Consider the following 275,220-nt stretch of genomic DNA (forward strand, 5'->3'; position numbering starts at 1 on the left):
CACAAGGTAGATCTAACAATCTTTTGTAAATCTCTTTACCGAGTGCATACTTAATTGTAATTGTTTAATTTTCTCTTTCTGCTCTTCTTTGATGATTACATTATTTCCACACACATATATGTTCTTGGATATGAAACAATGAGTTATATATATATATATAACTCATTGTTTCATATCCAAGAACATATATGTGTGTGGAAATAATGTAATCATCAAAGAAGAGCAGAAAGAGAAAATTAAAAAGGCTATAGCAGTATAAGGAGCAGCAAAGACATATCTATCACAGCAAGGTGATTAGTACATGAAGGAATCTCATTCAACAAAACCAAGTTGCAGATTAGAGATCATCTATTGTTTCATCCTAATAGGTGGATCAGTCAAATCCTTTCACAAGGTAGATCTAACAATCTTTTGTAAATCTCTTTACCGAGTGCATACTTAATTGTATGTTTGTAAATCATTTCATAAGGTGGACCTAGCAGTCCTTATTGCTCCTAACAAGGCAAATCATCAGAAGTGATCAATGTAAGCTTTAACAAGCTAACTTTATACTGCAGTGCTAAAGTTTGTGGGTATCATCCCCACCCTAGTTTTACTTTCTATTTGGAAGGTTTTTGGGTCACCAAATTTTTGTGTCACAATGTTATGAATGCTTTCATATTTTTAGTTTCTTATGCATGCAATTAGACCAGATTATATGTAATGGATTAAATGCTAATTGGACTGTTGGATTAAGAGTTGAAATTGTTGAATTTTTAGAAGTTATTGATTCACCCCTCCCCTCTTAGTAACTTAGCATAGTCTTGAATATTTACAACATGTATATGTATACAAAGAGATCTTTTTTAAGGTGCTAAGTGATGACTTACCTCAAGATCCTCCACAAAAATAATGCAGGCTAGGAAAAATGGGTAGAGTTCGCAAGAAATTTACAAAAACATATCATAACAGATATTTTTAGAAAGAAACAGGTCATTCCAGTAGTGAGAATAACTGCTACAAATTCCTGGGAGCCAAGGGACCCTGAACCTATGTTACATTTTCTGAAGACATGGGAGAAGTTACTACTAGCTTCAGTACTTCATAAAATTCTAGATCATATAGTGATGCCCAAATTAACAACAATAGTAGATACTTGGGATGTAGAGATCACAAGAGCATGACAACAAATTCCTATAGAAATGTCATCATATTATGTACAATAAAATGAATGAGATGCAAAGATTAGAAGGGCACGACAATGAGATACAGCTATCACAAGGGCATGAAAACAAAATACAGCGATCATAAGGGCATGACAATGAAATCCTAGATCTCCACATGATACATACATACATATACAGAGATCACAAGGGCACAACAATGAAATTCACCGATCACAAGGGTACAGCAACAAAATCCTAGATCTCCACATGATACATACATACATACATACATGTGTATGTATGTATATACATAGAGATCTTTTTTAAGGCACTAAGTGATGACTTACCTCAAGATCCTCCATAAAAATAATGCAGACCCGGAAAAATAGGCAGAGTTCGCAAGAAATTTTATAAAAACATATCATAGCAGATATTTTTAGAAAGAAACAAGCCATTCTAGTAGTGAGAATAGCTGCTACAAATTCTTGGGAGCCAAGGGACCTCAAACCTATGTTATGTTTTTTGGAGACATGGGAGAAGTTATTGCCGACTTTAGTACTTCATAATATTCTAGATCATATAGTGATGCCCAAATTAACAACAACAGTAGATACTTGAAATGCAAAGATCATAAGGGCACAACAACAAATTCCTATAGAACTATCATCATATTAGGTACAATAAAATGAATGAGATGCAAAGATCAGAAGGACATGACAATGAGATGCAGAGATCACAAGGGCATGACAACAAAATATAGCTATCACAAGGGCATGATAGTGAAATCCTAGATCTCCACATGATATATACATACATACATACATATACATGTATATATATATATATATATATATATATATATATATATATATATATATATATATATATATATATATATATATATATATATATATATATATATATATATATATATATATATATATATATATATATGTATACAAAGAAATCTTTTTAAGGTGCTTATTTCATCTTAGCACAACAGAAAAATTGATCCAGCTACATACATATTCCAAAACCCAAATAATTAAACAATAAAACTCACTCAACATGTGCTAAGTGACTTAGCTCAAGATCCTACACAAACATAATGCAGAGTTAATAGGCAATATGCATATATATAATATATGTATGTAGGGGAAATATAATGCGCATTAACAATGACATTAACTCTGCCAATACATGCATGGTTACATCCTTGGCTTCCATTGCTAGGCTAGCATATGGAGCCTTTATATCCAACCATTCATTATAAATTGGTGAATGCACTTCATGCATGGCATTCAAGTGATGCAACTGCATATGCAATTTTATCACCTTGGAAAACTATATTTGATCCTGCTAGCTGGGAACAACAGATTATTCATTTTATTGTACCTAATCTGATGACATTCTATAAGAATTTGTAATCAACCCAGCTAATCAACAACTAGACCAATTTAACTAGGTTATGGCTTGTTTCTCTCTAAAAATATCTGCTATGATATGTTCTTCTAAAATTTCTTGTGAACTCTACCCATTTTTCCTAGTCTGCATTATTCTTGTGCAAGATCTTGAGCTAAGTCACTTAGCATAGGTTGAGTGAGTTCTATTGTTTTATTGTTTGGATTTTGGAATGGGCTTTGTTTTATCATTGACTTTGTTCAAGTCCTGATTTTAATGAAGTAACAAAGTGGTTTATAGGGTGGAAAGGACTATACAATGAAGAGGAAACTTGAATGTCGAAATGTTGAAATGCTAAAATGAAAGCTATTGAGGATCATACACCTATGGCAGAGTTACACCACAATGTAAAGTTGATTTTAGATATAAACAAACAAAAAAAAATGACATAAATCATTCCCCATTTGTTTTGATTGTGAAGAGTTGTGTGTGAAAGAGGGTGGAGAGCTCTAAACGTTTGTGGATATTTCATTGTCATGCCCTTGTGATTACTACATTTGGTTGTCATGCCCTTATGATCTATGCATTTCATTGTCGTGCCCTTGCTGGAGATACGTGGAGATCTAAGATTTCCTTGCCATTCCCTTGTGATCTCTACATTTTGTTGTCGTGCCCTTGTGATCTCCTTGCTTTTGCTCTGTGATTTTGTTGTGATGTCATGCCCTTTTGATCTTTGTGCCCTTTACAACTCACTACAACATTTGGGGTCAAATTGTGATGGTGCTATAATTTGTGGTGTTCGAGCCCAAATGTACTAGTGCTTGCTCTACGATTTTCTTTACAGGGTATGTACCTATGTAAATGTTCTTTTATTTTCCTTCTAAACATGTATCTCTTTATATTTCCCCTGGAAACTGATCACAAGGGCATGACAATGAGATGTAAAGATACATATATACATACATACATACATACATACATACATATATACACTTGCATATGCAATTTTATCACCTTGGAAAATTGTATTTGATCTTTATTCAATCACCAAGAGATAATATAGTTTATATGTATAGATTTCTATATACTTAGTTTGGTATGAATAGTTTCGATTGAATTCGTCTAAGGAGAGTGAGTATACTCATGATGACAATGGCTCCACATATTGGGATTTAAAGGAGAGAAACTTACGGAAGATTCGATGGTGGGGTAGGAAGAAGATGGTTGTGTGAATGGATGATCGGGCAAGTTGTAGAAAATTAGGGTGTCAGTTGCAAGTAGTTTCATTAATTTGATAAGGGAATCAGCTTTGAAAGCAGGATGATCAAAATTGGCATGTCCATCTTTATGATAGATGGTCTCTATCTCATAATAGAAATTACCTCAAATGACAAGCGACAAATTATTAAATATATGGAAAATCAGATGAACATTCACCTTTAATATTTTTGAAGGACAAAAATAGAATATAAAATATAATTTGGTGGAAAAAACCATGAGCTATGTGGCTCCTCATTGTGGTTATTCCACTGTCCAGTAGTGGAAACTCTTCACGTTAAATATGAAGATCTTGAAATTAAAAAAGATAACTATCAGAGATCTATATTTGTGTTTTAGCGATAACAAATATACAGTCTAATTTTAAGAAAAATAATAGTCTTAAATGTATATGATTAAATAAAATAAATAAGAGTACTAGTTGTAGCTGTATAATTCTAGTATTACTGAGTATGTTAAACAAAATTTTCAATTAAACAAGTATGAAGTAACATAAATAGATCATCTGCTCGATCCTATTATAACTTAATGTGAATGCATCTGATCATTACTTGGATGATATTATGCATAAGATCTTTACTCAATCACTAAGAGATAATATAATATGTAAGTATAGATTCCTACATACTTAATTTGGTATGCATAAATTTGATTGAATGCAAGGATAATTGCTTGTGTGAATTGAAGACATGAATAATTTATTTAATTTAGCATAAGTACTATGCAAGTGTGTGTGTGTGTGTGTGTGTGTGTGTGTGTGTGTGTGTGTGTGTGTGTGTGTGTGTGTGTGTGTGTGTGTGTGTGTGTGTGTGTGTGTGTGTGTGTGTAAAGTAGTTCAAATAGTGAACTAATTTACACACATACATGCACATATGCATACAATCATCATAATCAGTTATCCTTGAATCTGACCAGAGCTATTATATATGAACAAGAGATATATGTTTAGAAGGAAAAGAAAAGAACATTTACATAGGTATCTCTTCTCCCCTTGAAGAAAATCATAGAGGAAGGGCATAGAGATTGCAAGGGAACTACAACAAAATCCTAGATCTCCACGAATCTCCACCAACGTTCAGAGCTCTCCACCCTCGTTTGGAACCTTCCACCCTCTTTCACATGCAACTCTCCACAATCAATCAAAACAAATGGGGAATGATTAATTTCATGTTTTCTTTTATTTTTTGCTTATAGTCCATAATCCACAAGATCTTTTTGTATATATACAAACATACATACATGAAAACAATAATACACTTTCTAAGGTTTACAATTGTTCAACAAAATTAATTTTCTACAAGAAAATGCATCTGAAGGTACTATGACATTGAAACAACAGTTAAATTAGTGTAGTTGTTGATTAACTGGGTTGATTACTTCATTATTATATGATCCAATGGTAATGTTAGTTATTATTTGACATAAATGGAAACATTATTATTATTTATTATTATATATACATACATACATGAAAAACAACAATGCACTTTCTAAGAGTTTACAATTGCTCAACAAAATTAATGTGTTACAAGAACTATTAGCTTAGAAGCAAGAACATGGTGTTGAAACAGTACAAAAAGTGCTTGACATGAGAGGTCCACAAGTGAGGGTGTTGACCAATCTTGAAAACTTGAATGCTAAAATGAAAGCTATTGATGATCAAACACCTATGCTAGAGTTACAACAGAATGCGAAGGTAATTTTAGATAAGGTAGAGGCAGATGTTCAAAAGTTTGATAATCAAAATTTAAGGCATGAGAGTGAAGGAGAAGGAGAAGCTTTAGAAAGAGACTGTATAGAATCTAGGAAAGTGTTGTGGTAGGTACTATGACATTGGAATCACTTGCAAGTGTCTTTGAGAATTTACAGTCCAAATATCAAATGATTATAAGAGTATTTCAAGGTTGGGGACCACTTCAACATCCTTTGCATGGTGTAGAGGTAATGTCATTATGGTAGAGACTTCTGCAAGGGAATGAGCCTCATGATTATGGCATTTATGCAAAAGAAAAACTTGCTTCTTCAACTCCTTACACTCAACTCTTCACTGAATTTATTCTTTAATTCCTTGCATATGCAATTTTATCACCTTGGAAAATTGTATTTGATCATGCTAGTTGGGAATAGCTAATTGTTTATTTTATTTTACCTAATATGATGACAACTCTACAAGAATTTGTAATCAACCTAGCAAATCAGCAACTAGATCCATTTAACTGGTTATGGATAGTTTCTTTCTAAAAATATTTGCATCTTCAACTCCTTACACTCAACTCTTCACTGAATTTATTCTTCAATTTCATGCATATGCAATTTTATCACCTTGGAAAATTGTATTTGATCATGCTAGCTAGGATTAGCTGATTGTTTATTTTATTTTACCTAATCTGATGACAACTCTACAAGAATTTGCAATCAACCCAACGAATCAGCAACTAGATCCATTTAACTGGTTATGGCTAGTTTCTTTCTAAAAATATCTACTATGACATGTTTTTGTAAAATTTCTTGTGAACTCTTCCCATTTTTCTTGGTCTATATTATTTTTGTGGAGGATCTTGAGGTAAGTCACTTAGCATGGGTTGAGTGAGGTTTATTGTTTTATTATTTGGATTTTGGAATATGTATGCAATTGGATCAATTTTTCTATTGTGCTAAGATGTAATAAGCACCTTAAAAAGGATCTCTAAATATACATGTTTAGAAGGAGATATAAAGAGATACTTGTTTCGAAGGAAAAGAAACCAATATTTATATAACCCTTGAAGAAAATTGTAGAGCTAGGGCATGGCAAAAAAATCATAGAGCAAGGGCACAAAATGACAGCAAAATTGTAGAGCAAGGGCATGACATGGCAACAAAATCATAGAGAAAGGGCACGACATCGAAATTGCAGAACAAGGGCATGTCACTGAAATCGTAGAGTAAGGGCATGGCATTGAAATCATAGAGATGACAAGGGCACAACAACCAATTCACAGAGCAAGGGCACAAAAAAAAATGTAGAGAAAAGGCACAACAATGAATGCAGGAATATCACAAGAACAAAATGCACCAAGCACAAGGGCATGATGACATTTAGAGCTCTCTGCCTTCTTTTGCGTGCAACTCTCCACCTTCTTTCATTCAGAGCTCTCCACCTTCTTTCACACGCATCTCTCCACAATCAAAACAAATGGGGAATGATTTACGTTGTATTTTTTTTTAATAGTTACGTGGATGTCGCAATTACAACTATGACGTCGGCATTGCAATGACATCGGGGAAAATTGCAACAAAAAAAAAATGAAAATCACCACAAACTAGACCGTCATCACAAAATGTCATCGTAATATATCTCCAAATGTTCTACTGAAAATATCCCAGTCCTCCTCTATCATAGCATTCAATTTTTTGTATTTTCCTTGCAAGGCTGCCATAAATCCTTCTAATAAAGATAGTCCTCCATTTGTATTTTCCATAGCTGAAATTTCTTCCCATTCGACTTCTTAACCTTCATCTTACCCTCGTCTACCATCACTCCCACTCAACCATGAGACCTTTCTGTAAAGGATAAAAAAAAAACAACCTTTCTTCAATACCACTTGTTAGGATTAATGAGACATAAATAACAATTATATGTAAATATAACTAATAAATAACAATAATAAATCACATAGAAGAGAACACAAGGCAAAAAGACTGAATGTGGTTCACCCAATCCCTAGGCTATGTGAACCAACAATGAGTCCAATATTCTTATTATCCAATGATTACATCATGATTATAATCCACAATCCCTTACAACTCAATACTATCATAAGAATCTACAATTTTATCATACCTTATGAAATCCCTAACCCTAAGCCAAATTATAGAACATTTTGTCACTTATAAAATATGGGCTAGAATAAAGAACAATAGAAAAACAATTGTTGACACATTTTATAATAATAAAGTTAGTTGAGCTTCTAGGGCACTCCCCCTTGACTCCATCTTGGGGGCATTGCCCCCAAATCCTCGTAGTATAATTTGGGGGTAAATCACGTTGAATGAAGTAGGGAGAAATTAACCTCCAAGTCTAATTAGGCTCCACATCACAACAATTATTTATAATTACCTATGGTGGTTGCCACTAATTTTGGGGCTGCTTCCAAATCCTTTAAGGATACTTCCAATTGATTTGAGGTTGTTTCCAATTATTTTAAGGAGACTTATATTAAGGTGCATGATTTTGGTAGTTTATCCATTGAGGTTGTAGATTATTCCATGGTTGGGGTTGATAATTTTTGGTTCTAGGATTAAATTGGGTTGTCACTGATTACCAAAAGAGCCTGAGAATGGACCAAAAAAGTAAAGGGATCATGTGACATACCTTGTCTTGGAGCCTGTTGTCATCATTGAGAAATATAAAATATTTTATCGTCATCTCCTAAGACTAGGTTGAACTCAATATGTATCTTCTTACCCTCCAAAATAGCCACTATTTTTACATCTATAGTCCTTTTTTTGTTTGTAGTGGGAAAAAAGTTAGCCAACATTTCTTAAGCTTCCTTATGTTTCTTTTTTTGTATGCTTAGTGTCTAGTTGTGTTTCCATTAACTATTGATAGTATTCTACTCAAAGTTTGACATCAAGTGAGTTATCTTTGTCCTTAATACTACATTTTCATTGGATTTCCCTATGATGGGCCTATATCCTCTTCCTTTCTTGAAAATAACTCTAGAATATTAGGAATATCTTCTTTGCATCATCTTAAGATGATCGAGTTATATGTCCTCTTGACTTTAAGTCCATAGTTGTAATGCATCCTTCATTCACTCCTTTAACAAAGAGAAACTTTTGTGACTCCTTATTGAGCTCATGTTGACTATTGTTATTTAGGAAGGACAAGAACCTTGATATATGTAGTCCTCTAGATTTTTATCCTTCTTTTGTGTCATCTTGAAAATGGCATATCCTTTTAAGTCATTTTCATTTCAATATTCTTTTAGTATTCTTTGTACTTATTCAAGAATGCATCTTTTATTTCATCCCAATAATGGACAAAATCTATTCCTAATCCCATAAACCATGTCAATGTTGGATCATTTAAGAGTTGTAGAATATACTTTAATCTTATGGTAATTATTAGCATAGTCGTGGCTTCTACAAAGGATATCAAACTCAAAGAAAATGCATTAGGATCATCTATCGTTAAGTCATAAAATTTGGGAAGAGTTGAAAATGATATCTTATTAAGGTTCCTATTATCATGATGATTAAATGTACTAGCAAATATAAAAGTGGGAGGAGGAGTTTCCATTCTTGGTGAACCTCATGATTGATAAATGATTGAGGCATACCTATTATCAACTTGTTAACGATTGATTGGATGATTAGGGGGATTAATATATAGGTTGTCCAAGATTTTAGCAAAAGGATTCAATACAATAGCTAATTCAAATATGTTCAAAACAAAATGGTCTTCTTCTAAGTATGGTGAGGAAGTTAGTAAGTCTTGAGAAACATCAACAAAGGTGTCCTCTTCTTCTTCGTCCTACTGAACAAATATTTCTCCTAACTGACTATTGGGATTATTGTAGAGAAATATTCCTAATTCATTTCTTCTTATCCTTTTGTATGTGTACTTAGATAGAATGAACTTATATAACCTTTTGAAAAAAAATATATAACTAAACTTGAATAGGAAAGGAAATAATGAAACTATATTAACTTCTACAAATGTCTATAGTAAGTCCTTAGTTTAGCACCATCCCTGAAAATTACTTCAAAAATATAAAAATTTCCAATTGGAGTAATAACTAGGTATAACTTTCACACTTGCAGATTGGACATCTACACTGGTGATCTATTTGTCCTATGGTAAAGTTCCATTTAACATGTCAACCCAAGGGCACAAACTTGAAATGGTTCTACATAGTCTATGCATTAAGTCTCCATTGTAGCCATTTTAACTATTGCCTAGAAAGAAAAGTTGTAAGAAAGTAAGCATGTAGAAGTAAACATGTTTGAATCCTATTTACCAAAGCATAAACGAGCAAAAAAATAATCTAAGTTCATGGCTACTAGGCAAGAACTACTCTATTGGTTTTGACTACATTAGTAGACACATGAATTTTTTATGTGTGGGTGCAGGAGTAAACAAAGGACTAAACAACAACCATGAAAAAAACAAAATAAATACAAAGGAGCACTCACCAGATGGGTACCATTGGGTGAGTGAATCTAGATGCTTAACACAATATATGCTTTAAATAACCATTTTTTTATTCATTTGGTAAACTTGATCTACACATAGTACATACAAATTGATCTCTTCTCTAATTCTTAGATAAACTCTAAAAAGTAACTCAACCTCTTATTTATACTTAGAAATTATAACTAATTAACTTAGCTTACTAATCACCTCTAACACAATGAGTGGACGTAGTTATCACATTGAAACAAAAGTGAGGAACTTTTTCAACAAAAAAGGAATAGTCCTCAACATATCTACAAGAGAGAATATAAGGTAACTAATCCTTGGATTTACTATTTAAAAAATCATCACTAACTAATCCAACCAAAAAGGTAGAAGAATCAGTTGGATCTTCAATAATCCTCATTTATCTCTTTACACTAAATGACTTGGTCCAAGAACTTGATGTGATATGCTAGATTTATGTTGAGTCATTCTTTATTTTCAACATGTTCCTATAGTGATGGGTTAGGAGAAGAAAACATGTAGATACATGTGCATCCACATTACATTCCTTCATTAAACCTAAAATCTCATGATATGCATACATCACATGGATATAGGAAAGTAGAGTGGCGTAGAAGCACCTTTGAAAATAAATAAGGCCCATTGAATGGGGGGGTCCAATTTTTTTTATAGTTAGCTTAAAATACCCTATGGTTCATTTAATGTAAGCATGTAATAGGGAATCTAGAGGTGAAGTCAAGTTTTTGGCCTAAATGTCCTTTAGGAGCATTTAGGATTGTATTGGTCAAATAGGTCCAATATAGGTCTAAGTGTCAAAAATGGCATGTAATTATATATTTTGATCCAAAATTATTTTAAATCACCTAGTATGATAATTTTGAGGATTCTAGATAGGTATTTCTCATGTTTGGAGTCATTACGAAAAAACATGCAAAACTAACAAAAACTTGTCAATGCACTATTGCAAATTATGTGTAAAAGCTGCAGCTTTTAAAAAATGGAACACCAACACCTAACCAATTCAACTAATGGTTGTGATCCATTGAGATTGTTGTAAAAAGGTTACACAATCTCGCTCATGACTTTATGTTTCAAATCGAACGATTTTGGTGTTGAGAAAGCAATAAAAAACTTTATAATTTTGTTGTTTTACATTATTTATGTACGAAATTTTGTAAATGCCTTGATTCAGATAGAACTCAAATTAGAATGGTAGATTTATAGAATGAAATATCTCTCATTTCCATTTTTTATAAGTGGTTGTGTGTATATTGAAGCATTTTAGAAGCAATTTTCTAATTCTAGTCTGAGAAAAAGGGTTAACTTGGGGTTTGATAATAAAATGTCTCTAGTTTGAATTCTAACCATAAAAAAAAATGGCCTTGGGTAGAATTAAATCTAAGAAGATTTACTTTAATATTCTTTTAGTTTTGGATAGGAATGCTTTTGAAGTTGAGAGAAATATCAAGCCCTAGCCCAACATCTCTATGTGCTTGAGTGATAATAGACTAAGAAATTGAGTGTGGAATGAAGGGTGGAGTGGTTGTGACCAAATAATTGGTGTTTTTGGTGTTTTTTATACCCCTTTAAGTGTTTGAATAGTTGGAAAGGTTGCATATTTTGAAACCAAGGTAGGTGCTTTGTAAAATATATCTAATTAGGCTTAGCTCCCTAACTAGCCCTTTTTGTAATCAGAGTCCCATTGGAGGAGTTCAAATCTAAAGATTGGGAGTTTTATAGAAGTCCCAAATTAGTGTCTAGAAAGGTAGTTTTTTAGAGGGGTCCTTTGGAACATTTTTTAATCAAATCCCAAAGATAGGGCAGATGAACCTAATAGAATTAGGCCTCTTCACTAGGTCTCTAATAGACGGATTTGTGTTTGATAAGTTCTAAGGGATAAAACTTATTCAAATTTATTGGTTTGGACCTAGAAAGGTGTAAGAGGTCCATTCCACCCATCCTCTGTGTTTGGAGCCTATAGTGAGGGTTTTTTATGTTTGGTAAGGGAAGTAACCTTATGAGATTATATTGGTTTTGAGGAGATTAATTAGTGGAAATAGATTGTGGATCTATAGTGGTATTGGATATTTCATATTAGATTCTTGGAATCTATCTCTAGGCCATTGTCAAAGCCTAGGTTCCTCTACTCATTGGGAGAAAGTAGTTTTGGTTGTTTTCTTAGATCATCCAAGCCCTATAATTGAGTTGTTGATTGGTTTTGCTAGTCTCTCCCCATCATAGAGTACTTTATTGCAAGAACCCATTATACTTCAATCTTCACATAGGAAAACTATAAAGATAACTATGATGCAAAATATTAAATATTTTCCTCAAAATATAAAATGTCCATAACTATATGATCACTAGGTAGTGTTCAAAGTTTCTAGGCCTATAACAATAAAAAAAAAAGGTTTCTAAAACATCATAAAAATTATAGAAATATTGACTTAAAATAACAAAAATATAGAAAAGTTTGGCCATAATGTTGGCCCATAAAATTTCACCCATCTAGTAAAGCTTGAATGTTCATTTCCACAATAAATCAAACTCTTTGTGTGCACCTTTGGGTTCTCTTCTTTTGTCATAACAACACCAAATTTCCTTCCATTCATTTTCTAAGTATGGCCCTCCTATCAAAGATGTGTTTAACTTTTTCTTGATGTAGAGAGATCTGGTCCACCATGTCATCTCTTTTTTCCTCACTCTTGGTTAGGTATAAAATCCTTTTCTCAAGAGCATCTTGAAAAATACTCGTCCATTATCATTTATGATTTATAAGTAGATAACATGGAGATAATGGTAATTTTTATGGTTATCTAATACTAACTTCTTCATAATATTCATCTTATTTTTATTGCTCAAGTCAGCTTGGCCATTACCTTAGGGATAGTAATTTGATGAGTGAACAAAATAAACACCATTATCATAGAACATTATAACATCTTAAAAGTCAAAAAACATGTTGCATTATTTGTTATTATCTTCACTAGATTCCTAAAATGTACCAAGATGTTTTAAATGAGGAAATCACAAACAACCTTGGTATTTATTCTCTTTACTACTATAGCTTCTACTAATTTGGTAAATCTGTCCATTACTTAAGGATGTGTTGGAACTTGATTTTGGGCTCATTGGGCAAATGAAATCTAATCCCCACTACTAGAACGGTCTCTCTATTATAATTGGCCTCAAAGGAAAGGTTACTAGTTAAGGTTCTATAGTGAGCTACTTGCATTTTCACACTTGGATACCTAATGGAAAGTGTCCTTTATTTTTTGGGAATAATAGTAATAATGTCTTATAATTTTAAAATTTGTAATAGTAGAGGAATAATGTTCTTTGCAAAATTCATCGTGGGATACCTTTAGCATTTTTTGTTGTTGCTTCTTATCAACACATTGGAGAATACTTCTATCTAGGGACTTCTTGTACATGTTATCAATGCATATACCATATCTACAATCCTTTATCTTTAGGTTCCTTTTTTTATTTGGAGAAATTCCTTCAAGACATGCACCGTATCTGAAAATGATGGATCCTATCAACTCATAAATAGTACCCTAAGAGTATATTTTGACATAAGTAGAGCTCATTTTTAGCTATCATCTTGCACAAACTCCTTCCAAAAACTAGTTTAGTAGGCTTGATTTCTAAATCATTTTCTTGAACTTTTTCTATTGTAGCTCCCCTTTATTACACCCTATTTCTTGATAAGTGAGAACACTCTTCACCATGGGTTATGCTACAAAGATCGTAGCATGAAAATGTAGGATATAAAATATATTTTTTCTCAAAAAGAGAAATGATATATGAGATGCATCATTAGCAAATGTCTTAAGAATGAAGAGTTCCATTTTATTGAATTTATTCACAACCACAAAAATACTTCCATGTCCTCTAGGAGTTCTAGGAAGGCCTAAGAAAAAATCCATGCTTATGCTATCATAAGGTCTATTAGGAATAGGGAGAGGTTGGTATAATCTTGTATTGGAAGAACTATCCTTATTCCTTTAACAAATTCCATAATCTTTCACAAATTTCCCGACATCTATTTGTAATTTGGTCCAAAAGTAAAATATCCTAACTTTCTATATGGTCTTGTTCAACCTAAAGTGAACTCCTTTTGTTTTATAATTTTCTCTCCCATAGAATAATTAGGAATACAAAGTTGGTTATGTTTTAACAATAAGACATCCTACAACAAATACTTAGAGAAATCCACATGCCAATTATTTACAAAATTGTAGCAAACCTCATATGCTTCCTTGGAATTAGGGTCATCCTTGTATTACTCTTTGAGAGACTTTACACCCATTATTTGTAATTGGACCTCTTGAATAGTGAGCACCCACATGCTTAGTGTTTCTAATAAATTATTTTCCTCCCATTTCTTATGTTTGATGATGAATGTATAAGCATGCATCTTCTCAACCAATTTCATATGTTTTTAATTCAACTTTTTCCTATCCATTGAGGAAATTAAGAACATGGTTATCGATAAAGAAAATAAATTCCCTTAACAAGAGATAATGCCTCCACTTTTTCAGATCTTAAATAATTGCATATAGTTCTAAGTCATAAGTTGAGTATTTTATTTTTGCATCATTCAATATTTCAAAGAAGAAATTTAGTTCCCTTTATTCCCGACTTAACATTGTATCTATAGTGGCATTACTTGCACCACATTCAACGGTGAATGGTTTATTTAAATCACATAATACTAAAATAGAAAAATGTGCCACCTACTTTGCAAGTACTCAAAACTTTCATTAGCTTCACCAATCCATAGGAGCTTACCTTTATTCTTCCCCTTTATTGTGTCAAGGATAGGAGCATAAATTTGACTAAAATTCTTAACAAACTTTCTATAGTTATTTGTTAAACTGTGAAAACTTCTTATATCACCCACATTCCCTTGGGGTAGCTAGTTCAAGATTTCTTCCACTTTATAAGGATCCATCTTTAGGTTTCCTCTTGAGATAACAAAACTTAAGTAGACCAATTCCTCTTCATTAATTCACATTTATCCAAATTGCTCATCGATATTACCTTGCGAAATGTCCTACTAAATATAAGAATCTCATAAAGATAAAAAACTAAAAAATTCTACCAATACCTCATTCATTAGATGTATAAAGGTACTTGGAGAATTGCTAAGGCCAAATGAAATAACTAGTCATTTATAAAGACCCTCATTCATCTCCCTGTTTGATCATGTTTTGATGGTATCCAGACTTCAAATCAATCTTGGAATAGTAATAAGATCCTTCCAAGTAGTTCAATAGGTCTTCAATTCTAGGCATGAGAAGTCTATATTGAATGGTGATCTTGTTGATGGAACTTGAGTCAATACACAACCTCCATTTCCCATCCATTTTTAGGGATAACATTACGGGGACTAAAAATGGGCTTAAGATCTTCCTAATCAATCCCTTATCCGAGAATTCTTGCACTTGTTTAGAATTTTTTGTATTTTGGGCTGATATCATCTTGTAAGCAGATTTGTTTAGAATGCTTGCACCAGGGATGCAGTCTATCTAGTGACTAATATCTTTGATAGGTGGTAGAGTGTTAGGTAATTCCTCCTCCACTATACCCTTATACTATTTCACTAAATTATGCACTACCTTAGAAATATCCTTTTCTTAGAATCCCCTACTTCATATTGGTCCTTAGGTTTCAAAACCAAGGCATATCCTTGACCAATAAAAAACCAACCACCTAAGGACAAAAATGAAGACAAAAAACCCTAATTTCATGCAACTAGACTTAGAACATGGGAAGAAACAACATTTAAAACCATTTCTAAGAAACCACAACATAAAACAAGGATATCCATCAAGACTTGGCCAAAAAAAGAAAAAAAATCCTAATAGGTTTTATATATACATTGTCAGGCTATGACAAGATTAGAAAGCATTATTGTAATTGAAGATCTATCTTAGTTAACATTGAAGAGGATTATGGAAATTTAATGATCCAACAAGTAGAAAAAATCAATCCAAGGGAAACTTGAATTCAAATATTTCTTAGTTGAATCAAGAACAAGTGGAGTTACTAATCAAAGAAATAAATAATTATAAGGCATTATATGAAAATTCTAAAATATAAAAATAGAGATAACAGGAAATAGCTACTCAAAAGGACAAGTCTACTCAAAACATTGAAAGTAGAGAAATAATAATGGATTATGAACATGAATGGAGACTAGTGGTAGCTCTACATGATACTATTTATTGGATGTATAAGTGAGAAAAAATGGAAAATAAATTTAAATTTATAATAAGAAAAAATTATTCAAAAGAACATAAATTGGCAATAGACATATCAATACATTGCTTCCAAATAGTGTTGATTCATACCACCCATTTCTAGAAAACATACAAAGGAACAATGAAAGCCCTAAAGGATCATGACAGACTATAATAGATAATAGCCAAGAAAATGGAACCATAAGATTCTCTTGAACTAGATGATCTTGCAAAGGGGAAGGAATTTCTCAAGAAGTGTAAGAAGTTCCATAGAGAATTACAAGAAGATATGAAAAGGTTAGAATGAAAGGAAATATATGTGCTACCATTTCTTATGTACATGATGGATAAATTTTACCACTTCATGAATGGAAGGAAGAATTTGTAAGAACATGACAAAGAATTTCAAGGTGATATGAGAATATGATGATGCAGAACCTCACCTGACAAAGACTATTCACATTATGTATGAGAAGGAATATGTGTTGAAGCACTTGAGCATCAATACTATTGTGTATAAAATGGAGTCACAAGATACTCTTGAACCAGATAATCTTGGAAAGGGGAGGAAATTTCTCAATAAGCATAAGAAGTTCCATAGAGAGTTATAAGAAAATATGAAGAGGTTAGAAGGAAAGGAAATAGACAAACTACCATCTCTCATGTACATGATGGATATATTTTATCCCTTGAGGAATGGAAGGAAGAATTCATAAAAAACGTGAAAAAAACACTCAAGGTGATATGAGAAGATGATGATGTAGCACCTCACCTAGCAAATATTATTGACATTATGTGTTAGAAGGAATATATGATGAAGCACTTGAGCATCAATACTAATGTGTATAAAGACTAGGAGTACATGAATCATGCTAGAAAGTTATACTTGTTTGTTGAAAGGAATCATTAGTTCTATGTTTTAGTTAATGTTTCACAATTGAAAGGCACGTCTCTTCATTGGAAGACTTGAATCTTTTATATACGGAAGATTATTTTCTAAAATATGGGGGAATACAATATAATATCATCTAGTTTTGTTTTGCAGAGACACTAATATAATCAGTGGTATGGTTCCTTTTGAGTGAATATAATTTATAACTTTCATTTCTTTTCAATTATGTAAATTTTTATCTTTCGTCATTTCTCTGTAATAATCTTTTGTAGTAAGTGTTTTTTACCTTTAATATTTATGCACAAAATTTATGTTATAATTGCACGTTAGACAAATATAAAGTGCATCTAAGATAAAAAGGTAACTATATGCATTTTATTATGATTGATCTTTCTATGAGATTTAAATTCAATAAACTATAATTGAGGATATATAATTATAAAATTGGGGGTCAAATAACTCATAGACTCACAAGGGGTGGGTTTGAAAATTTATCTTTTAGAGTTATATGTAGGTAGAGAAGAGGGGTGACTCATTTCCAAAGAAAGGAAGACACTATTAAATTTGTAAAAGGAGCTATATTCATAACATTTGAAGGATAAATCAAAATTTTAATTTCAAACTAAAGTTGTACTGAGTTATGAAGGAATAATAATCAAAGATTAGAAGAAAGTTAAGCAATCAAATAAATAAATAATCCTAAAAGTATATGTTGCTTTAGGATAGAAGTCCTAGTTTATAATACAAAATATTTTCTACTACAAAAAACACCAACTCAAGGAAACAACTAGTGACTAGGTTTGCCTACCTAGGTTTTGCAAAGCCTAAAGGGTAGGGGATTCTAGTAGTAATAGAGGTAATCTAATAAATTAACTAGATCACTTGGAGGATTTGAGCATCAAAAAAGGAATACTCATAAAACTTTCCAATTTGTTGATTTGGGAACCAACATAACACATAAGTCTACACAATATTCTAACCATAATACAACATGTTGGACTCAAATTGATAACACTCATGCACAAGGGAATACAAGGAAAGAGAAATGTAATGCGATTATGATATTTGAAAGAAATGTGAAAATCCAAATAAAGAGAAACTTTTACAAATATATTTGATCAAATCTAAGCATGTAGTGTAAAACATACATAAATAAATATGAACCTATAGATCTAGATGCAAAAAATGTACCAAATATGTGATGTGAATAGTGAATGAGACAATGAATACAAAGTGATTTATACATAAATGAAAATTTATCACCAAATCATAAAGTATAATGCATGGAATGCACATGTTCACCACTATGTATGATGAAAAATGGTGAGCAATGGTAGGATGTAGACCAATCACAAAATTACAATAGGGTTAAACACATTTGGGAATACAAACTCACCCTTGAACAAAAATTGATTAGTACAGCCCAAAAAGGATGAAGGGGTGCTATTGCAAGATATGTGCTTAGGGTAATATTTGATATTCCTTAAAGTGATGAATGTGATATAATTTATATCATGACATTGTATAAAAGTAAATGCAAAGTATGTAATTTTAGGTCTAATCTATGAAAGTAAGTACAAAGAGAAAGTGGCTAGAATAAAATCACTTTGGAATAAAAAGAGGAAGATTAACTTTATATTTGAATTTGTTAGTCACCAAAAGGTTAGAATAAACACTTCAGAGCTAGATATCAGATACCTATAACTATCTACTATGCAATTTTTAGCCAAAAAGTGCAGGAACAAGTTGACTTAAACCTAGTAGCTCCAAATTTGATGATTTTTTTTTTAAATCTATAATTGTATATCTATAATTTTTTGATGAAAAGTGCAAGAACATGGGTTAATGAGTTTGACTCAAAAATCACACAGTTAAATCCTGATAGCGATATCACAATTTGACTTACTGTGGAAATCATCTCCTACTTATCAATTGATGAGCTTAAAGGGCTTTCTAATGAATGGTTCATAAGTCACAACACTTGGTGAAGGTTTTGCAAATGGGGTTGCAAGCTTTGGGTTTAACCATGGGGGAAAATTTGTAGTTAAGCGCGCTTAGGCTGGAGTAGTACTCGGATGGGTGACCTCTCGGGAAGTCCCGGTGCTTCACCCCTGTGAGCATCACCTAGATCCAATGAGTGCTAAGTGTTCCATTTATTCTCATGAGAGATGGATTCATGTTGAATCACTACTCATGAAACATGGGTTAATGAGTTTGACTCAAAAATCACACAGTTAAATCCTAATAGCAATATCACAATTTGACTTATTGTGGAAATTATCTCCTACTTATCAATTGATGAGCTTAAGGGGCTTTCTAATGAATGGTTCATAAGGCACAACACTTGGTGAAATTTTTGCAAATGGGGTTGCAAGCTTTGGGTTTAACCATGGAGGAAACTCTGTATTTAAGCGCACTCAGGCTGGAGTAGTACTGGGATGGGTGACCTCCCAGGAAGTCCCGGTGCTTCACTCCTATGAGCATCACCTAGATCCAATGAGTACTAAGTGTTCCATTTATTCTCATGAGAGATGGATTCATGCTGAATCACTACTCATGAAACATGGGTCAATGAGTTTGACTAAAAAATCACACAATTAAATCCTGATAGTGATATCACAATTTGACTTACTGTGGAAATTATCTCCTACTTATCGATCTATAATTGTGTCAAAAGTTTCTAAATCTAGATATGAAACTTCATAAATTATTCTTGTGTATAAAAAAAGGGCAATAAGTTGCAAGAAAGGATTTACCTTAGTAAAATCCTTATTTAGAAATAAAAAATTCCCCTAGATTTGGCCAGACAGATGTCCTTAAATATAGTTGTGGTTGTGCTAGAGGATATAGATCAAATTTCTTTTTTGCTTGACCATTAGCTATGGTCATATTCCCTAACCTACAACTTATATGTGCATCAGCTGTAGCTAACCATGGTCATCCTAAAATGACAGGGTAACTAGATAAATTGACTTTGGGAGACAGAATCATGAAATCTGCAGGGTACTCTAGAGAGTCTAGGGTTACAACTATGTTTTCTACCATCCTATTAGGAGTGATAGTAGAACTATCTGCAAGTTGCAGAATTGTTGGAGTAGCCCTTAATCCTTATATTTTCAACTTCTTCATAGTATCCTTGGTCATGACATTTATAGCGATACCAAGATCAATTAAAGCATTTTTAATAGATTGACCATTTATAATCACATTCACAACTAGACTACCTAGATCAAAATATCTAGGAGTGATCAATTTCCCTAACATAACGTTAGCCAATTGTCCTACAACATGGACTGTAATTGGGTCCTTTTTCTTCCTCCCAGGCTTCTTCAGGCAGGCTTCTCTAATGGCTTTGCCATAGATGGGAACATCTTTAATAGCTTGGAATAGGGGTATTTGGACATGCATGTTCTTTAACTAATCAACAATATCAAAAGATTGTTCTTTTTTCTGGACAAGTTTACTTTGTACGAGCTTCTTTGGAAAAGGAGGTTTAACTATTGGCTAGGCTTGAGCTAAAATGGTGACATTAGTTGGGTCAACCTCTTTAGAAACTGGGGGTTCTGATGCTATAGGAGTATCTAGTATTTCAATTAGAAGAGGTGGTTTAGGTGTTGGTATGGTTGTACCAGATCTCAAATGTATATTTGCAACATTCAGAGCGTAAGCAGGATATTGCTAAGCATCAACAAAGTACATGGATTGTTGTGACTACCTGGTTATTTGGATTTGGCTAAGGTTGTGCAGGTAACTGGGTCTACTTTTGATGTCTAGGACTCGTAGGTGGTGGCATTAGTGCAAGTTCTTAGACTGGGGGTGGTAACTGTGGAGTACCAATATTTTGGTTAGGCCACTATTGAGGTCCTCTCCATTGATTTTTAGACTACCAATTCCCTTGGGGTGGTTGCCATTGGTTCTACTTGTTCTGCCATTGATTATTTTGTTGGTTTGGCCAAGAAGGTTTTGAATTCTGAGGCAATTGGGGCTATTGTGGATTATTTTGCCAAGTATTATTCCAATTAGGTTGACTATATTATGGAGGACCTTGGGTATTACGATTTTGCCATTGATTACCATATAGATTTGAATTTTGCAAAGGGTCTTGAGGCACACCTTGACGTTGGGCCCATGGCCGACGTTGAGCAACAAAGAATACTTGCTCATCATCTCCATCTATCTTGATGTACTCAGTTGGAAGATGTTGGTTTTCCTTGCTAGCGACCAGTTTGCATTGGCAATCTTTCTTCTACTTCTGGCAATGGGGCAGTACTCAGCTAGTTGTACTTTAGCTTTTGCATGTTTCTTCTTTATAGTCATTATGTCAAGATGTGTAGTGACATCATTTATAATATCCTACTTAAAATCTAAGAGCATATTAGATATCTTGAGCTTTGAAATACCCTGACTGATTCCTTTAATAGTTGTAGTTTGGTGTCCTTTTCCTTTCTTCATGGTTGATCTTGAGTAATTAAGACATTTTCTTGAGGTCATCCCAAGAAGATTCATACACATCCCCTCTAGCCATGAAGTTTAATGCTTCTAGACAACTATCATTCACACCTCTCAAAAAGACTAGCTTTTGTGAATCCTTAGACAACACATGTTGAGGGTTCTTCTATAGTGTATACAAGAAACATGAAACATGGTCTTCCAATGTTTCTTCCTCCTTTTGTGATATTCTAAAAATATCATCTCCTCTCAAATCATTTGCTTTGCAATACTCTTTGTATTTGTCCAAAAACAAAGTTTGCATTTCATCCCAAGTACCTGCTGCATTTTCTCCTAAACCCATGAACCATCATAAAGTTGACTCTTTTAGTGTTGCTGGAAATAATTTGAGCTTATGAGCATCAATGTTGTAGTCAAAGCTACGAAAAAGTATGTCAAACTCAAATAAGAAAGTATCAAGATCTTTAGTTGCGAGGCCATAAAACTTTGGAAGAGCATTTGGAGGTATATTTTTGAGATTAGCATTGGTTACAAGGCTTGGGAGAGGAAATGGAAAAGTAGGTTGTGCCATTACTAGAGGTATTTGATTATGAGGTTGCTACTGAAAAGGGATATTGGGCACTATATTGTTAACAACTGGTGGATTTGGATCAATACTATCAAGAAAACTGGCCAAAATTTTAGCAAAAGGTTGAAGGCCACTTGTATCGAAAGGTTCTGCCCTTGAGGATGATTCTGTAGGAAAAATAGGGCTTGTGTCTGAAAAAGGCAACTCGGCTTCTTCTTCAATTTCTTCATTTAGATTAACAGGCTCCTGTGGAAGAAATCTCCCATATTGATCTCGTGGTCTTCCTCTTCGATGCATGCAATTGAATTGGTGACTTGTGAATCAAGCACTCAATCTTATGGTTTCTAACTAACACACTAATCTTAAAATAGAGGACTCATGAAGGTTCCTAGTTTGACACCATCTCCGACAATGACACCAAAAATGCAAGTTTCCATAATAGATCAAGATAATCACACTACTATTCCTCTGACAAGGGTACTCTATCCATATTGAGAGCTATCTATTCCACTATGAAAATACATTTGAATTGTCAACCTAGGGACGCAGGACTTGAAATGGGTCAACACAGTATGTGCACCAAGTTTCTTTAAGAGTCTTAACACCTATGTTGCAGGAAAGTAAAATGCATGAAAGGAATCTATACTACTGATATAGAATAGTAAACATACTTAGATTATCAACAGAGAATTGTGGAAACTACAGAAAAGGGAATTCTAAACTAGTTAACAATTCAAACATTCACTATGCCAGTTTTCCACAAGTGCTGCAAGAACTTTCATAGTAACTAGACTACAAGACTAATAAGAAAAATCTATCTTAAATAAGAAATTGCAAGAAATGAATCTACTCTACCTAAATCTATTCCACCTCCCAAGTGGGCCCCCTTGGTTGGCTTCAACTAATCAAGAGCACAATAGGTAATCCAAAATCACTTTCTCATTAGAATTCTTCTTTTGTCACATGATTGAACAATTCGTAGAGAAGATAAAACAACTTCAGAATCTTCAAATCCCCAAACTAACTCTAACTTTCCATATATATAGAGGATTGGAACTTATTACAAAACATAACATAAAAACTCGTGAGCAAACATCATCAGTAGGAAAAAGGGCGGGATGTCAACCATGAATTTTAAAACATTGATTAACAGAATAATAGTCTGCAGATAATGTAATAAGTTAGCTTTCTGAAATAACTCCTTTCGCAGATGCAGCTTATCACCTGGAACTAACCTGCACTTCTCATGTTATGACCGGTCTTCATTACTCCTTTAATATGGTGCTCGCCACTCCTCCCACCACTTCTACATTTTCTAAAGATTAGCAACATTCGAACACATACAACAACATTTCTACTCTCATTCAAATATTAAAACATATCTTAAAACATTTATATGAAATAATGCACTTTATATATAATATTAAGCAAGGTGTGTCATATCCACTATCCATAGGTTTAATAGGTTCTAACTGCATTCAACATAAGTTCACAAGACATTTAAAACAAGTATTTTGGAAATGTTTTTCTCATGGTTCAAAGAGTAAGTTCACACTATATAAAAACTATATCAAATTTGAGACATTAATATGCCTCATCAACTACAAAAAGTGGAAGTCGTGACATTTTGTTTGAGTAAAAATTTGTGTCAAGTTTTTTTGTAAGATTTATCTAATTTTGTAAAAAAGCACAAAGTATACACGAAATACTATGGTGGTTGTGAACTCTTGAAAAACTAGGATTTGAAGGATAGTATGGATAATTGCGACTTATAATCTTTCAAGACTAATATCATGACATTGTATAAAAGTAAATTCAAAGTATGTAATATTAGATCTAATCTATGAAAGTAAGTGAAAAGAGAAAACAGATAGAATAAACTCACATTTAAATAAAAAGAGGAAGATTGGCCTTTAGATTTGAATTTGTTAGTCACCAAAATACCATAATAAACATTTTCAGAACTGGGAATCATATGCTTATAACTATTTACTATACAATTTTTAGCCAAAAAGTATAAGAACAAGTTGACTTAAACCTAATAGCTCCAAATCTGATGAAATGTTTTGAGGACCCACAATTATGTCAAAAGCTTTCAAATCAGCTAGATCTACAACTTCAGAAACTATTCCCGTGTATAGAAAAAGGGGAAAATGTTGTGGGAAGGGATTTACCTTAGTTAAATTGTTATTTAGGAATTAACCTTGAAATAAAAATTTCATAAAGGAAAGTAATGGGAAAAAGATAAATGTCAGATTCATCTTGCATGAAAAAACCCTCATGGTTGGATGTAGCAATCAATCAAGTCCTTGAGGATGCTTGTATGTGTAGATATTGGAATAAAATATAGAATAAAGTATGCCTTAAAAATTTCATAGATCTATTATCACCAATCCTAAATAAATAATGTAGTTATGCTTTATAGCCTCAACACAAAAAGAGAGAAAAGAAGAATGGATCTTCTTGCTTGATCAAGAATTTCTCTACTTGTCCATAATGAGAGAGAAACTTACAAATAATTAGAGAAGATTGCTTTTTATTAAATGGAATTTGAAGATATGAGGACTTGGAGATCTTGAATTGGATGTTTTCCTTTAAATCTTGAATCCAAATCATCAATTGCTCGACTCAGCTTGCTTTCGCTCTTGATATCACCAATAGCTAACACTTGATCAGTGAATCTACTCATGTGTGTTCTTCTCAAAATGAGAGGTGTTTATTTCTTTTTATACTTGTTATGAGACTTGAGTTTGTTAAGGCCAACCATAAATAAAGCCTTGGAAGAAAATCCCACCATAAGGCATGAGGCCAAATTTGGGCTAAAAAATCCAAGAATAAGCCAACTGAATCACTTGTTCCTAGGAACAAGTCGATGAGTTGACTATTCCAAGATAAATTACATTAAAGTGTGCTAGGATCTAGGGGAGTGTGATAGAATACAAAGGGAGAAATTGCAGATTACTAGGATCAATCATTACAAACATTTAAACCTCAAAATCACCATAATTAGGTCTAATATGTTTTAGAGCCTCTGATTATGGGGACTACCTTTTTAGGAAAATACAAATACTAATTCATAAATTGTGAAGTCTCTTGACGTTAGCTAGGTAGCTAGCTGAAATAAATTTGAAATAGGTTGGCACTATCATTCTCGTGATGGTGAGAAACGAGAAGTGGTCTACACCATGCCATGTCATAGACCAAAAATATCATCATACACATTATATTCCATCTTGAAAAATACTAAAATGAAATAAATGAAGTGTAAACACCAAAAGTTAGCCTAACCTAGAGGAAAAAAAACCATTGAACTTTGAAACTGGATCTCCAAAACAAATCTCATGCCATCTAACATGCCATCTAAAATGAATGAATCTACAAACCTTAATATCTAATTTTTAGAACCAAGCCATCAAAAACTATCACAGAAATAAATACGAAGAATTCATTTCTCATAAAGTCATTATTAGTCAAGATAATAAACAAATAAATGCCAAATCCACTATAATGTATTCCAAACCATAAAAAAATGAAATTGATATCTCCAAATAGTCCTCAATAACATATCAAATACTCAAAAAAATATTAAAAACATATATCATATAAAGAACAATATACTTGACACATATACAACATAGATCAATCATCAACAACAAAAACAAGTTGACATCAATGACAAACATAGTAGATTATTGTAGAAAGAATATTGTGAAAATTTTGTTTGTTGTGGACAAGAAGAGGAAGTCTTTTGGGAAAGAATCTCTGGATAAAATGAGTGCCAAAAAAATAAAAAGACAATGTGAAAATTGAGGAGGTTCGCAATAAGAATGAGAAGGGTAATAGAAAGGATACCGAGGCTGAAAATATCTCAAAGATTAACAAGGATGCAATAGATTCTGGGAGCGAAGAAGAAGAGGAGGGTGAGACAAAGACTGGTGATCTCAACTCCAGCTTTGATGGGTATTCTGGTAGTCGGGGAGCTTCTTCGACTAAAGATGATGGGGAATGTAGTAAGGATGGGTCCATGAAAATGGTGATCAAGACTCATTTTGATCCTTTGGGCCCTAATGAGAATAAAGGTATCATGACTCGAGGCAAAGGGCCTACCCAGATGGAGACTCAATAGGTGAAGCTCTTGGTTGAATCAGATAAGGAAAATCCTACTGATAAAAATGTCCTCGTGATTAATAATCAAAATTTGAATAAGGAAAACCAGGAGTAAAAGATTGGCCATGGGGGTTTAAACAAGGAGAATCAGTTAAAGTTGGATAAGACCCATGATGCTACCTACAATCTTGAGAATTTTTTTGAAGACGAGGTCAATGAGGATGGGAGTAATAAGGGGAAGCTTACTTTCCTCCGCAAGGCTAAATTGAAAGTTGATGCTTCTCTCCAGGTTAACTCTTGGCTCTATAATGAGATTATTATTCTCAAGAAGAAGATGGGGGGAGCTTCAAAATAACCTAGATGAAAAGAGAGCAAAACGAATTCAATTGGAGAATTAGGTGGGCAATATCCCTAAGAAGGTAAAGCCCTACAAAATGGAGCTACGTCAACTGGTTAAGGAAAGTGGTCAAAGGATGGATATGGTCACCTTGAGTTTGTGTGCAACTACCACGAGCATTGGTAGAAGAAGCAACGAGGATATCATTTCTTCTATTACAGTTCAACTGATTGGTGCCCCTAGTAAGAGAACTAGACAAAGTACAAAGAAAGTTTTTGAAGTTGCTCCTGGTTCAATGGTGGAGGACATCCTTCAAGGGACTGTGGCTACTAGTAACGAGATGGATAAGGTGATCAAAGAGCTAGCTTGATTGGTGGCTTTGGTTGCTGGATTGGTAGCTGGTCCTGGTTTTTTGTGTGTTTGTTTCTTTTCTAGCTTTTTTCTAATATTCTGTTAGGTTCCAGGTCCTTGTAAAACCTGGTTTTGAACCGTGATAGTTTATTTTGTAGGTTCTAGGTCCTTGTAAAATATGGTCTTTTGTTACTATATTGACTCTTTAGGTTCCAAGTCCTTATTAAACCTGGGGAACTTTTAACATTTATTCCTTTTTGTTGTTGTAAGGGATTTTGGGTCCCCTCAAAACTGACTTTTACCGTAATCTAAAACATAGTAGTTTATACCAACTTAGTCAATTACTCAACCAATTGATTCTACTTAATTTTGCAATAGAAAATATGTAGAAAAGTCCAATGATGTAATGACATGGGGATCAAATTATTAATAATAATCACAATATAAAAGATGGAAGATCATACCTAGGAGTGTAAAGCCTAACCAAAATGGGAAGTTTTTGATGGCAAATAAAAAGATTGTGATTTCAAAAAGTTTAAAAAGCTATGTAAGGATCTTGTTATTGATATTTTCTTTCTGAAACCCTACTATAACTAGTCAAAAGTTTTGCAGTCATGTCAAATTGATTAAGACATAGTAATGATAGGTCTAGTAAAAATAATAAGCAACCACATCAGATGATCTAAGATGATTAGTGTTACAAACTTGTAAAACATGCAATTATGGTGTAGTATTGGGAAATTATAGCTCTATAAAGCTTAATTGTGACTTTGGAACTAAAAGTTGTAACTCATAATTATTCAAATACATTACATAAAGTGAAAGTCATGACATTTTGTTTGAGTACAAATTCGTGTCAAGTTAATTTTGTAAGATTTGTCTAATTTTGTAGCAAGCACAAAGTATACACATAGAATGGTATTGTTGTTATGAAAACTTGGAAAACTAAGGTTTGGAGGATCAAGGGATATAATTATCCCAATTGACTCTACTAGTATTTCACAACAATTAACATAGTTTTAAAACATGTATAACTTAGGTTGGAAAGTGCTATACTTGTTGGATTCCCAATTGGATTTATCCATATATTGGATAAAATACGATGCCTAGAGAATCAAGTGTAATTGGCTCCCCCCCATGGCACATGAATCACTTGAAATCGTACCTTAAATATTTGTAGATCTTGTAAATCAAAGTGTTTATGTCTCCATTGTGATGTTACATAAAAAGGTTTGACTTTTTGCACTAACAAATATGGGATTGTTGGTCATTGCAATTTTTCCAATTAAGGGGCCGCTTAGTCCTTAGAACAAGGTTTTTATGTCTTACAATAAGGATTTTTATGTATCATACATATGTTAGGGAAACATATGTTAGTATGACACATCTCCACCTATTGAATATGATTTAAGTCACAATTACATTATTTATATAATAGTCAGGCTGTTTTGCCTTAGCTTGATACTACTTCAATCATTTCCTTGGGTGAATACCTTTTCCCACAAGGTAAATCCTCATAATTTGGGTGTTGTCATTTTTCATTGCATCAGTAGGTCCACCCACATGTGTAGAAGTATGCAAAACAATTCAAGCACAATTAATTAACCCTTAAGAAATTGAAGTGTGATGAAAAACATGTGGGTTTAGAAATTTACCTTTTCTGATCTCCACCAATCTATGACATAATCTAAGAATGAATGTTAATCTTGACAAAAATTCTTAATCTATAAAACTACAGGCAAGCCAAAAGCTAGAAAATCAAACATAAAAGTAGAAAACCACACAAACCCTATATTGACTAGTTGATTGTGGCATATAATCTTTTGATTGCATAATTTAATGTATGCAATTACATTTCTAAAGTTAATGATTATGTCAGAAGTAAGTTGATTGCACCATTTGTTAGTTAATTGCATTGAATATCCCACAAAACACAAAAAAAAGGAAGCACACAATAACAAAGTCAAAGTCTAAATCTAGAGCAATTATATTTGTAAATTAGATAATTGCGACTTATAATCTTTCAATTATGTTAATTTATCTACAATTGTGTCAAAATAATCTATAATTACAAAAATTAAAAGAAAAACACTCCAAAATTAGAAAATAAATATTCTTTTCATGTCACGCTCACCATTTGTGATAAAAAAAAATTAGTTCATTAGAAATAACTCTCTCTCTCTCTCTCTCTCTCTCTCTCTCTCTCTCTCTCTCTCTCTCTCTCTCTCTCTGACTTCTCACATTCAATCTTTGATATGATAACATAGTTAGAAAATTAAGAAGAATCACCATCATTTTATATTATTTAGGATTCTAATGGACATTTTAGATTAAGGGGTGCTGATTTATGATGAATGATCAAGATTGATTGGATAGATTACTCAAACTATTTGGTAGTCAACTGATTGCATGGCTGAGTTGATTAAATAGATGACTTGATACCTAGTTGAATGACTCAAGACTGAATATGTAACTTATTACATTAATTATAATACTGACTTGATTAAATAGATGATCTATTATTAAGTTGGAGTTGAAGGGGTGAAAGTGAAGAGTTTTGATTGTTAGATTAAGTAGTTTACCAGTGTAGAGGATCATTTTAAAGATTGTGCCTCAACATTTATGTAAAGTACACTAAATAAAAAATTTAATAAATTTTTTACCATATGTTAATTATTATTTGTAATTTTATAGGGAAACATAAATAATTAAAATAAGATCTGACTTAACCAAACTTATTCCATAATAAATGAATATATAAAAAGACATTCGTATGCAAACAATTCAAAATTAATTATTTATTATCTTTTAATAATAAGACAAGTAATGCTATGTTAATTTAATTTTTTGTTGTTGAAGATTGTACTTTCCTAGGGCAATGACATGGGCTCTTTATGAGCCTTTCAACTTTACCAATAGATTAATTTTTATAAACAATAATTATTACTTCTACCTTCATAAAAATAAAATATCAAAACAAATTAGAATAAAGAATCTATGAAGAGAAAAATTAGAATAGAGATATTTAAACAAATAAAAATAAATAAATAAGAATATTCTTAGAAAAATAAATAATAAGAAATTAATTTTCCCTTTTACATACATCTATTATTATTATAGATAATTGACTGAAGTCTTAATTATTTATCATTCATTTTATTATTATTATTAAGATTAATTATTATTATTGTTAATAGCATAACTACATTTTAAAAAACTAATTAAAAAAAAACATATTTTTAATGTCCATAAGCATTCTACAATGGTAAAATGAGTGGAGTGAGAGTGGGATGGTGTGAAAATGTTAATGTTAACATTTATCTTTTAGGTTAAATTTGACAATCATCTACATGTCAAAAATCTTAATATTAATTGTAAATGTAGTATATTTTTAGAAAAAATAAAGAATTTTAATGTAAACTGCTCATTTCATATTAAAAATACCCAAGAAAAAATAGGAAATTTTATTAAAAAACTTGTAAAATAAATTATCACATTAAAACATTCACATTCAAAATATAATATAATGTAAGCTGCTCACTTCATATAGAAAATACCCAAGGAAAAATAAGGAATTTTATTAAAAAACTTGTAAAATAAATTACCACATTAAAACATTCACATTCAAAATATAATATCAACCGGCGGACACAAACTAAACCCGATTGCCTTAGTTGTGTATTTTAAAAAGAAAACTATTGAAATGATCTCGCTGTTTTACTTTCCCCCCAAGTTCGAGTATAGAAGGTAAGGTTCAGGAGATTGTGATTTTGAATTACACAGTCGAGGCAGGGAACGGGAGATGGAGATCCCCATGGAAATCGTGAGCGAGGAGGAAATGGCATTTATCGAGGCCGCCCTCTCCCTATGTTCCCCTCCGCTGATGGTGGAAGAGAAGACGGTTAATGATTCAGAGGATATACAGATTGAGGAGAGCCCATTCCAGCGGCATCGTGTGCATCAGCGTAGAGCCCTCTCTGTCACGGACATCACATCTACGGTACGCAACACTATTTTGCAGTTCGATTTTTGCAATCTTCACATATTTGACATTTTACTTGCTTTCTCCTTTCAATTTCTCCTTCTCTTTTACTATCCAAACGAAGAATCAGCTGCTATGATTTCTGGATGATGCCATCTCCGAGCCCTTTCTCATCACAATGAATGTTGCTTGATTGATGTATATGTATATGTAAATGTAAATATATATGTATGTAGCAAGAACTTATCTTCAATGGAAAGGCATCATTTGGTGATGTTTTGTTATGAGGAATTTCGTTCGTCTTACTTTATTGTTATCAGATATGATTTTCAAGTTGTAGGGCTTTCAAAGGGGACTTTTTAAAAATAATTTTCTTCTTCTCGTTAATCCATGGGTATCCCATTGCTCTTAGTACAATTGCGACTTATTCTGGCGATAATAAGAGGCACTTTGCATAAATAACACTTCCCTGTTGTCGAGGTGGAAGCATAAACCCAGAAGATAAAATATTATATCACAAATTAGTTGTAAAGAAATAAAAATAAAATAAAATAGAGTAAACCTTGACAAGGAAACATCCACGGGGCAAGGTATTGGTACTCTTATTGGTTAGGAAAAACAATTACAATTCTCATGGTTGCTGCTATCACAGTTGCTCTTGCAACTTGTGTTTCACATATCGTTGCTATTCAAACTTTACAATTTTCAATTACCCTAATTCTGCCTTCACAAGCAACATAGATATATACTAAAAACTTTCTAAATGAAACTGCCACCAACATAGAAAAATCCAATTTTATCTCTGTTCTTCAACATCGAGAAAACTTGCTTTCTTTTCTCCAATTTTATCTATTTATATGCTTTCTTGTTTCCTTGTTTTATAACTTTGTTGCTGTATTCTTGTCATAATCCAGCAATCTCCACCATGACAACAATTTATTTGATACCTACTCATGTCCAACTGAGGTGTAGACTCCTCAGACTTCCTTCAGAAAACTCAACGCATGTCTCTAAGACAACTCCGAGCCTTACCTAGATCTCCAAGTGTAACGTCCCCTGCTAGGACTTTACTTAAATATTTCCCTACTAACTAAGCTATTTGCAGACTTATTCCATATATAGTTTACACTCTCTGTATTTCGGATTTCCCCTTTCTGAATGTCCTTTTCCTCAAACTATATATTATATATAGTTTTATTCTCAAAAGTCATGCCCTTTCATTATTGATAATATCTTGTTAATAATTATATTATATTGTCATGCCCCAAAAATTAAAGGCAAAAACACACCAATTTTTTTAAAGGTTTAAAATTGACTTAACCTACACACTTATACTTGATTGAGTTAGCAACTAGGTTAACAACTAAAAGAATGTTTACATATTTCGAGATTGAACGTCTAAATAAAAATGTGATTAGGTTTAGGTTTAGGTTTAGCTAGCGTGACTAACTAGATGGTAAGATTCTATCGTTCACACCCATATATGTTTGAAGGGTTTCGTTTTCGTTTCTAGGTTTAAACATTAGGCTTTAGGTTTTCCAATTTGCTTTAAGATCAACAATATCAAAAGTTGGTTTTTGAATTCCGATCATCTACTTCAAACAAGTGAAACAATTTATTACACCTCATGATGGAACATTGACGTTTCTTATTACAACTTTATTGAGATACTAAACAACCACCTAACAATTATTTATATTGCAATTACATTTACAAAAATCTCACAAAAGGCTTATGTCACCTATAAATTACACCAACTTCTTACTATCTAGCTAGCACCAAGAGAATTTTGATAGGCCTATAAAACAACTTATGATATAAAATTAGTGAGTAACATGTATTTCTTGTATTGAATCATTATAAAATGTCACATTGCTAAGACATACAATTTCTATATATATATATATACATACATACATGGTGAAACATAATATATAATTGATTTTATAATTAATGAAATAATACATAAACTATTAAATATATATTAAATTATACATTATATATTATATATATATATAATGTGTTAAATATGTTAGCCATGTGAGAAATTGAAATTAAATAATTTGTGCCTATAGAGCTTTATGCGTGTCTATACTTTATTACAGTATTATATGATTGTTCATTAATTGTATATGTATCATATAAATATATATATATATACACTACTAAAATGAGTTGAGCAATTGTTAAATACTTTGTAATAAACTTTCATTATACCTTGCATCAGGTTTGGTTGAAGTTGGCGGTAATGTTTTTACATGATTGTCGTCAGTCTGTTGGCCCCGCATCTTACTATCCTCGCTGTCATACTAATCGACGGGACAGCTTTTAAATGAGACGCGTCCTCTTGAATAACCGCGTCAAAACACACAGAGATATATATATATATATATATATATATATATATATATATATATATATATATATATATATATATATATATATATATATATATATATATATAATGAATGCGATGAGATAGACCGATCAATAACCAAGGCAATTGATTCTATTCCCATCGCATATTAGTTTATAATACTTCTTTTTTAATACATTGGAAAACAAGACATTATCATATATAATTATTCTTATATTAATTACTCGATAAATTCAAATATTAATATTAAGATATTATAGTGTGGTCATATCTACCTTCAAAATATAAAGTCTTTCATATCATTACATATATAGAAATAGAGATTTACACCAAAGAGAAGATATATTTAAAATTTACATGGTATCATAGCCAAATTGATAGAGAAATCTAGAATTTCATTTCAATTAAAAAAAGGGAAAGACATAATGACAAACAATGTCAGAGTGGAAGACAGACTTGAAGGTGCATCAAATTTTTTCTCTTGGGAAACTCGTATTATTGCGATTCTTGAAGAACTGGAACTAGAAACATTCATTGAAAAGGATATTCCAATACCTCAAAATGAATCAGAAGGACTCACCTGGAAAAGGCAGAACAATAAAGCAAGCAAAATTATCGTCGACTCAGTAAAGGATCACATTCTTCCCTTTATATCAGATATCAAAAGTGCATATGAAGTATTTAAGACCATAAAAAATACATTTGAGATAAATAACTCGAGTAGACTGATCACCTTAAAAACTCAACTACTGAATACTAAAATGGAAAAAGGAGATTCTATTCAATCTTATTTCGAGAAAATTTCTGAAACCAAGAAACACTTATCATCTATTTGAAACAAAATAGAAGATCAAGAGCTTTCATTAATAGCTCTTAGGGGACTACCAATGTCTTGGGATACATTCATACAAGTGGTAAGTAGACCTTCAATTCCTATTTTTGATCAGCTAAAAAATGAATGCAAATTAGAAGAGTCAAGGTTAATCTCCAGAGGAATCACATCAAATCAAGAAGGAGAAAATCAAGCTCTTCACACTGTCTCAAATAAACGAAAGAGAAAATTCAATAGAAGGAAATTCAATAATAAGAAAAAGAATTTTAGAAATAATGATTACTCCAATGTTAAGTGTTACAAATGTGAGAAGATGGGACACACCTTTAGAAACTGTCCACAGAGAGAAAAAATACTAGCCTCTCTAGCTGAAACAAAGGAAGATGAAAATCAACTGTACTATTCTGCACTCTCAAGTGAAGTAAATTCAAATAAGGAAGCTTGGACTGTAGATGGTGGTGCTTCTTGTCACATCTTTGGATTCAGAGATATTTTTGATACATTTGGAACTTATATTACTGAAGGAGTCACAATTGGAGACAACTCCACCTATCCTGTCAAAGGCATTGGGACCTGTTCTATCAGATTAAAAAATGGATCTACACTCAATCTCAAAGATGTCTTATTTGTACCAAGTATAAAGAGAAATCTAATTTCAATCTCGAGTCCAACTGATGATGGATATCAAGTCACCTTCAACAAGGACAAAGTACTATACTGGCCTAATAACTCAAATATGAAAAGAGCTATTATCATAGGGTCCAGATTTGGAACATTTTATAGATTAAGCAATATTCAAAAGCAAGCCCTTAGCCATGAAACATCAAATGTTAATGAATTATGGCATAGATGACTTGGGCATATTGGGTTCAACTCACTTCCGAATTTAGAAAAGATCATTTCTGGAACCCCTAAACTAGACTCAACCCATATAGGAACTTGCAAAGGGTGTGCTCTAGGGAAAATCATAAAAAGACCATTCCCCTCTAGTGAACGCAAGCCAAAATCAGTTTTGGAACTAGTCCACTCAGACCTACGTGGACCCATGCCTACACCATCTCTAGGGGGATTCCTTTATTATATATCTTTCATTGATGAGTTTTCTAGGAAGACTTGGATCTATTTTTTGAAAGTCAAAAAATCTAATGAAGTACTATCAAAATTCAAAACCTTTAGGCCCCGTTTGGTTGCAAGAATTGCTGAATGCAAAATTCATTTATGTTGGAATAAGATCTCTTCTGGAATTGGTGCATTCTTAAAACAAGTTTTGGAATATCATTTCGACCTGTTTGGTTGTCCTGGAAGAAGAGTCGGCAGATGCATATTTTGTGTTTGGTTGCAAAAACTGAAATAAGAGAAATAGAAGAAAGAATAAGATGAGCACTTGGTATCTCCCTCCTTAACACGATATCTGCCCTTGCCTCGTATAGAACGCCTCATTCAATCAATGCACTTTTTCTAGAAGGTCTGAGGTAGGTTTTCCGAATGTTTATAGAGCTGCTGAGAGAGGCCCTCTCGAACGCCATCAAGTTTCAGAGACCCAATGGAAAAATGGCAAATGTGGAGCACATATTGAAAACAAGATTTGAGATGTATCTCAAGGGCGAGTACAACATGTTGGCAATGCAGGACGTGCTCAAGAGATTTGCCTTCGATAACATCTGCAAAGTGGCCTTCGGTGCAGATCCGGCTTGCCTCCACATCTCTCATCTGCGGTCAGAGTTCATGGAGGCCTTTGAGACCGCAACGTCTCTGACTGCGCAATGCTTTCTCACTCCTGTTTCGCTCACATGGAAGCTCAAGTGCCTCTTCAACGTCGGCTCATGGACCCAATAAGAAATTGAATTGAGTTAATTTAAAACATGGAATAAGCATAGTCTATTGTTATTCCATGTTTTTTTAGGAATTCCGCTCTGCCCAATTTGAGGCCAAATGAGGAGAGTCCAATTCTAATTCTGATTTGGTGGATTGCAAACAAACATGATATTGGTGAATGCATGAATTTACGACTTCTTATTCCACCTGAATTCCTACAACCAAACGGGGCCTTAGAGCCTTAGTAGAAAATCAGACTGGTAAAAGGATTAAAACATTAAGATCTGACAATGGAGGTGAATATACATTTGAAATCTTCAAAAGTTTTTGTAATTCTGTTGGGATTGAGAGGGAGTATACAGTACCTTATAATCCTCAACAAAATGGAGTCGCTTAAAGAAAAAATAGAACCATCATTAAAGCCACAAAAACTATGTTACATGATCAAAATATGCACGCTTTATTTTGGGTAGAAGCCTCTAAGACTATTGTATACGTTCAAAATAGATGTCGACATTCAATTCTAAAAAATACCACACCAGAAGAAATTTTCTCAGGGACTAAACCAGATTTAAGTCATCTCAGAATATTCGGATGTCCAGACTAAATGCACATACCCAAAGAAAAAAGGACTAAACTTGAACCTTCTGGAAAGAGAGGTATATTTATTGGATAGAGTGAAAGTTCCAAGGGTTATAGAATTTATATTCCCGGACAAAGATCAGTTGAAATAAGTAGAGATGTAATTTTTGAAGAACACTCTGCTTTAAAAATTTCAACCGGCATAGAAGATGAACCAAACTCAGGTGATGAAGGATCTAGACAAACTGAGACTCAGAGGGAGAACACATCTGAAGGAAGAGAATCAGATATAGCTAATGAGGAAATTACTAATGGGAAGAAAAGACCATTATGGGCAAGGAAGATGATTGAAGAAAATAATGTAGAACCAGATGAGATCTCAAAAGAAAGCAAGAGAACTTGAAATCAATCATGTTACACTACTTTGATAACTGAGCTAAATAAAACCGAACCATCAACAACTGAAGAAGCTCTCAATTCACCAGAGTGGAAAGATGCCATGGTGGAAGAATATAATTCCATACTTCAAAATGATGTCTGGGATATTGTACCTAGACCTAAAGACAAATCAGTTGTATCTTCAAAATGGTTATATAAAATCAAATATGCCGCAGATGGAAGTATTGAAAAACACAAAGCTAGATTTGTTGCTCGAGGGTTTTCTCAAAAAGCTGGCATTGACTATGAAGAAACTTTTGCTCCGGTGGCCCGTTACACTTCTGTAAGAACAATCATTGCAATTGCAGCATCTAAAGGATGGAAGATTCATCAGATGGATGTAAAAACTGCTTTCCTAAATGGGATCATTAGTGAAGAAGTCTACATAGAGCAACCTGAAGGGTTAACTGTGAAAGATAAAAACTTGTATGTATGTAAACTCAAGAAAGCACTCTATGGTCTCAAACAAGCCCCTCAAGCTTGGTATGAAAGGATAGATAACTATCTATCCAAACTTGGATACTCTAAGAATGAAGCTAACTCAAACATATACTTCAAAACCTCAAAGGATGAGATGTTAATACTTGTTCTATATGTTGATGATTTACTAATAACAGGAGATGATAAATTGATTGAAAAATGCAAACAAGACCTCATAGCCGAATTTGAGATGAAAGATCTAGGGTTACTACACTACTTCTTGGGACTAGAAGTCAATCAGAAAAAGGATTACATCTTCTTACATCAAGGAAAGTACACTCAAGATATTCTGACTAGGTTCAGAATGATGGATAGTAAGCCCTTATCTACTCCGATGGAAACAAACTTGCACAAGCTAAAAGAAGCTATAAATTCTGAGGACATCGATCCTACTCTCTTCAGACAGATCATTGGATCTCTTATGTATCTTGTAAATACCAGACCAGACATATGCTATGCTACCAATGTTCTGAGTCATTTCATGTGCAAACCAAAGAAGATTCACTTAATGACTGCCAAACACATTTTGAGATACTTACGACGAACTATTGGCTTTGGTTTAAAATATACAAATGTTGAGATAAATCTTGAAGGATACACTGACTCAGATTGGGCAGGTTCGTCACAAATCGAAAAAGTACTACAGGTTGTTGCTTTAGTCTTGGGTCAGCTATGGTATCTTGGTTCAATAGAAAACAACTAGTTGCTTTAAGTTCTACTGAAGCTGAGTATGTAGCTGCCTCCATGGGAGCATGTGAAGCAATGTGGCTTAGGAAACTACTATTTGGGTTATTCGGAAAGCCTCTAAAACCTATAGTGATTCATTGTGACAATCAGAGTTGTATCAAACTTTCTGAAAATCCAGTTTTCCACAATCAAAGCCAAAGCATATCGAGACCCCTTATCGCTATATAAGAGATATGGTTGGTAGAAATGTTATTAAGTTACACTAGTACAAATGAGCAGAATGCTAATATTTTTACCAAACCTCTTGCAAAGTTGAAAATTGTGTACTTTAGAGGTAAACTTGGTATGACATTATTGTAAATATATTTATTAAATAATATATTCATGAATATAATTTTTTTGCTTGCAAGCTTGTGTTGTGAAAAGTGATGACTTTTCTTGTGAAAGGTGACGACCTTTCTTGTGTTCTGATCCTATTATAAAGTGACGACTTTATTTATAGTTGATCTGTCTTCAAACAGAAATGTTTGAAGTTAGGGTTATCCTTGTTCTTCGGGCCGGATCTTGTCGGACACATTGATAATCTTCATGGTTCTTCAGGCCGGATTTTGCCGGACACCATGAAAATTCATTGTGTTTTGATTCTTGGGTTAAACCTTACCAAACACTATGATGGTTACACCTTATTGTGTAAATTGTTTTATTTTCTTTCAATTTCCGTCTTGCTAAAGAGGGAGTGTTAAATATGTTAGCTGTGTGAGAAATTGAAATTAAATAATTTGTGCCTATAGACCTTTATGTGTGTCTATACTTTATTACAGTATTATATGATTGTTCATTAATTGTATATATATCATATACATATATATATATATATATAATATTATATATCATTAATTGTATGTATATCATATACATATATATATATAATATTATATATTATTATCTTATATATATATAATATTATACATATATATATACATACATATATACACACACACATATATACACACACTACTAAAATGAGTTGAGCAATTGTTAAATACCTTGTAATAAACTTTCATTATACCTTGCATCAGGTTCGGTTGAAGTCGGCGGTAATGTTTTAACGTGATTGTTGTCAATCTGTTGGCTCCGCACCTTACTGTCCTCACTGTCATACTAACCGATGGGACAACTTTTAAATGAGATGCGTCCTCTTGAATAACTGCGTCAACACACACACACACACAGATATATAATGAATGCGATGGGATAGACCGATCAATAACCAAGGCAATTGATTCTATTCCCATCGCATATTAGTTTATAATACTTCTTTTTTAATACATTGGAAAACAAGACATTATCATATATAATTATTCTTATATTAATTACTCGATAAATTCAAATATTAATATTAAGATATTATAGTGTGGTCATATCTACCTTTAGAATATAAATTCTTTCATATCATAAAATATATAGAAATAGAGATTTACACCAAAGAGAAGATATATTTAAAATTTACATAATGTATTAAAACTATTAAATATCTATTGAATTATACATTATATATTATATATATAATGTGTTAAAATCACAGATAAAATAATATATAAAAAACTATGCTCCACGGAGTTTTCGGGACGGGAATGTTTTAGGGGACGAGGACATGTTTCCGGTACAAGGATGGGTCAAAGCCAAAATTTAGGGGATGGGACGGCAATTGAAAACGTAGGGGATTTTTTAATATAGAGAGACAAAATTCAAGTATGCATATCATAACATTGATAAACCATTCACAATAGACATTTCCGAAGATCAATACATGGAAAATTATCAAATGACAAATATTAAGTACCTCCATTATAACATATCACATACATACATAGTAAAATCAAAATGCCTAAAGTCTCCAAGTATAATGCATGAAATCAAAATAGAATAAAGAGAAGTGCAACTAAAATAGTAAGTAGTAAATAGAAATACTAAATGCAATCTTTCCTCATTGCTGCTACTGCAGTTGCTCTATGTTTTTTTGCCTTTTAGCAAGTACATCATATCTTAAAATGAGTAGAAGAGTTAGTGTTTTAGTGTTTTAATGGACAAATATGGTTTGCACATTTTTATTATGTCTTTAAGACAACTACGATCCCGCACAAAAAGTAAAATTTACTGTTTTGCCTTTACTCGACTAGCTGGAAAAAAGGGGACGGCTAGAAGTTTCAGGGATGACTAGGGGATGACAAAGCCATCCTCGGTACTGCTGGCCGTTCCCAAGTTTTCTGCCCAATTTTTTTTGCCGTTTTGGGGATGTTTCCGAATTTGGCAAAAAGGGGACAGCTTTGGGGACGGCAAAAATCTGTCCCCGCGTCCTTGTTTCGTCCCTGGGATGGGTACGAGCCAAAAAGCATAGGGGACGCGTCCCCGTGGAACACTGATAAAATATTATGTATATTAATATATAATATATATAATATTATATATATTAATATATAAATACTATATATATATAAATACAAAATATTATATATGTTAAATAATACATCATACATATGTTATTTAATATATATAATAAATTATATATCTTAAACAAAATAAAATAAAGTAACGAATGCACACAACTAACCTAATCGCTTATTTTTTTATATATTTACTTTCCCCCTACCCATCACCTACCCTCCCCTACCGCAATTTTATTTCTCCCAAACTACCATCCATGCAAATTGTCTAAGGAGGCAACATTCAAAAAAGTGGAGGGGGCAACATTTAATAAGGGGCTGCATGAATAGGGATTGAGGGTGACGTTAGTGCAGTTGGAGGGCCAACACCGCATAGACAAACACATGCATCCTAATCATCACATGTATGTAGAGACCTACCTACTTGGCCCGTGTGACCATGCCAAGGAAGGTGATATGACTGGTGGGAGTGGAAAGAGATGGGGGGTGCATGGGAGGATGGGGAGTGGTGGGGACCACAGTGGGTCACACCCTCCATTTTCCCAAAGGTATATATTGTTTTTTTGGTTCAAAATTTACTTTGCTTGCCAACTAGTAAAGCCATAATAGAAATATTATTTTATGTTTTTTTTGAAAGGTAACCTATGCTATTATATTTTTTTAAAAGACAGGACTTATCTTATTTTAGGATGCAAGTGATTTCCTAGATTCCCATACTTTCATACTTGAGGCCTATGTACATTTTTATATTATTGCTTTGAATTTCAAGGAGAATATTCTCATGAGAGATTTATAGGAAATTTTTTTTGTCTGTAACTTTCTTTTGATAGTGGGATTTATTTTACTTCTCCATACAAAATCCAGAATCCTGTAGGTGGATGTATGCTATTTTGTTTGAAATTTTCTTGTTTTCCATTCTATCCTTTTATTTCCACTAGGTGGCTTTATTTCCTTTTCAGCTTAATGTACTACTAAGGACTAACTTATTAATGCTATGGCCATTGATTCAAATGATTTGTTTAACAAATCTATTGTTGGCTATAAAAACTAAGGAAGCTAATTGTAAGGACGATGCATGCCATTTAACATCAAATGACTAACTTTCGAAACAAGAATTGTTTATTCAAAACAACTAATCTCCTCACTAATACAAGTAACTTGAATACAACTGCATATCATTTTCAATATAAATTTAGCATTCAACTCAACTACATTTTATTTATTTCAAGAGGCATTACATGCAATGAAAATAAATCATTTGAAGGCTACTTTCAATACATTACAACTCAATTTATCATATTTCAACAATCCTTCCCTTTCTTTGAAATACACATAAGAACACCACATTGATATATTTTAATGAAACTAACATGCTTCTTCATTCCAACTTTCATGATACATTGACTATAAGGGGATGACATTGGATATATATACAGATTTATTTATATACACAGATATATGTATATGTTAAAATATATATGTGTGTGTGTGTGGATGCACGCTTGTGTGCATTAATCTTAGCACATTGCAAATTCAAATGTGTCTATATATTTTATGCTCATTTGTGTAGATATATTAATAAAATTATTATATAAGATTTGTTGACACATAGTTTGCAAACTCTCCGAACACTGTATATTTTTTGTTGGGCGAGTACTCACAAGTTAAAGTCTCACATTTTTATAGACAAAAAAACCATGGATAAAAATGTCGATATAGGTAAAATGCTCGTTACATTGTTTTTTCACATGTTAGTTGTGCTATTAAACAATGCATTTTCTCTTTCAAGATGTTAATATTTTGCCGATTTTTTGTTGAGTTGAAATTTTTTGGGCTTAATGAGTACTCTGAGTTGACACACACACACACAGTATCCTACAAACATTAGCCCAAAATTGGATAGTATTAATTGCTTTATAACTTGCATATGAAAGCAAACTAATTATACTGAACAGTAAACATAGACATGTAATAAGAGAACTCATAACACCATATTTTGTTAACTAGGGAAACCTTGGCCAAGGGAAAACCCCGGTGGGGATGGTACCCACAAAATGATCCACTAATCAAAAGTATTTGGTTAAAGATATACCCTGTTAGGAGCCTATTACATGCGTATAGTGTCTCGGTCCTTGTTAGGGGACTTAGTGTAATGTCCCCGTTTTTGACAGGTCTACGCAATTGATGGAGTTAGCTCATCATAGTGACCCTCTTGAGCTGACAGGGTGTTTTGGGGGTCCCAACTATAGATTTACTATTTTTAGGTCTATTTTTGGCAGTGCAGTGGGTGGCTTCAGTAGTTGGTCGTCACTTGTAGTAAATAAAGTTAATAATTGCTTGAGCTCTGATTTATTTATTAATTATTAAGTTGCATTATTATAATAATGTTTATATTATTATTTTTTTGATAGGTAACATTTTGTATTATATTGATAAAAAGAGAGATACATTGCTTTGGTATGGCTAAATGCCTTTCTGCTTGTACTATCCATAACCTGACCATACACATGCCATTTGACAAAAATTTAGAGTATGAACACTCTGAAGAAGACAAAACCACCCAACCTAAACACTTAACCGATAAATATAAACAAACAGAGCCATCGCCATCTCCACTGTCTGTAATTTCTTACTCCTTGAACCATCGCACAGCTTCCTCACGAGTGAATGTTGGAATTGAATGGTCATCCATCACCGAATTCCTCTGCTTCCCCTGGTGGTGCTTTCCACTGCCCTCCCCCTCTTCAACTAGCAATGAAGCATCAAACTAGACTCCTTTTGTTGTAGACGCACCTTCCTTAAGGTGGCATTTCTTCGCAATTTGGTGGCGAATTTGTTGTCTAGGAGCGAGTGTGCTCTTTCTTGGCGTGGCCTTCATAAAGCCTTGTTCATGCTCCTCCGGCGCCCAAATGTGCTCAGTTAGGAACTTCACTATCTTTTTCCACCCCTGTTCTGCTTTGGGGATATGGGCGCCTTGCGGATTTGAGGATAGCCACACAACCAGTGGTTGAATCAAAGAGTCCCCTCCACCAATTAGCCTCCAAGGCTTAGTTCCTATCTCAATACCTACACCCAAAACAACTCTCTCAATTATGTCCTCCAACCCTAGAAGCCACTGCCTATCCACACATGCAGCAACAACTCGGCGGACCTCTTCTTTTGATTCCCTCACCATCAACGCGAGCATAGCAAATAGCGACGCCACATCTAGATTTGATCTCCTCTTCTAGAATGTTCAGATATTCTGGCCCTAGCATCTGCTGTACGCCCTCCAGAAAGGCTAGGTTGTCAAAGACAAAAATGTGTTTGAGACATCACATGGTAATTTGGCCTTCATAGGTCTGCATCTTAGAATTCGAGCCCACAGCAAAGTTTGCCTCCATTTCTGTCACAGTGGGGAACAAATGAACTTGACCTGCCTTCTAATTGTATATATCTGCCTTGGAACTCTCTGGAACAAAGTACCAAGGCAAACCAACACTCCATTTGATAGGTGCGAGGGATACATCGGTAGATTGGAAATCTTTGCTTACCATGGAATGATTTAATGTCATCGGAAGTTGGACTCATAATGCCTTTCCCTTAAACCATCTAGTTTTAAATTTTTATGTGTGAATTAATGTGTCTAATGGCCGAATAATAGAGCTCTCTTTATTCTAATCCAAGGTGATGAAAGTCCTCAGAGATTTCATATTTTGGACCTAATGCTGCATTGGCACCTATATTGGTTAGCATATTCGCCACCCTGTTCGCTTCCCGAAATGAATGTGAAACCTTAAAATCATCGAAATCTAGAAGCAATTCTTTGATTTGCTGTATAATATCTTGGTGCCATGTCCTCATCTTTCCTCTCTTAATGCCATTTATGATGATCTCCGAATCACCTTCCACATGAATTCGTTTACAGCCAATTTTCGCTCCTAAGCCTAGAGCCTCCTTGGCTGCAGGACATTCTGCAGTATTATTTGTTCCATCCTACAAACGTTCTGCTACAAAAGCGAGAATGTTGCCCTTGTGGTCTCTTGCCACACACCCACATTGTGAAACACCCGAGTTTCCTCTGGTTGCCCTGTCAAAGTTAATCTTAATCCAACCATCCTCTAGAGGTGTCTAGAACGCCGTTGCCCTCTTCAAAGTTGGATTGACCCCAATAGGCCCATGAACATGCCAATAATGTTTATATTATTATAATAATGACATTAAATGATATTTCTAAAAGTGTGTTGGAAAGTTTCTAGTTTTTAAGTTCTTTTGGGAAATTTCCCCAATTTCTGAAGTGGAGTTTTTTAGGAAACTTTGACCAACGAAGGATTATAAATGAGAGCTTATTTCATTGGGAAAAGCACACTTGAAATTATATTTGCTTTTGTTGCCTTTGTGGCTTTTTCCTGAGTTCTCAATTGTGAGCCCTTGCTGAAGTATAAAGGTCTTTGAGTTCTGATGTTTGATGTCATTGCTAATGTATAGTGGTTTCATTGGTCAAATCTCTTATCTGTCATTATCTGTGTTTGGGAGATTTGCATTATAGTTCTGGGATCCATCTTTGAGTATTGTGGCAAATTGTTGCTGTTGTATAGCAATTCGCTTGGTCTCCTACTGTATTTTTGTGACCAAGGAGAGTCAGATTATGAGCATTTGATATTGTGGTGATCTGAATTTTTTGGTAACTTGCAAAATTTTGAAAGAGGGGGACATTATTAATTTTTTGAGGTCTGTGTTTTGACTGGCAATGTTTTGAGCTTGGACATTGTGCTATATTAAGGCCAGCGTTTCATCCTGGGACTGTAGGCGATTGTCATTGTGTCTTGCGTTTATTCTTCTACATCTTGGAAGCTGAATTGACACGTGTGGCAGCATATTCAAAGAGCCACATGTTAGTAGTGAGAACCCTCACTTGCGGCTGGCCTATTTTTTCCGAACTTCGGGCTTCTAATTGATGATTGGAAGGAGCACGATTTCATATTGGAGAGCAACCAATATCAGCGGCTGTAGGTTGGCAAAGAAGAGCCAACGTTGATTGATAAAAAGGATAGGAGTGTGGGACGGCCAGTCAAATTCTATCACAATCTAGGTGCTAATTAATAATATGTAAATCTGGTTTATGTTTAAAGAAAATAAAGAGCAATGTGGTTACAGTTTGATTTCCATATATCAACGTTTTAAATTTCTTGAAGTTGCTGAAATGAATTAAAATCGTGAGTGGTTGTACAACTTCCGATATGGTGACTAAGATTTATAACATTATTAATAGAGTGTTAACAGTTGTTTGCCAACTGTTTGACAACTAGGGGTTTTTACACTTAGGCCTTATTAGAAGCCTCAACCCTGTTAGCAGTTACTTCAACTCTATTAGGAGTTGCTGCATATGCATATACTAATGATGTACAAGCTGAGCCCACTGCCCAAACATGTAACTTACAATGCAATTCCTTGATACAAAAAGATAGATATAATAACCTCTTGCTTGCTATTGATATCTCCAATATCTGATATAACACTATTGCTCATCACATAACTCGCAATCCTCTGATCATACATTAGAATTCGCATCACATAAAGTTTGCATAGTCTTCCTTAGAAGCACACTTTACTTCACATATACATTCTTTCTTTTATACCTTTACAAATTGCAAAACGTAGTCTAGTCACCTTCAAGCTTTTCACATGCTTGGCAAAATACAAAACTAACTCTTGCTCTCTTAGGGTTAACATCTACGATGTCGTCCCTAATTAGTCAAGTAATTATTTCTTAAACAAAATAATTCCTTAACTCATAATTACCCATTTTTTGTTATGCTCTGTTCCTGTTTGTATAATGCTACAACTGGTAAAACTGTCATATCTTCTTTTGTACTAACTGTACTAACTTGTGCTCTTACACACGTCATCCTAACACTTTGTACTGTTTGTAACTAACTGCGAATGTGCCAATAATGTTTTTGTCATCTGTACATATCAAAACTGTCTCTGTTCTGCCAGATAAGCTATCTTGTACTTGGACAATTTATCAAGTCTAACTGTAGAATCATTTTTTCCACATAAGGCCTTCTTCATACAAGGTATACATTGCAAAAATGACAACTCTAACTCTTTTACAACTTATGCTACTTAGCCAAATTGCCAACACATAGGTATTTCAAGTTTGAGTTCACCTTCTTATAGTAAGATAAATATAGATCCAACTCTTCAAATGAATTACTACGTTCCCTAAGGACGTGACCCCCCCAAACACCAAGTTTTTGGAAACAGGGAACAGGGACAGGGGAAAAGTGTGGGATGTCCCTCAGCCGTCCCCAATTTGCCAAAAAATTCAGTAGACGTCTGGGAAACTCTGGGACGACGGAGGAATAAAGCGGGAATTACGGTCATCCCTGAGACAATTGGGGACGCCACAGACATCCCTTGACCATCTTGGGGACGATAGTTCGTCCCCTTTAGTTTTTACGCCAAAAATAAAAAAGTAAAGTTCTAAATGTTTTTTTTTTTTTGCATTGACTTGGACTTCTAGTGAGCCTCGCTTCCTCAACAGTCCTAAAAGGTCAAAAATGGCTACATCATGTTATTATTAACATTTATTTTGTTTTGGATGTGAACCTTGAGTTTATAGCAGCAGTTGGGGTTTTCATTTTTCAAGAAGAGGAGGTGGTTTGTTTGATTCGAAGAGCTTGTGCAGGGGTTTGAGCTTCCTCTATTGTGTATCAAATAAGTGTGAAAGTCTTTATGCTTCCATTTTCTATTTTTTAAATAGATTTGTAGCTTGAAAGAGTCTAATTTAAAAAAAATAAAAATTCATTGTTTCAACTCATATTTTCATTGCATATTTAAATTTCTAAACAAAGCACAATGAGCAGTAGTGGAAATACTAGTAGTAGTGGCGGTGATAAAGAATATTTGGTTGGGGATGATACTGTTAGTAGTGGGACTAGGAAAGAAGCTAATCCTAAAACTTATTTGTTTAAATGCCCTTCCACCATCATGAAGGATTATGCAAAGGGTCCTTTCAATAGGAAAAAAACTTCCTCTCCAATTTGTCACACCTAGGCCACAAGATAAAAAGAATGCAGGAGGGACTAGGGTGTGGGATTGTCATGGTTGTCATGATGATTTTAGGGGCAGCTACATAAGGGTGAAGTCACACTTTTTAGGTGTTGCATGCCATGGAGTCAAAACTTGTCCTAATTTGATTGATGAGGAGAGATTAGAGTGCCAAAGATTGCACTTAGAGGTTGAAATGGGGGGCGGGGCAAAATTTGATAGTGACATCACCCTCTATTCACTCACAATCATCTAGGCATATGACATCCGCGATTGGTACTAGTGGCAGCCCTATCGAGACTAGAGGGAAGAGGAAGAATGGTAGTGGTGAGAAGGGCTCGGTGGAAAGTTTGTTTAATGCACAAGCAAAGGAAGTTTGTGAGGCATCCATTGGTAGATTCTTTGTTGCTAATGGTATCCCATATCATGCAGCCCATTCCACTTATTTTAAACAAATGATGAAAGACATATTGACTATGAATCCCTCATTTGTAGCCCTTGGTGAGCCTAAGCTATGAACCATCATCCTAGAGAATGAGTACTATAAGGTTGCTTTGTTGTTTGAGGACATGAAACCTACTTGGGTTAGGACGAGCTGGTCTATTGTAATGGATGGGTGGACTGATGTTAGACATCGACCACTCATCAATATCATTGTCACATCTCCTATTGGCTCTTATTTTTTTGTAAGTCATAAATTGCTCAAGAAAGAGGAAGGATACAAAGTTCTAGTTCACCATTTTGAGAGATGCTAATGTAGTATAGGTGATCACAAATTTTGCATGTGTGTGCAAATTAGCCGGTTTGATGGTAGAGGGTGTTTACAGACACATCTTTTGGATCCCTTTTCGTGTTCATGCATTGAAGGACATAGGGAAGATTGAGTGGGTGAGACAGGTGGTGTTAGATGATAGAGAAGTGCAAATGTTTATATGCAATCACCACACTTCACTTGCTCTATTCGGGTTCAAACTTGTGTAAGCCTTATATAAGCAAGGTTGGAAAGACTAATTTTGGCACAAATCCTATTGGATGGTGGACCTTGCATTAGAGAGATACACTAGAGTTGAAAGTACTTGTCACTTGCCTTCTTACACAGGTTGCTAGTTCTTCAGCTGCAGAGAGGAATTGGTCCACATATTCATTTATCCACTTCGTTAAGAAGAATAGAATTACCTCAAAACAAGCGGAGAAGCTAGTGGCAATGCATTATGCTCTTTGACTTGTCGATCATCAAACTCCAGAGTATTGGTAGAATCTAGCTTTGCGGTGGGATGTTGAGCTTGAGGATGTGGCCCAGATAGACGAGGATGAGACAACACTAGGATTGATTGAGGTTCCATTGGATGAGATTACTCTTCTTGTGGTGCATGCTAGTGCGGATGAAGACTCTAATTTTGATGCCATGGTGACAAAAGAAGAATAGGAACAATAGTCTACTTCATTTTTCTATATTTTGTTTTTTACGTTGAACTTGAACACGATGATGAAACTTTATGGCATCCATCTAGCCTTTGGGCATATTTAGATTTCCATATTTCTGTGATATTGTTCACTGCTAAACTTATATTTTTGTTCACATATTGATATGCACATTGACTATTGAGTACTGAATCGGTTATTATTTGCTAGATGACATTCAAATGGTGTATGTTAAGGTTTTATAATGCTTAAATGACATGCTTTGTGCATAGTTTCATATGAATGACATGTATATATGCAAATTTCAGTGTATATTTGAAATTTCCCTATGTATATATAGCTGTCTCCGTTTGCTCTCCCTCCCACCTTGTCCCCAAAATTGGCAAATTTTTTTGCCATCCCAGAAACTTGTTTCGCTATTCCCTTCTGTCTGTGTCCCAGAAACTCGAGGGAACATAGATGGATTATCAATATAAGTTCTCTTCAAAGTGTTCAATTAGATTTTACTATAAAAGGATTATCTTGAGAAGGGAGCCTTGACTAGACCAACCGGTTAACTGGATACAAACAACCAGTAGATAATACTAACTTGATCTTGCACCTCTACGGTAACCAATCAAGGATATTGGCAATGGTGGCAACCTCAATCTTCCTATGTTTACACCCCTCTCCATGATGTGCTCTCGCTCCCTTTTTAAATGGCAATTAAATCTCATGCATCCATTAAGGCATACAAAGGTAGGTAGACATTATCTTCTATCATATCTTGTATCTATATAGTAAAGCATTAGTTGCTAGAACTTACATCATTATGTAATGTCCCTATAATTTGATTCGCTACGTGGAATTCCACAATTCTATAAATATAACTCAAATTGCTGATAACAAAATGCTTATTTGATGTGCAATTTACAATGAAAGGTAACTGATAGTAAGTTATTATTAATTCCAAATGCACATGCTGCCAAAATAAGAGGATAATTGCATGACGATGATCACAATATTTAAGGACTGTATCTGATATTGCAATGAAATATATGCTCTATAACCTGAAATGTTGTCTTTGGCATATACAATAGATCCAGGGTGATTTACAGGCTGTCTGATATGATGACAATGCTGTCTCTGATGTACAACGAATTACATGCATGTAGATATTATCCAGTACTATAACAGTGCAGTATTGCACAGGTTGTATCCGATTTATCTTTATCTCAATCTGCTGAACAAGGAAGCTATCTTTGATATATCTTTATATGCTTATGCTTCTGGGATGTTGCAGTTTTTTAGATACAAATAAATACTTGCACCAGGGAATTTTTTTATAACCCAGTTCCGGTTATGGCTTAACCAAATTAACTTTATCAACATCAATTTCCTTACCCATTCATAAGGTTGTCATTTTAAGAAACACTTGGAAAGCAAGCTAATTATTACTGTATATAATGCTAAGTCTTGAGCACAATGCAAATAGATTTGCCCAATTAATCCTGTCTTCAAATCTATGATGAATGAATTTATTGGAAAACTGTAACAACAGGACCACTGTAATTCTGAAATTATTCACTAATTATGACAAATGATTTATAATAGAATATGACCCGTCACTTCCATCTCAATTTGATTTACCAAATAACTACAGTTTGCAAATTAAGAAATTAAAATAGAGGGACATGACAGCTCCAGATGAATGCCTGTTTGTATACCAAATTGCCTGACGCTGGTTGTATCAGAATTTTCAGTTTTATCGCATATTATAATTTCAGTTATGCTAATTTATTACATAACCACAGGCTCATAACAGTGAATTTTGGGCCCTAAATCTTGATTGCAGGCCTTAGTAAAGGCCTTTAATATCCTCCCAATATGCAGACGCAGCCCTGCAATTAATCCGGAGCCCTTGGAAACAGAAATCCAACCCCTAGAAATGAAACACAGGTCCTGAAGCAGTGCCATGCAGGCTCTAATTTATGCCCTAGCCTTTGGAACTATGAATGGTGCTTGTAACATCCGAAACACTGCCTTCCTAGGTAATAATTGGCAGCCACAAATGCCCAAGTCAAACTTTGACAATGCAAACACTGATTGGTATAACAATTCCAATGGATCTCTTCACAATTTCAGACAATCTCCAACATTAAGCTCCTCTTTAGCCATAGTGAATACAGTAGGAGAAAAATATAAATTAGACCAAACAATTCACAATACCTTAGCTGTGAATCGCCAAGCACTTCTCAGAATTTGAAACTGAACCCCTATACTTTAGTAAGGGCATAAAAAATTAGAACTTAGAAAAACCACAAAGGCAACAAAAGAAAATAAATATTCTAGCGTGCTTTTTCAAAGAAATGAGCTCATATTTATAATGCTTTGTTGATAAAAGTTTCCAAAAGAACTCAACTTCAGAAATTGTGAAAGTTTCCCAAACGAACTTAGCTCTTGAAACTTTCCAACACCTCACTTTAAATATTTAATACTTGGCTTAGGCATATAATAAATGGCCCCTTCCAATGATGACTCAGGCCTCAACTTAAGTGAAATTATAAAGTTAAATTCTTCCAATGATGACTCAGGCCTCAACTTAAGTGAAATTATAAAGTTAAATTATAACTTTATAATAAGCGATTTAATTATTTAATAATAATTTGGCCACCAAAAATATAAAGCTCTCAAAATATTCATCATTTAAATGTTGTCTGAAATAGGAGTCACACCTATTATTTCTCCATGTGACCAAATGCACTTTCCAAGAATAGAAAGGGTCTATTTCAATCAAGACCTGACTTACTACAAATAGTAAGTACGCAAATCTAAGACCAAATGAAGTCCAATTATGAGCCAAACGAAGAGCAACTTGTAGCTTATTGAATTGTAGCGAAGACAAGACCCACCTAAATCAAGCTACTATCTCGAAAGATCTGTTGTCGGTAAAATGTATAATGTAGCCGACGGGTAGAATAGCATCCGAACGGGCGCGTGACGCTTGATTCACCCCTTCGGAAAGGTATATGTACACGGCCGAGATGGACTTTGGAATCATCGATGGATCATTGTAGTCATTATAATTGGATTGTAATCAGCAAATGCATACATGAATAAAGTACCTGTCTGAATTGAATCGTGTTATACATGTGTTGAACTTCTTACCCTATGTGGTAAACATTTGGCGTTGTTGCCAAACGAACTTGGAACGAAGGAATGATATGAAGATTAATACTGAATTTGCCAAACAAGGATCGGAACAAGGTAAAAGATAAAAATGAACTAAGTACAGCAAAAGAAATTTTAATTTTAACGCAGCAAGTAGAGCGTAGACAGAGACTTTAGCGGATTGCCGAGGGGTGAAGAGGCACAGACGGAGCAAGTGCACTCACCTAGTAGGTTGAGGAGTGGTGAGGAATTGCTGGAAGAAACTCGACAACGCTTGAATTTGGTGGAGGAAACAAGGGAAGAATTCTTTAACTTGTATATGCCGAGGGGAGAGTGTCCGAACAGAAGGGAAGCAACTCGCACGGCTCGGAGTGCCGAGGGAGCACAAGCGTGGAGTGATCTCTTCGTTCTCGATATACCGGACGAATGGATAAAGGCGGAGAATAGAACGTCACTTGAAGACTTTTCACTAGACAATGCAGTTGTTGGAAACAAGACTGTTGTCCAAAATAGCGCGGGAACACAGAACAGCGTGGGAGCACAGAACAACGTGGGAGTCCAGAACAGCGCGGGAGCTCAGAACAACGCGGGTACACAAGTACATCAGAATCAAAGGCAAGTAACAATGGCTGGCCCTAAAGAAAAGTTACCCAAGTTTCACGGTGATGGTTTAGCAGACCCTATTAGACATTGTAAAACGTGTGAAACTATATGGACAGCAAATGGTGTGACGGATGAGGATGATTGGGTAAGACAATTTCCAGCGACCCTACGGGGTGTGGAGATAGATTGGTTTTCTGACACTAGTCCTCAAAAACTTAATACATGGGAGAATGTTAAAAAGAATTTATAGCAGAATTTAGATTACTCCGAGATGATAATGAAATAGTGGCAGAAATCTACAGCACCAAACAAGGAAAGAATGAGACAGTTCGAACATATGCCAGGTGAGTGAAAGAATTGATCGGAAAGATGGAGAGTCAACCAGCAGATGGGTTGAAAAAATGGTGGTTCGTGGAGGGGCTACGGCCAGCTCTTAAAAAGAAAATGAAGATTGTACCACCGGCATCATATGCCAATGCGTACACTCGTGCTATGGATTTGGAAAGTGAACAAAAGACAAGTAAGAAGAAAAAGCATAAGTCCTCTGATTCAGACAATTCATCCTCAGAAAGTAGTAGTAGTGATGAGGAATCGAACAAGAAGGTGAAGTCACTACAGAAAGACATGCTTCGGATGATGAAAGAATTCAAAAATTTGAAAAAGAATCCAAATACAGTAAAAGGAGAATTATGGTGCACAGATTGCAAGGAGGACGGCCATACGAAGGATTCATGCCCGAAGAAGCAGTTTTGTGACATCTGCCAGGTGGCGGGGCATTCCCTGAAGGAGTGCCCATTTAACTTGAAAACAAAAGGACACCAATAGGTGTTACTAACGCAAGAAGCGTCGAACAATAGCAATAACGCGGGCAATGATGCAACTTTAGGTGGATATCGAAATAGTAATAGACGCGGAAGGGGTGGAAACAATAACAATAACAATGGAGGCCGGAGTAGAATACAATATGATGCGAGTGGACGACCGATGATACAGTGCCGGGCATGTAATCCTTGGGGTCACTTCGCGAGGGATTGTACTACGAAGAAGACGCCGCAACTACTATGCAGATGGTGTGGTCCAGGGGACCATGAAGACTCAAAATATCCATAGCAAAGCGTAAAATTATTAAGTATTGAAACAAGTAATGAGAATGTGTTGGCAATCATGTGGGAGTAGGCGAGGAAGGCAAAATATCCGAATGCGGAAGAAGAGAAGGAGAGGTTACAAAAAGCTCGAACAGAGATAGAGAAGCAGATGAAAGCAGAGAAGTCACAAGTAAAAGACACTGCTGAAACTTTTAAAAGAAACTTGGCAGAACAAAACATGGTGAAACAGATAATGCAAACGGAAGTGCCAATTAAATTAAATGATCTTCTCACCATGCCACAGTTGCGTACAACTATTATAAATATGACATTGTCCTCGAGAGTGATGGAGGAAGCAAAGGATAGTAAGGAAACAACCACGGCAACAGCAATAGACTCGATGTTATTAGCACTTACGACAAGTAGACACCTAGCAGTGATGGAGATGGGCATTTTGGGTACGGTGCTAACGGATACAATAGTAGATGGAGGATCGGGCGTGAACTTACTGTCGAAAGATATCTGGAGAAAACTTGGACAACCAACACTATGGCTACCCACTTTTCAGTTACTAACAGCAGATCAACATGGGATAAAACCCTTGGGCACTCTGATGGTGTAGCCGGTAACAATTGGGACACAACCAGTTATACTGAATTTTGTAGTCATTCCACTAAAGAGAAGAGGGTACGACGCCATCCTGGGACAGGGGTGGCTGGTGCAAGCTAAGGTAAAGCATGATTGGAAAAGGAACACCCTGTCAATGGAGAAAGGAAGTAGGAGATTTATAATCGATTTGCATACACAGATGGTAGGAGAAGAAGCAGCATCCTCGGACTCTGAAGGCGAAGGTGAGAATGACGACAAAGGGAAAAGAAGGTTGGAACTAGATGAAGAAGGGGTGTTGAGATTAGGAGGGTCAACCGATGACAACTTAGATTTAGTAAACGGATTGCTACATTGGCAAATGGAAGACTATGAGGTCTTTCCGAGCTGCAACATTTTGAGTGTGGAGGAAGGAAAAGAAGGCCATGAGTTTTCGAAAGATTACAGTGAACTAAAGGAGGGAGAAGCGCAGGTGGATGAGACACCTGCCCATACGTTCAGTAAAGATAAGCCAATAAAGTATGAAGAGCCGACAGTGAAAACAATGAACTTGGGTGATGAGGAAAATTCGAAGAACATTCTTGTAGGAGATGATTGGAACCCAGTGTTGAAGGCAACAACATTTAGAATATTCATGGAGTATAAAGTTGTTTTTGCTTGGATGTATAAAGACCTAAAAGCAGTACCACCAGAGCTATGTGTCCGTCGGATATCATTAATCGAGGGTGTGGTACCTCTGCGGAAGCGGTCGTACCGAATGAATAAGAATTATGCAGCGTGGGCCATCGAAGAAACATAGAATAGGAGGAAGGCATGGCATGACAAACACTTAAAATTAAACAACTTTCAACCCGACCAGTTAGTACTAAAGTATAACAGATGGAATGGAATCAGAACTGGGAATTTCAAAATCAAATGGGTCAGACCATACAAGATATGGGAACTTGGATATAACGGAACAATTAAGTTATGAACACTCAATAGGAAGGAAGTAGCAACCAATGCAGTAAATGGTTCGAAATTGAAAGTCTACCATGAAAGAAATAACGCACCTCCATGGTTGAACAACTGAGAAAAGAACGACTGTAAATACTGTATATATGTAAATATTGTACATATGTAAGATAAGAGTTCAGCATAAATTTTGAGTGCCACTGCGAAGTAATAAAGTAAAGAAAAATGTGTAGTATAAAAACAAATGCTGTACGGGCCTTGAGGGATATATTGTGCAGGAGTTAAAAAGACCGTATGACATCTTGGGAATGGAAATCAAAAGATCGTACGGCTGAGGACGTTAGATATTATAGACCGTACGGCCAACAGAGAGCAGTGTACAGAACTACATTCATAAGTAGAAGGGAAGGCATCGTACGAAATAAAACAAGGAGAATATTTGACATCAAACAACAGATACTATGGACCATACGGCTTGATAAGTAGGAAGAGGCAATCCGTACGATGTTGAAGAAGAGCAATACAAGTGAAGGTCGGTTTAAAACACTGTACGGCCATATGGAAACAGACAAAAGCAACATATTGGGATTGTACGACATAAGCAAAAGGAGGAATACCATAGGTGAAGGAGGACCGTACGGTAGGAGAGTGCCCAGAATTGGCCATACGGCATGTAGCCGCACGTTGTGAAGAAACTATTAAACTTAGAAGCGGTACGGATCATTGGAAACAATAGGGAGGAGAGGGTATAGAGCCGTACGGTGGGAGGAGTTAAGTTGTTTCAAAGTAACAAGGAAACTGTACAGAGTAGAAAGGAAGGAGAAGAATTTTTGTGTCGAGGGATAACTGACCCAACGCAAGAAAGAGTAAGTGGAAGAGTTAAAAAAAAAAAAAAAAAAAAAAAAAACGACGATAGATTGAAATAGTTCGGAATGTGTAATGCATGATGCCAAAGAGAAGGGTAGACATAAGCAATTGTCGGAAGAAAATGACATAAATAGTGTGTTCCATGCAGTTTTGTGTGGGGTTTGGAGTGCTAATTTGGTCTTGGCGGCCCCTCGACCGCGCTGTGGGCATTGCCCCCTAGACCCTCAGTCGTTGCGAATTATCAGTTGTGGGAAGTATGACCAGTTGATGAGACCTGGAGCCGCGATGGTAGGCATGAGTTTCTGTGTGTTAGAGGTGGCACTCAGAGTAGGTGTTTGGGCATGAGGCGGTCTTGGTGGATGCATAGAGAGCTCGGGAGGAGCTAATCATCCAGTCGAAGACAGTACGACAACACTTGGCTCAGTGTACCCAAGAGTTGGAAACAGAGAAAGCAGCACGAGTGGCTATCAAGGTCAGCTAAGGAGATAGTATTGTGTTAGCAGAGGCTACAGATGCAATGTGGTTTGGAGACGAGTTTGGTGCAGGCATGAGACAAACGTGAAAGTGATGTGGTAGAAGCAGATTTATCTTGTTGTACTTAGTTAGTTAATGTATTTTGTTGTTAATAAAATTTTGTAATGAATTTTGTTGTATTGTCGTCTGGAGACGACCTTTCTTTTTGGGGGGGGGGGGATGATGTTGTTGGTAAAATGTATAATGTAGTCGACGGGTAGAGTAGTATCCGAACGGGCGCGTGGCGCTTGAGTCACCCCTTCGGAAAGGTATATATACACGTCCGAGATGGACTTTGGAATCATTGATGGATCATTGTAGTCATTATAATCGGATTGTAATCAGTAAGTGCATACATGAATAAAGTACTTGTCTGAATTGAATCGTGTTATACATGTGTTGAACTTCTTACCCTATGCGGTAAACAAGATCCTCTATTCACAATAATTAGCCTACAAGGATCACAACAATAGGTTCATCTCTCAAACTTCAAAGCTGGCGAAAATGGGGGACATTACATAGCAATTGGATACTGTGAATAGAGCAATCCACAAGGGATAGTATAACTTATATTCTGAATTCTATATTCAATGATTTTGCAATTGTTACATCTCCCATATGTACATGTTCGATCCAAAGAAGAGATACGATGAATAATGACCTCTTAACATGATAATAATAATAAGAATAATAATGAAGAGTCACCATTAATCATTGCAATAATCAAAATATTTTGATTATTGCAGTGATTATCATCTACGAAATGTTGGTTATGCATTGTTAGAAAAGATCGATTATGAGAATCAACTAAGTGCAGAAACACACAATAATGCAATGCAAGTGCGATTAATATGTGGATCGGGTAAGCATGGAAACACATGATAATGCAACATGATTATGGTATGAATCAATGCATCTATGATTACGTTATGATGCATTATATATGTAGAAATAATGCAATGTGATTATGATCAAGACAATTATGATATATGGTAATGATCTAATTCTATATGTAAGCTGTAACACCCGACTTAGAAACCCATGAGAAACTAACCTATAATGATACTAAGGTGTTAAATCTTATTTTTTATGCCTCCCTTATTTCAAAGTATGGAATATATATATATATATATCTTTTCAATCGGTTAATGCAAAGGTGCGACGTTTGCGTAGCCCCTATGTCGGCGATGATGTTTTGTTTGTTTTAGATTAAGGTAAAAATAGGTTTTGAAGGGACCCAAAAATATTTGACAAAAGCAAAAGATCAGTATTAAGAACCAACCAGGTTTTACAAGGACCTAAAACCCCTAGAGTAAAGCAAAAACACAAAAAACCAAGTTTTACAAGGACCTGAAACCGCAAGTGTTAACCAAACACCCCTAGGTTTTAGAAGGACCTAGAACCTAAATGTTTTAGATAGAAAGCTGGAAAAAATAAAAAAAAGAACCAACAACAACACCCGGATCAACAACCAACACACTAGCCACCACAACCAACACCTACACTAGTTCCTTGATGCTCTTCTCGACCTCCTTACCAGCTTCAGCAATAGCTTGGATAATATCAATCGTGGCAAAAACAAAAACCTTAGGAGTATCAACAATCTTTTTTCTCATACTTTGCCTTGTTCTCTTGCTAGGCCCTCCTGGACTCCTCACCACAACAATGTTTGGAGACATGATCTCCTCGTTGTTTTTCTTGCCTTGACTGGCCACTGCGGTGCACAAACTGCTAGTGACCTCCTCCATTCTCTTCCCACTTTCCTTAATAAGTTGACAGAGTTCCAACTCGTAATCCTTAAGTTTATCAGGTATGTTGTCGACGAGTTTCTCCAGGTGGGCTCTCATAACACGTTCATGGTCCAGCTCTTTCTAAATGACTCCAACCTTTTTCTTGAGCACCATGATTTCATTGTTTAGCCACGAATCCGCTTGTAGAGAGGCTTTCGCTTTAAGTTTGGTAGTATGAAGAAAGGAGAGTTTCGCATGGTGGGTCTCATCCTTTGTATCTTCTTCAGTTATAATTGCAGTGTCAATGGTAGTGTTATTGCCCTGGATGTTAATGTTAGCATCCTGCTTCTCCTTAAACTCCTCTTCCTTCTCCTTACTCAGGCTTTGCTCTTTCATAACAAGGACGTTACCCTCATTGTTTTTTTCTTTGTCAATGTCCATTTTTTCCTCGTTGGATTTAGTATTAGGAGGAGAAGAAAGAATTTGATCATTTCCCTCATCATGCCTTAAAGCTTCAGACCTAGCATTTGATTCAGTTTTTCTATCTTTGCTCTCCTCCATTGGTCCTTACCAGTAGACATGCCCTTACTTCCAGAGTAGCCTTCTAGGTTCGAGCTAAGGTTTCCCATTTCTGTCTTATTGTCCTCCTCGGAAGAATTCTCAGAATTTGTCACTTCCTCAATAATCTTCTTTTTAATCTCCCGCTTATGACCCTTTTCAGTGCTCTTACTAGCACTGGTGCCTTCCTCACTTTTAACCTTTTTCTTAGAGGGTTCATTACCAGACACTTTCCTTTTTTTCTCCAAAGTCAGAGAGGGTTTAACAACCTTATTATTACAATACTTTTCAATAAGAAGGATTAAGCCGCACAGGACAAGAATCCTTCTTCCTATGTGCTTGGAGGCTTTGTATTAGAGAGTACTTAAGGTAGAACGGGAAGGAAATTCTATCTTTATATCTAAGATGATTTAGGAACACAAAATGAAACTTGTGGACTTTCTTAGCTCTACCATCAAGGATAAAATACTCACCAATACACAAAAGAACATCCCTCTAGATAACCTTAATCTGGCTCAGATCAAAAAAATCGCCATTCTTCTCTAGCCTTTTCTCCTTCTCATAAGTTTTGGGGAATTTTTTGAATGCCGCATTTGAGATACTGGTTTCCTTACTGAATTTAAGACCATCCATTGGAAGACTCGTAACCTCAGCGATGAACTCCTCCAACGACCTCACAATTACCCCCTGCAACATTACCTTGTCTCCAATCCAATTTTTGAAGGACTTCAAACGGTTAAACATCTAGGTACTAACCTAGAAGGAGACTAGCTCTAAGTTTCGAAAATGGCATGCAAACCTCTCAAAAAGGCCACCTTGCTATCTACTTTAGTAGCCTATGGGAACCCTGTTGATAGGCTAATCTTGTTAGAAATAGTTTGTGCTTATGAAGGGAACATTACAAATTTATAGATTTTCCTAAGTTGTTTGTGTCCGAAAGATAGTGGGTCATTTATAAATTGAGTTATACACAATATTGGCCATTATAGTTAGTCATATGGGATTTGTTCGAAGTTTGCAAGATAATTTTTACACACAAGCAAATCAAGTTTTGATTGTTTCCAAGTGTTTTCAAAAGGTTGACAATATTGTCAAATGATGTCACAAACACAAGGTTAGAATTTCTTTGTGTAAACCCTATTAATTCTTTATAGTTTGTTGAAAGGCTCCTTGTCTTCTTTCTTGCATTTTGTGTTCTTTTTTTTAAAGCAATGTTGGCATTCCCCATTATGTCCATGTCTCATGTTTTGCAAAAAATAGTCATGCACACTATGCTCTCCATTGCATTCATTTCCTTTTGCTTTCCATGTCGAACTTAATATATTACAAAACAATCCTATGTTAACCAAGGAAAGAACATAATAATTGCCTTCTCAACCCTAAGTCCCCGTTTTTGGTAGATCTACGCAGTTGATGGAGTTAGCTCATCACAGCGACCCTCGTGAGCTGACAAGGTGTTTTGGGGTCCCAGCTTTAGATTTACTATTTTTAGTAGATCATTTTTTGGTAGTTGCTAATTTTGGCAGTGCAGTGGGTGGCTTTGGCAGTTGGTCGTCACCTGCGGTAAATTAAGTTAATAATTGCATGAACTCTTATTTATTATTAAGTTGCATTATTATAATAATGTTTATATTATTATAATAATGACATTAAATGATATTTCTAAAAAGTGTGTTGGAAAGTTTCTAGTGTTAAGTTCTTTTGGGAAACTTCCACAATTTCTAAAGTGGAGTTTTTTAGGAAACCTTGGGCCAGCAAAAGATTATAAATGACAGCTCATTTCATGGGGAAAAACACGCTTGATTATATATTTGATTTTGTGCCTTTGTGGCTTTTTCATGGGTTCTTAACTGTATGCCCTTGCTGATGTATAAGGGTTTTTTTTGCAATTTAGTTGCTGAGGTATAGCTAAGTTTGCCCAACTTCTCTACTGTTCATCACTGTATCTGATAAGTGTTTTCATTCCACTGCTGAAGCATAGTGGATTTGATATTTGTTAGATTCTCCTACTGTGTTCACTGTGGCTAAGGAGATGAACATCCTGGAGGTTAATTAGTTGTTGCTGTTTGGCAATTAAATAGGTATTGAGCTGGTTATTGTGATAGCTAGAAGTGTCATTCTAGAAATATGTTTGGTATTGGGGGGTTTTCAGTTTGGACATTACTGAGGTATTATAGGTGATTGGCGACATTGAAATACGGCTAGCAAGTGGCTAAGTAAATCTTCTGCAATCATGTAGGTAACCCATGAAGTGACATTGACATCAGACGTCATTTATAATTTTGCTGCTGTTGTAATTGGGATCTGAATTCACCATTCGGATATTGGGCGTGAAGTCTGGTTGCATTTGAAATTGGAGGTGGCAGCTGGCAAATATCGAAGCCACATGAATGCATTCTAGACGTCCTTGCTAATTGGAGGCAATTGCAAACATATCCAGCAAATAGGTTCTTGCAAAAATATTGTAATTTGATAATAATGCTCTAAAAAACTTGTCTTTTCATTTCAATAAGTTTAAATAATTCTGGAGCTGTTTTTATGGTCGTTGTGTTTTCCATTGTGCTAATATGCAATCTGAAGAATTCAAAGAGATACAGTTTAAATAAAATAAAACAGTGGAATTAGTTCATTGGCTGTCTAAGACTTGCAGAGGAAAAACCAAGGGTTTTTACAGTGGTATCAGAGTGGTTTCCTGCCAGTCTACAAGAAGTGGGCTTAGTTATTATCGGTGCTGACTTTGAAAATTTTTAGATTGATTTTGTGATTTGGTTATCGACATTATGGATGGTGACAGAAGATTCATTCCAGGTAGATATTATACGCATAGGGGGCGCACTTCTTTGCCTAGGGATCTAATGGTAGTTGGGGTAAGTGTGTGCGATGATATATCTACATCTACTTTTGTGATAAATGAGCCATCTAGTGAGGCACTTAGCAGTAGTACCTTAGATGTTCAAGTGTGGGCTATTGATAGTACGCATGTTATTGATTTTGAGGTTGACAATGGTCACTCACTTAAGTGGAGTTGGGCTCAATTTACACCATCTGTAGATACAATTTAGTTTCCTATAGTGGCAGTTGGTGGTGTTTCTATATTTTCCGTTTTTGATGAGGATGTGGGTACAATGGAGGTGAGTGCGTTTGTGAAGAGCAACAAACCACATACTGCACCTAGTTCTCTTGTGGCTTCATCTTTTATAGGGGTTACTAGAGATGATCAGGATTCTAGTGAGGTTTGTAGTGAGGTATATTTTATGGGGAGTCCGTACTACTTCAGATTTGTACAGGATTCGTATGTTGTGGAGAGATTGTTTATACTTAAGTCCGATGATTGGTGAAATGATTGGGTTAGTGCAGAGGACAAACTAGGACCTTCTATGGATCCGACTATAGGTGACACATAGGCACAAGTGTTCGGTGTTATATTGCAGGCCATGTTATTAGTTTTGTTGATGGTATTGGCATTCTGTTGGTTCAGTGAGGACAGGGACATCACTTGCTTCTTATGGGATCCTGGTGGAGGTTTTTGTATGATGCCGGATTGCTTGAGGACAAGCAATCTTGGGGAGGGAGGACTGTAATGTCCTCGTTTTTGGCAGGTCTATGCAGTTGATGGAGTTGGCTCATCCTAGCGACCCTCATGAGCTGACAGGGTGTTTTGGGGGTCCCAGCTATAAATTTACTATTTGTAGTAGGTCTATTTTTGGCTGTTGCTAATTTTGGCAGTGTAGTGGGTGGCTTTGGCAGTTGGTCGTCACCTACGGTAATTTAAGTTAATAATTGCATAAGCTCTTATTTATTATTAAGTTGAAATATTATAATAATGTTTATATTATTATAATAATGACATTAAGTGATATTTCTAAAAAGTGTGTTGGAAAGTTTCTAATGTTGAGTTCTTTTAGGAAACTTCCACAATTTCTGAAGTGGAGTTTTTTAGGAAACTTTGGGCCAACGAAAGATTATAAATGAGAGCTCATTTCATGGGGAAAAGCACGCTTGATTATATATTTGATTTTGTGCCTTTGCAACGTTTTCTTGGGTTCTTAATTGTATGTCTTTGCTGATGTATAAAGGTGGAAAATCTTTTTTGCAATTTAATTGTTGAGGTATATCTAAGTTTGCCCAACTTCTCTACTATTTATCACTGTATTTGAGAAGTGTTTTCATTCCACTGTTGAAATATAGTGGATTTGATATTTGTTGGATTCTCCTACTGTGTTCACTATGGCTAAGGAGATGAACATCCTGGAGGTTAATTAATTGTTGCTGTTTGGCAATTAAGGAGGGATCGAGTTGGTTATTGTGATAGCCGGAAGTGTCATTTTGGAAATACGTGTGGTATTGGGGGGTTTCAGTTTGGACATTACTGAAGTATTGCAGGTGATTGGCGACATTGAAATACGGCTAGCAAGTGGCCAAGTAAATCTTTTGCAATCACTTGGGTAACCTGTGAAGTGACATTGACATCAGATGTCCTTCATAATTTTGCTGCTGTTGTAATTGGGATCTGAATTCAGCATTTGGATATTGGGTGTGAAGTCTGGTTGCATTTGAAATTGGAGGTGGCAGCCGCCAAATATTGAAGCCACGTGAATGCATTCTAGACGTTCTTGCTAATTGGAGGCAATTGCAAACATATTCAGCAAATAGGTTCTTGTAAAATATTGTAATTTGATAATAAGTTTGCTCTTAAAAACTTGTCTTTCCATTTCAATAAATTTAAATAATTCTGGAGTTGTTTTTATGGTCATTGTGTTCTCCATTGTGCTAATATGCAATCTGAAGAATTCAAAGAGATATAGTTTACATAAAGTAAAACAGTGGAATTAGTTCATTGGCTGTCTAAGATTTGGAGAGGAAAAACCAAGGGTTTTTACAAAATAGTCATGCACACTATGCTCTCCATTGCATTCATTTCCTTCTTCTTTCCATGTCGAACTTAATATATCAGAAAAGAATCCTATATTAACCAAGGAAAGAACATTATAGTTGCCTTCTCAACCCTAACCCATGTATTGTTTTGTGTATCAACCAAAAAGTGCCAATTGGCTATGGTCTTTAGGCAGCAAAAATACATTTTAAAACAATATTGAATTGTAGTGCCTCCATTATGTTGAGTGCCATCACCAACTTAGGCAAATTTATTGCACTGGCACAAAGGGGTCTTACTCTTTAAAATTCACTACATGGCTCGTACTAATGTCCTAAGCAACATTGCCTGATTTCCAATCCTCTTGCCCCATTTTGATGGACTTATGTGCATTTCATTTAGCTTATAAATTTCCACATTGGCATTCCCATATGAGATCAAAGCCTCGTTTTTGAAGATCTCATTACTCACCTTTTTCCTCCATGTAGATACTTCTCAATAATGCATTGACTCTTTTTTAATTGCGTTTGTGTGTCACTACCATCTTAGAATGAACTTAACGCATTAGTGCAAAGCATTTAGCTTGCGTACTTAAGCTTCCATTTGGTATTAGGGTACTTATTGAGACATCACCTTACAATTATGCTGCTATATTTGTTTCTTCGACATGCATCAGAATTTAATAAAAAAATATTCATTTTTGATGCAGGAATGGTGTGAAAAGCAGATGGAGTTCAATCTGATTCATGGAAGGCCTGAAAAGACAACAGCTATGAAAGCAGGTACTGCACGGCACACAGAGCTTGAAGCTGAGGTGGGATGAAATATCCTTTCCATATTTATATGTTATTCTTACCATAGTCAATTTGTCTTTTAGTTTATTTCTACCGTGAAGCATATTTGTTAGAGCGTGATGAAATGAAAATAATTCCATGCATATTTTTTTTGTAAATAGTTTGTATCTCCAATGTCATAGTTAGCATGAAGCACTATCATGAAAAAAAAGCAGCTTATAAGACTTAAAATCTGGTTTATATTTGCAACAAATAAGTGATGGGTATTTTTAGTGGTCAAGCTTTGTTGCGAGCTTGTCATCTTGGCTTTGTATCTGCAAGGATAGGTCACCCATTGTAGCAATTGTTTTAGTACATTTAATTTGGTGTTGGCTCTTTGTTTCCCAGGTATAATTGCATTACATGTCTTTTTTTCTTTTGAATAAGTGGCCACTATTCTACTGAGGTTGTTTCCTGTGAAACATTTTTATTGTTACGTATTCATGCTAAAAAGTTTCTTATCTATTGAAATATCACAAATTTTTTGATAAATGCTTAAAAAAGGGTACATGTAACTGGCCTGAATGATATATCAACATGCAGTTTAAGGTCAGTAAATCAAAAATCAAAGCACCAAAAATTTAAAAATCAAATGACAGAATACTATATATCCTCACATGTTCCCCATCAAGCACCCCACCACTTGCATTGAAACCCCATCTGTACATTTCATTAAACAATACGTCCGCTACACTTTGCTAAACACATCTTGATGTCAAATTAGAACAACAAGAATTCAAGATCAGAATTAAAAAATATATACTTTTTTAGAGATCCAGTTTCTGTTGAGACAAGCATAGGCATTGTAAATACACTTAAGTCTTCTAGGATGCCATGGTGATGATTGAATATTAGATTTTCTACTTTTGTGCAAAGATCTTGATGGTAAGCCTTAACCTCTTTAACCTCATGATATGTTGTCAGAGTCTCCTTCCATGCTAGGTACAGGCCCATCATAGATGGGATCTCTCTAGCTTTCAAGTTTTCGAAGCATCACTTCACCTTACCAAACACCATCTGACAGTTGAACACCAGTGACAGGAAGAGGTGGAGCAGCTATATTGTTCTGTGTTCTAGCTTGAAACATTGTAAAAGTTATGACTAGGCTTGAATGGCTATGATTTAGCAAGATGACATCTTAAGGCACATGAAATTCTGCTAAGTTGGTCTTAAAGCGTAAATGTTGTTTCAAAATAGTGTACTATTGGTTGTTTTACAAGTCAACTTTGAAGATTGAATGTTATTTGATAATATTTTGTTATTGTTAGTTTTGCCAGTGGGCGTGGTTGTTCTTTGGCAATAGTTTATTGTTTACTTTGAAGCTTGACTGACAATTTATATTCGGTGGTTGCAAATTTTTTGCCAGCCATCCTCAAGCATGACTGTCACTTAACAGAAGGCTAATGTTGAAAGGACCATCTATCATTTCTGCATGGTTGACTTAAGCTTAACTCTACCTTGGTTAGGAAACAACTTTGGATAATGGGGTTGGTTTGAATGTTATGATCAATTGGCATGTTATTTGGGTTGTCATCTTCAGTTATTGAAGGTAGTCGATTGTTGCCATTTTTAACTGGTTGTTGGGTTGGGATAGATAACAAAGGTGGTTGTGTTATGGTTTCTGTCATAACATGGATAGTAATGTGATGTGAGACTCAACTATGGATAGTCAATTATGATTCTATAGTTGTTAATGTTGGTTTGGCTTTGGCAAATGTTATTACAAAGTAATTGGAAAAACACTTACTTATTATTAATAGTGATCAATAGATCAATATATACAAAAGGATAAATGATGTTTCCTTAGGAAATGATCATAAAGAATAGAAACATTCTATTCTGGTTAACAGTAACTAACAACTAACTAAATATTAGAAACATTCTAATATTTACAATAGATTACAAATAAAAAACCATTAAATAATAATAGACAATAATAGAAGCTATCTATTGTTAAATTTCTGATTAGATTTATAATAATTTCTTACTTATGTACATATTCTTGTAATATTCTCTTTATATTATATAAATAAATGTTGAAGCAATTAATTTATTTCTGCTGGCACCTTTTAACATAGAAGTCTTTATTATATTTATGTGTTCAATATCCTTAAGGAAGCTGACAAGAACTCAGGTTAATAGAAAGGGGAGGGCAAGTACAAAAGGACGTGACCCCCACGAATGTCCTTTCATGCAATTGGCACATTAAACATGACAATGTTTAGCGGTCAAAACAAGGTCTAGTCAATGCATTGACCCACGGTTCCATAACACTTCCTGTACATCATAGCATGAACGACATATGTTATAAAAACATTAACATTCTGTCTTAGCAAGGGAGGATAACCATAAGAACAAATATTATATCAATATAATATCACAAATAATAATTATAAGGATATCTCAAATTTCTATTATTTGGTATTACATTTGATACCAAAGTATTGGTCTTCCAGAATATCAACCCACGATATTCACCAAGTACTCAAATAAGATTTGATATCAAGATTATTGGTCTCCCAGAATATCGATATTTGATATTCACCAAGTACTGAAAAAGGTTTTGACATCATATCTGATATCAAGAGTATTGGTCTTCCAAAATATCAATGATATTCACCAAGTACTCGAAAAGGTTTCGATATCACATCTGATATCAAGAGTATTGGTCTCCCAAAATATCAATGATATTCACCAAGTACTCAAAAGGTTTTGATATCACATCTGATATCATGAGTATTGGTCTCCTAGAATGTTGAGATACAAGACATTCACCATATGCTCAATTTGTTTGATCTCATAATACAAGTCATTGTAAGATTGTCACCATACAGAACCTTCTACAAATACAAGTGCCATCATTTGGAAGTCGTCGCTTCCTCATGATATACATAGGGGGTAGGCCGATTATAGTCACACATAAGGACTTTTTCAACTCCCTCTGAATATCATTCATCAAAGTTCCTCATTTAACTCCCTGTTCGTGCAATAACATTAAGAAAAGGAAGGTCAAGGAAAATAAATTAGATAGTACAATAATTTGATATTCTGAGACTCCATCTTAGAAATTTTAACAAGCTAAGTTTACTTTGAAAGCATATCATATTTATTTTACACTTTAATGAATATCATAGAGAACTCCCTCTTAATCCAATATTCCACATATATTATGGATATTTTGAAGTTATTTTAGAATGGACATTTCTCTAGATCCACATCAGAATTACTAACTTTGGCAAAGGTTGCTTGATGTTTCTATCAATTATGGCATTGGAATGATGAGTGACCATAGTTGTCACATCTAAAACATTGCATTTTAGAGTAATCTACATGTCTTCTTTTCCTTTTGAATTTAGGTTTCTTTTTTTATCGACTTGAGTTGTGAGAGCTTTAACATCACCTCCAGTAGAAGTATCATCTTGAGATATTAACATGCTCCTCTTGTATGCAGTCAACCTTTAATCGAGCAAGTTCAAGAAGCTTGGATCAAGCCAAAGTAACAAGAATCGGAATCGGCAAGGCCGAATCGAATCGTGAATCGGCAATGAATCGGCAATGAATCGGCGATGAATCGGCAAATTTGAAAAAACCCTTTAAATTTAAAGATTTTAACAATTTAAAACTTATTTCATGCACCCTTTATTGAACATAACTTAAACACACTATAACATCATCAAATAGAAGTTAAAACTTAACATACATAAACATGAAACATAAAATCCATCACATATGTAACTATGTTATCTAAAATGTAAATTGTAGGCTAGCTGAAGTAAATAGAAATCAAATGATCACAAAGATTTAAATCATAGAATGTATGTAAGATGATCCATAAGACATCAAATCATAAATGTATGTAAGAATCTAAGATGAAGATCCATGAAAGTTTGAAACATATGTCTATCAATGATTCAGTATCAATATCTGTAAACAAAATATAAAAACAAGGCTCCAACTCAAGCCTCAGACTCATAGTCATTATCATCATCCTCAACATCATCCTGAAGCTCGGCTGCAGCCTCAGCCTCAGCCTCTGAGTATCCAGTCTGCCTAGTAGCAAGGCGTCTAATGTAGGTCCTAGAGGATTGCCGAGCCATATCTCCCGCATGTAAGATGGGCTCATGAACGTCGCTAGGGCTTGTGCCTGTGCGTGCACGTGTGCGTCTACCAATGCCTGAAGAACGTGCTCTAGTTGCCTCAGCCTCTATATCCACCTGGTCAACCCACACACGGTCTTCCTCAGTGAAGACTGGATCCACAACCTTTGTGAGCCACTCTGATTCTGGATCAATCTCCTCCAGAATGATCGGAGAGGAGTCAGTGCCCAAAATTTGTCTGATCCTAAGACGGAGGTTGTAATGAACAAATTCAATATCATTCAACTTCTGCACTGTCAACCTGTTTCTCCTCTTCGAATGGATGTGCTCGAACATGGACCAACTGCGCTCACATCCAGAAGCGCTGCTTGGCTGACTCAGAATACGAATGGCAATTTTTTGAAGTTTTGGGGTTGTGGCCCCAAACATTTGCCACCATCTATCTGCAATAAGGGAAAAATTGAAAATAGAAACAATTAGTCTCATTTACAAATTACAAGTTAACTCTAAAATTACATAATCAACTTTAAGATTTGAATCTAGATTCATGAACATTGAATATATTATTTAATTTTTACCTGGCTGTAGTGTTGTCTGAGCATTTATGGCCATCCTGCCAGAGAAAAGTGGCCCCTCTTTATTGTTGAACTGGTCTAGCTCAACAATCGCAGCAGCGCTATCTTCATCGCTACTCAACCTCTGAATCACTGTGTATAAGCCAGTGAGAACCTCCGCATCCGCCTTGAACTCAGGACGGAAACGATATGCTGGATTTAGAAAGTAAGCTGCTGCATGGATGGGTCGATGGAGCTGATTCTGCCATCTCCTATCGATGATGTCCCAAATAGGGCCATACCTTTCCTGCACTCCTGCATATTGGGCTCTGATGGCCTCCTTGGCCTTATCCATGCCCTCATAAATGTAGCCCATAGAGGGCTTCTCCCCATCAGCAGTTCGTAGCAAAGCTACAAGGGGCTCAGTGACCTACATATAAAGTAAAACAAAAAACTTGAGTCAAAACTTAAATATAAAATAATATAACTTAAAGTAAAAGTAAAATAATAAATGTTAAATTGCAATAAATTTACCTGCAGGATTTCTCTAGCGGGTTTCCAAAAACCATCCTCATCAAATATGCAATCCGCCACATCTATCCCTACAGTGGTCGTAGCATAGGAAGAGGAAATCCACTCCCGCCCAACAAACATGCTCCTCAATTCATCCCTTGATGTCAACAAGGACTGCAAGGTGATGAAATTCGAGGCAAACCTCGTGATACCTGGGCGAGCTAACTCTTTGCCTTCTGTGTACTTCCTCATTGTGCTAAGGACAAATGAATGATTATAAATGATTTTGCATATGTTTTTTGCCCTTTCCACACATGACTTGACAAACTCAAGTTTGCCAATTTCCTCCAACATGAGGTGAATGCAATGTGCCGCACAAGGGGACCAAAATATGGTGGGGTGCCTCTCCATCAAAAGTTTACCTATAACAATTTTAAGTCAATTAGAAATTCAAATTTCAAAATTCAAATAAATTTATTTTCAAAACTTGAAAAGTTAAAAGTTTACCTGCAGCAACATAACTTGCTGCATTATCCGTCACCACCTGGATCACATTTTGTTCTCCCACCTCTGCTATGACTTCCTCAATAGCCTCACATAAGTATGTGGCATTTTTTACATGTGCGGAAGCATCAATGGATTTGATGAACATGGTATATCCTACAAGTAACAAAACAACGAATTAGAATATTAAAATTAAATGGATCATCAACAAATTAGCATTCAACAAATCAAAATTTACAATTATGTATGTAGGAAAGCAGAATGATCAATTACCTCCACAGGATACAAGAAAATTGAGGAGTGTTCTATTCCTCCTATCTGTCCAACCATCAGTCATGATGGTGCAACCCTTTGCAATGCACTCCTTTCGGTTCTCCTCGAGCTCAGCCCTCATGTCCTCTACCATCTCATCCAAGAGGTATCCGCTCAACTCAGCCTCAGTTGGGGCTTTAAACCCCGGACCACAAATAGCAACTGCGTCTATCATGTTCTGCCAATAAGGAGCCCTGTCACAAATAAAAATTTAGATGTCAAAGACTCAAATTATAAAACAAGTAAATATAATTCAAGTTTTACTTTTACTTTTAATTTTAACTTTAAAGAAAACAAAGAAAAAAGAATCAATTACCTGGCTGCAATAAATGGAATGTTGCAAAAGTACCAAAATTTGCATATCTCCTTTCTGGTAGCATCATGAATTTCCTTGTTCAAATCCATGCCCTCAAGCGTGGGTTGGGAACCAGGAGTAGTGCGGGGCACAAAGTAACTATCCATTCTGTTTTTTCGCACTTTAGGCTGCAATAGGTTGGTGTGGGACTCTGTCTCAGTATGTGACCGACTAGCACTAGCATGAGCAGAAGAACTAGGATAAAAAGGAGGTCTAGAAGAACCCTCTCCAACACAACCTATAGATGCAGAAGCTGATGCAGATGCAGATGTGGATGCGGCTGCAGATGCGGATGCGGGAACATGGGAGCCAATACCCTTAACCCTTCAAGTTGCATTTTCCTATTGGCTTTGTCTTTTTCAATTTTTTCTAATGCCATTAAGCAAGTGCATTTTGCCTCAGGAGTTTGGTGAGTGCAAATTGTAACATTGTGTCCAGGTATAGCAGCAATGTGGTATTTCAATCTATAAGTACCCCCAGAAGTTATTTTTTCTTTACAAAAAATACATTTTGTTTGATATTTGGTTCTTCCAGGAAACTCTTCGTTATATTTCCAACATTCATCTTTTCTACCCATTGCGAATTTGCAAAAAATGAAAGCAAAGGCTGCTGCAATAAAAATTTATATGTAAAATATCAAAGTTTGAAGTTAATAAAAGCTACAAAACAACAAACCCTAGTTTGCAACTTAGTAAAAATAAAGAACATTCAAGATCTAAACTAAAAATCTTAAAAACTATAAAAATTTAACAAAAAATGCATAATACACTAACATGCAAAAAAAAAAAGAGCACTTACCTCTTGCAAATGAGTTGAGGAGTGTTGAGATTGGCTCCCTAATGCTCCCAATGCAATTGATGGCCTCCCCAAATGGATTGCTGATCTCTTTTATGCTCTTTCTTCTTGCCAGTTAGAAACCTATGGCTTTTCTTTTCTCTTCTTCTCTCTCACTTTTCCTCTCTTGTACTCATGTTAAACAAATAGAAGGCCCTTTAGGGTTATAACAAAGAGAATAGGTCAAAAACAAAGTAAAAAAAACAAGCAATTTTTTTAAATTTTACAACTCTATACTTTATTGGCCGCGGGCGATTCATGCCGATTTTTCTAGGCGATTCATGCGATTTTTTGGATGAATCGCTTGAATCGGCGATTCAGGCGATTCACTTGAAGAAATCGGCAATGGCGATTTCCGACTCCAAAAAAATCGCCATTGCTGAATCTAATCACTGAATCGCCGATTCAGGCGATTTTATGGCGATTCTCGTTACTCTGGATCAAGCACATACCACTTGTCTAAAGGTTTTCCATGATGGTGGCAGTCCCTTTAGAGCTATCATGGATAATTATTTCTCATCACAGATGTGACCAATTTTAGAGAGCTGGTTCCTTGGTTATGTTATCCTTATGAAGTATGAAGCAATGAATTCTTCTTCGTTCATTTTAATGTTGGAGAGATTGTCTTTCAGAGTTAGAATTCTGGTGGTATTGTTTATCTCAAACATTTCTTCAAGTGCTTTAACCATTTCTTGTGTTGTATCTAATTCCGAAGTAATGGGAAGTAGATGATCCTCAACACCGTGCACAATTAATTTCATGGCTCTAGTCTTATCTTTTTCCCATTTTTTCAATTCTTCACTCTCCTTTGGTGGTTGGTCATATTTTTCAAGGAATTGTTTTAGGTCATGCTCTTTTAAGGTTAACTTCATTTGTACTTTCCACCGTGTATAATTTGAGTCACCGTCAGGTCTTTCCTAAACCTTTATACAGCTTACCATTTTGATAGATAGGGAAATTGAAAAGATTTTTAGTGTACTGAATAAAAGAATTCTAATCGGGATCGTCTCTTAGACCTGCTCTGATACCATGTTAAATTTTTGATTAGATTTATAATAACTTATTATGTAAATATTCTTGTAATATATATACTCTTTATACTACATAAATAAATCTTGAAGCAATTAATTTATTTCTGCCAACACCTTTTAACATAGAAGTCTTTATTATATTTATATGTTCAATATCCTTAAGGAAGTCGGGAAGAACTCAGATTTATATAAATGGGAGGGCAAGTGCAAAAGCACGTTACCCCTACGAATGTACTTTCATCCAATTGACACATTAAACAAGGCAAGGTTTAGCAGTGAAAAGAAGGTCTAGTTAATGCACTGACCCACAGTTCCATAACACTTCCCATCCATCGTGGCATGGATGATGTACCCCCAATCATAGCCCGATACACATATCATACGGACATTCAAGTCTTTGATGATGCCGCTGAAATAAGGATCATGAACGATTAACGATAACAATTTATTCAAAGGAGAATATACATATGCATTGATCTATAAATACAATTTACCATAAGATTAGCAATAAATCATTATAAGAATGTATATATATATATATATATATATATATATATATATATATATATATATATATATATATATATATATATATATATATATATATATATATTTCTGGAATATTTAATCACAGAATTGTTTTTTATGTTTATCCGACAAAAGCTATAAAAGATTAACATTTATTATCGTAATACCCTCTCTTATTGGTTAATCTATCCAGAACACCAAGCTGTCCTCTGAATTTGACAAACTTATCTGGACCAAGAGGCTTGGGGAGAATGTTTGCTGTTTGATCTGCAGTCTGAGCGCTTTATTTTCAGTATATTGATATCTGAAGTCTTAATCATTTACAATAATTGTATTTTGAAGTTACTGAAATTTTGAAGAAAACACATTCTTAGCATGTTTTGCAATTTTACTTAAGTGGTGCAAGTTAAATGTTTTCTTGATTTCTTTCCATTTGGAGAGACTTTTATTGCATTTGTAATCAGATCATTTGCTATAAGTAATCTTGGACTCAAGTGATTGGTTTAGGATCAGGTGTACCTGCCTTGGGTTTCAGAGCCAAAAGCGCAGGAGACTTGAATCAGATTGAGTGGTCTTGTTAAGTTGTCCTTAATCAATTGGACATCCCAACATTGAGATGACAAGACTCATAGGATTCTAATTTGTGGCTTTGGAAACCAACACCACCGATGCCTAAGTGAGTTGACAGAAGACCGTCGAGCAACCATAGCTAGGTGCTGAGAATCACCAAAATCAACAAGTCTGAAAAGATCAAGTTCCTCAAGGTCAACTCGAACAACATACTGAGTATCTCTATCAGTGATGGTGCATTGATGTGAATTGAAGGTGATATCCAATAGTGGAGAGTGTTGCAGCATTTGACTGATTGAAAGTAGATTGAGTTCTATCCCTAGAACATAGTTTACATCAAGCAAAATGAGATTCCTCCCAACAGAGTGTATTTGAATGTTTCCCTTGTCGACAAGAGTGTACTCTTCCCCACCCTTGAAAATAACTGAATTGTAAAAAGGTTGGTAGTTAGTAAGCCTGTTTCTGCGATGGGTGAAATGACGAGAGGCACTTGAATCAATGTACCAAGCAGACGACTTTACATGATTTGTTGGTCTTTTAGCCATGAAGGTGTAATGTCTCCATTTGTTGCCAGCATCAAAATTCCAGGGATTAGCCTAATATTGGATCCTCGTAGGCTAATGAGGATGGCTAGAGGGTCTTTTGAGGATTGATTCATCCTCAAGATTTAGGGATTTATGGATTTGGCCTTCGTTCGATATCATTTGGACTCCATTTGTCATACTATGTATAGTAAGTCAGGAGTAATAAAGATGGACCCTTTCTATTTTTATAAAGTGTATTTGGTCACATGGGGAATTATGAGGAGAGATTCCTATTTGAGATGACATGGCAATTAGACAAGTATTTCAAGCGACTTAAGTGATCTATTTAAATATTTTAATGTTATTATAAAGTTATAAAGTAACTTATAATAATAAAGTCACTTTAATATTATAAAGTGCAAATATAAAGTTACTTTATGATTTAAAGTCACTTTATGGCAAAAGTAACTTAAGTGACTAAAAGACGAAATTGGCTTTTTATCCCACATTGCTTAGTTGTTTTTGTCTTCCTTCATATTGAGGTTATAAAACCGTAGAGCTACATTGGGATTGACACCTTGAAATATATCTATATCTTGAAGACAATCTCGGTTGCTTAAATGTGACTGGTTATTCTCAAGGACAAACCCCCTTGAGATTGTTCGAGAAGTTGGACGTAGCCCTAGCCTCTTATTGGAGGATTTTCTTATGTAGGAAGTGGAGTTGCGTTGTGATTCGTTTTTGCTATATGGAATCTCGCTTCCATGAAGTAATAGTTGTGAAAGATTGATAGGAATGGTATACTAGTATAGTTTGGACTTCAGTATTTGGCCCAGCTGATTCATTGTATAATTTGGGAATTATCCTTGCCGTTGTTTTGCAAAGTGGTGTTGTTGTATAGCAATTTTGCCATACTTCTCTATTGTGATATCTGTGACTAAGGAGCAAAGTAACGTGAATCGGAATCGGCAAGGCCGAATCGAATTGTGAATCGGCGATGAATCGGCAAATTTGAAAAAACTTTTTAAATTTAAAGATTTCAACAATTTAAAACTTATTTCATGCACCTTTTATTGAATATAACTTAAACACACTATAACATCATCAAATAGAAGTTAAAACTTAACATACATAAACATGGAAGTTTGGAACATAAAATCCATCACATGCGTAACTATGTTTCTAAAATGTAAATTGTAGGCTAGCTGAAGTAAACAGAAATCAAATGATCATAATGATTTAAATCATAGAATGTATGTAAGATGATCCATAAGACATCAAATCATAAATGTATGTAAGAATCTATGATGAAGATCCATGAAAGTTTGAAACATATGTCTATCAATGATTCAGTATCAATATTTGTAAACAAAATATAAAAACAAGGCTCTAGCTCAAGCCTCAGGCTCATAGTCATCATCATCCTCAACATCATCCTCAAGCTTGGCTGTAGCCTCAGCCTCAGCCTTTGAGTATCAAGTCTGCCTACTAGCAAGGTGTCTAATGTAGGTCCTAGAGGACTGCCGAGCCATATCTCCCGCATGTAAGATGGGCTTACGAACGTCGCTAGGGCTTGTGTCTGTGCGTGTGCGTGTGCGTCTACCAATGCCTGAAGAACGTGCTCTGGCTGCCTCAACCTCTATATCCGCCTGGTCAACCCACGCACGGTCTTCCTCAGTGAAGATTGGATCCACAACCTTTGTGAGCCACTTTGATTCTGAATCAATCTCCTCCAGAATGATCGAAGAGGAGTTAGTGCTCAAAATTTGTTTGATCCTAAGACGGAGGTTGTAATGAACAAAGACAAGATCATTCAACCTCTGCACTATCAACCTGTTTCTCCTCTTCGAGTGGATGTGCGCGAATATGGACCAACTGCGCTCACATCCAGAAGCGCTGCTTGGCTGACTCACAATACGGATGGCAATTTTTTGAAGTTTTGGGATTGTGGCCCCAAACATTTGTCACCATCTATCTGAAATAAGGGAAAATAAAATCAATTAGTCTCATTTACAAATTACAAATTACAAGTTAACTCTAAAATTACATAATCAAGTTTAAGTTTAGAATCTAGATTCATGAACATTGAATATATTATTTAATTTTTACCTGGCTGTATTGAATCTCGAGCATCTATGGCCATCCTGCTAGAGAAAAGTGGCCCTTCTTTATTATTGAACTTATCAAGCTCAATAATTGCAGCGCTGCTATCCTCATCAGTACTCAACCTCTGGATCACTGTATATAATCTGGTGAGAACCTCCTTATCCGCCTTGAAGTCAGGACGGAAACGAAATGTCGGATTCAAAAAGTAAGCTGCTGCATGGATGGGTCTGTGGAGTTGATTCTGCCATCTCCTATCAATGATGTCCCAAATAGGGGCATACTTCTCTTGCACTCCTGCATACTGGACTCTAATGGCCTCCTTGACCCTATCCATGCCCTCATATATGTAGCCCATAGAGGGCTTCTCTCCATCAGCAGTTCGTAGGAGAGATACAAGGGGCTCAGTGGCCTACATATAAAGTAAAACTAAAATATGAGTCAAAACTTAAATATAGAATAATTCAATAATATAACTGAAGGTAAAACTAAATCATTAAACAATTAGCATAGTAAACTGTAAAATATTAAATGTTAAATTGCAATAAATTTACCTTCAGGATTTCTCTAGCAGGTTTCCAAAAACCATCATCATCAAATATGCAATTCACCACATCTATCCTTGTAGTGGTCGTAGCATAGGAAGATGAAATCCACTCCCGCCCAACAAACATGCTCCTTAAATCATCCCTTGATGTCAACAAGGACTGTAAGGTGATGAAATTCAAGGCAAACCTCGTGATCCTTGGGCGAGCTAACTCTGTCTCTTGTGTACTTCCTCATTGTGCTAAGGACAAATGAATGATTATAAATAAACTTGCATATGTTTTGTGCCCTTTCCACACATGACTTGACCCACTCAAGTTTGCCAATTTCCTCCAACATGAGGTCAATGCATTGTGCCGCACAAGGGGACCAAAATATGGTGGGGTGCCTCTCCATCAAAAGTTTACCTACAACAATTTTAAGTTAATTAGAATCAGAAATTCAAATTTCAAACATGTTAGAACTTAGGAAACTTAGAAATTCTAAGTTAGAAATAGAAAAAGTTCAAAATTCAAATAAATTATAAATTTATTTTCAAAACTTGAAAAGTTAAAAGTTTACCTGCAGCAACATAACTTGCTACATTATCCGTCACCACTTGCACCACATGTTGTTCCCCCACCTCTGCTATGACTTCCTCACAAGCAGAAGCATCAATGGATTTGAGGAACATGGTATATCCTACAAGTAACAAAACAATGAATTATAATTAGCAATCAACAAATCAAAAAATCACCAACAGCGATTTTCGATCCTAAAAAAATCGGGAGTCATGAATCTTATCGCCAAATCGGCGATTTCCGCGATTTTTGGAACTATGCTAAGGAGTCATTTTATGCAAAGGAAATTGACTGTGTGAAGGACTTGATGACTATGGATTTAATCTCTTATCCTGCAATCTTAATGGGGGGAAATCTTTGGGCATTTTGTGGCTGCTATGAACTACCTGTGGCAGTGATTGAGGTTTGTGTGGAGCTGTTTATCATCCCTGAAGGGTGGCGCCACATTCTAACAGCCCTGCGTGCAAGGATAGAGCATATCAATTCATCTATTTGGGCTTGCGATCTACAATAGTGGTTGCCATTACGGATTTTGGGCAGCATTTGGAGTGTTGTTGAAAGTCTGAAACTAATTGGAGACTTGCGTTGATACCGGAGAAGCCTGTCTCCATTTTCAGAGGCCTACGCATTAAGTATTTGGGATCATCGTTTATATTGGGGTCTGCAACCTGACTTTATCAAGCCTACGTTTGACAGTTGGGCATTGTTATATGGTGTGATTCGGGTATGGTATTTACAGTTTGCTTAATCTGCATCAAATGCCTAGAATTTGAAGTTTTAGAGGCGTTAGACTTTTCCTGTGACTGCTTGGCATCTTGTAACTATGTTTGGGTGCCTGGTTGCTTTTGATTACCATCATTTGGAGGCTACGATTATCATTTTCAGGTTCACAGTTTAATCTAAATGATAATTGCTTAATGTTCAGTAGATGTTGTGAGTTTTGGCAATGTTTTTTTCGCAGATTATTGATATTTCAGTATTGTAGATGAAGCATTAATAACAGTTTTGTATTTGTTCCACTCTTGTAATCCTAATTCTTGGCATAGTATTCGCAAGGGCTTAACAATGGGATATTTTAATTCCATTGCATATATCTGAAAATCTATTTGCAAAGCCTACAAGATTACAATATAAATCGAAGTCCAGTATAAGAGTTGCATGCCAAATGTTAGACCAAATGCCTCATTACTGATTATAAAAGAATTTGGTGTTTGGCGAAGTTATAACCAGTTGGGGTTATTACAAAAGGCATAAAAGGTAGGTTCTATTTGCTCATTGTGTTCTACACTGTTCGCTTTGGGCTGCGAACCATATTGCTTAGCTTGGGCAGCTAAATGTTTCTGACATTCAACCTTTATGAGACCATACTTGTGGCAGTAGTTGCATTGAATGTTCTTTTTCTTGGAGTCTTTTGATACTAGAGAAGAGGACTTCTGCCTAGAAGATTGTTGGAAATGAGACTAGCCCTTATCCTTCTAAAAGGATTTAGCAGCAAAGGTTTGCTCTGTGGAGGTGCAATTGGAATTGCTCCCAACTTGTTTCCACTGATCTTGCTGGAGCATAAGTGTGCAAAGATCTGTGAACTTCAGATCTACAATAGTAGAAGTGATGTTGAGAAGCTTGATAAAATGCTCTTTGGAATTGGGTAAATTTTTGAGGATTATTTCAGAATGTCCTTTTCCTCCATCTTGTGTCTAATGGCAAACAACTAATCATGGATATCCTGAATCTTATCCATGTGTTCTTCGAGTGACTTCCGCTCATCCATTACAATAGAAACTAAAGAGTTCTTGAGAAAGAAGGCCTTGCTTTTGTGTGAAGTACCATAAATATTCTTTAGATACTCCCATATCTTGACAACCATCTTGTTGGATGAAATTTGAGGGAGCTGATTATCAACTATGAATAATTTGAGAAACATCACTGCCTTTCGATTATTCTGATCCCATGTGTCTTGATCGGTACTAGTTGCAGTCGAACACTGTGTAACACCTATAACAATTTGATTAGTATTTCGATATTCAAAGACTGTTAGCATCTGTTGATTCCATGTGCCATAATTGTGACCATTGAATTTTTGATTTTTCTCAATCAGAATATTTGGTAGAGATGCCATGACATGTTTTTCAGTGAAAATATGAAAATTTGTGAGGGCACATACTTCAAGGCAAAAAATCAAGACTCATAAAAAATAAAGAGGTACTCGACAGAGAGGTCCAAAAACCCATAAGGAATATGCTATCGGATTCTAGGTTTGTTGGCTCAAAAATTGAGGCACCCAGAAAAATAGACGATAACCTAGTTGAGCTCTTGAAAAATCATCAAGAGTTTGTAATTTTTGTTGGATTTGGTACATAAAATTATGGTGTTGAAAAAAAAGTCTGAGGCTTCAGGAAGGCTTCAAAAATGGCAGAAATGTGAATAATTATTGGAAAATCTGCCCGCGGATATGATTTTGTGGGTTTTAGAAACCCTAGACGCCATCGTTTCGGGCAGATTTATAGAGAAAGAACATGGCTTTGAAGGAGAAAAAAATAGGAGTTATATCTGAAGCAAAACGCGATCATTTAGAGTAGGAAAATGCGACAGTTCAGAGCAAGAAAATGTGAGCAAAACAGGCCTGAAAAAAATAGAAATCGTGTTTGGAAGAGAAACATAGGAGAGTTGTAGAAAGAGCTTCCAACGTTAGAAAAAAAACTAAATGAAATCACATTCAAAAAAACTTGCAAAATGCTGTCAAGGGAGGAGGAAAAATCATGTCAAAAATGGCTTGAAACCCTAGTTGGGTTTTGCAAAAAATGGTTTTTTTTTAATTGCAAACACTAACCAACGAACCCAGGCTGAAAATTATTCCCGAATAAAATAGACATTGATAATTTCAAACGAAATTATTATTCAATTTTTTTTAAAGAATTTTCTCTAATAACATATTATAGAGTAATTGGTAAAATACTTGCTTGTTATTAACAGTGATCAATAGTTCAATATATACAAAAGTATAAATGATGTTTCCTTAGGAAACGGGCATAAAGAATAGAAACATTCTACTCTTGCTGACAGTTAACTAACAACTAAATATTAGAAACTTTCTGATATTTACAATAGATTACCAATAGATAATCATTAAATAACGATAGACTATGATAGAAGCTATCTATTTTTGTAATAATTGTTATCATTATTATTTTGTTTATAACTTTAAACTATTGGAAACATTTATATTGCCACTAAGGGTTAGGCTAAAATACAATTGATTGGAACCATTGCTGTCAATTTGCGATTTGGCTACTGTCAGTTATTTATGACTATCCTAGACATATAATGTTGGCTTAGGTACTATTTTCGGTTGTTATGAATTGTCTATTTTTAGTGATAAGTGGCTAATTATTTGCTGCGATATATTGAATGGCTTGGTAATAGGTGACAATCTACTTGTTGTCATATGTTGTTAAGGTGCGACTGGTTGAACGTTAATTTGGAAGGAGTTGTCTTAAAGTATTTTCACCTTCCTTTGTGCCTTAAAGTGAGGGGTTTGGGCTGGGACAAGGACCCATAGTTATTATTCTTTTATGAAAAATATTTGCGGTCTATTATGCAATTATTTTTAATAGTTGTGAATGATTACATTGGTTCATGTGAAATTGTTTAGACCCACAATATTATGTGCTGCAAATCTAGAAACAACTTATAGTTAATGATTGTTGTCATAGTTTTTGAACCTGATTATTATATAGTGATTCAGTTATTAACAGTTGTTAACTGTTAAGAGATTTGTTGTTATGAGTTATTTACTTGAATGCATCTGAATTTTTTCCATTTCTCTTGAAGTTTTTGTGAAATCTTTTACCAAGTATAAGTTTAAAATTGTTTATTCCTTTTAAATCTGTTAGACTATTAATATATTGGTTCAACTTCAAATTCTCCAACCAAAGCTCAAAGAATGCTATTCTGTTACAACTGCAACAATTATCTAAACCAATCAATAAATAGTTATTTGCCTTAACATTTTAATATTTTTCCATCAAAGTAAATATCACAATAATAGATAAGTCGTCTATTATTAGTTAATGGTTATCTATTGTAAATATCTAGTTAGCTCTCTGTTTGCTTTCGTTTTTTGCTTTCTCTAGAATAGAATGTCTATTCTTTACGATTGTTTTCTAAGGAAACATCGTCTCATTTTTTTGTATAAATTGACCGTCTGGTCTCTGTTAATAACAAGCAAGTATTTTACCAATTACTTGCGTATTATGGTATTAGAGCCTATTTCTTAATTTTTTTGAAAATTATAATTTCTTTCCCGAAATTATTCGAGCCAATTTTCGAAATTATTCTGTAATCTTGCTTCCTAATCTCAAAACCCTGCGATTTCAAACTAGGTTTTTTCTAAGGGTTTTTGAAAATTGTGGATTTTTTCTGGCAAAATTGCAGCTTTGTTTTTGGAAATTCACGGCCTAATTGTGGTCAATTTGACTGCAAATCACAATTTTTCTTGGCCGTGCGGATTCGTGATTGGTATCATTTTTTTTCTTGGTTGAGGTCCTCTGCAAATTGCGTCTAGAAGGAACACGTAGATATTTCTTGGTCTTGTGTTACAGAGTTTGGTTTCTTGGTTGTCGTTTTCAGATGGCTCTGCAAAATGCCTATTGGTTAAAACTCTGCAATATATGCCATTTGTGTAGTTAAAACTCCAATCTTCAGTGCGGTCTTTGCCTCTAGTCGAGCTCTGAAAGAAAAATCGGCCATTTCTTTCCAAGAAATTGCCTTTTTTTTGCAAATTCGACCTTCCAAGCCGCCATCTAGGGTTTTGCTCGAAACCCTAATTTTTGGGGTCGAAAAAATATTTTGATTTTAGATTCTTGGTGGTTTTTTCGAGAGCTCAATTGGGTTGTCCATTTTTTTTGGGTGCCTCAATTGTTGTGCCTCGATTTTCAAGCTAGTGGATCCAAAAACTAAAAGCATATTCCTTCTGGGTTTTTGAGCTCTCTTCTGGGTCATTCTCCAATTCTTCTGGGTCTTCCGTATTTTTGCCTCAAAAAATGTGCCATCACAGATTTTCACAATTTTTCATTGAAAAATGTGCCATGGCATCTTTGACAAACATTTTGCTTGAGCATAACTCCAAATTCAATGGTCAAAATTATGGCATTTGGAAGTAGCGAATCATCGCAATTTTTGAATATCGGAGCACCGATCAACTTGTTCTGGGTGTTACAAAGTGTCCGACTTGTCTGGGCCCTGATCCAGATACATGGGATTTGAATAACCGAGAGGCAGTGATGTTTCTCAAAATATCCGTGGTTGATGATCAACTTTCTCAGATTCCATCCGGCAAGACAGATGCTGAGATCTGGACACATCTCAAAGGTCTTCATGAGACTTTGACAAAAGCAAAGCTTTCTTTTTGAAAAACACTCTGTTTTCTATTGTGATGGATGAGAGCACCTCGCTCCAGGTACACTTGAATCGGATTCAGGAAATCCATGATTAGTTACATGCGATCGGTCTCAGGATGGAGGAAGAGGATATTGTGATTATCACTCTTCGGAGTTCACCAAAATCCTATGAGCATTTTATCGAGATTCTCAACATCACATCTTTTGGTGTTGATTTGAAGTTCACTAATCTCTGCACCACGTTGCTTTAGCAAGATCGGTGGAAACAACAGTTCGATAGCAGCTCCAGATCCACCTCCACAGAGCAAGCCTTTGTTGCGAAATCCTTTCAGAAGGATAAAGGCAAGTTTCAACAACCATCTCAGCAGAAGTCTTCTGCTCTAGCATCAGATGGTTCTTGAAAGAAGAACATTCAAATCAATTACTGCCATAAGTTTGGACACATGAAGGTTGAATGTCAGAAACGCTTAGCTGCACAGTTTAAGCAATTAGGTTCGCAGCCCAGAGCGAACAGTGCAGAGCACACCGAGTATGCGGAATCTGCCTTTTATGCCTTCATGGTTAAAAGACCTATAGATCATGTGAAGTCATCTGCCTGGTACATTGATTCAGGTGCCTCTCGTCATTTCACTCATCGCAGAGACTAGTTTACTGACTACCAACCTTATTCAGACTGTTATTGACCCACTGCAATAGTAGACTTAGTCGCCCGATCATTATGGTGCACTGATGTGAATTGAAGGTGATTGCTATATGTGGAGAGTGTCGCAGCAACTAATTGACTGAGAGTAGATTTAGTTCCATCCCTGGAATGTAGTACACATCAAGGAATATGAGATTCCTCCAAGCAGACTGAAGCTAAATGTTGCCTTTACCGGTTGTTGAAAAAGAGTTTGAGAAATCTATTATTACTATTAGATCAGACAATGGGGGGAAATTTTGTCCGAATGCTTTCTCTAGCTTTTTGGATACACATGGCATCAAATGCTAGTTAACCACACCCCACATGCCACAACAGAACAATGTAGTTGCACGTCGGAACAAGAAAATCACCGAGATGACTCGTTCCATGCTTGAACACAGACATGTTTTGAAGCAATTTTGGGCAAAAGCAGTTAACACTGCAGTTTATTTGTTGAACCGGTCACCCACAGTGGCGGTCAAAGGTAAAACTCCGGAAGAGGCCTGGTTAGGTTGCAAGCTTAGAATCAGTCTCCTGAAGGTTTCTGGCTCCCTTTCTTTTGTTTAGATCCTTGATGTTTCACGCACCATGTTGGATGCCAAGAGTCAGAAACTCATGCTTGCTGGATATAGCAGTCTTCACAAAGCCTACTGCCTGATCGATGTTGAGACATCTCGTCTCATCTACAATTGTGATGTAGTCTTTGATTAGCAGCGAGGACCTTTCATGCTTATTTCCCCTGTTACTAATCCAACAGACTGGCATATGCAGGCTCATGATTTGGGAATTTGACTTCCCTTAGGTCCACTTGATTGGAGGGCTCCAGTAGTTCCTGCAGCTCCAGTTATTCTAGTGATACCTGTATAGACACCTCCGGCTTCTCCTGCAGGATCTCCTTGCTTTGTACATGCTTCACCTGAGTTTGATCCAGATTCTTCTGATGAGGATCCTGCCGATCAAGCATCTCTTGGTACTAATGTTGGTCATTCTCCTATTTGGCCTAAGTGGTGGGCTAGGACACTTGTCGATCTTCGTAGTGATGAGCTCATTGATGGGAGAACTGCTCGAAAAAAGAGCAAATACAAATTCTGTTAACTTTGCTCTCATGGCCAACATTCACAGTGTGTTTGAACCTCAAACATATTCCTAGGCTAAAAGAATTCTAGAATGGGAACAGACCATGACATCTGAACGCCAGAGCCTGTTGAAGAGCAACACCTGGGTCCTCTCTGATCTTCCACTAGGGAAGAAACCCATTGGCTGCAAATGGGTTTACAAAATCAAATACAAATCAAATGGTGCTTTGGATAAGTACAAATCTCATTTAGTGGTGAAGGGTTTTTCTCAGCGTCAGGGCATTATTAGATGACCTTTGCTCCTATTGCAAAGATGAGCACCATCAAATTAGTCCTAGCCATGGTAGCACAGTTTGGCTAGAAGGTCCATTAGATGGACGTCAAGAGTGCTTTCCTGAATGGTGATCTCCATGAAGAGGTCTACATGACGCAGCCTCTTGGTTTCAAGATTGCTGGTAAAGACCATCAGGTTCTCAGATTGGTAAGAGCTCTCTATGGCTTGAAGCAGGCCCCTCGGGCATGGTACATGAAGATTCATAAGTACCTCAGTGATCAAGGCTTCAAGAGGAGTTCTTCAGACTCAAATCTGTACATCAAGACTACTAATAGTGACATCATCCTTCTAGTTATTTATGTGGATGATCTGATCATCATTGGCAGTTCGACATCTTTGATTCAGGGTATCAAACAGAATTTATGCTAGTCGTTTGATATGATTGACCTTGGGCTCATGCATTATTGCCTAGTTGTTGAATTTTGGCAACAGTTTTTTGGTATATTCATCTCTCAGTACAAATATGCTATGGCCCTGTTAGACAAATTCCGAATGCAGGATTGCAAACCTTCATCTACACCTATGGAGAAAGGTCTCAAGTTATCAACAAAGTCTAATTCTCCTTCCGTTGATGATACTACATACAGGCAACTATTAGGCAGCCTCATTTGCCTCTCTGTTGCTAGGCTTGACATCAGCTTTGCAGTCAGCTATATTTCACGCTTTGTGATAGCTCCTAAGGTTGATCATTGGATGGCAACAAAGTGTATGTTTCGTTATGTGAAGGGCACTTCAGATTATAAACTTTTGTACTCTTGAAGTTCTAATCCTAAACTTAGTGGGTTCACAGATTCAGATTGGGCAGGCTCTGTTGATGATAGAAATTCAACATATGGATATGTGTTCAGTTTGGGATCCGATGCAGTCACATGGCCCAGTTTGAAGCAGCAGGCAGTTTCTCTCTTTTACAAAGGCCGAATACAGAGGGACTCTTAAGGCAGGATGTGAAGCTGTTTGGCTTCGTCTGATGCTTGGGGATATGCAGATGTCACCAGTAGGACCGACTACTCTGTTTGTTGATAACGAAGGCGTTATCAAGTTAGCACAAAATCCAGTCTTCCATGAACGAACCAAGCATGTGGATGTTCACTGTCATTACATACGACAGTTGGTTGAAGAGGAGACTATAGATTTGCAGTATGTTCCTACCACAGATCAGACTACAAACATTCTCACCAAGCCTTTTGGTCCTGATAAGTTTGTCAAATTCAGAGGACAACTTGGTGTTCTAGATAGATTAACCATTAAGGGAGGGTATTACAATAATAGATAAGTCGTCTATTATTAGTTAATGGTTATCTATTGGAAATATCTATTTAACTTTCAGTTTGCTTTCTCTAGAATAGAATATTTTTGTTCTTTACGATCGTTTCCTAAGGAAACATTGTCTCATTCTTTTGTATAAATTAACTGTTTGGTCTCTGTTAATAACAAGCAAGTATTTTTCTAGTTACTTCCGTAATAGTAAATTAAGTAATTAATAAATTCTTTAGATGCAAACTAGTTAAAAAGAAAATAAGCCTTATTTACTTTCATACTTCAACTCTGCAACTAACAAATGTAAACGTAATTAGGCTTTTACTTTTAGGAAATAAGTAGAACAACTGTACTAAGAATAATGTGAAGAATGTTTAAACGATTGAGGTTGTACTTTTGCTCTAGTGTGATGTACATTGAACATGTGCCGATAAATCTCATTTGAAATAAAGTTTTTTAGTTTAATTTTTTGGTGTATGTACATAAATAATGAGAATTTAAAGGAAAATGAACGTAATGCCAATATTTTGTGCATAATCAACATAAGAAGAAAAATAATTAACAGAAAATTAAAATACCACGAAACTGTTGTGGAACCCTCTGACCTTTGCTTGAAATGGCTTAGAAATGTTGATGTTTCCATGCAGTTTCTGAGGCAGCCTTGACGTTTAGAGAGATTCAAGAACATTTCCAAGGAGAAGCCATATTCCAATCCAACTGTGAAAAATATCCTAGTAGCTGAAAGCTAGTCCAAGTCTTTTCTGATTTTTCTACATCACTTAAAGTAATGTTTTGTGCCATTTGAGGACTTCCAATAGAGGTAGGATGTTAATGTGTCCTAAGGGTCAATAGTTATACATTCGTTTACTGTTCTTTCTTCTTCTTGGGGACTTAGTTGTATTTCTTCATGAGATATTATCTTGTTCTAATGTTGTTCATTTATCTGTCAGTTGAATAATATCATCTCTTTGTAGTCCATACTATATAGTGATTTTTCAAGTGGCATATTTCTTCCCCATCAATTCTTTTGTGATTTGTTGGTGGATGTTGCTATTCAGCATTCTGTCTTCGTTTAGTGATCTGCTTGTAAGATATCATCTCTTTGAAAGGACAGTTGGTCCTTATGTGTTGGTAACTTGGTTGGAATCCGGAATTTGTGAGACTGAGCTATAAACAATGAATGACTACACATGACTTCAACTAGTTTTGGTCATTGCCATGCCCTATTCTGTTCATATTGAATACAGAGGGTGACTAATAATTTTTTGCAGACATATATTGGAGATTTTATAACCTTTTTTGGATATGAAGGGAGATGCGATATGCATCTTTAGGGTAATGAAGTGCATGCCGTTACTTCTTGTCTCGATGCTGTTTGTACCGGCAGAGGAAAGTTTGTCCTTCTTAATTTCTACCATTAAGGTCGTCTTTCTAAGAGTATAATGACATGCATTTTCTATAAATGGCAGAAAGTGTTCAGATTAAAAGAAAGCATGTTTTGAAATTTTCATTTAGGAATTGGTGTAATGAATTGTTGTGATTACTGGTTGAGTCAGGAATTTTTTTAATCAAAATATAAAATATATGTGAATTTTGTTAGAGGAAGGCATATGGAACTAGTTTTCAGTCTTTAAAATCCAATGCAATATTTATATATTGATTTTTATACTAATTCTTTTCCAGAACTTTTATGTACGGTCGTTGTTCATGGTGTATTCCAAAACATGGCCAAAATAGTTTACATTTTCTGATTTTGGCATTCACTAGAAACAACTTTTGTGGTAAAAATATTAATTTTCAAGTTTTATTTGCACTTTGATTGAAGAAGTTTTATTTGAATTTGAAGAATCTGTTAGCAAAATGGTGGTACTTATCTATTTTCGATAGAGGAGCAGGTAGTGATTCGAATGGAGCTTGCTGTCCACACAAGAGAAGATTCATGGGCCATAAAATTGCTGAATTTCATTATTGGTGCAAATCAATTATTATTTGATGGGTTGACACGTGAGCTTCCTATGTATGCTGAATTTTCAGTTTTTGTCTGGTTTCTTGCTTCTACAAAACTCTTACATTTTTATTTACTTTAATTTTATGTGTTTCATTCAATCAGTCTGATTTGTTTCAACTTGACAGTTGGAAAATGTTTAATTATGTTGAATTAGCGTTTCCTTATAAAGTTCTGTTGCATATGAGTCCAAAGTAATTTACGAACTTGAAGAGGTTGCTTCCATGTTATTTTAGTTAGTTATTCAGAGAAATGCCTTAAACAATCCCTATAATTATAACTTTGAAGACTTTGCTGGAATGTTATTTGTTCAGTTTGTGTGGTTTGTGTCATCCTGATAGTTAAATATTGTTAAATTATGTTGAACTAACTTTTCCTCATAAATTTCCACTGCACATAGCTGCAAAGTAATCTATGAATTTGAAAAGGTTGCTTGTGTGTTGTTTTAGCTGGTTAGTCAAAGCAATGCCTTTAATGAACCTTCCAGCTATAAGTGGTTCTAGGGTATTCTCAGAGGATACAATATGTTTTATTAATAATAATTAGTAATTATAGAGTTTCGTTGAATCCTTTACTCCGAGTTTCATAATAATTTTTCTATGTATGATTCTCTTTGGTATGATTACACATGCTTATCAATATGTATCTTTGAGAAAATTGTAAGAGAATTATTGTTCATAACTATAGATGGCAGTCGTGTTTAGGCCTTCTTTGCAATTTTGAATTTACACATGAATTTAACTTAAGGTTTGTTATAAGTGAAACTCTTTTCACATTCTATTGTGACCTGTAAACTACGATGTTAAAATTTTCTAAAGTTAATCCATTTTCAGATTTAAATACCAGATCACAGCAGTAATGCATGGTTATGTATTTCAACCGTTGAGATTATTGAAACTGAGTTATGCTTTTAACACTTTAAATCAATTATGTGTTTAATTGCATAAAAGAGAGAACAATAAAACTTAAAGAATTATTAGAAGAGAGAGCTAGAAGAGAAAAGGCTAACACTTGATTATGGAGTTTGTCCAGTTAGGACTATGCCTCCGTGTCCACTTCTCAAGTTAGGGACTGCTTTATTAATGCTGCCAAGAAAAATGCCTTATTACAACCACTTGAAGAAAATAAACAATGCCTTTGTGCTTACAAAATCTCCTCCCTAAGTAAAATTCTCCCCGTTTTACAAACTCTCTCCAAGGACACTTTGGAACTTTTTCCATCATAATTGTTTTCCAAAAGACAAAACCCCCCGTTTTATACAAAATGTTTTCCTTGGTGTAAAACCAAATAACTAAATAACAATTACATAGCCCCATTTATAATAACTATAAGCCATACAAATAAAACTAACACCAAAATAATAAATAACTAATTAATGGTTCATGTTTATCCATGCATTAATTTTGGGGTGTGTACCAAATTTCAAAAGCTAAAATAAGGTTCCTAACATGAATTAGTTAGGGGATATATCGATATATGGGGGCTCATCTTAATTGCTAGGGTTGTCGTTGCACCAAAAGATCAACCTATTAATTGTTAAGTTGAGAATTCACTGCAAATGTATTAAGCACTGCCTATATTTTTGTGTGTTCGAACTGCAGATCCAATAGGCATATATATAGGAGTAGAAGAGACAGGTCTCTATGTTAATCAATATTGGTTATTCTGAGTTAATAATCAATAGACATAATTAACAACAATATATATATATATATATATATATATATATATATATATATATATATATATATATATATATATATATATATATATATATATATTTAAAATTTATGATTAATGAAATGTAATATTGTTTAACCAATAACCATTAGAGATTAACTCTAGATCAATTTAATCCGATTGAAGCTACAACTTTAACACTCCCTCTTAGTGAGGGAGGATTGAATCATTTATGTTTCATTACCTTAGTGATATTGACTTGATATGTGCACTGGCATCAGACGAGTGATGTCTATCAAGAGAATAAGTTATCTTTTTTCCGACGCTCTAGGACAACAACTTAATGTAGTCTAATCATGATACATTCGTTCTCATGACTTCCGACACTCTAGGACAACAACTTAATGTAGTCTGTGATGATAACAGGTCTAGATACTGATAAGATTGTCACCTTTCAATAGCTACCCTCTAAATATATATATCAATGAAAGATTGTTACCTTTCATGACATATTCCACATATGAAAAATAGTAACTACGATGGACCAAGTCAAAGGGTGGAACAACGACTTCACCTCGGACTTCTCTCACAAAGGAGAGTACATTACAAAGAATCTCACTTCAAATTTCTCCCTTATAGAGAAAAGATCACACTTCAAAATTCTCCTTCTGAATAATGATCTTGGGAGTCCAGTCCTCTAGTTACTCCCTTAGAGCTCTCTTCCCCTAAGGGATGCCTTTTGAACTCCCTTTGAAACTGATATCAATCTTCTTTCTTTCTGGTAATAAGTTGATAATTCCTCATGATGTACACAAGGGTAGGCCCATCAAAGTCATGTATTTATACGCATGTATTTTTAGATTCCCTCTAAATATCAATCTTCTGAGCTCCTCGTATAAGGTTGTTTGTGATGAAGTATCGGCCTCCCTCTTGATATGGAAGGGTACTCATAATCTCAATCATCGAAGGTATTCACTTCATGAGTCTTACTTTATCTAGCCAGATCATCAGATGACTGATGAATTCTAGACCAAAGCATATTTGGTAGCATGTGTAAGTATCAACCTTCTTTTCCTGCAAGAACATCCCTACACATAAAGGAAAACATTAAGGCAATTAAATCTTATAGTACAAATATAATTAAGAGAGAATATAGTAAGTCGATAAATGTAATACTCAAAGCGAATGAATACTTATCTGTGCATCTTTGACACAAGTTGTTTTAATGAAGGTCCATAACCATCAAGTCAGAAAATGACTATATATAATCATTTGTCAAACAATGGGAATGGAACATTGGTTATTATTCCCCCTCCACAATGTAGAGTTCCACTCTTATATCATTGAACAACTTTGCGTCACTTTGAATATGTTTATATTTATGCTTCATCTCTTTCCAATTTTAAATAGAGAGAAGTCGTATTTCTTTAATTATTTGTCTTCCTTCCTTATTGAATAATCAAATTGACTCTCTTCATATCTTATATGAAGAGAGATAATTTTCTTGGTGATGATAGGCTCTATGCCTCTTTGTACTTACCTTCCTTCTATCTACTACTTCTGATCTTATTAAATGGTAGAAATTTGTGCCAATTGAATCATTCTTGTTGGCTCTAGTATTTTCCTACTTTTAATCATTTCCAACAACAATATGAGGTGTTCAAGTCATTTCAGATTAACATGTCTCGAAAATGTGTAACTGTCATTCAAGATTGAGAATAAACATCACCAACTCCATTATAGCCTCCATGCATGATACAAGTATTGAGGTAGATGGTTGTATCCCATCATAATATAGTTGTAGCCCCTCTACCATACAGTGTGATAGATCTGCAATTCAAATTTTATTACGAATGTTATTGCAACTATGCAGATTCTTCAGAATTTTTTTTGTATATTCCAGAAGTATTTTAATGATATTTGTCTCTTGTGAAGCTATCCATAAATGTATGTCTTATCAATGCTCAAATTCCTAAAGATATCAGAGATCATATTTATTCATAGAAGCATACTCTTTTCACAAGTTGTTGGTGTCTTTTGTGTCTTTGAACATTCCTAATCTCCCACTAAGACCACTTAATGTTGGCAATAGATCAGCCTACTAGTAATGGACTTCTCATTTTGATTTCAAATAATAATCGCATTTCTTTAGCTGATCCCTCTATTATGAAATAATACATTTTTGTTTATGTGTTGGTAGTAATGGAATGTGACTTTTCACTTATTCCAAATATAATTAATATAATAAATATTAATATTAACTATCCCTCGAATCATTGCATCCTCTATTGTCAAGCTGTTGTCACGGGACCTCTCATCATTGTATATCCTATGGATATATACAAGATATTTGATTATATTTAGATTACTGTAACATTGCTTGCTGTAGATTTAAACTTCTTAGAACACTGCCTTCTCTGCAACGATATTGTGCCCACATAGACAGTTTTGATTATTACATCCTCTTTCTAATGATGAAAACTAATTTGTAAGGGATATGTTGCCCAACAATAGTTATAATTCTTAGTTGATAATGGCATATGATGGAATTTGTCTTCAATCAATAAGATCGAATTTATGTCCCAATTCCTTTATGCAAGGTCATTGCTGTTGTAACAAAAGTTGATCTGATTAAATATATGGTTTTGTATGCCTTATGCCAATCTTAAATGCAATAGAAGATCCACCCAAATTTGCTGACATAACTAAGCATTTATTTAATGTATATATGGTGTGCTTTATATTGAGAGGTTTACTATTGATCTGAAAAATATCTGACCAATTCTGATATCTCTATGGTCTTATATGAATCCAGATAAGTATAGTTATCATAGCAATGTGCAAAACAAATATCTCTGTTTTGATCTACTTGTGCATGCAATAGTTTTTCTGCTTCAGGTGTTGACTTTATATAATAGCTAGTCTGAAGTTCTATATCCTTGTCATTGATATGATGCTTGTTGCTTGTGCTGTGTTTTGTTGTTACACCAAATGATGCAGATCTATATTGAAAGAAGAAAATAATGTCCAATGCTGGGATATGGTGATGAATAACTAATTTCGTTATTTTATTTGCTGATCCCCCAATGGAAATGAGTATCGGTACATCTTTAAGTATGAGGATGTAAGAAGGGAAGAGTGTGTCTGTTCACCACAACCGTAATACTAGGCTTTCAATCACAGCTTTACAGGTTGAACCTTTGTTAGTTTTGTAATTAGTTTGATATTCTTAAAAACCTGCCTTGTGTAAACACATAGATGGATTGTTGGTTAATATGTGCCTGGAAGTCTGTTTGTTGCCTGAACTATACATTATATCTCCTGTCATGTTATCTCTATCTCAGCCATTAATTGTAGACTCAATAACCACCGTCCTACTGATTATGAATTTGGTTCTATGTAAATTTAATACGTATTCAAAGGATGTGAATTAGATGCATGTTTGGAATGGTGAATATCATTGCCGCTAGGAGAGGTTGCCACAAACGTTTCCTTGACAAATATCTGATCCATCATGATCCAAATACCTCTTGGTATATGATCATCCAATGCATGTTTGCTAATTGGTTCTTCAATTATTACTTTACTCCCACTTTTGTTTAGTCTGCTCATGACTATCAGACTTTAGAATGATTGTTGTGCAGTTGTAAATATGAAGGAGAATGTATGCACTACTATTGGTAGCTATTAAATTGGTTGAATCTTCCATAGATTTCATTGTTTTCGTTATTCTTTTCTGCTCTAGACTGCAGTGATATTATGCTTTGTCTGTCCATCATCGAGTGGAAGAGAACTAATTGCTATTATTAATTGTATCCATCTGTTCTCACCCAGTTACTCCTGTTCGATGATATTGTAGTTTCCCGTCTATGTTTTATTGTGTTTTAACCTATATTCCGTAATTAAGATTTAGGTTATCCCTTTTTAGCAACATTGTTTTTACTTTCCTTATGATCATCTGTTTATTCTCCTCTCTTGTTCCTATACATTTGCAGGTTGGGCTCTGATACCATGATAAGTTCAGGGATCACTGCAAATGTACTAAGCACTGCCTATATTTGTGTGTTCCAAGTGCAGATCCAAATGTATATATATAGCATTAAAAGAGACATGTCTCTACGTTAATCAATATTGGTTACGGTAAGTTAATAATCATTAGACATAATTAACATCTATATATATATAATTTATGATTAATCAAATGCGATAATGTTTAACCAATAACCATTAGAGATTAACTCTAGACCAATTCAATCCGACTGAAGCTACAACTTTGACATTAATGCTCGATACAACCACTAAACTTATAGAAGACATAGGAGGCTGTTAAACCATGTTGTGAATCGAGTGAGGGACGCTGACCCATTTCCAACAATCCCCCTCCCAATGTTACTTTCTTGTGGCCTGAAAGGATTCAAACCTGTGACCAAGCTCCGATACCACTTGTTAACTGCTATGGTTGCTATTGCACCAAAAGAGATTCTTTCTCTAAAATAATGAGGACTTCCTTGATGTGTTCGAGGTGCTCTTCCCATGTTCTACTATAAATAAGAATGTCATTGAAGAATATGAGGAGTAATTTTCGTGGGTGTTGTCTAAAGGTATGGTTCATACATGATTGGAAAGTTGTTGGCGCATTCGTGAGTCCAAACGGAAGTACAAGGAATTCAAAATGTCCATAAGGGCATTTTGAAGGCTGTTTTTGGTACATCCTCTTCTTTCATTCTGATTTGGTGGTATCCTGATCTTAGATCAATTTTGGAGAAATAGCAAGCTCCATTTAGTTCATCCATTAGTTCATTGATTCTAGGGATTAGGGATCTATTTTTAATAGTTTTTTTGTTTAATGCCCAATAATTGATGCACATTCTCATAGTTCCATCTTTCTTTTTGACTAATACTAATGATGATGCGAATGGGCTGCTACTTAGTTGTACGTCCCATTTCTAGGAGCTCCTTGATAGTTTTCTGAATTTCCTCTTTATTTTTGTGGGGATGCCTATAGGGTGTAGTGATTACAGGTTTTGCTCCTCCTTCCAATTCAATGGTGTGTTCAAACTTCAAAACCTCTTTTAGGGGGAAGTCCGGGAGGTATATCTTCAAACACCTTTTTATACCTCTCAAGGATGGGTTAAATCTCTACATAAAATGTTTTTTATTTAGTGGGATTCTTATCCAGGATCATACATTGGGCTATCATCTCTCCTTGGTCATGTTTTAATATTTTCTCCATATTATCATACGATACTACCTTTGCTACTCCCTCTGGCATTCCTCTTAATGTTATGTCTCTTCCTTCATGTTTGAAGCATATTTCCATATTTGGTCCATCCATGATGAAACGTCCTAGGGAGTTTATCCATGCCATTCCTAAGATGATATCATTTTGTATGTTTGCTACATAAAAGTTTCTTTTAATTACATGTCCGTTAGTGGCTATTTCCACTTGTGTGTCCATCTATCTACTATGATCTAGGGTGCCATTTGCCAACTTAACCCTAAAACCTTCAAAGTCTTGAGTTTTTAGCCTTCTTTTTGCTACCAAGTGTTTGCTAATAAAGTCATGAGAAGCTCCTATATCCACTAGTGCAATTACTTTTTGTCCCTTATGCACGCCTCTAATGTGGAAGGGCCTATTCTTGTCTTGAGATATAACTGCCAATGTTCCTTGTTCTAATGCCTCGACTCTTGCGTTCTTATTTGTTTCTTCAATATGATTTACTTGCCTTCTTTTGCATCGATGACCTCGCCCTCAGGGTTCCCTACATTTAACGCATAATTTTTTTTGGATTAACTCTTCCCTTTGAGGGCATTTGTGTTCGATGCTTCATGGTTTGTTACATAAGTACCATGATTTATCTTGGTTATCTCTTCTAGTCCCTTCCTTCCAAGGAAATATTTTGGAGGGAAAGTTTTGGTTTCTTTCCTTATCATTAGATTCAACCATTTTTGCTTTTCTTATAGCTTCTTGTAGATTTTGTGGCTAATGGGGTTTCACCATAATTTTTGTGGATTCTTTCAGACCTTTTATAAACATATGTGTGAGTCTCTTTTGGGACAGATCGGGAATCATGAATGAAATTTCTTGGAATTGTTTAACATATTCGTGTAATGTCCCTGTTTGCTTAAGGTGTGTTAACTCTTGGAAGTACCATTCAATATCTTTCTTGTAGAATTTGTTTGAGTTTTTTGGGAAAATTCCTCATAAGACTTCACATCTTTATGCCCTAATGAGATACGCCCTTGGGTACACCAATCATGTGCTGCTCCCCCCAAAAGGATTATGGCAAATTGGAGGGCCTCTACTTTCGTCATGGGGTTTAGGAGGAAGAATGTATTTAGTTTTTTTAACCTTTGATGGGTTGACATCTCTCCTGATCCATTAAAAGTTGGGATTACGACCTTGCTTACTTTGTGTTTGAGTTATTCATTCATATAACCTCTAGGCATTTCTCTTCTCTTATCCGCACAAAATTCCCTAAAACAGTTTGCTTCTCTAATGTGTGGTTCTAAGGCTGCATATGCTCTTGCAATATCATTAGTGCTAGTTAAGGGTTGCTCTATCCCTTCCTCGTCTTTATAGGTTTGCTCTTCTAGGTAGGAATGTAGGTTGGGGTAGAGCTAAACTCGAAGTTACATTATTATTTTTCAGAATGGATTGAACTCGTTTCTCTCTCCAAGTTTGGTTGACCCCTTAAATCATTGATTGAGTTTCCCATATTCTGTAAGGCTTGCAGGAGGGCTTGACTTGATTACTCCATTTGGTTTAATAGAGTTTGGTTGGTTTGGTTGGTTTGCTCCATATATGATCTTACATCATTTGCTAAGTTGTTCATTGTGGTTTTTGTTCTCCTCTCGTAAGTGTGCATAGGCCTTTACTCACAAGATGGCAAGATAATGCTCTAATACCATTGTAATGTCCCTCTTTTTCTAGATCAAAGTTGAATGCTACAACTTGCAACCATTTGTTAGTATGACATAGGAAAAATGTATACAAATGCATTAGCGAAATTGAGTTCAGTAAATATTAATCTAAATTCTTCCCTTGCTACCCTCCCTAAATCCTTCGGAAAAGACCCTTGTCTAACCACCTAACCCTCTGGTGAGAGTTATATATCGGTTAGGTAATTGTCATAGAAAGCATGTCTCCCTTAGGCCTCTTTGGGATCTCTAATAATAGTAATTGGAAGAGAGCTCACCTCTACCAAGTCTCTAATCTCTGACATATATATATATGACTAACCAGTACAATATATATTGTCTCGAAGGATCTCAACATGAATCGTTCTCTGAATTCCTATTTGGAATCTTAACACTTGGTTTGAATCTTTTATATTCTAAATTTCCTTATAACGAAACTCGACATTCAAATCAAATGCTCTCTACCAAGATTCTCCTTGGTTTCTATGACCTCTCTTCTTAGTTATAGATACATTACGTACCTCTATAGTATTATCTCTCAATAGCTTTATGCTATCACTGTTCTGATATCATAGATTTAAATGCAATGTTTTCAAGCTTTCACCTATCTCCGGTATGGGAGTTTATAAAGTTGGCTATCTATACAATTTCGTTTCTTGCTTGTCATCTAATGTATCTAGGGAGATTGTGACGACTCAATTAACGTCTAGTATTGCATAACCTTGCCAGAGGAGAGTGTGCTTGATCCTCTAAGGATTCCTCTTGCGTGGATGTGACTGTATCTCAACTTTGGGTTTGAATATGTTTGAAGACACTAGGTTGTTACACATGGTCCTCCCAACGATGGTAGTGAATCCTTGATTGATGAACTCTGCTCGATTAGAGTCCTCTGCAGTATGCGTTATGATGTCTGGTGTTTATGTGGATGGCAACAACGTTCAGTCTCTTCAATACCTTCAGATGTGATTAATTATGTTGTTGGAGTTATAAACGAAATTCTCTGCTTCTTCGATATCCTTTAATGGATTGCCAAAATATATATCTTTTTCTCTGCCTTCCGTTTGATATTTATACCGATTAAATGTGAATGGCTGTGGCTTTGGGAGTATTTGCTTTAGATTATTAAAAATGCCATTCCTTCATTCATGTGTATTTAGAAGGATTTGAAAGATGTTTATTATATATTATAATATAATAATATACTATAATATAATACTATGTTATAATTTAATAATTATTGGTATTTATTTATTTAAGCCTTTATTATATCATAATGTAATAATAATATAAAAATATATTATATTATTTAATTATTCACTAAGTAATAAAGAAAATTGTTCTTCATTTATTTAGGAAATTACATATGCTTATTTGGGGTTATTACATAGCTGCAACCAAAGATTTTAAGTTGACATAACATATGTAATCTCAGCATAACATAATCTGTAATGTCGCAATTTTTGCTAGCATTGGAGTTTCAAGGATTAGCCTATTATTGTGATCCTCGTAAGCTAATTATTGTGGATAGAGGGTCTTCTGAGGCAGTGGCTTGGCTCGGGAGGGTGTTGCCTTCTCTAGAATTTAGTAAGCTACGGGTTCATCTTTGTTTGGCTCAGATTGGACTTTGTTTGGGCTTAGTTTTGTGTACTTACTATTTCTGGTAAGTTGAGGGTTGATTGAGGTGGACCCTTTCTATTTTTGGAAAGTGCATTTGGTCATATGGAGAAATAATAGATATGACTCCTATTTCAAACGACATATTTAAACGGTGAGTATTTTGGGAGATATTATATTTTTAGTGGCCAAATTATTATTAATTTCATAGTTCAAAATACCTGCGGTATATCGAAAAAATCGGAGATGTCGCGAGATGCCCAGGAAAAAGAAAAAAAAGGGCTATTAAATCGGCAACAACAATATCAAAAAATTGCGGCATTAAAATCCAATAAAAATTGCGTGATACCGCTAAAATCAGCAGTTAAAATCGCAGATGCCAGGTCAACACAAAATGACATTTTTTTTAAGGGTTGAATGGACGACAAAGTCACGTATTATGTTTGTTTTTAACTTTTTAACATACTCGTCTTGTCTTGTGATTTCGTAGCTTTCTTCTTGCCGTAGACTGGGTGATGACTGATGACGGTGATGACTGAGGGATGATTGATGAGCAGAAACCATAGATTAGGAGAGATCCATTGTGTCCTAGTTTTCTTCTGAAGTTCTAAACAATTGCATAGACATAGTCTTGACTCTCATAGATTGTAATTCAACTTATTTGTTCCTAGTTTTCTTCACTGCTCACTGTTGTGCATTCAAGTGTGAACAATCTAGATTCCAGATCGGACATCGTTTGTTTGCATTTGAAGTTTGAATTTTGAACAATCCACGCTAGCAATTTTTTTTTTTCAAAATACATGTTTATTAATTTATAAATTTATTAATTAGATGATTATTTATTTGATATCATGAGTAAATAGTAAATAGTAAATAGTAAACAGTATATTGTTTTTTGATAATTAATAGTAATACTGTATTTAATATTATTTTATTTAAATTTAAAATTAATAACTATAAATAGTAATAGTGTACAATATTTTATGAAGTTCATGAAATTAAAACTTTATTGTATTTATTTAATACAAAAACAAATGTCATTAAATAAATGAATATCAATATACTATTTAAAAACTTTATTTAATCATTAAATTCTATAAGACTATAAGTATATATTCATATTGTTTTAAAATTGTTGCAAATTATGTTTGATATCAAACTTATTTAATTTGTTCATTCTTATACTTGCAGAGTGCAACTGCAGACTTGTGTCAGTGACATTCCTATAGAAACAGGATGACTGGTGGTGGCAGAGTTAGAGATCCTTTATGAAAATAGGGGATCCCGGGGTTAATCAGTGGACACGTCGAATGTATTGATTGCCATAAGCATATGACTTCAAGGATAAGTCGATTGAAATACCATCTTGCAAAGATTCCATGCAATGATATTACACCGTGTGATGTATGTTCGAAAGAGGTTACAAGAGAGGCTTTGACAAGGCTACAAAAATATGCACAAGGTAAGGCAGAAAAAAAGAGGACATTTGAGGCCACGACAGCCCCAATGGGGACTTTTAAATCTACAGATCAGAAATAGGTGGGGAGAGTTCTTCTTCTATTGGGCCTCGTATATGAGGATCAGGAAGTACGAGTGGGCCTCTAGTAGACTTTTGGGTTCCACGTAACACTTCTGGTGCTCAACCCGACTTGCTAGACATTGAATGGAACTAAGAGATGCATGAGAAGATAAATGTGGCAATTACAAGATTTTGGATCTGCAATGATATTCCCTTCAATGCTTTATGTAGTCCGTATTGGGATCAAGTGGTAACTTCCATTTCTTTGTCTGGTAAGGGGTTCAAGCCCCCAACTCCCTATGAGGTAAGTGGGCCATTGTTATAGGATGAGGTAGGAAATATTCATCAACTTGTGGAAGAGCAAAGAAAAGTTTGGGAACAGAAAGGTTGCACTATTATATCTGATGGGTGGACAGATGGCAGGAATAGGACTCTCATTAACTTTATAGTTGCTTTAGGGGGGCAGTTGGTATTTCTAAAATCAGTGATGCCTCTTATCAAGTATGAAATGCAGAAAATTTGTGTAACATGTTGGATGAGGTAGTAATAGAAGTGGGAGTGGCTAATGTCATCCAGATTGTGACTGATAATGCAACTGTGTATGTGGCTGCCGATAGACTTCTCATGGAGAGACATTCCACATTATTTTGGAGTCCTTGAGCTGCCCATTGTCTTGACTTGCTTCTTGAGGATCTAGGGAAACTGAGTTGGGTGGAGAAGGTGGTTGAAGATGGAAGGAATATTGCTAAGTACATCTACAATCATACATAAGTCTTGAGTCTTATGAGAGAGCACAGTAGTGGTAAGGTATCTTGTATGGGCAGGGGTCACATGCTTTGCTACTGATTTCCTAAACTTGCAAAGTATATTTGAGACATTGCTAGACCTCAGGCGCATGTTTTTTGATAAGAAATGGTTAGGGAGTCCTTATGCCAGGAATTCTGAAGTAGAGAAGATTGTGAGGATTGTGTTTGATGGTAGCTTTGAAAAGTTGATGGAAGAGACCCTCAAAGTAAGTTTTCAAGTATTCATTGATGATTTAGTTTTAAGTTTTGAAATATTTTCCGTGGCTGATTTTTGTATGTTTTATTATGTCTAGGTATTAGAACCGTTGGTGAAGGTCCTACGAATTTGAATGGGGATAAAAACCCCATGTGGTTTCTATATGAGGCCATGGATAGGGCCAAAGAGGCCATTCAACACTTGCATAGGTCAAATGAGATCAAATAGAGACCCACATGGAGCATCATTGATCGTAGGTGGAATTGACAACTCCACCAACACATTCATGCAACTGCCTACTTCTTGAACCCCAAGTACTACTTCTCCAACACTTCTAAAGCAGATGTAGAGGTTCAAATTGGCTTGGATACATGTCTCCGAAGATTGGTTACTAATATGGACCTTCATGACCTCATACTTGATGCGTTGTAGATCTGCAAGAGGGAAGAGGAGTCATTGTTTTCTTCTCTTGATTGCAAACGTAAGAGATACACCTTGCAGCCAGGTTAAAAAGAACATGTGTTTAGTTTTATCATACCATTTTTTTCGCTCGTGAAATTTATTGGAAGTTTTACCACATTATAAATGGTTTTTAATCCTTGCAGATCTGTGGTGAGAAGATTATGGTGCCACAATGCCCAATCTTCAACAGCTTGCCATCCGAATTTTATACACACAAAGAAACGTAATAGGTTGACTCAACAGCGCTTGAATGACTTGGTTTATGTGAAGTACAACCTTCTCTTGCACGAGAAGAAGATGAAAGGGCAAGCTTCATATGAAGCACTAGACTTGGATGACATTGATCCATATTCAGCTGATTGGGTTGCTCCTCTTGATGGTGAGGATGCGGATGTTGGTGAATCTTTATTGACAAATGAGCAGCTAGTTGAGTTTGAGAGAGAAGTAGATGAGTGGGATGCAGATGTGGCAATACGTGAGGAGGAACATGAGCTTTGTCATCCATCAGAGGCTTCTGTCAAGCGTAAGACACCTATTAGGCCACCTGTTGAGGATGTTGCCACAACAACTACTTCAACACCACCCACCCAACAACAACAATCTCTTTCGAGTTTTACTCGTAGACGCAATTTATGATTGCTACTTTCAATTTTCATTTATACCGAAACTTGAACTTAATATGTATTCAGAAGTATTAGTTTCATAGAGTTTGACTTCTATGTATCAAACTTATTTATATTCAGATGTTGTTCTTGTTTTTTGGTAAACGATTCTAGCAGTATGTTAATCTAATAAGTTCCTCTTGCTATGAATTACTGTTTAACTTAAACTTTGAATGATGTATGGTGGATATCTCAATTTTTAAATTATTATATATTCTACAAATTTGGTGTATGTATGCGTTTTTAAGAATATTTCATATTTTCAAATGTTCGATAATAGTGCCGATTTATTGTCGAATTTTTTACAGAGATTTTGCCGATTTCGAGGTTTTCAAAATTTTAGGACCGGCTGAGATATTGTCGATACCGAGTTTTGAAACTATGATTGATTTATTAAATGACTCATTATAAAGTTATAATTTAACTTAATAATTCACTTAAGTTGAGAGTTGAGTTATCATTGGAAAGAGCCATTTATTAATTAGTTAAGTGAAGTCAAGTGAAAGAATCTAATGGAAGCTTGAATTAATATTTTGTGGTGAAGCTTCTTGAATGAAGTTACATTTTGGCAACAAAAAGGGCATCTAGATGTTATAAATACAAGCCCATTTGTTGAGAAAAGCATGCTTGGATATATATTTGCTTTTGTTGCCTTTGTGGCTTTTTTTGAGGTGTTGAATTTTGATGCCCTTGCTGAGGTATAAGGTTTAAAAGCTGAGAAGTTATTTCATTCCACTGCTGAAGTATAGTGGACTTGATATTTGCTAATTATCTTCCTTACTGTTCATAACTTCATACTGTGGCTAGGAAGAGTTTAGTTTCTGTTGGAGAATTAATTTGGTACTGCTGCAAATTGGGTCTTCATTATTTCGAAGAATTTGGTGATTGAGGAATCTGTTTGTGCATGCCAATCATCTTTGTTGTTGGGCGCAGTTTCAATCAGCAAATTGGTGAGATAGAATGGTACATTGCTGAATGTTTGTCATTGCATTTTTTTGAGAAATTGTATGAGCTTATTAGGGCCCCTGGCCTTTGATTTGTGAGTGTTTGAAATACTGATTTCTGAGTGGTATTTAAATTCCTAACTTGCGTTTGATATATTGCCTAGTTGGGCAATCATTTCACATATATTGCACATCAATTTTGGCACTTCATTTCTTGTTACCAAGGGTGCCAAGTATCTCTGTTCTGGCACGTGTTTGCTGCATCATAAGACATCATTTCCCCTTGTACTTGAGCGTCTATGCTTACTGCTGCTGGGCGTATATATTTGGGGTTATGTTTCTACAATTTCTGGGTAGTGTTGAGTGGGAATGGCTCTTCAAATTGGGCATCATCTTTGAGATTAACAAACTCCATCCTTTATGTAAGTTCGATGGATTGTTGCAGCATATTATGTGAATGAATAAACTTAGAATTTGTTGTGAGCCAGTTATTATTTCAGAATTAAATGAACAAATTCTTATTGCAGAATTAGATATCAGAATTGATGTTTATTTTAGTATTCATCCATTTATCCATTATATCTAGAATTCATATGCTTTAAAGATTAAGTTTTTTAGCCAAGTGTTCAGCAAAATGCCAAATTACTGATTAATGAAGGAAATTGATGTGGTTTAAGTATAACCAAGTCGAGGTGATTACAGTGGTATTAGAGTGGTTTCCTACTAGCCTACAGGAACTGGGCTCAGTTATTATTTTGATCAGTACTTACTTTATAGATCATCAGATTGATGTTTTTATTCGGTTTTCAGTGTTATGGATGGTGACAAGAGGTTTGTTATTATACCCATAGAGGGCATACTTGTCCGCTTAGGGATGGAGAATTTGACATACGAGGTATTGTCAAATAGTTGGATGTGCTAGTGAATGAACTGAATCAAAATCACAACTATATTACTCAACTGATTTCAAATTCAAGATTTGAGCAGAGCATGGTATTGATGTTTCGAAGAGCGAAATGTTATGATATAGTTGTGGCTACATTTGTGCAGGACATTTCTTATGAGTCACCGCATGAGCTAAGCACAGTTGAGGTGGAATGTGGTAAGAATTCATTTTAGGTTGACTCAGATGATGCAGTTGTTGGCATGAGTTCCCAGGATCATGTATTTGATGGCGATGCAACGATAGTGGGAGTAGGAGCATACAAGGATATTGTCATATTAGCAACCACATCTATGTTGGTTGATCCATCTATCGAGGAGTTTAGTAGTATACATGCAGTGGTTGTAGATGTGTCCCTTGATGATAGTACACATGTCAATGATGATGAGGTGACTGGTGTCGACGCAAAGTCATGTTATAGTTCAGATCAACATAGTAGTGAGGTTCACTTCGTGGACAATCCTATGTTTGACATGGATGCAACATTGTCTTATGACAATTCGTTGTTTGAGGTTGATGTTGGTCACCCATTTCAGTTTTCTGTTCCGACAGTTGGTGATGTTGTTGCGTCCACATATGTTGACGTGGTTACACCTATTGTTGATACAGTTAGCATGAGTGCATATGGATCTCTTGTAGCTATGTCCTTTCCTAGGATTGTTGGAGATGATCAAGATTCCACTCCAGTAAATATTTTGTGGGTGGTGACCAGGAAGAAAAGTATGCTGAGATTTCTTGTGGAGTTGTCTTTTGGTGATGCCCTAACTTTTACATTATGAACACAGGTATTGTGTGGTACATTATAGGCGATGTTGATGATCCTAATGATATTGGCATGTAGTTGGTTCAGTGTTGATAGGGATGTCATGCACCTATTCATTTGGGATTTAGGTGGAGGTTAGAGTTAACTGTATTGCCGGATTGCTTGAGGACAATCAATCTCGGGGGGGGAGGATTGTAATGCCCCCATTTTTGTCAGCATTGGAGTTTCAGGGATTAGCCTATTATTGTGATACTCGTAAACTAATTATTGTGGATATGGGATCTTTTGAGGCAGTGGCTTGGTTTGGGAGGGTCTTGTCTTCTCCACAATAAAGTAAGCTGCGGGTTGGTCTTCGTTTGGCTCAGATTGGACTTCGTTTGGCTCAGATTGGACTTCGTTTGGGCTTAGTTTTGTGTACTTACTATTTCTGGTAAGTTGGGTGTTGGTTGAGATGGACCCTTTCTATTTTTGGAAAGTGCATTTTGTCACATGGAAAAATAATAGGTATAACTCCTATTTACAACGACATATTTAAATGATGAGTATTTTGGGAGTTATTATACTTTTAGTGGCCATATTATTAATTATTTATTAAATGGATTATTATAAAGTTATAATTTAATTTTATAATTCACTTAAGTTGAGAGTTGAGTTATCATTGGAAAGCGCCATTTATTAATTAGTTAAGTGAAGTCAAGTAAAATAATTTAAAGGAAGCTTCTAATTAATATTGTGTGGTGAAGCTTCTTGAGTGAAGTTATAGCTTGGCAACAAAAAGCTCATCCAGAGGTTATAAATACAAGGCCATTTGTTGAGAAAAGCATGCTTGGATGTATATTTGCTTTTGTTGCCTTTGTGGCTTTTTTTGAGGTCCTGAATTTTGATGCCCTTGCTGAGGTATAAGGGTTTAAAAGCTGAGAGGTGATTTCATTCCACTGCTGAAGTATAGTGGACTTTATATTTGCTCGATATCTTCCTTACGTTCATACTGTGGCTAGGAAGACTTTGGTTTCTGTTGGAAATTTGTTTTTGGTGCTTCTGCGAATTGGGTCTTCATTATTTCTAAGAATTTGGTGATTGAGAAATCTATTTGTGCATGCCAGTCATCTTTGCTGCTGGGTGCAGTTTCAATCAGCAAATTGGTGAGAAAGAATACTACATTGCTGAATGTTTGTTATTGCATTTTTTTGAGAAAATGTATCAGCTTATTAAGACATCCAGCCTTTGATTTGTGAGCATCTGAAATAGTGATTTCTGGGTGGTATTTAGAATCCTAACTTGGGTCTGATATATTGCCTAGTTGAGCAATCATTTCACATATATTGCACATCAATTTTTGCATTTCATTTGTGCTTACCAAGGGTGCCAGGTATCTCTGTTTTGGTGTGTGTTTGTTGTATAATACGATGTCATTTCCCTTTGTACTTGAGTATCTATGCTTACTACTGCTGGCCATATATATTTGGAGTTATGTTTCTACAATTTTTGGGCAGTGTTGAGTGGGAATGGTTCTGCAAATTGGGCATCATCTTTGAGATTAGCAAGCCTCATTGTTTATGTAAGTTTGATGAATTGTTGCAGCATATTATGTAAATGAATAAACTTAGAATTTGTTGTGAGCCAGTTATTATTTCAGAATTAAATGAACAAATTCTTATGGCAGAATTATATATCAGAGTTGATGTTTATTTTAGCATTCATCCATGTATCCATTATATCTAGAATTCAAATGCTTTAAAGATTAAGTTTGTTAGCCAAGTGTTTGACAAAATGCCGAATTATTGATTAGTGAAGGAAATTGATGTGATTTAAGTATAACCAAGTCGGGTTATTACAATTGTAATGTACCTATTTTTGGCAAATGTATGTAGTTTATGAAGTTAGCTCATCATTGCCACCCTCGTGAGCTGACATGGTGTTTTGGAGGTCCCAGTTGTGGACTTGCTATTTTTAGTAAGTCTATTTTTGGTAGTTGCTATTTATGGCAGTGCTAGGTTAATAATTGCATGAGCTCTTCTTTATTTATTAATTATTGAGTTGCATTATTATAATAATATTTATGTTATTATAATAATGCCATTAAGAGATATTTTGAAAAAGTGGTTTGGAAAGTTTCAAGTGTTGAGTTCTTTTGGGAAACTTCCACAATTTTTGAAGTGGAGTTTTTTAGAAAGATTGGCAACAAAGGATTATAAATAGGAGCTCATTTCATTGGGAAAAGCACACTTTGATATTTATTGCTTTTATTGCCTTTGTGGCTTTCTTCGAGTTTTTTGAATTGTGTGCCTTTGCTGAAGTATAAGGGTCATTATCAGAATTTCTATAGCAAAATGTTTTGTTGTATAGCAATTTGCCTTTTCCTACTGTGTTGTCTATGTCTAAGGAGATTGTATTGCTGGAAGTGAGTTTGTGGATTTATGGAGTGAATTCACTGAGGGAATTATTATTAACTTGCTGCTGCATTTGGAGGGCTCAAACTAGGCATTATTGGTTACTGATTTACATCTAGAAGGCAGTGTTTATTTTGTTACTTGCATTATTGGCGATCCCTAAGCCAATTCATCTCTTTAGAAGCTGGGCGATATCTTGTCTTAGACTTGCAATTCATAATTCTTAGCATTGAGACTTGAATATCATTCGCAAGTGTGTTTCGGGAGGCCTGCATTCAAGTTACTTGGACCTGCGATTCACCTATGAAGATCAGCATTTCGTTCCTTAAGTTTGCGATTTAATTTGCTAGGCCTGCTATAGAATTTCTGGGAAAAGTTGCCATTTAGTCTGCCAATGTGGATTGGAGAATCAAGCAACAGGTTTCACAAATAATTGAATCTGCTATTGATAGACATTCTGTTACTATTAATATAAACAAATTATATTCTTCCAAGTTCGTAGGTTGTGGATTTTATAGTAAATTCCGGTGTTAAGTTTCATTGAGAAAAAATATTGCTTTGCATAGCTCTACTTCACTATTGTTTCAATATTTTTATATGAAATGGAAAAGACACAAAAATTTATAAAAATCCATCATAGAAAAATAAGGTATCAAGCAAAAACAATTGGGAAGGTGCGTAGAACAAAGAGCATTAAATATACAGGCATTTCCATTTACTTCACTGGAGTTGGATCGTCAAGTGTTCGACAAAATGTCAAAAATCTGATTTGTGAGAAAAGTTGTTCAAATCAAAGTTGTTCAAGTAATAGCCAATTGAGGGTTTTTATAGTGGTATTAGAGCGGTTTCCTGCCAGCCTGGTGCTTAATTATGTGAGTGTCTACATTTGTATTATGACTGATGATAGGAGATTTGTATTGGGTATGCACTATACCCAAAGAGGACGTACCACTCCACCTAGGGAAGGTGAACCTAAGATATAGTTTGTGTTTTGATTGGTAGTCCAGGTGGTTCAGGCGGGTCAAGAGTTAGAGATGCTAATGTTGACAGAGAAGCTATGCAAACATTTAGAAACCTGGGAGCTAGACAACAGCAGATGATAGGTGTACTGTAGCAGTTGTCTAACACTCTGCAATAGATAACACTTCCTCGAGGACAAAGTAAGGGGAGAGCTCGAGATGTTTCTGTTGGTTCTCATAGATCTCGAGTCGAGGATAGAACTCGAGATGGTGATAGGTACAGGGATGCAGATCGGGTTCAAGTTGAGGATCGTGGTGGATTAGCTGATAGAGTTGACATACATACTGGCACTTATGATGGGCCGCAGAGACCCATGTTTCTGAGACCTGAGGTGGATGCTTTCAGTATTGAGTCTGAGGCCGCTCCTTTTGTTGATGACATTGTGGCACACTTTACGGAGTGGAATGCTTTACCACATGCTATTAGAGATCATCTGAATTTTAATAGGGTCCTGACTCAAAAACGAGACATTCCAGAATGAGGTCGGCACTTGAGAGACAATGACCTCGATAGACTGAGTTACAAAAAGTCGCCAATAAGATCACGTTGGAGCACTTTGATGGTACTTGGAGAGTTACAGCTCGAGCTTGGATTCATAAGCTTGACACATATTTGGCTTTGTGTCTTATGTCAGACGTGGACACTATTAGATTTGAGTGCTGCAGTTGGATGAAGTTTCTCATGACTGGTGGTACCACGTGTTAGCTTTGCTATTGGTGCAAGGGGCCTTTTTCTAAAGGTCATAATTGTGCGTTGAGGTCGAAGGGAGCAACGAATCAGGGTATGTGGGTTTATACTGACGTGATTGAGGATGAGTCATCACAACAGCATGAGGGTGCCGATGGAGTTGATCATACTGATGATAGAGTTTATACAATGACAAGTATTTATGGTTTGGTTTTTGACTCATGTTTAGGATTTGCATCGGGTACAAAGTTGGTCTGAGCCTAAGTTGGATTGTCTATAGGATGATTGGGTAGGTATAATGAAGGAGAGTATGTTGAGATTGCCTATGGATTTATCTGTTAGTGATGTTCTGACTTTTACTTCACCAACACAGGTATTTGGTGCTATGTTGCAGGTCATGTTATTGGGTCTGATGGTGGCATTGGCATTCAGTTGGTTCAATGAGGACAGGGAGATCATTTGTTGCTTATGGGATCCCGGTGGACGTTTTGGTATGTACCGGATTGCTTGGGGGCAAGTAATTTTTAAGATTTTCTCTTAACAAAGACCCCCTCTCAGTAGGTACAACTTTAATAACTGAAATTTTCTCTTAACAGAGACTCCCTCTTAGTAGGGACAACTTTAATAATTGAGATTTTCTCTTAACAGAGACTCGTTCGCAACAGGGACAATTGTAACAATAAAGACTCTCTCTCAGCTTTAATCATCACAATACGATGGTTGACTATTGCATAAGCTTGCATAGGGTTGAATAGTGTCAAGGCAACATTAATCTCATTGCTTAAACCATACAAGATATTAATAACTCATAATTTTTCAATGCGAAAAGCTTATCACTACCAATATTCAAGAGATATTATCATAAAAACTAATCTCTTTGTGATCTAATCTCAACATGCACAAAAATATATACATAGAAGACATTTTGTCTTGTGCTACTATAACTAGTGTAATGCTCATGATATACATTCTACTAACATCCTAAAATTAGAACTAATATCCTTGCCATCAAATCTTCCTCACAATCCTTACTGATGGCTTATTTACAACACGTCTGAATAGCTTCTATAGGATCACCACAGGCCTCTAATTTTCTGGTTAATCTCTCTAACCATTTCCAACACTTGCATAAATTTTGACCAAAGGTTTTTCGTCTCCAAAAATATGTCAGAGAGGGCTACAATTAGTTTCGACAAGATTATATTAAAAGAAAACAATTTCTTTATTAGATGCGATGTCGTCTCAATACCTGAAACTCATGCTGAAACTACATAGTGCCTTACTAAAATGGTGTTGTTGCCCTAAACTCATGTAGAAACATGTTATAATGAATTCATCACGTAAATGAAGAGATAGTAAAACACCTAAATAATATAAGCATATCATACTTTAGAAGAAAGTGCCGATCCTTGTTTCTCTACCAAATCGATCAAAGACAAGGCTGTGTCCTATTGAAGCAAGGACCCACCTTTGTCATGTCTCCTCAATTTCGAAGCCTTCTCCATGGATCCTTCGTTCCATTCCCTTACCTCAACAAAATTGTGTTCTCATTATTTATGTTTCAGGGGCGGTCATGTTGTCTTAACTTTGCCAACTCAGATTCGTTACTCTTCTTTGGCTGGTGTTGCATCCAAATGAGTATCCTGTTGTCCATGCAATCTACAGATGATAACAATCGATTCTGCAAGCCATGACTTCCCTGTCGTTAGGTATCTCTACCATATGATAGACAAGAATCAATAGTTTCGATCTCAAAGAAAATGCTAATCTCCAATAAAGGCAAAGCCAACATAGATTACGACCAATGAAATCCCCTCTTCAACTTTTGCCTTCCATAAACTCCACAAGCAAGGAAGAGACGAGTTCGAGGGATGCCCCAGAAATTGAATTTACTTGTCGAATGCGTCACGACCAAAGCCATGATGTCTCCACCGAAGTTATACTTTAGCAAGACGTAGCCAATGGAATGGAGTAGCTATAGGATGATGATCCACTGAAACTTCCATGCACTTGGGTAGAACTAGTGTGATCTTTAAGTGACTATTTCCTTCCTTTCCACTTACTGCTTCTTCAATCTCTATCCAAGCGTGCCACCAATGGAACAACATACTACTATTCATAGCCTTGATGCAATAATTAAATAACTTTAGATCATACCGCTTAATATGATTCTGCAAATAATAACTTTGGCTTCCATTAAACTAAAGACTATTTCCACAGTAAATCTTTTCGGGATGAATAATAGAAAAAATATATGTAACATTAGCATGTGAACAAAAGAAGACTCCCTGTGATTTGAGGCGGATGAGAACAAAAAGACAAAAAGACAGTCCTTCATTAAACTCCTTGAAGGCAATTGTAATTGACAAAGAAGCTGCTGCAAATGATAAGCAAGGACTATTGGAAACAAGATGATACAGAAACTGCCGTCAAAATCAACAATAAAGATAATAGGGAGAATATCCGACACTAAATAGATATTCAAGCAAGCTGAACAAATCAATGAACATGAGCAGTAAAGCAATATTGCTTCTGATGATATGACTCGATGCTACATAGAACTTCAACAGGTAATGGTAGACAGGAAATACATCGTAACCCTGGTAAAACAAAAATTACCCACCACCACAAAATAATAGAACCTTAAAAATATGAATTCCATCAGATTGACCATAGTCATATCATCTGAGAGAATAGCCTCACACAAATTCTTAATAGACCAGAAAAAAGAAAGATAGCAGCAGATCACCTCCACAAGCAAAAGCATCTGCCTTCAGGCAGGCCAAACTTTAGCATACATCCCAAGATTCATCGATCACAACAGAGGTGATGATAGTAAAAGTTTGAACAACATTATTCCCTTGAGGAAATTGAAAACAGCACATCCCATTCATGAGAAGACATGGTTTTCTTGATATAAGACTTTCAACATTGCTGTTATCAAACCTGGCTCTGATACCATGTTATTGTTTTGGCCTAGAAATGGACTATTAAAGCCCATAAATAAGACTTTTGACATTGTTGTTATCAAACCTGATTCTGATAACATGTGTTTGTTTGACAATTTTTTTAAGCTATTAAGGTATATGCTTTATTTTAAATCCAAATGCAATTTCAGGGCTCGTTGACTAGGTCAATTGCTCATTTCGGATGATGCTATGTAGGGGGAGGATTGCCCCAAAGTTTTGAATCTCAACTCATTATAGAAGGCAACCTTCTAGACTAGTTAGACATCTTTGACTCCCCTGTTTGAAATAAATGTCATTTGAATAAACTAGAGTTGCTAAATTAACATTTGGTTGGATGGATAGTAGAAACTCCAATATTTATAAAACAGTTTGTGAGAAAACCAGAAAACGCCTTTGTAAGACTTGCTCATATTAGAAAAATACTTGGGGAAAAGCAGAAAAATGGTCGCCTCTAAGATTGTGTTTTGCCTCTGCAAAACAATTGAACTAGTAGCACACCTTAGTCACCCATACCTAACAATAAATTTTAAATACACTTAAAAAAATTGAAGGATGAATGCAATGATCGCATGACATGTCAAATAAAGGCTCACACTACTATTAAATAGGAAATACAACCATTTTCTTTCGGGTGTTAGGGTTTTCTTTTGCGGCAGATTTTTTTTACCTAGTAATCGCAATTAGTCACGATTCACAAAACGATTAAACCAGATTATTCCCATGTATAAATCGTTGACCAATCAACCTGATTTATACCAATTTAACAGAGAAAAAATCAGCATTATGATTAATTGTGCATAATCGCAGATTATCGCTTCACTAGTCTTGACCCTTCAATGTCTTGAAATGAAGTGACTTACCACTTGAGTTGAAATTTCATTTAATTTCAATTTTATTCAAGACAAGAAGGCCCACTTGCCTATAATTAAGAGAAAATAGCTCCAGAAGCTATAAAGCGCTGTCTCATTAAAGGAGGGTATTGAAATATTATTGTTATATTTAGTTTATAATGGTCAATCAAGATATCAGAACAGCATTGCAGTAACTTCATTTTATTCTTTTAGTTAAGATCTTATCCTTTACTTTTCTAAGTTGTCGATGTTATGCATAGTGGATAGATCTTTGTAATCTATTATTTAAGGAGACTTCCGGTCCTTGATTATTCATTGAATATCTTGATAATTATTTTGTCATTAGTTTTGAAATATAGGTATTTTTTTCAAATTTTAGGGAAAATTTGACCAAAACCTAAAACTTATGGAATTAGGGGATTTCCTAGTGTCAGGTTTGCCATGTTTCAAAATAGCATGCAATTGTCGGCTTTTCCCAGCATCATAGATGCCACGTTACAGTTTTGTGGAAAATCTGATCAAAATTGTGGATGGCATACAATTGCAATATTTTCATGGTGTTAGGGATGCCATGTTTCAAATTTGGGAAAAACTTGACCAAAATTGTGAAGGTTATGCAAGTTCGGATTTTTCTTGTGTTAGGGTTGTCATGTTTCAAGTTTGAAGAAGTTTTGAGTAGAAGTGTAGAATATATGCAAATATGAAGATTCCTTGAGTACTAGGATATTCTCCTATTGTGGATCTTCCATCCCATTAGGGGTATACTATACTGCTTAATCTCCACATTATCCTCATGACCCCTGAATTTCTTCAATTTTCAACATTGACTTCTATTGTGGAATTTGACCCTGACAAGGATCTATGTACATTTACTCCAAATTTTGGAAATACCAAGTACCCACAAAAAATCCACATTTGTACAGTATGGCACAAGTTTCCTCATTTTTTTACATGTTTTTCGCTATCAAGTGCTATTAACACTCTAAATATGCATGATTTTGTGCCACAACTTGAAATTGGCGTCCACACGGGTTCATTAATAGAAATCTGAAAGTTGTACTGTAGTTTTGAATTATACAATGCAATAATGTTTGAGATTACCCCATTTGCATACCTCATGTTGTTTATTCAAGCTGAAGACAACTTCTTTCACAATGACATGCTCTTTGAAAGATCCCCAATACCGGAGGTGTTGGAAATTGTTGTTTGTTTCACAATTTGAGTCTTTGGCTAGCATTTGGCATCTCTGGAAGACTTTGCGCAATTCTGAATTTTTTGTTTGCTTGTTGGTTTTTCAATTGTTTTTGGATTTTTGAAGATATATGCAAAAATAAAAGAGAACAAACAAACAAATTTGAACTACATATAATAAACAAAATTCATTATTGAAAATACTTGACAATCTAGAAATGCCTCAAACTATACCAAGAATAATAATGAGATTTCTGCATTTAAATAGAAAGATTTCCAATATTGATTGTGTTGGTTATCAAAATCGTTGATTAGAAACCTACAAGCCTTGCTTGCTCGATGCTGGATATCTAACCGATTTTGACCAACTTGACAGGATCAATCAAATTAATTTAAATCCTCCGTGCTTTTGGCTCTGCTAAACCAAGGTTTGTACACCTGATCCTGGACAGCAAAACTTGGATCCAAGATGTTTTATAGTGAATAGATATAGTGCAAAAGCAATCTCCTTAAATGGCAAGATTTTAAGGAAAAACTTTTAGATTACGAATAATGAATAATCGTCAAAATTTAATTACTTTAGTAGAGTTGTGAGGTTGCTGAAAGGAAAATTTAAAAAGATTAGAAAATTGCTAACACATAGATTGAGAAATATGAACAGTTTAATGATCAATGCCAAGTTTTAAATGGGCGATAGAGTCAAATTTATAAGTTTTACATACAACTTTATGATATTATAATATTAAATCTATAAACAATTCAATTAATGGGATGTGTCAAATTATTTATAGTAAAACCAGTCTATAATGTTTTAACCTTTAAAAGGATAAAATAGATATAAATACGGAAACAATTTTGATATTTCACAATATTTGTATTTATTAGGTCTAAATAGCAACAAATAATTTAATCCACTTATCCCAATAATAAATTATTAATAGAAAAAGAAAAGATCGTAAATGACGAACTATATAATATTTAACTCTAAAACTAGTGAAAAACCTTACTGATTATAGTGCAAAAAAGTCATGCTGAAGACACCTAGATGTTAATGCTCCACTTAACACAATCTCTTATAGTATTTAAAATATTTGTCCAACAATCCCAATATCCAAGTGCTTAGTTCAACTTCAGTCCTTTTTAGAAGAGAAATTTTTTTAAAATGTATGCTTCAGGAATGTTAATAGCATTTTTTTGAAAGTATTTTTGAATGGTTTGTTTGATCTTTCATATCACATATTTATAAAGAACCAAGGGTGTAGGTTGTTTTATGAAACATCACACCCTTTCACAAAAAAAAACTAATCCTCTTTTAAATATGATTTAAAAACTATTAAATTATAATGGCAACTGCATCCTTGTGCTGCTTGAAATATTCAACGCATGGATTATAAATTTTAATGCGATATCCTTCATTCCTGTGGGCATTTATTTTTGCAATATTTCCTCATCAATTGATTCGCATGGAACTCTCGCATATCACCATCCTATGTGTTCGATGGATGATAATTCGTCTATGTCTTTGCATAATACGGGTTGCTCCAAGAAAATTCAATTCATTTTCAGGACCTTTGCCAATCTCTCACTTCCGCTTATCTCTGATTCAATCCCGACATGGCTCCTCTGTTTTTCTCATGTATGCAGAAGTATGGCTTATCCTCCGTCGTTGCCATTCACTCAGGCTCTCGACCTCCCTTTCACTTGCGTTTGTGCTTCTGATGTTTGGGTTGATGTGCTTCCGAACTGCGATTGTGTGGGCTCATCAAGAAATCCACGTAATTTACAAACTCCTTCCCATCCATGCTCAAAACTATTCACATGAACATTTGTAGATGATTTTTGGGCTTCCTCTGTTTGTATATAGATGCAACGACATCATGAAAGTCCTTCCTCTTCCGCTTGAATGCCTTTTGCAATCTGGGAGTCTATTATGCCTCTGAGAAATTTCCTTGCAGAATTCATCAAGAACAAGTGCCAAGCCAGAATGCATATTATTGTTATCGAAAAGTGCTCCATCAGATTGCTGCCTCAAATACCGATGCCTCAGCTGCAAATAATGGCCGCCCTGCTGAAAATGGGTCTCCCACAAATGCAAAGTTGTCTAGGAAGAAATCAATTGCTGCTTTGATCTCACTATTACCAATATCTCAGAAGTCAATCACCCAAAGACTTGTTGAGGTTTGCATCCAAACAATCTCGACTTGAGGGTTTCGTCCCAAGCTAGAAAATTGCTCTCCCAAAGCAATTCCAAATATGACAAGGTTAAAATGTCAAAAGATAATGAACAATATGCCCAGTGTGGTGGAAAATAAAAATAGTTAACGACTGAATGAATCAATGTAGTAATCTATCAGAGACCGTTGAATTGAAAGGTACATCTCCCTTGTGGTGCAAAGATTTGCAAGGAATTTGTTTTTAGTAGATCAACTAATGTCGAGGGGTATGCTGTTAGCCAGAGAGCACGAGAGGTATACCGGATTGTCCAATACATCAAACAATCTAGGCCAATTTTAGATGATGACTCACAACCTTCACAGATATGAATGTATATAAGTCACTGTTAAGGTCATCTAACACCTAAAATGCAATCTATTCTATCTTCTGAATGCAAGATACAACGATGCAAGACTATCTACTGATGCACGTTGCATAAGAGGAGAAAGTATGGTCAACTTGACAATACTCGGATTGCCCATACTGAAATTTGACAATCCCCAGATTGCTTCCTACTCAGTCCCTTTCATTAACCAAATCTCATAGTTCTTACAGAACAATGAAATGCTTATGAACTAACTTGCACATAATAGAGGAATTAAGATAATCCTGTAAATGAGGGAAGTAAAGCTTACAATCACTGAAAAGAAGGAAACTTGAGGATGTTTGATGAAAAGAGAGCCACCTAGGGGCTATCTAGACAAGAAATTGAACATAATTGTATTGAAAACTCTTCAAGCTAGAAGCTTAAAAGGGATAGACTGTTTAGTAAGTTTGATTCGATATGATTATTATACACACTATGACTTGAGCATATGTGAATGCATGCTCTTAGTGAGTGTCATCTCCAATTGTTGATTCGATATTGTTTTGAGAAAAACAATGAACTATTGCGATGTTCATGAGGGAATATTTCCTGCACGTATATATTTTCCTTTTCATTGTTAGTCTTGTTTAAGCAACATTGTAATTTCTTTCATTAAAAACAATTTTGATATTGTAGAACGGTTCTTGAAGTAGGATCAAATTGTTAGCCTTTACAACCTGTTTGGTTGTGGGGATATGAAATTTGAATAGGAATCAAGAATAGGAATAAGAATAGAAATTGGGAATAGGAATCAGAAATAAAAATCAGGAATAGGAATATAATTTTAGAATAGAAATAAGATTTATTATTCCACACTGATTCAGGAACATCCAGTGGTGTAAGGGTAATCCTGTATCACCCAAAAATATGCTGAATGTTAGTTTCTGTTTAATGTGTTTTCATGTCTGGATACTCATTTGGGTCAAATAAAGATTCCAACTCTCATACTTCCACTATTGGTTTTCTGGGTCAGAGCTTTTGAGCACCTTGGGATACGTGCCAAAGCAAAAAAAAGGTATTTTGTAATTGAGCCATAATTATGATGAGTTAGAGGGTGTAAGTTGGAAGGATGATTATAATTGTAATTTAAAGCACTCCAGAAAAAGAATCAGGTCAAAAGGCTTTGCGGTTTGAAAGTTATTGCAGTTTTAAGTTGCTTGGAGACCCCCTAAGAGCACTTCAAAGTCAGATTTGGGGCACTAAATAGACTCGAGCGGGCCCGAAAAATGGGGGACGAGCAAAGCTGGTCTATAGGGCTATAGAGCGTTTGGTGAGCTTTTAGGAAATGTAAACGGTTTGTCAATCGGAGTCCCAGATTAAAAGTTATGCTCCCGGAAGTTGGACTACCATTTCTGGATTTTTCTAATTTTACACCGACTTCTGACGTGTTTTCTAGAACTTTTTGTTTTGGTGGTGGATGCCAAATGACATATTCTAAAATGTATTCCTAACCCTAAACCTAATTTGGGTTACTTAAGGACATTTCTAGCATTGTAAAGGCAATTTTTGGAGGAGTTTGGGAGAAGTTACTATGAGAAGGGTTTTCTCTAGAATCTGATAACATTGTATGCCCATAGGGCATGTCGTGGAGTCTATTTTTGTTGCATTGAATGTAATAGCATATCATTTCTTATAATAATATTCCCCTTTTCTTGTGTTCATTTTGTCTTGGGTTGTGTCCTCATCACACACTCTATTTGGTTCTTTAAACCCAGAGTAATCATCTTTTATTGACAACCCTAGCTTTGGCGGCAATGGGATCAGCGCAGGCAGACATTGCAGGGCAATAACAAAAGCTTCAAGCCCTTTTAATGGTAACTTCTTAAGAGAATGATAGACTCCTTAGCAATAGGTACGATGGTAGAATAATGAATGAAATTGATGCAGGGAACGATTCGGTGAATCCAAAGTACAACACCATGGATATACTCATTTTTAGATCATTGACATTAGTTCAGCAGATTCTCACTGAGAACAATGATTGAAACTTGTTTCTTCATCTGTCTTTATTCAACACCAACAAATGCTTCATATCTTCGAGAGGCAGATTGATGCCTCTTCCTACACCAAAATTCTCACCTATTTTAATTCTTCTCTCATTTGTTTTCAGCAAGCAGCAAGCATCTAAAGCAAGCCTCTACCCATTTATCAGTGGTGTAACTTACTTCTATTTTCTTGTTGTGCTTTAGTGTGCATTTACCTAAATCAGACTCTTTTTGTTTTGCCAATCTAGTGATTAACATGCTGAATTTCTTCCACATCTTAGGCACTATGAATTTCTCACCCATATTTAATCCTTTTATTATATTCATCTCCCCAACACCAATTGTTGATTCCTCAACTTCCTTCATACTTATAGGACACCGACCTTTCCCATATAATGCAGCTCTAATCCTCTCCAATGCTTTTTCCTCATGGTTTTAGTTTGCTGGTAAGTTCGAACCAAAAGCGAAAACACTGTTGATGACTGTCATTGTATAATAGTAATTGATATTAAACAGAGACTATTAGCACATTAATAACCAAAGCTTTTTGTGACACGTTCATCAAGCTTAAAAGCAAGCTCATTGTCAACAGTTTCAAGACGATTAACGGGCGAGGAGTGAATGTGGAGATTGGACATGGACCATACATCACAATCAAGTTTTTTAGCAATGTAATAATACATGGATTTAACATATAGGATTGCTTTCTTACTAAACCCCCCATGTTTCAAAGCTTACTATCGCGCGTTGTTCACAAACCGCTATTACTCACATGACTCTTGAATTAGTTGAGTCAAGTAGGTTTTCAATCGGTGTCATTAAGCAAACCTGGAAACATTATCAAATAAGTAAAAGTTAAAATGGGAATAGGAATAACTTTTATCAAACCTATTGCTTTCTTTTTTACCTTTCCTCTTTGTTATAACCCTAAAGGGCCTTCTAATTGTTAAGCATGACTAGAAGAGAGGAGAAGAGGAAAGAAGAACCATAGGTTATAAAAAAAAAAAAAAATAAAAATGACGACAAAAAAAAAATGTTTAGAATGCATAACGGACAATGCCCAAGGGAAGGGAAAGACATAATCAGGTAGTAAAACATCAGCGGTTCCTAGAAAGAGTGTGGGATCAGAAGAAAATCACAAAAACACTGTGTTCCATGTAGTTTTGTGTGGGTTTCAGAGTGCTAATTTGGTCTCCGCAGGGGCGCTGCGCCTCGACCCCACTGGGGGTGTTGCCCCCTAGACCCCCAGTCGCTGCAGTTATCAGCTGTGGGAAGTCTGACTAGTTGATGAGACCTGAAGCTATTTCAGGCATGGAGTGTCTGTGTTGGAGAGAACAACAGAGCAAGCCTTTCGAGAGGGGTGATATGCTTTGAAGCACTTGGAGTAGGTGTTGGATGTGAAGCTTTCTTATACAAACTCTTTACCCCATGTGGTAAACACAAACTTCCATGTTTAAATATGTTAAGTTCCAACTTCTATTTGATGATGTTATAGTGTGTTTAAGTTATATTCAATAAAGGGTGCATGAAATAAGTCTTAAATTGTTAAAATCTCTACATTTAAAGTGTTTTTTCAAATTTGCCGATTCATCGCCAATTCACCCCCGATTCATGATTCGATTCGGCCGTGCCGATTCCGATACGATTCTGATTCTCGTTACTATGTAATAAAGTATGCTAAAATGTTTTGTTATATAAATTTGTACACCATTGAGTGTCAACCATTTGAATTATCTTTTAAATTTGGATTAGGTAATTCCCTTTATACCTTTCCATAGAAATGGTGAACGACTTGCTTTATTAACTGTTTTCCAATCATATTAAATCATCTTCATGTAGCCATGGAATCCGTATGATCATTTTTACCCAAAACAAGATACATCACTTTTTATCATTACCAACTTGCCATTAAATGCAACTATGCTTCAGGATTACACTGATAAATGGACATCATGAGATTTCACTAGGGTTATTTTTGAGATGCCTTATATAAGGGAAAATGTTATGAATTATAAATAGAATAATTTACCTCTAAACAATGACGAGGTCTCTCATCAAGTGAGAAACTAATTCTTAATATTCATGTAGATTTTCAATACCCATGTTTGGTTTGTGCAAATCCCATTGAAAATGCAATTTGTATTTAGGAGACGCTAGTATCAAACTGTCTTTAATATTCTAATGCTGAATGGTGTGGCTCTAACATTTTGTCTCTTTACTATATGCGGATTCTTGAGATCAGCATAAGAAGTGCACAGAGAAAATTATGGCATATGCAATCTGTATTGTTTTGAGTTAAAGCAAATTTTCTTTGGACTAGATTATGTATTAGGATGGGACACTTATATCCGTTTGCAAATGTCTACATTGTTCCAGCCAAAGTGATTTTATGTCATGTATGTGAATAATTTAATTACTAATATGGTTGATTAATAGTTTATATGGTCTGTTGAATGCATGAGAATGAGTGATTGGCATCATTGAATCAGAATTATTCTTAATTAAGATGCGTGGCATTGAGGTTTCAGTAAACTTGTCATGATCATCGGAAGGACCTTGATTCTATTGTCTTATGTGTGAAAGGCAAATGTCTTTTTTATTGAAAATAGACTGTAACATTAGTCATTGATAATCCATATATTTCATGCATCAATCATACAACCTGAAAAGTGTAAACAGTTGTTTTTTAGTATATTTCATGCTTGTGATTTCTCATGTACTGGAACCTAGGTTTCTAATTGATCTTGCATTAGAACAAGAGTCAATCCCGCTTCAAACTTTATTGGCTTGTTATCTTTCGCTCACATAAACAGGAGCAAACCTCTTTGGTTTTGATTGACTGATGAGATCCAAACCCCAACTTCTCTCAGTAGAATCATTATATCATCATAATCAAGGCACTGTTCTAATTCTGTCGTCCACTTTACGATATTCTTAAGTCTTGTTGTTTAACATCTCCAATCCGCTCTCTTGAAGTAGGATACGATCCAGGTAAAGTGCTCCTATGTGTTTCGTTCTTGTTTCTACCTTCCTAGGTGCTTTTTAAGTGACTTCAAACACATATTTACAGAGCAGTATCTTCTTTTTCTATCATCTATCGTAAATGTCAACTGATCATAAAATTTGGTACAGGACAGTTTCCTATGTTACTTGATTTCCTTTCTGTTATATTTAATTATGTGAAGATCCCATCAGTTTTTCGTATACCAAAATGATCTATTAGATTCTTAATATTGATAAAAATCTAATTGAACATAGGAAACATAGTTGAAAATCCTGCATCATTTCTAAAATATGATGTTATCATGTCTGGAGGAATGATCTTAAGGTATGTATGTCTTTACAGAATCGGGCTGGTTGAAGGTGTCTGGCTTATTGGAGTGATTGATGAAGTTCGCATGTGTGGGGAAAGTGGAATCAAACAGCCCATTTTGGTTGACACTAAAACTCGTAGTCAAGCTTCATTGCCTTCTGAACCTCAAAAACGAAATGGAAGGTAATTCGTTTTTATCCTGTTCTTTACTTGAAGATGTCTTTCTTTTACCACTAGTTGAGAGCAACTGTTGACCATTTTTGAGAATAATACGGGCATGCTCTAATTTGCAGTTACAACGTTTTTCTTATTTTTGTATGTATTCTAACTATTGATCCCTTGTTTGTGCTTGGCAATGTCTGTGTCAATATAAATATGCGCTTTTGGAAATTTTGATAGATACATGAGTCTACCTGTGTCCTAGCATGCAAACTTGTGTAAGCATTCCGTAGAAATGGCATAGGATTCTATCCCCTACCAATTATAGTTGAAATTTATTTAAGGGGTCTTTCTAAAAGACCTTGCATGGAGGAGGATGTAGACAATCCATTTTTCGTGATTCAAAGAAACTTACTCTTTCGTAGGAGATAAGGAAATAAGCAGCTGTTTCATTAAGAGGAACAATGCTTTGTTACATAGAAAACTTTAAACATACAAGTGCACAGTTAGGAGGAAAGTTATCTCTACATTTTGTAATTGGGGCATACACGATTTTTCATGAACTTTAAGGAAAAAGAAACTCAGAAAATTCATTGATAAGCAAAGGGAAAAGTAAGACAAGGATGTCGAATAAATGAAACAAGCAGAATGTTGTTACTGTTTTAATGCATCACACATGTTTTGGTTCATTTTTGGAATCCTATCCTGAAAAACACAATAAAGAAAGAAAAACATTATGAATATGCCTTCTTTTTTGAAGCGAGGCCATAATTATATAGAGAAATGACAGAACTCCCGAAATTACTTGCCATAAAATAACAGAAATAAAAGCAATCTGTATATGATGCTTTGCATACTCGAGTTTGATATGTGACTAGTTTTGATCAACAATGAACATTTAGTTCCAGACCTGACTTGTCCATGATGATTTTAGCTAGAGGTCATAATTACAGTAAGACAGAATGATGTAGGCCCTAGGGCTTAGTTTGTAAGTAATAAAAATGTTTATAGTTTCCCCAATTTTTTCTTTTGCCAAAATAAATCACAATCATGAACATGCAAATAATGGTGCGTGCTGCAATTAATGTTCTGATATGAAATTTTAGTGTTCATTAACTGTTGTTGTAAAGTGGCTGGTAGAAAATTTACCCTGAGCTTTGATACATTATTTCAAAACATAAAATGTAATCACAACGAAGGTCCCACGAACTAATAAGCTGGTGTAATTATGAAGGGCCTGGAAACTCAATCTGAACTGCTGCTGATGATGTTGGAGGTTAGGAAGTTGCAGGTCCAGTGCAGCTAAGAAACTCCTCCTACTAAGCATCGTAGATTGCTTCCAAATGATAGCAACAGAAACATATAATTTAAACAATCTCTATAACTCACCAATAATCAAATAAATAGCGAATTGCAGGTCTTGAATAGCTTATCAATTATAACCAGCAAGCTTTCAAAAGCCAAAAGCTATATCTGATAGACTGAAATCTGAAGTAACACTCAAAATCATACCTCTAATCACCTTACAACTTTCTGTTCTGAGGATAGACTGATCTGGTATGTAAATTGGAGCACAAGCAAGTCCATAAACTGAGAATTAGATTACAGATCTGGAATAACATCATTGCAGGATCAAAACAACCACTAAAGTCACCCCATTTTACCATATTTACATCCAAATAACACCCAATAACAGGGATTCGAGTCAGTAATATCAAACAGCATTAAATTTATACAGGAGTCTAATATTATGTTGAATCAGCCGGTGTAGCTTGTATTATGGATTTGTACAGCTTCAATATAATGACCCCATTTTCAGGTTCTCTAGCAGTGCAGTTGTTGAATTTCTGGGTTTGTTTCAGCTTAATCATAGGGGTAATTGATGTTGCCAGTGTGCTTAGAGGGTTTAGAGGAGTCATATGACACTTTCAGTTGTTATTTTCGGCTTTTAGTTTGGACTAGTGTCATGTAGGGAGCCTCTATTTTTATTAAGTCACTCACTTAGGTCCGTTTATCATCTTTCATTAGCGAGATCACTCCTATGCAGTCAGATTTTAATTGTGATGCACTTCGATCATTGCTGCTATTTGTAATATTGAGCTATATTTAATTGATTCCTTTAAAATTATTCATTTTAATTAAATATATTTATTAGAATAATGGGATGCTTAGAAGTGATTTTAAGACTGAAATGTTATAATTTTAAATGTACATTAAATCACTTTTTCGAGTTAAAAGGAATAAATTAATAAGGTGATTTGTTTTAATGGATGTGCCCTTATTCAATGCTACATTGGGAATTTAGAAAGGGATGCGAGTCTTATAAAATAGAAGGAAAAAAAAACATTCTAAAAAACTGCAATAAAGAAAAAAAAAATGAAGCACTTTTTCCAAAAAAGCAATTCAAAGGAAAAACAAATTCTTGAGAAAGTGGTGAGAAAGCAACAAAAAAGCTATAAAAGGAGGATCAGAGGTCGTATTTGTAATGTTGAGTTTATTATTTCTGATATTTCACTCTGAAGAAACTCTATGTGGTTCTAGAGTTGGACTTGGTTCAGCTCAAGGTTTGCTAAGGTGAAATCTCTCATAGGAATAATCTTGGCGATTTCATCTCCAATGTCATAGTTGGGCATATTTATGGAGTTTATTTTACTTTTGAATAAGACTTGTTGAAATTAGCTTGTTAGAGGTTGATGTAGAATTTCACAAGGAAGAGTTCGTTCATTCATTTCTTTTGCTGGTCGTACTTTGGTAAGGAGGTATGTGAGCTTTCTAGGGTTGATTTGGTAGCGTTTTTTAGTCCACTTCAGCAGTTTGGGGGCACCTAGAGTGGGAAACTACATTGTTATAATCTTTTTTATCATTGCTGGATATTAATGTGGTGACATCCATCTTTGGAGTGATACTTTGCAAATTTCATGAATAGCTCAAACTATTTTAATGCTTCATTTTTGGGATGTGGCAAGTATACCGTATGGTAGAGTTTCAATGCCGTACGTTGCTATGGTGGAGACGGTTTGTGCTGTTGTGGAGGCCATATGGTGTTGGAGATGGACGGAAAGTATTGTATCGAGGGGAAAATATGGATTCAGATGGACTTGTGAAAGCCAGAAGTGGAAGTTATTGTGAGACTCACGATGCCAAATAAATATGATTCAACTCAACGCCAAACATCAACAGGAAACTTTCCAAATAGTGATTCGTAAACCAAAGAGTGTTATGTATGCAAATTGTCACCAAAACATAGCAATATATTCTCAGATAAGGATGGTGCTCCAAATGTGCCAAATCTGAAGCAAAGTTTTAGAGAGAATTGGAATAGGGTTAGGGTTAAATTCCACCGAAACCGAAATAGCTAAATAGGGAAGATCTAGTTTTGAAACTGTAATGATCTAGTCTTAATATGATCAAAATGAATTAAATCTTGACTTGAGATATTTTTTCAAACAGTTGGAGTGTAATCTTGGTATTAAGCTGTTATACCACTGTATTATTGTGGCCCTTAATCTGACTAAAGAAATTAATTTCTGACCCTCAAAATTTAATCAAATAGTTGGCGTGCAAACTGAATAATGAAGCTACTGATACTACTGTTGCGATTATTGCATCACATTTAGTTAAATAATTATTCCCCACATATTACCGCATAATTTCCAAATCAATTACAACAACAGTGATCTCAAAGACAAGACTAGGTTGTATTGAATGTGCAGTCACAGTTCAATTAATAACATATTATCTTTATTTCAGGTTTGCAAGAAGACTACAGGTATGGACTCAAGTATTTCAATTAAACTGGAAGTAGTGTACACACCCCTACTCAAGTTTGTAAACACAAAGAATGAAAACTGAAACCTGGTTAGTCGTAGACAATTGGGAGTCTGTGCTGCGGTCCACGACATGCCTCCAATGGCCATAGTTCTGGAATTGTCAACTCCCAAATGCTCCAACACTCATTGTGATTTACTGGTATCAGCTTTAGCGGAATGTCTATAACCCGTGACCTCTCTGTAAGTGCAGATGCAGATGGCGTAACCAATATTCTGGCTGTTAACACTGTCGTCTCTTATGCTCCTTGCGGATTATGATGTATATACGTTGACTGTAATGCACATTGCTGGAGGTGACCCGACTCAGGAAATTCCTCTCAGCCAATTGTATGCTTACATCCCTTTGCTATGCTGATTGATTATGAACTCCTAATTTGCCTGCCCAAGTTTGAACTTGTCATATACCAATGCTCGACTTTAGGAATTATCAACTTCAACTGTACGTACCTTACTAATTGCCGTGAATCTTCAGAAAACCTTCTTGACTGATTTGTATCTGCTGCTGTTAACTCCAGTCTGAAAGCTTAAGGTGAGTTACTGGGTTTGCGTCCAGTCTCACTAAATTTCCTTAAGGGGTTTCGTCCTTAGGAAGTATCCAGTCATAATAAGCAACCTTTTAGGATTTGTTTAATAACATATATTCGTTGTGTCCATCCCAATGTAGCTCCATGCTTTTATAACCTTGATATGAGGGAAGACACAATCAACTAGGCAATGTGGGATTAAAAGTCAATTTCCTCTTTTAGTCACTTAAGTAACTTTATAACATTATAATATTTAAATAAATCACTTAAGTCACTTGAACTTTAATATCTCTTGAAATATTTGTCTGATTGCCATGTCGTTTGAAATAGGAATCTCTCCTCATAATTCCCCATGTGACCAAATACGCTTTCTAAAAATAGAAAGGGTTCATCTCTATTATCCCTGACTTACTATACATAGTATGGAAAATGAAGTCCAAATGACATCGAACGGAGACCAAATCCATAAATCACTGAAAGTTGGAGATGAATCAATCCTCAGAAAACCTTGTAACCATCCTCATTAGCCATGATGGTCCAATATTAGGCTAATCATTGAAATTTTGATGCTAGCAACTAATGGGGACATTACAATCCTTCCTTCCCGAGATTGCTTGCCCTCAAGCAATCCAGCAATAATAGTGAACTCCAATCGCCACTTATAGCTTAAATGTAGTATGTGATACCCTTCTAAACATTGAACCAACTGCATACTAGTAACATCATCAAGACCAACAACATAACCTACAGTATAGCACTCAAAACTTGTGCTAATGATGTAGGAGTTAGAATATCAGTAGAAGAATCCCCCACAAGAAATATCTTCATCTTGGTTCTCAACCATATAATATAAATTGGATTGGAATTCAAATCAACAATTCCTTGAAGAGACGTAGCTACAGGAGAACCATATGCACTCATGCCAATTGTATCAACCATAGGTGTAGCCACGTCAAAATTTGTGGGCACAGGAACGTTACTAATTGCTGCAACACAAAACTGAATCTTTACAGATGGTGAAAACTGAGCCCAACTCCACTCAAGTGAGTGATCAACATCAACCTCAAACAATGGATTGTCATAAGACAATGTTGCATCCATGTCAAACATAGGACTATTCATGAAGTGAACATCAACACTTTGTTGATCGATAGTATAGCATGACTCTAATACTACATTGCTCACCTCGTCAACAATAACAAGTGTACTACCATCAGAGCACAAATATACAATTGCTTGCATACTGCTAAACTCCTGATTGGATGGCTCAATCGACACAAAAGTGGCTGCTGATATGACAGTATCCTTGCAAGCTCCTACTCCCATTATCGCTGCATCGCCATCAAATACATGATCTAGGGAACTCATGCCAACAACTGCATCATTTTCACTTGACATAAATCCTCATGACATTCCACCTAATATGTGCCCAACTCATGCAGTGTCTCATAAGAAATGTCCTGCGAATCTGAAGCCGCAACTCTATCATCACCTTCCACTCTTAGAAAAAGTGATATCATTCTCTGCTCAAATCTCGACTTTTAAATCAGTTGGGTCATCCATTTGTGACTTTGATTCATCTCATTCACTAGCACGTCCAACTGTTTCACAATACCCTGTATCTCAGAATCTCCCTCCATTAGTGGAGAAGTACTCCCTCTGTAGGTGTATTGAATACTGAACCTTCTGTCACCATCCATAACACTAATATTGTATCCTCCTCGATATTTGTTTTTATTCAAGGGCCCTAGAACATCATGAAGAACTTGTAAGAAGAGAAAATGGATTCATTGGTACATCCAACTGTTTCACAATACCTTGTATCTCAGAATCTGCCTCCATTAGCGGAGGAGTACAACCTCTGCGGGTGTATTGAATACCAAATCTTCTATCACCATCCATAACACTAATATTGAGTCCTCCTCGATATTTGGTTTTATTCAAGGGCCCTAGAACATCATGAAGAACTTCTAAGAAGAGAAAATGGAAAGTTTCTAAAGTTTCTCAAGGCTGTCCGAGATCGCTTTGGGTTCTTTTTCCTCATCTATCCACTCATCTCCCTCACATTACCAATATGTTTTGAGGCTTACTCTCCTGCATCTTTTGCCTACCTTCTCTTTTAAACAATTCCCTATATGGAATTACGTTGTTCTCGACAAATTCTCTTGTTGCCTTGCTTCCTATATCTAGAATTACTAACTTCCTCTCCATTCCCCCACTTTGTTTTAGAGACCCTCCTCTCCCCATCCAAACCATCAACCCCAAATCTCACTAGTTCTACCATTATGTCCAACCCCCACACTTATCCCCTTCTCACGAGACCCACACAAACCCAACATCTAGCACTGCTTAGACCTCTTGTGCAAAAAAATCTCCAAGGATGTCCCTTGCGATTGTGTTTTTCCATTTTCTTCCACTGTCTACTCATCTCCAACAAATGTTTTCCAAATTGATAGATTCTAATAGCCCAATAATTTTAATGAACTCTCTTGAACATGTTGCCTCGTAGGAGGATGACTTTCAAACATCTCCTAGACAACATTCATTCGCTATTAACTAGCTTGCTATGTCAAGTATGGTTTATTTTCTAAATGAGCTGCAGTCGTTTGATCATTTTGCTTCTTTCTATCATAGTCTACATTTTTGAGAAGGAAGACCCTTCTTGAGGCCCGCCCTCGAATTCTCCCTGTTGTGGTGGTTTTCTTTCATCCTCTTATCACGTATCCTCTCATGTTACTTTGTCTTCCAGACCTAAGTTGGGATAGGGAATCCCAAAGATCCATGTCTTCACTTACTTCCCCCTATCACCTTACCATTCTTCCTCTCCTCACCTTGCTACCTAATTGACTCCCTTTGTATCCACCCTTGATCTTCTCTGTCCAAACTTCTAACCAATTCGTTTAATTGTTGTACTTCCATTCTCATAAGTCATAGAAACATTAGCAATTGGGATAATAAATTGCCAATTAATTATTTGAGCCTCAACATTAACCTCACCTTAAAAATTTCTAAACAAGGTTTGGGATTTGCCGTTACTTCCTGCTCCATTCGTGATGTTGAGTTTATTCTTGAAATTGAGTACTCAATTTGTTCTCTTCCTCTAGACATTGCGAAAGAAGTTCAACAAGATTGTGCCACGACCTTGAGACATGTCAAAGCACACAAATGTAATGCTTTTCAATGTGAACTTCAAGCTTTCAATCAATTTCTTAGGAGCAAGCATTTGGTTATCTCCAAAGGAAATAGGGGGAATACAATGGTAATTATGAACAAGCAATATTACTTTTACAAAATGCTTAATCTTCCTTTGGATAGCAAGAACTACAAATCCTAAACCACAATCCTTAAACTCTCAAAAAAGTTAAATGTACTATTTCGAGTTCTTTCTTTGATGAGGACACAAAAAATAAAATCTTGCCCCCTCTAAGGAAGTGACCCTACACATTTATGGAGTCCTAAAATTTTGCAAGGTGTTCCCCTTATACCCAATGTAAACTCTAGAGGCTGACTAATTCTCCTCTTTGCCATCTTCTTGGCCAAACTCATTTCCTCTCTTTTGGGAAGATTAGACGACGTTTTCAAAGGTAACACACATTTCATTGACATCATCGAGGATGCTAAATTGGATAATAACAACCTTCTTGTGAGCTCTTTCTTGATCTTTTGATTCACTGAAATTCTCGTCCTTGATACCATTAAGATCATTAAAAGAAAATCTAATGATGAAATGCTCACCTTAGTAGAATTATTCTTGGCATCTTTTTTCGCATTCAAAGGGTCTATCTATGCACAAGTAGATAGAGTAACGTGGCCATTTCTCCCCTCCCTAGTTATTACTAACCTTCATATGGAGGAATTTGAACACTCAACTCTTATCTCCTGTCCACTCAAACCAAAATGGTGGCGAAGGTATGTTGATTATACTATTGCTTGTTGGCATCTTGTGCTTGACAATCTAGACGATTTCCATGGCCGCGTAGTAGCATTCGAGATGACATCTCCTTTACTAAAGAAATTGAGTTACATCTCCAAATCTCCTTCTTGAACATATTGCTGATAAGATAACTTGATAGGCTCCTCTTTGGTAAGGCTTTTCACATAGGTACGCATATAGCTATGTACCTCCACTCTTCCTCTTACCACCACTCTACCCAAAAGGCTAGCATTGTCAAAATCCTTGCCATTAAAGCCTTTCACATTTGCAATGAAGAAACATTAAACAAGAGTTGGGTCATATGTGTAATGTTTTCAAATTAAACGACTATAAAACAAAGCAAATTTCTAGAGCCTTCAACCAAGCCAAGAACTGGTCCCTATCTAGGGACAGTCCAACCCAACATCAACTCCTCTCCTTCACCAACAAATTCCTATATCTAAGACATCTTGTTCAAAAGTTCCCAGATTCTGGGATAAATGTTTTCATTGTGCCTTCAAGTCCGTGTCCACTTTAAGAAGTTGTATTCCTTTAGGCAAAGTCTCAAGAGACATTGTTTTAGACTCGAGTGTTTATAAGGTTGTACTCTCATGTGGCACACCTTACATTGGAGAAACAAGTTGCTTGTTGAACATTGGGTCACTTGATTGGACCAATTAGGAGCTTGAGTGGTCTTTGATCCTAAAAATGATTGTTGGCTTTTGAGAAAAAATGTTGTGATGATGCTGGTGGTTCCAATGTGGTCATGAGTTATTGGAAATATCAAAATAGAGGAGTGTGTGACTTGTAGAAGATAATAGCTGTGAGAAAGATCTAATATCTAAAGAATTACTTGAATGAGATTGTCATAATTCTACATTTAGTTTCTATTGGTCGCCAGTTTCATATGGAGCTGCAGATTTATGTTATAATTGATCCTCTTTGAGTACAACATTCTTTGTATTCTTGCCATCTATTTAAGGTTGAAGATTTATTTGTTCGTGTTGTAGTGTCTTAAAATGTAAGGACCCATCATTTAAGACCTTTTAGCACCTATTTCGTAGCAACTTCATGAACCATGAATGAACCCGTGCTCAATGTGCTTGTTCTTCTATTTCTTTCTGCTTTTCGCAATTTTTGCTGCACTACCTCAAAGACCTCTTTTTGAGCCCTTCCCTGGGAGTACGCCAACTTGGCCAATCCAGGTCGATCTCTTCCCTCAACCTCTTCCCTGAGGGAAAGAGGCCTTGGGGCTTGAGGCGCCTTAGGGTTTCCAATTATTATTTTTTGATCTCCAATAAGCTTGTATTGTTTTCACGGCCACAAAACTAGTATTAAAGGGGGCTTGGGATCTTCATTTTTACAACAAGAGATCATATCATGACATCAAGTGACACCCATGTGCACTAAAGGCTTTCATGCTTTTAAGCAAGTTTTCATCAAGCATTCAAGGTACTCAAAGTTTCAAGGATTCTTTGTGAGCATTTCCTCTTCAAGATCTAACATTTTGTTGACCATCAAGAGAGGAGATCTACACTGAGGCATTTATCATCTTCTTTATTAATGCACATTTACTTTCTACAGGAACATGTTAGCAAAATTGTGGTTGCATATCTGGAAATAATTCCTTGAGAGTTTTCGGAAAAAGTCTGGTTGACTTACAGGTTCTTGGGAACACAGTGACTTCATGGAACGACGTCCAAACACTTTTCCTCTAGGTCGACCTATTCCCGTAGTGTTAATAGGAAAAACCATTTTTGGGTTATTCTAGGTTTTTTGTTTGTTTTTGGGGAATGACCGACAAAATTTCAAAATCAGGCCTAGATTCACACTTCTTAGAGCAAAAAGACAATTTCCTCTACATATTTTGAGGTTAGTACTTTCATTCATGTCAATTTTCATTTTAAACATAATTTCACGTCATAACTAGGCTGATTGCACTCATTTACCACTTAGATCTACATTACATATCTCACTTAGTTAATTAATTCAATTGTATAATCACATTCACATATCACACACAGGACTAAGAGCATTTCCTTGGATTGCGTTCCTTTTAGCAACTCGAATTCAGTATTGGCATCCCTTACTCTATTTGGGTCTTGCTAATCTAATTCAAATTCAAAAGGGATTATGCTTGGAAGTTCTCCTTCTCCCCACACATATTTTAATTGGTTACCGTCAAAAGTGGAGGCCACTACTTTATTAAAACCCCCTCTTCAATTTTTCACCAAAACATTTTGGTGAACTTGACATCTTACCCCCATTCCTATTGTAGTTAGAAATTGCTTTCTCTTCTTTGTGCATCTAGATCTACTCTTGTTTGCATTAGTAGCATTTACTTGGATCTACTCTATATGTACTTACCTTTTTTCTCATGTTCCACAAATCATTTAAAGAATTTTGCAAACATTATTTCTGTATCTTTAACAGAAAGCATCACACTCCCATGGACTTAGATTTACCATCTAATCTTCCTTTTTATGGAGATAATTGATGGATTGATATTGTAAAGTTTACTAAATTTATATCAGATTTAATATGAATTTTCTTTCTTAGAAATCTATAGGTTGAGTGCTTGAATTTTTCTAGATTTGATCTTCAACATATATATCAATGTGATATGTGGTAAGAATTACATATAAATGTGTTGGGTGATATTTTGCAACGACAGTTTTGGGTAAAAATCTAGTCGCAAAATAGGATGACCAGCCACAAGGTGTGAGACAGAGTCTCTCCTACCTTAAAGGGAAGGCTCCCTCTTCTCACCGTTCCTTGGATCAACTCAAGGTAAGCAAGAAGTTGAGAAATTTTGTAAAATGGGTGTTAGCAATATCCTTTCTTCTTATCTTTCAAGAAAGAATCCACTTACTCGTGAAGTGAGAAATGGGCAGAGTGAATCTCTAACTACACTTCTATCTAAAGCTGGAAACGGTGATACCAATAAACTAATACTAACTCAAAGGTTAGCTGAGAGTGTACCAGTTTGGCTCTTAAGTCCAGTTGTACTTCTATATGGAAAAAGCTTTACAGGGGCACAAAGACTTCCAAAAGTAAAGATACCGTAATTATTTTGCGAATTAGGAAAGAAGTATAAGCTACAAACAAAGCTTCTAGCTATATATTTGCACAATTGCTCCTAGTCAAAGCTCTTGATCCGATTGCTTCTTAACTCTTTTATATTCAATTACCAAGAACACAAGATAACATGAATCAAATATAATGTATGTGAATTACAGACAAAGTTTCTAATTCACACAAACAACAATCTAACACAATCAAAGTTAAGTCTAAGTTGCTCCTTTGTATTCACTTTTCTCTAAAAAGAGTACTACACAAACAAAGTTATGTTGGCACAATTTGTCCAGAGCTCTCTTGCATACAATAAAAGATAAAAGATATATTTTACAATGAGGGGTGCACTCCTTTATATAGGCACAGGAGTTGAGAAAAAGATGGAGGAAGAAGTGGGAGGAACTCAGCCAACTTTGATGTAGTCTAACGATAATAGAAATTATAAGGTTACATGCAACTGCACATGCAACTCGCATTACATCTTTTTATGTACATGCAATTCGCATTGGATGTAATTACATCTTTTTGTGTAATTCATCTTCTCTCACTACAAATAGAAAATAAAATAAAATAACAATCTTAAAGATTTTTTTTTCAGTGCCTTGAACTTGATGATGATATTAGATGCTATAGGGAGATCAACAATCTCCATTGTCTTTGATATTGCCTCAATTCGTACTGCATCTGCATATGCCGATTGTACAACCTTGGAATTTGTTTTCAGAGAATCTAACAAGTGCTTTGTAGAAGATTTATACAAGACAAACTTTTTCATTGTGTGCGAACCAAAATCTTCAGAATCCACATCAGCATTGATCTTGATTGTATATTTTGAATTTATCCTTTCAACTGCAATGAGATTATCAGATTCATCAAGAACCTAGCAACCCATTTGTTCCAAATCACAAATAATACTTTTTTCCACTACTTGGCAATCTCCAAGGGCTACTTGCAACTTTGAAATTAGCTTCCTCAATGCTTCCTCTTTATAACCAATAAGTGCTTGAAATTTGAAGAACATTTCACATGACAGAAGAATGTTACATGAGACCAAAGCGTCTAAATTAGATTTTGCAACTTCTTCCCAATCATTGAGGATTTCCTTCAAATCATCTGCTTCTCGAGTCAAAGAAGAGATCAAGTTTGGCTCCATTTCATTCATCTCTTTGATGCGCGTAAGAACTGCAAATGTTTTTGTGATGGCTCGAACTGCTTCAGAGATGATTTCTCCTATCCAAGACTTGGCGGCTTCAATCAATTTCCTTTCCTTTGACATTTGAGACATAACAACTGTACTCTAAGAAGATTGTTGCCGGATAACGTTGTTGAAACGAAAAACCTCTTGTTTGAGTTGATTCTTCTTCTACCACAATTTATGATTGCTTTTAGATACATTAGCTAATGCATCTCGAGCATCTTGTAAACAACTCAGACATGATTGTTTCCCAATTTCCACCTTTGTGAATTTGTAATACGAACGAGTAAGTTCTTCAACAGGTTTGTCCGCCAAGGGCTCAGTAACTTCTACAAATTTGGTTTTATCCGAATCAACCAAAATCCTTGAAACAATCTTATCTTTCAAAGATTTGGATTTAGTTTTCTTCACAAGGAGATTGTCCGAAGGTATATCTACTTTTCTTCTCTATGTTGTTATTCTCCTCAACCATGCACACGAGCTGAAAGTTTCATCCGTGGAAGTGGAAACAACGAAGACCATTAGCATTGATCCAGATTGTATCTCTGTCGTGATTGAACAAGATTCAGTCTACATAGTTGAATTCATTGGTGCATGATGGGATGACTCTATCATGAAAAGCCCAAAACCCATCAAAGGTGTATGAAATTGGGAAACTTGACCACTTGTAAGAGTCGGAAAGTCCTTGAACACACTACCCAAATGGTCATATTGTTCATTTTCCATAACAAGAGGAGTAGCAAAAGAAATAGGAAGAGCCATTGTATTGACTTTTAAAACTAGAATGGAAGGCGTGAAAATGGTGCAGAATGAATTCCCATCATCATCTACTTCATCCAGAAAAAGTGCTTCATGCATGGATGGTGCATGAGTTTGTGCCGGTTTTGGGGGATATGATCATGACATCCCTTTCTTTGTTCTTATCTTCTTAGTCTTATTCTGTTTCCAATTCCTTCTCTGATTCTTCCTTTGATTTTTGAATTGATTCAGAGATCTGAGATAACTTAGATCCCTTTTCGCCTTTTTACTTGAATTTTAGAGAACTCTTGTCATAAGAAGAGGAAGCACCGTCTTTTCCAGTTATTTCTAGCCGTGAGTTTCGTCTAGGAGGGCCAAAGCTTACACAGTCCTATCCAAGATAGATGTTCCTTCTTTCTGCTGCCATTAAATAGGAAAATGGCACTTCTTATCAAGACCTGCCTGATTAAATTCTGGATTAGTGTTATAGAAAAAGGATAATTTAATTTCGATTATTAAATTACCTTTTCTCCCTTCTTAAGATTTCACTTTATGCATTTTTTAGCTTTCTCTATTTAATAATTATTTTATAATTATTAAATAGCTTTCACCTTCAGGTTACTCTTTGTAACTTTTTAGGTTACCCTTTTCGGGTTTCGATCTCCTTTTACAAGGATTGATCTCTTTGTAATTATGAAGCTCTTCAATCTCTTCTTAATCTGAATATACACTTTGCATGTTTTTTAGATCAAATCCTTGCCTCTTCTTGTCTTGTTCTTCTTCGTGATAGGTTTTCTAGAAGTAGGTATTCTTGGGCTTCATGGATTTGATTTGCATATTTGCTCAAATTTTACATGTTATCAGAGCCAGATCTACTGTAGCTTGTTTGGTATTTGGAGAAGAATGGAGAACAAGGGTTTGATGGATCAGATTTGGAGTTCTTTCAGGTATTTTCTAAGAAAATGGGGGTGTCACCAATTTTTGGAGTGGTTTGAAGCCAATTGGACTTCACGGATGCATCCAGAATGCGTCGAAACCTCTGTTTCCATATGAAGTTTCGAGGCGGAAAAATAAAAAAATTGCAATTTTTTTTTTTTTGCAGCATCTTGTGTCGCTGCGGTTAGGAAAATTGCCAGCGGTCATTGAGACCTCTAGCGTTTGGCGGTGACCGCCAACAGTCTGCAGACCACTACGGCTTGGTAGCCGCTGCGGCTTCATTGCCGCCAACCGTGAGCGGTGCCGTGGTCGCTGCTCCTCCCACCACCAGCCTCCTGCAGCTTGGTCGCCGCCCGGGTGGGGGCGGTAGTTTTTTAGTTTTTTAAATTATTTTTTATTAAAAAAATATTTTTTTTTTGCATTTGCAGGAGCCTTGTTTGTTTTTTCTCCGTAACTTGAGCATACAGATGTCTTTTTTCGATCTGAAAAATGCGCTGGAAAGCTGGTTCCGAGACAGAGACATTGGTGCAAGTGTTTTCTGATTTTGATGCAATTTGGTTGCCTATTTTGCCAGTCAAAGCCAGATGTTCATTTTTTCACTTCGGAGGGCATATCTTGAGCGTCCCATCTCCGTTTTTTGAAAATGTTATGTTTTTGGAAAGCTGGTTTTGTCTACTTTTCAGAAATGATGTAAATTCTTCCAGATTATGCTCCATGCTCTTTCTATTATTTTTTTGCTCTTTTTCTCTATGGTGGATATCTTGGACGTTTTAGGTTCGGGGATCGTTTTCTTGGCATGAGATCTCTTCTTTTAGGTTGTACTATCTGTTGTATCAGCTCTTTGCCCTTTCTGATTATTGTTGATATCATTTGCAAGCATTTTTATGCAAACACACTGAGATAAAGTGCCACTCTTTGCTTTTCGAGATCTTTTTCATCATTGTGATTTATTGTACTCGCACTATATTATAAAGTGCCATGGGGGGATAGTTGATTGCCATTTAGTGCCTTCTTCCTTTGTCAAGTGAGTGTCCCTTCCACGACATTAGCCCCTTGATGTGTCGATGACACATGCCTTTATAGGTGTCTATATCTCTTCCTCACTCTCGATGTTCTTGGTTCTTTTTGTTTTGCAGGCGATTTTTGGCCCACTTTCTCAGTTGCCTGTCACCTCACCCTTGTCTACATTAAGGGGGGTTCTTCTATTGTTTCTAATGCTTCCTTGGTTCGTTGGAGTGAGCTATGTATTCAGTATTTGATCCTATGTACTAGGCGATTGCAATGGTTGGATACCTATGCATTTCGGTGAGATGGATCATCTACCATATAGACAGTCTTCTTTTCGTTTTTAGAGGAGGTTCTTCAGATCAGCAGTTTTCTTTTGACAAAGTTTGCGGCTTCTTCGTGCTTTAGTGGTTTTCTTCATGATCTCTCTTTGTTCCTATTTTCTGAAACATTCCTCTAGTTGGAGGCTTCTGTAGTCCTTCACTAGATTTTTCAGCTATCTCTTTTTGGAGTAGAGTTTTTCTAATTGGGTTTTCTTTATTTCTCCGTTTAACAGAGATTTTGTTGTGATTGGGTAACTCATTAGGCCTTGTTGTCGGGACCTAAGTTTGCTTTTAGCATTGTAGTTCCTTGCTCTTTCAGCATTGTTTGTAGCTGCATTGTTGCTCATCTTAAGGGGGGGTGTTAGAGAAAAAACATAATTTAATTTCATTTATTAAATCACCTTTTCTCCCTTCTTAAGATTTCGCTTTGTGCATTTTTTAGCTTTCTCTATTTAGTAATTATTTAATAATTATTAATTAGCTTTCACCTTTAGGTTACCCTTTTTGGGTTTTGATTTAGGATTGATCTCTTTGTTATTGTGAAGCTCTTCAATCTCTTCTTAATGTGAATATACAATTTGCATGTTTTTCAGATTAAAGCCATGCCTCTTGTCATTTTCTTCTCCATGACCGGTTTTCTACATGCAGGTATTCTTGGGCTTTGTGGATTTGATTTACATATTTGCTCATATCCTACAATCAGGAATGTTGCCATCATCTTCGACTTAGAAATATGGAGGGATCTCCAACATGTTAAGATCGATTATCTGTTGTAAGGTTAATCTATAGTAGTCCATCTTTATTATATCAAGCTCCATCCTCATATCAATCCAGATGTCCTTGATGCGATGAACATGCGTATAAGCTCTTTTTTTTGAGAATTCTTTTCTCGATAATCAAAGTTGAATCGAGCTTTGAATTTCTTCAAAGTAATCTACTGCAACTCTACTTCCATATTCTTTTCTTTGGGCGCATAATTGATTGAATAATTTTCAATCGCCAAGGGTTTGGCTGAAGTGACACTGAAACTAGGTCTATGCATAATATGACGATCTCATTGCACTTACATGAGTTGTCTAGCTGTTTCCATCAAAATGATTCTATCTGTAGCATACATAGGTAAGGTATACGGTTCACATTTAAAATACCCAACTCTCAACTATGTAAAAGTTGGAAACTGAATGAAAATACAACCGTATTGATTCACCTTTTCCCATGCTGCATCAGATACTCTCTTGATAAATAACTCCTTGTTTAACAAGCATCGGAAATGCCCAAAGAAAACATCTTGGACTCTTTTGTAGTGAAACTTACTATTTGCTAGAGTGATTTGGTCATAGTAGTCCCAAATTGGAATCTGTAGACAATCTCCCTTGGTTGAAAGACTAGAGAAAGATCCCATGGCAGCAACAATGTAGACGAGGTAAGAGGTCATGTAGAAAGACAACGAAGTTGCTATGTTAAGCAACTGCTGGCAGAGTGCAGTGCTTATCAACTTCCCCGAACAGATGTGTTCTTGATTTCCCATGATTTGGAAGATAAACTTGTACATATATGGCTCAAAATTAGTGGAATCTTTAAGAGCACAAACTTTTCTCAATAGAATGATGAGATCCTTGTGTTCTTGCTTAAAATTAGACTTGTGAACGGTCTTTGGCCATCTTGAGAAGTTACTTCTTTTGTTATCCAACTAGTATTGATTGACATATTTCTGGTAATCTCCCTTATTTTTGTTCCAGATTTCCAAAGATGACTCTTTGGTTAGATCTACACATTCTACATGATGTGGCACTTTGAAGATTTGTTCAATGACTTCTAGATCAAGATTGATAACAACCTAGCCTTCAACATCCTTGATTGTTTTAGATTTTGGACAAATGTTTGGCGGATTCAGAAACAAACTCAAGCTCCATGGCAGCCATAGGAAAAGTAGACACCAAGTGAATGTGGCTTCTTTTGAAGCGCTCCATCTCATGATTGTCAGGTTTCTTCACTCTTCGTAGAAAATCAACCACATCTACATGTCCAATCTTTGTATCCATCACATTGTCCAGAATAGATACGACAGATGAGGGAGCTGCATGCGCTAACTCTTTGTCAAATTGATATTTCATGTTGGCCTTTGACTTAGATGGTGAGGGCATCTCTTGCGTGTGCGCTGCAACACAAAATCCCAAAATATAAACACATCATCAAAGGAAATCGCCATACAAGTCGATTCTCGATCGGCAACAAAGTTTCAAATACAAATTTGGAACTTAGGAGTTCCAACGAGATGATGTCAAAAGAGAGAAATCATATGCATATGCAGTGAATGGAGATGAAATGTGAAATGAAGATGGAATATGGAATGAAGTATTATGAAGGTGAAAAATGAATGAAGATGGAAATGCATGAAGGTGTAACTCATGGGAATGCATACAAATGAAGATTGCTGATTTTCAAAACGTAACTTAAGGTTTTCAAAGAATTATTGCATGAAAAATGATTATATGTAAGCGCAACAAGCAATGGGGATGAAAAAGTGAGATGAGATGCGAATGCGGATGGAGGATGCACTTTACATGCAAGTGTAGGTAATGGAGGAGATGCAAAGCATGGAATGATATGGAAAGTGGAAAGCATGTATTTGCTCATGGAGACGCGAATGCATATGGAGAGGCGAAAATGAAATGAAGTTTGAGGGAAAATGAACTTTATAGTCGTCTTAGGTAAAAAGGTGAAGTCAAAGTGCATGGGAAAACACGCCTTTGACATTTTTAACTTTTCAAAAAGTGACTTTAAGTCAAAAACAGGGTTTTGAGATACAATTACATGTAAGGCTTTTCATGTAATCGTGTCGTGCGAGTGAACGTGGAAAGTGAGATTAGTGAAAATGGAAGTAGAAAATGGGATTACATGCACATGCGGATGGTGAATGAGATGGAAGACATGTAATCACAATTGATGGATGATATGCGAAGTGTTGCGACATGAAATATTGAAATGAAATATGATGATGTTTTCACATGAAGTGAAACAAGAACAATTTTTTGGGAAAGAACTTGTAAATTCTCCAAAGTGGAGAAAATTAAAAAGCAAGCACGCAAAACACAAAAACTTCAAAAGAAAAACATACCTTTGGTAAATGACTCAAATATGTTTATATGCAAAGCACCTCAACATACAATTTCGAATTTGGTGATTGGGGAAAAACCAAAAACATGAAAATAAAGCATTTCTTCATTTTTAAAGGAAAAATGCACTTTCCATTGTATCAATTTCAACAAGTGGCAACCATGAAGCAATAATGTGCGTAAAATAAGTAAGATAAGCACAAATTAAATAGCAAGAAAGAATAAGTTCACTTATATGAAGATTAAATGGCAAAAATGGTGGAGGGAAATGCTCCAATGTTTAAAACTTCTTCAAAAAATACTTTGAATCTTTCAAACTTTGCAAATATGAATGGAGAAGGCAACAAATGAGGCATTTAGTGGGAGATGCCAAAAATGTGCCTTGATATTGCTCTAAATTCCAATGTTTTTGGATTGCATGCACATGGGACGTTTTTGGTCAAAAACGTGATTCTTCAAGGCATGGAAATAAAACGTTTTGGCCTCCAAAGTTGAATGTGTACCAAGATGCAATGTGAACACTACAACATGCAAAATTGATTCCTCTTGGGGCAAAACGTGATCCAAAAATGGATTTATTTGGAGTTTTTACTAAAAACGTGCCCTTGAATAGAGTTTGGGAAAATGTTTTTAGCAAGATAAATTGGTTTCTAGTGCTTCAAAACCCATGGCTAAGCAAAAACTACCCTAGTAGAGAAGATTTCTTGAAAAACCATGAAGTAAATCTCCCACAATCTTCAAAATCTAGTTCTTGGAGGCTCTTTGCACGTGTTCTTCCAAAAACGGGTTTCTTGGGAGCAAATACTTGAACTAAGGTATAATCGCAACTTTTAAGAGGCAATGCATGTTTTAAAATATGCATTAGGTGAAAATCACACCTTTTGGGATGGATTGCATGTTTTAAAAACTCCTAATGGTGCAAATCACACCTTTTGGGAGGCATTGCATATTTTAAGTGAAAGCTCATGTTTTTGATGCAATAACACATTTAAGTCATAAAACTCTCCTTTTTGGTGCAATGGCAAAAGGTCCACTTTTGATGAACTTATGCTTCGAAGCTGAATTTTATATGCAATGACATGTAAAATGTCCACTTTTTTTGGATTTTACATGTTATGGCATATAAAATGTCCACCTTTGATAACTTAAAGAGATTTAATAAACAGATGTCAAGTTAATTTCATTAAAATCTTACTTAAATGGCACATCAACCATATTTACATATCATATTAAAAATATAACATGTAAATATCATTTAAATTGTAACATTTAAATGAGCATTTGATTTAAATGTCAAAAATTAAACTAAACTATATAGTTACTATAGTCACTTTAAGTGAAAAATCAAAAAATAACTCACCTTAAAATTATAACATAAAGTGCACTATAGTTACTTTAAGTGAAAAATTTAAATGATAAAGTAACTTAAAAATATAACATATAGTGAATTCGCGGGACAATATAACAAAGATGAGGACAATGAAGGCCTCAAAAATCAAGTAAAGGCTTGACAAAAAGCAAAACGAAAAAGACTTGACGAACGCCTTCAATAAAACAATTTGATATATGAATTGGAGTTGATTGATCGATCAACATTAAGCAATTGAATATCAAGTTTAACTTAGAGAGATACAAAACTAGTTTGAAAAAGTTTCGTACTATTACTTGCATTTTGTGGTGACAATATGTAGGACAAGAAAGTGCACATAAATATTAGAAATAATAAAATACTTCCAATCATCAAACTGTATTGTTATTCAACCCTTGCTTGATATTAATTGATTTTGATATCAGCAAGAATGTATTGAATTGAATATATAAATCATATGAAGAGGTACGGGGGTGAGTGGGCATGTCTCTAATTAGAGACATGACCATTCATCACCATATCTTTTCATAGATAATTTGGCACTTAACAAATGCTTATCGGTATGTATATGCACCAACTCATTAGTGTACATTACTCGCACATAACACTTGCATTATCGATAGTGTCTGTTACCCAGATATGGATCGAGTTTTGTAATAAAGCCAGTAATTACATGGGATATAATTTGAACTTCTTCACAAATGAATCATGCATCGATCAGATTCAGCAAACAATAACAAATTAACATTGAATTACTCCATTGATATATGTGTGTGTGTGTGTGTGTGGATGTATGTATATATGTATGTGTATATATTTAGATTCATTCACAAAGATCGTTTGACCAAAGCTATATATACTTTAACACTCCATCTTAGCTAGGGAAGATAGAGCATATATATATATTCATTTTAATAAGCTCACCTTATTTGGAAGAGTGATATCACCTAACTCGTGATATTAATGGATATAATATGCTTGAGAATATCGAGTCACATGATATTCATCTTATATATTTATCCATGTTATGGTATGTGCACTGACATCAAGTCTCATGATGTCTGCTTCAACGGATCATCATATATCCATAGATATTATGTCTCATAATATCAACCATTTTAAAGGAGCATAAAGTTCTTCAAATTGATATCAAGTCTCATGATATTCATCAATATGTCCAATTAACTATCATGAAATGTCCATGAATATCAAGTCTAATGATATTCATCATAATAGTAATCTAATCTTTACAAATCGTCTCCTTATAATAGTGTTTTAAGAGTTCATTATTAGAAAGATTGTCACCTTTAATTAATGTACATATAGTAGGCCCATAAGTCATAGACTCACACATATGATGAAAGAGTTTACGTTTAAAACATCTTTATTTATCTTAATACAAATTTACAAATTTTAATGCTCAATTTTAGAAACTTTCATTTCAACCATACCGAGTTTCTTTTTGAAGTGTTCAACTTTCACTCTAGGAAGAGGCTTGGTGAGAATGTTAGTTGTTTGATCGCTTGTATTAATAAATTCCAACTGGATTAGCATCCTTTTTACCATGTCTCTCACATAGTGGTAATGAATCTCTATATTCTTTAATCTATCATGAAATATCGGATTCACGGATAACTTGATGCAACTTTGATTATCATAGTGAATGACGGTAGGCTTCAGAGGCTCTCCAAATAGTTTCACAAGTAGTTTCTGAAGCCACACTTTTGGTCTTCCTCCCATTGCGGCTGCAATGTATTTTTCTTTAGTTTGACTTTGAGCTAGCAAAGGTTGCTTTCTGCAAATCCAAGAGATCATAGCTGATCCCAAACTAAAGCAACACCTTCATGTGCTTTTCCTATTTGTCACACTTCCTACCCAATCAAAACAAGAGTATCCATGCAATTCCATATGGGTATTCTCATATTTAAGTCCATACCCAATGGTACCCCGAATGTACCCCAATATATGCTTTGCAGCAACGAAATTTATCTCTCGATGTTCACACATAAACTGGCTCAAGGCATTCACGTCATAGCAGATATTCAATCGAGTGTTCACTAGATACATCAGTGGTCCAATTATTTGTCTATATAAAGTAGGATCTACAAGTCTGGACTCAGCTGCTGCTTCTTTTAGTTTATGTAAATTGGTCTCCATTGGTGTTGACATAGGTCAATAGTTCCACATTCTAAACCTTTTTAGAATATCAATAATGTAGTTCCCTTGATTTAGGAAGATGCTTCTTGACTTCTATCGGAGTTCCATTCCAAGGAAATAATGAAAACTGCCCAAATCCTTCATGCCAATGTAATGCCCCCACTTTTAACAGGTTCCTGCAATTGGCTTGGTCAGTTGACCATCGTGACCCTTGTGAGTTGATAGTGGGATTTGAGGGTCTCAGTTGTGGGGTTATAGGCTTTTCAGTAGGCTGTGGTGTGTTTTGGCTCCATTTGAGGGACTTACTATTTATAGAATGTCAAATAGTTGGTTCCGATAAGCTTGGTTGAGTTAGAGGAGTTGTGTGATGCTCTTAGTTTTTATTTTGGATTTCCAATTTGGGCTCCAAGAGTCTTGGAGGGAGTGTCTATTTATAGTCAGTCACCTTGTTAGGTTCATTTATTGTTTTAATAATCAAGATCACTTTGGTGTTGTCATATTTGGATTCTAACGCTTCTTTAGTTGTTTTCGCAAGATGTGTGAATTATTATTATTATTATTCATCTAAATACGTCGAGGTTGCTATTTTTGTTGGTGTTGTTGGTTGGCCACCTTCGTATCATCGCTCGTTGGAATCAGGACGAAAAGTTTTAAATCGTGGGAACAAGAAATAGTGGCCTTGTGTGTTAAAATATTAAGTTATGGTGGAAAAGGTCATCTTTGGAGCCAAAAGCAATTAATAAATTATATTATTGATATTTATTATATTTTAATGTTGTGTGTGGGAAGCTTCTTAAGTGAAGTTCATTTGGGAAACTTTGTGCCATTTGGAGATTATAAATATGAGCCCGTTTGATAAGTAAAGCATCCAATTACCTTAGCCTGTTTGTGTCCTTGCTGAAGTATAAGGGTTTGGGATCTACAGTTGAAGTATTGTAGATTCAATTCTCAGATTGCTTGGCAAATTGTGCTAAGGTATACGATTTGTCATTTCTCCTACCTTATTAACTATTGCTAAGGAGAAGTTTAATTTTTCTTGCTGTTGGAGGTTGTTTAGGAATTTGTGAAGGGATTCATTGGAATTGTTATATCAAATTGTGTGCTGGTTAATTTGGAGTTGGTTGAGCGCTAATTTATATCTATTGCTGGGTGTTATTTTCTATCTACACTTTGGGAGCAACATTTTCCAAATTTGCAGTTGCATTTGTTTGTTGAAGAGTTCTTTGTTGCTGTTAATCTTCATTTCAGAGGGTTTCAAGACATGTCTTACCTGTAAGTTCATGGATTGTAACTTCTAATTTTTTTGGGTATTGTTGATTTAGATAATAGAGATATTTTATCAACTGGGTTGTTGGTATTTTGTGAAAATACTTAGTACCTAAGTTGGTATTAAAATCTGAAAATTTTTAGCTTTATATTTCCTATGTAATATCTAAATATTTGAGTTGAAATTATTATTGCAAAATCTTCTAGTTTGCTGCTATATTGTTGTATCAAAATTGAAAAACCTCAAGAACAAAAGAAAGAAATCAATTCTTCAACATAGATTGTTTGTGAGGCAGTCGGGTTATTACAGTTGTAGCAGAGCTTGCTTGCAAAGTGTTTGACGAAATGTCAAACAACTGAATTATAAAAAAAATTTGTTGTTTGATGAAGTTATCAAACTCAAAAGCCAATTCTTTCTTACATTAATTAAGGAGGTGTTATTCTCCTATAATCAGAAAGTCATCAACATATAGGATTAATATCAACATATCACCATTAGTTACTTTAAAATAAAGATTTGGATCAGCATCATTCATGGAGAATCCAAGACCCAATAGATATTTATCAATCCTTTCATGTCAGGCTCGACAATCCTATTTAAAAGTCCATATAGGGCTTTCTTCAATTTACAAACATAAGAAATTGCATCGTGAATCACAAAACCTTTAGGTTGCTCTAAATATACTTCTTTCTCAATGGTTCCATTTAGAAATGCACTTTTAACATCCATCTGATGGATTTTTGAACCTTTGGCAGCTGCAATAGCTATCACTGCTCTAACTGATGTATATCTAGCAATTGGTGCGAAAATTTCTTCATAATCGATTCCTTCCTTTTTTGAGAATCCTCTAGCTACAAAGAGTGCTATATGTTTTTCAATGGTACCATTTGCAACATGTTTAATTTTGAAGAGCCACTTGGATGAAACAACACATTTCTCTTTTGGTCTAGGAACTATATCCCAAACATCATTCTTTAGGATTGATTGATATTCTTTTGTCATAGCATCTTTCCAAACTTAATGCTTAATAGCATTAGAAACATCAACAGGTTAATTTGTGAGGTCTTTTGCTATCTCTAAATGTCCCTTTCGGTGCTGCAAACTGATCGCCTTCCTCTATTATCTTCCTTGGCTAAAGTAGGCCCTTAGGTTTGTTGAAATTCTCTTCTAGAATCTCATGAGGAGTCCCATACTCACTTGTAGTGTACTCCCTCTGAATTTCAGGAGTGAGAACCTCTTCTATGGTTTCAAGTGTGTCATAATCCTCTATTTCATTTGAAGCTTTTGCCCTTTTGAAAGTAATGTCTTCTTCAAATATGACTTTTGTACTGAGTTCTATTTGTTTTGGTCTTCCTATTTACACTCAATAACCCTTTGTAGTTTCACTATAGCCAATAAGGATTCCTTTCCTCCAAGTAGGTTCTAATTTAGTCATTTTCTCTATAGGTACATGGATCTAAACAGGGCAGCCAAATATTCTCAAATGGGTAATGTTTAGTTTTACACTTGAAAAGGCTTCTTCAAGAGTTTTGTTATCCAAATGTGTGTTAGGGCATCTTTTTTGAATGCATATTTTTGTATTAGTTGCTTTAGCCTAAAATGACATACTCAAATTTTGATCATTTAACATGGCTTGACAGCTTCTACAATAGTCATATTTTTCCTCTCAACAACTCCATTTTGTTGAGGGTTATAGGGAGCTGTGAACTCCCTTTTAATCCCAACATTTGTACAAAATTCTTCAAATATTTCAAAAGTGTATTCTTTTCCATTATTTGTTCTCAGAATTTTAGTTTTCTTTCCTGAAGAGTTTTTAGTGATTACTTTGAATTCTTTAAACTTTCTAAGGATCTCTTTTGATTCCTTGCACTTTAGGAAGTATATCCATGTCTTCCGAGTGAATTCATCAACAAAGATTACATAGTACAAAATTCCTCCTAAGGATGGTATTGACATATGTCCACATAAGTCAGAGTAGACTAATTCTAACACATCCTTAGTCCATAGTTTTACTCAAACTATTAGAAAATGAACTTTTGATGTTTTTCCCCAAGGCACATCCTTAATACAACTCACTATGAGATTGACTTAATTTAGGTAGCCGAGTTACAAATCTGCCCATAGAGGTTAGGGCACAAAAGTTGATATGACCTAGTCTTCGATGCCAAATTTCATTTGAGTCTTAGGTCTCATGAATAAGTGCTTGGTTTGATTTAGTGCAAAGTTCATATAGTAGTCCTTGTCTTATGCTTGTAGTTTGAGCCTTCTTAATAGTTTAATTCTTTGACCATGCTAGGACTTTACCTTCCATGAATGTAACACTATGTCCATCATCTTCAAGAGCTGATATAGAAATTAGGTTTATTTTGATACCTGATAGGTATAGTACTCCAAAGAGTTGCGTAGAGTTTCCTGATTTCAATTTAATAGTGCAGGTCCCATCTCTTTTCACAAATGCACAAAATCATCCCCGATTGTAACTTTCTCATCTGTTTCTACTTGCATGGTCTCTAGATTGTCGCAGTATCCTATGACGTGCCTTGATGATCCACTATCAATTATCCAAGTGTTGGCTTTGTTTGACACTTGACTGCAGAATGCTGAGTAGAAAGCAAACTTCATTGGATCTTAATCTATGTTTGGCTTATCAACTTTGGCAAACGAGGCTTGTAGTTTTGATCGGTCAAGGCAATTTATTGCATAATTTCCATATTGTTCACATTTGAAGCATTGGATTTTAGACAGGTCTTTCTTCTGTTTGGATGATCTCTTTCCTTGAAAAATCGTTTTCTTTTTAGGCTTCTATTTCTTGCCCTTCCTATGAGAGTTGGTGTTGAGAACATGAATGTCTTCATTTATAGGCTTTTGTTTTCCTTTACTTATTTGTCTCGACTCTTCTTGAAGGCAATCAAATCTTAATTGATCCAATTTTGGAAGTTAAGTACATGAATGTGTTCATCTATAGAATTTTGTTTTCCTTTAGACATTTGTCTTGACTCCTCTTGAAGACAATCAGATCTTAATTGATCCTCCTAATGCTATTACGAATAGCTCTCGATTATTAATTTTGTATTTAACTAATGACAATTGATCTCCTAATTTTGTGATTCTCATGAAAAATGCATTTATCAATTCTCCCTTATTCATGCTTATATGATCATTTGTCTCTTAAAGGCAAGTCTTCTGTCAGTATTATTTTAATACAAGTGCAGTTTCGAGGGCTTTGAACATTAGGTAAGCAGTTTCATGTTTCGTTACTTTTACTAAATTTTCACACATGTTAAAATTCAGTTCTAAACAATGTACAAGTGAAGATAAAGTACACATTTCTTGCATTTAGCTCATATCTATTGCCAAATCATATTTCATTCGGAACAAAAAACTAACATCAAATGTCCTTTTTATTAGACATCATGATATACAACTGATATTTGCAAAGGTGAAATGAAATGAAATTCGGAAAGTAAATGCCTCTCACACTTTTGGCTATGAGAGTAGCCGCTAAATGCTGATATCTATCTTTATTCTATGAAAGTAGAGGAAACGAAATGAAAATAACATAGAATGAGAGAGGGTCATAGGGAACTTGCCATTGCCTCTAATGACTGGTGCTGCATTGCTCCAATCTTGCATGCCCGCTGCCCTAAACCGTATATCCTCCAAGTGTCAGAGTCCAATGAATCTAAGCAATGGTTTAAACACGTCACCTCATGCATAAATATTCTATGGTACCGGCATATCATGCACTTGCATAAAACAAAAACATGTACTAACAGAAAGAGGTAATCATGATCACATCAAATTTTTATTGGTAACATGTTTGTTTACTGTGGATAATCTTATTTCTTATATGTACGTGGATATAACTGTAGGCTCCCCTAAGGGTTATTGAGCCTGGCGTGCCCATAAACGATAAGATCAAAAGAAGCTCATCAAATGATTACAATAAAGAAATAATGAAGAAGCTCATCTAAATAAAGCTTTCAATAAAAAATGAAGATAGGAAATTCTATGACAGTGAGCATTTACTAGTAAGCAAAGCATCAGCAATAAATCACATATAAGTTGGTTGAAATTCAGAGCTGAATGGAAGCTATAATTGTTAGACCAAATGAGAAGAGCTATATAGCTGTTTAGTAGCAAATGAGACCAAAAAACTTAGAGAAGCCATAAAACTGAAGTCTACAAGAGTCAAGCAAGAGTTCATATCAACAAAGGTACAAATAGATCAGATTCATAAGCAATGTTTTCAATGCGAAGTTTTTAGGAGTTCCATAATGTAGCAATTGAATGAAAATCAAAGTATTGAAAACAAAGTAATGATAATGTGCTCGGGTGCAAAAGCCAAAGGTGGTGATTACAAATTTTGATGCATATGAAAAAGATTCATGAGATGTTTTCAGCATAACAAAGGAGACATTAACAACTAAAGATTCACAATAAATGTTTCTCATGACAAACAATGCTGCTATGGTTGTATTTATGTCACATGGATAATTCTAAACTTGCTAGTGAAAAGAAGTCATGAGCATAGAGGAGGTAAAGAAAAAAGTTACAATATTTGTCAAACATGAAGCTAGAATGATAAATGAAATTTCAAACTGGGGTTCCAATTTATCCGAACTAAAGCAAAGGAAGGGTGTTCTTATGAAAAGAAAGAAAAATTTAAAAGAGGAATAAGCTTTAGTACTAATCTGAAGGAAATTTAGACTTCAATTTCATAATGACTATGATGGGGTTTTCATATAACAATTTCAACTCTCTCTATATCTTTAAGACATATGACAGAATGTGATGTCTAATTTTCAGTATAAGCTCTCCATCTCATCGAAGGACTAAAACACAAATACCTAGATCCAAGAAAGAGATGGAGATTAAATATTGAAAATCATAGAAGAATGAACATGTGTTCCTCTCCGAAATGTTAAAGGGATTTATGATTCGTGGTGCAATAATAGAAAAAATTCCTCATCATTTTCTCTAGAAACTCCAAGGGAGAGAAATGCCACGTTTTAAGCAGAAGTGAGGAACATGTCAAGACCCAGAAAGAATAAACTTTAAGAATGGCTGCAGATTTCCTCATGGTGGATGAATTTGAAAAGAAAGCAATAGAGTACAGAAATCCATGTTGTCTTTTTCTCTTTCAAAGAAAATAAATGCAGCAGATTTCTGAAGACAATGTCAAGAGTTATGATGGAAAACAAAAAACTTCAAGTTCATCAATGAGAAAAGCTTACGGCTGCATAATTAAGACCTATGTTCCTCCACAGATGGCGGTTAGAAATCAGGGCAGATCAGTTCCAGAAAAGGCTGATGTATATATAGCAGAATCCACAGCATTGACTTAAACTATAATCAAAAAAAAATCGAGCAGATTGAAGCCCATGAAACTCCAACAAACACCATAATAAAGGAAAAAAGACCAAATCTGAGTAGCAATTTATCCTTGCCAGCCAGCTCGAACCAGGAATCTTGCAAATGAGACACCAAATGCAGCAAAAAACTACAGTTTTCTTCCAAGCGTTGGCGGCTAGGGTTTCAGTGTTAATACATTTTCTTTTTCCTTTCAACTTCCAAATGTATTCGAAATTCTAAATGACTTCTTTCTTGTCATTATGTATTCCTTAAATAAATTACAATGTTTGGTCAGGTGTGGCCATTATTTATTTGGGAGGAGTTCAGTTTTGATTGTATTTGTTAAAAATGTAATTATCATTTTTTAGTTGGTGTCCTATAAATCAACTTTTTAATAATAAATTTTAATGCAACAAGATAATTAAGAGGGAGAGTTGAATTATGTATTCAAATTAGACGCAGTAGAGTCATCTTGTGACTAGGAGTTTCAATGGGAAGTTTGATTTGTTTGAAGACAAGTGGAGCCTATTTAAGAAACGGTTGAGTTCATTTAGGAAGGTCTAATTTGACTCTCTCCTAGTTTTCAGAAGCCATTTATGAGCACTGGGAGTATTTGTGGGCAGTTTTGAATGAGTTATAGGATCAGATATGACTTGGTTGAGTTTGGAGATGCTTAAACTTGATGTTGGGAAGTTTCTAGGTCCTATTTTTGGGCCTTATTTCTTGGATTCGACCCCGGTTGGTTGGAGGAGTTTTTACTTAATGAGTTTGGGGCTCATTTGGAAGGGGGAGAGGGGTTCTCAGTATGTAGATTTAGGCTTGTAGTTTTTAAGAATTTAATGCATGATTTTGTAATTGAGATTATGATATATACAAAGCTTGCCTTGGAGATCAATTTTGGATCCGTTTCATCGCATTCTTGTTCATTTATAGATTAATGTACTTGTGTGATTTGATCGAATTTTAGTGAAAGTATTATTTTCCTACAATTCCGTCTCACTTTTCCATACCTTCTTTGTGATATGTGTAATATACAGGTTACAGTTTGTGTCAAAAAATGTTCTGATCTCTTTTTAGTGAAGTTTACCTTTTCCTTTATTGAGTAAAACAAGCATTTTGACCTTGCTGGAAAATACTAACGCGCATGCATGGTGTAGGGAAGTTGTGTGACTTTAAGGCACTTTTTTGTGGTTTTCAAGTGTTGAAGTTTCTCTCAATATCATATTGCAATTTTAAGTGCAACACCACAAATTAGTTTTCATTTTTTGTAGCCTTCTTTCTCTTTCCCTTAGGAAGTTCACGAGTTTTAGTGAAACATCTGATAGGAACTGGTCTAGAAACCGGAGGTCTCACTTCAATTGCATGTCCCCTGTCAAAGTGATTCCCATGTTATATCAGAATTACTGAACTTTTTCAGTTGCGTAAAGGGTGCAAATTCTAGTTCTTAACAGTTAGTGGAAACTCTTGTTCTTAACAGTTACTATACATACACTGTGATCTCAGACTGCATCCACTATAAATTTCATGGCCTTCAAATTGTTCTTAATCCATTGAGTTTTCTCTGAATCATCTTTCAGTTCTTCGTTTTCTTCTTTCACAAAAGATTCTATTTTCTTCTCTTTTAGTAGCATCATTATTCGAAGTTTCCAAGATGCGAAGTTGTCAGCACTTGCAAGATGATCTTCGAAGAATTATATGACATCATATTTGACATTTTTAGAAGAATTATATGAGACTGTAATTGAAGGTGTAAATCTGATGTCTCAATCTTAATAGGATCTTTCCTTAACTGTGCTCTGATACCATGTAAATGTTATATAAGTTTATATCGGATTTAGTATGATTTTTCTTTCTTAGAAATCTACAGGCTGAATGCTTGAATTTTTAAAGATTTGATCTTCAACATATATATCAATGTGATATGTAGTATGAATTACATATCAATGCACAATTTTTTTAGAAATAATAAAATACTTCCAATCGCCTAACTGTATTTTTTTTCAGACATTGCTTGATATTAATTGGTTTCGATATTAGCAAGAATGTATTCAATCAAATTTATAAATCATATGAAGTGGTACGGGGGTGAATGGGCATGTCTCTAATTAGAGACATGACCATTCATCACCGTATCTTTTCATAGATAATATAACACTTAACAAATACTTATCAGTATGTATATGCACCAATGAATTAGTGTCCATTACTCACACATAACACTTGCATAATTGACAGTGTTTATTAACCAAATATAAATCAGCTTTTGCAGTAAGGCTAATAATCACATGGGATGTAATTTGAACTTCTTCACAAATGAAACATGCATCGATCAGATTCAGCCATCAATAACAGAATAATATTGAATTACTCCATTGGAATATATGTGTGTGTGTGTGTGTATACATATTTAGATTTATTCACAGATATCGTCGGACCGAAGCTATATATATACTTTAACAGATTTTGGTTCTTCTCCTAATATAGGCCTTGACTATGGGGATGTGTTGGTTGAGGGTTGTCCTATATCTTCTTTCAATCCTTCCCCCTTAATGGACCTCACTTTAACTCATGATGACTCCTCTTCTATGGTGTGCTTTGTTGATAGAGAGCTTCCTTTCATTGAGAATGTTACTATTTGGGATGAACCTCTAGATAATGAAGTTGACTATTCTCTTCCTCATGAAAAAGATAACACGATGATTGCTTCCTTTTTTTTTCAGCATGAAAATCTTCACATTTCTTCTCGTAATACATAGCCTCTTGGAGATAGTTTACAGCAAGAAGAAGACATTATAAATACATTTATCAATGTGACCTTGCCTTCATTTGATGCTCGTAGTGAGGAAGCATTAATTGAAATCCAAAATGCCTATTCTAAGGAATCCTTAGGAAAAGAGGATAACAACAATCTCCTTAATGTTCTCTCTTCTAGTGATGAGTTTATGGAGAAGCGAAATCTTAATAGAGTTAGTGTTGGTCAACCTCTCGTCACCCTAAGGTTGTCCTTCCATAGCTCTTAATAAGGAACCTACTGATTCTTTGGATTATCATGCGGTGTCTCACACCTATCGTACAAGGAATAATCCTCAACCTTCTACTTCTCTCTCCCACCTTCCCAACCCTTTCTTCCTCCTCCACCTGGTCTTTCCCAAAATCTTGGGATGGAATATGATTTGGTATCGCAATTAAGTAACACACCTGCTAAGGTTTCTCTTTGGGGACTTCTTCAAACATCTCGTACATATCGTGAAGGCTTGAAAAAACTTTTAGCCACTCTTCCAACTTCACCTCATAATCAAAATAACATCAATGCCTTTTTACAATGCATGAAAGCTACCTCAATCCCACCTCAAATTGTGTTTACTAATGACGATTTGCCTCCTAAAGAGATTCAAGATCACTATAATGCTCTTATGTTACCTATCCTTATCAATGGTAATTTCATTTGTAGAACCTTAATTGATAATGGGTTTGAGCTTAATATTTGTTGTATGGATATGCTCGAAGAAATTAAAGCCGATCTTTCAAATATCAAACACGAAAATGTTCCTATATGTGGTTTTAATAATGCTTCTAAGAAATTTTAGGCACCATCACTTTTCCTATCAAATTAGGTTTGGTTATTTTGAATACTCCTATTCATGTTAAAGGTGTTGGTGGAAAGTTGTTCTGAGTTTACATCCAGACACCATCGAGAAGGTCTTTAAAGTGTTAGAGACTGCAGTTTGTGCTGATCTATAAAGAAGATCATTCAGGAGAACTTAAACAAGAAAAAACTTGATCACATCACGTTTTCACATGAGAACGTACAATTGATCAAAGAGAGTCGGACGCTATCAAAAGACGCAACACCTTGATTATCAAGGTGAATGTAGTGGCACAATATTCAGGAACTACCAATCCTGTTATCATCCAGGATTGCATCATCAAGTACAAGGCCCTTGCTGACAATTTACAGGATTGATTCCTTCAGAATCAACAGTTTTAATTCTCTTCTGTCGTCTTCCTCTTTTAGTTTTTAGGTTTGTAGATGAAGATGATGTATTGCATGAAATTGCGTAATTACATGTAATACGATTGAGTAATGACATGTAATCTAATAATTTCTCTTGTTAGTTAGACTAGGTCAAAGTTGGTTGAGTTGCTCCCACTTTATCCTCCTTTTTTCTCAACTCTTTTGTCTATATAAAGGAGTGGTCCCTCATTGTAAAAATTATCTTTTATTGTATGCAAGAGAGCTCAGGAGAAATTGTGCAAGCATAACTTTGATTGTGTAGTGTTGTTTTGAAAGAAAAGTGAATACAAAGAAACAGTTGAAGCTGAACTTTGATTGAGTGCAATTGTTAGTTGTGCAAGCTGGAAGCTTTGTTTGATTTGCATTTGTTATCTTTGATTCATGTATTTTTGCATCCTTGGTAATTGAGTATAAAGAATTAGGAAGCAATTGGAGCCGAAGCTTTGACTGAGAGTGGTTGTGGAGATATGTAGACTAGGAGATTTCACTGTAGCTTGTATCTCTTTCTTAATTCACAAAATAGTTAGAATTCTTTACTTCTGGAAGTCTTTGTGACCCAATAGTAAAGATTTTTCTTTTAGCGTAGATTAAGATTAGACTTAGAGCAAAATTGGTACACTTCCAACTAGCCTTTGAGTTAGTGTTGGTTTATCAGTATCACCGTTTACAACTATAAATAGAAGTGTAGTTCTGTTGTCTTGCATTTTGTCACCATAAAATGGAGGTGACAGTATGAAACTTTTCATCTTAGTTTCGCATTTCTCTAAGTTTAATTCATTTTTTAATTGATTAGTTACCATAGGTGGCGGTTCTACACATTTAGTCAAAGAAGTCGGAAGTTGCACCTTAAAACTGAAATCAGGCATCTCCTTACACCTCAAAAGAGTACTATATGTACTTGGAATCAAGAGGAACCTAATTTCTATTACAACACTTGAGGATGATGGATATAAGGTAGCATTTATGGATGGAAAGGTAATGACCTGGCCTAAAAACTCTTATATTAAGAAATCAAAATTGATTGCTCAAAGGAAGGGATACCTGTATGAACTATGTTGGGAACCTATTCAAGCCTTAGTTCATGAAGCTGCAAATATAAACAAAGTATCACATAGAAGGTTAGGGCACCTAAACTTCAAAGCCTTGTCAACTATGGAGAAGATGGTTATTGGTTTACCTAAGTTGAACAAAGATCATTCAAGCATATGCAAAGGATGTGCACTAGGTAAGAACACCAAAAATCCATTTCAAAATAGCACTAGAAAAACCAACAAAGTTTTACAATTAGTCCACTCAGATTTATGTGGACATATGCTTGTTCCTTCTCTCAGAGGATTTTTATACCATGTACTCTTCGTGGATGACTTCTCTAGGAAGAAATGGATTTACATATTGAAATGTAAAGAATAAGAAGAAATGCTTAAAAGATTTAAAGAATTGAAATCCTTAATTCAAAAATCTATTAGGACACAAAATTAAAACTCTTAGGATTGATAATGGAGGGGAATATACTTCGGATTTTTGTAAAGAAGTAGGGATTAAGAGGGAGTGTATTGTTTCGTACAATCCTCAGCAAATTGGGTAGTAGAAAGAAAGAATAGGACAATTGTGGAAGTTGCAAGAGTTATGCTACTTGACCAAAATTTAGGATCCTATCTTTGGGCAGAAGCCACATGTACTGTTGTCTATATTCAAAACAAATACCCTCACTCCCACCCCAGAGATAAAACTCCTGAGGAAGTCTTCTCTAGTTCTAAACGAAAAATCAGTCATCTTAGAATATTTCGGTGTCCTATTTACATTCATATTCCTAAAGAGAAAAGAACTAAACTTGAACCTTTAGGCAGAAGAGGTATTTTTGTTGGATACAGTGAAACATCCAAAGCATATAGAGTTTACATACCTGGTCAGAAAAACATTGAACTTAGTAGGGATGTAATATTTGAAGAAGATTTAACATTCAAAAGAGTTGTAAGTTCTTAAGATCGTTCACATATACCTAGTTCTGAAGAAAATCATGAACCTCAGTTTCAAAGGGAGAACATTGAAGAAATTGAAGGTGAAATTCAAAATCTTAATCTTGAGGAAACTCAAAATCCTAAGAAAAGACCACTTTGGGCCTCTAGGACAATAGAAGAAGCATAGGACTTCTCTGCACCAGAAGGAACCATCAGACAACGCAAAAGACCCAAAAGAATCTCTAGCTATGCTGCATACATGAGTGATTTATCTAAATCAGAACCAATCAATGTTTCAGATGTTATTAAACATATAGCTTGGAAGGATCCTATGATAGAAGAATACCGATCCATTATTAAGAATGATGTTTGGGAAATTGTTCCAAGGCTTGAGGGAAAATCTTTTGTTTCTTCTAAATGGATATTTAAAATCAAGCATGTTGCTGACGGTAGCATTGAAAAATATAAGGCTAGATTCGTAGCCAGAGGATTCTCTCAGAAGGAGGGAATTGATTATGAAGAAACCTTTGCTCCAGTTGCCAGATATACCTCTCTAAGAGCTGTCCTAGCTATTGCAGCATTGAAGGGATGGAAAGTACATTAAGGGGATGTGAAAACAACATTTCTGAATGGAAAGATTACTGAAGAGGTGTATTTCGAACAACCCGAAGTATTTGAAACTCATAACTTTAAAGTCTTTGTTTGCATGCTCGAGAAAGCTCTGTATGGGCTTAAACAGGCTCCAAGGGCATGGTACGAAAGAATCGATAAGTATCTCACCAGTTTAGGATTCTCCAAGAATGAAGCTGATCCAAATCTCTATTATAAAAAGGATAAAGATGATATTATAATTTTGATACTATATGTTGAAGTTCTACTAATAATAGGTGATGATCGTCTTATAGATCAATGCAAGAAATATCTAATCAGAGAATTTGATATGAAAGATTTAAATCTCCTTCATTACTTCCTTGGATTAGAAGTATGGCAAAACTCTGACAACATTATACTTAATCAAGGAAAGTATACTTTAGACATCTTGAAGAGATTTGGAATGTGGAATTGCAAACCTATGTCTTCTCCAATTGAGACGAACCTACAAGAACTTAAGGAAGCAACAACAGAATCACCCTCCATAGATTCTACTCTTTATAGATAGATGATTGGGTCTCTCGTGTACTTGGTAAATACAAGAGCTGATATTTGCTATGTAGTTAAAGCCTTAAGTTAGTTTATGTGTGAATATAGGAGATTCGCCTGGTTGCAGTCAAGCACATTATGAGATACTTACAAGGCACTCTTAAACTTGGGCTCAAGTACGAGAAAGTTGACATGGACTTGCATGGATTTACAAACTTAGATTGGGCTGGAATTGTTACTAATAGGAAAAACGGTTTAGGATGCTATTTCAATTTAGGCTCAACGATGATATCATGGATATGCAGAAAGCAAGCATCAGTAGCACAGAGTTCCACAGAAGCTGAATACATTGCACAGTTGCAATGGCTTCTCAGGAAGCAGTTTGGCTTAGAAAGTTACTTGTGGGATTATTTGGTCAACCCATGAATCCCACAATCATTCATTGTGATAATCAGAGTTGTATCAAGCTTTCTGTGAATCCAATTTTTCATGATAGATCCAAGCATAATTAAATTCCTTACCATTATGAAAGAGATATGGTAGACAGGACTACCTGTCAAGTTAAGATACATTTGTACTGCAGATCAGACAACATATATTCTTACCAAACCTCTCTCTCGAGTGAAGATAAATCACTTCAGACAAGGACTTGGTATGGTTGAATTATAACTCATTTGTATTCTTTGATTATTAATAAAATAATTTTGTGTTAAATTATTATTGTTAGGCTTGATGGAGCCTAAAATTTAATCTCCATTATTGATCATGATAACTGAAACATGGTGTTTGGAAGTTATAGAAATAGTCCCTTTAGAAAGTTGTACTTCATTATTTGTATCAAATCAATGTTGTCTTTAAGAAAGGCATATCATTATAGTCACAGGTTGGAAATGATGGATGAGGAATTACACACTTTAGCCGAGTGATCTATAGTATTGACTCATGGGTCTTCTTATCTAGGTAATACTTAAAATTTATTCATGACAAGATGCATATGCTCAAGGAATCTACACATCTAATTGATGGGAACGCGTCAAATATTTACTATAATAAGTAGAGCATACAATGAACTAACATTCTGTTAGATGATGGATTTAGTAAAAACTATGAGTGTTGGGGCTATTGATCTCTTCATAAAAGTGATGATAGACTTGCAGATAAGAACATACACAGACTTTAGAATACATTTGAGACATTATCAGAATACAAGGATGAATATTGATATGTATGGATGAAGCCAAGGAAAGATTATATAATAATCGCTCAAAAGCCTTCTTTTGTTAATGAAGAAACTCCATTGATGATTGATGACGTTGGCTTACCACCTAATGTAAGTGAACTGTTTTCGAAGATGGTTACTCTCATGAAGAATCTTACAAACAGAAGTCATAGAATGACACACGAGATGAAGACGTTAGTGCGAAAGACCTTATTCTGAAGAAACACAGTCTAGACGCTCACCCTCAACAATGATTATACTTATCATGTTCAAAAGAATACTATTCACATCGTCTGTGTTGAGGCAACAAAAATATATGGGAAGCGATGAAGTTGGTGATGAAGAACGATATATGGCCAGGAGAGGATGAATATTATCCAGATTAGTCTTTGGCACAGTCTTTACCATTAATGGTTATCAAATATTAAACAACCCTTCAAAGCCAACCGAGTATGAGAAAAAAATATGAAGGCTAATATGATTATTTTAGTAAATCCATATTATCCTATTCAAGTCATAATAATAGTCTAAATCTATGTTTAAAAGAAAAGGTGCGATTAGAAAATGTAATAATATTTTAAGAAGTATGACTTTTCATTTGAAAAGTCACACTCTCTAAAGCACAAGCTTATATATATGAGATTTATTTGAGAGAGAGGACAAGATTCACATATTTGAAAACATTCATCTTAAGAAGAAGTATTTTATATCTACTTGTATGGAGTAATAAGGGGCTATAATATGACTTTGTAATATAAATTCAATTATTTTATTTTTATAATAAAATAAAATGTCTTTTGTTTATTTTTAAATGGCATGGAGATTTAAACTATAGATGAATCGTCCTTTGTAATTACTTTTTGGAATTTTGTATACAATTTAAATGTCAGGTAAGTGGACATGGTCATTTAGCATTTTAAATTCGATCATCATAGATATTGTGGAATATCAAATTGTTTTCGTTGCTGTGTCCAGTTTGTGTCCCTACCAGAGGAGTTAAAATTCAATCTGGACTAATTTAAGATTGCGTAATATTTGGTCTGTCGCATCTTGATTATTTAATTGTTGGCAATATAAGTGCGAAGAACATTATAAAGTTGTATGTGAAAATTCACTGAAGTTGACTCTAATGCCCGAATGAGCAGAAACACTGGTCTTTTTATTATTGAAGTCAGAAAATCTATAACTTCCTTCGTACAAGTATCAAATCACTTTACAAATATTTTACAATCCATTTAATTCAAACACTCAACATCCAGTTTCATTTTAATTGAGTTCGAGGACTATGCCAGCCGAAGAACTCCAAAGGTTAAATTCACTTTAGAAAAGCTCTGAACCAAGTAATCTAGTTTGAGGAGAAGGTCTACCCGCCTATGTGTAGCGAAGCCTGAAGTGCAGGAGAATCAAGGCGATTCTCGTTCGTTGGCCATAACTGATTGAGAAGTACTATTAGAGAAGTGGCAGGGTCTTGGATTTCCAATCTGCGGTTTTGGGAACCAACAAGGCTATTGATTGTTATGGGCTTCACCATTTATGTTTATTATCTAAATAGGTGACGATCTCTGTGATAATGAATAGACATTATATGAGATGACGATCTTTGAGATAATGTTCTAAAACAGTAGGGAATTATTGGCAGCTCTGGATGAATTAAAGATCATATTGTGTTATAGACATTTCTATGCATATTAGTCACAATTTGAATAAAGGAAAAATTTAATCATTCTCTGGATTTTATGCCATGTACTAGCAGATGTTAATTCAGGATCATATTGTGATATAGGCTTGCCACTGCCTATGAGTCACAATTTAGATAAAAGAAAAATTTAATCATTCTCGGGATTTTGTCATGTGTATTGCATCATATGTAATACTGTTATCACAAGCATTAGTGATAATTCATGTTATAGATTTAGTAATATGACAAAATATCATGTGTACCACGATACTACATGCTTGGAAGAATCAGATAGATATAGAGCACAAATCTATGCTTAACAATCTTGCTAGATATGTTTCTCTTATTTATATTATCAAGTTAAGAGGGAGTGTTAAATCATAACTTGATCATATTAATGTTCTGATTTTTCAGATTAGACAGATCTAAAATGCATATAATTTCCTATATGTATGGCCTCATGATAAACACATCTACCTAGAACAGATCGGCGATTTGCTAGGCATATTTATATGCCTTGTATTTGACTATTGTAGTTAATTAATAATTAACTATTAGTTAATTAATAATTAACTATTAGTTAATTAATAATTAACTATTAGTTAATGGACAAGGGCATTGATTTGTAGAGGAGTAAGTTGTTTCATTGAGGGTCAACCTAGAAGGGGTTGTGTCATATGAAAAGACAAGACCCTTGGTTAATATATAAGTAGGAGCAAGATTGTGTATAGAGAACATACAATACAATCTTAAGTCTGCTCTTCTAGCAATCTGCTCCTTGGCGATTTAGTACAAAAATAAAATATAATTTCCAGAATTTATTGTTGACTTCCAGAACAATAACATTCAGTCCAGAATTGTAGATCAATTTGCAGCAATGTAGAGAATTTGTAGAAAATTTACATTGTATAGTGTAAATATTATTACTGACCCATTTGAGTAACTTATCTTCAAAAATAAAATTTCACATGTGCTTAATTCATCACTTAAGTTGTGCTAACATGTCTAAAAACATATTTTCATCAAATATGCATATGGACCCAAAAGGTGCGATTTTGAATGAAATTACATGTCATTACATGTGTTTTAAAATATGCAATCACTCCCAAAAGATGAGACATGCGTATTTGAGTGTTTTCAAAATATGCAGCAACCCCTAAACGGTGCAATTTTGCACTAAGGGTCATTTGTGAGGTAATTTTAATATATGCATATGCATCTAGAAGGTGGGATTTTGCTTATGGACTCTCTTACGTGTGTTTTTTAAACATGCACTTGCATCCAAGAGGTGGGATTTGAATGGGGAGACTCTTATGCATATATTTAAAACATGCAAACTTACCCAAAAGTTGTGATTTGTCTTCTAATGCATACATAAGTCTTCATGAAGCCCAATTTTGAAGATTGAAGGCAAACTTCATGCACATGCCCTCCAAGAACACATGTTGATCATAATATTGGTTGAAAATCCTAAAGCAGAAAGCGTTTTTGCATTTTTTGGCATTATCATTCCCTAATCGTTTGATTACATGCCAAAATTGTTTCATTTTATGGTGATTTGCAATCACGTTTTTGACCAGAAAACTCCATTTTCATGATGTTGCTGATTACGTTTTGGCTCATGGAGGAATCAATTTGGGGTCTTTGATCCATATTATTGTAATTGGGATCACGTTTTTGCTTTTCATTTGCAAAAAAGGATTCATTTGTGGCAGATTTGAAACATGTTTTTGACCAAAAATGTCGCAAAATCTTGCATTTATTAAAATTGTTGGTGTTTTGAGGAATTGTAGGACACCTTTTTTATATTCTTATCGAAAAATGCATCATTAAATGCTCTTTTTGAATTCATCATTGCAATGTTGAATAGGTCCAAGTTTGTTTTGAGAAATTTTCAGAGTTGAAACTTCTTCCTCTTCATTCTTGGCACTTTAATCTTCGAGTAAGTAGACATTTTCCATTTTGCTAATTAGTTCATGCTTATCTTGTTGTTTTGAGGCATGCTTTAGCTTGATGTTGCACACTTGTTGATATAGATGCCATGAAAAGTGCATTTTCTCTTTAAAAATGATGAAAAGACTCATTTTCATACTTTTGATTTTTTCCTAAATTCCAAATTCGAGTTTGCATGTTGAAGTAATTTGGTTGTTGACATGTTTGAGTCTAATACCGTAGGTAGGTGTTTCTTCTATGTTTGTTTTCGTTGTTTGTTTGCTTGTTTTTTTTGTTTTTCTTGATTTGGAAGAAGTTGAACACGTTTCACTTCATTCCACCTTCCATCATTGCATTCAAGTGCCTTATTTCATTCCATATTCGCCATTACATTGCAAGGCACATTGCATCCATTCCTTTCATATGCAAATACACTTTAAGAGCAATTACATGTAATTTCACTTTTCACGTCATGATACATTGCATCTCTTTTTTGACTAAAAGTCTCGCTTTAAAAGTCAAAAAATTTCATTTGCATGCATTGCCATGCATTCAACTTTCACGCGTTAAAGCATATCCATAAAAGCTCACTTTTACCTCATGTTTCCATTTTCTCAAGTCATTTTTCAGCCTTTACATATGCATGTTATCTCTTTTAAGATCTTTGCACTAGACCTTTGAAGTGTCTAATCTATACTTCAAACCTTTTGTTGTTGATCAAGAATCAACGTTTTTATGGAAGCAATATCCTCTAATGATGTGTTCACATTTTGGAATATTTATTTTGCAGGACAAGCACAGGAAATGCCCTCATCCACAAAATTGAAAGGAAAAATGAAATATCAATAAATATCAATATAATAAGGAGTTGGCTCATACAACTCCATCTCAGGTCACGTCTATTCTTGATAGTGTGTCAAATACAGAGATTGAGCATGGGGATATGATATATTTCTTGCGGAGGATAGAAGCTCCTACTAATAATGAGATGAAACACATCAAAATGAGTAATATTCATTTGGTGTCTACGTTCTCTATGGCTGCCCTAGTACCATAATTGGTTGTAGGATGTGAAAGGCGTTTCAGTCCAAAGTCTAAGATGATCAAGGATGCAAATGGTAGTGTTATTATTAGCCTTGATCCTGAGGTTATTGAACAATTTTTCAAAGTACCACAGATTGCAGAATGTGTGGATTAGACAAAGGAAGCATCTTGGGAAATATGGAATGAAAACAAGAGAAATTATCAAAAATATGTTAATTAATATTTGTTGGATTCCAAGAGAACTAATTTCTCAAGATGGCCTAAAACCATTCATAGATCTAGGTTGGATTCTCAAGATGGTCTAAAACCCTTGGCGATCAATCAGTATGCGATCTTCAGTAGCTCCTACCATTAGGGAATGTGTTAGAGGATTTTCCAACCCTCATAGAAGGTCAAGTTTCTCAACTTGATACATCCTTGACTGGTTTTGAGTTGTTAATGACATTATCTTCCTATCATTCACCCATGAATTTAGGTATACAAACTGAATCATGCTCAGTTACAACAGAGATACAATCAAGATCAATGCCAATGGTCTCCACTGTACCTATTTTTGCAGATGAAAGTTTCATTTTGCCTACATGGTTGAGCAAGATTATGATGAAGAGAAGGAAGGTTGTGGTATCCCTAGATGACCTTCCTATTAAGAAAACTAAGTCTAAATCTTTGAAAGATAAGATTGTTTCTAGGATCATAGTTGATTCTAAAAAGACTAAGTTTGTAGAAGTTGCTTAGCCATAGGTGGACAACTCAGTTGATGAACTTGGCCGTTTTGATTACAGTGTTAACTAAAGTGGAAATTGGAATGCAGTCACGACTGGGTTGTTTACAAGATGCACAAGACACACTTGCCGATGTGTCAAAGAGCAATCATGAATTATGGGAGAAGAAAAATTACTTCAAACAAGAGGTTGTTCGTTTATATGAGGTCATTCAACAACAATCCTCACAGCTTGCAGTTGTTGTATCCCAAACACCTAAAGAGAAAAGAATAGTAGAAATTGCAAAGTCTTGTATGAAAGAAGTCATTTCTAAGGGAGTACAGGCCATTGCCGATGCGACCAAAGTCCTCGGACATGTCAAAAGTGTGGAAGAAATGGTACATGATTTAGTTGCATCTTTGACTAAGGAGGCTAACACTTTCAAAGGAATTCTGAATAATTGGGATGAGATCGCCAAATTTGATCTATAGACACCATCGTTACGTGTGACGTTCTTTCATTTTGTGAAATGTTCCATATATGCCATGGAATCATGGGTTGTAAAGAAGAGAGACTAAGAAAGCTTGTAACAAACTTGTAAGCAAACTTAGAAGATTGTCTGGCAATAGAAACCGGAACCATGAGCGACTTGGAACAAATGGGATGTCAAATTCTTTATGAACATGGTAACTTGATTGTAGTTGAAGGGATGACTTCAGAATATACAATGAGGATCATTGCTGATCTAGGTTCCGAAGATTTTGGTTTGCATACAATGAACAAGTTTGCTTTGTACAAATCCTTAGCAAAACACTTATAGGATTCTCTATCGGAAAATTCCAAGATTGTGAAATCAGCGTATGCCGATACAATAAGGATAGAAGCCATTTCGAAGACAATGGAGATTTCAAATCTTCCTACACTGCATGATGTCATCATCAAACTCAAGGTACTAAAGAACAATCTTTAAGATTGTTATTTTGTTTTCATATTTGTAGATTGAATAGGATGTATTGCATGAAATTGTGTACTTACATGTAATATGATTTGCATGTGTAGTGACATGCAATTCACTAATTTTTCTTGTTAGTTAGACTGGATCAAAGTTGGTTGAGTTGCTCCCACTTTTTGCCCAAATGGTAAAGGTTATTCTTATTGTGTAGATTAAAACAAGAGTTAGAGCCAAACTGGTGTACTTTTAGCTAGCCTTTGTGTTAGTATTAGTTTATCAATATCACTGTTTACAACTTCAGATAGAAGTATAGTTCAAGGTTTCATCTTTCCCATTACTTGCTTCATGATTAAGTGGATTCTTTCCTAAAAGGTAAGAGGAAAGAATAGCGGTAATGCCCTTTCAAAATCTATCAACTTGTTACTTACCTTGAGTTGATCCAAGGAATGGTGAAAAGGGGGAGCCTTCCCTTTAAGGTAGGAGAGTCTGTCTGAAATGTTGTGGTTGGTCATCTTATTTTGTGACTGGATTTTACCCAAAACAGTCAGTTGCAAAATATCCACCCAACATGTTCAAGATTTCATTTTGCCCATTACTCGCTCCTCGGGTAAGTGGATTCTTTCCTGAAGCTAAGAGGAAAGTGTTGACTTGTTGGTCAGCATCTCCTTTCGGGTTCGCAACATGGTTGACTGCCTCTCATGGATCTGGGCAAGTCTAGTGTTTTTGACGTTCGTTGATAGCTCGAACTTTTGGCGCAATGACAAATATACCAACGATTGGTATCAAAGCCTTGGATCACAAGTTTGAATCTTGGGAGGTCTCCTTCATTCCGTCAGTGCGGAATCCTCAATTAGTGTTGAGGGGGAGATTGTTGACTTGGTGGTCAGCACCTCCTTTGCGATTCGCGACATGGCTTAACTGCCTCTTGTGGATTTGGGCAAGTCTAGAGTTTGTGACATTCGTTGATTGCTTGAGCTTTTGGCGCAACGACAAACATACCAATAGAAAGAATATTGGTAATACCCTTTCAAATCTCTCAACTTCTTGCTTGCATGGAGTTGATTCAAGAAACGGTGAGAAGGGGAGCCTTTCCTTTAAGGTAGGAGACACTCCGTCTCACACGCTGTGGCTGGTCTACCTATTTTGCAAATGGATTTTACTAAAAATTGTCAGTTGCAAAATATACACCCAAGAACTTTTTGACAACTCTGCTGGGGACACGATGCACATTTGAGAGTCTCGTGCTTTCATTTGAAGCATGCTCGTGTCCTTTCTTATTCTAAATACTCATTGTAATCTTGTTTCTTGTAATTATTTCACACATTTACCAAGGACATGTAAATAGCCCAAGGTCCTTGGGGAAATGCTTTTGGCTAGTTGAATCTAGCTTCAGCTCTACATGATGTTCTTGATGGCACACAAAAGAATTCCCAAATTCTTCCGTGAAGAACAACATTATGATGAGCATATTGCCACTTTCTACATTGCATGCGACATTCATGCTATTGAATATGAGAATCTGTTTGTAAGGTTGGTCGGGGAAACTCTACAAGCCGTGGCTGTTGATTGGTTTTACCATTTAACACCACATATTATCACAAATTGGGGTACTCTCATAGCCAAGGTTGAGGAAAGGTTCAAGCTTCTAGAAGATGTCATCTCACGTGCCTATGCGTGAATTTGTTGCTCATTTCAACAACTTGACACGAAGAATTCCAGTTGTTGCTCAACCTACAACTGGAAATTTCAAATGTTCCTTTGTCAACGCTCAAATTCCTGAAGTTAGTTTTCTATTAAGGAGAGAAGTCCTAGCTACTGTTGTAGCTGCACAGACATTGGCGATTGAAATTGAAGATGATCTTAGTGGAGATACGAAGATAATAATCGAAGCAAATAGGTTGAGGAAAGTGATTTTTCTTCTAATTCATTTTCTTCGAGTACAAGGACAGATCTTGTGGTGTAGAGGTTAGCAAATGAGTTACTTGCTCTCAAAAAGAAAATACCTGAAGGCATGTTCTTCGTTCCCCAGGAAGATGTACAAAGGAGGTCTTTTCTAACTATTCATCGTACTTCTATTATTGGGAATCCACAAAAATTGGTTTCACCATCAAAGAAGCCTTCTCTTGAGAAAGAATTAGCGAAGACAACAATGAAGCATCTTGTGTTTGAAGCTAGTGATCTTGCTATTCTCTTCCAAGAAAAGGAAGAAGACATAGCCAACAACTCTCATATCTGGTGCACGAAGTCTCAGATGGCCAATGATGAAAAGATGAGGAACGAAAAAATTTCTTCCAATGTTTAAAATAATCATGTCATTAAAGTGGACATGCAAGCCCATTCGAAGCAAGCTGAAAATGATGTATTTGTGTCTCAAGGTCATGAACTTGAGCACACTATGCATGAATGTTCTATCCCGGAACTTGAAAATGAATTTCTCATAAACAATAAAGAATTTCCCAAGTCTGAAGTTTGTGAGCAGTATGTTGAGGTAGGTAGTACATCATGTCATTACTGAAATCCCATGAGCAAGGTTTACTTGATCATTTTGAGGTGCTGGTAATTGATGATACGGTTAAGCAAGTTGCAATTGGAAAGAATTCAGAATTTGTTTGATTAAGAGGATGTCCAATCTAACATCTTGCTCGGTTGGAGGCTAATGGAAAGCTAGAGATTCCACATGTACCTGAACATGAAAATACCGTTCAAGAAGACATCAAAGAAGATTGTTCAGTTTTGGAGGAGCAATTTCAATTCATGTACCTTTCTTCGAGCATTAATACACGCAATTCATCTCAAATGGGTGTTTTCTTCTATTTTTTCCAAGAGGTGTTACATCGGGTATTGACATCATTGCTCTAGTTGTTCGTGTTCCATCAATATGAAGTTGAATGTGAACATGCATGGTATTGCAAGCAATTGAAAAAGGGTAGCTATTTTGTTGAACCCGTAAATGGTTTCATCTAAAATTTGCATTTTTGGCTAGTTTTAATTAGCTAGGTTTTTCTTTGTTGTTAATAAATGCGCTTGCACATTTTAGTTTTATTAGATTTGCTTTGCTTTAGTCCTGTTAGTTTAGTTCAGTTTTTGGTCACTTGACTCTATAGCCCAATGGAGTGGATGAAGGCACTTAGAGAACTGGATTCTATGTCAATCTTTGTTTCAAAAAACAAACGAGTAAAATTCCCCAAATAGAGTCATCTATTGTCCTGCATTTTGTCAACCCAAAATAGGTAACTATATGAAAATTTTCAACTTAGCTTTGCATCTCTCTATGTTTAGTTCATTATTTAATGAGTTAGTACTGAGCAACCAATCGATTCCAATCGATATAATGAATCCTTTTACTAAAGGCTTTCGTCAAGTCTTTGGAATTTCTCTATTTGTTGAGCCCATGCTTGATTTTGGAAGCCTTCAACGTCCTTTTTCCAATTTTTGAGTGTGTTTGTTCCCTTTTGGTCTTTACGTTTAGCTTAAGTCATTGCTTTTGATTTTCCCTTCGATTTAGTCTATCTTAGGGCTTAATCAGAGTTGGCAATCAAAAGATATGACCATATTAGTGTCCAAAAAGTGGACTCTCCAAGTGCGATTGCACAAATTAAAATATCATGTTATATTTTGAAGTTGACTTTCACTTTTTGAAAAATATAGATAAATTCACTTTATGTTGTGTTTTTAGGTTACTTTGTCATTTTAATTTTTCACTTAAAGTAACTATAGAACACTCTATGTTATGTTTGTAAGTTACTTTATCATTTTAATTTTTCACTTAAAGTAACTAAATTTAGCTATATAGTTTGATTTAATTTTTGTGTTTAATTTAAAACATCTTAGTAAATATTACCTTTTGAATGATATTTGCACATTATATTATAATATGTCTTTAAACCCATTTACATGAAAATAGGCAATTGCCTTTAGAGACCACAACATTGAGCTAAAAGACAATTTTAAAACACATACACATGTAAATACACGTGTTTTAAAATGTGCGAAGACTCTCCAAGAATGTGACGTGCATATTCAAGTGTTATTAAAACATGTAATGACCCCTAGAGAGTGCGATTTTGTAATAAGAACATTTTTAAAACACTTATATATGTGAATACATGCATTTTTAAATATGCAATGGGCGTTCTAGAGTGAGACTTGCATATTTGAGTGTTTTTAAAATATGCAATCACCCTCCAAGAGTTTGTTTTGCACTAAAAGGGTTATCATGACAAGTTTATATAATATGCATTGCTCCTCCTAGAATGCATTTTGCATCTTGAGGGAAAATGCATGTTTTTAAAAATATGTAGTGAGGTTTGGAGTGTGTGTTTTTGCACTACCTTCATTGTTCTGCAATTTTAAAACATGCAAATGCATTCCAAGAGTGCAATTTGCACTTCCAACCAATGGAATTTAAATGTAAAGTGTCTTGGAGAACCTGATTTTGCATTTAAAACTCATGTAATCACCCTCTAAGACCCTTTTTTTGCACTCCAAAGACAAAAACGTCCAAACACATGGCATGTATTACATTATTTTAAAATATGTAATGAGGTCTTGAGAGTGCGATTTGCACTTCCAGCCATTATATGAATACATTTTAAACATGTAAATCCATCCATAGACCCCGATTTGGCATTTCAACACATGCATATGCATTTGGAGAGAACGATTTTGCATTTTGAAGCCATAAATGACTGAAATACATGCACTTTTAGGACACATTTTTGCTAAAAGCACCCAGAAAATTCTTTTTCTCATTCACTTTTTTGCATTTTGGAGCCCCATTTTTGTTTTTGGATACATGTATTAGCATTTAGGGAAGGTGTTTTTGCATTCCCAAGGCAAAAACGACCAATGTATGTGCATTTTTTGGCCATGTTTTTCCAAATACAACCCAGATTTTTCCTTGAAAATTGCATGTTTTTGTTTAAAACACTCAAAAAATGGCATTTCAAGCCCATACATTTGGATCAATAGGGCTCGTTTTTGAGTTTAAATGCATGTTATTGTGTTTGGAAATAACCTTTTTGCATTCCCATGACAAAACCGACACATGCAATGGCTTTCTAAGGCCCTGTTTTTGATAAAAACAGGTTTTATTTGTAGATTTTGCCAAAAACGACCCATGCATTGATGATCTCAGACCATGTTTTTGAGGATTCTTATGCAAAATGACAATTCATTGCACATTGATGATCATCACTTGCAAGATTGAAGAAGTCAATATTATTGTTTGAGAATTTGGATTTGGAGGAGAATTGGTCTTTAAAAATCTATAAATTTTGCTATATTGGCTCATTGATCTCCAAGTAAGTGGACATTATCAATCTTTTTCATTAATTGGTGCTTATCTTTCTCTTTTGTTGCATATTTTACCTTGATATTGCACCCTTGTTTTATATATATATGCCATGAAAAGTGCATTTTTCCTTTAAATATGATCAAAACTCTCATTTTCACCAACTCCAAATTCGAATTTGCACATTAAAACAACTTGCTTGTTGGCATGTTTCAGTTTAAGATCAAAGGTACATGCTTCTTTTGTGCTTGTTTTCATTGTTTTTTTGTTTGCTTTCTCATTTTTCTTCATTTGGAAGAAATTACAAGTTCTTTCCCAAGAACTTGAGCACGTTTCACTTCACTGCACCTTCCACCTCGTCGTGCAAGTGCATCGTTTCATTCCACCTCCATCATTACATGCCATAGCACATTGGATGTCATTCTCCACATGCAATTACATGTAATCTCACCCTGCATCCACATTTACATGCAATCTCATCCTTTTTTGCCATGTACGAGCATTTCCATCTTCTGAACCTAAATACATGTTTGTTTTACTAAAGATCACACTTTTAATGTCAAAAGTTACCATTTGCAGGTATTCCCATGCACCTAGCCTTCATTTCTCAAGGCATCTTTATAAGATCCCATCATTTTCCCATACGCATTTACAACCATCCATCTTCCTAAGTCCCATTTTAGCCCTTTGCATGTACTTTCCATATCACATCCAATTCATTGCATATGTTTCATGAGTATCTAATCAATATTCCGAATATACTGTTCCTTAGAGATCCATTTTGCCAAAATTCTCATCTAGTCATAATGAACCATATCTTCCAATGATGAATTCAATCCTATTGAAACTTTTATGTTGCAACAAGTCAAGATATGCCATAATTTCTTTAATGAACGAAGACATCCAGTAAGGAAGGCGTTCTTCGAATCAAAGAAGCAATAGTTCATTTGGTCTCCATTTTCCCATTGGTTATCTAGGAACCTGAGTTTGTGTGGTAATGCACCGAGCACTTTGCTTCAAGAAACAAAGAAAAAGTTAAAGGTGTTGGTGAAAAGTTTTTTCAAGTTTACATCCAAACATCGTTGAGAAGGTCTTCAAAGTGTCAGAGACTCCAGTTTGTGTTGATCTACAAAGAAGAATTCAAGACAACTTAAACAAGAAAAAGCTTGATCACATAATGTTCTCAAAAGACAATGAACAATTCATCAAAGAGAGTTTGAGGCTATCAAAAGACGCAACACGATGATTATCAAGGTGAATGCAGTGACACAAAATACAAGAATTACCGTTCCTATTATCATCCGGGATTGCACCATCAAGTACAAGGCCTTTGTCGACAATTTACAGTATTGATTCATTTAGAATCAACAGTTTTAATTCTCTTCTGTCTTCTTCGTTCTTTAGTTTTGAAGTTTTTAGATGAAGAGGATGTATTGCATGAAATTGTGTAATTACATATAATACGATTTACATGTGTAATGACATGTAATCCCATAATTTCTCTTGTTAGTTAGACCGAGTCAAAGTGGGTTGAGTTGCTCCCCACTTTATCCTCCTTTTTCTCAACTCCTTTGCTATATAAAGGATTGCCCCCTCATTATAAAAATCATCTTTTATTGTATAAAGAATTAGGAAGCAATCAGAGCCGAAGCTTTGACTAAGAGCGGTTGTGGAGATATATAGACTAGGAGCTTTCACTATAGCTTGTATGTCTTTCTTAATTCACAAAATAGTTAGAATTCTTTGGGTTTGGAAGACTTTGTGTCCCAATAGTAAAGATTATTCTTTCGGTGTAGATTAAGACCAAACTTAGAGAAAACCTAGTACACTATTAGCTAGCCTTTGAGTTAGTGTTAATTTATCGGTATCACCGTTTACAACCCTAGATAGAAGTTTAGTTTTGTTGTCTTGCATTTGTCACCATAAAATGTAGGTGACGATATGAAACTTTTCATCTTAGTTTCACATTTCTCTAAGTTTAATTCATTATTTAATTGATTAGTTTTTTAAACATTTACTTGTATCCAAAAGGTGCAATTTGAATGGGGAGACTCTTGTGCATATTTTTAAAACATGCAAACTTATCCAAAAGGTGTGATTTGTCTTCTAATGCATACATATGTCTTCATGAAACCTAATTTTGAAGATGGAAGGCAAACTTCATGCATATGCCCTCAAAGAACACGTTTTGATCATAATATGGCTTGAAAATCCTAAAAGGAAAGGCGTTTTTGGATTTGTTAGCATTATCATGCCCTAGACGTTTGATTACATGTCAAATTCGTTTCATTTTATGGTGATTTGCAGTGACCTTTTTGACCAAAAACGTCCATTTTCATTTGGTTGTTGATCACGTTTTGGCTCATAGAGGAATCTATTTGGGGTCTTTAATCCATATTATTGTTTTTGGGATCATGTTTTTGCCTTTCATTTGCAAAAAAAAGATTCATTTGAGGTTGATTTGAAACATGTTTTTGACCAAAAACATCCCAAAAACTTGCATTTATTAATAATTTGCAAATACACTTTAAGGGCAATTACATGTAATTGCAAATACACTTTAAGAGCATATCTTTTTTGACTAAAAGTCACTTTTTAAAAGTCAAAAATTTTCATTTGCATGCATTGCCATGTATTCAACTTTCATGCCTTAAAGTATATCCTTAAAAGCTCACTTTTACCTCATGATTCCATTTTCTCAAGTCATTCTTCAGCCTTTACATATGCATGTTATCTCTTTCAAGATCTTTACACTAGATCTTTGAAGTGTCTAATCCATACTTAAAACCTTTGTTGATGATCAAGAATCAACATTTTTATGGAAGTGATATCCTATGGTGATGTGTTCACATTTTGGAATTTTACTTTGCAGCACAAGCACAAGAAATGCCCTCATCCACAAAATGTAAAAGAGAAATGAAATAGCATTATGATAAAGAGTTTGCTCATACAACTCCATGTCAGGTCACATCTATTCTTGAAAGTGTGTCAGGTAGAAAGTGCTCAGGGGTGTTGTATGAGTACTGTACGGGCGCATGCTTAATGTTGCATTGTATAGAGGAGTCATATGGTTGCTAAACGGTAGGATTGGAACTTGTTCGACTTGTTGTACAACAATCTATTTCTTTATGCGAGTCTTTGTGAAAAATACAAAAGTACCTTACATACCCGAGTTCGCTGGTTTGACCCCAGAACCATATCTGGGTTCGAACCATTTCAAAATAGTTGTCCAGTTCAGGTAAAATTCAAACACGGTTCCAATTCCAACGGTTGGTTCGAACACATAGTCCCAAAGGTCGAACCCGGTCGAATTTCATTGTCCCAAGTTGAATTTGAAGCAAACCTAGGCGAATTTCCGACAACAAACGACTTTTAAGTCATTTTTTATAACAAATTTGGTATTGTTGAGTTCCACAGCCCTAAAAAGTGAATGTAAATAGGTTATTTTGGCTCGTAACATTATTTGTGGTGTGCAAATAGTTGATTTTGTGAGCAAATAGCTGATTGAGCATGTAATATCCTTTCTAGTAAGATAATCTATACCAATATTGTAATGTAAGAACAAAATTGAATATTAGATAATCTCTAATAACAATAAAAACATACGTAGATATGTTTGTATATCATGATTATACAATAATTGTATAATATTGAATAAATAAATAAGTAATATCAATTAACTATTAAATCGACAATTCTAAATATATAAACAATACTTATAAAGGAATAAATCAATATAATAACCTAAGCAATTTCAAATAACAATTATGTAATTAAACTATATAATTTCAAGACATGTCAACCCATACCGCTCAGCCGTATGTCACATCCTTTGGTAATTGGGGCTACATATATATAAAACGTGGCTTTGTACTAATCAGGAGGGATTAGCAGAAGAACAAGTGACGAAAAAACATAGAACAAAGATCATATTGCAAGTGGAAAAGTTATAATCGAGCACATTCATTTTTTATACACCAGCTTTGAGAATTGTATACATGAGGCAGTCAAGGATTGAAATAATAGATTGGTTTAATCATAACAGAAGGAGGCATAGATTAAGTATACTGAACAAACGGATGGACCCAATCAATGCGACCAATAAGAAAGGTATCGACATAGTGAAGAAGGAAGTGCGCTAGTTGTACAGGCAGAAGACATGACCCTCTGAAGGAAAGGTATGATGTGGTAGCATGTAGTGATATATTTGATTAACTTTAATTTAAGGATTATTGTTATATTAATGTTGAACTCAATATTTAATTATAATCATTATAAGTTGAGATTTATTCTAATGAAATTATATTAATATTTTGAATTCCTTGAATAATGTGAATATAACATTTTGCAATAGTTAATAACGACCAGGTAGCTATGAGCTAGGAAGCCCAATCTAGAGACATCCTTAAGATTGGGGTTAAATTAGAGGGTAGAATAGTATAGTTAGTTTTATTATTGTTTGAATTCTAACATATATTTTGCAGGTATAAAAGTAAGTTTGTGCAAGGAGTGTTGGGTGGATATTTTGCAACCGACAGTTTTGGGTAAAAATCCAGTTGCAAAATAGGATGACCAGCAACAGCATGTGAGACAGAGTCTCTCCTACCTTAAAGGGAAGGCTCCCCCTTTTCACCATTCCTTGGATCAACTCAAGGTAAGCAAGAAGTCGAAAGATTTTGTAAAAAGGGTGATACCAATATCCTTTCTTTTTAAATTTCAAGAAAAAATCCACTTACTCATGGAGCGAGTAATGGGCAAGGTGAATATCTAACTACACTTCTATCAAGAGCTGGAAACAGTGATATCAATAAACCTTCACTAACTCAAAGGCTAGCTGAAAATGTACCGATTTGGCTCTAAGTCAGGTCGTACTTTTATATGGAAAAGTTTTACAATTAAGGCGCAAAGACTCCTAAAAGTAAGAATAACTTAACTATTTTGCGAATTAAGAAAGAAGTATAAGCTACAGACAAGACTTCTAGCTATATATTTCTACAGCTGCTCTTAGTCAAAGCTTCGGCTCTGAATGCTTCTTAAATCACTGCTCTTTTATTGAACACACAATAACAACATGAATCAAGACAATAGGCACAAATTACAGTCAAGCTTCTAATTTGCTTTATCACAATTGCTTCCAATTAAAACTTCGAATCCAATTGCTTCTTTTATTCACTTTGCTCTCAAATTCGTGCTACACAATCAAAGTTATGCTTGCACAAATGTGGCAGAGCTTTCTTGCATACAACAAAAGATGAATTTTACAATGAGGGAGCACTCCTTTATATAGGCACAGGAGTTGAGAAAAAGATGGATGAAAAAGTGAGAGCAACTCAACCAACTTTGACTTAGTCTAACTAAAAGAGAAAATATAGGGTTACATGCAATTGCACATGCAACTCGCATTACATCTTTTAAATACGCATGTAACTCACATTACATGTAATTATACATCTTTATGTAATACATCCTATTCAATTACAAACATGAAACAAGAAGAAGAAGAAGAAAGACTGAAGAGAATTGAAACAATCATAGGAATTGTTCTGAAGAGCCTTGTACTTGGCGATGCTATCTCGGATGATAACAGGATTGGGAGTTCCTATATTTTGTGCCATTGCATTCACCTTAATAATCATGCTGTTACTTCTTTTGATAACCTCTGACTTTGATGAATTGTTCGTTGTCATTTGAAAACTTGATGTGATCAAGCTTTTCTCGTTAAAGTTGTCGTGAATTCTCTTTTGTAAATTGGCACATTCTGGATTCGTTGACACTTTGTAAACCTTTGTGACGATGTCCAAATATAAACTTGGAACAACTTTCCATCAACACATTTACCTCTTTGTTTTTTTCCAAAGTAAAGTGCCTGGCGCATGGGAATGCATGCAAATGAGAACTTACTGATTTCCAAAATGTGACATAGGGTTTTCAAGATGTTATTACATGAAAAATGATTACATGTAACAGGGAATGAAGGATGAGATGGAATGCGAAGGCGGATGTTGGATGAGCTTTTACATGTAAGTGCAAGTGGAAGCTGAGGTGGAAAGGATGGAAAGATGCAGAAACATGTAATTGCCCATGAAGTCACGAATGCATATGGAGGGATGGAAATGGAAAATGGGATCACATGCATGTGCAGATGGTGAATGAGATGTAAAACATGTAATCGCATTTGTCGGATGAGATACGAAGTGTTGTGACATGGAAAGATGGAAATGGAATGTGGAGTGAAGTGAAACGTGTTCAAGTTCTTGGGAAAGAATTTGCAATTTCTTCCAAAAGAAAAAAAATGAAAAAGCAAGGAAGCAAACAAGGAAAAACAAACACATGCCTTTTGTCTTAAACTCAAACGTGTCAAGATGCAATGCACTTCAAGACACAAATTCAAATTTGGAAATTGGGGAAAAACCTAAAACAAAAAAATGAACTATTTATTCAATTTTAAAGAAAAAATGCACTTTCCATGGCATTGATTTCAACAAGTGGCAATCATTAAGCATTAATGTGCATTTAAATAGCAAGATAAGCACAAATTGATGAGCAAATTTGAAATTGTCCACTTATTTGGAGGTTAAAGAGCCAAAATAGCAAGTTTTATAGATTTGAAGACCAATTCTTCCTCAAATTCGGATTTTCAAACAACTTCTTGACTTTTTCCGTACTTGCATTTAACAAAAATTAATGAGCAATGAAGGGCCGAATTTGACATGAAAGTGTCGAATACATGGTCTCCAAAGACATTATCATGCATTTAAATCTCAAAAACAATCACTCTTGATCAAAGGTATGGGCTGAAAATGCATTTTTTCGAGTTTTTTGGACAAAAACATGACTTTTTAATGCAAAAATTTGAGCCGTTTTTGCAAAAGTGTGGCCAAAAAATGCATGTTCTTGAGTCATTTTTGACTTGTGAATGCAAAAATGACTTCTCCAAATACATACACATGGATCAAAATGCAAAAAAGTGGCTTCAAAATGCATAAAAGTGGAATTAAACTCCAATATTCCAGGCATTTTAAGCAAAAACGTCATTCATAAAAGGCATGAAATGAATTCGTTTTTAGCTTCCAAAGTTGAAAATATGTATGACAATTCAATGACAAACACTTAAAATGCCAAATTGATTTGGATTGGAGCAAAAACATGTATAAAAAATGGATTTATTTGCTGATTTCTCCAAAAATGTGCCCTAGAATGAAGCTTTCAAAAACATTTTTGAGCTTAATAAATCCATTTTAAATGCAAGGTAAATCATTGCCAACCAAAAACACCTCCAATAGAAGAAATCTCATGCAAATCCATTAAGAAAATCTCAACTTATGATCAAAATCAAGTTCTTGGAGGGCAAAAACATTAACTTCAAAAACAAACTTTTTGGAGGCCAATACACATATTAAAACATGCTTTAGTTTAAAATCGGACCTTTTTGGATCAATAACATATTTTAAAATGTGCAAGGAAGCAAAGTCAAACCTTTTAAATGCAATTACACATTTTAAGTTACATCTCACATTTTGGATGCAAAGACATAAAAACTTAAATTTTGATGCAGTGACATCAAAAGAGTCCATTTTTATAACTTTTTGATGTAATGACATCAAAAAGGTCCACGAAGTTGAACTTTATATGCATTGACATATAAAATGTCCACTTTTGATGGATTTTACATGTAATTGCATATAAAATGTCCACTTTTGATGACCTAAATATGCAAAGACATGGAAAAGGTCCACTTTTAATGGATTAATACTTCTAAGTTGAAAATTATATGCAATGGCATGCAAAAAGTCCACTTTTGATGACTTTAAGTGATTTAATAAGCACATGTCAATTTAAATTCATTAAAATATTACTTAAGTGGGACATAAATTATATTTACATATCATATTAACAATATAACATATAAATATCATTTAAAAAGTAATATTTACTAAAGCATTTGATTTAAATGCTAAAAATTAAACTGAACTATATAGTTAATATAGTCACTTAAGTGAAAAATCAAAAAATAACTCAACTTAAAAATATAACATAAAGTGCACTATAGTTACTTTAAGTGAAAATTTGAAAGATAAAGTAACTTAAAAACATAACATAAAGTGAATTTAAGTTATACTTTTCAAAAAGTGAATGCCAAATTAGAAATATAGCATGACATTTTTAATTCATGCTGTTGCATCAAAAAAGTCCACTTTTTGGGCACTAAAATGGCCATATCTCTTGACTAACAACTCCAATTTAACTCTAGGTTAGACCGAATTGAAGGGAAAAGTGAAAGGCATGACATGAGAAAAACTAAAGAACTAAAAATCAAATAATGCAAACTCAAAAGCAAAGAATGAACGATAAAGGCTTCAAAAATCAAGAAAAGGCTCGACAAAAAGCAAAACGAAAAAGACTTGACAAAGGCCTTCAATAAAAAGATTTTATATAGGAATTGAAATGGATGGATTGATCAACATTAAGGAATTGAATATCAAATTAAGCTTAGAAAAATGCGAAACTAGATCGAAAAAGTTTTGTACTGTTAGTAACATTTTGTGGTGACAATAGCTGGCTCTATTTGGAGAATGTTACTCATTTGTTCTTGGAAACAAAGAGTGACATAGAATCTAGTTCTCTAAGTGCCTTTATCCACTCCATTGGGCTATAAAGTTGGGCGACAATAAAAAGAAAGGAAATCTAATGTGACTAAAGCAAAGCAAATCTAATAAAATAAAAATGTGCATGCACACTTATTGAAAAAAAAGAAAAGCCTACCTAATTAAAATTATCCAAAAATGCAAATTTTTAGATGAAAACATTTACAGGTTCAACAAAAGAGCTACCTTTTTTCAGTAGCTTGCACGTTCACATGCAACTGCATATTGATGAAACACGAACAACTGGCGCACTGATGTCAAAGCCTGATGTAACACGTCCTGGAAGAGATGGAATAATTCACCTTTTTGAGATGAATCATGTGTACTGCTGCTCCAAGAAAGGTCCATGAATTGAAATTGCTCCTCCAGAATTGAACACTTTTCTTTGACATCTTTGATAATATTTCCATGTTCAGGTACATATGGAATCTCTAACTTTTCATTAGTTTCCAACCAAGCAAGATATCAGATTGGACATCCCCTTGATCGAACAAATTCTGAATTTTTTATGTCAACTCGAAGTTGCTTGACTGGTTCATTAATCACCACTACCTCAAGTAGCTCAAGAAAACCTTGCTCCTGTGATTTCAGTGATGACATGATTGCACTACCTGCCTCAGCATACTGGTCACAAACTTTTGACTTGGGAAAGTCTTTACTGTTTATGAGAAAAAAAATTTCAAGCTCCATGGTATAACATTTATGGAAAGTGTTCCCAAGTTCATGACCTTAAGAAACAAACATATCATTTTCAGCTTGGTTCGAACTTGCTTGTATGTCAACTTTAGTGACACAACCATCTTGAACATTTAAAGAAAAACTTTCCTTCCTCATCTTTTCATCACGAGCTCTCTAAGACTACATACACCATATATGAGAGTCGCTAGCCATGTCTTCTTCCTTTTCTTGAAAGATAATAGCAAGATCACTAGCTTCAGATGCAGAGAGTGTGTCACTGCTGCCTTTGCTAAGGATGCTTCAATTGCAAGCGTCTTAGATGGTGAAGCTAACTTTTGTTGTTTGCTAACAATAGAACTATGAGGAATAGTTGAAAGAGGCCTCCATGGTACATCTTCATGAGGAACAAAGAACATATCTTGAGCTATTTGCTTTTTGAGGGCAAGTATCCCATTTGCTATCTCTGCACCTCAGGGTCCATCCTTATACTGGAAGAAAATGAATTAGAAGAATAATAACTTTCTTCAAACCTACTTGCTACAATTCTTATCTTCCCAAAAGGAATATGATCATCTTCAATTTCAATCGCCAATGTCTGTGCAACTTCGAGAGTAAATGGGGCGGGCTTCTTTCCTTAATAGAAAACTGACTTCAGGTATTTGAGCATTGACAAAGAAACACTTCAAATTGGCAGTTGTAGGTTGAGCAGAAACTGGAATTCTTCGTGTCAATTTGTTGAAATGAGCAACAAATTCACACATAGGCACATGAGATAACTTCTTCAGCCGAGCAAGTTGGACCAATACTGCATGAGCATCTTCAAGAGGCTTGAACCTTTCCTCAAACTTGGCTATGAGGTTAGCCCAGTTTGTGATAGTACGTGGTGGCAAATGGTAAAACCAATCAGCAGCCACACCTTGTAGAGTTTCCGCGAACAAGGAGGATTTGGAAGATTGGATTGTGAGCTATATTTCAAGGTTTGTGTCTCATTGCTACATCTCTGCAAGGTTACAATGGTAGGAAGAGGTAAGTTCTTGTTCCATTTTGCTTTTGTTTCAATGTTTTGTTTAATATTTTCATTTTTTTCAATTGTTTTTCATTGCTAGTAAAATCTAGCTATTATATTTTCTAAAATTTTATTCTCAATAACAATATGTCAATATGTATACAATTTCTTATCATAGGAAAAGGAGCTTCAAAGGGGTCTACATCCTTCCTCAATAGGTAATGCCAATATCCCACAAAGAATAGAACCCCCATCTGATTCTCCTTTTTGGAAGTATGTGGATATTATACAACCTCTTTTTGGAGGTGGTAGCTTCTGTTGAAAATGTTGGGGTTGTGATGTAGAAAGAAACAATTCATATTATCATGTGGTGGGTCATTTGCATGGATACCCTAGTAGAGAATAAAGAAATGTCCTAGAAGAAATATGCACCTGTGCTAAACTTAATTAAAATATATTGAAGAGCATGAGCTAGTTGAAGTGAGAGATGAACTTAGACAAAAATGCCATTGATGGCAATAAAATTAAGCAAAGAGCAAAAGGAATGAAATCCACCCCAGATGTTGTGATAGAAAACCATCCCTTCTCTATTACCTCAGCTGCCCCTAATTCTCAAAATGAAGAACCCATTCAACACAAAAGAAATGGACCACTTGAAACTACATTTCAAAATCAGAGTAAGGAAATTGTCAACATTGATGCGGCAAGATGCTTGTATGCAAATGGGTTGTCTTTTAATTTTGTTCGCTATTCATATTTCAAGCAGATGTCTAGAAGTGCTAATGCAACGCCTGCATAGTATTCACGTCCCGGGTTTGAGAGAGTATGAATCACCTTGTTTGATGAGCAATTGAAGCCCATCAAGGATACATGGATTGGGACATGGGTAACAATTGTTTTAGACAGGTGGAAAGATGCTAGAAATCGTCCATTGATCAATGTTTTGGCAGTGCCCCTTAAAGGGGCAATATTTTTGAAAGCAGTGGATTGTGAGGGGCAAGTAAAAGATGTGCCATTTATTGCTAATATCCTAATTGAGACCATTAAACAAGTGGGTGCAAGAAATGTTGTCTAAGTCATAGCAGACAACGCAAAGAATTGTAGAGCTGCTGGTTTGTTGGTTGAAGAGAGATACCAACGTACTTTTTGGACACCTTGTGTTGTTCATTCATTCAATCTTATGCTACAAAAGATTGGGAAAAGTATTCAATGGATCAAAGAGGTGTATGTAGAAGCTGAGGACATCCATATTTTCATGACAAACCACCACATGACTCAAGTGATATTCAAAATGTTCTCACATTTGGAGTTGCTGAAAGTAAGTAAACTTGAACTCAAGTTAGTTTGTTAATTTTTAAAAAAATAGTATCTTACAATTTCTGATTTTTTGATTATGTAATGATGTGTATTCTTTAATCAAGTATGTATCTAATAATTGTATTGCTTTTGCTCTATTTTATGTTACTGGTTGCTGAGACACGTTTTGCATCAAATGTAATCGTCTTGAGACGACTTATGCAAGTGAAAGAGGCACTTACCAATATGGTAATTAACAACAATTGGGCTATACGGAGGGAAAGCAACACTAAGAGGGAACCGACAATAAGGAAGAGGATATTGGATGATAAATGGCGTGAATGTGTGGAATAACTAATTGAACTCACCGCATCCATTCTGATCATGCTTAGGTACGCAAACATGGATAGGCTTTGGCTTGGAGAGATCTATGATGGCATAGATTCAATGCTTTAGAAGATCAAGCAAATTGTAAATGAAAAGGAATAAGATCCTAGAGATACCTTCTTCAAACAATTGCAATCAATTGTTGTATAAAGATGGAACAAAATGACCACTTCTCTACATTGTGGTTCGGCTAGCCAAAAACACTTGCTTTCCAGGTGCCAATAAAATAAATTTGTTCTTTTGATTGATGTTTGTCCAAAATAAAGTGCAAAGTATATCATCCAGTTACAGTCTGATTATCTATATTTCATTTTAAATTTCTTGAAGTTGCTGATTTATATTTACAAAGGAAAAACAAATACAATAGTTAGTAAACTTTGAGGAAATTGCAAAAACAATAATTAGTGCAAATTGGAAGCTAGTTCAGGTCTTTACAACCAATCACTTGATCTTGACCACCCAGTGACCTCTTCTTGCATTTATTGGGATCCAAGGGTATAAATCACAAAATGCTGACCCCGATTTCTTTAAAGGCAATGATACCAAAATGTTTAATGCTATATCTAGTAGTTTACGTACATGGAATAATAATACAAATCGCAATGTACACCAAATATAGTAGTAAAATATATCTTTATTAGCTCATAAATTGCAATGACCCTCGATTAGGAATTAAGAAATGAATTATAATACATTCAAGTAATGTAAAGTACTCCATAAATAACAGTATGCATTATAATCAATATAACTAAATATAATTTATATGTTCAATGAAGATGAACAATTCATATGTATAATTAATTAATAACCAATATAATTAATTAATTAAAATGCAAATTATATTACTATTAACTCTAACCATAAACCATGTTATAATTTGCCAATATATTTATTAATATCAATTATATAATGTGAATCAACAAAATAAGATGGGACACAAATTATGTAACATGACATTTCCAAAGGTGGACCCCATCAAATAAGGTATGGGGACACATGTTATAGATATTGGAGGGAAATAACATTCATAAAAGGGTTGCATTGAATACAGTTAGAGTATATAGTCCAGAAAGGAAAAACAACAACTTCATATGTCATATAAAATATCGTTCATACCAAGGATATAAACTTGGGCAATCTGAAGGTAAAGGATAAATAAGCATTTGGAGATATCAGCAAAGGACATTACATGGCAATAAAAAGGTGGACATTAGAGACATCATCAATATTGCAAGGTTGACATGATAGTAATGAGCACTATAGAGCATTGTTGCAGAGAAGAGCCATAGACTTCTGCCTTAGTTGGATTTAAGGTAATTAAATTTCAGAAATGTTCTTTAAATAGAATGGACACACTCTACACACACGCGCGCATGTATCAAAGATATTATTTTTATTACTCATAAACAAATTGAAAATGATGTTAAAGAAATTTATTTGGAATAATATTATGTTATTATATAGAAATCATTACTCATTTATTAATTGAGAAGAGATTGAGATAATCTCTTGTGGAAATGAGATTAATATAAGCTCTTATGAGAGATTGATATAATCTCCGAAGAAGAGATCGATATAATCTCTGAGTGAGCGGAAGGTTTATATAATCCCAATAATGACTGTATGAGATATTGATATGATCTTCATCTGACCGGGATGACTGAGATTCACCTAATCTCCATGTGCCAAAATATTTTGATGATCTCAACATATGCATATGTGATAAGGCCTTGGATAGAATTTATGTCTTCCAAGAAGAACCTTAAGGGATGCATTCTAGAGAAGATGCTGAAACAATGGAGGATGGTACGAGAATCGATGATATATCATTCAAGATCCAGAGATCCTCAAGAGGGTTAGTAATCCCCATCTGGGGACGTCCTTAATGTTGGGATTAGAAATGGGGCAATACTGTATTTAGAATGATATAATTAATGCATATTATTATATAGTTTTAACATTTCCTTGCAGGTATTTCTCATCTCAAGCTAATTCAAATAGTGAAGTCATTACATGAATACATTAAAGAGAATACCAGAGGTGGTCTGCCTAGGATTATAATTTACTTGACCATACCATACTCCTTCCTTGACAGTACATGAGGTATTTCTCATCTCAAGCTAATTCAAATAGTGAAGTCATTACATGAATACATTAAAGAGAATACCAGAGGTGGTCTGCCTAGGATTATAATTTACTTGACCATACCATACTCCTTCCTTGACAGTACATGATATATATAAAGGACCCGGCAGTTGTCAAGAGGGACACAATTTTTAACCAGAAAACACGATAACTACCCGAGAATGGTAACAAACTTAATACAAATAATTAATACATTGATAGATCACTAATATTATCAACCATATTAATACACATTTTATGCCAACTACATATGGAAGTGAGGTGCACTACATGTTCAGCTCTATGATTGGCAATGCGCTACATAGCTTGAATTGGGACATTTAATATTCTTTTCAAATATATTTCTGTGCTATATTTAGAAAAATCATGTTCGCATTGAATTAAATAATAAACTCCAGAAGTATAAAAAATGACACTACTATTTGGTGGTGTCAAAAGACACCAAGAGAAGCATATCCCTATATAAAATGAAATTAATTATTATGAAATTTCTTGGGAATGTGAGAGATATTGCCTCAATTTATGTACATTTCAAATTTTTAAAACCAGGATCTAAAATTATAAGTATCATTACATTGGCCAAATCTGAGAATAAAATACAGCAATTTTAAAGTCTGTGTAGGCGGTAAATATAAGAAGAAAACATCTGACTTCTTGGGGCTTCATCCCTCCTTTGGATGCTTATGTTGATTTGGGGGTTAATCAAATAGTATTCCCAGGTTCATTTAAGTGGCTTGATTTCTCTAATGCTGTCATGATGCTATTATTCTAACACTTGTTAATAATAGGCTTGGGTTTCAGACATTGCAAAGAGGCCAATTTTTTCACCAGCAAGGGAAAACTATTGTCTTTTGGCAAAATATGTTTGTATCAATGTTATTATGACCACATAGAAAGTCTAAGTGATGATCATTTAAATTTCGAGTCTATCTGTGTTTTTATAACATTATAAAATTTAACAACAAATACCATATATATTAGAATAGCAGTTGTTTAAATGATAAGTGGATTTTCTGCTTTTCAGTTTAAAGTAAAATATTCTTGACATAATTTTTAAATTATCTCATGCTGGTGGTACAATTAAAAGTGGTGTGATTCAGAATTTCTATCTGTTGTTTGAGCAGGCTTCAGTTGATGTGCTACAAGTTTCTTTGGGACAATATTGTAACAGATGATTTTCCAGCAAGCACTTTTTTCCAATATTTTGGGCTGTGTCCAAAGCGGATTTTATCAAAGGATATAAGGAAACATATTGGTGATTCTGGCATGGGAAAAAATGTGAGCATTTGAATGATTAAGGCAATTCCTTTCAATCTGTTTAGAACTGCTTGAGAAAAATGAAGTTGCTGTTAGGTTGTATAGAATATTGAAAGTTAATCTGTCTTTACTCTTTAGTACATTGACATCTAAGGATATCCCATATGTGCAAATTGGTTTGATTGTGGAGAAGAATACCTTTAAAATATCTTCAGATTTGTTAAGAAGACATGGAAAACATGTAAAACTGGACGTACATTGTACTAAAAAAAAGTTTTTACATACTCACATAATGGATAGATTTAGAAAATAAATGTATTTGAGTTTTAGTTCTACAATAGAAGAAATCTGCTCAGGGATTGGCATCAAGTGAAATACAATAAACATAAAGAAATGTTAAACTCAATAAAACCATTGCCTTCAACACTGAAAGTAGCATTTCATGAATATACTGACAATGTTCGCTTACCGATTGATCTACGAGTTATAGGGTTATTGATGGGGCCAAAATAATTGTTTGCAACCCATAGTGAAGGGAAGAAACATTGCTTCTCTGACGTAGCTCTAATAATAATTTTCTGAGATGACTCTGTTTCAGTATATATATTTGATGCAGAGGAAAGGGTGATGGACCTTTTACACAAGATAAGTTACTTAATTTGGCTTACTAACCCACAACTTCCTAAAGTGCACAAATGGCTTTAATAGGCTTAATTCATCCAAGGTTACTCAAAGTGCAAACCCATGATAGATTTGATGTATTTGGGGTATATAAAGATGAATTAAAGTGGTTTTTAAGGTTTCTTGACCTATCTCTTGCTCACAATGGCAAAAAGACTCCAAATTGGCCTAATGAGGCCTACAGAATTCCATATTCTTCCCAATTCTGCCATTTACCTTTCTTATTGTCTTCTGCTAAATTTTTAACAAATGCCCTGTTCTGGAGTTCTTAATATGATATCTTTTTTGGCTGAGATAGTATCTAATGCATTGTCTGTGTGTTCTTCTCACTCCTTTTTTCTATGCTGGTTTGAAATTCGAAAGGGTCTGATCCATTTGCTGGAGTTTCCCAGAATTTATAACTCTATTTTTTGGCTTTTTCATTATGGTGATATTGCTCCATTGTGTTGAAGATGCTGGAGGAACTAACCCTTCTATATTTTGTTCTTCACTAACTGCTATATTTGATTCCCCATTGTGTTTTCTATTTTCTTCTGAAGCTGTTGTTGTTCTAGATATCCCTTTATGTAGTATCGGGGTGCTGATATCCGTCTTTTTCATGTCCTCTGTGTTGAAAAGCCAATAATTTTTTGTCTTAATATCTTGTATCTTTGTTTGCTCCTGTCAAGATCCTCTGTATTGTTATTCTAAACTGTCTTGATTTCTTCTTCCTGATTCTGATCCTTTTTCAGTTGCTGATTTTCCTTATCTATGCTTTTTGTGAAGGCTTTTTTCTGATCCTTTGTAGTCTCTGAGATAGATTTTTCTTTGCTTTTATTTTTGTGATCCTTTTTTAGTATTAGGATCTCTATTTGATCTATGGCATCATTGACTTTGAGTGTGATTTCTTCATTGAGTTTCTTAATACTTCTAATATTCTCCTCCATTTCTATCATTTCCTGCTTTTGGTTGTTCTAAGTCTTCTTTTAACCTTGCTACTTTTCCACTTAATTAATTGAGGAGTTTGATTCCTTCCCTATATCTACTTTGTGTAATTTGATTGATGTCTTCTTCTTCTGAATTTTTTGATTTCTTCTCAATGTTTCTGAGTACGCTCTGTATGATCTTTGGTTCTGTTATCTCACCTTCTTCAAACTCCTTGTTATTAGTTACTATTAAACTGTCTATTTTGTTTTGCTTATTGATCTCTCCTCTATTGTTGTCCTTTTCTTTTGTGATCAACTCTAGTTGCTGTTTTTCTATGTTATTATCCAATCTGATTTCTTCAAAGTCTGAACTATTTGAAGCCCCCCTTCTCTCTTCCTTGAGATATTTTGCAAATCTGATTTTTCCTAGGTATTTGGTGAAGTTGATTTTATATAATGACCTATTTGTGATAATTTTAATTTGATCTTGGTTATGGAGTTTTTGTTTTAGGTTTACTAAGAGTTTTATTGTTGTGGATTTGGAATGATGCAGCTTATAACATTCAATTCCACCTAATGTCTCCAATTTTGATGAAGCTATTGATGTTGCATAATTCAGCTAGAATGTTATTTAAAAATGCCCATATTGGTAGATTAAGTGAATTCACTGCGATTTCATTAAAGTTGGATTTCCATTTCAAAAAATTTAGACTATATCCGTTTATGAGTTTGAGAGAATTTTCAAGCAAAAGAGCCCTAAAACTTAAATTTATGCAATGTAGATACACTAAAGAATCTGAAAGGAAAGAAATACTTACCTGTTTAGAGTCCATAGATTTGAACCATTTCACCATTTTGGATCGTTCTGTTTTTGGCCCCATCCATACAGCGTACAAACTATTTTTTTTGCACTCAAACCAATTTTCTTCAATGATCTTATTGCTGATGATAATTGTGGTATTCACTTTTGCCTTTGCTTTTTGGTTTGTGTGTGGCTCTATTATGTTTGGTTTGGCATAATGAAATTGTCCAAATTGACATTGGGGTTGATAAGATAGTGTCGATTTATCCGCAAGGATAAATTTTGGTGCAAATTTTGAATGAATACCAAGGTGAGGCTTAATGGGGACGCTATTAGCTTCTGAGACTTTGAATGGTTTAGGTTGTGTCTAAGCAATAGAGACATTTAAGGTTTGTCTATCCTTATATCCATTGCTAGATTTTCTGTTGATTGCTTGCTTCATGGATGATTTGATATCTATGGTGCACTTCAATTGTGTGATCCTTCATACCTGGTTTTGTCAAAGAAAATAGCTTGATTTTTCTATCTTTTTGTCCTTCGCCATGATTTTGTAAAATTCTACCTTGGAGGCCTCTATTGATTTTTTGCTTAAGATCTGTCTGTTTTAGGGCCTTCTTCCTTGGTCAAACTTGCTTCCACTCTTGTTCAATGTTCCTTTCATATCTTGCGATTTCATGCTTTTGTGGATTAGGGTTCTATGTAGTCTTCTTGCGTTTTTTTTCTATTATGTTCACTAGTTCTCTAATATGTTCTTCATGTCGCTCAACTAAAATCTCAAACTAGTTTCTCAGGGAGAGCTGTTTGGCCTTAGATTTTTTCTGTGCTATGATATTCTCCAGTTTCGCAACATGTCTTTGTTTGCTTGGGGGGCACAGCCATCGAGATTCAGGATTGCTTTCACAGTTTTCTTGAAACTTTCTGCCATTCGCAATATTCACATTTTTCGCTTTGTCTGCCATATTCGTGTTCCAAATTAGGACCTATCTTATTTCATTGAGTTGTTTTTTAAAATTAGGGTAATAGGCCGAAGCCAATAATTTTCTTTAACCCTTGGTTGTAAACACTATAGGTAAGAAGCCCCACTATTTCACCAAGGGTCAAAATCAACAACTCTCAATTAGGAACCACAGTAGAGAGCGACCCTGTGGAGACTTGAACCTGAGTTGTAGGGACTACAGGCAAAATGACCCACCATTTGACCCAAGGCACAAGCCTTCTTCTTTAGGAGTGTTATTAGCATCTTCAACTTCAATTATACAATCATCAAGGAGATCTTGGATCTAATGTTTTAATTCTACGAAATTTGAAGTCTTATGCTTGTTGTGGCTATGGTTCGCGCTATAATTACTTAACCATTAATATCCATGTGTTATTTCTTTAGGTAATGTAATAATGTTGTGCTCAAGAAGTTCCTTTGAAGCTAACTCAAGGGACTATCCCCGAGGTATGAATTTTTAATCCCTAGGATATTCAAATTGAAATGTGTTTCTAGAAGAAGTTTCTTGTTATCTTGAAGGAGAATATATGGGGTCTTGTTCGGCATTTAGCTTTCGATCTTCCAATATTTTTTGTTCCACTTTATATAGTCATTCAAGCATCTTTTCAAGTTTTTCATTCTTGATATCTTGAATGTGTTTGTCATGATAAGTCATTGGTTTCTCTTATTGGACCTCATAAATTTCTCTCTTGAGATCTTGGATTTGTTGAGCCAAAAAGGCTAGTTGTTCTCATGTTGAACCTATCTATAGATTTGGCAAGTGAGATTAACTTTGGCTTTGAATTTTTTATTTTTATAACTTTCAAAAGATTATAAAAACACACAAGAAAGAAATGTAAAAGAAGACAATATCCTTAAGATCTTTTTGGGTATTGTGTACCCGTTTTGTTTTCAAGTGGGGAAAGTGATCTAAACATTCAAGTGCATAAGACACATTAAGGAGGCTACTCAAGTGGGAATAAAAAATCCTTGTGTACACAAGAAATGACAGCCAATAAGTTTTAGCTATATGCATAACAAGATCAACTATGGGATGTACTCTATATACACAAGGTACTTGAAGCACAAGTCCTTAAATGAAAGAGAATATTGCCAAACAATCGAGAGGAAACCATAACCCAATCTCTACCTTCACTTCCCAAAGGTAGACAACTCTTTGGGGCTTAGCTCAAATTGACAATATTCTACTTCCAAGAGGCTCGTCTTTAGACTTAAGTCCTGCTATTTATACTCAATTGGAACACAAGGGTTGAGGTCATCCTCTAGAGTAATCGTTTCTCAAGGCAGACCCTAAAAGAAAAATATGATTTCCTCATTTATAATCCCCTCAAGCTCGTTAATACACTAAGCTAGTTGACCAAAAGATAGAAATGATTTTATGACGAAACAAAAAGATTATAATCACTTGTTGCAATGTAAATAAGAAGGTTTGGAACAAGTGCACATTGAATTTACGCTTCCCAATTTTTATTTTATTTTAAGCAATTTCAGATTTATGATTTTTGTTGGATACCTTGTGCGGAAGTTCAAAAAATCAAATCACAATTAACACTAAATTAAAAATTAGTCTAGTAAATAATGAAAATTAAATCTAATCTAATCTAATTTAACAAACAAAATTAAATTTAAATTAATTAGCAAAATTTAAGATCTAATTTAAAATTAATAAAAAGCTAAGTATAAAACTAAAAGTAATTTAAGATGCAAGAAATTGGAGGTATGAATCAGAGATTCAAAACCTCTTCAAGCATCTCAACAATGTAGTTTTTCTGTTAAAATTCAAATGACATGAATGTTAAATAAAGTAATTGCATTGAACAAAAACCTACTCCATTGCCCTCATATTATGCACTTGTGTTTCTTAATGAATTTGCTCTCAGAGCACATTGCACAAGAGGTTGTGATAAAAAAAGACTATAAATTTGAAGAGTTTGGCAAAGAGAGCCCCAAAAAATGAGAGGAGAAAATGATTATATAGTTGTCCTCAAATGAGAAAGAATGATGTAGGATAAATTTGGGATTATATGAGGTGGTTACGGGAATTCAAATATGTAAAATACCCCATACCAATATGGAGATGATATTCATGGGTGTAGAAATATATAACTGAGTGGAGCAGTGTTTATAGTTTATATGTTTAGGGCAATAATATTGATTTTTTGATTATAAGAAATATGATGGATGAATAATATTATCAAATTATTCAAATAATTATGAAATTTCATTTAAATAATAGAAGAAAAGTTTAATGGATTAATTAAATAAATATAAATACTCATTTAATTAATAGATGAAAATTAAGATAATCATGAGCAATTTTTTTATGTATCTACAGGTACAGTTTTTCATTCACGATTTATTTTTTGTAAAACGTTCCTGGAAGAAATAAAGTATGTTAACTACACAAATGGAAAATAATAGTATGTACATCAGGTATAACACTATGGAAATAAAGTTCCTTGTATCTGAATCTAGGTTTATTAAATCGCACCGACTTAATGATCACAACTCACCTAGATTACATCAGCTTGGATTTGATTATCACAATTTCATCGAAAATATGTCAAAAGAAACTTTAATATGCACATAGATCGACTCATTACGCTACCAAATACTGCTGCTATAGTTCAGGATAGCTACAAGAATGATGTTGAAGGTGTCATTGTACCCATGTATAGGGGAAATATCCATCTCATGTACAATAACTAACAAGTGATCATTTTACCACAAACTTCCTTGTACTTCACTAGCTGTTGCGTACCAAGTCAAATCTTTAAGAGCAGTAGAAACCCATATAGGACAGCCACCAAAACTGACATATCTACGAAGATTAAATCACCAACCAGTAAATAAAGAGTTGCCATATCATAAGAAATCAGTGACAATTCGAATAAGAGTTGCAGTTGTCTTCATTACTCATCAAAAACAACTCCAGGATTTCTCATTCACTACAAGTGTGAACAATCAAACCACCGTCTTGATCAATAAAATGATCGACATCAAGTGAAATTTCAGAACTAGAAAAACTGTTTGTATCATCATTCTCATGTGAAAAAGTTGTTTTCTCATGATAGTGTAAAGGCATATAACTGCTGTTGTAGAATTCAGAATTGATGTGGTACACATGTCATATCTTCAGCCCTCACAAGCACTTCTTCATTTAGAGTTTTATGGTCAATACTTGCACTTCTTCATTTAGAGTTTTATGGTCAATACTTTCACTTCTTCATTATTTACTTTAGATGAAAAGGATGCAAATTCATGTGAAATGGAAGATAAACTTCTTCTGCCCCAGATCAGATTTTAGGCTCCTCCATCACCAAATCTTGACTTTTTGCATGTCCTTCCCAAGTGGTCAAAGGTGGGTAGTGTCTCAGGTGATAATTTAACAAATGATGTTACAAGGCTGCAATGTACTTCTTTGTGGAATTCTTCAACATATTGGATGTCGCTAGTATGTAAATTGTTGAAATCATTGTATCCTATAAGAGTTCATCAATCCCTTCTATTATTTGTTTGATCTCCTTCTCTCTTGTACCAACTTCTTGATCTTTGGTTGTGGATAATATATACATGCGATTTTCTAATTTGTATAGAGAGAAACAAGCCATGCTATGCTGTTAAGAGACAGAATCAACCTCATTTTCCTTGTCTTCCCCAATTCTGATAGCATGATCTCTATTCCTTAATAGCTTCAAGTAGTCTGTCTGATTTCATTTTTTCAAGTGTGTCACACATCGTGTGCTATTGAGTGCTAGTAACATCACATACAATTCACCTTTGCCTCTCATCAATTTGAGTCTTCTAGATAAGATATCCAGTGTATTTGTGAATCATCTGCCCTTGATAATGCTTGCACAACTCTCTTCTTTGTGACCAATAATCTATCCATCAAATCTTGCAATGCCAAAGGCTGTGATTCATATTCATCTAGGAAACATGGGCTGTCACCCATTTTCTGATTTGCTCTCAACTGTGGGAGCATTATCATTATCTCACTTCATTGCTTCTATAGATAATGTCACACACTCTTTATGAAGTAATAATGGAATAATTTAATGATCTTATATGGATTCATCAAAGGATTTCTCCATTTTACTAATTTTGTCAATGGAAATCTGGAAATTACCTGATAAGAGTTTAGTATACCTCCCTCCTGTAGCAACTGGTTCTTCCATAATATCATCCTTAGCTGGTTGGAAATCATCTTGTTTTCTTTCAGCATGCTCAAAACCAGGCGAATTTGCTTCGATTGCTCCTTTTGAATGACAAAATTGCTTTCATGTGTAACCTTTCCCTCATCACCACTTAGCTGCAATATATCTTCTTTCTTAATAATTTCACAAATATGATCAAATGTCCACGCCTCACGACACATGAAACAGATCTGCCCTTTCCCAGTGAAATCAATTCTTTCCAACACATTGTTTTTTATTTTTTTTCAGTTTTTCGCTCACATTGTTTGAGCACTTTTTGTTGACTATCTCATATGCACATTTAGAAGCATCTTGTTCTTGCCTTGAAATTGCTAACAACATATGCATAAGAGGCTGGGAATGAGCTTCAGTTTCATTAATTGTTATAACCATAATGGTCTACATGGCTGCAATACCATCTTTATTGTGTTTTCCCTGACTGTGACCATGAAATATTGAAACATGGTATGGGTTGAACCATACATTCCCAAGTCAAGCATAAGATTACTCGGTCACATTTCTGCAAATTTTTTGAGTATGACAACTCTTCTCGAAAAATGATTTCTGATGTCCCCAAGAAATTGGAAACTTTCAACTATTAGCTGAAGTAACTTTTTCATTATGTCATCTTCGTAAGGTTCTTGTGGTGCTGCAATTCTTATGATCTCCATCAAACAAGTAGTAACCAACAACCTTATCTCACCATCCGGATGGCTTAACCACCAGTGTTCATTTAAAGCAGTAGCTATAAGTGCAATGGTAATCTAAAAAAAAGGAGGTGGTTGTTCTACAATTGTCAAACATCCCTCCAATTGGCTCAAAGTGATGAGAACTTCTTTCCTTACTTGTGATTCCATATGAAGTTTGTTGCAGAGCTTACAAATCACTCTAATAATCAAACTGTTGTTTGATGCTATTTTAAAACTAATAATCATGCTTAAATGTTTTCCAACAGGTTATCTGATTCATTCACTTGTTCGCACTGGAGTGTCAAGAAAGAACTTGATTCTTTGCCTATCCACTAGCCATTGTCTGTCTTCCCAATCTGAAACTGTTATCCAATATAATTTCTGGACAATAACAACATTGTGAATTGAATGTGAGCAAAAGGCTGCATGTATTTCTATCTGCTTGTCTAACAGCTCCCAAATATTTTATTGACACTGAAGCATTGATAGACCTTCCTAGTATATCGCTTGCATCAAATAAGAGTATGCAATGGATATGCTCTGTTTTCGAAGCTTGCTCTTCCTTGGCAGAACACTACCATTGAAAAATATGGCCCACTTTTTTGCCAAAACTTGAATGAAAGAGATAAGTCGTTCCCTCAGTTTCTCTTGTCTAGATTCTCCTTATTTAAGATTTCCTTAGTTTACTCAAAATGCAGTGAACATCAGTTACAACAGAGAGTTTACACAAGCCAGCTAGCTAACTGTAGTTTTGACTTCTAAATCTTACAATCAGTGAAATTGGTCATACTAGGGGAAATTAACACCTTTAATGATTTTTAAATACACTGTAAGATCCCCAACTAGTATGTAGCACAAATTCACTCTTCGCCCCATAGACATTTTGTGAAACAAAGTCCATGCAAGAGTCCAAGTTGTATACGCAGCCCTGTTGGCTTACAAAACTCTCTTAAGTTACTGATTCTGGTTTTGATGCTGATGAGGGTGCGGGGTGCTGATGCGTGGATGCACATAAATTTTTTTTTTTTGGGGATTTTTGATGTGTTTGGGTGCGTCCATACATACATACATATATATGTATATATATGTAAAGTTGTCAACTATAACTTATGTATGCAAAGAAATACAAGAAATATTAAATTTACAAAAATAAATCATTTATTGAATCATTATCATAATCAAATTGAAATAACAGTAATGTCTAATTAGTAAATTACTCAACTTCAAGATTCCAATGCAATTCGAATTACAAAATCAAAACATAGTTCATGGTTCAATGTTGATCAATCAAGAGTCAAGGCTCAAGATTAACAAATCACATTCAATCATAAGGATTCTAAAAAAAATTCTTATTCTCATCATCTCCTCCTGCTGCAACACTTGCAAGTTCATTTGAACCATGCATGGTTCCAATTGTGCTAGATGCATGTGCTATGATGTTATCAACATCATCACCAATCGTCATAGTAAGATCTTGAAGTGTTGCATCCAAGTTTGTAGATTCAGGGGCTACATCCCAAAGCTTGGTTAACCCTTCCTTGTATCCATCCTCCTTATGTGACAAAAGACGCAAGTTGGTATGTATATAAACCAAGTCCTCAGCTTTCTTTGAGCCCAACCGGTTGCGCTTCACTTAATGGATATAGGAGTATGTACTCCAATTCCGTTCAGCATAAGAACTTACAACCTAAATAGTGTTCATAAAAACTTAAAATTAAACATACAAATGAAAAGCAAATTAGAGAATATGTTAAACACTAAAGTGTAGAATACAATTGCTACCTAAATAAATAAATAAATGAAAACTTACTTGTGAGAGGATCTTGATTGCAAGAGGTTGTAGATGCTTGAATGGTTGACCATACAAGTACCACCATATGATAGCTCCCATGTCATTTTGGTCCTTTATTGCATATGGAGTAAGTTTTGATCCTCAAGCAAATAAGCCAAATTCTTGCCTCACTTTTTTGTGCATTTCATCATTTGGGAAGAGTCTTGCAAATGTAGTGTAGCACCTAGGAGCAACTTCTTCATCTACATATGGTGCAATTCTATCCGGCATAGCAAGTATATCCTGGCTATAGTACCGTGGAGATAAGGCATATGCAAGGAGGTGCAATGGGGTAGTCATCCTCTCCCAACGATGATGAATGATATCCTCCACCTTTTTGCACAAGGCTTCACATTTTGTGGGGTTAGTCTCGTGCTTGTATGGAAAGCTTTACCTTTTTCTACCATGGTGTCCATGCCATCGTACACATCCCCCAAGCAAGGTGCATCTGTATTAGCGAAGTGTAACATAGTCATGATAGGCTCAGTGAAATCCAATACAAATCACACACGAGCCCACCAATGCTCATCCAAGATCATACTCGTGACCTTCAAGGCTCTCTTTGAATTTGAAGCCTTCTATATAGCCCATTGGTTACAAATAAACATTTGGCCCAATGTTAATTCCACCTTGAGGAGTCGTTTCAGAACAACAGTATGAGATGCAAATCTAGTCTCAACAACCTATAAGAAAGTTGACAATATGACATCAAATATAAAACGAAGTTATAAACAAGAAATTTGATATTGAACATTGAACATTAATATAAAACTTATTCAAAATAAATAAATAAATGAAACTAAGTAATTACAATTTTAAATCTACCTTCAGCAACTCCAACTTGGAGAATGATTTGAATATAGATTGTGACATGTGGTGGTTTGTTACAAACATTTGTATCTCCTCTCCCTTTTGGTATATTTGTTAGACCCAATCTATTTGGGTGCCAAATTTTTGCATGACCAAGTTGAGAGTGTATGGTGCATGGTGCCCAAAAAATATGGTCGTATCCAGACTCAACCAAAACACTTGCACCCCTAGAATTCGTGGCATTATCTATAACCATGTGGACCACATTCTCACTACCCACCATCTCTATTGCCTCAATGAGAATTCTAGAAATGAATTGTGAATCCTTAACTTGTCCTTCACAATCAATAGCCCTAAAAAATATTGCCCTTTTGGGGGACATTGCAATCACATTTATCAATGGTCAGTTTCTTGTGTCCTTTCATCCATCGGATACAATAGTTATGTTGGAAGTTCTCCAAGATGTCCTAATTGGTTGAAGAGCTTTGTCTATAGAAATCTTTTCTTTTTGCAAAAGAGTAGTACACACCTTTTCATATACTTGAGGCTAATGTAATCAGTTGGTGCTCTAAGGATGGTTGCAACCATTTCCTTCCAATATGGCGATCTTACCAAATTGAAAGGAAGACCATTGGCATGAAGGCAACATGCAATTGCTTAATCAACAATCTTTCTTGCCTCCATTTTGAATGCTTGATCCAACGGACCTCTTTTGCGGGTAATAACTTCTACTTCATCATCCTCCTCTCCCACTTCCAAGAATGGACGTTTGGAGGATGCAACATGATCAATGGGCACATTCACTTTGCTCTTTGTAGATGAAAGTTTGTACAAACTTGTTTTTGATTTGCTCACTAAACAATCAACAACCTCTTGTTCTTTTATGAATCCGGCTAACTGAGCATCGCTCAACATTTTTCCATCTTTACTTCTCTTGCACAATGTTATTCCTTTACCAGTAGGGCCCATAAAATGAGCTTTGACTTGAGAATATGAGCTGTTGAATGGTTTACTATGACATATATTGCATCTCCAAATGTATGACCCACCTCCGGAAACCTGTGATGATCTTGTGGTGTGTCTCCATAATGAAGATGTCACATCAATATTGAAGTTATCACTTTGGTCTTGCCCTGGTACTAAACTTTTATTATCAATAGTGGCCATTCTTGCACAATAGAAACTATGAATCTAATAAGAAAATAGAAAAAATTAACTTAGAAATGTTTATAAAAACTATGAACATGAAACATGCAAGTGCAAATATACAATACAAAAATACTATAAAAAGATGGCTACACTTATTCCTTCATTTCTTTACAAAAAAAAAAACGAAAAATCTTGAAAAACTTCTTCTAAAATTTGAAAAATTCATGATCTAAAAAAAATCACTAAAAAAGTTCATGAAATGGATCGAATGCTTACCTTAGATGCTTAATCGTTCTTTGTGGAAGCTCAATGGACACCCTACGAATGATCCTCTTCAAAACTAATGGCCTTGCTTTTAGAATGCCACAATGGAGACCAAATGAGAAGAGAGCCCAGTTGCAAACAAAATGGGAAGAATGGGCAATGAATGACCTCTTTTAGGGCCGTTTTAGGGTTGTGAGGCAAATAGGAGGAAAAAAACAATAAAAAAAATTTAAAGCACATGTTTTATTAAGTCACTTAAGTGATCGGTCGTTGAAAACATCCAGATGCTCACGGGATGTGCCCAAATGCTCTTCCAAGCACCTTGCACACATCCGCAGGAGAAGATGATGCTATTTGACAACACCCCCACGCATCCTCTCACATTTGTGCACCAAAATGCATCCACATCGGCATCCCCTTCCAGCGCAGATGCATCAGTAACGTAGAAAACTCTTCATTGTATCCTTTTGTTAACAATTAGCACATGGTTTTGATAGGTTATATGGTTTCATGGCTAATATGCATGTTCACCAAATGCTTTAACAAAGTTATAGTAATTATTTTAGAATTAATGATAAACATAAACATATACTTAGAGATAGGCAAATTGAACCTTTAATTAACAACAACTGATATTTTTTATTACAAAATAGTTCACAAAAAGATATACATAAAAAAGGCTAGTAACCAGTATCAACCATCATGTTCAATTTTAAATATCAAGGCTGAAACCAAAACTACCTGCTATACTATGCCATAGAACAGATCAATTTGCATTATGCATTACAAAAAAATGGAGATCGAGAGAGTTTAGCTTATAAAGTATTTTATCAATAGATTGAGTCATACAACATCCCATGATATTGTTGGTCATTCCAGCTCTACGTCAGTATCAACCCCCCCTAGCGAGATAGGAACAACAATGGCAAGGGTGTCCCATTGAGGATCATTTGTTAGTTTAGGAGATCTATTGATTTCTTCTACATCTTTCTTAGCAATATTTTGATCCTTCATGAACTGTTTGATTGCTTTGAGTTCTTCTTGATCCAACAAGTCTATATATTTTAAAGAAATGTGTTGATTTAATGTTTGATTTTTATTAGAAAAATAAAACAACAATTAACAAACGTGGAGACTAAACATGAAGCTTGTTACCATTGAGTAATAGATGCATATTTATACAATAGCTTGATCGATGAACACTCCTAAATGATTGCTAAAATGATTGACAATAAACTACTTCATGATTGACAACACACACATAAACTTGACAATTAGCTGGAACTTATTGGCACCTAACTCAAACACATCCAACTAGTTATTGTTTCAAACTAAAACTCTATGACTCACACTTGAACTGAACTAATGTTGCCAACAGCTCAAACAGAGGTTGCCACATATGCAACAATCAGTTATGACTGTTGGAACATTAACTCCAACAATTTTTATATCCGCAACATGCCTTCTCTGATCAAGATCATGAATTGGCTTTTGGGGATTTGCAGTACTAAGGATTCCTGTGACATGATAAAAGGTAAAGCGAGCTTACTAAACTTAGAAAGGACAACTTGTTTGTCTATTAAAAATGGATCAAATAAACCTCCTCAGCTGTTGATTTCACATGATAGATTTTTTGAGTTTGAATGTGAGGTGACAACTTTTCTCGGAGTACAAGGACGAGCTTTCCAAATTAAGAACCATCACATAAGACTAGTTGCTCTTAAATATTTTGAGAAACTATGTTAGATAATGTGTATATAATGACCTTTTGAGTATTATCCCTTGAGTGTATTCTACATAGTTAGATTAGGTTTGTCTTGGACCATTTGGTTCAAAGAGTTAGAGTATGTTTGTTTTATGTTAGTTAGTTTAGTTGTCTTAGGAGCTAGGAGGATAGTTTGCCTTGAGTCATTTGACTTAAGATCTTTAGTAGCTCTTGTTGTAGTAGTAAAAGTCTTTAAGTTTAATTTTCTTAAGAGGGTTAGTTTGTAGGTTTTCCTTAAGCTAGTTGACCCAAGTAGTTTAGGAGGTTAGTTGTTTAGTTACTTCGTTTAGGTGGATCTACTTGCATAAGTTTAGTTTAGAGGGATTCCAATTTGTTTAAAGTGTGATGTATTATACAAGGCACACTTAGGTGTTCTACCAATAGTTTTGTTTGGATAATTTCGTGGATTTTTTTATGAGGTTCTCTTGAATTGGAGATTGTTCTTTATAACATCATCATGCGAAAAGGATTTCTACTAAATTTGGAATAGAATCATGAGTTGTATTTTGAGTACCTAGTCTTTTAGGTACATCATTTTGCTCATACTAATTGGTCCAAGTCAATAAAGTCTTCTAAGAGAAGTTAGAATTAATGAAAGATCTTACACCTATTTTAATACCACATTGTTTTCTCCAAACCCATTATAAACTCCATTTCTTATGAGCCAAAATGAAATATGGGAAGATAGGATAAAGTGTTAACGATAGGGAAGTGAAGTACTGTAGGTAATTGGTATGCTCCTCATTAACCCTGGATTTGGGCCTAAAACTTGAATCTTTTAAAAAATGAGGAGAAACAAAATAAAAGTTTTAAGACATTTTGGCTTTGGGTGTGTGAATACCTCTAGTGGTACAATTAACTGCACATTTTCCAAAATTAGAGCAATATTTGTGGGTAAGGAGAACAATAACCACATTGGGGCTATATATACTTGACTAGCAGCAAGGACCTATCCCGGATGCTTTTGAAGTATGGATGCCAAATAGCTAATTAAATTAGATCTTGGAGGCTTTTGATGTTCTTGATGTGCAAAGAATCTTTTTTAAAATGAGGAGAAAAGAAATAAAAGTTTTAAGGCATTTTATCTTTGGGTATGCGAATAGCTCCAGTGGTACAATTAAATGTAAATTTTCCAAAAGTAGAGCAATGTTTGTGGGCAAAAAGAACGGTAACCCTGTCAGGGCTATATATACTTGAATGGCAAAAAGGATCTATCTAGGATGCTTTTAAAGTATGGATGCCAAATAACTAATTATAATGGATCTTGGAGGCTTTTGATGTTCTTGTCGTGCAAAGAAAAAACACACTTACACATAAATCAATAACTAAACATGAAGGCTCTTAGCTCAATTTCTGGTCTTTCTTCTATTTTGAGTCCATCGCCCATTTGTTTGATAGGTGAAGTAGGAATTAATACAAGGATCTTGTTGGTTCCAAGCAAGTTTTATCCATCTAATGTCTAGGAACATTTCTTTGTGTGGGTGCTAGATGTTGTGAGGTTTTCACATCATTGCCCATTGATAAATGGGGATCCCGTCTTTTCACTCGTGGTTGTTAGGTTTTGGTAATCAAGGTGGTGTCGAGTAATCATTCAACGAATGAAAGAGCTCCAAGTTGACATATCCAAGATTGTCTAGTCAAAATCACTCACAAAAGGACATTTGGAACATATTATTTCTCATTGCCTACTCCTCAATGGGATATGGAATTTAATTTTCGTGTGGCCCATAGGGTGGTGCCTCATTATTATTGGTTGTGTATTTAATGATTTTAGCAACCCTAATTAGGTTTTTATATAATTTAATTTGGCCCATTGATTTCAAATCAATCCCAATCATTCATTGTATCCATGGGGCTTCTATATAAAGTAATTCCTAATTCATTGTTGGTATTTATGGTGGATTAATTGTGTTGCTTTGGAGTATTCCATTGTCTCTACAATTGCTAACTTAGATTGTAATTTTATTTCGTTTTGTGTAGAAGTAGATTAGTTTGGGCATAAATTTCAAATGTTTAACTTGCTTTAGAAATGTTCATTTAGATAATGTCTTCATAGGGTATATTAATGAGTATTGGCAATGTGAAAATCATTCCCTTATCCTTAGTAGGTAACACCTTCCTATGCCTAGTTGACACAACAAAGCAAGGATTGGTTAGACATATTTGAAGTGATTGAATATCCATTTGATAAAATGTAAATCCCTTTGGGATAACCAGCATATCACATCATTGCAATTGAGTGAAAGTCCACAATAAAAAGAAACCTTGAGTTTGTCTCATTGGATCACACAATCCATATACAATATTTAGCACATGAGATTCCTAATTCAAGAGGGATTTGAGGTTCAATGTTTCATTCAAAATACTAGGTACTCAATTTTGCATGTTGTAGTGGTATAAAATTCACATCAATATATCTCAAATTTGTTACTTGTAAACATCTATATTTTTAATGAAAACATCCAGATCTACATTTAAGAATAAAACATCTTCAGATATGGACATTTTTTTTGTGGAAGTAGATTTTTTTCAAAAGAGGCTAAATAATTACTTTTTTTGCTTAATGTAAATTAAAATAGGAAAACAATAGCAAGTTTCACTGTGTTTTAATTAAATGAGACTTCATATATAATAATAGCTTAATCGATGGCAATGCTTAAATTTCTTTGTTGATTGACAATATGTTGTATAACTTTATGTAGCGACATAAAAATCACATCAACAAATCTCAAATCTAATACTTATAAACATCTATATTTTCAATGAAAACATCTAGATCTGTATTTAAGAACAGAACAACTTCCAATCTAGACATTTTCCGTGTGGACAGATTTATTTCAAAAGAGGGTTAATAGTGACTTTTTTGCTTAAATAAAATTAAAACAAGAAAACAATAGCATGTTTCAGTATGTTTTAATTAATTGAAATTTCACATGTAATAATATCTTAATCGACAATAGTGCTTAAAGTTCTTTGTTAATTGTCAGTACGTTGTATAACTTTAGTTAGTTTGACAACAGGTTCGATCATTGGATAATTTAGTCAAGCTCTATAAAGTGACATGTAAATCACTTCCTTTAGCAACAAAGTCACTTTTGATAAGGTACGCAATACATCCAAATATTTTATCCTTGTTAAATTTATGAAGTAGACACTTTTTTTGCATTGCAAGAATTTTTACATACTTTTAATGCCTTGTTGCTTGTTGGAGTTAACATAGTTTATACAATCTTCATAGTTTATTTGTTTCTTGTAGGTATGAGTTGCAAGCTGATCGGTCCTTACTTGCAGAAGATGATTTCTTGTATGAAGCAACTTATGTTGAGACTCAAATTCATTGGAATTTGCAATTTTGGCTAGGTCAAAGAGCAGCTACTTTTGTGGCTTGGGAAGAAATTTGGAAATGCAACTATTGTTCTTTTTCAACAATATGTCAAAGGACTCAAATCTTATCCCAAGAGAAGAAATAACAGCTTTCATAGTAGCCAAATATCAAATGACTAGAAGAAAGCTCATCCTGATTATGTATTTTAATTTATGGTCCATCCATTCTTTTTTAAATTATTATAAGCTTTGGAAGACTCAAAATATTTGATAAGGAGAGTTAGTTGGATCACATTGATTGATTGCTTAGTATTGTGTAGATTAATTACTAATTGTATTATTAAAAATGAGAATCATATTATACACTTAGAATGGGGTACATAACTTACATTTTTTATGGAAAAAATTCTTGATATTGATACCTCAAAATATTTAATAAAAAACTGAATGATGCATTTGTTGAGTCTATTTCTGTGTGTGTGTGTGTGTGTGTGTGTGTGTGTGTTTGAGAGAGAGAGAGAGAGAGAGAGAGAGAGAGAGAACTCCAACAAGATATAAAGAAATATTGTGATGTATAGAGAGAGGAAAATAATACTTAATTAAGTCAAAATAGTCATCTTTGGTTCAAAATGTTTTGGAGGAAGAACAACTACAATGAAGCAGCAAAATAATTAAATTGATTAAAAGAAGCTTGGGCATGCCCAATGAGTGTCTTGTAAGGTTAAAGTTACTCTTAAGACAAAGTGTAACAAATTTTCAATGCGAATGAAGAAATTAATAACTTTGGTTATGCAAAATTCATTTCCTCACTAAATGATCAAGCCATCAACAAGTTAAAGAAAAGATGTAATTTTCACTTAACTGATCAAACTTAGCATGTAATTGGAACCACAAAATCAAAACAAAGTCTTTCAATTTAGGTTGGCAACCTTGAAGAAGTCTATCTTTTTATCAAAGTGGAATTTAAAAATAAAGTGCTCCAAAAAGGCAACCCTTATAAAAATTAGGATGTTTTCTATTTAACACCAAAACATTAAAAAAAATGCAAAGGGTTGAACACACAAAATAAATAATGGTAAGATTATTATAATTACAAATATATAAATAAAAATAAAAATAAAAATAAATACTATTAATATATGTAATATGATGGGAAACACTTTATTATATATTGATCCCGAATGAAGACAAATAAGCTTATATTTTTCTCTTGAGAACTTTGAGAAACCACGTTAGATCGTGTGTATATATCAACCTTTTGATTATTATCCATTTAGAGTCTTGTACATAGTTAGATTAGGTTTGTCTTGGACCATTTGGTGCAAAGAGTTAGAATAGGTTTCTTTTCTATTAGTTTAGTTCTTTTAGGATCTAAGAGGTTAGTTTGACTGAGTCATTTGACTTAAGATCTTTAGGAGGTCTTGTTATAGTAGTAGAAGTCTTTGCTTTGGAGAGTCAATTTATAGGTTTTTCTTTAGTCATTTTACCCGAATAGTTTAGGTTCCCCTGTGTTGGTAAGTTTAGATTAGAGGGATCTCAATTCATAAAAACTGTGGTATTCTCTCAACAATTTTGTTTGAATTATTTCATTGATTTCTCTATGTGAAGATCTCTTGAATTGGAGATTGTTTTTTATAACTCATCATGCAAAAATGATTTGAATTAAAATTTGAATGGAGTCACCAATTGTGTTTTGAGTGCCTAAGCCTATAAGTTACAACATTTTGCTTACACTTAAGTGCTCCAAGTCATTGAAGTCTTTTAGAAGTTGGAATTAATGAAAGATTTTAAATGTCTATTTGAATACCATTATGGATTCTCCAAACCCATTATAAGCTTCATTGCTTATAAGCCAAAATGAAATGTGAGAAGATTGAATAAAGTGTTAATGATAGGGAAGTGAGTTGTTCTAGGTGGTGGGTCTATCTAACTTGAATCTTAAAAAATGAGGAAAAAAGATATATAATATAATAGTAATATATATTTATATATTTATCTCTCCATATTTGTAAGTCATTTATTTTTAAGTTTACTACATTTTGATTATATACTAAAAATACTTATGTTAAATAAACATTATAAAATATTAATTTTCTTGACAAATAATATTTGATTTATTATAAAATATTTGGATGGGTGGATGGATGGATGGAAATATCACTATAGTAAAAATATTAATATATTTCATAGTTATTATAATAATAATTATTTCAACTGTTTTTTCTATTAATGTTAATTAATTGTAAAGAATGTCAAAGTAGTTGGTTTGGATAGTCTTCATTTAATACATTTTTATTTTAGTTGTTATTATTATTATTATTTTAAATTATTCACACTAGGCTAAATTTGATTCAATTTGATCTATTTTGTATATATCTTGCTAAAAACATTATATTAATACTTTTTTTTTTTTTCATTTTTTTTTTATAAAATTATTCACACTAAGTTAAATTTGATTCAGTTTGATCTATTTTGTATATATCTTGCTAAAAACATTATATTAATACATATTAATTTATTAATTGTTTAAATATGATATTGTTATAAACATAATATCATTTCTACAATTATAAAATTATATCAATATAATTTATACATTACAAAACTATTTTGTTTTCATATATAGATGAACATCCCATCATCATGCCAATTTGTTAGGATATAAAAGAACATTCTAGTACACAAGATATTTCACTATAGAATACATAAAGTTTGAGACTTGACAATAACTATACTTGAGTAAACATAAATTGAAATATATTTTTAAAGCATAAATATATGTATACAATTGTACAAGAGATCACAACAAAAATAACTAACCCATCAACCAAAGATCCCCAAGAATTCACCACTTATGAATGCATACATTTCAATCTACATAAACTAATCATATAAGGTTCATTTTATTAATCCTACTAGCATTACAATCGATCTTCATTTCAAAGCCACAATACTAGTTCCTAATTGATTAAGCCATACAAGTTCATTACCTTTTAAAATGTATAACAATATAAAATATCATCTAGATATACTCAAAGGTGAAAGATGTTAGATCAGTATTAATTGGGGAAGGTGCGAAACCCAATAGTGTATCCAAATATCCAATTTGCACCCCTAGAATACAAGAAAAACAATCCACTATTTGTCGTATGATAATTTAGGGATAGTCCTTGTACGGGCCAGAATCATCTACCATACAAGCATTCTCCACGAACCATATGAATCCATGTCAAAGTCATATGAGACAATGCTTCCTTGTACAAGTAGATGCATTGTCATATGATGAAGTGCATTAGTCATACGACAAAATTCTCTGTCGCGTGACCTCATAAGATAGCAATCAAAACATAAAAATTAGAATTAAACTTGATTAATCTCCACATAGAGTACTCAATATATGTATCTTGAGGGATAGATACTCACTAGCATTAATAAGGATCAATATGTCTAACTTATTAAACCATGGACTAAACATCTACACTAAGTCATAATAAATGATGTCATGAGAAAATAATAAGCACTAGTACACATGTGCATCAAATAGTCCCAAGTAATCCATAAGTATCAAGCAATTTATTCAAGAAATCTAACATGTTATTCTACCAACATCATCTCTAATCATACCAATGGTAATAAAGCATCAAGTAAGGAATAAGATACAACATCAAGATAAAGTAACCAATAAGGTCCATCATCACATATCATGATATTGTTTATGCATAACAGGAAAGTATAAACAACAAGGAACATACTTTGGATGATCGAAGAACCTATGAAAACATCAAGCTCTTTCTTTGATTGGAAGATGATCATCTTTGTACGCTAGTCCCTAGCAGTGGTATATGTAGCTATGCCTCCCAACCACGTAGTTCCCTTAGGCCCACGCCTGCCTTGTTGATGGATATAGTGACCCAAACATAGTCACGTAAGACAAAGCATACCAGGCTTACACACATGCCAATCAGTGCATGACAAGAACTTAGTGATTATAAAGATAATATCGTACATTAGGTAATTGTTCATACACTTTATAGGATAACTATTTACGAACTCTACTCAAGAGTAATCCACTTGGCATTGACAAGCCCAAGGCACATCTAGTATGCTCAACTCCTCTTAGGAGGCCACATACTTGGCATGGCTTAACTCGAAAAGGAGGCATCATGTCGTGTCCTCGCACCAACTTCTATAGAAGATTGGATATAGTCACCAAAGCCTCGCACCAACTCCCTCAGGACACTTAGAGAACATATAGATATTTACTTATATTATCATTAAATTTCGTTACCCATTTATTAATTTTGGTCATCACTTGTTTAAACCTCTTCACATTAACTTGTGGTCCACTTTTGTGTTGGACTACACAAGAGAAGCCACTCCACATGTGCACTCTATATACGCATGCTCATCACATGATGAGTGCCCATAGGCAACACAAGTTCCCAACCTAACCCTGAAGTGAACAATTTCTCAACCAACCTATATTTGTGAGTTTGGGTCTCACAAGATCCCATCATACACATGTACACATGCTTATGTGTGGGCACAACCATCTTCATGAATATAATTAAATAATACCAATGTAAGGATTAGGTGTGTAAAATGCAAAAGAAATCACCAAGTATCACAAACTCACTCAACTGACCTAAATCTACGAGTATGGATTTGACTATCCATAAAGTAAAACAATGAGAGGAAAAGAAACATGGAATACAATCCATCTCCACAATCTAAACAAATGCTGCCAAAATCTTAACAAAATATGGATGACTTACAAAACAAGGCAAGTGTAAAATGCCCAAAATTATAACCTCTTAGATCTCAATGAAATAGAAAACCCATTTCCAAAATGTAGTCAAATGACTAAGGGTCCAATAAAATTCACAAACCAAGTTCATTAAAGCCAACTTAAAAACAAAACCTTAGATCAAGAAAGAAAATAACTTAGAATGTCCTCTAATCATTTTGACTCCACAATTCTAATCATTATAGGAAAGGATACTAAATCAAAACTGTAATTAAGACAAACAAGGCAACATACAAAAAACCAAATATCAAATTATATTTGAGGTACAAGGTCTTAGAAAAATCTCATCAGAATAACAGTCCCAAAGTTTACACTCCCAAAAACCTACAATAAAGAAATGCTCATTGTACACTAGAAAGTGTGTCACACTCTAAACCCTTCTATCCAAACGATTCCATGAGTTTGGAATGCTTGGATGCCGGCTTAGAGCTCCCTATCCACGGAGTGCAAGAGAGTATATTTCAAGAATAAGAAGGCTCTCAGATGAGCCTTATAGATACTCTTCTTGCTAGTAAACCATGCAATGGGAGGTTCCAAAGACAAGATGCAAGAATGCAAATGTCCCAAGGAGTTCCTCAAGAATGCAATGCAAATGAAGATTAAGCTAGAATGAGATGCAAAGTGGAGCTATACTAAAACATGTATGAGAATGTTACAATACCATTATTAAGCTATGTGAGATTAAGCTACATGTAAAAATGAAAGCTAAGCTAAGCTAGAATGCCATGAGGCCATGGATGAGAGAATGTAGACAAGAAATAGAAGTTCTCCACAAAGCTCCAAAGAAACCTGTTAGAAAACCTTCAGCATAACAATATTCAAAATGAGGATTGGATTGAGGGGGAAAGCTCTCTCCCTTTTAAAGTTGTACGGACGGTAGAGATCAAGATGAAGATGGTGGATGATCAATGGTGGAATTTGAAAAGAGGAGTGATCCATGTGCACACACAAGTCAACCAATAGAATATAAGTTGACTTGTCATATAAGACAAAAGTCACAAAGCCTTTTCTTTTAACTGCAAAATAGAAAAAGGACTTTATGTGTGCACTTTAAGTGGGTTAGAAGAATGGGGTCTTTTATTTAATTAAAAGGGGACATGTTCTTTTAATCAAATAATGAACTTAGGATAGCATAGTCAAACTATAGGTTATAATCAAATAAATTGATTATTAGCAATTTGGTATAGATAAATGATTAAATTAATTTAGCCAAAATGTTGAAAAGGAGGCTAATAGTCTAGATGACCATTTTTAGGTGATTACATTTGCCCCTCTTTGACTAATGTGTGATCGATCTGGGAACACATTATGTCAAAGAAAATCGAAGCCAAGTAGGTGATGATAGATATAGATATTTGATTCCAAAGAATGAAATGCAGAAATAGATAGCAAGTCCTGAATGCACAGCCTGATAGCGTAGTACTGAACATTAAGAAGATGATGTTAGGATCCGAAAAGAATTCTAACATCTAGCAAAGCAAATAGATCGAGAGCAAGTGATAAGGTCAAACAAATGCTCCTAAGAAATAGATAGCTGTAACAATTAGCAATAGAGCATTTCTGCCCCCTCAGGATTGAAATCGAAATGAGGTAAGAGGAAGCAGAAAGTAGCTAGACATGAGAAAATTGAGATATAGCAATGTCTGATATGATAGATAAATGATTAGAACCCAAGAATGACTATAAGAAACTGATAAAATGCCCCAGTTTGACTAGAGTTGACCTTGAAGGATATAGCATAAAAATTAGGTCAAAACGAGTAGAAAAGTGATTTTAGACATGAAACAGTGAATTGAAGTAGATATGAAGTATGAAAATGATGAAGAAATGAAGACGCCTCAATGATGATTCAGAGATTAGACCTCAAAAGGTCAGCTAACTGCTCAGAAGAAAGTAGAATTTTAAAAGACAATTTTGACCATCAAGATGAACTCGAATTTGGATTTCGATCCCGAAAATGAATCTAGGACATTGAAATTATTTAAGAGGTCAAAACTTTATATAATGTGATGATAAGATAGAAAAGAGATGAAGTGAAAGATTAAGAAGGTGAAAAGACATGAACAGGAAGAAAGTTAAAAAATATATGAAAGGAGTTAGCTGATATGTCCACAAAAAGATGAAGTGGGAGCTCTCCCCATATGCAAGAATGCAAGACTAAGCTAGAAAATGAACCTAAAATGCAAGCTAATATGAAAAGTGGTTTACCAGCAAGAAGTGCATAACATTTAGACTCTTAATTTCATCATTGAGCATTTATTAGGGACATCATGAGATCATACAACCATCACTAGTATAACTATGAGGATATGAATATGATTGATATCAGATAGGTATGTGGAAATCCAATCTAAGCATCAGAGACATGTAAGTCAAGATAACTACGCGATTAGAATCCCTAAGTTTAATTTAGCAAGATTACACCTGTATCAAGGCATAAGCGCCAGGATGATACATTTGTAAGTCAAAATGTTGAATAGGTCAAGCATAAATGCTTACAACACTATAGACAAACAAAGTATACCCACAAGTAGAAATCAAGAAAACATGTCCCATGCCCCCAGTCTTCTATTCAACGACATCCTTGAAAGACTATTAGGGAGGGAACACATGGCAAAGAAATCATCATAGACAGCACACAAAATAGATAAAGATCAGCATAGCTCAGTCGTTTAAGTGTTAAAGTGCATGTGTGTAAGTCACTTGGCCATTTCTTCAAGACTTGATTCTAATAGTGAGAAATATCGCGACATTGGAGACCGTAGGTAAACTATCTGAAAAGTGTTGAAAAACACTTAATGTCAAAGTGGGAGAAGTGTTGAGAAACATCGTTTTGTGAGTTGTCCAAGAAACCCTAATGCACAAGAATACCTCAATAGGCTAAGCAGTTGTGCCCCCAAGACGAGGACAAGAAACAATTCCAAGCTAGGAAATGTGTAGCAAAATAGGTGATTGAGACTGATAGACAGAGGTGCAAGGGTCTCAAGTAGCACCTGTTTCCAAATTTTCACCACTTGACATATTTTTTTAGGACTTTTTTCAATTTTTTTGTATTTTTGTATTTTTGGTTTTTATGGTGATACATCAAAGTGCCTATTGCTAGGTTTTCACTAAGAAGATCTTTTTTTCAAGACATTTTCTAGATTTTAGGATTTTTTCAGCATCATATATGATTTTTTGGATTTTTTAGAATAATTTAGAGATCACTAGTTCTCAAGCAAGATCACATCATTTTCTCTCAATGTCTAGCAAGGTATAGGACACGATGGAGAAAAAAGCCGATAGATAAGCAAAGATGCATAAGAAAGGAATGTGAAGCAAGTGAAAGTGATCCTCAAGGACTGACTCCTCAAGAGTATCCAAGCTAGGGAAAGAGGTGAAATAGTCATATGAAGCATGTTTTGGATAAGCAATGGAAGAAATGAGCAAGATAGCATGTAGGATAAGCAGTGAAGCCAACAAGTGAGATAGCATGAAGCATGTAGTCCAAAAGAGTAGACATGTCAAGAGACCTATGAGAACCATGTTTCATTTATTATGATCAAGATCAAGGGGTCAACTAGATAGTATAGCAATGGGATAGAGCAATAAGAATAAAGCTCAAGATAGAGGCTATGAGTGAATGGGAGAGCACAATAGAAAATTTGGTGGATAAGATAGCCAATATGCAAAGATAGCTCAACATTGTCAAGATCAAAGAGAGAAGAGGGGATAGATGGATGATGGAAGAATTACGCATGATGCCTGTTTTCCAGGTTTTCATCATGGTACTTATCTAAGGTGCCACAAGAAAAAGTTTTCACCATAGGATGGATTTATTTCTCTTTACTTTTGCTACCAAGGTGCCACAAGAAGTGGTTTTCACCAAGGCACATTTTCTTCTTTTTTTTCATGTTTTTTTTTTTAAAAATTTCTTTTGAATTTTTAGAAAGAGCTCAAGCTGTTTGAATGTAGATAATGCTCCTATAGAAAAGATAAGTCATGATAAGCCAAGACCATAGAAAGGTATGCTCAAAGACGTTGATAGGGTGATGAAAGAGAAATGGTAGTAGGAAGAGTATATGGAGGATAATAGTTTATGTATAGAAAGTAAGTGTAAGCTTTAGAGGATTTCATGAGGGTAGTTGAAATATTGGACAAGATCAACATTGACACAAACCTTGAAGGGTATTGGAATGATGGAGGAATCATGGATGAAGTAGCTTGAGGTTTAGATGTATGAGGTGGTAGAAGAGATTTGGAAAAAAGTGGAGTGGAAGGCTTTGGAATATTTTTAGAAAGATTTTTGAAAGAAGATGGAATGGACTCATCAAGAGTGAGCAACGTGGTCAAAGCCATCAATAGACTCATAAGTAGCTTTGACAGGAGCAACATTTTTAATAGGAGCACTTGAAGCTTGAGTAAAATTTTGAAGTGGATATGGAGAAGTAGAACACGAGGGGACACTTTGATCTTGACAAGTAGCTTTGGATAGCATAGGAAGAGAACTTTTCTCATAATTTTCAGTAAGCTCAAGGGAGATAGTGGAAGTGATATCTTCATCATACTTAGGAGGTGGACAAGATATAGGATATGGAATGGAAAAATCTTGAAAGAGATGAACGGGTGCTTGATCTTGATCTTTCTTGACATTTATAGATTTTTCTTTTTCAGAGTCCTCTTGACATGGAGCCACTTCTAAGGACAAGGGAGAATGAAGAGTGAATGGAGTAGTGCTTGGATTAGGCATAGTAGTGCATGAAGGTTGAGGATGTTTAGGATTAGTAGCATGGAAAAGGTTTGCAGCCAAGTGAAGGTTAGCTTGAGTTTCTTTTAGAGGTGGCCCTTGAGGATACATGTAGTCAATGTGGAAAGCATTAGGCTCTTTATTTGATAGAGGCATGTTGGAAAGATTTGAAGTGTTGGGAGATGCATGAGTGTTGGAAGAAGTGGAAGATGTAATGGAGCCACTACTAGACATAGGTTCATCAACATAATCTTGCTCAAGAGAAGTATCCTCAACACATGAGTCACTAGAGGTTCCAATAGTTCCATTATCAATAAGATCTTGGATTTTATGTTTTAGCTCAATGCAATCTGAAGTACTATGGTCATTATGTTGATGATAAGCACAATAGATATCCAAGAATGGGTTTCCATATGAGCTAGACTTAGGTAACATGATGATCTTATTGCCAAGAAGTTTTTGCAAAGTGTCATCATAAGAATCTTCCAAGGGAGCAAAAGTTCTATCAAAATTATGTCTAGAGTCCTTTTGTTGTTTCTCATGTGAATGGTATGCATCCATGTCTTCATCATTATCTTGTTCAAAGATAGGTCCATCATGAAATTTTAGCATAGGCTCAAAGGAGGTATCACTTGCTTGTTCTCTAAAGAGGTCTTTGGATCTAGAAGAAGAAGATATTTGATGTCTTAAAGTAGAGCATGTAGACCTAGAAGAAGAGGATGACCTCAAAGAAGGTGACTCACATGCATGTAAAGACCTTAAGGAAGATTCATGTAATGATGCAATCTTCTCCTCTGACCTTTTCTCAAGTTTAGACTTCATTTCTGTCATGTGCTTAGAGAGATGAAGGTAAGAAAGATCATTTGTCTCTTCTAGTTCTTTGTATTGTACATATAGATCTTGAAACTCTTTAGTGACATGGAGGATATCATGATCATCTAGATTTTGTTGAAGTTTGGTAGCACAAGGTTTAGATCCCATAGTTTTAGATGCAAAGCCAAGCATAAAAGAGCCTAGAGGATAACTTGATGTTGAAACTATAGGAGGTAGAGTGTTCACTTGCCAAGATAGTAGAGAGAGATTAAAGTGACTTGTCAAACAATATGTCCAAGAAACTTACGACATGAATGACTCAAGTCAATAGCTAGGCAAGATGCCCAAATAGCCAAATAGATAGAGCAAGCGGGGTGACAAGTCAACAACTCTCTAACCCAAGAGTGTAGTCAAGAAATCAAGGCAACCATTTTAGCAAAAGGATAACTAGCAAGCATGCATAGACCATGAAGACAAAAATACCTAGAGCACTAAGACCAAAGAACCACTTTAAGCATGTTTAAGCACTAGAGACATAACAAATCATAGCCAAATGATGAAACCCCCTTAGTAAGTAACAAAAGAAAATGTTTGCACTTGACATTTTGACTTGGTTGACAAAGTTTGACAATAATTGATAGCATAGAAAATTTGATGTTCAAAAGAAATTTCTTTCCAAGCAAGATAGTGACACATGGAGTAGTCTTCAAACAATCAAGCAAGGGACAAAGCAACCTTGCATGATACAAGCATATCTGAGGTCTCAAAAGAAATCCCTAGAACTATCATCATGTGTATGTTCAAAATATTTTCATAGGTCTAGCACATTCTAGAATACATCAAATAATATCTACCTAGAAGTCATGGTTCATTACTCAACAACTTGGCCCACGCTTGATGCTCCTTTGCCTCACACCAAGTGGTTGCCCACAAGAGATATTGGCTTTGTCATGGAAGTGCCATAAGCACAACCAAGGGAGCACATATGGTGAGTGTAAAATCTTGGGGTGATCCGGGTAGTCCACTAGGATCAATCCTTGCACCAAGAAGTTGAGCGGCTAAAAAAGGTAGTTACTAACTTACGGTGTTTAGATAGGGCTTCCATTCATAGTGTTCCTTTTTCTCCCAATTACGAGACACCTCACCTTGCGATGAGTAACCAATCTCGCAATCACAAGAGTACCTTAAGCATTCTTGCCTAGTGATCTCCCTATGGTCGAAATCTCATAAGCGATCACACTAGGTGAAGATAAACACCACATCTACCAAGGTTTTGTGTCCTTGATAGCCTTGAGTTTATAGTGGGTTGGAAGAGCTGAGTAATTTGCTTGTCCCCACTTGGGTCATTCCTCTCAGGTTGTCCAAGAGCAGGCCCTCTAAAGGATTCTAAACTACACAAAGAGTGGATCAACTTTTGGAAGTCAAGATTTCTGATTCACCACAAGGGTGAAGAGCATACTCTCCTATTCCAATTGTTTTCTCCAAAACACATGAAGAAGATTTAGTTGCCTCTTACTCTTGAAACCAAATGGTAAGTCAAGATTTATGATTCACCACAAGAAAGTGCATGCAAAGAAAGAAGAGACATGAAGAAGATTTAGTTGCCTCAAGAATGCAATGCAAATGAAGATTAAGCTAGAATGAGATGCAAAGTGGAGCTATGCTAAAACACGTATGAGAATGTTACAATACCATTATTAAGCTATGTGAGATTAAGCTACATGTAAAAATGAAAGCTAAGCTAAGCTAGAATGCCATGATGCCATGGATGAGAGAATGTAGACAAGAAATAGAAGTTCTCCAAAAAGCTCCAAAGAAACCTGTTAGAAAACCTGCAGCATAACAATATTCAAAATGAGGATTGGATTGAGGGGGAAAGCTCTCTCCCTTTTAAAGTTGTACGGACGGTAGAGATCAAGATGAAGATGGTGGATGATCAATGGTGGAATTTGAAAAGAGGAGTGATCCATGTGCACACACAAGTCAACCAATAGAATATAAGTTGACTTGTCATAGAAGACAAAAGTCACAAAGCCTTTTCTTTTAATTTCAAAATAGAAAAAGGACTTTATGTGTGCACTTTAAGTGGGTTAGAAGAATGGGGTCTTTTATTTAATTAAAAGGGGACATGTTCTTTTAATCAAATAATGAACTTAGGATAGCATAGTCAAACTATAGGTTATAATTAAATAAATTGATTGTTAGCAATTTGGTATAGATAAATGATTAAATTAATTTAGCCAAAATGCTGAAAAGGGGGCTAATAGTCTAGATGACCATTTTTAGGTGATTACACTCTTCTCTGTCCAATTAGATGATGAGATTGAATAAAAAGAGAGGGGACTAGTAGTTCTCCACTCCCTAACATTTAACAATCAAAAGAATAAATTAAAATAGAGTAAAAACAATTGAATAAGAAGGCCCTACCTCTCATGTTTGGTAAAAACCAAGAACATGAAGAACTAAATAAAATTCCACCCGAATTGGTTGAAACTTTCGACAAAGTGGAGCAATCCTGATACAAATCCAACGAGACTGATCTCACAAAGATCTGGCAAGACAAAATCCTACAATGAACAAAATATTGCATTATCACAAGAGGGTTTTGAGGAATTTCTCCAGAACTATGAATTTACAAAGTGAGAAGTGAGTAATAAAACCCACTTTTGCCTAATATAAGAACTTCAATGCTAAACATAAACTAAAATATATATTTTAAAGCATAAATATATGTATACAATTGTACAAGAGATCACAACAGAAGATAACTAACCAATTCAAAGATCCCCAAGAATTCACCACTTACAAATGTTTACATTTCAATCTACATAAACTAATCACATAAGGTTCATTTTATTAATCCTGCCAGCATTATAATTGATCTTCATTTCAAAGCCACAATATTAGTTCCTAATTGATTAAGCCATACAAATTCATTACCTTTTAAAATGTATAACAATATAAGATATCATCTAGATATACTCAAGGTGATAGATGTCAGATTAGTTTTAATTGGGGAAGGTGTGAAACCCAATAGTGTATCCAAATATCCAATTTGCACCCCTAGAATACAAGACAAAAATCTAGTATTTGTCGTATGATAATTTAGGGATAGTCCTCGTACAGACCATAATCATCTATCATACAAGAAATCTCCACGAACCATATGAATCCATGTCAAAGTCATATGAGACGATGCTTCCTCGTACAAGTAGATGCATTGTCATATGATGAAGTGCATCAGCCGTATGACAAAATTATTTGTTATGTGGCCTCAAAAGATAGCAATCAAAACATAAAAAATTAAACTTGATTAATCTCCACATAGAGGAGTACTTGATATATGTATCTTGAGGGATAGATACTCACTAGCATCAATAAGGATCAATAAGTCTAACTTACTAAACCATGGACTAAATATTCACACTAAGTCGTAATAAATGATGTGATGAAAAAATAATAAGCACTAGTACACATGTGCATCAAATAAGTCCAAAGTAATCCATAAGTATCAAGCAATTTAATCAAGAACATCTAACATACTATTCTACCAACAACATCTCTAGTCCATACCAATGGTAATAAAACATCAAGTAAGCAATAAGATACAAAATCAGGATAAAAGAACACATCAAGTAACCAATAAGGTACATCATTGCATAGCATGATATTCTTTATGCATAAAAGGAAAGTATAACCAACAAGGAACATACTTTGGATGAATGAAGAATCTATGAAAACATCAACCTCTTTCTTTGAATTGGAAGATGATCATCTTTGTACACCAATCCCCAGTAGTTGTGTAGGTAGCTATGCCTCCCAACCATGTGGTACCCTTAGGTGTGCGCTCGCCTTGTTGATGGATATAGTGACCCAAACACAGCCATGTAAGAAAAAGCATATCGGGCTTAAACACACGCCAATCAACGCATGATAAGAACTCAATGATTATAAAGATAATATTGTACATTAGGTTATTGGGCATACACTCTATAGGAAAACTATGTAGGAACTCTACTCGAGTGTAATCTGCTTGGCATCAACAATCCCAAGACACATATGGTATGCTCAACTCTCTCTAGGAGGTCACATACTTGGCATGGCTTAACTCGAAGATAAGGCCTCATGTTGTGTCCTTGCACCAACTTCTATAGAAGATTGGATACAATCACCAAAGCCTTGTACTAACTCCCTCAGGACACTCAAAGAACATATAGGCATTTACTTATCATTAAATTTCATTACCCATTTATTAATTTTGGTTACACTTGTTTAAACCTCTTCGCATCACCTCGTCATCCACTTTTGTGTTGAACTACACGAGAGAAGCCACTCCACATGTGTACTCTATATACATGTTCATCACATGATGAGTTTTCGTAGGCAACACAAGTCCCCAAGCTAACCCCGAAGTGAACAATCTCTCAAACGACCTATATTTGTGAGTTTGGGTCTCACAAGATACCATCATACACATGCACACATGCTTATGTGTGGACACAACCATCTTCGTGAATATAATTAAATAATACCAATGTAAGGATTGGGTGTGTAAAATGCAAAAAAATCACCAAGTATCACAAACTCACTCAACTTACCTAAATCTAGGAGTATGGATTTGACTATCCATAAAGTAAAAACAATGAGAGGAAAATAAACATGGAATACAATCCATCTCCACAATCTAAACAAATGTTGCTAAAATCTTAACAAAATATGGATGACTTACAAAACAAGGAAAGTGTAAAATGCCCAAAATTCAAACTTCTTAGATCTCAATGAAATAGAAAATCCATTTCCAAAATGTAGTCAAAGGACTAAGAGTCCAATAAAATTCACAAACCAAGTCCACTAAAGCCAACTTAAAAATAAAACTTCAGATTGAGAAAAAAAAAACCTCAAAATGTCCTCTAATCATTTTGACTCCGCAATTCTACTAATTGTTGGAAAGGATACTAAATCAAAACTCTAATCAAGACAAACAAGGTGACAGACATAAACTAGATGGCATGCAAAATGATGAAATTGAAATACCATTTCCTAATTTTGGTCAAACCAAATATCAAATTATATTTGAGGTACAAGCTCTCAGAAAAATTTCAGTAGCATAACAGTCCCAAAGCTTACACTCCCAAAAAAATACAATAAAGAAATGCTCATCTCCATCCAACTAGATGATGAGATTACATGAAAAGATAGGGGACCAGTAGTTCTCCATTCCCTAACATTTAACAGTCAAATGAATAAATTAAAACATGGTAAAAACAATTGAATAAGAAGGCCCTGCCTCTCATGTTTGGTAAAAACCAAGAACATGAAGAACTAAATAAAAATCCTTCCGAATTGGTTGAAACCTTCAACAAAGTGGAGCAATCCTGATACAAGTCCAATGAGACCAATCTCATGAAGATCTAGCAAGATAAACTCCTACAATGAAGAAAACAATGAGTTATGACAAGAGGGTTTTGAGGAATTTCTACAAAACCATGAATTTACAAAGTGAGAAGTGAGTAATGAAACCCACTTTTTCCTAATATAAGAACTTTTATTAAAGTGACTTATAAATTAGAATATTATATTACTTAATAAGAATACAAGTACACACAATCATGTAATAAAGCATCAAATTAATTTTATTTAAATAATCCATTTTCATCATTACATAAGTCTATTAAAAGAACAAAATAAATATCTTTGACATAATTAAACAATCAGTAAATCCAGTAATAACCATTGGGAAAAAAAAATCATAATCCATAATCTAGAATATAAAATACACCAAATAACATCACAAAGAACCATCTTATAGTTATGAGATACACTAACATACACTCTGGCACACCTACATTGACACGAGTAGTCAAAAATCAAGTATAATTTATTTGAGTCATCAACACAAAGAGTCACCAATGATGTGACAGAAGGTAAGAGTGAAATGACAGAAGTAAGCAAGGATGAAAGTCCACCATTGGTTTACAGAAGGACTGGTTGGGCTACCAGTCTAGACCCTAGGTGTAGGGAGATCACAAGTTTCTTGTAAACAAATCAGCATTAGAATCAAAACTTGATTTTGATAATGAGCGAGATAATTTGGTCATGGGTAACTGTGACCTGACATTGAAAAAAGGTGGTCAGTAAAGGTTGTTTCCACTGGGAGAAGAGAAAGATAGAACTGAGAACAAATAGTTTAGAAAGAAGAAGATCAACAGAAGTAGTAGATGTAGAGGTAGAAGAAACATCGTCAGGTTGTTGCAAACAACCAAGGGAGATATGAGAACACAAAACTCACCAACCAAGCAAGAAGACTAATGCATCTTCAAGGATACAAAGTAGAAACCTACACAACAAGCTAGTGCCATAGTTGAGGTCAAAACATATAGTATGCTTTCATATCATTGCATCTACTTGTAGTTCTTAACAGGAAAAGATTCATAAGTAAGCTTATTGTAAAATCTTCCAACAAAATGTCTCTCATAAAGAAATTTGTAAATCCTCTAATAAGGAAACCTTAACAAGATTTCATAACCCTGACAGGTTGTAGGCATTTTGAAAAGGATGTGCTTCTAGAAGAAGCACTTGTAGCTCTTCACAGGGAACCCCTTTACATGTATTATAAGCTAGTGGTTATATTATCCCCACCATGGTTTTCACCCTCTAGCCAAGGGTTTCCATTTACAAAATATCTCTATCAACTTGATGAAAGCTTTTGTGTGTGAACTTACTTGATTTTACCTTATTGCATTTATCTTGGTTTTAGTTGTAAAGTGGCTTATGATAAGGTTATTTGAAGTAGTTAAAAGCATAACCAATTTTGTAGAGGGTGTTGATTCATCATCCCCTCTCAGTACCAGTTGGGACTAACAATTGGTATAAAAGCTAAGATCCCTGTTGCAACAAATCTAACAACTTGAGGGGAGATCAAATGGTGTCATAAACAAGATGACTAGAAAAAGCATTAGGCACCATTGAAAACTTGAAGGGCATGTTTAGAAATTTCTTAGCTAAGAGGAAGAAGTTGATGAAATAGCTTAGTGAATGCTAAGAAGTCATCAAACATAAGTACAATAGTTCTAAGGAGTTAGAGGAGTCCATTTCTGACCTAATGGATAAAACAGAGCAATTGAAGGAAACTACTGCTTAGTTGAATATGAAGAACAAACTATCCAGAGAGGTTGCTAATGCTTGGAATAAATGAGATGTTACCATCCTAACAAGAGGTGAGGCCAAAATAGAAGAAAGAAGAGTAAGTGAGTTGAATACTAAAGAGAGAAACCATCCCAATATGGAGTAGTTGATGGAATTGATTGAGTAGGTGCTCAAGATAACTGAAGAGCTAAGAAGCACATGTGAGTGAAAAGAGAAACTAAGGAGATTCAATGAGAGCTCTGAGAAGATTGATAAGAAACAAAAGGCTCAAAGAAGAAACAAGATCAAAACCAGTCTTGGTTACCAAGGTGACAAAAAGACTAAAGAGGGAGAGACATCTGAAGCTAAGAACCTAAACAGTGTAAGATCTGGGAGTGTGTCTCCAAAAGGGAAGGGTACTTCTGAACCTATGTATAGTTTGTGTGGTAAAAAAGGGAACACATCTGGTATGTGTTGGTTTAAGAATATTACACCTATTCAATAGTGTGCTTATGAAGGGTAATGCAACAACTACCATCTCTATGGCCATACCACTCAACAGTATATTTCTCATTTCAATGAAAAAAGAATGGACAAACATGAGAAGAAGACTATAGAACATAAGAGAGAGACAATCAAAGGTTTGTTGTGGTCTCACAATGCACACCCCTTTTCTCCTAGAGATGGGGACCCCATAGTAAATTTTTTCCTACCATGCTCCTAGTCCAAAATTTGGGTCACGTTTTGACTCTAGCCTCGCTATAGGTCAAACCCTAGTACTAGACTACAAAGGTCCGAGGAATTGAAAATGGAGAAAAAGGATGTTTTGAAGTCAAAAATTTTTTAAGTGTGCACTAGCTCACATGTACACATGCGCACATGCACATGTGCACTCAGTGTGTAAATGTGCACTTCACCTCCTTCCAAAGATGCACACATGCACACCTGTATAGCTCTAAAGGGTGCGCACCTATGAAAGTGTGAACCCATGGAGGTGCACAATGGGCCTAAGGTTTATATAAGACCTTGAACCCCCTCTTATCTTTTCACTTCACTCTTTCCCCCTTCTATGTGTACAGTACCACACCCTCTCCAAGTGCACAACCTCGCTTCTCTCTGGCCTCCTGCACAAACAATCAACAAGGAGCACATCAACATGAAGGTGCACACATTTACACCTCCATGAAGTGCACATGTGCGCACCTCCACATAGACAAAACTAACCTAAGACCTAAAAAACTAATCTCAAGACTCCTAAGAACATGAACGAGTGCATATGCACACCTCCACAAGGTGCACATGTATGCACCTTCCCTTAGCTGAAAAACTTAAATAGACAAAAAACACTTGACAAGACAAAAGCACTAGCCTTCAAGGCTCATGAAAGTGTGCCCACCTCCACTCCTTATGAAGACAAACAAAAAACTAAGAGTCTCTCCCCACCCCCAACTTGCCACGTGCACACCTCACATAGGTGCACACATGTGCGGGTGTGCAACTACACCAAAAGGCCATTCAAGGGCTAAAGTAGTGCACCTGTGCACCTATAAGGGTGCGCTAGGTTCGCTAAAGTGCATACCAAGGGATTTTGGGGGGATGGACTACTTTTTGTCATGTTTTGATTGATTTTGGAGTCAATTAGGGTCTATTTTAGGTCAATTTTTAACCTTCTGACTAATGTTTGTTTCTCTTGTGTAGATAAGATGGGATCCTCATCATCTTCAATGGCAGAAAAGATGGCTCCAAAATTAGATGTAATCAAATATCAAGGGGCACCCAAAAAGTCAAGGTTTCAAGATGGACATGCTGAAATCAAAGACATAGAACTAGGACAAATTGATTGGAATGCATTCCTCACGTTTTGCAAGAAATTGTGTGCTAGAAGAAGTGATCTGTTGGGAGCATGAATAAACAAGCAAACATTAGCTCAAATCAAAATATGCAACAAGTACTCATCAAAATGAAAGAAACCTTAACTAATGCTTGCTTGAGTTTTGCAACTCAAAGAAACCAACAAATCAAGCCCTCAAGCCACCTCTACAGCTCAACAAAGGCACCCATGAGAGGCCTTGTTGATGTGTTAAGATGTGGGGTATGTTTGGTGTGCTCTCTCAAACACAACAATGTAGTGAATCTCTTGAATGTGGATGTGCAAATGTGAGTGATGATGAAATATGAACCTAAACTACATAAGATGAAGAACACCTTAAGAAATGGCTATGGTGAAAGTCATACTTAAAGGCATTCAAAGATGAAAATGAAATGTAACCAAGAAAACCACCTAAGAATGCAAGCTACACTAACATGTAAATGCAAAAAAAATGTGAATGCATAAGTAAAATAGACTAATGATGGAAGTGAAAAGCTAAACCAGCTACCAAATGGTTAGTATGCATCTAGAAATCACTATGAAAACTATCATGAAAGCTACTATGAAAGCTCAAACTAGCATGCAAACTCAACTAAAAACTCAAATCTCAAACCAACATGATAACAATGCAATAATGAGAGATGCAAATGCTTGAGACAAGGCCTCTATTTATAGGCTTGAGGGAGGGCTTGGTGAGGTGGCATCCATTTAGGTGCCACATAAGGTGACATGCAAGCCATGCAAGTGGTCAAAAATTCAAAGTTTGCTCACACATGTGTGAGCAAATTTGAGAAGAAGAGTGGGAGACAAGAATGCAAAGGGGAATGTGTAGGCATGCCTTCTCGCACATGTGTGAGCACACACTTAGGCTAATGAGGGGGATTAGGGGATTAGGATGATTAAGTGGGATTAGAGAAGAAGTAGGCTTAAGAGGATGAAAATGATGGGTGTAGGCTAGGTTTAAGGTTAGGCTTAAGATTAAATTAAATAGGATTTAATTTAATCATAGGTTTAGAAGAATTAATGGGATATGGAGATTTAAATAAATAAAATTTATTTAAAAAAAGGGAAACATGGAGGATCATGTGTTAAATTAATTTAACACATTAGGGCTAGGAGAACTTATTTAATTAATTAATTAATTTAATTAAATAAGATGAAGAATGTGACCAATATAATTAATTAATTAATTAATAATTAATTACAATGTCATGGGCAATATTAATAAATTAAAGTCTTTAGGGACAACTTTAAGTGTCTACATTTTGTCCCTCTTTGATGTGGTGTCGAAACAACATTATATCAAAGAAAAGAAAATATAAGCTGCCCCAGAGAAGATAAGAGTCTTACAAGTGACGACAGAGGTGGGTGCCCCCTCGTGAAAATTGTGCAAAAAAATAAATTTTGGGCAATTTTTGCGAAAAGGTCTTAGGAAAAGAAAGAAAAGGAGAAAATAGGGAATAAATGACTACATTTGCATGACTTGCAGGTAAACAAGGGACGGATACCGCTCGAGGAAGGCATGGGCTCAAACGAGGTCCGCGAAGGGCCTATATAAGCCTCTAAGGGGCCCATAGAGGGTCATTGTCACACCTCGAGAGTAGAGCATCCAAAGCAAACATGGACCCCATTGATTGATTGCAGCTTGGTGAGCGCATTCAAGAGTACCAGCGAGTAGCCGAGATGGGCCCACCAGTAAGTCATCTGATCCTCTTCATATTTTGGTATACTAGGCTAGGTTAGGCACATTTATTACATAATAAATGATGCAAAAATGTTGTTAGGATGGAGACAATAGTCTACACCCTGTCGTCTTTGTAGACGACAAAGCAGTGTCCGCGGAGATGATAAGATTGATCCTATCATCTGCATAGACGTCAAAAAAGGGAATAGACTCTGCAGAGACGACAGGTTTCATCCTGTCATCTTCGCGAATGGAAAAGGTAGCTAGGGAAAATGGAGACAACAGAACATAGGTTGTCGTCTCCGTAGACGACAAAAGATTTATCGTCTATGCTAATTAGCATCTGCATAGATCGACGTTTCCACTGATCAGTGTCTGCGCTTATTGGCATCTGTGTCAATTAGTGGCTCCATCGATTGGGACAAATTGATTGGAGGCAAGGGAAGATGCCCTATTCTAGGGATGACATAGGCTAGGAAGACTTACTCTTTGCATGTCTATGTTACAGGAAGACACGTGGTGTTTAGGTCGAGGGAGCACTACCCTCCTACCATGGTGATCCAGGAGCGAATGACAAACACAAATTAAGGACACATGCAATTATGTGAGCTGGAGCATGCGCACGAGTGGTCAGATCTGAGGGCCCACTCAACGCAGTTATCGACATTGATAGAGCGATGGCACATGCCCACAAGGAGCTTCCATCTGCCGACAGGGGAGGCTACAGTCACACTACTGGATGTGTGGTGAATCCTATGAGTGCCCATCCAGGGAGCATATCTAGAGTATGTACTAGAGGGATCAAACCCATTTCTAAGAGAGTGCTTCGGCAGACGGCGACAAAGACTGTTGATCCAGCAACCATGGTTATCTTAGAGGGGAGCACTAGAGTAGAGACTACCGAGGCTAGCAATATATCTGGCATCCCTCATATGGCGAATGCTACTTGATCACGTGGGACATGGGTGGCCTATCGACTGGGCGCAGGTGTTGAGCACCCTTCTACAAGAGGATGGAGAGGTCTACTACTGGGGAAAGACTATCCTAGCAGAGCTATACCACAATTTGCACATGTGTGTATATCGTACACAGTAGACTATGGGACTAGGATTGGCATTACTAATGGTCTAGTCATGGGAGCATATTGGAGTCATTTGGCCCATCACCCGACGGGAGACTAAGCAGCCTGACAAGACATTCACCTACAGATACCGGCCTCCGATTCAATATACAATGATAGAGTCAGTGGGATTTTTGCACCACTATATTGATGAGATTATTATGTTCGAGTGGACTCCATATGATGGGGTAGAGCGGTGGGGGCGGACACTAAAAGTAGGTGGTGACGATGACACGGAGGATCAGATGTACCTCCCATACACATAGATTAATTGTTGGATCATTGGGTGGTCCATGCATGTGATTATGCGGTACATGCCTTCTTGGGTGCATCAATAGTTTGGGAGGACACAGGATGTAGTATCGAACAGATTCCTATACCCTATTATCTCTCGGGAGTATGGTCGGCTATGGGGGCACAGGACCAACCTTCGGTTGGCCCACATATCATGGGTATCCATGCCAACAGTGTCATGGGTACATGGACAGGACAGGGGAGATGCAGGTGTGACACTGGCATATGCACAGTGGTGGGCAACCCACCAGTGAGTTAGACTCACAGTGCTTGGGGTGCCTCCACCAGCAGAGTAGCCACAAGGGGAGGGGGATGGAGTAGGGGACGGTGGGCAAGCAGTTATGATGCCACCACCAGCACAGGAGGCATAGGAGGGACCACGAAGGCGCAGAGCCTAATCGAGGAGAGGGCTAGGGCTAGCACCAGTATAGGCACCAACACAGGCATCAACACAAGGGCCACAAGTACAGGTAAAGGTAAAGGTGCCAGCAGGAGGACAGAGACAAGGGCCAACAAAGGACCTAGATATGGTGAGGGCTGAGTGGGATAGCCTTCATGCAGAGGTAGCCCAGCTACAGGGGGTAGCACAAGTGCAATAGGCATGAAAAGATAGCATAGAACAGGCCATGGGGGCCATGTAGGCAGAGCTACAGGTGCAGAGGGCTAGAGGAGATAGTGTGCAGGAGGCCTTAGTGGCCCTACAGGCACGGGTGGATGTCGAAGAGTTTTTAGGGATGGGGAGCCACACATAGGCAGATGAGCAAGCGAAGCTAGAGAGACTCTAAGGGGAGGTGGCCGCATTACGGGCCGAGCAGACCACCCATCAGGCACAACTGGACAGATATCGCAAGAAAAGGGACATAGCTAGACAGATGCTACAACCTGGGGCAGTCATCACAATGATGCAAGAGGTCATCACAACTAGTCGAGCAGAGGCACAGGCCATACGAGGGGCAGCTTATTATAGGTCACTTTATATTGAGGTTGTGCTTGTCAATCAGCGACAGCCAAATTTTGAGAGGGGGGCCAACTCATGGATCTCAAGAGGTAGAGCTAGATCAAAGCAATCTGTAGGATAGCAAAGACCTCCTTGAGGGGGGGATACAAGGGGGGCTGGGCCCTCACAGCCAGCGGCTTGATTTTCTATAGTGATCAATTTTTTGACAGATATGTGCAAATGTAGCAAGTTTTTGATGATGCATTTGTACTATATGATTCCACATGATTTGTATATGGACTGTACAAACACTATTTTTGGAGATATATACATGACATGATTCGATGGCTCGATATGTGTATAGACTTATGTGATGCATATGATGTTTATGATGTGGATACTGACATTTGTGATGCATGATGTGATGTTATGTGATGTTTCCTATGATGTATGTATTTGTACATGATGCCTAACATGTGGATGATGTAGGTTTTGCTGGTGATTATGTATGCATTGCATTATTTTACATGTATGGATGCACTATATATATGTGAGATGTGATTATGATGTATATGCCCCTAGATGTGATGACTAAAATGAATGCATGTAATTAATGAAATGAACAATCAATGCAATCTAATAAAATGAAAAAGGAACACTAATAAACATAAACTAAAATGAATGCAACCTAATGAAAATGAACTAATGAATGCAACCTAATGAAAGTGCAACCTAAAATAAATATATGTCCAAACTGTCACTTATCGAAACCTAGCAACGTAGCATAGGAGGGGGGGAAATAAATAGGACCTTGTCTCAAGCATGACTCAAATGAAAACCCTAGCTACATAAAACCTAACTACATGATATCAAGAGATCTCGTTGTGTTTATATGGAGAGCACACCTTAAGTTGATTTTGCAAATGAGTTGATGCATTATATGCTATAGAAACATAAATGACATGACTCTTTTGCGTGGACTAAACAAACCATAGAGACTTTAGAACAATAGGTGTAGTTTGCATAGTCATGATGGATCAAATGTAGTATACGCCATGGAGAGGTATGGGCACACCCAAAGTCTTTTTAGGGATCTTTGGTGGAAAGTGTGCTAACTCATTGCCCCCATTGCGCAATGCATTAACATAACTTGAAACTAACACATGTGAAATAAAGCCTCAAAAAAATAGATCATACCACAAACAACATGTGTAATCAATGAGAGCCCTTCAAGTACGACCAAAATATAGAAGATCAAGGTGCACCATAAAAGGCTTTCAATAACACACAAAAATAAAAATCAACCAAAAAGAGACATCATGACCAAGTAGTCATTTAGTCCACAGTTCTTGCCAAGAACCTTAGGTCTAGAAGTGAATGTCGCAATGTTGCCTATAGGAAGGATTCATCCTATAATAATGTGTCAAGTTAGATGTCAATAAAATCGTGTGTTTTCGGCAAGGGCTGTGAAGCAAACAAGTTTCTTGAATCATTATGTCTCAAATGGTGATTTTGTGTAAGTCCAAGTGTGGTCACTGTTGTGAAAAAGCTTTGTGTGATGGGATTGGTTAACCACTTAACGAAAAATGCCTCGCAGACTAGAGGTCTTTTATTGGATGCATGAAACGTAAAAAGCTAGATAAGACTTTGCACAAGGGAAATGAAATGGTGGAATGAAGTGAAGTGAAATGAGCCTTATAGACAATGGATCAACCATACTTTTTTTAGGAATATTTTCTACTTTTTAGGCTTTTTTCAGAAACATTTTATGATTTTTTTTGGATTTTTCTGATTTTTCAATTTTTTTTGGATTTTCGCGGGACTATAAACACTGTACAGGAACTACAAAGGCTCAAGCATAGAACCGTTTGAGATGTTGGATATTTATAGGCTTAGGGATCGAATCTCCCTCTGGAGTAGCAATCTGATATGCCCCAAAACCATATTTGGTTGTAATGATAAATGGACCTAGCCAACTTGCCTCAAACTTTCCTTTCTTTTCACGGTTCTGGAGGTTACTCATATTATGTTGCAAAACTAAGTCACCCACTTCAAACTCTTGTGGCTTGACTTTCTTATGATACTGAAGCTTAAGGAAATTTTGATGCACGCGGAGGTGGTTTAGAGCATTAAGGCATCTCTCATCAAGGAGTTGTAGCTCTTGCAAGCGAGCAACTCTATATTCTTCTTTAGACATCAAATTCTTGAGAGAGATTCTAAGGGAAGGGAGCTCAATTTCAATGGGTAAGACAGCCTCAAAACCATAAACAAGGAAAAATGGAGTGGCTCTTGTGGGGGTATGGATGGAGGTACGATAGGCCCAAAGGGCAGGAGTGAGATGGAGGTGTCAATCACGGCTAGCTGCATCAACAATTTTCTTTAGGATTTTCAAAATGGTTTTATTAGTAGCTTTAGCTTGGCCATTGCCTTGGGGATAGTATCTGGTGGAAAAATGCTGGGTGATTCTAAATTTCCTATATAGTGTGGCAACTTCCTAATTTTTGAAAGGGGTTCCATTATCAGTCATGATATCTTGAGGTATGCTGAAATGACAAATAATGTAGTTCAAGATGAATTTTGAAATCTATTTTTCGGTGATGTAGGTTAATGGAATAGCCTTGACCCACTTTGTGAAGTACTCAGTGGTGGAAATAATATACTTGTGGTTGTTTGAGGAATTTGGGTATACTTGACCAACAAGATCGAATACCCAATGGGGAAAAGGCCATGGAGTGATGGTGGGTTGGAGGTCTTGGGTGGGAGCATGTATCAAATTGCCATGCTGCTGATAAGGACCACATCTCTTCACAAAATGATATGTATCTGCTTCCATAGTGGGCCAATAGTAGCCTATCCTAAGAAACTTTTTCGCTAACATAAGGCCACTAGAGTGGGCACCGCAAATCCCTTGTTGAACCTCTTCTAACATCGTTCTAGCTTCATCTAAACTAAGACATCGGAGGAGGGTTCCATCAAAATGTTTTTGGAAAAGTGTGTCACCTAGGATGGTATATCGAGCTGTGCGACGGATGAAGGTTTTGCTCTGATTTGGGGTGAGGGTTATGGGAATTGTTTTGTGATGTAAATAGGCAAAGATGTCAGCGTACCATGAGACTCAAGACCGACAATCACACACACCAACTTTGAATCAGTTTTCTCATAAGCAGGAGTAAAAAGATTCTTAACAAGAAATTCACATTTAGGACTATATTCTAGCATGGCAATCATGGAGGCAATAGTTGCCATTGCATTTGCTGCTTTATTATTAGCCCTTGGTATCTTCTGAAAAATAATTTTTGTAAAGTGTTGCTTAAGATCCTCCACTATCTTGCAATAGAGCAACAATTTCTCATCCTTGGTGTGGTATTCATCTGTGACTTGTTTAATGACCAATTGTGAGTCTCCAAAAATAAGAAGGTTTTTGATATTCCATCTGATAGCTTGGCATAGTCCTATGACTAAACCTTCATACTCAACTATATTGTTTGTGCAAGGGAATGAGATCCCCTTGTGGTGTTACAAACAAAATTCCTGCCCCTAATCCCTTTTATGTAAAGGATCCATCAAAAAATAGTTTCCATGGTGTATTAGGGGCTATAGTCATAATTGTATCATTTGGAAAATCTGCTACGATGGGATGGTCACTTTGAAGAGGAGCTTCAGTAAGCTAATATGCAATTACTTGTCCTTCAATGGCCTTACGATCCTTATAAACAATGTCAATTTCACTTAAAATCAAGACCCATTTTGCTACTTGACTAGTGAGGGCGGCTTTTGATAGCAAATATTTGAGTGGATCTATCTTGGCCATGAGGTATGTAGTATGATTAAGCATATAATGGTGTAACTTCTGTGACAAAAGACTACATCCAAACATGCTCACTCAATAGTAGTGTAGTTCAACTCATAGCCAACTAGTGTTCGACTGAGGTAACATATAGCTTGCTCATTCCCATTGTCATCTAATTGTGCCAAAAGTGCTCCTAGGGCAACTGAAGTAGCTAAAATGTATAGAATCAATGGTCGTCCTGTAACTGCAGGGACTAGAACTAGAGGATTAGCCAAATATCTCTTAATTTGTTCAATGCTTTTTGGCATAAACAATCCCATTGAAACTTGTTTCCCTTGCAAAGCAAATGCTGAAGTCGATGGACCTTATCTACTAACTGTGACACAAATCTCCTAATGGATTGTAACTTTTCTTGAAAACTGTAAAGTTGTTTCAATGTTGTAGGTGGAGGCATATCCATTATGGCTTTCACTTTTGCAGGATCTACCTCAATACCTCTTCTTGACACAATGTAGCCTAAAAATTTGCCTGATTTGACCCCAATACACATTTCTTTGGATTAAGGTGCACTTTATATTTCTCAAACCTTTCAAAAATAGTGGTGAGAACATCAATGTGGGACTTACGTGTCTTTGATTTTCCTAAGATGTCATCAACATAGTCTTCCATTATGACATGTAGAAGATCATGAAATATGGTGGCCATTGCACATTGATAAGTGGCGCTAGCATTTTTCAAGCCAAAAGGCATGACTTGATAACAAAAGGTTCCTCATGGGGTGGTAAATGTCATTTTATGTTGATCTTCTTCTACAATTTTGATTTGATTGTAACTGGAAAAACCATCCATCAAAGACAACATCTCATGTCTAGCACTCAAATCCACTATGATGTCTATGTTAGGAAGTGGAAAATCATCCTTAGGACATGCAAGATTTAAATCTCAAAAATTTGAACAAACACGGATGCCCCCAAATGCTTTCCCTACAGGAAGAATGTTGGATACCCACTCAGGATAATCAATAGGGCCAATGAACTTTGCCTCTAACATTTTCTGTAACCCTGCTTTGACTAAAAGTGCTACCTTAGGATGCATCTTGCGCAACTTTTGCTTCACTAGTTTAATCTTGGGATCTACTATCAAATGATGTACAACCAAATCTATATCTAAACCTAGCATATCTCTATAGGCCCATGCAAAATTGATTTTACCCTTTCTCAAGAATTCAGTCATGGCTTTTTGCTCTTCAGGATTTAGGGTAGCGGCAATATAGGTGATTTGTGGATTATCTTCTGTACCCAAGTTGACTAGAATTGTGTCTTTATTCAAAATAGATGATTTTTCTGGTGGTAAACATTTGAATGGTAAGTCAATCTCTCCCTCTTCTGGCACCTCTAAAAGGTTTTCACCAGAAGATGTGTCCTTTATTTTGTCTTTTTCTTCATCCAAAAGTGCTTTGGAAGAGTTTTCACTAGATGATGTTTCTTTTATTTTTTCATTTTTATTTTCTTTTTCACTTTTGTGACTAAGAGAGTTGACTTGGCTACCAAAGTATGCTTCCTTATTGTATTGGATCTCATGTTCGTAATCTTGGAGATTCTTAAGGCCAAAGAGTGTCATCATTGCTTCATCAGACTTACAGATATCGAGAGCTGGTGGTGTATCTTGAAGGTCCTAGTCTATCATGTCAGGGTTAGTGAGAGGTAGGTCGATGGATGAAAGGTCATCTATGGTAATGGTGTGGACATAGTTATCTAGGTCATCCTCAATGTATTGGAAAGGCACTTTGAAGAATTCCTCCTCTTCAGTCTCAGAATTAGGTTCAACTGTACAATAGTTGTCAACAAAGGATACCTTAGGTTTAATGGAGCCCAATCCACGTCCTTTAGGATAGCTATTAGCTTCTAAGGGTTTTCTCATTCCATCTTCTTTAGGTCCAAGGTCGGTACCATGATATCCCATGTTTTTGATAATGAGAGGGGCCTTAACATACTTATCCTTGGGGAACTCAACAAGTTCGTCTTTTCCATCATAGTATAGCCAATCTAGAATATTAGATTCCATATGTTCATCACTAAGTGAACCCCAATGTTCAAATGTTGTCTTGTTAATATGCATAGTCTCTTTGTTGGTGGGAGGTGGCAATTGTGAAGGTTTTCGAAAGGAGCGAGTGGAGAGTGTTAGTTGCCCAACACACAAGGCATTTTCAAACTTATTCTCTCCCATTCCCAAATCAATAAAAGTAACCTTCTTTCCTATAGTATTGACCTTAGTATCTCCCACCTTCTCTTTTCCTTTGTGGGAATTGGAATCATCATTGGCTAATTATGGCACTATTGTGGAGGGTGATTCTATTATAGTGAGAGGCTTAGGTATAACTTTGGCAAACTCACTGATTGGACAAAAATTTACTGGTGCACCTTCCAATCTTTTACAAAATGCAAAAGGAGTAGGATCCCCTAGGATTGTGACCGTCTCTTCCTTGGTGAGGGAATTTCAAGCATTGATGATAGGTAGGTGGACAGCCTTTAGTGTGTGTATCCAAGGTCGACCAAGCAAAATGTTATATGGCAAATCCAAGTCTAGGACATGGCATTCAGTATTAATGATGGTTGGTCCAACCTTTAGAGGTAACATGATAACTCCTTTTGACTCTCTTTCCCTTTCATCATAGGCTTTGATTGTTATCCTTTTATTGATATCTAGGAGGTCTTTTGGTAGTCCCAAGAAGTGAATCATCTTTAATGTACATAGATTCAAACTGGATCCATTATCTATAAGGACTCTTTTAATCTTATGTCATTATATAAGGACTTCAATATGGAGTGACAAATTATGGTAGGGATCAGGACCTTGGAAATATTTATCTGTGAAGACAACGTGTTGTTGGGCGGCAAGGTTTCCAATCATGGCGGTGAATTGGGAGGCATTAATGTTTTCAGGAACATGAGATTCTAAAAGAGCCTTCTCCAAGATTTCTTTGTGGATGGGTGATGTGGTTAGGAGCTCAAGAATGGATATTTGTGCAGGAGTCTTACCTAATTGGGATAACACATCATAGCGAGAAGCAGGCCTTTGTGAAGTGGATGGTGCGGTAGGCACATGTGGCACTGATGGATTAGTGTGATTAGGAGTGGTAGCTTGCAAAGTAAGTCTTCATCGTCGAGTGGTGGCATCACAATTAGCTACTTGTAGGAAAAGGGTATTAACATGAGTGTCTACCTCCTCAATGCAACTACACATGGAGCTAAATCCACATATATTGTTGATTTCAATTTTACCACACAAGAAGTCAAACCTTGATATTTGGTTAGTGGAATAATCATAAGGTAATACATTTGATGTGGAAGCTCGACTTGTATTGTTCGCATTGTTGTTTCTATTGTTGCTATTGTCGTTGTTGTGATCAGGAAATGGTTTTTGAAATATCTTCAGCTTAGCATTTTTAGAGGATGGTCCTCCTTCTACCTCAATTTCTCCATCGTCGACAAGATTTTGGATGAAGACTTTGAGTTTTATACACTTGTTTGTGCCATATCCTTTAATGCGATGGTATTTGCAATATTCATTTTCCCTATACCATTTTGATTTGGGTTGGTTCTCATCAAAGGGTCATGTGTTAGGAGATACCATCAAATTGTGATCCACTAATTTTTGAAATATGGCTTCCAAGGGTTCACGAAAGTTAGTGAACTTTCTACTGTGATCATAGTCACGATTGTAGTTGTTGTTGTTGCGGGGGGGAAATTGTGTTTGATTGCGAGATTATTGATTGTCATTGTTTGAATTGTTGTTGTTTTGGTTACAATAGTTGTTGTTGTTCCCTCCTTGAAGGTTTTTGACATCAGTGACACCATCGTGCATGGCACCTTTGTTCTTGGACCAAAACTTGGGTTTGCTATTGTTGTTTGCCTCATTGTGTGAGGATGATGAATTATAATGTTTAATGGTATGTTTTTCCAAAAGTCTATTTTCAATATTCTTGCCCTTCTTGACTAAAGTGGCAAAGTCTTCGGGGCTTACCATCTTCATGTGGAAAGACATTTTTGGTATCAAGTTCTCGAAACATATATCTACAAGGTGATAATCCTCAATTTTGTAGGGCATGCGGTTAGCAAGATGCCTCCATCATTGTAGAAAGTTGGCAAATGTTTCACCATTTCGTTGCTTTGTGTTGCACAAATCACTCAGTGAGGCATGATGTTCAATGTTGTAAGAATATTGTGCTATAAACTTGCTTGTCAAATCATTGAAGGAAGTAAAGGAGCCCTTAGGTAAATTCATTAACCATTCTAGCACGGGGACTCCAAGACTTCGTGCAAAGGGTCTCTTAAGATAATCATCACTATAAGCTACTTCTTGGTATAGAATGGAAAATTCCTTGAGATGTGTGATGAGGCATGTATCTCCCGCATACTTGTCAAATTTGGGAATTTCAAAACCAGGTGGAAATGGTACCATATTGATGGATTTATTGAATGGAAAAGGACAAATTTCCTCAAAAGAGAAGTCCTTCACCCCTTTGTTGTTCATGCTAAGGACCAAATTTTGCAATTCCTAGAATTGTTGAGCCAAATCTTGATTGGGTTGCACTTGTGATTGTTGGGAGTTCATGAATCCACCTCCTAAATTGTAGGGAGTCCCAAATGTAGTGTGAGGGGGTGGAAGTACTCCACTTTGGCCAATGTATTTATATGATGTTGTTAGAATTGGCACGGATGTCTTTACCATACTTGTTGGTATTTGCAAATAAGATGAGTGCATTGATTGTGTCGAAATTGCCATTGGTTGAGTAGACACTTGCCCAATGTTTAAGCATCAATAGTGGTACCTATCAAGGTGGATTGTGGAATGCTAGCATGTGTGGTAGCATTGGGCATAGCACTAATGATTTTTTGAATATGTTTTGCACTCAATTGAAATGTTGATTGTGTGGAGGTGTCGGATGTAAGCACAACACTAGTTGCCACCATGGTTTCTTTCCCCTTGCTAGAAGTTGGAGCTGTGTTTGAAGTAGGCAATACGGGAGCACCACCTTTTGTAATTTGTCTAAACAAGGTGCTCTCATCAAAGCTTGGGGGAACATTGACACCATCTTTGACCAAATTTAGGAATATCTCAGTATTGTTTGCCCTAATGGATTTCTCCATCATTTCCAAATTGTAAGGATCTATAAGGAACGTCCTACCATCACTAGGTACATCATTGGGGTCAATAGGATCTTCATCTTGGTATACTTCTTCATAATCACCCCCCAAAGTTGTGTTACAAAAGGGATCTTTTGGTTCCTGTGCGGATGTTGAGTTAGACATACCAAGGTTTGAACTAGAGGGAATTGTGCTCCCTAATGAAGTTGTGTGTGGAGGAAATGGATTCTCCATCTCTGATTGTCTCAATGATTCCCACAAACGTGACATGGGATTAAATGTGAACCTTTCTGATCATGTGTGTATCATGCAATAGTGACCAACTAATGGGTGAAAGATTATGGGAGAAAAAGAAAATGAGGATGAGAGCTATTAACCTTATGTGATTAAAGGGTCAACTACCCAAGTGTGGACAAAAGACCTTGGTTTAGCAAATAAAGTTTGATTAGAGGATAATAGTATCTTTCTCCTACCAAAGATAGTCAAGTGATCTTTAGGCAAGATAGGACACCAAATTAATTACTCACTATTTGGAGATGGACTCGTGATCCCAAATAAGTAAGTGCAATTAGGATAAATGTTTGCCTATGGATGAAAGGTCTAGAATCACAATTTCAAAAGATGTTTTGAAGGTTCAAGCTCTCTAGAAGAAGATTTGAAAATGGAAGACTAGGAGTTTGGAAAATGGAAATAGATATAGAAAATGGAAGATATTATGGTCACTTATGCGGCTATCTCAATCCTCGTTCACTAGAAATAAAAACCTTGGGTTCACTTCTGGGAAGGCAGACCAATTTCGAAGTTTTCCATTGTATTCAATCCTATCATAATGGTCTTGTCTAGCTTCTTCCTTTTGAATATCTTTGATAGTGTATCAAAATTGTTTGTCACAGTGTGCTAGGTTCTTTCTTTCCTTGTAGATGGGTGGTTTAGGCAATTTCACTTTCTTATGATTGACTTAGTTGACTTTATCGGTCATGGCAAGAATAAAACAAGACCCAAATTTCAAGTACCCAAAAACTTTGCAACAAGACTTAACTAGACTCAACCACTATCAATGTAAGACCTACTGAAAATAACCGTGAGTCAAGAGGACCTCACTTACCACCATTTCACTTAATGAAGGGTTACCTCACAATTTCACTTGTTTTAGAACTTGTTTGATGTTTGGCTTAGGTTTTGAATGTTTGAACAAGCATGCGGAACACACCAACAATCCTAATAAAGTTGCCACTAGGATGAACAAGGCTTATCTAAGGGGTGTCCTTGATATATGCAAGGTGTGTGAGGCCCAAATCTATAGATGAAAGGAAATATTGACACACATCCAAGGGGAGACGATAAGCCAAATCTCCTCCTTCACTTTCCAAAGGTATAAAGTTCTTAAAGGCTTAGTCAAGAGTGACAATATTATGCTTCTAAGAGAGGTGTCTTTCGATTCACCTCCTGCTATTTATACTCTGCTAGAACACTGGAGTTGAGGTCATCCCAAGGGGAGATGAAATCCCCAAGTAGGCCTCCTAAAAAAAAACAAAAACAAAACCACTTATTTATTGTGTGCCCAAGATCACACGAAGGCGCGAGGGCAGAGAATATGTAAGTGGTCTTGTAGTTTAAAAGACACTTGTTCTTTCCCAATGAAGCTTTAAGTTTTATGTCTACTTGAAGACATTCGTGATTAAAACATGCAAGGTTCTTTCCAACTTGAAATGGCGCCAACATAAATGAAAAATGTGGATTCATCAACAAGAAAGTAAAGCAAGCGTGCATAAATAAAATGCTGGAAATGAAAGATGTTGAAAATAAAAGTCAATTTCCTTTATGACATTCAAGAGTGTGCGACTTCATTTTAAGCACCAAACCCAAATATGTTCTAGCCTAGGCATACATGTAAATTTTAAGCACCAATTTTAAATTTTCTCTAGCCTAGACATACATGTCCATTGTCCCTTAATGCATTCAAGATAGTGTGAGTTCTTTTTATGCACCAAATCCAAATGTTGTTTCTACCCTAAGCATTCATATCAATTTTAAGCACCAAGTCCAAATGCTATCTACCCTAATATTCATGTTAATTTTAAGCACCAAGTCCAAATGTTTTCTACCCTAACATTCATGTCAATTTTAAGCACCAAGTCCAAATGTTATCTACCTTAACATTCATGTCAATTTTAAGCACCAAGTCCAAATGTTTGCTATGCTAACATCCATCCATTCCAATGAAAGTGATTAAAACATACAAGTTCATTACCATTTGAGTCTAAGTGATAAAAATCACTTCAAATTCTCTTAGTGATGAAAATCACTATTGGTTTTATTTTATTTTTAAAGGCTGCAAGGTTAACTTCTATGCATAAAAAACCATTAGTAAAATATGCAAGTCACCAGTTAGCAAAAATAATTTAAAAAATTTGGGCAACTCTGTCTACAGGCGTAGATGACAAAATGCAGGTGCAAACACTGAAACTCGAAGACAACAAACTACGAAGATGCTGAAAATCCTAGACAAAAAACCTTGCAAACGACAGAGAAAAATTCAATACGTTTTGTGGTGACGTGGCATGTGAAATGCAGAGATGCTGAAATTTGTAGACGACAACTTAAGAACCATATAATATGCAGATGACAAATTGATATTCGTAGACGAAAAAGGAAACTTCATAAACAAAAATGTGGAAACATAGACGATAGAATGTTCTCCTACATAGATGCTAAAGTAAGATTTATGTAGCAAAGGTGAGTTTTTAGCTGCGACAGAGATGCTGGTTTGCGCAAATGATAATCTGCACAGACAACTATCACAGACGATGTTGCAGCCCATAGAGACGACAATGTGAGGATTTCTATGGCTGAACAAGGTTTATTTGTAGATTTTTGAAATGAAATTAGGGACATGGGTCCCACTGGGTGTGCCAAAATGTGTGCTAGAAGAAGTGACCTATTGGGAGCATGAATAAACAAGCAAACATTAGTTCAAATCAAAACATGCAACAAGTACTCATCAAAATGAAAGAAACCTTGACTAATGCTTGCTTGAGTTTTGCAACTCAAAGTAGCCAAACAAATCAAGCCCTCAAGCCACCTCTACAGAGCAACAAAGGCACCCATGAGAGGCCTTGTTGATGTGTTAAGATGTGGGGTATGTTTGGTGTGCTCTCTCAAACACAACAATGTAGTGAATCTCTTAAATGTGGATGTGCAAATGTGAGTGATGATGAAATATGAACCTAAGCTACATGAGATGAACACCTTAAGAAATGGCTATGGTGAAAGCCATACTTAAAGGCATTCAAAGATGAAAATGAAATGTAACCAAGAAAACCACCTAAGTATGCAAGCTACACTAACATGTAAATGCAAAGAAAATATGAATGCATAAGTAAACTAGACTAATGATGCAAATGAAAAGCTAAACCAACTACCAAATGGTTAGTATGCATCTAGAAATCACTATGAAAACTACCATGAAAGCTACTATGAAAGCTCAAACTAGCATGCAAACTCAACTAAAAACTCAAATCTCAAACCAACATGATAACAATGCAATAATGAGATATGCAAATGCTTGAGACAAGGCCTCTATTTATAGGCTTGAGGGAGGGCTTGGTGAGGTGGCATCCATGTAGGTGCCACATAAGGTGACATGCAAGTGGTCAAGAATTCAAAGTTTGCTCACACATGTGTGAGCAAACTTGAGAAGAAGAGTGGGAGACAAGAATGCAAAGGGGAGTGTGTAGGCATGCCTTCTTGCACATTTGTAAGCACACACTTAGGCTAATGAGGGGGATTAGAAAGGAGATTAGGATGATTAAGTGAGAATAGAGAAGAAGTAGGCTTAAGAGGATGAAAATGATGGGTGTAGGCTAGGTTTAAGGCTAGGCTTAAGATTAAATTAAATAAGATTTAATTTAATCATAGGTTTAGAAGAATTAATGGGATATGGAGATTTAAATAAATAAAATTTATTTAAAAAAGGAGAAACATGGAGGATCATGTGTTAAATTAATTTAACACATTAGGGCTAGGAGTATTTAAATTAAATTTAAATACTTAGGAGAATGAACTTATTTAATTAATTAATTTAATTAAACAAGTAGAAGAATGTGACCAATATAATTAATTAATTAATAATTAATTACAATGTCACGAGCAATATTAATAAATTAATATAGTCTTTAGGGACAATTTTAAGCATCTACAAAAATCTAAAGAGATATCTGTTATGGTGTTTACACTCATCTGATTAGGCCTTGTCAATGCAGCAACTCATCCAAGATAAGTTCAATCCTAAGAACTAATAATGACCCTCACAGATCATTATGTGACTAAACAGAAGGTTGTTAAGAGCGTTACATGAGAGATAGTCCTAGACCTCCAACCCCAGAACATTGAGAAAGTGTTTCACCTTCCCACGGTGGACCAATATCTATGAATAACATATGATAGAGAAGAATGATGGTACAAGGATAATTTGAAAGAAGCACAGGAAATTGTTCAATCCTCCTTCCTAATTGATAGAACAATAGCGGTCCATAGAGTGGGAAAAGTTGATATGACAAGGGGATATATGAAGGACAATATTGGATATGCAATTGTGTTATTGAAAAAAGTTATGGGACTCCCAACAACAGGTCACCTTCAGACCTGGATGGTCCACTTTATTGAAACTATCAAAATGGAAAACATGCCAATTGATTGGGCTAACATTCTAAGCAACAACTTGGATGAGTATTTAGTCACCATCAAAGCTGATCCACACTTCTATATGACATCATACATGATGTATTTATTGGTGGCTAGAACCATAGATTACCCAGGCCTCTACAAAAAGGGATGCATGTAAGATGCAAATGCTTGACTATGTGGTATATCCACAATTGGTAAAGAAGAAGCTTCCACTACAAAGTATGGAATATAGAGTGGTAAATGATGGTCTTATCTTCACAATCATTAGGTTCATCGATGGTCACTATGCTAAAAGAATGTCAGTAGAGGCAACATCCAGGATCAGAGAGATTAGCGCCTACTACATTTAGTTCAAAACCTTCACTTATCTCCAAGTAGCTAGTACTCTGTTGTGCCCAAAGAATCTCCCAAGATACCAATAAGATAGGCTCATCCTTTTGGAGATTCTATGCCAACTCACTTCTGCATATGACAAAGTGAGAACACAATACAAGAAGATATGGGTCTAACCCATCACAATTGGTGACTTTGAGGTGAAGGAAAAGAAGGATATTGCCACCTTCAACTCTAAGTGGGATCAATATCCCTTGGAAGAATACAACTCCTCTCACCCATACTTTGATAACATTGGGATGGTTGAGCATTTGGCAAGGAAAGAGTTTTTACATGAAGAAGTGTTAGAAGATCATTGAATGAATGTTGTAGATGAATACAATGTTCATATAAGGGACTATTATAGGATGACTCTATACTTAGCAAAAAAAGTGTTAAAGATGAAAGTTCCTCTCAAGACCGTGGAAAAGGATGTCCCAGAAGTTATGGATCCTTTATAAAGAAGGGATAAAATCTATGACTGGCCAATAATGAATGCTAAGATTAGGAGAGATGAAAACAATGATATAAATCACCAAGCCAGGCATATAGTCAAGTTGACAAAGGAATGGATCAAGAAGCTATTTAGAATGGATCTAGTTCCTTAGGCCATAACCCTGCAAGCCACAACAAGGTCGATCAAAGGAAAATGTGAAAAAATCACTGTACCAACCTTCCCCTCTCAATCCCCATGAATGCCAGAAATTGTTCATCAACATGAGCGGGAGGTTGAATACTTTGGAGCCGACAGGGGCACAAAAAGGAAGAGAGTACCTTCTAAGGAAAATAAGAAAACAACTCAAGCAAAGGAACAATTGAATAGACACAACTTGAATAGGCACAAGTTGAGCCATAAGCTGAGCCTCAAGTACAACAGATAGCCCAAGAGCCACAATAGCAAGAATAATAGGAATAGTTGGAACAATAGCTGGAAGAACAGGTAGAGGAGAAGAGGGTACCACCAGTAGCAACTGAAGAGGAAGAAGCCTTAACCTCATCTCCAAAGAAGGAAAGTGTTGAATAAACTATGGTGAGAACTCAAAGAAGGAGACAAAAAAAGAAAAAAAATCCATCCCCACAAGTGCTTGATACCATCCTAGAAGCCGAGGATGTAGAAGGAGGGGGGCAAATAGAATTTTTCCCCTTGAGCCAAAAAACCTCCTTGGCTAAAGCAACAGAGGAAGAGAGGAGAAAATGATCCACTGTAACACCTCCATCTCCTTTAAGGGAGCCTATCCAAGTGTCAACTTCAAAGGATGAGCAACAAATATGGATATATGATACGGAGGGTCAAGAAATTAATGTCTTCAACCTCTTTGATTTTGACTTTATGCCACTAGGTATTGAGATGGTGGGAGAGAAAATAAGAGATACTCCCACAAGTGAACCCTTAAGAGTGGATTGGAATCAATTTCTACATCTACCTCAAGGACCTTTGGGTACTCCATAACCACCATCTCATGATTTGGCAGTTTTGGATAAAGGATCGGTAACTCCATTCCCCTAGCTACCAAAGAAGAAGAACAAGAAACTAAGGAAGGTGAATTGCAACAAATACATATCGATGAAGTATCTAAGGAAGGAAAAATACATGAAGAGCCTCAACAAACTCTTGAAAAATATAAAGGCTATGACCTTAGCCCAACTAGAGATGGTGACTCCCACTTAGGATCTTTCTCGACAGGAAAAGACTCTAGAGACAACTGATAAGGGAAAGGAGCTTGTAGTAGGACCAACCTCTTCAGCCAAGTACATGTCTCTCATGGGCACCAGACTGACATGGCTAAAGAGGGAGGTTATATTTCTCCAGAACAAGTAACTAGAGCTAGCAATCGAGGAGGGAATGAAGGAAATAATAAAAGCAGTCGAGAGGCCTAAGCCATCTAAGGATGATGCATGAATATTGGCCTTCGTAATGAACCAAGATCATGACCTATTTGCACATATTTTCATTCTTCCATCTCACACTAACATCGAAGAACTGACTCCTAAAGATTATCAAATCAAGGAGATCATGTTGGGAAGGCCCACAGTAGACACAACAAAAGTAATGATCACTATGGGTATGAAAGAGGTGTTTAGGCACATGGATCAAGATGAGTCTGAATTGATAATGTTGCAAAAGTAAAACAAGCTACTAAGAGGCTATTTGCATGAAGTTGTGAGCCCCATTGACTTGTAAAATCTAGAGATTACTCTTGCAACAACATTAGAGAGAAGAGGAGCAAGGACAACACAGTTGGATCCATTTTTGGAAGCATGTCTACAGTGGCATGACAATTTTTATGAGAAAGGTGTGCATGTCATATAGGGAAATTTGGGCCTATTGCACCACATCCAATCAATTGCTGACAAGTTGGTTTCTATAGTGAACCAAGATTTTGGGCTGATGCATGAAGTTCATACTTGGGTAAATGACCTACAGGATTTGAGAGAAATAAAAGGTCTAAGGTGTCGTATGCTAATGGAGATATATACGACTAAGGAGCTTGATAAGCTTGATGATTGGATAGAGAAAATATCAATAAGTAATAAATTTATGGAAGGATTGCACGATGAGATTCAACAGATTAAAGATAGCGCTCAAGAATAGTTTTTAGAAGCAAAAAGGTACTACAACGCCACTAACCTTGAGATTTTTGAGGATGAGTCAAAGACCAAGCTTTTTGCGGTGCAATTAGTTATCCAACAATTCAAAGCTACATTTACAGAAGCTTCATCAGAAGATGACATCATACAAGCCTTATAAACTGAAGAAGCACTGTTGGAACTAGACACCAAGCTTGAGAATTTTTCATAAACAAGGATCAAAATAAGTAATTACTGACAGTTAGTAAAGGATAAGTATGGGAGTTTATATTTTCTAGAAGCTACCCAAGTGGCAGATATTATAAAGAAGTTCAAGAGAAAACATTCATAAATCATTTTGGTGTAAAGAGGGAAAAAACCCAGATGTTGGTAGGTGCGCTATTACAGAGGTGCTTTGATAGTTTTGAAGAAGTAATGCACCGACAGTTAACTACCAGTTCCTAATTTAGAGTATTCCATTTACCAAAAATGCATTTTGACAACAGCTCAACTTCCAAAAATGCTTAGAGAAGGTCAGGCTTTCATTTTTGGAGCTTCCAGAAACTTCTAGTTGATCTTGCAGCTTCATTCTAAATACTAAATACTAAACCCCTTAAGGTTGAATCCATGAAAAATGCCTCTGAAAAAGGAGTCGTAACCATCGAAAATGATGATTCACTACCCTATGAATTCCACTAAGTCATAATGAAACCAATGACTCATGCTTAACTACCCCCAAAAGACTCTAACAGTTCATAAAAACCATTAAATACTTGGTCAAAATACAAATCCAACCTTGTACTTAGTTCCTATAAAATCTCCTCAAAATCCTAATCAACCATAAGAGTAGGTCCTCTTTGCAACATTTGGATAACTCTGAAGACCAAGTTTAGTGGTTAACACATAAATACCTAAGGAAACATTCAATATTCCTTATTTACATTTAAAATAAAATATTTAAATAACTTAAAAGTCATGTATCATACTTGAATGTAACAACTAAACTTGTAGGACCTAGTACTTATTACATTATTCTTTTCCCCCATGGCATATTACATTTTACTTTCCACCCCATAGCATATTACATTTTACTTTGAGAAAATAAAAAAAATAAAACTTCAAGATCTTCAAACCCGCAAATTTCAAAGCTTATGAAATATGAAAAGGGGCATTATACATTCTTTTCACAATCTTAAAGTTGCTCATTTTCATATTTGCATTGTAAAGCTTGAAAACCTTGGAAGAGGAAAATCGGTTAGGGTTTGGAAGCATTTCAACTTCAGCTACGACCGCCATGAGGTCTACATTTTCTAATATTGCCCCATTGCTTCACTCAGCTAGAACCATGTTTCTCTTTGTATTCTATTGGAGCTGTGACTAGAAGCCACCATACTTTAAGGTTTTGTTGTGTGACTAGAGCCACGGTTCCCCTTTTACACTTCTTGAAGCTGCTATTACCTTTAGAAGTTAAAAACCTTATACATTTCTTTGCGTTTTTGATATCGTATTTACTGGAGAGTTTGTAGTTAGGGTTTAACAATCACCATGGTTTTGTTTTTTGAATCATTTCTTGAAGTCATCTTCGGCTTCCTTCATTCTTGATAGCCGCCATGATTGAAGTCTTTTTCTGTGAATTAAAGAGCTCATAGCCAGCGTTTTAAGTAATATTGTTGTATTGTTTTCTTGGTGCATTTTAATTACTTGAGCCACCATGTTGGAGCTCATACTCTTATTTTTATGAAGCAATGTGTATAGATGTTGTTAAAATGAAAACTCCATTTGTTTGCTTGCCATTTTCTAAAAATACATATCACTGCTGTTATAGAAGCAACAAACTTTTCTGGGAATTACATCTCCTTTCTCTGCTGCTTGGAGTGAAGCTTTGGGTTTTCTCTTTGAGGGTTTCCATTACTTGGTTTCTTGGTGAAAATGAAACCTCCTCTGTTGTTGCAAATTTATTTGAAAATACATGGCTACAAGTTGCCAATTCTTCACATTTTTTGTATTCTTTCACAAATATGCAACTGGGTTTTTATTTTATTTTTAAAAAAACATCATATGGTTATTTAAAAGATGACAAGACTTTTCTATTTGCAAAAATATGTTGTTTTCTTTTATTCTCCTTCTTCACTATCACTTTGCGACCATGTCAAACTTTTCCCTTTTCTCTCTTATGTACCTAGTTGTTTGCTGTTATTTTTGAGTACTTTTGAAACACTGAAGCCGTGTATTTTGATGAAAACTTGTGCCTTCTATGACTCGATTTTGGTCTTGAACTCCTCCTTCAAATATTTTTTACTTATGTGGCTTCATAAGTTTGGAGTTTATCTTCTTTTAGATAGATTTCTCTTCTATGACTGCAATTTCATGAAATACTTTTTCAATTTGGATTGTTGCTATCATTTGTATTCATACACTAGCAATTGCACTATTGCTTCCTTCTCAGTTCCTTTTTTGCTTATGAATAAAAAAAAATTTACAAGGTTCGAGCACGTGTTCGTGACACCTATAAAAAAAACTTCTATTCTCTTTGAAAAGCTTACTACAAAATATCTTTCAGCTTGATATTGAGTATAGCTTACTTTCTCTTATAACATAATGCATCAACAGATAGCATATGTGTAGTGGTATCTTAGTTAGGATATTCAGTCATTGCTTAGATCCTTCAGGATCTAATATCACCTTTCTTTGAATTTTGCAATTGCTAAAGAACTCAGGGGCTTGGAGTTGGATGAAGAAGAACATCATGGAATCCATAACCAGTCAAAATAAAAAAGGCAATTACTGGTTATCTCTAACCTCATTTATTTCTTTAAAAAATATTATATATGTTTATGTATTCCTTTGTGCATATGAAAGTTAGTAAGCTATACTCACGGCTTGTGTGAGATATTTTCCTTTCAGCATTTCAATCCATTTAATTCTTTTTTAAATATCAATTGTATATTCGAGAAATGAATAATATAAGGACATTTCTATTCTTTTGTAAATATCAGTTGAAAAGTGTTTTTCAGCAAATACAAATTTGATTTTTCAGAACTGAATTTTAACATAAGTTAAAATTAAGTAACATTTTTGGTGACTTCTTGTTGAATGTCTGCTTGCTAGACATTTGATCAATTGCCTTATCCATTGGGCATGGAGTTTGAATTTATGCATCCTAGCACCTAGACCTGACACGATGCAACTTCTAAAGTTGTTGGTTGAGTTTTGAATGCATGTATGTGAGCTGAGTAGGATTTAAGACTCTTATTGGATTGACTGATATCCATGGTCAAACTCAAGTAGTAGCTTTAGAAGTGAAAACCCTCATAATTTGACCATCTTAGTTATGTATGGATGAATGCATGTATTTGAATGAATGCATGTGAATAATGGATATGTGGATATGCATGTACAGCTAGTAGCAAGACTTGAGTAGCTGCAACATTATATATATGCATATGCATGTGTATAATAGGTATGTGTAGGCATTTAAACACATGTATTGATGCATGCATGAATGAGATGGACGAATTCTGAAAGCTTAACAACATAAACTAGCAACCTGACCAACCTAAAACCTAAGGAAAATAGGAAACTAACCTAGGAAAGAAAACAAAAACTGACATGTGTTTGGACAACACTTAGGAAAACTCAACTAAAATGCAAATACACTTATTGAAAACAAGAAAACTAACCTATTATATACAAGATTGGACTGATAGTTCATACCTCAAAACATGGTTTGAGCTGAATCCCATTCATAGGGATTGGTAAAACATTTCCCTCCATTGTAGCCAGCTAAAATGCATTGTGCTCTTTACATTTAGCTATCACAAATGGACCAGGCCACATATGATCAAACTTATTATGATGCCCTAGCCTGCTCTTCAAAACATCCCACTTCAAAACTAGATCACCTTCCTTAAATGATCTTCTTGTTGTCGTTTTGTCAAAAGTACACTTACCTTGCAACTTTTGGTACTCCATTGTTTACAATGCTTTCCTTCTTTCTTCCTCCAATTCAGTCAATTTAGCATATCTTAGGCTTAGAGGATCATCTTTTTCAAACAATAGTAATTCATTAGCCAACTCAAGTGAAGGAAACTCAGTGGAAATAAGTAACCTTGCTTGTTTTCCATAGACTAGAACATAGGGAGAATTACCAAGAATCTACTTGGGGGTAATTCTATCCAGCCATAAGGTTGATCTCAACTTTGCATGCCAATCCCGCTTGTTCTCCTCCAATGTTCTTTTGATAATTCACAATAGATTCTTATTAGTACTTTTAGCTAAACCATTACCTTGAGGGTAATAATTATATGAAGTGTTCAAGTCAATGCCATTTCTCAAAGCCCATTCTACTATTCTAGCCCCCACAAATGCTAAGGCATTATCAAAGATAATCGATTTAGGAACCCCAAACTATGTGACCAATTCATCATAGAAACTTAAAACAGAACTTTCATTTGCTTCCCTTAGTGCAATAGTCTTTGTCTAGTGAGTGAAGTAATCCATGGCAGTTAGGATCCATTCGTGACCAACACTAGAATGAGGATTTATAGGTCCCACAAAATCAATTCCCCATCTCATGAATGGTTGTTCAACCAAAATGGGTTGCAAAGGCATAGCAACTAGCCTTTCTTTTCTTGCAAACAGTGCACTTTGCTTACATTTCTTTCCCAGGCATGGGCATCTTTGAACAAATTAGGCCAAAAATACCCAGCCCTCATGATCTTGTAGGCTATTGTCTTAGGTGAAAAATGACCCCCTGCCTCATGAAACTGCTCTAAAAACTTTCTAGTCTGATTATCATCAACACACCTAAGTAGAATGTCATTCATGTTTTTTATAAACAAATCATCATTAATTAAGACATAGGGTATTGATTGTAACCTAAAATATCTCCATTTAGCTCTGTCAAGCAGTAGAGGACACTCTCCAGTTTGTAAAAAATGGACCATTTCCTGCAACCAACTAGCTGGTTGTACTTCTGCAACATTTTCATCACCATTAAATAGTAATATCAAAAATAGTTAAAACATCATTTGAACAAGCTGAATTTGCTCCCTTTTTAGCGAAAATTTAAGATGAGTAATCTATCATATGCTCACATAGCCCTTTACCTCTCACCAATTTGTTAATTTTGATGTCAACATCATATTCCATCACTTTAGTTATCCACCCAACACATTTTTCATTTACATCTTTACTAAGAAAGAACTCTTTGACACTAGGATGAGAGACCATAAGGATTACCCTATTGTTTGACGACAAATGTCTGAACTTCTTGAGACTTTGAATGATTGCAAATGCATGCTTCTCAAAAAAACTATAACACTACTCATAACTTTCAAGCCCTTTGCTAGAAAAAGCAATAGGCTGCTCATACCCTTCATCATTTTTTTGAACTAGAACAGCTGAAATAGCATCAATAGATCCATATGCATATAAAATGAAGTCCTTAGAAAAATCAGGATTAATCAAGGTTGGAGCTAATGATAGGGTTTCTTTTAACAACTGAAAACTTTGTTTACCTTCTTTGGTCCAAGAGAAAACTACATTCTTTTTAAGCATTGTTGTGAGAGGCTTAAGTAAAGCAGCAATGTTAGGCATGAATCTTCTTACAAAGTTCATTCTTCCAATGAAACTTTGCAAACCTTTCTTATGACTAGGCAGGGGTAAATCCAAAAAAAAATAAACTCTTTTTGCATCAATTCTGGTGCCATCCTTTGAAATAATATGGCCCAAAAGCTTACCCTCATGAACTGAAAAAACACACTTCTTTGGATTAAGTGAAATCCCAAATTGTCTGCACCTTTCAAAAACCTATCTTAGATGAGAAAAATGAAGATCAATAATCCTAGAAAAATAATAATGTCATCTAGATACACAAGAACCATCTTATACAACAACCCCTTAAAAGACATATCCATTGCCCTTTGAAATGTGGCACCAGTATTGGATAGGCCAAATAGGATTCTTTTGTAAGCCATTGTGCCCCATTTTATAGTAAAGGATATCTTATATTGATCATCATCTTTAATTAGCACCTGGTTATACCCTTAAAAACCATCTAGAAGTGAAAATCTCTCAGAACCAGCAACTATGTGTAGAATTTGTTCCGTAGAAGGAAGTAGATAATGATCTTTTAAAGAGGCACTATTAAGATCCCTCAAATCAACACAAAGCCTAATCTCCCCATTCTTCTTCCTTATAGGAACAAGATTAGAAACTGTTGTCACTTAGGTTTGCACCCTTGTCCAAAGCCTATGCATGAGGACAACCTAGTGAAACATGGAAACAACCTCCAAGCTATGGGACTTGAACTATGAGGTTGAGTCTCCGGAGAAGGCTAGCTTCCTCTTACTATCAGGATCCACCTAACTACTCTTGGAGAGGAAAAGGGAGAAGGAGAGCATGAAAGCAAATCTACCTAATCTAATCTAAAGAGTGTTCGGACCAAACTCTGCCCATATATGCGCTATTGAACCAGAATGAAACTAAGGATATACACATTCAGACTTGCTTTAATCTAATAATCACATGCAGATTAGAAGACCAAGATGAATGACACAAGGAAGGAGAGATTCACTTATATTAACATTCATAGGCCAAGGAGATACAGTCATGCAAATCATAGATCTCTTCAAAACACCAGTAAGAGGCAAAGAGTTCTTGCACTTTCATACCAATGGCTGAAAGAGATAAGATAGAAAATCATGTAGTTCAGAGGCACAGGGGAATTTACACTAAGAATCTGCAGAGCAGTAACAGAGAAAACAGAGAAAGGTAGACCCTTACAAAATTCACAAAAATTGCCTTTATAGTTCAAGCATAACTGAGATTTTCCCTCCAAAACTATCCTGCAACCACTGCCATCAAGGCTCTACCAAGAAAAATCATGGGGATCTAAAGAAATATGATCTAAGTATAGCTTTAGGTACCATGAAATTTGACTATTAACTAAAACAGGGCCTTTAGAAGACAGAGGCGGCGCCATAACTATGCTCTGACCAAGTAGATAGATTGGATTGGGGGGTAGAGTGTTTTACTTGTGTTCAACATTCATTCTAGAGTAGGTGGCATTGATCATGAAGATCAGATTCATGTAAAACCTCGATTTCTTATCATTTTTGGTGCATGAATCAGCAAAGTCAGCGAGTCAACTAAAATCTGCATTTAGAACAAGCCACGTGGGCCAATAATTTATTTCCTTTCTGCCACCTCGCAAGGATTCCTTGAGTTGACCACCTTTTTCATTACTAACTGCGCCATCCCTCAAACTCTAACTGTGACGGTCACATTAACTGCTAGCGCATCTAACCATTACTACCTCCACCAGACCCATTGGGACACATGTCACCGAGGCGCTATGTCGCTAAGCATATCCTCCGAGCAATTTCCCATAGCGAGATAGCACCCACCGTGGATTTAGACTGATCTGACGATCGTGAAGACTCGCCATATTGCTACGCTTTTCTCTTAAAACTCTTGGACCCATGAAACACTTGGCGAACACCTAGCACAACCTAGCATCCTTATCTTGGCGAGACCTGGCCCCACTGATCCACGTGGCACAATGGCGCTATGTCGCTATGGGTAATATCCTCGCAACTTTCCATAGCGAGATGGCACCTACCGTTGATCCAGATTGATCCGAGGGTGAGGGAATCGTCATGTGTTCAAAAGGGGCGTGGGTCCAAGTAACTGTTGACATCAACGAACTACCCAGATGGAAATGAATCAAAATCCTCCTTCCAAGCACAATCATCCTTCCACATTGCCTGAGGTCCCAACGTGTATGCCAAATTTTGTTACTGATATCCGATGGGGCATACTTGGGACCCACCTTCCTTTTGAGGTCGCTGCAGGATCACTTTCCGTCTGGGCGCTATATCGCTAACAATGAGGAACATAAATTTTTCGATAGCGCCATAGCGCCCTCCAGGGATCTATCAAAACCCGGTGTTAGAGAAACAATGAGGAAAAGGAGGACCCACCGGCCACGCGGCCAAAAGGCGCTATGTCACTATGGCAAAGGACTGTGTAACTTCCCATAGCGAGATAGCACCAACCATAGATATCTTGATCCAATGATGGGGACCTGCGGGCTCGCATAAACAAACTTAGGAAATAAGGAATATCATAAGGTTTGATCTTTTAATTTTTTCGATATTTCTGGGATGTTTAAAATAACATTAAATCAGGAAGTGACTGTTGGGCGGGCAAGTATTTAAAATTCAAATATTTGGTAGGGGGCACAATATGTAACAGAAACCTAGTTGGTGTGTTTAATTTCATATATAACACCCCCCTCAATAAGCTTGGTTAATTCTTTAAACATCAAAGGTTCTAGCTTTGGATTAAGAGGTCTCTGCTTTTGCTTTACAGGCTTGGCATTAGGAAGCAATTCAATTGTATGTTGGGCTAAATTTGGATCAAAACCCTTCAAATCTAAATATTCCCAAGCAAAAATATTAGGAAACTCCTTATATAGTTCAATAAATTCATATTTCTCTTGTTGTGTACAGACCTTACCAAGCTTAATGAACTTACCATCAGCTACCTCAAGGTCCTCATAATGATCTTCCTTAACCTGCTTACCAACTTTGTTTCTTCTAAACTCGTCATCTTTTCTAGAAATAGACTAAAAAGTGACCAAGCCTTTGGGATGCTTGTCTGAGTTAAGCTAAATTATCTGATCATCATAATGATGTTTTAGTTTGTCCTGATTTGAAACAGAAAATACATTTTCTTTCAATATAAAACTATCTACTCATCACTATCAAATACTTGCTAGTTAGTGTGATTATCAGAAATAGATGGTCTTACTATGATCTTAACATGTTGTTGGATATTCTACTTGTTGATTTTTGTAGGTATGTCAAATTGAGCACCCACAACTGCTAATCTATCTACATGCTAATTTTGGTTTCAAGGAATAGAAACAATATTGAAGGCAAAAAATTCATCAATAATGTCCCATATTCAATTCTTATACAGCTTCAAAGTATCATTTTTTGTTGCATTTAAACCTCTGAATTGGTTCACAATTAGTTCACTATCTCCATACACCTTAATACATTTAATACCTCTTTTCTTTGCCCATTCTAGTCCTTGAATCAAACCTTCATATTCTGCAACATTATTAGAACACGCAAAAGAGAACCGAAAACTAGAAAAATATTTATTACCATGAGGTGATACCAACATAGTGCCACCACCAGCACCATTTTTACTTTTAGATCCATCAAAAAACATTTCCATAGCTGATTATGTTCTTCTTTAACCAAACCTTCTAACTTGACTAAGTTTGGAATGATTGCATTTTGTTCATGAATAACATAGTTACCTAAACCAGCATGATAAAATTCTGAATGATGATATTCAATAGCACGAATTGCTGCCCATTCATCAAGGAGGATATCCAAAATATCATCTAGACAAGTTTTATCTTCAAAATCACTATCATGGTCTTCTTTATCAAAGGAAACTAAATTTGATTTAAGGCACTAGGTACATATGGCTCTATATGATCTTTTGCAAGCAATTCAAACTTAATTGTTACCTTGGTACCATACCTAGTCTTAAATAACATGTGAGACTAGTCAGATGATAAATAGCCCCCAATCTTAGCAGTGAAATCCCTAGATAGATAAATGATAGAATAAGGTGGTAAATCTATCACATAGAAATCCTGCTGAATAGAAAAATTAGGACATGCATGGAGAGTAAGGCTGACATCTTTGATAAGGCCTATAGTACCAATAGATGTTCCATCAAGCTGGACAACTCCTTTTTCAATTGGTTGGTATTTCAGTCCTAATTGATCTACTACTTTTTAGGCATGACAGAGCTTGTAGCTCCACTATCAACCATACAATTATGGACTAATTTATCACCAATAATTAATGAAAGATAAAAAGATGGAGGCTTAACACCTTTACTTGATTTTTTATTGATTCTCACACCACTATCTTGTCTTTCATCATTATGATCAGCATTTTTCAATACAGTCTTTCGTGGTTCATTTACATCTTCTTTAGGAGTCATCTCATCAGATAAAGCTTGCCTTAGAATATCAATTTGCCCCGAAATAGCCAATGTATCCCACATTGACATAGTCATGTTCATTCTCTTCATATTGTCAACTATACTAAATGGAACAGTACAATGTGGCCTTTGATGTGAACGAACTGCAGCATGGTCTACTTGTTTCAGATTGCTATCTTTGATCGTAGAGATGGAAGTACTAGTTGTAGCCTCTATAGTAGGCATTGATTCATTAGTAGCAGATCCTTTACCTTTATTTTCCATTTGCTCCATTTCAAGAGCTCTCTTCTTTGCTCTAGTGTTGGCTGATATTGGCGAGTCAATATTTACTGCACAGAATTCCTCTCTCTGCTAGTTAAGGAATACAATCTTAGAAGCATGTATATTATGTTGTTGTTCAGGTACATCAACAATGGCATTCTATTGATCCATAACTATATTTTGCACCATTAAAGCTTGATTTATCATTCCATTTGTGCAAGTAGTCTGATTATGCACTTCATTGCATGGATAACACCACTCTAAATCTGCAACCAGATTATTTTGCATAGATACAATATCTTTAACAGGATTAGCAGCATTCAAGGGCACTGGGTTATAAGGTTGAAAAGGTCTTTGATTAATATTTGGCCTATAACTAGCTATATTAGCCTCATATGGTTGCCTATTCACTTGCATTTGGCCTTGGTTTTGTTGTTGGTAAAGTGGATTCACAACTTGATTTTGCTATTGGTAAGGTTATCTACCCTGAAATTGCTGCTTTTTCAAATTTACCAGCTCATTACTAAAGGTTTGCATCAAGTTCTCAATCTTGAGCCGACTATTCTTAATTTTCTACAACTCTTGTGAAGGGCTTGCCATAATAATTTCTTGACTTGGAACAATAGGTAAGGCATTAAAAGGTGGCATTGCTAATGGCATAATTGGCTGAATATCTGGAAAAATAGGTATTGGAGGCCTAGGTGCTATTTTCCATGCTTGCATAAGGCTATTTTCAGCTCTAATAGCAATATCATATGCTTGAGGAAGTGAAACACCTCCCATTGATTGAATCATCACAGAAATATCACTATTTAAATTCTCAAAAAATATAGAAATGCATGGTCTACTGAAGGTCTTACCTAGATAGGCATTCTAGTCCAAGTCCTCTGAAATTGATTGTTGAAGTCCATCATTTGCTCTTGGGGAGCACGCTTTATTGTTGTGAGTTGTTCAAAAAGAGATCTAACTTATCTTTGAAATGCCTTGTCAGTGCATCTCCTAAAACATCCCATGAACCAATGGAGCCAACGACTAAGCTTCTAAACCATTGAAGTGCCTTTCCATTCAATGAAGTTGTGAGTAACTTGACAACAACATCCTGCTCTGTGATATGATGAGCATTGCAAAATGTTGCAACATCTCTAATATGCTCAAACACTATAGTTTGAGTTTCTCCAGTAAAATCTGGTAAACTCTTCAAGGCAGCCAAATGTATGTCATGATGTTGCACAAAATTCAATGGGCTTCCCTGATTCAAAGGCACAAATGCAAATCTTCTTGTCATTAAATGTGGTAATGACACTTGTTGCTATTGTGTTGAGGTCTAGGTCGGAACAACTTGTGTAACAAAGGCACTAGTACTTGCTGAAGAAAAACTTGTACTTGCTATAATTACCATTGAAATAGTAGGGATATTCAATTCAAATGATTCAGCTCTCAATGTTGGACTTCTTGACTACCTGACCTCTCCTTGTCTTGATTGATTTCTTCTACTGTACACATGAAGGTTAGGACCTAAAAGTTCCCTCATTTTTACTAGCTTAGTCCTGGCAAGAGCTCTTCCACGCTTTTTGGGAGTTTCTAGCTGCAAATACTCAAATGAAGAAGAACTCTTGGTCTGAGTCTTTCGCATAATTTTTTAAAAATACTACTAAGCCTTTTAGCTGGTTGAAAACTTGTTGTTTGTTGTATAGTACAATAGATATTCAAAAATTTGTGTTCACATCCACCAGGCATGCCAAAACTGTTAAGGCTAAAATTTGCACCCTACTAAACTAAACAAGTTTAACAATCTTGCCTAACATGGGATTCATTTCTGCATGTGGGAAATGCGTAACTAGAAATGAAACCTCTGGATTGTAGGCTGGTTCCTATTGGATAATCATTGATAACTCTAGAAAACTAACTTTGAACTTATGGAAAAAGGGATAGAAGTTATTGAAATAAACCTAAGATCTTAAACTCTAGATTAGAGAACCAAGTGATAAACTAAAATATGGATACAAAGTGCATGAACAACTTCACTTTGGAATATTTTCACCATGACTTAAACACTTCTACTTTGTAAAGGTTTGCATAACTATTTCGCAATGAGGTTTTTTGAAAGAAAAAGCTAAGGAAATGATAATATCTCACTTAATAGTCCTAAGAAATGACACACAATGTAACCTGCAAATAGACTTACACTCCTGCAATTTGGTAAGGGTTGAAATAGAAACAAAGGAGTCCTAAAACTCAATGATTTATCTTATCAATCCAACATTTACACAAAAATTGTAGGGAAAAGAAAAGGCTTGTAAATCAATATGAAGAAAATTACTCCAAAATGCTTTAATTCATATATCTATTCAGAAAAAATGAGTTACAAATGACACAAAAATATCTTAAGGACACTAGAAAATATGTCACAAAATACCTTTTTTGCATATTCAGAACTACCTCCAAAATCAGAGTTCAAAATACTAAATACAAACCCCTTAGGGCCGAATCCATGAAAAATGCCTCTGAAAAAGGAGTCATAACCACCGAAAATGATGATTCACTACCCTATGAACTCCACTAAGTCATAATGAAACCAATGACTCATGTTTAACTACCCCCAAAAGACTCTAACAATTCATAAAAAACCATTAAATACTTGGTCAAAATACAAATCCAACCTTGTACTTAGTTCCTATAAAATCTCCTCAAATTTCTAGTCAACCATAAGAGTAGGTCCTCTTTGCAACATTTGGATAACTCCGAAGACCAAGTTTAGTAGTTAACACATAAATACCTAAGGAAACATTCAATATTCCTTATTTACATTTAAAATAAAATATTTAAATAACTTAAAAGTCATTTATCATATTTGAATGTAACAACTAAATTTTTAGGACCTAGTACTTATTACAATATTATTTTCCCCCATGGCATATTACATTTTACTTTCTACCCCATGTCATATTAAATTTTACTTTGAGAAAATAAAAAAATAAAACTTCAAAATCTTCGAACTCATGGATTTCAAAGCTTATGAGATATGAAAAGGGGCATTATACATTATTTTCACAATCCTAAAGTTTCTCATTTTTGTATTTGCATTGTAAAGCTTGGAAAGCTTGGAAGAGGAAAATTGGCTTGGGTTTGGAAGCATTTCAACTTCAGCTGCAACCGCCATGAGGTCTGCATTTTCTAAGATTGCTCCATTGCTTCACTCGGCTAGAACTATGTTTCTCTTTGTATTATATTGGAACTATGAGTGGAAGCTTCCATAATTGGTTTTATTGTGTGACTAGAGCCACAATTCCTCTTTTACACTTCTTGAAGCCGCTATTACCTTCAAAAGGTAAAAACTTTATATATTTCTTTGCATTTTTTATATCGTATTTCCTAGAGAGTTTGTAGTTAGGGTTTAACAACCACCATGGTTTTGCTGTTTGAATCATTTCTTGAAGTCGTCTTCAACTTCCTTCATTGTTGATAGTTTCCATGCTTAAAGTCTTTTTCTGTGAATTAAAGAGCTCGTAGCCAGCGTTTTAAGTAATACTATTGTATTGTTTGCTAGGTGCATTTTAATTACTTGAGCCACCATGTCGGAGGTCATACTCTGTTAGTTTTATGAAGAAATGCATATGGTTGTTGTTAAAACGCAAACTCCATTAATTTGCTTGCCATTTTCTAAAAATACATATCACTGTTGTTATGGAAGCAACAAAATTCTCTAGGTATTACATCTCCTTTCTCTACTACTTGGAGTGAAGCTTTGGGTTTTCTTTTTTAGGGTTGCCATTACTTGGTTTTTTGGTGAAAATGAAACCTCCTCTATTGTTGCAAATTTATTTGGAAATACATGGCTATAAGCTGCCAATTCTTCACATTTTTTGTATTCTGCCACAAATATGAAACTTGGTTTTTTTTTTTTTTTTTTAAATAAAAAAAAATCATATGGCTACTTAAAAGATGACAAGACTTTTCAGTTTTCAAAAATATGCAGTTTTCTTTTATTCTCATTCTTCACTGTCACTTTGCCACCATGTCAAACATTTCTCTTTTCTTCCTTATGTACTTGGGTTGTCTGCTGTTATTTTTGGGCATTTTTGAAACACTGAAGCCATGTATTTTGATGAAAACTTGTGCCTTTCGTGACTCAAACTTGGTCTTGAACTCCTTCTTCAAATATTTTTTACTTCTGTGGCTTCATAACTTTGGAGTTTATCTTTTTTTAGACAAGTTTCTCTTCTATGAATACAATTTCATGAAATACTTTCTAGATTTGGATTGTTGTTGTCATTTATATTTATACACTAGCAATTGCACTGTTGCTTCCTTCTTAGTTACTTTTTTTCCTATCAATAAAAAATTGTTTACAAGGTTTGAGCACGAGCTCATGAAACCTATAAACAAACTTCTATTCTCTTTGAAAAGCTTATTGCAAAAAATCTTTCAGCTTGATATTGAGTATAGCTTACTTTCTTTTATAACAAAATGCATCAATAGATAGCATATGTGTAGTGGTATCTTAGTTAGGATATTCAATCATTTCTTAGATCCTTCGGGATCTAATATCACCTTTCTTTGAATTTTGCAGTTACTAAAGAACTTTGGGGCTTGGAGCTGGATGAAGAACAACATCGTGGAATCCATAACCAATCAAAGTAAAAAAGGCAATGACTGGTTATATCTAACCTCATTTCTTTCTTTAAAAAATATTCTATATGTTTATGTATTCCTTTGTGGATATGAAAGTTAGTAAGCTATACTCATGGCTTGTGTGAGATCTTTTCCTTTCAGCATTTCAATTCATTTCATTCTTTTGTAAATATCAGTTGTATATTCGAGAAATGAATAATACAAGGACATTTCTATTCTTTTGTAAATATCAGTTGAAAAGTGTTTTTCAGCAAATATAAATTTGATTTTTCAGAACTGAAATTTAACATGAGTTAAAATTAAGTAACAGAAGATTTAAAAAGAATGAAGGCTAACATATCCTTGTTCAACATGCTACAAAATTGTCCTAACCAAAGGGATGCACTAATAAAGACTCTTGATCATACAAAGGCAATGCCTAGCATGGGTCCTCAAAAGGCAGTATCACAACAAGCCAACACTTCTAAGGCTGTGCCAACCATGTATAAAGACAAGGCAAAAGTGCCTCCCTTCTTGCTCAACATTAGAATATTTGGAAGAAACCTGCATGATTGTCTCATTCATTCAGGAGATTCTTGTAACATCATGCCACTTTCAATAGCTCAAAGGTTGTGAGTTACTCCTCAACCTATGAATCAAATAGTGATTCAACTTGACAAGAAAGAAGAAAAAGTTATTAGGGTATTGAAAGATATTCTAAAATAGTTGACTAGTAACCCCAAAATCTAAGACATCGTAGATATACATGTGGTTGAGATTCCAAAAACATCTAGATTATTGCTGAGTAGAGAATGGAGAAAATGCTTAACATGATGGTTCTCAACTGATTTTACTCAACTATGACTATCTTGGAAAGGATTGAATAATCAAATCAAGATCGACGCTGAGCCAAAACTAAAGACAATGATCATAGAATACAATGCACCAAATGAGGTAGCATTTTTTCAAGTTGATTTAGGTTCCTACAAGGTGATGGCCCTTGACATAAGTTCAACCAAGAGACTAGATAATTTGAATAAAAAACCCATGATCCCTACCCTAAAAGAAGAGGTCGTGACTCACTTCATAGACAACATGGTTGCAAACTTACAATGTTTAGGTGAAGAAGCAGACCCAAATGTTTTGCTTCTTCCAAGACTTTGTAGGTTGCACAAAGTAAGTCATTCAGAATTCAAGTGCTCACATTGCCAAGAAGCAATCACTTAGGTACTGACTCAAATAATGCAATTAACAAATGGTCAAACTTTGAGGGAGATACAAGAGGAAAATTCAAGTTCCACATATATATCTAAAGTCACGAACAAAGTTGAAGATGAAAAAGAAGATTTTAATGTGTTATATAATGACATCTCTTTGGATGAATGGGGTTTATCTTATCCTCCACCAGGGATGATCAAAGTACAAAGGAGAAGATGATTTGTAAAAGGTCAAAGTTGGACCTCGGTAGTTGTTCTTCCTAAACCAAAATTTGATAAAATCACACAATTGATCGGGGATATTCAAGATCAACAAGAAAAATGAGAAACCCCAATATTTAAGGTAAACAATAGCAACTTTCCAAGTCCTCCATGTGAAATATATCTATGGATCCTGAAGAAATAGTCCTTGAAGGTTCAAGTGAAACAAAAGATTCAAACGAATAAAGAAAACTCTAGAAAGTACAAAGAACAAACAATTTGGACCCTCAAGTTTGACAGTTCTAAATGCAAATTAGGAGCTAGTGCAAGTATTGAATTAATTAATCACAAAGGTATGCAACATATCACTTCCAATTTAGATGTACTAACAATGTTGAAGAGTATGAATCCTTGATTCACGAACTTCTCTTTATTTCAAAGAAAGATGTTAAAGCTCTCATAATTGAAGGAGAGTTTTAGTTGGTCATTAGATAGGTGAAATCAATTTATTTTTTCAATGATAGAAGATTACTTGCATACCATAGAAGAGTTTGGGATTTATTGGAATATTTTGAAGCCTTGAATATAATGCCCTTGCTATTTCATAAAGTGCATTGCAACCCGTTGAAAGAACAAAACTAAAGAGGTTTTTAGCTGAATTGGTTGTTGTCCTATCTATTCCAAAAAACATTACGAAGTTCCAAGTCTTGCAAGATGACCAACATATTCTCAAGTTCATTATGTGCAATGGACTTTTCAAAGGTCAAGAGATTGATGATACTCCTAATGATAAACCTGAAGAAGATGAGCTAGAGAATGAATATGGGATTGGAAATTTGAAGACCAATGTTATTCCTAAGGGGATAGTAGAGTTGGAATGTATATTCGATCGAGATGAATCAATACATAGTAAAAGAACTATTGAAGAAAAGGGGATTGAAGAAAGTGATTCATATAATCTGGGTATGGAAGAAGATTCTAAGATGGTAAGAATTGGAAAGGCTTGTAACTCTCAAGAACGAGAAAGTATACTTCAATCACTTACATAATACAAAGATGACATAGCGTGGGGTTATGAATAACTCAAGATATACGATCCGAAAATCATCACCCGTGACATTTTATTGAAGCCTAATGCCAAACCCTTTCATCCAAGACAGAGACCAGTGAATCCCATTATTGAACCTTTGATAGTGAAAGAAGTCCAAAAGTTTCTTGATGCTAAAATTATCTTTCCAATTTGACATTCTACATGGGTTGCTAACTTGGTTCCAGTAAGGAAAAAGATTGGAGAAATTCACCTTTGTGTAGATTTTTGCAATTTGAATCTAGCTTCCCAGATGGATAACTACCCTTTGCCCTCGCTTGATGAAGTATTGCAAATTATGAACAGGTCTAAAATGATGTCTTTTCTAGATAGATATTCAAGATACAACTAGGTGATGGTAGATGAAGAAGATAGGTTAAAGACTGCATTTATGAAAAAATGGGGAACTTTTGCATGCAAAAGAATGCCTTTTGGATTAATCAATGCAGGAGCTACCTTTCAAAGGACCATGGACGAAACATTCAAAGAGATGATTAATAAATGTATAGTTATCTACATGGATGACCTAACTATCTTTTCAAAAGATTAGAGTACTCATATTGTAGATTTGAGACAAGTTTTTAACAGATGCTGAAGATATGGTATATCTCTTAATCCTAAGAAGTGTTTGTTCTCAGTTACCAAAGGAAAGCTTTTGGGGCATGTTATTTATGAAGTGGGGACATCCATTTATCCTGAAAAGGTAGAAGATATTCTAAAGTTTTCACTCCCCATAGTCATAAAGAGCTCAAATCTTTCTTCAAGAAGATTAATTTTGTGTATAAGTTCGTTAGTGGATTTGCTGAGATAGTACATCCCCTTAATGACTTGCTAAAAAAGGAAGCAAAAACTGAATGGGTTCTCAAAATAAAGAAATCTTTTGAAGACATCAAAGTAGTCATCTCTATGACTCTAGTACTTGTAAGTCCAGATTACGAGTTGCCTTTCAAAATCTACTCCTTTGCTTCAAAACATTCACGTGTCGGGATTCTAACTCAAAAGAAAGACAAAGATGATGAGAGACCTATTGTGTTCATGAGTTGTCTACTAGAAAATGTTGAATTTAACTATTCTAATCTTGACAAACAATATTTTGCCCTGATAAAGGCAGTCAAGAAATTTTTCCATTACATACTCAGGAGTAAGGTATATGCAATTGCGCTAGACCCTATAGTCAAATCATTAATAATGCAGAATGAATTAGGCCAAAGATGAGGAAAATGGATGGCTATATTACAAGAGTTCAATTTGGAGATTCAACCAATGAAGCTGGTGAGAGGACAATGATTGACCAAAATGATAGCCAATAATGAGATAGGTGCTGATGATGAAATGAAATTTGAAGATGAAATCAACACTAACAATGAACAAAAGATCATAGTGTCTCAAGTGGATATTGACCAAGGAAAAATCACATATGTATGGTATCAAGATATTGTCTACTATCTTTTATGAAATTAATACCCTAACTGGATGAATAGCTCCCAATGCAGAGGACTCAAGATGAAATGTGAATCCTATATGCTTCAAGATGGGAACCTATATAAAATAAATTATGAGGGAATATATTTGAAGTTTTTGGGATGCAAAGAAGTGAAAGAAGTTTTGGAACAGTTTCATGATAAGTATGGCACAATAATTGGATTAGCAAAGGCTACAACCCATATGATTTTGAGATCAGATTACTTTTAGCCTACAATCTTTAAGGATACATTTAAAAATGTATGCTCCTAGCACAATTGTCAAACAAGTGCCAACAGAGAGACATTGAACTATGTCACTACAACCAGTGTATGACATGTGTTTGCTATTGTACATACTCGATAGAAGCTAAAACCTTTCAAAATTGCACAACAAAAGTGGTTACTGATTTCTTGGAAGAAAGCATTGTCATAATGTTTGGTATGCCTTTCTTCCTTGTATGCGATAATGGGTCATCTTTTGCATCAATATTCCTGACCTAATGGGCATTAGACAATCAGGTTTTAATCAAATTCTCATCTAATTACTATCCCCAAGGGAATGGTGTGGCTGAATCCACCATTAAGAACTTAATCACAATGATAAATAAATTACTAAAGGAGAACCCAAAGGATTGGCATACTCAACTAAAATACGTATTATGGATGGACAAAGTAAAGAATAAAAATGCTTTGGGAACATCCCCATACCCACTCATCTACGGATAGGAACCAATATTACCACTCAATCTCAAGATTCTCATGTTGAAATTCATGAGAGGGTATGTTGAAGATGCAGATAGAATCCAAGTCAAATTAATGAATCTCTTGGAATTGGATGAGAAACAAACAACAACTTTAGAGCATATGGCAAAACATAAAGCTATCATCAAATGGTGGTTTGACAAGTAGGCCACAATTAAATCTTTCAAAATATTCGACCTTGTTCTCCTATGGGACAAGGCAAAAGAAAAGTCAGGCAATCACATTAAGCTTCAACGCTTGTGGATTGGCCCTTATCAAACTACATATATTTTAGGAGAAACTAAGTTTAGGCTAAGTTCTCTACAAGGGGAATTTGTTCCATTTCTAGGCAATGGCCAGTTTCTAAAACATTACTTCGAGGCCTAAAAGTGGAAAAAGAAAAGAAAAGAAAATTAAAATTTTCAAGTGTGTTTACTTTCTGCAAGTGTGTTTGCTTTTAGTAGTGTGTTTTCTTTTAGTTCTGTGTTTTCTTTAAAAGTTGTGTCTATCTTTTCTTGTCAACTAGGGGGTTAGGTACAATCAAGACTTTTTCTTAACGCATCCAATAGATCACTCCTTTTGGTTTTGACTTTAGGGAAGAGGTATTTCTTTGTTAAAGAATTTAGATGATTGTTTTTCTTGTACAAATTGAAGATGAACATGGATTGCATTTCTAAAGGACCTTCAGTCTTAAAATCAGAGTTGTGGATTGATAGCTCTAAAACACTTTACAAATTTAAGGATTGACTATCTTGGTGATTTTCAAATCTAGGTTGTAAGTAGCAAGGGATAATCCAAAATTGTTGGTTCAGACAAAGGGTCTCTTTAACAAACTACTAAGGTCACTGTTTGGCGTAAGAGTTTCCCAAAAGGTTCATTAAAAGAGGAATCCAAGGGTTATCAAACTGAAGAATGAATATGGGAATTGATACCAATGCCTTGGCTACACAATAGAAGCATGGTCAGGATATGGAAGGAAGAAAGGAACTATAGATGGTGTTAAAATAAAGATTCTAGGAGACCAAAAAGGTAATCAGACAAAGGAGATATGCACTCCAAAATGGCTATCCACTATCTATATAAAATGGTTCAAGGAAGAATCAAGTGGAAATATAGGAGCTCCACAAAGAAAATCAAAAGAGATTATTAAGGACTCAAAACAAAAAATGATAACTCATGAAGAGCCCTTAGAATGGATTCTCTCATCTAGTTAGACATTGACTGATAAATAGGTTTTATGATGATTCTTGATGAATGGACCGTTGGAGCAAAATATTTTTCTAAGTTGCTAGATACTCATGATAGGCTACACCTCAAGACATCAAAGGAAATAAATACACTGAGCACACATTGAGATTGAAGGTTCAAGATTCTAAAGTTTTGGCTATCAAGGAACCTAAAAGCTTCTTGAAGTTTTGAAAATTTAGTTGTGGCTTGATACATGTCAAAAGAATGATTGTTGATGAAGAAATGCCTTTGTCATTTCTTCCCTTTTGTTGGGGCTATTTGTTGTGGTCTCACAATGCACACCCATTTTCTCCAAGAAATGGCGGCCCCTAGTAAATATTTGCCTACCAGGCTCCTAGTCTGGAGTATGGGTAAATTTACACATGAACAACAATCTCTATCTTTTAGTACAATGTTCTAATGGGTTCTCTGGAAAACATGTTACACATGAACAAATATCTCTATCTTTTAATACAATCTTCAAGGTTTTCTTCTTCAATCACTTTTTTCTCATTCTTGGTGATCATCCAATATCCTGGACCCATGCATAGCAAATTTGTCTTCATCTTCTCCTTCCAATTGTCATATTTGGTTCCATCAAACTTTGGAATATCCTTTATGAAATGACTCATCAGATCTCCTAAAATTGATCTAAGATTTTTCTTCAAGGACCTGATGATCTGATACCAATTATTAGAAAGTAAAGTCCACCAAGATAACTAAGAGGGGTGGGGAGAGTGTGGGGGGGGGGGGGGGGGGGGGTTGAAATAGTTATGAAATCAAAACAACCTTTTTTCCTTATTAAATCTTAAACATGTAATTAGCAAATGCAATAACCATAACAAGATAACCATACACAATAACACTAGGTTTGTTAACTAGGGAAACCCTTGATAAGAGAGAAAACATTGGTGGGGATGGTACCCACAAAATGAAGTACTAATATATAAATTCCTTGAAAGAGGATGGACCTTGTTAAGAGTCATTGGAATACATTCAATGCATATCAGTCCTAATTAGGAGATATTGAATATCTGTGAGGAGATTCCAACCCTATTAGGAGTTGTGCCAACCTTTTTAGTGTTTGTGGAAGGTAGATGGACCCACTATCCAAATAGCTTCATAAGTAAGACCACCAAACTCAATGTTTGACTGGCCTTTGTATCATTCCTTTTAGAACAATACCAAATGGTTAATTATTTGCTAGCACTCTTTGCCAAATATAATCACTATGATCATTCACCATGCTTCTTTGCACAACAAAATCTTCAGATTTTAATACCAAATCCAAAAACTTGTATCACACAAATGTTAGAAAGTAAAGTTTGCCAAGATAACTAAGAGGGAGGGGGGGTATGAATCAATTATCAAATCAATATAACTTTTATCAACCTTATTAAACCTTAACCATGTGAATAATATAATCAACAATCGTAAGAAGATACACATACACAATAACACTAGATGTGTTACCTAGGGAACCCTTTGATCAGATGGAAAACCCCAGTGGGCATGGTACCCACAAAATGATGTACTAATGTAAATTTTCCTTGTAAGAGGATGGACTCTATTAGGAGCCAATGAAATATATTTAGTACATATCAGTCCTTATTAGGAGGCTTTGAATCCCTGGTAGGAGATTCTTACCCTGTTAGGAGTTGTACCAACCATGTTAGGAGTTGTAGAAGGTAGATGGACCCAGTATCCAAACAGCTTCAGGGGCAAGACCACCAAACTCACTGTCCAAGTGGTCTTTGTATTATTACTTTTAGAATAATAGAAATTAAATTGATTTCCACAACTTGACTTCTTTCTCTATCCTCTTACTGTGCCAATACCACACCAAATACCTTCATAGATCTCAATACCGGATCTTCAAATTCACATCACACTAATCCCTTTGATCACATACACACATTTATCAACTTCGCATATCACTTGCACAATTTGCACTTGCACATTCACTCACATCTTTACAAGGAAAATAACCTTCCTTTATACCATATCTTCAAAAAAATTCTTTGAGTTTGTCTTGAGGCTTTTTCAATTAATTATAATAGGACCTCATTAAGATATTACAACTCACTACATCTTTTCGCAATTACAAAACACTTTCTACACATAATAAATACATGTTCTCACACGTGTGAGCTTTGACCTTGCACACTCACTGACATCATCATCAAGCTTTCTATTGTTACTATTTAACTTTTCTCATCACAATTCTATCCTTGTTAAGAGATACAATCCAAACATTAGAAACCACTTCTCAGGTACTCTGTTTGCATACTATCTTCTATAAATCTTAAATATCTCTCACATGTCTTTAACTCTCTACATGCACACTTGTCCACATCATCATGACACACTATAGAAAATATCCTTAATTGTGCTTGACCTCATCATTAACACACAGTTTGTACAACCTCATTCTCTGTCTGCTACTCTGCCAGTCTTTATAGAAATAATATTATGTTGACATCAATGACAAACACAATCATGAATGCAACATGTCAATCATGTTGTAGCGCCCCACTTGGGAATCCAAGAGAAGTAAACCTAACATTTACAAAGTTTATAGAACTATTTTTTCATAAAAAGAAATGCTAGTTTCACTAATCACTAATTTCTATTTATTACTTTCTAACTATATATAAATGGTATGCTTTTTCCATTGCTCTCTCTCTTTTATATTAATTCAGAACTATAAATATGTATATAAATACTTTTATTTATTTGTCTAAAATGTACATTATAAATATATATTTCTAATAAAAGAACTTCGAAAATATAATAGAAAGTCATATTAGAGAAATTATATATATATATATATATATTATTTCTCAAAACCCTAGATATATATATAATTTCTCAAAACCCTAGATATGACCTTTCTCTTCTTTTTGTACATTTCTAATGTTGAATTCATTCTTATTTTTCCAACATGAAATTTAATATTAAGGACATGTTATTTTCAACACATGGGTTTTCAAATTTCAAATACGATTTCATCCAACTTTCTATGACATGAATCCATCTATTCTAGAATTTTAATTCACAAAATTTTTAACAATATTCCAAACATTGCAGACACAGAGAAGACATATATCCAAAAATATTGTTACAATGTATTCACAAAACCTTACCTTCATATGATGCTAACCATCTAGTGAAAACCTTGCTAATCCAAACCCTTCAAAACTACCCAAATCTTTTTACTCCAATTTCCAAAATTTGCTCCTCAAAACTTGTGTGTGAAATAATGACCCGAAAACCTCTAATAGATGAATAGAGCCCTAGCTCTCTTTAGGGTTTCTATTTCTAAGAGTCTGAAAATATAAATATTTTATTTGGATAATCCTTTCATGCAAATTTAACTCACTTTTTAATAAAATATATTTTCTTAAAAATATTCTCCCACTTTATGAAATGATGCAAGCACGTTAAAAGTAACTATTTATTATTTTAATCAATAAAGATAATTAGATTATATTATTTAAATGCAACTTCTAATTTTAATCAATATTAATTAAATCTTCACACTGATATTTAAATTCTTTTTATTTAGTTTTCTAATTTATAACTTTTAACTAAGTCTTTTTAAATTAAACATATATTAATATTTTTCTAATGAATTAAACATCGTCTTATTTAATATTTTTTCCTTTTTAAATCAAACAACATTTAATAATTTAAATATAAATGATTAGTCCAAAGATCATAAATAAACATTCTACCAAGCAAATCACAAAGTCAAACTGCATAAAATGCATAAGAAAAATCGACCAAGGTGAAAGTCAAACAACATACACACTGAAAGATTCATTGGTTTAAAAAGGGTAGATAGTTCTATATGAGTCCTCCTTATAGGACAAGTATTTAGGCTATGGTTGGGATTGGCATGATCCTTATCTTCTCATTCTTACCATTTGAGTTATTGTGATAGGGCACGCTCATCGTGGAAATTCAGGGAATTCGATGCTCGATACCTACAACATGCATAAAAAATAAACATGTACATGTCTATATATATCTAAGCTAAACAAGAAATAGTGAAGAGTATACATCATGTAGATCTCGACTAGTAGGTGACTAGGACTCCCTCCCTCAACCATATCAAGCACGTCAAACATAAATGTAAAACCAACACACGCACACCATACACATGCAAGTATGGGCTAAGTATAACAGTAAATCCTAAATACAAATAACATCATATTATAACATGAACATCTTATCATCATGAAAATATAATAAACATCTTTCTAAGACATGCCATATGAAAAAATCATAAAAATAATCTCATTAACTAACTAAGAGAAATTAAAGCATCATTACTGCAAGTACCAAATTGTTACAACCTAACATAATCAATTACTCAACATATCATTACTGCAAGTATTGCATTTCAAATATTAAAAAATGGCTAATACATCTATAAAAGAGTCATATAGATACTTAAGAACTAAGTCTACAATGATAACAAATGAGGGGTATTACATCCTCCTCCCCTTAAAATAGGCGTACTCTTGGAAGTCGACTATCACTCCTAAGGTAACAAAGATGAAATATATAGTCACAAAATAGTGTTTGAAACACCAAGTATTATGAATCCAAGTTTTATTTCCTAGTTCTATTGTTTTCAATTTTTTGTTTATATTTCTATTGATAAGTCTTGTTGTTTAATCTTGTTGCAAGTTTAACTACTTCTTAACTAATAGTGCACAATATGCCCAAAGTTCCCAATGTTGAAACTCGGGTTTTGATAGCAGATGTAACATCCCACTTGGGAACACAAGAGAAGTAAACCTAACATGTTACAAAGTTTACCAAAATATTTTTTATAAAAAGAAATCCCAATTTCACTAATTGCTAGTTTCTATTTATTACTTTCTAACTATATAAATAGTATGTGTTTTTCTCTTATTCTCTCTCTTTTATATTAATTTAGAACAATCAATATGTATATAAATACTTTTATTTATTTGTCTAAAATGTATACATATAAATATAAATTTCTAATAAAAGAACTTTGATAATATAATATAAAGTCATATTTAGAAAAAAAAAATTCTCAAAACCCTAGATATGACCTTTCTCTTCTTTTTCTGCATTTCTAATATGGAATCCATTCTTATTTTTCTAACATGAAATTTAGTAGTAAGGATCTATTATTTTCAACGCAAGGGTTTTCAAATTTTAAATACGATTTCATACAACTTTCTAAGACATGAATCCATCTATTGTAAAATTTTAATTCACAAAATTTTCAACAATATTCTGAACATGGCAGGAACGAAGAAGACATAGATCCAAAAGTATTGTTACAATGGTTTTACAAAATCCTACCTTGATATGATGCTAACCATCTACTGAAACCCTTTGTAATCCAAACCCTTCAAAGCTACCCAAATATTTTTTACTCCGATTTCCAAAATTTTCTCCCTGAAACCTGTGTGTAAAATAATGATATGAAAACCTCTAATATAAAGCCCTCACTCTCTTTAAGGTTTCTATTTCTAAAAGCCCTAAAATATAGATATTTAATTTAATTAATCCTTTCATGCAAATTTAATTCACTTTTTAATAAAATAAATTCTTTTTATTTTATTCTCCCATTTTATTATTTAATGCTAGTACGTTAAAAGCAATTATTTATTATTTTAATCAATAAAGATAATTAGAGTGCATTATTTAAATGCAACTTCTAATTTTAATCAATATTAATTAAATCTTCACACTAAAATTATATTTAATATTTAATATTTAAATTCTTTTTATTTAGTTTTCTAATCTAGAACGTTAAACTAAATCTTTTTAAATTAAACATATATGAAAATAATTCTAACGAATTAAATATTGTCTTATTTTAATATTTTTCCCTTTTTAAATCAAATAATATCTAATAATTCAAATATCAATGATTAATCCAAAGATCATAAATAAACATTCTACCAAGAAAATCACAAAGTCAAACTAAATAAAATGCATAAGGAAAATCAACCAAAGTGAAATTCAAACAACATACACACAGAAAGACTTACAAGTTTAAGAAGGGTAGACAATCGGATACAAGTCTTCCTTTTAGGAAAAATATTCAGGCGATGGCTAGGATTGAGCCCGCTCATTATCTTCCCATTTTTACTATTTAAGTTATTGCAATAGGGCACATTTGTCTTGAAAATTCAGGGAAGTTGATGTCCGATAACTGCAAGCTACATAAAAGATGAACATGTACATTTATATATATGTATAAGCTAAACATGAAATAGAGGAGAGTGGTACATCATGTAGATCATGACTAACAGGTGATGATGACTCCCTCCCTCAACCATATCAGGCACTTCAAACATAAATGTTAAATAGACACACACACACACCCCATACACATGCAAGTATGGGGTAAGTATAATAGTAAATCCTAAATATAAATAACATCATATTCTAACATGTACATCCCATCATCATGAGGACGTAACAAACATCTTTCTAAGACACGCCAATATGAAAAATTATAAAATTAATTTTATTAACTAAAAAAGAGAAATTAAAGTATCATCACTACAAGTAGGAAATTATTACAACCTAATATAATTAATTACTCAATATATCAATATATTGCATTTCAAATAGGAAATAAGGACTAACATGGCTATAGAAGAGTCATATAGAACTTTAACAACTAAGTCTACAATGATACCAAAGGAGGGGGGTATTACACCCTCCTCCCCTTAAAATAGCCTTACTCCTGGAAGTTGACTATTGCTATTAAGATAACAAAGATGAAATATACAATCACAAAATAGTATTTGAAACACCAAGTATTATGAATCCAAGTTTTAGTTCATAGTTCTATTATTTCCAATTTCATTGTTTATATTTTTGGTTGATAAGTCTTTTTGTTAAAATCGTGTTACAAGTTTAACTACTTGTTAACTGATGGTGCACAATATGCCCAGAGTTCCTGTCACCAGAATTGCTTTGGATTGTTCTAGGCTTGTTTTGGTGTTTTGTAGTTGCATCCATTCCCGCTTGATTCATTATCTTCATCCCTCGAGCATACAACCACTATACCTTTCATCAGTCTACAACCCCAGATTGATATTAAATGCAAGATGAACTGTCTACTAAATCTTGTTAGTTATTCTTAATATTGAAACCACAGTTTGGCTCTACAACAAGCATGAAGAAGACATAGATCCAAAAGTATTGTTACAATGGTTTCACAAAGCCCTACCTTGATATGATGCTAAACATCTGGTGAAACCCTTGCTAATCCAAACCCTTTGAAGCTACTCAAATCTTTTTACTCCAATTTCCAAAATTTTCTCCTTGAAACCTGTTTGTAAAATAATGACCCAAAAACCTCTAATATAGAGCCTTGACTCTCTTTACGGTTTCTGTTTCTAAAAGCCCTAAAATATAAATATTTAATTTAATTAATCCTTTCATGCAAATTTAACTCACTTTTTAATTAAATACTCTTTTTATTTTATTTTCTCACCTTATTATTTAATGCAAGCATGTTAAAAGTAATTGTTTATTTTTTTAATCAATAAAGATAGCTAGAGTGCATTATTTAAATGCAACTTCTAATTTTAATCAATATTAATTAAAATCTTCCCACTAATATTTAAATTAGTTTTCTAATTTAGAAATTTAAACTAAATCTTTTTAAATTAAACATTTATTAAAATATTTCTAACAAATTAAATATCATCTTATTTTAATATTTTTCTCTTTTTAAATCAAATAACATTTAATAATTTAAATATTAATGATTAGTCCAAAGATCATAAATAAACATTCTACCAAGAAAATCACAAATTCAAACTACATAAAATGGATAAGGAAAATCAACCAAAGCGGAAGTCAAACAACATACACAAGAAAGACTCATTGGTTTAAAAGGGATAGATCTATACGACTCCTCCTTTTAGGACAAGTATTTAGGTTATGGTTGATATTGGACCTGATCATTATCTTCCCATTCTTATCATTTGATTTATTGCGTTAGGGCATGCTCATCTTAGCAATTCAGGGAAGTCAATGTTCGTTACCTATAACCTGCATAAAAGATGAGCATGTACATGTGTATATATATCTAAGCTAAACAAGAAATGATAGAAAGTGGTATATCATGTAGATCCTGAGTAGCAAGTGACTACAACTTCCTCTCCAACCATATTGGCACCTCAAACATAAATGTAAAACAAACACACACACCATACACATGCAAGTATGAGGTAAGTATAATAGTAAATCCTAAATATAAATAACATCATATTCTGACATGAACATCTCATCATCACGAGGACATAATAAACATCTTTTTATGACACACCATATGACAACATCATAAAAGTAATTTCATTAACTAACTAAGAGCAATTAAAGTATCATCACTACAATTAGGAAATAGTTACAACCTAGCATAATCAATTACTCAACATTTCAAAGTATTGCATTTCAAATATCAAATAAGGGCTAAGACATCTATATAATTGTCATATAGAACTTTAACAATTAAGTCTACAATGATAGAAAAAGAGGGGTATTACACATGCTAATAATCTCCCCAAGTGTTCTGGCAATGCTTAGAATACTCCCCCAAAGGAATAGCATTCATATTAACAATGTTTCCCCACTTTCATTTCTAAATTATTGGTAAAAGTGAGTTATATGTGTTTAGATGAAGTCAATTTTGTTCCTGTGAATGTTTGAGTCTAAGTCTAGATTCCTAAAGGCTAGGCGGTCTTTATCGAAATCTCCCAAAATGCCCTTTCTATCTACAAAGTTGAGTGGGTTTTTTTTTTGTCTTGTAATTTTCAGGTAAGTATAGTATCCAATCCAATGAAGACCAATTTTCACTCACTGCAGATGAAGCATACTCAATATTTTGTTCCCATGCTCTTGAAAGTCCTCTAAAATTCACATGTCTTTACAACAATAGCAATGTGGAAATCTAGTGCTACAATTTCAGTAAGAATCAATAGTCAAGTGGAGCCACTTCATGTCATATAAATGGTTGATAAAATAAGCATTGGCGAAATATCTCATGTTGCCTTCTCCATGACAGGTTTTTGAGTTGTGAAGGTATTTTTTTGCAAAACAGATAAAAGTGAAACGCAAGATGCTAAGTGACATCTAAGAGGATCAATATACCTTAATTAAACATCTTAAACAACAAGAAATTCATTTATTAGAGATTTAACAAATAAGGAAGCGTTGGTGGAAAAATGGAAAATGCCTTCTCCTCGACGGGTTTCTAACCCATGAAGGCAATTTTCCAACTATGCAAAGGAATCAAGTCAACAGGTAAAATTTGGTTCCCATATTGAATCTAGCCCATGTTAGAATGATATTGGAACAAAAGGAACTATTACAGAGAGAAGATTTGTTCAGGATGTCATTTGGCAGATTCTCATCAACAGAGTACTCCAGGAGCAATTCTCTAAAACTAAAGGAAAATAGAAAAGTAAATAACAGGTTAATATAAAGTTACCGTTATAACCAAAGGAATAGTTGAAATAATTTTAAGTATTTTTTAAACCTCTGCATTTATTTTTAACCAATATTTCCTTAAATTATCACTCGTGTGGCACGAGTTGTGAAGTTTAATAGATGAACCAAGGTCATTGTATAAAAACACATAGACAATTGAATAAGCTACTTTGTTTCCTTGATCCTCATTTCTATCAAAGTGCATAGATTTAGAAAGCTATTAATCATAGAAGTTTGTAGTCTTATTTGCCTTTTGATTCAATTTCCTATTTGTAAGCTATGGCCACCAAGTTCATGGGTTTTGACAGTTTGACTGGGATCAAGTCTCAACTATAGAACTTCATAGACACATCCCTCTATTTCTATAATATGATAGACTTCTACAAGAGAGTAAAGTCCAAATGCATCCATCCTATCACAGAGAAGGTTTGAGGATGTGATTTGGTTGAAGCCGTTGGTTTCTCGATTACTGTTCAAGCCCTAGAGCTCATTTATGAATGTGTCTACCATTACAATCCGGAAACCAAGCAGATTGTTCTACCTAATGACACCATATTGATTTCAATTGACAAAGAAATGGTGGTGAATTTCCTTCGTGTGCTAGAATGGGAAGAGTTATCTGACCTAATTGTTGGTGGGTCCATTTCAAAATTCTTAGCAAAGAAGATGATTTGTAGGAAGGAGATCGCGCGAACATGGTTCGAGAAGCCATGGGGCAACAAGAGTGTAGTCCCCAAAACTTTATTCAGATCCAACCTCAAACATTTTTATTCTTTTGCATAGATTGAGAGGTGAAACCGAAGCCCTAAATTTTGTTGAACAATAATTCTTTTTGGTTCAAGTTATATGTTCAAATACACAATATATTGATTGGGCACAAGATGTAAGTGAGATTCAGTCCAGTTCCCTCCAAGCGACCAAGTTTTACAATTCATTTTATATGTCTTCATTCCTAATTTATATGCTAGCTTCTTTACAATTATGGCCCGGTCTCCCATGCTTAGACAATTTCTTGGATGATGTGAAGTCCTATGAATTTTATTCATGCCTTTAGATGCATAATATTTATGTAGAATATGTAAGAGTGAATGACGTGTTTA

General features: G+C 35.1%; 2 protein-coding genes across 2 annotated transcripts; one reads left to right on the plus strand and one right to left on the minus strand.

The window, feature by feature from the left end:
* The first annotated feature begins 30,640 nt into the window (after nucleotides 1-30,640).
* LOC149562087 (exonuclease V-like protein) lies at nucleotides 30,641-204,125 on the plus strand. Its single transcript, XM_089825625.1, has 7 exons — nucleotides 30,641-30,966; nucleotides 64,709-64,813; nucleotides 88,504-88,625; nucleotides 122,144-122,293; nucleotides 186,286-186,439; nucleotides 203,528-203,610; nucleotides 203,764-204,125. Exons 1-7 carry the CDS (start codon nucleotides 30,769-30,771, stop codon nucleotides 203,975-203,977), a joined length of 1,026 nt encoding a protein of 341 aa, XP_089681751.1. The 5' UTR covers nucleotides 30,641-30,768; the 3' UTR covers nucleotides 203,978-204,125.
* LOC149562088 (uncharacterized) lies at nucleotides 68,667-70,987 on the minus strand. The gene is made up of 5 exons (XM_089824170.1): nucleotides 70,774-70,987; nucleotides 70,504-70,656; nucleotides 70,018-70,418; nucleotides 69,508-69,913; nucleotides 68,667-69,372 (listed from the first exon to the last, which is right to left on the minus strand). Exons 1-5 carry the CDS (start codon nucleotides 70,985-70,987, stop codon nucleotides 68,789-68,791), a joined length of 1,758 nt encoding a protein of 585 aa, XP_089680296.1. The 3' UTR covers nucleotides 68,667-68,788.
* Nucleotides 204,126-275,220: the final 71,095 nt, after the last annotated feature.

This window comes from Cupressus sempervirens, chromosome 4, assembly GCF_028749045.1.
Source record: "Cupressus sempervirens isolate cs-2001-9-10 chromosome 4, ASM2874904v1, whole genome shotgun sequence".
NCBI classification, from domain to species: domain Eukaryota; kingdom Viridiplantae; phylum Streptophyta; class Pinopsida; order Cupressales; family Cupressaceae; genus Cupressus; species Cupressus sempervirens.

Bases quoted from the DNA above. Each gene is read 5' to 3' on its own strand.
- LOC149562087 (XM_089825625.1), top strand. From the start codon at position 30,769: ATGGAGATCCCCATGGAAATCGTGAGCGAGGAGGAAATGGCATTTATC. The intron at 30,967-64,708 runs GTACGCAACACT...TTTTTGATGCAG, and splicing joins TCACGGACATCACATCTACG to GAATGGTGTGAAAAGCAGAT. The intron at 203,611-203,763 runs GTACGCAATACA...TGTTTCTTGTAG, and splicing joins ACAAAGTCACTTTTGATAAG to GTATGAGTTGCAAGCTGATC.
- LOC149562088 (XM_089824170.1), bottom strand. From the start codon at position 70,987: ATGATAGACGCAGTTGCTATTTGTGGTCCGGGGTTTAAAGCCCCAACT. The intron at 70,419-70,503 runs GTAAACTTTTAA...AAATTGTTATAG, and splicing joins AGCAAGTTATGTTGCTGCAG to GTAAACTTTTGATGGAGAGG. The intron at 69,373-69,507 runs GTAAAAATTAAA...CCCTTATTGCAG, and splicing joins TCAGACAACACTACAGCCAG to ATAGATGGTGGCAAATGTTT.